At 37.8% G+C, this 284,043-nt stretch overlaps 5 protein-coding genes across 12 annotated transcripts in view; 3 read left to right on the forward strand and 2 right to left on the reverse strand.

The window, feature by feature from the left end:
* The first annotated feature begins 62,251 nt into the window (after positions 1-62,251).
* pdzrn3b (PDZ domain containing RING finger 3b) lies at positions 62,252-160,379 on the forward strand. 5 transcript variants are annotated; one of them, XM_081381309.1, is made up of 10 exons: positions 62,252-63,175; positions 66,710-66,796; positions 68,643-68,750; positions 153,098-153,351; positions 154,257-154,344; positions 156,265-156,363; positions 156,504-156,566; positions 156,650-156,751; positions 156,839-156,955; positions 158,071-160,379. In XM_081381309.1, the coding sequence occupies exons 1-10, from the start codon at positions 62,462-62,464 to the stop codon at positions 159,604-159,606; spliced, it is 3,168 nt and encodes a 1,055-aa protein (XP_081237435.1). In that variant the 5' UTR covers positions 62,252-62,461; the 3' UTR covers positions 159,607-160,379. The 5 variants fall into 5 exon arrangements, with proteins under 5 accessions (XP_081237435.1, XP_081237438.1, XP_081237437.1 ...); XM_081381312.1 differs by lacking the exons at positions 62,252-63,175; positions 66,710-66,796 and adding an exon at positions 106,489-106,539 and having other exon boundaries at positions 68,683-68,750; XM_081381311.1 differs by lacking the exons at positions 62,252-63,175; positions 66,710-66,796; positions 68,643-68,750 and adding an exon at positions 115,252-115,575.
* A 14,934-nt stretch (positions 160,380-175,313) lies between these two features.
* On the reverse strand, positions 175,314-181,775 carry ppp4r2b (protein phosphatase 4, regulatory subunit 2b). 2 transcript variants are annotated; one of them, XM_081381559.1, is made up of 9 exons: positions 181,578-181,775; positions 180,385-180,466; positions 179,640-179,810; positions 179,247-179,340; positions 177,861-177,898; positions 177,673-177,747; positions 177,458-177,598; positions 177,068-177,384; positions 175,314-176,986 (listed from the first exon to the last, which is right to left on the reverse strand). In XM_081381559.1, the coding sequence occupies exons 1-9, from the start codon at positions 181,696-181,698 to the stop codon at positions 176,658-176,660; spliced, it is 1,368 nt and encodes a 455-aa protein (XP_081237685.1). In that variant the 5' UTR covers positions 181,699-181,775; the 3' UTR covers positions 175,314-176,657. The 2 variants fall into 2 exon arrangements, with proteins under 2 accessions (XP_081237685.1, XP_081237686.1); XM_081381560.1 differs by lacking the exon at positions 181,578-181,775 and adding an exon at positions 180,165-180,204 and having other exon boundaries at positions 180,385-180,454.
* A 477-nt stretch (positions 181,776-182,252) lies between these two features.
* On the reverse strand, positions 182,253-198,406 carry gxylt2 (glucoside xylosyltransferase 2). The gene is made up of 7 exons (XM_081381320.1): positions 197,970-198,406; positions 191,253-191,448; positions 187,828-187,959; positions 187,499-187,750; positions 186,535-186,658; positions 185,005-185,177; positions 182,253-184,060 (listed from the first exon to the last, which is right to left on the reverse strand). The coding sequence occupies exons 1-7, from the start codon at positions 198,236-198,238 to the stop codon at positions 183,878-183,880; spliced, it is 1,329 nt and encodes a 442-aa protein (XP_081237446.1). The 5' UTR covers positions 198,239-198,406; the 3' UTR covers positions 182,253-183,877.
* A 723-nt stretch (positions 198,407-199,129) lies between these two features.
* On the forward strand, positions 199,130-243,537 carry shq1 (SHQ1, H/ACA ribonucleoprotein assembly factor). 3 transcript variants are annotated; one of them, XM_081381561.1, is made up of 12 exons: positions 199,130-199,423; positions 200,749-200,910; positions 201,264-201,328; positions 213,057-213,179; positions 213,258-213,427; positions 213,553-213,665; positions 213,872-213,972; positions 218,064-218,221; positions 220,232-220,285; positions 224,781-224,904; positions 229,419-229,539; positions 240,258-243,537. In XM_081381561.1, exons 1-12 carry the CDS (start codon positions 199,416-199,418, stop codon positions 240,871-240,873), a joined length of 1,815 nt encoding a protein of 604 aa, XP_081237687.1. In that variant the 5' UTR covers positions 199,130-199,415; the 3' UTR covers positions 240,874-243,537. The 3 variants fall into 3 exon arrangements, with proteins under 3 accessions (XP_081237687.1, XP_081237688.1, XP_081237689.1); XM_081381562.1 differs by lacking the exon at positions 199,130-199,423 and adding an exon at positions 199,493-199,601; XM_081381563.1 differs by lacking the exon at positions 199,130-199,423 and adding an exon at positions 200,092-200,165.
* An 18,583-nt stretch (positions 243,538-262,120) lies between these two features.
* Positions 262,121-284,043, forward strand: part of rybpb (RING1 and YY1 binding protein b) — a 29,253-nt gene continuing 7,330 nt past the window's right edge. Inside the window, exons 1-4 of the mRNA XM_081381829.1 lie at positions 262,121-262,527; positions 263,150-263,275; positions 282,142-282,414; positions 282,498-282,593. Coding sequence (XP_081237955.1) covers positions 262,502-262,527; positions 263,150-263,275; positions 282,142-282,414; positions 282,498-282,593 — 521 coding nt within the window. The 5' untranslated portion in view covers positions 262,121-262,501. The remainder of the gene's footprint in view (positions 262,528-263,149; positions 263,276-282,141; positions 282,415-282,497; positions 282,594-284,043) is intronic.

Below are 284,043 nucleotides of genomic sequence, written 5' to 3' on the forward strand. Positions count from 1 at the left end.
TTTAATACTAACTACACAATAGTACGAGCTGAACTGTTGCTTCATTTATACAATTTTAAAAAAGTGCTAATTTGGAATTCCACCATGGAAAAAGTGGGCCGGTCTTGGGCCTGAAACTCCCGGGCTGAAAAGTGGCCCCACTCCGGCCCTGTAAGAGCATAATTATAAGACTGAGCTCACTTTTTCGGTGTGATGACATTTAATCTCCTCGAAAGCCATCCCATTTAACCACTTGTTAGCAACCGCCTTTTTCAAGACACGTTCAAAAGCTTCAAAAAATCATTGTATTTTATGTTGTAGAATAAAACGTGAAAGTGTCTTTAGCTCGTGTTCACCACAGACCTTATTTCAGCCATTTAACCAAAACCCCATTCAAAAAACCCATTGACTTCGGGACGATGGAACCGGAAGTGCTAAAATGCTAACTCACTTCCACATTCTGGCCTTCAAAGCGATGTCATACCTGCACCACTCTATGTCAGTGCAAGCTAATTAATATTCATGAGCTCAGTAAAATTGCCTTTTGCCCTCCACACTAAAACTCCAACACTGCTGGTTAGTGAAACCAAGAAAATAATGATTTGCACTCTCACCTATATGCAACTATTTTGATGGCACACTGAAAATTTTCAAGGATATAAAACTCGTTCTAGTAAAAAACAACCTTAATGGTTGATTAATAAAAACAGATCCAGATCTTTCCAAGATTGAATTATTATATCCAAAGGTAGTACTTTATTTTACAGTCCTGTTCCCCATGTACATACTATATATTTATTATAGTAATTACAATAACTGGGTAATAACTAGGTACCAACCCAAAACCTACCCCTAAACTTAACCTTAACCCATGTAGTTACATTATTAACCAGTACTTTCTTAGGTAAGTACATGTACTGTAAAATAAAGTGCAATCCATCCAGATCTAATCCAGATCGATTTGAAGGATGTGTCATTTCACATTTCATGTAGCTGTACACCCGCGAAGGACACTGAATGTCACTTTAATCCTTTCGAGGTTGTTGTGTGAATACTAGGAGCACAAGCAGTGTGCTTAAAACAAGCTTCACGGTTTGATACGCCCACCATGTGAAGTACCATCAGACAGGAGATACTGTGCTGTGGATTCCTTGGATCCATTGTGTATTCTGCGCACAAGAGTTGAGTGTTGTGAACAGGTGTGAAGTACTCTGGGCTTCACAGCATAATTTGTCTCAATGACACATCTGTCATCCGCAGCTCTTTACTGAGGTGTGTCCGTTATACCTCAGAGTGCATCCGACAATTTTCCTAAAAAACTGAGACAGAATCTGGAGCCAGTTATGTATGACGAAAACATGGAAGATAGATTGACAGCTCATTGAGAAATGAAGATTTATAAATCTTAATCAGTATTTTATCTTGTTTTTCAGTGATAATATCTAAACATCTTTAAAGCACAATACAGTTACTTGACAAGCAATGTTACCAAAGATTTCTGTTTCAAATAAATACAGTTCTTTTGAACTTTCTTAGCAATGTATCCTGAAAAATGTAGACCGATTTTCAAAATATTGTAATTGTATTTTGTAATTGTAAAAAAAAAAAAAAAAAAAAAAAAAAAGTATATATATATATATATATATATTCAGCTTTGCCATCACAGGTGTCAGGCTTCCTGGGTGGATGAAGTAGGAGGCGAACACAAAGATGCAGAATCCAAGGTTTTAATTCTCAATATAAACAAATACAAACAAAAAGGGAGCGTGTGCTCAGAACATAGATTAACCTAACATAAACCAACCTAACATAAACATTGACCGACAAGTGAAGACTGAAACACTCAGGGCTTAAATACAGGGGAGAACAGATCAGGGAAACAAGACACAGCTGACAAGACTAACGAGGAACCAGGTGATACAAATGAACTAATGAGGGTAACCATGGAAACCAAGGAGTGGCGGGAAAACAGAACAAAGGAAGACATGTGACCAGTGACAAAAACACTCAAACAGATAAGAACTGTGACAACAGGGATAAATTACGATATATTAAAATAGAAAACAGTTATTTTAAATAGTAATTTAAGTAATAGAGTTTTTACTGTATTTTTTATTAAATAAATGCAGCCTTGGTGAGCACAAGATAATTATTTCAAAAGCATAAAAAAATCTTACCGACCCCAAACTTTTGAACATACAGCACAAATACGTATTATACTATTCTTCTCAGGCCAAATATTTGTGTTTATACTCTATGCATATTATATGAACTACCAAGAAACAAGCAATTCCACTGTGTACGAAAACATGACATAGTCTAAGAGAGAAGGAATCTCATTTGAATAATGAGGTATATCACCTGTTGGTGGTCTCGGATAAGGATATCAATTCGTGCTGTATCCAATTTTTAAAAGAAGTAAAGAAAATGACATCGATACCGTGTCCTTATATCAGATAGCTGTTCGTCACATAACACTCTCTTTTTAGAAATCAGGTACATTCTGCACTTTCTATAGATGAGGAGGAGTTCCTTATTTAAATTTAGTAATTAAAGTACAATTAAGGTCTACTAATAAAACCTCATCTGATCCTTTGATGATCGGCCAAGTCAATTAGGCTACTTCCTATCTATGCATTTTATTTTCTCATTACAATTTCCAGCGCTCCCCTATTTGCCACTTTTAAATTAAAGCAAGCACTCTGTGCATCAAGCTCGGGTTTAATCAAGTGGAAACCTCCAAAGCCCCTCTGACTCTGCGGCAGGCAATCAAATCCAGTCTCTCAACCTATCACCAGGAGCCCGAGCCTCATCAGGATCAGCCACACTGTGGCATATCTGCATTACGACTTGCTGAAAAGGCCCTCGCTGTGACTAATGTCCAAAAAGTGAGCTGGAATCTGGCCTGACTTTCAGAGGAAGATGAGAGGAGAGGAGATGACCTCTCCACATTGTTTGAAAGCTATAATAACTTAAATGATGGCAGGCTGAGGTCTCATTGAATGATTTATGGCTGGCAAAGAGTAACATCTGTGGCGAGATGTCAGCTGTCAGCTGTCAAGAGATGAAAGCTTTCAGACGAGGCTTGCTGCATTTGTCAATATGCCACAGTACCCTGCAGCCTCAGGATAGAGTAAGGGGCATGGGGTGTCTCGAGCAGATGTCATGCTTGAACGCAGCCTCCGTAACACATTATGATGTGGGGCGTCGTGGGAGGGAAAAGGCTGGAGGACGCTGGCCGGACAGACTAGTACTCTTGTAGGCATTTTGTAGAACATATCGCATTTCCCAACGGCGTGGTAATCCCATACTCGCAGGAGAATCTGCAGGTCGTAAAATCCCACAACAATGTGATGCATCTACACAATCAGGTGTACAAACACCTCCACGCAACATGCCCGTGTGTAAAGTCGGAGATAATGATATTCAGATATCATAATCCTGATGATAATCAAAACTTCCTGATTACTTAATACAGATGTTTTTGCAAAATATTTGTTTTTCTATCTTTTAATAGTACTAATCTATAATAACGGTAACACTTTACAATAAGGTTCATCAGTTAACATTAGTTAACTACCTTAGTTAACATTAACTAAGAATGAACATTATTTAATGCACTGTAAACAAACAATGAACAGCTGTCTTTTTGTTAACTAGCATTAACAAAGATGAATAAATACTGTAATAAATGTATTGCTCATTGTTAGTTCATGTTAGTTAATACATTAACTCTGAATGTGTTCTGATGTCCCGCGCTGCGGGACTTCACTTGTTGGACTTACAGTTGTTTATAAAGGTTTTCTAAGGGAAAACTATGTGTTGCATTTATATTGTGGGTTCATCTGCTTGCCTGTGATAATGTTAACAAATACCAAATTATTTAAGGCTACTTCTGTAGTCTGTATAGCCTTCTTAAAATATTCCAAGTAATTTGATGCTGATTAAAGTTAATAACTGTTGTAATAACAAAGAATGACAGATTTTGAAAATAACGCTTCAACCTCCATTTCTTGGTCAAAAAGTATTAAGGTGAGAGTGGTGTTTTAGTAGGGAAGTATTCCTCCACACTGCAAACTTCATTTTGACATTGTAACACCTTTCATGATCCAATCAAATCCCAATGGATAAAATCAAGTCCTATCCTACAATTTTGTTTAACGTTTAACGTGCGTGTTACTCACAAGGCTCATTGGAAACAAGTCCCTGTGGCAACAAAATAAAATAAGATTATGTTGCTTCTTACACGTTTCGTGCAATAAATGCACTTTCAGTTTGATCCGTAACAGATGAGCGTGAATGGCAACGTTTTATTATGTTGGTTGTTGTATGTATTGCAGCAGTTCGGGAATTAAAAGACCGGTGAGTGGAGCTAAAAGGGTATAGCTCTATTGCGTTTGAGCTCTTTTATCGTACCCAAATGCTCTGCATTGCAAGTGAGCTCCCAATTCATTTTTGTACTTGTGAAAAGCCATACATATGGAGCTAGTTATGTGATGCAAACATCAAAATATATTAGTTTACTGCTCATGAACTATGGTAAAAGCAGTAATAACAAATAATAAGTAATAAAAAGTATTAAAAATTGTTGGTGTTTTACTCCAACTATAGTGTTAATTTCAGCTGGAAACTGTAGTGAATTGTAGGCCTATGTATATGTAAGTTTTTGGAGTTTTGCAGAAATGTTGTTAGAGGTATTTCAAGAGATCCCAGTTTGGTCACATTGCAGCAGAATGGGTTGCAAATATAATTTCATGTTGACTTTAGAAGTAAAACTTTTTAAAGAAACTACTCAGTGTTCCTTTGACACCATCTTTATTCCTGAATTAGGTGTTTTCCTATTTCTTTGCGACTCATTTCTGCAGAAAAGATTCCGCTGCAACTGGCTATAAAGTCTAAGTTTATTTGTATTGTATGACACTGCTTTATTGTGACTTGTGTAACATCTGTATTCAGCTGCAGGACAAACACTGTAGCACAGCACATATACCCAATAAAAGGCTTGTAAGAACTGACGGATGACCATTAGATCAATATGACTGTAGAAAATAATTTCACTCAGACTTTTATTTCACCTCATATGGGGCTGCAACAGCGTCAAAACATTTGCATTAAAGCACTTTAACAGCAAAAACTAAAATGATGAACAGAATCAGAATGTGTGTATATATATATAGTGCTGCAGGTTTTATACGGAAGGCGTCCTTGCCTAAAGCGTTCTTCATATTTGTTTAAACCTTGGCACTGGAAAGACATCGGAAATCAGTAATAGGCAAAGCAAGGTCAGTATTATCTGAGGGTTGTGAAGAGGTCAGGGTGCTGAATGCTCTGTCTGAAGCTTTGGAGCATGTTGCCAGTGCTATTTGTATGTCTCTTTTTTTTTTATTGTGAAGAGTCATTGCCTGGAGAGCTCTGTTCAAAAGGGGGCAAGCTGCTGAAGTCAGTTTTATCAGACGCAGAATGCACGATATGTTAATTTAGAGTGAGCAGTTGCAATGTCATGACAATGTTCCTCTCATATTACCCATTAGTCTGTACACTCGTGAATATGGACAAGGAATGTTTTAAAATTTTAAGGAATATGTGCCAGTGTTGGAAAACTACTCAAAAAGTTTTTTTTTTTTTTTTCAATGTCAAACCGACAGTTTGGTTACCCATATTCTTTAAAATATCTTCTTTTGGATCAACTTGAGGGTGAGTAAATGCAAGAATTTTTTTTTTGGAAATAGGCTCATTTTACAACTCCCCCAGAGTTAAACAGTTTTCTGTCTGTTTTGAATCAGAACTAGTGATTTGTTAAATGAATCACGGTACTTTTCGACAAGTTGGCAAAATAAATCGTTTCAAGATTCAGTGTAAATCATTTTAGATAGCTCTGTCAGGCTCTTAAAGAGATACTCCACTTTTTTTGGAAATAGGCTCATTTTACAACTCCCCCAGAGTTAAACAGTTGAGATTTACCGTTTCCGAATCCATTCAGCCGATCTCCGGGTCTGGCGGTACCACTTTTAGCATAACTCTTTTAGCAAAACTCTTTGGTCATTTTTTTGAGAGAGATGCTAATGGTCCTGTCCGATTCAATGATCTATGCTAAGCTATGCTAAAAGTGGTACCGCCAGACCCGGAGTTTGGCTGAATGGATTCGGAAACGGTAAAACTCAACTGTTTAACTCTGGGGGAGTTGTAAAATGAGCCTATTTCCAAAAAAAGTGGAGTATCCCTTTAAGAGCCTGACAGAGCTATCTAAAATGATTTACACTGAATCTTGAAACGATTTATTTTGCCAACTTGTCGAAAAGTACCGTGATTCATTTAACAAATCACTAGTTCTGATTCAAAACAGACAGAAAATACACACAATTGATGAAATATTGGCATGGAAATGGTTCATTTTATCCATAACAAACATTAGTACTAAAAACTATGATTTAAAAAACAAGAAATTCAGTTAAATTAATATGTTGCCATTGTAGCAAAAGCATTGATGTGTAAATCCCAAACAGAGATAAATACAGATAGTTAGTCCCTCGAAGATAAGGGAGCAGAAGTTCTCATTATATTGTGGGGCTTTTTTCTGTTCCTCCTACCATCCTGCATCCAGCATCATCAATAGACTCAAACACCTTTTTTAGGGCTTCTACATAGAAGGAGGTTCTTTAGGGGCCAGACCTGAGCATTCCTTCAGAAAAAAATCCAAACCTTTGGAAGTGTCTCGCTCGACTTCAGGCATCAGGTTCAATCCCCCAGTGCATCTCAGAAGGAATATATAGCATCTGCAGACATGTTTGATGCAAGCAGAAATCCTGGTGCATAATTTAGTGATCTGATGCAAAACGTCCAGCCATTCCTTCTCATCAGTTTACTAGCCACTCAAATGCACCAGACAAATGAATACATTTATGATCTTCTCAAACCAAAAGAATCAATATGCGACTAAAATTTTAATAACAAGCTGAGACAATAGGCTTCTAAAATACAAAATAATATTGTACCAACAGTGCGCTTTTCTAAGATTATCATGCAGTAAAAATTAAGTACACTACCATTCAGAAGTTTCTTCTTTTTCTTTTTTTTTTTAAGAAAAGTATACATTTATTCAGCAAGGATGCATTAAATTGATCAAAAGTGAAAGAAAATACATTTATAATGTTACAAAAGATATCTATTTCAAATGCAGTTGGTTTGAACTTTCTATTTCTCAAATAATTCAACAATGCATCACGGTTTTCACAAAAATATTAAGCAGCACAACTGTTTTCATCATTGATGATAATAAGAAATGTATCTTGTGCACCAAATCAGCATATTAGAATGATTTCTGAAGGATCATGTGACACTGAAGACTGGAGGAATGATGCTGAAAATTCAGCTTTGCCATCATAGGAATAAATTACAAGAAATATATTAAAATAGAAAACTGTTGTAAGTTGTAATAATATTTCTCAAAATTTGTGTTTTACTGTATTTTTGATCAAATAAATACAGCCTTGGTGGGCAAAATAAACTTTTTTCAAAGTCATTTGAAAAAAAAAAAATCTTACTGACCCCAGACACTTTTGACAGTACTGTTTATACCAATTTTCTCAGGCACACCCAGACATTCAGAACTGTTCCACACTTCAACATTAACAGAAACATTTATTGGTCTAATATTTAATTCCGCTGGCTGATTTATTCTCATACTGAATTTTCAAGATCACACAACTTAAGAAGCACTCGTGCTTCATAAAACCATCTGTCTCTTCCAATAAAAGAGTAAGACTTGAGGTGTGTTTTTTTTTTTTTTAGCTGACATTAATATTCCATAATAAATGCCTCAGAACCACTGCTAGACATCAGATGCCTTTTTAACACCTCTAAGAGATGTACTGGATAGGGACCCAAGCCTCCCAACGAAGAAACATGAAAAATACTGCCTGCCAGAAATGGAGGGATTTAGCAAAGATTTGAAAATGAATCTTTGGTTCTGTTATCAGGCAGGATCAGCTGCAGCGGAGATCTGGCCCTTCCCCTGTAACATGAACCCTCACATTCTCTCGGCTCTTCTCTTGATCTGACCACACACATATATCTGCTCAGCAGTGTGTGGGGAACGTGTTGTGCAGAACAGTGTGCAGATCAAGTACATCGATCTGAAAAGAGATTAATAAAACAGTCTATCCACCAATTAGCTCCAATTAAATGCCTTCATTTCTCTGACATGTATATTTTAATCTATATCTATCCCTTTCGTTCTTTTTTTTTCTTATTTTTATTCACTCTGACTATTGATTATGCTTTTACTTTGCTCTATCTATCTATCTATCTATCTATCTATCTATCTATCTATCTATCTATCTATCTATCTATCTATCTATCTATCTATCTATCTATCTATCTATCTATCTATCTATCTATCTATCTATCTATCTATCTATCTATCTAAAAAGTTCTGTTGATAAAACAGCTTCAACCAAAATTGGTCTGAACATTGTTTAAATCTGTTATATTAGTATAATTTATATACTACTACAGTTATATATATATATATATATATATATATATATATATATATATATATATATATATATATATATATATATATATATATATATATATATATACACATATAAATTCTCTTTTATTTTCATATTTTTTTTTTTTTTGGTTCTGTAATTTTGTTGTGCTTTTGTCATTGTTGTTGTTTTTAATTATTTCTATTTAGCTTTCATTAAATTAGTTACGTTTTAGTTTTTAGTCATTTATTTCAATTTGTATTTCAGTTACAGCTTCTAAAGCAAAATTAACTTTCATTCAAGTTTTTCCAAGTTTAAGTTTTTCATATGTATATTTTCATTTATTTCAGCTTTTACTTAAGTTTACAAAACTATAAATTATGCATAATTGCATACAATTAACCATAACTAATCTAACCTTATAGTAAGGACACCTTAAAATAACGTGTAAACCATGTTTTTTTATAACATTTTGCTTAATGTTGTGTTGTTGTTTCAGATCTGCCTAATTGTATGCATTATTCATTTGAGTTTTTAAATAAAATTAAGTTTTATTTAGCATTATCCAGTTAAACCAGTAAGCTACATATAGGAAATACCCAAGCCTCTGTATTTGATCTGTGATTTGCTTGACAGTTTTGACATCAGGGCAGCAGGCGTAAAGGCAATGCTTGGGTTTATGGCTTGCATAACTTTCTCATCAAATATCCACTATTAGTATGCACCAATAATCTCCAACAATATAACATGATGTGCCATCTAGAGTGCAATCACTAACATTGGAAAATTACAGAATCATATCACTCAGTACAACCATCATTATCCTGATTAAAATCATGGTGCAATTTATGTGAGCTGTGAATGTCCTCTTGAGCCCTATTAAGTTCTATTGTGTTTTTACCGCAGTGATTTTACCCCAGCTTAAGGTCAAGGAGTCAGTAGAGAATTTAGTCAATGTTTAAGTTGTCAAAATTCAGCGCATATATATATACAGAGAGAGAGAGAGAGAGAGAGAGAGAGAGAGAGAGAGAGAGAGAGAGAGAGAGAGAGAGAGAGAGAGAGAGAGAGAGAGATATTCACCAAATACTTTACTACAAATACTTCTGGCTGGGTACCAAACCAGAGTCCTATCCTTGTGCTATTGTGGGCCAAGTAAGAACTAATAAATCAGACAAACCCATTTGGAGACCCCAAAGCGGGAAAGAAACTAAATTGGATCTTAAGAGAGATAAGAGTGACAGAGAAAACAGTGCCTTACAAAGATTACCAGAAGTCACTTTTTGGGTGAGTAAATGGAGAAACTTCTAAATCAAGGTGTGTTTTCTTGGCCAAAGATCACAGTCTGTTAAAGTTTCTGCTAAGAAAAAACAGAGTCCATTGTAATGTGCAAAGCAATCAGCTTAGTAACAAGATGAACACAGCAACAATATTGCTATAATATCAGTGCTGCAGTTCTCTGCGTTCATTTCCACTACAATCAATAACTGCAGGCCCGGAGTGGGTAATCGGGAGAATTCCCGGTGGGCCGCAGAATTGTGTGATATAAAGTCGCAATTGTGTGTTATAAATTCAGAATTGTGTGAAATAAAGTCGCAATTGCTTATAAAGTCAGAACTGCAAGATATAGAGTCAGAATTGTGATATAAAGTCGCGTTATAAAGTCAGAATTGCGAAATATAAAGTCAGAAATGTGTGAAATCTCAATTGCTTCTCAAAGTCTAAGTGAATTATTATTTAACTTTTACATTATTTGTTAACCCATGGTATTAATACAAACTACACAATAGTAAGAGCTGAACTGTTGCTTCATTTATCCAATTTAGAAAAAGTGCTAATTTGGAATTCCACCATGGAAAAAGTGGGCCGGTCTTGGGCCCTGAATAACTGCAATGAAAGATGGCGAGAGAGAGAATGCATCAGCGGTGTGATACGAGAGATGTGAAAGCAGTGCAGATAATCCAGATGAGAAGATTGATATAGAGTTGGATGACTCGGCATGGAACCCATAAACAAACCAAACACTATCTCACAACAAATTCGTACAAGTGATTAAAAGGTGGCTAATTCGTACGAATTTGTACTCACTCATATGAATTTGTACGATTTGTCTAAACCCAAGTGATGGGTAGGTTTAGGGACGGGGTCAGGGATAGTTCATTCGTACGAATTCATACGAATTTGGCAACTCGTAAAATATGTACGATTTAGCAAAAATCGTACGAGTGAGGTCGTATGAATTGGTACGAATTAGCCACCTCGTAAAATTCTAATCAAATCCATATTGTGCCTACATTGGCCCCATCATGAAATGTTGGCTGGTATAAATCTACTGTGATAAATATTCACTGAATTAAAGTGAGACAACGGTGGTTGATTTTAGTCAGTTATTAATATCATTGTTGTATCTGTTAGCTTTTATGATAAGTAGTGAATGAATATTCATGTATTTATATACACAGTATACATGCAGACACATAAGGCCCTGTGTTTTCATCTAGAATGTATTTTACTTACTATAACACCATGCTGGATCCCTGTAAAGTGCTAAATAGTTTAAAAATCAGAACACAAGTCGTATATTTCAATGTACCCATTCAGTTGTACATGTCACCCCAACCTCTGCATTGGAATGAAAGTTAAACATCCTTGAGTTTTCACACATTTGCCCTTGCATATGTTCAGCCATGCTATGCCAGTGCTTTTGGACTAAAAATGTGCCGTTTCTATTCGATAAAGAAAAGTAAAGGGTTAGGCTAGTCCCTCACACAACTATACCTGACAGGGTTTAATCCCCGCAACCGATTCTTTTATTTTTTTCACACCTCAACCGGTCCTTCCCTTCTGCACCTGACTCTGACTTGAAATGGAATTTCGTCTCGTCAGCCTTGAATGTATAATACAAAGGGATACCTTTGTCCTCTCTGTAAGTGCTGGGTAATGAACTGTGTGGAATGCAATCAGGCACTAACTAAAAACCTCTTTTCAGCCCTATTTTAGAAGGACGGCACTTTAGACTGAAGAGCCTGACTGACTCTCTACTCTTTTTTTTCTCTTTTTACATCTTCCTCTTCTTCTTTGAATTGAGAAATTCTTACCAACATGAACTTCACTATATGCACTCTTTTAACATTCATGATTCTTTTTTGCTCTGTGAAAAAAAGGACAGTTGAACAATCATCAGGCCTTGAGACTAAAGGTTACCCTATTCCCTCATGAAAAGCGTTTTTGATCAATATTACACAATGGCTCAAGTGAAGGAGAAATATTTATTTGCAGGTGTCCTTTCAGAGCGTTTGTGCCAAGTATGCGGAAGATTTTAATCAAATTTAAAAAAAAAAAAAATTCTATTTTAGTTTTGATTTTAAAGCTAAAAAGACAACCTTCAAGCTACACATTAAATGGCTTTCCCAACCTATTTACTTTTAAAATGTGCTTCAGAATGAAGCAGAATATTCAACAGAAAAAAGCAGGGTGGGACTTGAATGGATTGTGAAATATTCTCTATATGTGCTTGTGTAACGGAGGTAAACCTCACTCCCCTGGCCTCAAGAGGCGCACTAGCGACTGACACGCGAGGCTACGGTCTTTAGCGTTCTTGCTAGTGCATCTGCCTCCCATGCTGGAGACGCCAGTTTGAATACCTTTTGGAGCAATGCGAGTGGGGCTTTTGACCCGGAGGAATCTTTTTATATTTCCTAGAACTAATGTTGGAAGTACCTGCTTTTTTGCATGTCCGTAATTTTACGCTTACTGGCCGAAAGCACGCTAAACACCAGCACCTAGCATTTTAAAAAAAGCTGTGTACATACACGGATTATAGTCCATATATTTACTCCTACACAAAGTAACTCCACAAACATGGAAAACAGTGCTAGATGGACCTTTCAACCTTTATGCTAAGCCAAGTAGAAAGCCCAAAGCAACTTTGAGGGGACCAAGCGAAACATGATTATGTATTTCTGCGACATTGGGCATCAACTACACGGCAAACGGATAATACTTTTTCATCCACTGACTTTCTTTGCATAACAATTCTGTCTAATAACATATTAGACAGGACTGTTAAACAGATCGTAAACTAATGAAGAGGGAGAACTACCTAGAACCTAGTTCCTAGCACTACCAGTGTTAATTTTGACAGCAAATTCTGATTTAGTCTTAGTCTTAGTCTTTTGAATAACACACCATTTAGTTTTAGTCACATTTTAGTCATCTAAAATCTTTTAGTCTTAGTCTAGTTTTAGTCGACTAAATATCATAAGAGTTTTAGTCTTAGTCTAGTCTTAAGTCTTTTAGTCTTAGTCTAGTCTTAAGTCTTTTAGTCTTAGTCTAGTTTTGTTTTAGTAGAACAAATATTAGCAGATTTTAGTCGACTAAATCTAGTCGACAGTTGACCTGACTAAATGTTTCCATCAGCCTGTTATGGAATGGTATTAAGGTTTGAATATGCAATAGGGCCTACATACACAGATTTAACGGATGTAATACAAAACATGTATTTTATTTTATTCTTAATGTCAAAAACACTGACTGTAGCTTTTTCACAAAAGATAATCTCACATCAATTAATTAATCTCACATGTTAATTTTGACAGCAAATTTTGATTTAAAATATAATGGGTTTAAATTGAAATGCATTCATTTAGAATTTCTCTAACATTTACAAACCCATATAGTCCCGGAGAAAACATTAACCTGCTAATATGAATGATTTTAAAGTTTGAACGTGCAATACAGATACAGATTTAACTACTGTAACTTAAAAAATGTCTTAAAATCAAACAAAACCACTTTCCTAAACACAGTCTTCTTTTCAATGAATGATAGCCTATATGAATTCTTTATAACTTGCATACATCATTCTCTATTCTTTCAAACAGACATATTTATTTGTATGAATTAAATATAATTAATCCTTATTTTAAAGCTATTAACGAGCAGTGAATGCTTTTCTCTTTTTCTTTTGTTGCTTGATCAATACATAGTTCCCACATGACGTCACAACATACGGGCATTTGCCGACCTGGCGCCATTTCTGAGGGCAGAACACAACATTCTTACAATGCAGAACATGAGAAGAAGAAGCTGAAACGGAAATTTTGTGATTAAAAAGTAAAAATGGTCATCTCCTGCTGGGTCAATGGATGTTCCAATCGTGCCGGAGGTTCAGTTAAATTTAGTTTTTTAGCATTTGCCGACCCGGCGCCATTTCTGTGGGCAGAACAATAGTAGAAGAAGCTGAAGCGAGTTAATTTCGTGATAAAAAGTGAAAATGGTGATCTCCTGCTGGGTCAATGGATGTTTAAATCGTGTCGGAGGTTCAGTTAAATTTGGATTTTACAGTATACCCGTCATTAGACTTCATGAATGTGAGAAGACTAAGCTTTTGTCAGAACAACGACGGAGGTTATGGCTGGCGAGGATAAACAGGAAAGAAACTCCCTTAAAACACGCAAGAATTTGTTGTTTTTTATTGCGAGTGTACACAAATATAAGTTAACACTTTGCAGTTTGAATTATGTCCTGTATGAACAAAATAACGAGATATTAAAAACATACAAAAACAACATTGTTTCCACTGTTCGATCGCGCCCGCGACTCTCTCACTCTCACACACACACACTCACACACACACATTCCAGCACGGCAATCTCAGATTATGTCCCTAAAGAACCCGCGTATAAAGTAGTTCCGCATTACATTCATTAATTTGCACGCGAGTTTGATTTATTTTCATACGTGTAACTTATATTCATATTCATGCACATATTTCCAGGCTCGGAATTGCTCACATGTATTAAAACTCCTAGCCAATACCAGATGGCACACATGATAATACTGTATCTGAGGCAAAGCTGCATAATCAGTGCTCAGTGCTTCCTTTGTTAGCGCATACGGATCCACACCATTTATGACTGAAATTTTCGCATTGTACCTCTCTCTGTCTTGTGTTAATAGAGTCTCTTTATAATCTCTGTCACTTTGTCTCTTCATGATTTTCGTAACATTATAAATGGAAAGAAATATTCGAAATTTGCTTGTAAAACTCATAAACAGTATGGTAAAACATTGTAAACACAGCAGCTTTTGCCCTCAAAGATGGCATCTCCGGGGAGGTCACGTGACATTTATTGGCCTGTGGGAACTATGTATATTAAGGACACAGACCGCATTAGGTTTATTACCCACTGTCACTTTAAGACAGTGCAGATCCAACTGCACTGATGCATATATGATACATTCACAACTGTTTAAGACATAACCCACATTATTTACGTGAATACTCTCCAAAACGGACATTTAGACATAATATTGTGTGTATTTGTCGATTCAGACACGAAAGAGAGCTCAATTCCGTACTCGCGCGCTAGGTGTCTGTAAATGGCTGCACGCTTCGGGTCGGGTGTGTGCGCACAGAAAACCGTACCGAATATATAGCTATTTTTTGCGTCGTCACTCTTATTCAGATCTACATGTCTGCTCTACTCATTCTCCCAGACGTTTACATGTTTTAACGTTTGATGAGACATGCAGCGCATGCCAACTCGTGTGCCGCTGGGAAGATCAGCACGTCACAGAACAAATGTGCGCATCTACCACAAATGCAGGACATCAGACCGGATTGCTTCCCAAATCATCACTATCTAACATTTTCGTCTAGTTTTTATTCGTTGACGAAAATGTCAATAGATTTTCGTCATAGTTTTTGTCATTCAAAACTAGTTTTTATTTAGTTATCGTCTCGTTTTCGTCTTTGAAAAAATGTCGTTGACGAAAATAATGACGAAAATTATTCGTCAACGAAATTAACACTGAGCACTACCCAGTGCGAAAGGGGCTTTTGGTGCCGTGACCCAGATGGAAGTGAAGGCAATTGCTGTTAGCGTACCCACCTCCCATGCCAGAAACACAGGTTCGAATCCTGCTCAGAGCGGTGAAAGTTTAAAAATAAAATAACTTAATGATGTCACTCAAAAAGAAAAGTTGTCTCAGAGGCGAAGCAAAATTACATTTTGATGAAATATTACTGCACAAAGGTGATTACTTTGGAATAACGTGCAATGAATTGTTCATATTAATACAAATAACCTACATTAAACTATCCCTTTAAGAACATAAACAGACTTTAATCAGACCAAACTTTCTTTCTTTTCTTTTTTTTCTTTTTTTACATATACACCAATCAATTATTAGAAATCATCTGATAATGATTGCCAAGCTGATGAAAATCTTTGAGCACAAAGCATCATCCTCTGCATATAGGCTGAAACAGAACTGCTAGCAGAAGGAAAGGACAGAGAGGGCGCTCCCTGATGAGTGATGCATGATTCTCATTTGACAACCTGCTGATTGTCCTCCCAGGGAACAAGCAGATAAATCTGAAGAAACTGCCTGTATAAGCAGATCAAGTGTTCTTATACTGCCCCCTTGTGGTTGAAATAAATGCCACTGGACTGTGGTTAGCAAGGTTGGGATTCACTAACATAGATTTTGGAGCAAGGAACAGGACTGTGAACCATTCACAACTGAACTAAAAATGCCTTTTGAATTCTAATTCAATTCATGAAAAATTTCGAATTTAAAGAAAGTCATTTAACAGCTTCAGTTAGTGTATTTGTAAAAAATACTAATGAAACAAATAATAATACTAATACTACTAAAGTATGATTTTCAGTTTGATTTACCTACAATGTTTATTGAATTAATTTTAATGTTTATGAAATATTAAAATATAACAATAATACTACAGTAGTCAACATTTGAAGTGCATCAAAAAAGTTCATCAAAGTTCATCAAAGTTGTTCATCATAGTAGTCATCCATAAACATTATTAGATCGGTCGGCTTGACGTTGACGACAACATCCATAATTCTTAGCATGTGTTGCGTCATCAAACTACGCCTTTGTTATTGTAAAGAGGTTAGCGACCCCTAGTGGAGAAAAAATCCATACTGTGGCTTTAATGCACTTTATTTTGTTAATAACACAGAATGGAATACATTTTCTTTCTCTTTGTATTTTTATATCAATATGGTACAAGATTATCCTCTTCAAATCAATGTGATAAACGAGTTAGGTCAAAAGTAATCAAAAGGTAGTCAGATAACCTTAAATGCAAAATGTAATGGATTACGTTACTAACAAAAAATATTTGTCAAGTAATTTGAAACCAGTAACTGACTACAGTTTGTAAGTAAACACACACACACACACACACTAATCATAACATTCAATGGCCAATTCTATTTAAATTCCAAGTCATGAATTGAACAAGATCCAAATCTTCAATTCTGATTTTATCCCACGCAAGCCTCAACCAAACCAAACTAATCTAATTCCATCAGCAAAGCCATATTTATTTTCTCCTGGTTTGCCACATTACAACTGTAAATCAGAATCATCACAAATATGGAAACGGTCAGTTACGGTCTTGTATAATTTTGAAGACTGCAACTCAAATAAACACACCTAACCTTCATTTATAGCGTGGAAACTAATTGTAACATTTAAACTGAAAGTGTGGGGACTTGGGATTTGGTAAACCAGTCCCAGATGTGCTCGTGCAGCCCCGTCCAAACCAAATGCTCCTGGAATGCATACAGTAGATTGTTGCAGAGAGGTTCTGCAGCACAGCACAGCACAGTTCAGCTGAGGTTAAGAAGATTATTAAGGGGGTTTCCTGGACGTGGACAAGGCGGCCAGGGACAGTCTAAATGCTGAGAGGTCAAACATGATTCTGGAAGTGAACTAGGAGCGCAGTGAGCAGTTCACCAGAGGGGGGCGATGTAGTGCTTTAGATGTTTTGATCTGTCTCATTCATGTGTTGGCCCTTTTTGCCATCATCTTTAAAAGAACATTACCCTTCATAATGCCTGCCCAGCCTTTAAGGGTTTGGGTTAAGGGCTCAGGCAATTTGCCCTGTGGGCTTTTGCCATCTCTATCTATGCCAACTGAATGAGACGGGAGGGCAATAAGCACTTCTGATAGTGCTTTAGTATTCGCCTCCGTTTGTTTGTTCTAATTCTCTTTTTAAATTACACCAGCCTTGTACCGAACACATCCACCCTGATGTTTAAGGCATGAGAGACAAAATAAATATGGTGAGTTTGGAAACAGAACAGAGGAGAAAATGTCTCAGTCAGCTTAACCATATCCTCTACACGTCTAAATTTAACAATCTTGCACATTGATTATATATGTCATCTCTTTTTAATGAGAGCGGTTTTACACACACAAGCCCAAAGATACACAAATATACCAATACACACACATTCCGACTCACAGCCCAGCAATAACTACTTCATAAATCTGACTGAGGTTGAGCATTCAGATGTCTTGGCCAAGGACACAATCCTAGACATTCAGTTGACCCATATGCTAATTAAAAGATTCATACTCTCCAATCTGGGCTGTCCCACCAAGCTAAACATGCCAGCCCATTTTCATTAACATCCAGAAGACTATCAAAACACATTTGTAGCCAATATATACTTAAAGGAGAGGCGAATTAAACCAAAGAGTGTTCTTTTCATGGTCTTTTTGAAAGAGAATCTGGTATAAAGTTTGGTGGGTGATTTATCTTATTGGCTCTTAAAAAGGTAAACTGAACCTCTCTTTCCCTTTTTCTCTCTTCTTTTGTACTCATCTGGGTTCAACAGGTGTTGTTCTGTTGGCCTCAAATCCATTACAGCCCTTCACATCGTGACTTTAATCACATACATACAGAGAGAAGTGAACTATATATGTAACCACTCATTCATGACTATATCTGAGGCTTTTGGCACCGAGCAATAATCTTTTATGTTTTAGCCTGTTATTTTGAGGTTAAATGTCAAAATATGTTGTTAAATTAGGAACACATAAAAAAAAAAAAGAAAAAAAAAAAGCTCAAATCCACTCTGACAGAACATCCCAGCTAAGATTCAGGACATTAATTTAATTTTGGGACCAGTGTCAAACAATCACTTGCACTGTTATTGATACCTAAAGGTTGATGTGCACTGAGTTTACTGACACCAATGCAGATTCACACAAAAGCAAAAGTATTCAGTTATTAATGTCATTATATCATTTTTCAGTCTTTCACGACTGATCACAACTGTCGCTTATACTCATCAAGGTTGCATTTATTTGATAAAAAATGCAGTAAATGTAAAATATGATGACAATTTCAAATAAGATTAACATACTAAACTTTTCAACTGAAATGTCATACTAAGTTTTTAATTTGGGATCATTTTTAGTCTATCATTTGCACAGTGCACTTTTTTGATAACTCAATTTCCTTGAAATTCAGCATTCCATGGGTCAAACTGAAGCCTCACTCCATCTCAGCCAGGTCCAATACACACACACACACCTCTCAGATGAAAGTACTGCACCTGGTCTCCATCATCCAAAACCGACACAAAAGGCCAGATGACGCGTATCCTTTTAAAGGGTCATGTTTTAAGATATCTTTCCGCCCTCTGCTTTTTTTTCCCCTCCGCCTGTACATGTGAAGAGGTGCTCTAGCACTTATGAAAAAAGTGGCAGTTAAGTGTTTGGGGAGACAAAGGCGCTTGTTGCACGAGTCTATTCACAGTAGGCGTGGTGTGAAAAGTAGAACGCGGAAGGAAAGAGAATGAGAGAGAGTTTAGCTGCGGTAAATGGAGCGGCGGTTCAGTGATGCTTAAACGTTATCTCTTTGGAGTTAGTCATGCATGCATGTTGAGAGACGCGAGGTAGAGAGGTGTGGCGTCAAGTATTGAGTTGATTACAGGAAACAGGAATGAATGTGCTAATGAAGGGCTGTATGCTCTCCACGTACTTTTTTTTTTCTCTCTCTCTGTTTGATATGCTCAATCTGTCTCCCATTAAACTTCAAATATCTGTTCATGTAGCTCAATGCAATGCTCTGGCAACTCAAAGATTATGAGTTTGATTCCCAGGAAACACACTGATAAGCTGCATACCTTGAATGCAAGTATGTAAATATCTCATGATGTCACACACAATAGGTGGGACCAAAACCAGTGTCTTCGATTTGAGTCGTGGCTTGGTTGACGCATGTGCTTTTGATTTCCCTGTCCTGTATCTACTGTGCCTATCATCGAACACAAATTTGTATGTTGATATGTCACTGATAGACCCAAATCCAGATGTGACACCAAAATAATCACCTTACAAATACATTGCAAGAATATCTTCATTGTTTGTTCAGTTACTATTTGATAAATTAACAGCAATAAACTTTTCTATCAACCTTATGAACCGGAGAAACAAGCGCGTAGCCATCTTTAGAATTTTGTGTTTGAACTTTTGTTTTTGCGGTAGCTCTGTATATTTCTTACTGTAATGGAAGTTATCATGAGCATTGTCATTTTTTAAGCAGATGCATAGCAAATGTCAGCAGACTGGGAAGGTTTTAAAACAAGCGGTTCATTCATAAAGCCGCCAGATCTTAGCTTCATGCTGTGGAAATGTAAACCGTAAAAGACAGAACACAATGCATACATATGGTCTACATATTGTAAATGTGTAATAATATTGCATTTCTTAAAAAAAAAAAAAAAAAAAAGTAACCTATTGCATTAGTTTTGGCACACTAAAAGAGAAATGAATAAGCCTCAGGCTGAAGGAAATTGAAATTCACACCTGTCTTGTAGAGGGCGCAGCTCAAACAAACCTTTCAGCTGTGATGCCATTCTGGATCACAGAAGAATAGGACAGACGCAGGAAAAGAAAGTTCAACACTCTTACTTCAGCAATAAAAACAAAAAATGAAACACAAATGTGATGTTTATCTAAAGTCATTTTTGCTTATTATTAGTATGGTTGAACTGGATCATCGAAGGCCAGCAGCAAAGACACTGGTTAATAAAGTGAGAGTAAATACATAAAGTATATTTGTTAAATTTAACATATTTAATTATTGCAGGTTTGCGTAATATTCTGAGTTTGCATTTCACTGTTTTTATTCATTTTGAGGAGCACTGAATCTGTTTTTGTGCAAGTGAGATGAGTAAATGCATGCTCACATTTAGTCTAGAACAACAATAACTATCGTGTTCACACAGCGCACACAACACCTCTGCACTTACTCATGATTTCTCTCAACATGGGGACAGGAGAGGTGTCAGTCAATACATGGGAAAACAAAGTCACCTGCGTTACTTATTTAAAAAAGACACTTTACTTTAGTTACTTGTAATGCGTTACCCCAACAATGTCTATAAGTTTGTCAAAATGAGGGTGTACTTTAGGTAGAGAAAAGGATTCAGAATTGCAGTTTGAATTTAAATGTTAGAAGAATATTAAAACTTAAAAAACACTGGAGAAGTAATACACAAATATCAGCTCTAAAATGTAATAACCTTCACATCTGTTAAAATCCCCTGACACATTTGATTTTGATTATTGGATGTCATACATTTCTCAAACCGGGAAACATCTGTAAGTAAATTTGGTCTAAATGCTAACTGTTGCTTCTGGGCTTTTTTGCAAATCTTCTGATACCTCCTTAAGTAAACAGCATGTAATTCCAGAACATCACCCTGTGGCTAACCATTTCCCATGTGCTTTATTTTGTTTGTTAGTCTGTAATATTCAGCATATAAATTATATCATTATAGGTCAGACCCTGCAGCTATTGGGGAGTGACACTCAAACCATGTACTTATTGGCTGGATGCTTCTTCCTACTTCTGTTCAGACATGCTTCCATTTCCTACACTGATCTGAATCTTTGTATTCAACCACATTCTTTTCACTCCAAATCCTGTGAAATTCCAGCATTCCTCAAAGTCATTCCTTCCCCTGTCTCTATCTGTCTCTCCAAGATTGTTCGTGCCAACACTATAGATCAACTTTAGCTTTACCATAGCTATCTCTTGGGAATTTTTTATTTTTTTTGTCAAGTACAACTTTACAGCTCAAAACATGCATAGCACACAGATATATAATTATAAACTTCACAGTTATAATTAAAAAATACTATTGATTTGACTGCACCGACACTCGGATGAGAAGAGAAATGACCTGGATGATAAACATACGATAGATAGATGAAATGAACTAATTTAATAATTGATTATCTTTACAACGGAACTGAATGACCACTGAACTGACTTCAGCTGAACAATGACAGTATTTTCTTTTGCTTAACAGCCAAAATGAACGTTTGCATCACTGAATCATTTCAATCTCTGTAAAGCTGCTTTGAAACAATATGTATTGTATAAAGTGCTAATAAAAGTGACTTGACTAGACATTTTGGCTTTTAAATCCTCCCCCATATTGGCCCCATTTACTTCCATTGTAAATACCTCACCGTAACCTTGATTTTTTTTAAAGACAATTTGAAATTAATTGTTGTAGTTATTAACAATATGCCACAAATGCTGTCAATTTATCTTAAAGGGGTTATTTTTTATTATTATGTACTTAGAGGCCCACTTATAGTTGCAATAGTGACGCATGATAAAACATTGTTACGCACACAGGTGTCGGATCCAATATAGTCGGCGCTGAATCTTTTTTTTAAAAGCAAACTTTTTTTTTTCTCTCTGAAAAGCAAACGTCGAACTGTGTCTTGTTTAAAAACGAATCCGCAGTAACATGAAGCGAACAAACTGTAATCCGGAACTTTGTAAATTGCAATCCTCACCCCTCAGAGGCATCTCTGTTGTTTTGTTGCTTTAGTAATCCTGTGTTTTCGCGTCAATTGATGGGCGGGGCTAAATAGCTAGGCAATGACGTTGCAGTAGGCATTAATCTTATTCTGCACTGGTAGTCTTTCATTGCTATTTCATCATACTGAGACAAAATCCGAAACGAGTAATTTTGGGAGCTTGGTTTCAATAAAAGCTGTTCATGGACTAACGAGGAAGTATTGAGTTCTAAAACTTACAGGCTATTTTTTTTATAGTACAATGACCTCTTATATGTCAAAAGATCAAGGAATGTGTATTACCCAATTCATGACCCCTTTAAGTAAGACTGAAATACATTTTAAATGCACTTTCATAATTGCTTTTATTGCCAACTTATTGGTATAAGTGTAGTGCCAAATACTGACAAGCTTTTATGCTAAACTAAATGTAATTTCTGTATGTCAAAAGTAAATGTTGATTTCTCAATTCATGACCCCTTTAACTTCCCAAGTGAAAAAAAAAAAAATAATATGCTTAGTATACTTGCAGCCAGACTAATTATCGGTATACTTCAAGTGTGTTAATGATTAGTTAACTTGAAGTATGCTATTTTGAAACAACTAATTTTGTACCAAGTATATTTTAGTTGTAATTAAATTGTAGTAAAGCATAACTTTAAGTGTATTTAGTGTACTTTTGTGTACCTAAATTGGACCAACTTCAAGTATACTTTAAGTATATGCCTGTGTAAGGACTAATTACATGCTTGATTAGTGATATTAAGGTGTACTTTATTTGTGTTATAAGCACATTACAAATTAATTATGAGTGTCTTCGAAACATACAAGCAATATACCATAAGTGTATTTACATTTATTTTGGGCGTTTTCACCTTTTATTAGGGTAGGACAGCTAGACAGGAAGTGAGGTGGGAGAGAGAGAGAGCCCAGGTGAAAATAAAGTGTACTTGAGTGCACTAAAAAAACACTTAAATACAAGAAAGTACATTTGTAGTACATTCCTATTTTTTGTGCTAAAGAAAAGTTTAAAAATTATACACTATAAATACACTAATTAAAAGTATATTTTTACTTAAGTAGTACTTAAGTGTAATTGCAAAAGTATACTAAATAACATTGATATTTTAAATGTATTTTTAGTGCATAAGAAAAAAGATATACTATTGAAAAAATACACAGAAGTGTTTTATTAGTGTATTTCTTACAAGTACATTTTTAACACATTAAAAATAGTTCATTGTTAGAGCACTTTTAGATATTAGCTATTATAAGTTTAAATTAAATTGATTTTACTTAAAATATATTCAAAATGTAATAGTCAAAAATTAAATTTTCCCAAAAGTAGTATTTAAGTACACTTTATAAAAATAAACTAAATATTACTAATTCTTTAAATTGATTTTAAGTGTATAAGGTACTCCCAGGTGAAAAAGACATAGTATTAAATGTATTAAAAATATACTTGAAATACAAATAGTATAATACATTTGCATTACCAACATGCTTATTTGAAGTGCATAAAAAATACATTGAATTGTATTTTAATATATTTCTAAAAAGTATACTAGAAATACATTGGTAATAAATATATGCTTAATTATACTTTAAATAAATATGCTAAACAAAGCATAATTTTAATATATTTCTAACAAATGCACTACAAGTACATTGGTAATAAATATATGATTAATTAAACTTTCAATAAATATGCTAAACACAGGCATACTTTTAATATATTTCTAACAAATGCACTAAAGGTACATTGGTAATAAATATATGCTTAATTATACTTTTAAGAAATATGCTAAACACAAGCATACTTTTAATATATTTCTAAAAAAAGCACTACAAGTACATTGTTAATAAATATGCTTAGTTAATTTTTTAAGAAATATGCTAACACAATCTACCATTTGTGTGAAGTTTTAGTGTATTTAAAGAAAACATACTTATGTTGCTCTTAATTAAAGTACATTTGTGTAACTTGTGTAAGAACATAGCTAAATCTAATATATTAAAATGGTTAATCTAAAATATAAAAAGCTTTTAATGTGTTTAAAGTACTTTAAACACTTAGGCCTACCGCAATATATTTGTAATATTTATCATTTTACCATTTTAATATTTTAGATTTTTTTTGTATAATGTACCAACTTCTAATGTATTATAAACATTTGTCAACTATCATTAAGCATTGCAATAAGCACTTAAAATGAATGTTGTTCACTTTTACTTGTTTGTAGGCTACTTGTAAAGGGCTGTTGTCCATTACATGATATGTTTTTACTACTGAAATTCCCACATGGATATCAACATCATATTATTTTAAATGCATCATAGATACATTTTCCAAATATGTTTAAATGTTGTCCAAAAATATGTTGTACTTGTTTGAATTTGAAAAACACTAATAACACACGTGACTAATCCTGATTGGTTCCAGCTGTTGAACGTCTGTGATTGGTTCTGGTGTAATTATGAGCTCACACCTCACTCAGAGCTTGCTGACGGCTGTGCGTTCATTGAATGTGATTATATTTCGGCGTCGCGTGTAGTTAGGACACGGTGTAATAATTCAGAGATAGAAGTCTAAATTCAAACTAGAGCGATCGTGTTTCTTTAGAGGACTTGGAGGAAACCACGCGATTCATATGGATTAGGTGAGTTTTTTTGCGATTAACCTTTTCAAACGTGAAGGTTTCATTAGTCTACGATATTTCAGTTTTTATTTCTAAGATTAACGGAATTCTTAAATGTTTTGCAATGAGTGATCATGACAGTATTTAGATTTTTTTCTAACGTTAATAGAAAAAGTAACTGTTAGTGTTGTTTTTATTTTTTCCAAGTCGAATCTCGAAGAGATGAAGATACTGCTATCAGAAGTTACTGGTAAGTTTTAGTTGCTGCTTGCATAAATAAATAGCTCACTGTTTAGTTTTTGTCCTAGTTTTTTTCCAACATTTTTTCCTAGTTTCTTAGTCTAGTCTAATTTGTGTTCATTCATGTAAAAATCTATTTAATTGTTTTTTTTGGGACAGCTGCAAGTCACTTGTCATGGCTTACAATATTTTGCACTACTTCTAATTTCCTTAACTCTTTGAAGAGTTTGAGAGTTTGTGTTTCTGTACATAACTTTTTTTTTTGCTCTCAAAGTCAAAGGGGGCTGACTAAAACAAGATTAGCATTTGTTGTACATTTTAATTATTTTTCTTGTTGGCTGCGTATACTTTTTCAGTTAAACGGTTAGCCTAATGTTACGATGCAGAGCAGGAAGCAAGAAGCAGGATCCAAGTGCAACGGTGTTTTTATTAAATTAACTAGAACTTTGACATAAACTCAGACTTCAGAACAGAACAAAGAACATGCAACCTCACAACATCAATAACTCACAATGACTGAACTAACACACAGGGCTTAAATACACAGACAACCAAGCTAAACAAGATAACAAGGGGGTGTGGTAAATAAGAAACACCTGGGAAGACTAATCAACATAACAGGGGAAAGCTAAACATGCAAAGACAGGGGAACACATGACAGACAAGAACAAGACACAAAACCCACACCGTGACATAGCCCCCCCCCCTATGGGCGGCTCCCGACGCCCATAAAAAACAAAAAGTTCAGGAGGGCGGTGAAGCGGAGGCGGTCTTGGGGGAGGGGCGGAGGGTCAGGCCCGCACTGGGAACCGGGAACAGGATATAGGCAAGGCGGGCCTGGGCCGTGGAGCGTGGGCGACAAGGGTGGAGCAGGACATACAGACGGCCAGGACAGAGCAGACTGTGCAGACGGCCATGGAGGCGCAGGCTGTGCAGGCAACCAGGGCAGAGACGACCCTTCAGGCGGCCAGGGAGGAGACGAACCTTCAGGCGGCCAGGGCGCAGACGAACCTTCAGGCGGCCAGGGCGGAGACGAACCTTCAGGCGGCCAGGGCGGAGACGAACCTTCAGGCGGCCAGGGCGGAGACGAACCTTCAGGCGGCCAGGGCGGAGACGAACCTTCAGGCGGCCAGGGCGGAGACGAACCTTCAGGCGGCCAGGGCGGAGACGAACCTTCAGGCGGCCAGGGCGGAGACGACCCCTCAGGTGGCCAGGGCGGAGACGAACCTTCAGGCGGCCAGGGAGGAGACGAATCTTCAGGCGGCCAGGGCGGAGACGACCCCTCAGGTGGCCAGGGCGGAGACGAACCTTCAGGCGGCCAGGGCGGAGACGACCCCTCAGGTGGCCATGGCGGAGATGATCCTTCGGGTGACCGTGGCCCCTCGAGTGGCCAGGACGGAGTCCTTTGGCCCCCCCCCAAAAAATACTTGGGTAAAGTCCCGGGCTCTGAGCTGGGCGGAACCAGCGGCGAAGAAAACTCTGAGCTGGGCGGAACCAGCGGGGAAGAGGGCTCTGAGCTGGGCGGAACCAGCGGCGAAGAAAACTCTGAGCTGGGCGGAACCAGCGGGGAAGAAGACTCTGAAGACTCTGAGCTGGACGGAACCAGCGGGGAAGAGGGCTCTGAGCTGGGCGGAACCAGCGGGGAAGAAGACTCTGAAGACTCTGAGCTGGGCGGAACCAGCGGGGAAGAAGACTCTGAAGACTCTGAACTGGACGGAACCAGCGGGGAAGAGGGCTCGGTGCTGGCCAGGACCAGCGGTGAAGGCTCTGTGCTGGGCAGGACCAGCGGTGAAGGCTCTGTGCTGGGCAGGACCAGCGGTGAAGGCTCTGTGCTGGGCAGGACCAGCGGTGAAGGCTCTGTGCTGGGCAGGACCAGCGGTGAAGGCTCTGTGCTGGGCAGGACCAGCGGTGAAGGCTCTGTGCTGGGCAGGACCAGCGGTGAAGGCTCTGTGCTGGGCAGGACCAGCGGTGAAGGCTCTGTGCTGGGCAGGACCAGCGGTGAAGGCTCTGTGCTGGGCAGGACCAGCGGTGAACACAGCTCTGGATTGGCGTGAAGTGCAGGCTTGACTGGACTGCCGTGAAGTGCAGGCTCGGCTGGACTGGCGTGAAGTGCAGGCTCGGCAGGAAGATACTCAGGCAGGAAGGTCTCGGTGAAACATGATTTATGCAGGATAGTCTCGGCAGGACAAGACTCCTGCACGATGGCCCTTATGGCAACACGTACTGACCTCAGCGGGGAATCGGCCACACTGGATACCAGTCCTGGACGATAATAGACCGATCCGGTGACTAGCTTGATGGCTGGCGTGACGTGAAGAACAGGCTGAAGAGATACTGCGGGTTCACGAAGCTTCTCCTCCATGCCCACAGCAAATGACGAATTACTCAGGAAAAGGGCCAGGTCAATATACCTTTCTAGCGTCCAGCCGGTATAGTCCTCTGGCATCATTTGAGCAATATCCTCGTCCAGACCGCTCCAGAACAGATCCATGAGCTGGACGTCATCTAGTGACGCTAAATGGCAGCAAGCCCAGAAGTCCTTCACATACCTTTCCATGGGCTGGCCATCTTGAAAAAGAGTAGCAAGGAATCTCCTTAGGGCCTGGTTACTCACAGTTGCTGGATCCATTTTTGGTGAGTTATTCTGTTACGATGCAGAGCAGGAAGCAAGAAGCAGGATCCAAGTGCAACGGTGTTTTTATTAAATTAACTAGAACTTTGACATAAACTCAGACTTCAGAACAGAACAAAGAACATGCAACCTCACAACATCAATAACTCACAATGACTGAACTAACACACAGGGCTTAAATACACAGACAACCAAGCTAAACAAGATAACAAGGGGGTGTGGTAAATAAGAAACACCTGGGAAGACTAATCAACATAACAGGGGAAAGCTAAACATGCAAAGACAGGGGAACACATGACAGACAAGAACAAGACACAAAACCCACACCGTGACACCTAAATTGCCCTTTTTTGCTGTGATACAGTGACATATGTAGACTTCACAGTTGTTCAAGAGCTATTTTATTAACTCCTTTTCTTAATTAACATGTTATATTAAATGTCTACTGTTAAAATATATGAACTAAGCATTACATGCTATGTTAAAGAATTCCATTTTTACTAGGTGAAAAAGACTTACTATTAAATGTAATAAATATGTACTTAAGTATGTTTTCAAATATACTTTAATGCATTTATAATACATTTAACAGTATGTCTTTTTCACCTTGTATGTACAACAGAGGGAAATGTCAAAACATTATACACTGTAAAAAAAACCACCAGGGGGCCCTTTTTTTAATATGTTTTGTGACAATTTGTTTTCAGAAGTTTCAAAGAGTTAGTAAAAGAGTAAAGAAAAAGTTAAAACATTTTTAAGTATCTATTTTTTATTAAGCATTTATTTTGTATTAATACATAACCTCATTGTATTAATTTATAATGTAACTTTATAGAGTGACATTGTGTCAATAATCATCAAGCACAGGTGACTCCGCGTGGTGGGAGGGGGCCCCCAAACCAAATTCTGCTTAGGGCCCCCAAAAGGCTCGGGCCGGCACTGACTGCATTGATGACGATATGGGAAACACCCTCCATGTAAACCGGTGTTTTAAAAGCTGTACAATCTCGGCAATAGAATTTGACTGGCGACAGCCTATGACACGACTAGTGCGACTCAGAAGAATTAAAGAGGCGCCTAGAGAACATTGTTCCCCAATAGCATCATCGAAGCAGTGCAAGTTCCCTTTTGATAGGGAACAGTTACTTTTTTAACAGAGGTTAATTTTGCTTTAATATAAAAATAAACTCATCTTTTTCCCCTTTCATAGACACTGTGATCAAACAATTTCCAACACGTCTGAGGTGCAAGCACTGATTCGAAGGAAATGCAACAATAAGGCAAACTCAAAGACCAATCAGTAACAGTACTGTAACTGTTTGCAGCTATTAATGACTGCACTTTATTGACTAGTTAGGTTTATTGAAGTTAGTTTTTTTGTTGTTTATAATACCTCTGCAGATCACTGTATTTTATGTTAATGTATTTTTTTTACAGTTTACATATGCTGCTGTACTGATGTACACTGGGTAATACATTAAAGTTTACTATAGCTTTCAAAGTGTGTGTTTTATACATTTTTTTTATGTGTGTTTTAATACACCATTAACATATTTAATTGTTTTATAAAGGTACAGTTCACAGTATTAAAATATATTTGAAATGATTTACTATATAAAAAATGTGAGCAATACATAAATATGATTTGTATATATTATATATCCTTAAATTTTAAATAATTTAAGTGTATTTAAAATGCAATAAAGATGGGTTCAATTGTACTAAAAGGGGTAACAAAATAAAATAAATTAAAGCTGAAATAGTATGTTAAAAGCGTATTTTAGTTCATCTTCAGTGTGTCTCAAAATAGCACAGTTGAGTACACTAAGATGATCTTAAGTTTATATTAAGCAGTACTAAAGGTAAGCTTTTAGTATATTAAGTGAAAAATAAGTATGTCGAAAATAGAGCACTTTAAGTACATTATGGAAGTGTATTATGGAAGTGTAATAAAATGTATTTTAGTGCACTTTTTTAATCTAGGGATACATTCTAAGTATAATTTGTAAATTTAATATTATTATAATTTAAATAGTTTATTATTGTATTTAAAGATGGTTTCAATTATACTAAAACTGGTAACGAAATACATTTGTTGAAAATATGAAATAGTATATTAAAAATACACTTCAGTTTATCTTCAGTGTGTCTCAAAAAAGCACAATTGAGTACACTAAGATGATCTTAAGTTTATATTAAGCAGTACTAAAGGTAAGCTTTTAGTATATTAAGTGCAAAATAAGTGTGTCGAAAATAGAGCACTTTAAGTACATTATGGAAGTGTATTATGGAAGTGTAATAAAATGTATTTTAGTGCACTTTTTTAATCTAGGAATACATTCTAAGTATAATTTGTATATAATTTAATATTATTATTATTATAATTTAAATAGTTTATTATTGTATTTAAAGATGATTTCAATTATACTTAAAGTGGTAACAAAATACATTTTTTAAAAATATGAAATAGTATATTAAAAATACACTTAAATTCATCTTCAGTGTGTCTCAAAAAAGCACAATTGAGTACACTAAGATGATTTTAAGTTTATATTAAAGGGGTGATGAACTGAGAAATCAAAGTTTCCTTGAGCTTTTGACATATAAGAGATCATCATACTATAATAATATCCTGTAAGTTTCAGAACTGAAAACTACCTTGTTAGTCCAATAAAAGCTTTTATAGACATCAGGCTCAGCAAACGACTCGTTTTTCAAAGTGGGGAACAATGACGTCAAAGAGGATAAAACACCGCCTCCACAAAAGAAGATCAACGCCTACTTCAACACGGCCTCTTTAGCCCCGCCCACCGATTCGCCCAAACATGCTAAATAACATAGGACGACATGATAATTGCTACCGGATCGAGCTACTTCCAAGCAATAAACATGCTGTTTACTAAATATTGTGCAGTGCCTGTTTGTGGAAGAAGACAGTCTGCATAAGCTTCCTTCGGATTCCAGCATGGTTAAACTTTATTAAATCAGTCAATCACAATTTCCCGACACGGATCTGCCAGCAACATGTAAGTAACCATGTGTATTCTAATGCCTGATCTGCGATCAGTGATTTCGGTGTAATTATTCAAGTTCAGATATTTCTCTTAAAATCGTTCAATACTGTTTATGCATCAGCGACTAAACGATCAACTTCACATAATTTCTCGTAGTATTATGAAAATAATCTTTTTTTAAACTGTTATTAAATTATATAGCCTACAGAAAGCGATCAAAGAACGATCCCTTTCGCCCAAGCTGTCAATCAAACAGCACAGCGCGAGCCGCGAGAGCTTATCTGGACACTTACCAAACTCGTGATGAAATAATGACACTGTTACACTACACAACGAAGCTCTTACTGTGTACTCACATCGTGTTTGCATTGTGATTTGGTGTAAGCATTTGTGAGAGTGCAAAAATTGCGTTGCAATGATAAGATCTTTATTCACGCGATCAACAGACTGTCTGTCATCTGCTCAGTGCTCATCATGCTGCAACCTTTCATGTGATGGAATAGATTTAAATATAATGCTTTAAACGATACTTTTCACGATGTGTTAATCTCGATAGCTGTATTAGTAAAAACGTAGTACAAGTTTTCGAGAGAGTTCCTGTAATACTAGCTATTTCATTTGCAAGCATGTCAGCCAATCACAGCAGTGGGCGTTTGCACTGCAGTCTCACAGCAGACACGCCCCTTAAAACGGAGCGTTCAAATCTGAGGCAGAAATCAGGCTTGGAAAAATGGCTTTTATTTATAAATTATGACAATTTTTTATGTAAAAATCATACTAACATTATAAGGGCACCCCAGGTAACATTATAAAATAATAAAACAATCCAGTTCATGACCCCTTTAAGCAGTACTAAAGATGAGCTTTTAGTATATTAAGTACAAAATAAGTGTGTCGAAAATAGAGCACTTTAAGTACATTATGAAAGTGTATTATGGAAGTGTACTAAGTGCACTTAAATAAAATGTATTTTAGTGCACTTTTTTTTCACCTGGGAGGGACGGGATCAGGTGGTCCACGAGCCACGACTCGAACTCGGGTCTCCTGAAGCACACGACGGTGCACTTGCCCACGAGGCTAATACTACAAACTGCATACTTTGTCTTCAATAACAAATGTACAATATTAAACAAACAAAACTTAGCTATACTTTTACAAAATACTATTGTATACTATAATGTATTTTGAAAGTATACTTTGTTACAATGATCATTTCCAGCACACAGTTAAAATATTTTCACTTTAAGTATATTTTTCTAAAATATATTTTAAGAAAATTTACTAAAGTACAATTATTTTAAAGTGTGTTAAAGGTTGTATTGTGAAAATAGGTAAAATTGTGATGCTAATATACTTAGATAGTACAATTGTTGTTAGTATATTTGCAATGTACTATTGAAAAAGGGAATATATTTCAAATACAATAAAGTATATTTTTGTTTCACTAGGGTTGTACTGAACTTAAGATGTCATTTAAGCTGACTTAGCTAAGAGAGTTGTCCAGCAGCGAATCAGTGAAAAGACATGCTATCCATTCCCTTTTACAGTATTCAGTCCTCCTGCTGTCATTTCGCAATTATAGTTCTCAAAATGCCTCAACGCTAGCAGTTATCAGTCATCAGGAATACTTAGGCAGAATTTCAATGTTAAATCATTTATTTCTATTTAGAAAGGAAAAGGTTTGTCAGGATAAGCCTAGCCGCAAGCCACCTAGACAAATAAGAGGACATCTTTCTACCAGATGTGTGTTCATTTCCCCTATTTTTACATTATTGTTGTTTCATTTTTAGCCTAACTGACAGGTCTTGCTCATTCTATTGCATCTTAACGTTCAATTATTTGGTGCCGGGATGTCTCAGGCCTGCTTCAATTTGCTGATTTTCACATTTAGTCATATCGAGCCGCCTGGCGGACAGAGTATTAGCTGTATAATTTTGTGGTCTGCGGACTGATGGATTGCGCTATCTGATATCTCTAGAAGAGGGAGAATTTTTCAGGTCAATAAATGTTTATTTTGAGAACCCTCCAGACTGGATAACAATATAGAACGGTTTTGATGGTAAAGGATGATTAAGTGATCTTCGTTATTGAGAACGCTCTGTCTCTCTTCATGTCTAAGCTCCGTCTCCGTCTCCTCGTTTCACCCCTCATATCTCTCTGGTTTCCTTCACCCTGCACCTCTCGGCTCCTTAGCTTACAGTTTCTCCTTCTGTCTCCCACTCAGATGAATGTTTTATCTGATAAGCTATTTCATAGCCTTGTAAATCTTCTATAGGCATTGTCAGACTCTCGCCATAAGGCCAAAGTGCCCACCCTCATAAGAAAGTGTACTCTTTGAACTTGGCCTGCCTGCTTGTTCGGCAGTGCGACTGCCGACTTTACGAGACAGAAATATTTGGAGCGCATGACGGCGAGAGACAGAGAGACTCCTGTAGGTTATGATTTTGGTCACTCCGTCAATACCTTCACGGTAACAGCATGTAAGAAGCCGGGAGCTTGGAAACGATCTAGTTTAGAAACTGTTAAACACATTAACTGTTGAAATCAACTGCGCTGGATATGTTGACCTCCGCGCCACTAATTTTCGTCCAAGCTAACCACCAACTCCTCATCGCTCTTTCTCTGTTGGAGAGGGAAAGTCCCCTCAATGGTCTTTCAGTACAGCCTCAATGTTATCTGAAGTTTCTAATTAGTCTCAATGCAGTCCAAAGAGATGTTGGCGTAAAAAAAACAGACTTGGCTTGAATGTCTCCAAACGGCCTTTCATCATCAGAACACCAAAGCTTCTTTTAGTAAGCTTCTTTTTATTCTAAAACCTCAACAAAGGTTCCATAGACTTATTTAAGTAGAATGTAAAGAATGCAGCTGGTCTCACCAAACTTTATGTGTTTCCAGCAGTGCATGTTACATGCATGGGCTGAACATCTGCACAGCTGTAAATGGACCCTAAACTTTCATCAACTGCTCAGTTTCAAGCATTGGTAAAAAGTCATTGGGTTCAAGAGTTTTGTGGCAACTTCTGAACAGGAACGCCACGAGTCATTTAGCCCAGCTTTACCTCAATCTTGTAATCCTCAGGTCACTTTAGTTTAGGTTTTTGATGTGGACTTTAAAGGATGGAAATATTTTCAAAGTCCAAATCATTATAATGATTATATGGGGAGGACTACAATTTTACAAACAGTGGCTTTCAATGTGCTTATTTCGGCGATAATTAAATAAATAAACAAACAAGATGGGTTTATGTCTATTCATTGCAAATCTGTATTTTTTGATGAATCAATGTTTATTTTGAAAGTATTCACACTTAAAAACAATCTAAAATGAATAGTTCAATTCAAATATCAAAATTAGAACACAAAAAAGAAGAAATAGAACAAAATCTATCAGACTCATAATAGTTTTTTGGTGGCAAAACATTGCAAAAGACAAAATATTGCAAGAAACAAAATATAACAAAAATAACGAAATATAATGTTAGCATTAATGCAACTAATAACATGGACAATCATTTTATAGCATTTGCTAATCTCAAATCATAATTTAATGCAGATTTTTTTACACATTCCAACAGATTTTTTAACATTTTAAGTACAATGAATACACATTAATATGACATTAATCTTGATTATAAACTGTAAAATTGTTGTTAATGTTTAGTACTTTGTACTTAATTAATTAACTAATGTTAATGAACCTTACTGTAAACTGTTAAATGTTTTATGGTATCAAATAATGGTATCAATAATGGTATCAAAAGACAATCAAAGCCTAAACTTACATTAAAAAAAAGACACAGATCCTGATATTAAATGGACAAATGCTTCTTGAAATAATCCAAGGATTAGTTTTACTGCGGTCATATGTTAAGGTCAGTTCACGGCACTCGGCTCAGTGAGTTGGACAGCTGATCGAATGTGCTTTCACTCACCCTGCACTAGGAAGCAGATGTGTCCTGAGGTTAATCTGAGGGAAAACAGGATCTTTAATCATTCAACCAATACCTGAGCTCTCTCTGTAGCCATCTGGTACTTCAATTAACCCTAGCATTGTTCAAAAGTAAAAGTACAGGAGACGTACTTTCACAAAAAAAAGTCTCCTCAGTCCTCACCAAACTCAAACAGGCATGGAATGACTTCACTTGGGCTGGACTTTAACACAAGCATCTGTAAAGAGTTACCACCTCAGGTTGTTGATTATAAATGGCACCTTTTCAAGATGGAGAGAGCCCACGTGTTTACAGTTAAAACACATAGTCTGGCTAGTGTGTCACTGGCCCCCTGTTTTTCAAAAGAGCCATCCAGCTGTTTCGGATCAGTCTGTATCACTCATTCTCTTTTGAAGGACATACTGTAGGTTTCTCTTCATGCTGAAGAGTTGCGTTTCAGGTCATTTGTGTTGTGAGTAAAAGGCATTGGCTTTCTGAAAGTGATCTTAAGTGGAAAGCTAGATAACTGAGGTCTCTTTGCTTATCTAACCCAGCTGTCATCCTGAAGATGAAATGGTGACAAGCATAATAAAGGTTTATGACTCACAGTAGTAGTGGGTGATCTTTATTTTATCTTCTTTTTTTTTCCTCTTTTTTTTTTACAAAACTATTTAATAAGTCATATCTAAAGGTTCAGAGAGCTACAGTTATTCATGAGACATTTTATGTTATGCTGATTTATACTGTTACACAAGGCATGAATGTGTGGATATTTCTTGTGAGACATGGGAGGTTTTCATACTTAACAAAACGCAAATATTTGCCCTGTTGACCTCCATGGCTATGATTATAGGCCTTGTAAAAACAGTTGTTCAGTGATTCTTCATATAGCTTCATCCCCTTTTTCATTCTATGAAGCATAAATAAAATTGTACATCATCTTATTGACGCAATTGCATGCAATAGCAAGAACTGTAAACTTTGCTCTTTTGAATTGGTTACTAAAAACCACCTACAACATTTTAGCAACCACAATGTAATGACCACAGAGAGTCAGGACCTCGGTTTAATGTCTCATCAAAAGGACGGTCTTTGACAGTATAGTGTCCCCATCACTATACTGGGATGTTAGGACCCACACAGACCACAGGGTGAGCGCCCCCTACTGACCTCACTAACACCTCTTCCAGCGGCAAACTAGTTTCTCCAGGAGGTCTCCCATCAGGCTCAACCCTGCTTAGCTTCAGTGGGCAACCAGTCTTGGGCTACAGGGTGATATGGCTGCTGGCTGCTAGCTTTTAGTTCCATTTAACACAGAAAGGGAAATATATAATTCCATATAAATCCAATCAGCAGACTTTCCCCTAAAATCATGCAGAAAAAGGGCTGCAGATTCCATCTGGGCCTGATAATGGTTGTGAGAAATCTGTACCACCTGTCTGCATAAAACCATCTGCGACGAGCTTCAACCTGACAGACTTCTTGTCTTCTCAATCTCAGAGCTTTTTCACCCCAGGTACAAGAGCGTACATGAGAATGTCCTCATTCCCCCGCATGCATCCCTGCATCTGTGTGTGTTTTTTTATGTGTGCGGCACACAGAAAATGAAGATGGGCCGTTTGATTCCTGCACAAAGAACAAGAGATCACTGATGCTTCTCATAACTCAGGCCTGATGGGGACCGACGATAACGTCTCCTCATTCCTGGACGTCTTCCCAAAGCTAAATCTGAATTCTTCCACAGGTCTGCTGTTTTGCTTTATGGCTTGGCAGCATTTTTTTTTTTTTTTTTTTGCATTTTTCTTTGATTGCACTCTATGATACCATCACTGTCATCAATTCATATTTAAAGTCTTCTGACCAGAGTTTGTCAGGAGGCTGTATGGGTGGATTCCTGCAGTGGTTCAAGCTGCAAGACTGCCGAATGACTAAAGAAACGCTATTAGCAAGATGGTAGAAGACTGCAGATTTCTTGTCTATTCCACCCACTGCCACTTATACCAATGACGGAAATAAGCGCAGTTACAATAGCTTAATATATGGGAGAGCGTTGTGTGACGATATTGTACTGCAATAGGTAGCACTTCAAAGTCAATACCAAATCAAAACTAGTTAGCACATTAGTTGGAATTTGAAAAGGTTTAATGACAAAATATGGTTATGGTTACACTAAAATAGTTACAAAATAGATGTATGAGATGATGATAACTTATATTATTAATTATACCCAGCATATATGAAAAATGTTACCAGAGAGAGAGAGAGAGAGAGAGAGAGAGAGAGAGAGAGAGAGAGAGAGAGAGAGAGAGAGAGAGAGAGAGAGAGAGAGAGAGAGAGAGAGAGAGAGAGAGAGAGAGAGAGAGGAGGGTAAAGAGAGAGAGCCCCAAGAAAGGGATGTAAGAGAAGAAGAAAGCCAGAGCATCAAAAGAGACAGAGCAACAGTTTCAATGTTCTTTTATCCTTTCCTGACCATGTGACTAAAACCCAGATGTGAGACATTCAAACTGACCAATCAGATAATTACACTTCCCCCACTGTATTAAAGGTGTGACAATTCATCGACCCCCAAAGTACAAACATCTTGGCTTATAGACCTAGATCACTATCAGAAACATTTGTGCCTTTAGGAACTCCAAATGGTCCTTGTGGTAGAAAGAGGTGGTGGAAACAGTAAAGCAAATATCTTTGTTCATTTAAAATATATTGGATTATTTTCAATCCTACAAGGCAGTCACAAAAAATGACAAAACCACTTTGGAAATATTTCCAACCAGATAAAGATGGTGTGTGAACATGTAACTAATCAATCAATCAATCAACCAATCAATCAATCTGAGTGTAATTGCTTATAAACTAAAAACTGAACAAACACTAAATAAAATTAATATAGAAAAATAATACAAATTATATACAAACTTTTATTTTGGATGCGACTATATATGTATGTATATATATATATATATATATATATATATATTGCTGGGCAACGATTAATCGCATCCAAAATAAAAGTATGAGTGTGTACTGTATATAATCATTTTGTATATATAAATACACACATATGCATGTATGTACTGTATATATATATTTAAAAATAATTTATATTACATATAACTATAAATATTTTATATAATTAACCCACCTTTAATCACCAAAAATCACAAATCTAATCACTTACGAAAGTAAAAGCAAACCTTTTCTCAACAAGCTGCACAATTTAAGGTATTGTTCATGCCTGTAGAACAAACAGTGCACAAAATTAACACTTAGAACAAAACCCTGATCCAAAGTATGAGCAAAAGCAGCTGTCACACATGCCGTAGAAAACAACAATTAATATTATGCAAGTGAAAGTCAAGAGAATATGGAGAGGGGGGAAGAAAGCATCCATAATGTCTCTTACACTGAAACTCTCCATAAAAATACCACACTTAAAGTTTACATTCCAGTATGCTGTCTTTCTCTCTGTCTTCACTTCAGTTTACATATCCCAGGGTTGTTCCAGATGTTGCAGATGATTAGAAGTATGCATTCTGATAAATGACTTAAAAAGCAGTTGTGTTGAAAGCTTTCATCAGTGACACACATCATTACAGATGATGTCTACAACTGTCAACATCAAGTCATTCTCTATGGGATGTCGTAAACAGAAACAGTTAACTGCTGTGGAAAGTTTTACAAATGCAGTTGCTTTCATTTGTTAGTAATTTGCTATCAAAACAGTGTTGTCACATCGCATTAATCCATGACCAAAATTTCCTGTCACATCGAACATCACTGTGTGTTACAGAATGTCAGAATGTGCCTGTTAACATTGTAACTCTCAGTAGTTTAACCACAAAATCATAACGCAGGCCAAAAGAAGAACTATTCATTGTCTAAGGGAATTAAAAGTCCTCTACAAACAAACAATCAATCATGAGTAAAAAGTGTTTTATGAAATAAAGAGGCTGTCTCTGGACCTTCGCAAGCACACATTACTCTGCAAAACAGGGTGCCTGGCATCTGCCACATATTTAAAGATTCCAGGCTTGATTAAGACACAAATAATGATAATCGGACCACCCGTAGTTTGGCGTGCTCAGTTTGTTGATATGTCTGATGCGGGGCAGACTAAAAGTCCTTACCAGATTTGGAAGGAGGCCACTTTGGTGGATATGACCTGATATGTTTGTCTGCTGCTGAAATGTATAGGCTACTCTTTTCATATGAGGGAGGAAAAGTGTGATAAATAACACGAAAATTTTTCAATAAACATTCTCTTTTTACTTCCTTGTATTTGATTTTATGTGACTAACCAATCATACATTTATAATTTTTATTTCGTGTGCTCTTAATGGAAGGTTAGATGAGATTTATAAGCTAAAAGAGGAGAAAAAAACACAGATAATCAAAATTTACTGTAAATTCTTCTTCTTCTTCTTCTTCTTCTTCTTCTTCTTCTAAATGGCTGTCATTAGAATAAAAATTGCTTAGTCTCTTCTGGAATTGGTTTAAGATGCGCGTGTAATTTGAGACCATGTGGTACCTCAGCCTTAACCAAGACGTTTCAATTGCCTCTTTTGAAAACGTTCACTTCTGTGGTAAATGATGATGGCTCCCTTTTTCTCTCTTCCGTCCACTGACAACTTTGATGGTCTATTATATTTAATAAACAGTTTTAGTGCTGAATAAATCAATTTCAGGAGTGCCTAATCCTCAACTCAAGCAGACTGTAAAGCCACAAGTTCTGGAGAAATGTTTGAGACATAGTAATGGAACACACATGTCACATAGAGAGGGCCTTTGGGAACCCTGTATCTACCAATACTTTACTTCAGATGGTGAGGCTTTGAAAAAAAAAAAATCAAAGTGTCTCCGATATGAAGAAAGCCTTATACAGACATCTACTAGGATCCCCATCACTTTAACTGTCTTTGGTATAAAATAAAACATCTTTGGTGCAGTGCCTCGCCTTTTGACAAATCAGAATCAAGATAACAGCATCGTCTTCTTTTCCATAGATTAAGACAAATTTTCAAAGTACTACAACAATTCTGAGGTAAGTTTTATAGAAACTTAAAGGTGCTCTAAGTGATGTTGGGTGACGTCACTTCTTGTTGACGTTTAAAGCATTGTCAAACAAAACGGAGGCTAGCTAGACCCTCCTTCCTCCTCATCCGCGCACTAACCCCACAAACCCCACCCCAAATCCTTCTTATCGGTTATTGGCTGGAACAGTTTGTTATGTTTCGTGGTGCGGGTTAGCCCAGTTTTTTTTTCTTGCCGTTTGTGGAGCCTGGGGTGTCTACAGAGACCGCGTTTTTTTACAGTGTGTTCAGGGGACAGGCAGCTAGCGGATGGTGAGGAGATGTTTGCTGTATGTGACAAAAAACGTTTTGGCCTAAAAAACATGTGACATCACTTAGAGCACCTTTAACCTTACATTTTTCCTAACGTTACCCCATTAAACTTATCCCAACTTGTAAGTTTGTTAGCACATAAGCTAACATCAGTGTATTCAACGCATTCTCATCCTAGGGCGTCATATACTGACGCTTTTGACATTTCGTCTACATCGAACGCACATGGCACCCTTACGCGTCAATATGACATGCACAGAGCTTTGTTCGGTTATGGGTAGGTTTAGGTCTGGGGTAGGGTTAGGGTTAGACCACTAGGAGGCGCCTTCTGGCCCATATCTATCTGCGTCTCATATTGACGCTAAAGGGTGCCATGTGCGTTCGATGTAGACGAAATGTCAAAAGCGTCAGTATATGACGCCTTGGGATGAGAACGGGCTGCAACGTCAGTTCAGAATGAATCAGAATACTTTTGCTGCGTTTAAGGCTTATTTTCTGATTGTAATGTATGTCAATGTCGAAAGTTATAAGGGAAACAAAAATGAACGTAATGAAACAAGATCCACTGTGTTTTAATGAGTGATCATGTTGACCATGTTTACGTGTTAGCATGATCAGTGTTGTTTGCTAATGTATTCAATTTAGCTATGTAAAAGTAGTAAACCTTTTTCTTCAGTTTCAATTTCAATGTCTGGATACAACAATTGGTTGTTTATTATTTGCATATGAGCTTCACCTTGGTCATATATCATTTTATTAGCTGGAGCTACATTAGGTGTCATGTTGCATGAAATTAAATGTTGCAAGAAAGAGGCACATTGAAGAAGACTGAAGAAATAAACTTTCTGACCAGAGTTTGAGTTAATTATTGTTATTATATAGATGAATAAAATTATAATATGCATACATAAATAATGTCTGTATTTGAATCTGGATTCCCTTGCATGCTGCACAAACACACACACACACAAAAGTACATGTCTAAAAAAAAAAATCACAGCAATAGCATGGCACTTTTTCTGTAAGTCATCCATGTATTGTGCCATCTGTGTCCAGGAAACTGTGTTCCAGGCCTGTTGTACGTACAGTAAGCATTGGGCTTTCTGATTAACCAGTCATCTCCTCATAGCCACCATCGTGTGTTCCAGCCGCATGTCTGAACTCATGCGGTAAAGAGGCTTTAGTTTACAAACTGTTGGGTTAGAGGTTTACTCCTCTCTGCCGCCTGGTTTAGCTGGAAAAACCCAAAGCTTCTTCTGGCACTTGTTCAGTCGACAGCAGAGTCACTTTGAACAGTCTCAGTGGCACAGTTGCTTAATACAGAGAGTGTAGGATAAATACTGCACAAAGGTCAACCAGTTCAACTAAGACTTCTTTGCTAATATTTGATCGTTTTTGGGGGACTTGGTTTCCTGTTACGGCTGACTGGTACCTTTATCAACTCATGATTACAGAAGACATCCAAAACCAACATACTGTAGTATAACAAATTAAAAAAGAACAAGATAAATTTAGTATTAACATTTGTCTTCTGAAGAATCAGGGCTGCCAATGGTGCCAATGGTTTCTACAATCCACTTAGGCTCACAATGCTTTTGGGAAACATAGCCCAGGTTGGTTGGCTTGGCTGTATCGTAAATAGCCATTTTTCTGGGTAAATCTGAAGATACTTGTAGAACTAGTTAACATGTCAAATATTATATAATATATTGGACTTATTGCTGCTCCTTCACCAAAGATAATATATCTGTTCTGTAATTAAGTGCAGGGGCGTAGTTTGTGGGGGGGTTGGGGGGGAGATAACCCCCCCAATATTTAAATCTATGCATTACAACCCCCCCGATATTTATACCATGATCACATGAAAAATATGCAGACCCAAACTTCAACCCCCCAATGTTCAAACCAAATCTACGCCCTTGATTAAGTGTATAGAAATGATATGCGAGCGCACCCACTTCCTGGACTGGCCTCATCCTCCCAAATGCCTTAATGATTTGAATGCTCTGTTTTGTATGGTTGGTTTTGCATCACTAAGCAACCGTGGAAATGTTCAGTTATTGCTGGGGAGCATCCAAGAGGTTAATGAGAAAGGGGTTGACCACTGGGCTTTGCGATCTTTCCTGCTTATCCTTTGTGGTTTACTGTCAAATGTCTTTAGCATGTTAAATACGGTGGAGGAGTCGGGATAAGATAATTTCACTGCCAAACTGGAGAACACTAAAGATTTTCCCTCTACAGTACCAGTCCTGGATAAATTATGTTTGTAATTAGAAATTTGTGCTGTACTTTGTAATAAAAGGTTTAAAAAAAAAAACATTCCTGGAATCAGTAGCTACAAAGACCAAGATTAACTACTACTTATGAGCCCTGGCCAAATGCTTGCCATATGTGTGATCCATAATACAAAAAAATACAGCTGGTCTTGTTTAAACATTTTGGGCTTTCGGAAGTGTCCTTAAAAAGTTTTTCTTATTAATCTGGAAAATATTTGTTTCCTATATTGGTAGAATACAGAGAGGGATGTGGTTAGAATCCGTGTGATTTAAGGACACACGTGTATGGCAATATGAAGAGCCAGTTGGTCATTAGTGTAAATCTTGATCTTATTTTATGGGCACTTACCAAAATAAATAAATACTAGAAGTCATCCAAAAAAAAAAAAAAAAAAAAACGTTTTTAAACCTGTATGAACTTAATTCATCTGTGGAACACAGAAGAATATATTTAGAACAGTGGAACCCCTTTGATTTTCATTGTATGGACAAGAACCCAGACAGCAACATAGTGTCTGCACAGATCCGGGCCACATCTGGTACATGTGGATTCAATGCATACCAGATGTGGGCCGGATCTGGGCCGACGCTGTCTAAAAACACAAACATATTTTATAAAGTATCTTCATTTGTGTTCCACAGAGGATTCATACACAATTCATACACGTTTAGCGACATGAGTTCAATAAAAGATGGAGATATTACCCATAACTTTAGTGTCAGATGGATAATAAGCCATAATAAGTCATTGTAAGGATAATATCCCCCACTACAGAATCATAGTTTAAAGGTGGTATCAGTGATTTATTATTATTATCAGCCCAAAAATATTTTTATCACATTCATCTAATCTTTCCTAACGATCCGCTAGCTGCCCGCCCCATAAGCATGCCGTCAAAAAAACGCGTCTCTGTAGGCAGCCTAGGCTCTGAGATCTGCACACAAAAACAAATGGTTTAGCCAAACACTCAAAACCAAAACAAATAGTGTTCCAACCAATCACAGACAGAGGGAGGGTGTTGTGAGGTTTTGTGCTCGTGCACGGCTGCACGCGAAGTCAGAGCTGAAGAAAAAGCTGGCACAAAACCTCACAACACCCTCCCCCTGTCGGTGATTGGTTGGAACACTATTTGTTTTGGTTTTGAGTATTTGGCTAAACCATTTGTTTTTGTGTGCAGATCTCAGAGCCTAGGTTGCCTACAGAGACGCGTTTTTTGACGGCATGCTTATGGGGCGGGCAGCTAGCGGATCGTTAGGAAAGATTAGATGAATGTGATAAAAATATTTTTGGGCCTTAAATCACTGATACCACCTTTAATAGCAAGACCCACTGCATACAGCAAAACACACTTATTTACACTCATTGACCATATGATTCCTTCTTTCAGTAATGAGTCTTACTGTGGCGAGCCATGTTAGCTGATTAGCACAGCTTTTATCCTTGTTGCTAAACTCCAAGCCTTTGATGTTTCATGCCCCAGATATTATGTCCCTAACCCCTGACATACACGCTAATCTCATTAATTCAAAAAAAGACAGGAATTTTTTTTTTATAAATGCTTTAGTTGGGAGCTCAGCTGTTTTGCTTTTACTTTTATTATCATTGTGAGGAAGACTTTAATTGAAGACTCATTAAAACCGGAAAACGGTGGTATTTAATTCTTAAATTATTTATTGTGGTCCCGTTTTACACGCAGACAGTACAGTTTTTCGCAATATGACACGTTATGACTTAATTAGCGCAGATCTTAAAAAAGCCTTTAATCTCTTAATTAGTCTTATTTAATCACTTGCGTTCACTCACAGCTGATGTTGTAGCCATTTTAATTCACCACAGATGTTATGCTTGAGTTACTTTACCATATGTCTGCATGTTTACATTTAAAAGCGTATGGGGCACATTAGTGGACAGATCTGAACGGGAGGAAAGGTTCCTGCAAGCAATATGAACACACTAAACAATATACCTGCATGTTTTATGTAAAGCGGTTTTAACCTCACGTCATAGAATTATTAGTTTCTATTGCTACAATTTAGCCTTACAATCAACATTTAATAGCCGTTCACCTCATAGCAGCTAGCAGGAATGGCATTTCACTACTCACTAAAATGAGTAAATAAAACAAGAAAATAAGACGTCACGCAGGGAGGACATGCTTACATGCTGTTAATGTTTCCTGTTTATGTGGTCTGGAAAGGATGAACTACTTTTCTCTGAGCCCATGTGCTCGCCAGTGCTTTGCAAAAGGTGATGAGACGTCTGCCACATTTGATCAGAATATAAGAGGAAAGTCCATGTCACTCTGATTATCTGAGGCGAACTGAGGCTGTGTGACACTCTCGCACTTCAAGGCGAGTGGAAAGTTCAGATAGGCCCACAGGTGAAATCTTGAAAAGTGCAAAAGCTACCAAAACTGAGGAAAAATAACAGACAGTTTCTGACACAGGCAATTTTTGCATTACAGTAACATCCTGTGTGTGTGTGTCTGTATATATAGGATACAATGGGGCTAAAGGCACACTTTAACAAAAATGTGCTTTTCACTACTCCCATAGTGTATGATTCCAGAAAAAAAATATATACATGTTTTTTTATTGAACATTGATGGAGCACCAGATTTGGTCTGAAAATAAATCATAAACATAATTTCTTTTGTTTAAAATCTTAAAATGAATGAGGTGGCAAGGTAGGCCTTTTACCCCACAAACAGAGTACTACAATATGCAGAATATTACATGTTCTAATACTTTCATGCACGGTTAGCTTCTGAAGCGCCATCTGTGGGACACCCTTAGCTTGTTACCAGTGTTCAAAGTGGCAAATGCGAGTAAAAATCGGTGTTGAAATGGTGTTACTTGCCAGTTGCCTGGTAACTTTTTTATTCATTTTGACAATGCGTGGTTGTGAAAATGTGACATGGCTTATGCAATCATCAAATCGTAAATATATAGTCTGACACACTGCATGTTTCCGAGTAAAGCCAAAAGCACAGCACTGTGTTCATTTTCAGTTTCGATTCACAGTAAATATTACTCTGCAAGTTCTGTGTTTGAGTCGCTTATAATTTGCATTTGGGGACGTAACGTGCGTCAAACATCTATCCAAATTCATAATAAGTATTGTTTATAAATCGGTTGTTGTCAACAAAGAGAAGTCTTAAGGTCTCCCTGTGGTTTTCTGCTAAAATAAAAGCTCAGTGGTTTAATGTTTAAAGGCAAAGAAATAAAGACCATAAATGTTAGTATTGTAATTTTACTGTTGTTCTGTAAAATGAAATAAAATAAAATGATGATAATTATTATAGTTGTTATTAATTATAATAATAACAATTATATTCATAATTTTATTGCAACACGTATTGGATTATAATATAATATATGATTGTTATTATGATTATTATATACTCATTTTTTTAAATTTACAGTACAATAGTATGCATTATTGCAATAGTAAGATATTTCTTTATTCATTTTATAAAATTTTAAAATATTTTTTATTAATACTAATTGCTGGGGAGTTGGGGGTTGTCAGGTTTTCCTTCTTTTTTGTCTTTAGCTGATACCTTAAATATGCATCTGTGGAATCTTACACTAAATGGCACACAAATGAAGAGAAATGAAGTTGTAGACAGACAGCAAAAGGAAACTCTCGTCATGTCTGGTATGTTGTTTGTTTTTGTGCTTTGTGCAGCACATTGAGGAAAGAATCTCTATCTCTAGTCTCATCTGGTTTAACAGAAGGGGGCAGAGGTATGGCAAGAGGAAAGCAGAAGATGGAGTCCAGGTATTTGCCTCTGAGGCATCTTCCTACCCTTGTGAAAAAGAAGTGTGCTTAATTGTATTGAAAGCGTACTTTTTGTGTGCTTAAAATAATCAAAGTATACTTTTTGAAAAGTGCACTTGCAGATAATATAATAAAATTAAAATTAAAGACCACTTAAGTGTACTTAAAGTAAGTACACTTTCATCACAATATTTATAAACACACTTAAGTGCATTTAAAAAAATGCACTTTGTAATAATGTCTAATTAAGCTTAACTTAAAGTAAGTACACTTTCATCACAATATTTCTTAAAACACTTAAATACACTTTTTAAAAATGCACTTTGTAATAATGTCTAATTAAGTTTAACTTAAAGAAAGTACACTTTTATCATAATATTTATAAACACACTTAAGTGCACTTTTTACGAATGCACTTTGTAATAATATCTAATTAAGTTTAATTTAAAGTAAGTACACTTTCATCACAATATTTCTTAACACACTTAAATACACTTTTTAAAAATGCACTTTGTAATAATGTCTAATTAAGCTTAACCTAAAGAAAGTACACTTTCATCATAATTTTTATAAACGCACTTAAGTGCACTTTTTACAAATGCACTTTTTAATAATGTCTAATTAAATGTTACTTAAAGAAAGAACACTTTCATGACAATATTTATTAAACACACTTAAGTGCATGTTTAAAAAAATGCACTTTGTAATGTCTGCTAAGTTTTACTTAAACATACATTTTAAATAATTATGATTTATAGTGTTTTAAATGTATTAAAGTTAAAGTTATAAGTTATTAAAGGGAATTTATTTTGATGTATTGACTAATATATAAAATAACAGTTTTAATGGAAAACATGGAAAATAATTGATTTTAATTCCAACTCAAGTGTGTTGTCCAAAATTAATTTGTTAATGTATTTTAAATGTGTTTTGTCTATAACATATACTGTGTGCATTATGCAGTTGAAATGTATTTTTCCAATACATCTGCTTATACAGTATAATCCAGTACAACTTATTGTTGACATTTTTATCACCAGCCCTTGCTCTATGAACTCAACTAGTGTCAGCTTTCTACATAATATTTGAAAATAAAATGTAATATATGAGAGGAGTCTAATAGTAATGTGTTGTAGCTACTTTACATCTGTGAACATAATACTTTCAATATCATTATGTTGTTCTAAGTCAATTAAACACACATTTAAAATTGTATTAATTGCGAGCAAAAGTTAAACAAATGTAAACAAAATGAATTTGCATTTCAATTCAGTTAAAATACATTTAATTTTAATCACACTAGACTAAATTGAAAAAAAAGATTAACTTTTAGTTAGGTTAATGAGTAAAGTTTTGTGAACTTACAGAGTTTAACAACACAATGAGTTAGAACAACTTAAACAGAAAAGCTGAAATAACATTTAACCATGCATGATATATGAATATGTTGTTTAATGCGCATGCGCGAGAAATACTACGTCATTATGACGCTCTACTTCACTAGAGTTTGAAAAATGCGCTATGTTTTGCGATCCGTTTGCGATGCGTGATGATACTGAAGCTTGCCAAATAAGAGAACAAAAGCAGCACCACGTTTGGATGTTTGTTTGCAGATGAGACGTTATGCTGCAAATAATCAGTCAAGTAAGTATATCTTGATGCTTTCTTTAGTTAATTTTTTTTTCACCGTAACATGTCAGTTGCTGAGTGCATTTTAATCGCAGATATTATAAACTCAATAGTCTCGGGAGGTGAATTAATCATGTTTTCAATAATTTATATATGATTGCTAATAATGTCTTACATTGTAATGTGAGGAAGGCGTGTGTGGTCGTGTTATGGAATTTGGTTGCTGATTTTTTTTTTTTTAAACTAAACCGACTTTTTAAATTATTTTAAACAAGCTACTAAACATTTGCTGAATGCTGATCCAATATTGTAACACTCGAGGACGTTTATATAGCCTACATTTAATACAAATAATCAATCTTATAACCACCATAAATATTTAATATATTACCCACCTCTAGAAAAAATGCTTGTAATGTGTTCAATTTCATTTTGTATTTAAAGAGTTGTTCAATTACTATTTGTTTTGGAATATGTAATATTTTTGTGTTTATCTGGATTTAAACATTCATTTTGCAGGATCAGTTCATATTTGTTATTGGAGATACAGTGCAAGCGGTGTGGAATCACAGTATTGATGAGGTGATGTTACAAGATTTATCATGACAGCACATCCTGATCAAGCTAAAACACTACTTTCAAGTCACTAACTAACGTTATCCCTATAGCTTTTAAATGCTTTGAATCTTTTGCATGTGCAAGTAATAAATTCCCACCTGTGCATTTACACCTGCCCTATAATCATCATATATTTTATAGGTAACAAACCAAAGGAAGAAGGCTTGCAGCATTGCTGTGTCAACCGTGGTAAATACAAGAACAGGAACATCCTTCATGAAGATAGCTATGTGGGGCAAGCTTAAAATGTAAGAATACCTTTCTTAATTTGCATTGGTCCTGGGTTTGCATGGGTCATATATCTATATTTGTGTAATTGATAAAGTTATGCTTAATTCCCTGTAAAGTAGCAATAAAAAGGTTCTCTATTTTGAATCACTTTAAGCCCAGTGTCAGTAAAGATGGCGTAGTCAGTGGAATCCTGCTGTTTGTGGGAAATAGAAGGAACCTTGCCCAGCTTTCTACTACGATGTGGCCCTGGTGACTGAGGTAATCAATCACATCACACAATTTATCAACAGTTAACAGTCAAAAGTTTACATACACCTTGCAGAATAAACTACTTCATCAGGGTAGTACTAAATAAAGATAAAACGTATACATTTTTGTGATCCCTATTATTGATAAAATTGTTAACATTTTGCAGATACTGCAAGGTGTATATCAACTTTGAAGCGCAACTGTATATCTATCTCTTTCATTCAATTGAGCCAAATATAATAATGGACTGGATCTGTATTATAAACAAATTTTCTGTTTTTTTGTTTTTTTCCTCAAGGCCTTTTTTCTGACTTTCCTGCATCTTTGAAACATTTCCATTCACATATACTCTGGAGAGCATCTGGGACATTGACATAAACAGCACTTTCCAACAACTTAAAAAATTGGGTGACAAATCATTTTGGTTTTTGTGCTTTTGGAGTCAAAATTTTTATTTATTTTTTTGTGTGGTTTTTTTTTTTTTTTTGACAAACTTGGATTCACTGTAATGCTGGAGTAAGCATTTGGTCCTGTTTAATGTTGGTGCTGGTAAAGGTTTAAAGGGATACTCCACTTTAAAATGAAAATTCTGTCATCATATACTCACCCTCATGTTGTTTCAAACCTGTATGAATTTCTTTCTTCTGCTGAACATCCCTTTAAGAGCTAAATAACAAGGTTCGGTAACTTTTAATTAGGTCTCATTTGTTAATATTAGTTTATTTTTTAGCCAACATGATCTAACCAAGACTAATATTATCTTACTTAGACTAATAAATGCTTAAAGTATTATTCATTCTTAGTTCATGTTAACTGAAGTAGGTAACTAATATATTTTTGTAAAGCATTACCCAAAGGTCTCTTTCCAAAACTGTTTGTGTTTATGCATAGTGTTTCTTGGGGTTTTCTTGTGCATCAACAGAAAGGTTTTTATGTACTTCTTTTAGAGATTATTTTGTCAGTAAATTTAGAGGGTTTTACATTTAGTTTTGTTGATTGTAACATTGCATTTAATTCACACTTAAGTGTATTGTTAACTGACATTAAAGTATATTTTAAATCACATTAATTGCGTGTCATTATATTGTGTAGTGCACTTTAACTATATTTTGAAGATATTAGAAGCAATTATGAAAGTAGATATAAAGTTGTATTAAAGTACCAATTAAGTTGTTCCAAAAAATCACTCTTAATGGCAACTTATTGCATTTTATTTCAACTTAATATGTGATATATTTTAAATTAATTGCACTTAATGTGCATTCAGTGTGTCGAAAACATTGCATTTAATTCACACTTAAGTGTATTGTTAACTGACATTAAAGTATATTTTAAATCACATTAATTGCGTGTCATTACATTGTGTAGTGCACTTTAAGTATATTTTAAAAACACTAGAAGCAATTATGAAAGTAGATATAAAGTTGTAATAAAGTACCAATTAAGTTGTTCCAAAAAATCGCTCTTAATGGCAACTTATTACATTTTATTTCAATTTAATATGTGATATATTATAAATTAATTGCACTTAATGTGCATTCAGTGTGTCGAAAACATTGCATTTAATTCACACTTAAGTGTATTGTTAACTGACATTAAAGTATATTTTAAATCACATTAATTGCGTGTCATTACATTTTGTAGTGCACTTTAAGTATATTTTAAAAGCACTAGAAGCAATTATGAAAGTATATATAAAGTTGTAATAAAGTACCAATTAAGTTGTTCCAAAAAATCACTCTTAATGGCAACTTATTACATTTTATTTCAACTTAATATATGATATATTTGAAATTAATTACACTTAATGTGCATTAAGTGCGCCGAAAAGATGGCATTTAATTCACACTTAAGTGTATATATTTAAAGTATATTATTTATGTAATAAGTACACTTTATAAAAGTACACTTAAGTGCACTTTTTTTTCACAAGGGTATAAGGAACTCTCCACTCTGCCGGATTGCTACTCTAAGCCACAATAGACCAAAAGTTCCCAGAATGCACTGCAGTGGTCACGACCTTGCAGCGTAGCTTGAAATTTACAGAGTATAGGAGGTCGCTGATCACACCGAAAAAGGGAAAGTATACTTCAAGTGTGCTTTGAGAAAATATAGAGTTCAGATAATGACTTGAATAGAAAGAGGTAACCTGTGATGTGGTGTATAAGTTGTATAGAAGTCATTCTATGAAACAGGTGCTTTTTTTATTCGAAAATGGAATTTGAGTAAATTTCCATAGTCTTTCAAGAATTTTATCAGACAGAGGAGAAATTAATCCATTTAATATGTTGGAATCTAACTATTCCATGGGCTCTTTTAATAAAAATGGACTTTTTATTTATTGTTAGTGAGTGTGTGCGTGCGTTTGTGTGTGTGTGTGTGTGTGCGTGCGTGCGTGCAACTGTAGATCATTTTAAGAAATAACATTAAAACTACAGGTAAACACACTGTGAATTGCTCAGTGGTGCCCTGTTTGAGAAGTGTTATCTACACAAAAATGTTTTCAGGTATCCTTAATTCAGATAGGTAGACATTATGTCAAAATGTAGTGCAATGTATTTGTTGCTAGAGCCAATTTATATTTAGCCTGACCTGCCAGAGAATTCCCCTCAAGGGACAGTAACAATGGTCATGACTTCAGCTCGTTATTTTGGTAATGGATAATTAAAGCGGGGTTGTTTCCGATTAGCTCCTCATGTTACTGAGGCAGACTGTTGCCTTGTTTCCGTGCTGATTAAATTATACCGCTGTGAGCCACTACTACAGCACTGCAGCTGAGCATTACGCTTAATATTGCCCACTAGGACTTTAGTTAACTGCAAGCTTTTGTTTGCATTCTCTCAGAAGCCTTTGAGCCATTCGTGTTTGCTAACAGAATTCCTCTAAATTGCATAAATGTGACATTTATCTAATCACTAAAAAATAAAGGAACACATCCTTTAGTGAATAGTCGTCAGGGATACTTTGAGATGCTGCATCAGTCCTGACAGTGTAAACATAATGAAATAAAGTCATCTTAAAGCTTTGTGGCTCCTCAGAGCCGAGTCACATGTAAATAAATGCTCTTTGACATCTCAGTCCCTCCAGGACAAAACCAAGGACAACAAAGACAATGTTTGTGTTGTTTACATAAGATTGTTCTCGGTAGCTCAATGTCCTACAGGCAATGTCCAAAGCTCAACGTGGAGAACTGGTTTGACTTGACGCTGATACTGTTCTTCCCCCAACCCTTTTTGTGACTTTAGATTGAGCAATATTCTGACGTATTAATTCACAGGGAGATGTTCTGTGTTTGATAGCCGCATATTCTTTGGATCTCCTTGCACAATATTCAAACCTGGAATTCTGGTTGGAGGAATGCCGGTAAAGAGAATTTCTAAAAGTACATCATTCAGTCATTTTATTACATATTTCGAGTTAACTGGCCTTCTAAATGCATGAACTTTAACCACTATAGGTAAAAAATGCAAAAGTGAGTCTTGGGTAAAAAGATGGACCTGTGAATTAATAAAAACATTAAGGCACTGCATCTGTTTCATAGATTATGTTTCAAGCTTTAGGGTCACAGTGAACATATGCCAAACTATTCAATATCAGACCTAATGGTTTTTGTCATTATTTATTTAACAAAGTCATCATTATTTAACAAATGTGATCCCAAGGGCCAAAAAAAGATGCTTTATGAAGGTATTGTATCCCAAGCATATACTAGTTTCCTCTAATTCAACACGAGCGCTTAGCAGAATGTGAGAGCTCAGCCTCCCTTTCGATTTCTCATCAGATATAACAGCTCAGCAACTTACAACAACTGGTCATCTCAACAGGCTGAGACACATCTCTAGTTCCAACACTGCTATCACCTTCTCTCAGGTCTCTGCTGTAGCTGCCAAACATCGGGATCAGCCTCCTACTGAACAATCTCCAATTACCTGAGGTAGATAGAAGAACATGGAGATGATAATGATATCAGAAACATTGTGAGGGTCAGATCTGAAAGCTGAATGAGCAAAAAAGAAATAAGACATTAGAGGTTGTGCATTACAGTGCTTTTACCATTAAAGGGGTGATTTTAACATGGAGCACAGTCTCTTGTGACTTACTGAGTTCATGGCATTCCACCCATAGGAACATTGTTTTTTATTGAAAGTGGGTCATATATGTAGTCGAAATGTAAAATAAATTTTGAATTTGGTGCCTTTGTGACAGAGGAAAGACAAAAAAATAACTTCAGGACGCATTTGTATGAAAGACAACAACTCCCACAATGCACCACATTGCACAGCTCCGCAAGCCACTCCCACTAATCCAGAACAGCGCATATCTGCCTATAAGAGAAATCACTCTTCCGTATACAAGGCTAGCTACCACCAGAGCTTGAAATTCATTTCACACAAAATTTCTAGTTAGTTGGCGAACTCATTAGTGCATTACTCCTCGTTTGTATGTCTTTCGAAAAGGTGAATTATTGCATGGAAAGTTACCTGGATGTTCAGTCAGAACATATGCGGTGCGAAACTAGGATAGTTCACAACACAAACGTCCGTATCCTCGTCTGATTCAGAGATTTCGTCCAGGAGAAATTGTCATCGTTGAAATTCTTTACCGCAGACGGACTCTATCTCTGTGTTCGTAGTTGCATCTTACAGTCTACTCTATGAGTTGCATAGTGAGATCACCGGCGCCACCAGTCCGCCCTAACTCGAGCCAGTCCGGGCTCCTCGTCCGCGGCAGGCAGGTCTTCTGCCTCGGCTGCTCTTCGCTATAATGCGGCTTGTAAAGGTAGCCACAAACACCTGATTCAAGCATCAGACTTCCGAAATCATCTTCTTCTATATCATATTGAGTACTCTCCTCCGCTATTGTCATAACTGTACATCTGTCTCCTCAGCGCCTGTTAGCTTAGCTTCAAACAAGATGGAGGATATTGCTTTCAGTTTCAGAGAGTAAAGTCCCACCCACTGATCTGTAATAGGTCTGTAGCGTGAGTGGGTCCCGCCCCCTGGGAAAGATGAGGAACTAGTGCTTGTAGTCTCATGGACGATTTTTGCGTCATTGTGGGAGGAAGTGTAACGCCCGTTTCACACATACTCCGTGTGCAGTGCGTGTGCGGTCCGTGTTGCAGTGCGTATGCGGTGTTTTCTTTGTTTTCTTTGTTAGGCTAGTTGTTGTCCGTGCTGTTATATTTCGTTCACTGGATGGAATGTTCGTTATTATTGTGAGTCTTTGTGACGTCTGTTGTGAGTGAGTAAATAAATAATTGCACTGATTCCGCCGTTTACTTGTTCTTGTTTAGGATCTCTTCTCTCAGAGTTGATATTTTTATGAGAGGTCGTAACACAACGTATTATTCAATACATTACTTCTAGATTATATATTAAGTTGCTCAAGCAGTGGTAAAATATTGAACCATGTAGCTACTTATATTAAAATTGCATACATTTTAAATTAAAACTTAATTTACAAAAACAGCAGATTCATACCTTTTCTATTTAAATCGTTATACAAAGTCTTGCATGTCACAACTAACTTGTTTTTCCACCTCCACGAATGAGACAAGTGTCGTTATGTTGCCTTGAAGTAAATTGTAGTTTTCCTTGCTTTACCTCGTCTTAAAGGAGAACTCGGCAACTCTAGCGAACTCTAGTCACTTCTTCGCTGATTTTCCCTTTTGTTGTCGCATGTTTTCCCCACGAGCTCCCCCTACAGCTGTGGTGGGGCGTATATTTCACAACACAGTCGTAAAAAACTCACTTGCGGCAGCCTCCTCCCCCTCTCTACCGCTGCTCATGTGCGTTTGTTTTGATCGGAGCAAGCCAACTGTATCGCGTGGAGCTATGTCTACTGAGGTGGGTAATCTGGTAATACATCATAAATGCGTGTGTGTTTATGTCGAATTGCCGTAAAGCAATTTGTGTTTCGCGCTCGTTCTCGTTCTCGCTTTCGCTTCTCACGAGACTTCCAATTTCTATCTTGCCGGGACGGTAGTGAACAAGTTGCAAGGTTGGTTTTCCGCCTGGGAACGCTGGGGGGAGCGGGGAAAGTCACCAATATCACCAGAACAGGTTGTTTAACCATCCAAATGATTTCTAGACAGTTTTATTAAGTTAAAAAAGCTACCAAGTTCTCCTTTAAAATAAAAAGATGACTGTGAAAAATGGTACTATTTAATTAAATGCATTCATGGTAAGATTACTAGCCTACATTGTATTTAATTAAATGCATTTATGGTGAAATTATTACATTTTCATGTCAATCTGTGTGCATTTTAAACACGAACCATGCGTTGTCACTTTAATTCAGCGTTTGCAGCACAGCAAAAAATAGACTCGGTACGGAAACGATCGCTGCACTGCTGTATACGCACCGCAACTGGAACGGATCGACGGACTGCATCCGTGTGCAGTGTGAAAGCTCTAACCTGTTAACATGGGTGCAGAAAAAAATACGCACCGCACACGCACTGCAAACGGAGTATGTGTGAAACGGGCGTAAGAGGTAAATAACGGATTTCTCCCGTTTCAGGGGAAAATGAGAGAGTGTTGCACGACCATTCAATAGTATGACTGGGTTTCTAACAATGCAAAGCTTAGTGCAAATGGGTGGAGTGTCCCTTTAAAAGGGGCAATGTTATGATATAAAACAAAGTTCAATATATAATTCTCACGATCACAATAAACAATTTTTCCACTAATATAGTTAATTTGCCTAACTATAGGTGATTTTTTTTTTTTTTTTTTTTTTTGGCTATTTTTGTTTTGCATACTTTAGGACAGATTACATTACAAATGATATTATCAACATAACTTCAAGTGCAGAATCTTAAATACTTCTCATTCCATTTAAGCCCTAACTTTTCATTTCAAAACACAAAAGCTTTTAAACTGTTTATTTCCAGGTTTAAATGAATAAGTCCCAGATTTTCAATGTGGTCTCAGACTTTTGGAGCCATTTGTGTAATTTAATTCATGTGCAGTGACCGGCTATTTTACGACGGCATCAAATGTGGCTTGTCTAATCAGTTTTTAGACTCAGAACTATACTTTTTATAAAGATTTTTAATAGCCGACGTCCAAAAAAAGCAATGGAACATTACTGCAAGCTTAGTTAACAGAACTTGTTTTTATTCAGGGTCAACCGAGTGTTTTGAATAATATGCTGAACTTGGAAATCAATTCAATCAAAAAGAAACAGATGCGAGACCACACAGTAAAACAAGCCTAATCAATTCTTTCTGTTTCGTCTCTCAGGGATGTATCAAAACAATGTTCTTTAACACTGCAGTTTTCGGTTGTTTTTCTTATTTTGCTCTGTTTCGAGCAGTTGGGGTCATCCGCTTTGTAAAAGAAGTCATCTGTTTCTAATATTACACACTTGTTATTTGGGAAACTCTGTGGCTAATGCACTATGCTAGCTCAGTTGCCAAAAGCATCTAATACAAGATGGAATTCAGACCCACTCCGCTGATGAAAGATATTGCGGAGGAGGTCCCAGAGTTCCAGGACCTATTGTACATGTATTCCTGCATTACATCAACACTGAAGTCAACTAACGTAAGACTTATGTCATCTCTGTGTCTGACTTGAAGTTCATCGCTAAACTCTCTAAGGAATAAAGGATGCAGTTCATCTTTCCCTCTCATTCTTGTTTTCTAAAACACAGCTGTCTCCTAACCACCCTCTCCATCTGGTTAGTTCTGGATCAGTCTTTCCAGAAAGAATTTAATTTCCCTCTAGACTTGATTTTGCACTGTCAGCAAAGTCCGTCAGCAAGTGGTTTGCACAAAAGGTGCAGGCATAAAGTGGAATTTAATGTACCTTTGATCGTTCACATTACTAAATGTTCACAGATGTCCTAACAAATGGATTTTTTAAGGGTCTGTATTGTTGTTAGCCTTTATTGGATAGTCCCTAAAAGCTTTTTGAATCTTTTTGAATTTCTGTATACAAATAATGTGTTGGTCATGCACTTGTGATGTAAACTGAGATAAACAGTTTCCAGTTTCATCTGAAATACTGTAAAAGCAAAAGTATTATGCCTGAAAACCTCCATAAGCTGAAGTGTCTACTTTCAATGCTATCTCACGACCAATTCATACAAATTCACATGACCCCACTCGTACGAGTTCGTACGATTTGTCTAAACCCCAGCGATGGGTAGGTTTAGGTCTATGAATTGCCCAATTCATTCGAATTAGGCAATTTGTAAAAGATTTAGCAACGATTGTATGAACTCGCACGAGTGAAGTCGTATGAATTAGTACGAATTAGCCACCTCGTACAATACGTACGAATTGCCATGAGATCGGGTTGCTACTTCTGCTCCACTAATGTCACCCAACAGAACACTCCATCCCATTGGTTGCATAATCAGAAGGCCCTGTCCCAAACTCACGTCATTGGTTGAAAAGCTGTTGCTGTGCCAGACTGATTCACAGTGTTAAATTTTTGGCTTACTTATATCTCAGCTTAACCCATTTGTGGCCAAATTTTTCTGAATGGTTTCATATAGTCGTGTTAATAGTCCCCAGGTTTTTTAAAAAAAAATTGTAATTGAAAATCATATTTGACTGTGCGGCAACTATAGTTGCCGGTGGGCAAATATGTTGTTTGCACCCCCTCAATGTCAAATAAGAAAAGGAGGAGAACATTTGCCATCTATCTCAAAATAACTGCTTTCAACAGATCAATCTTTATTCATAAACAAATTTATTATGTATAAAAGTCAAAGAACATTTGATGCAAACCCAAAAAAGCTGCATCTATCTTATAATCTCTTGAATATGAAAACACAAAAAACAACAAATCCATTTGTCTTAAAGTGGTGGAACATAGTGCAGAACAAAGTGCAGCCATAACAGGGCATTGTGTATCATAAAGGTAACAGAAAATAAATAAATACAAATAAATAGAATGAAGAAAAAAATCTATATAACAAACAAAAAAACTAATAAAAAAATGGCAAATAACAAAAATAACAGTGCATACAGACAATTTATGAACAGTAGATATGTCATTTAAAGGGTTAAGTTATGTTTATGCACTAAACAAGACCGATAACCTTAATTTATTAACATATTAACACAGTATACACCATTTTCCCATGATATATGTACTTACAAGGCATTTGCCCACTGGCAACTATAGTTGCCGCTTGGACTTTTGACTAAGTATACAAAAAACTATAGATCTCTTGTAAGATTTGTTTTGTTTGGATGATTCTAGAGACCTTCATGATTATAAATTATATGTCAACAAAAAATACTTATTAGTAACATGAAAATTACCTTTCTTTGGGAGGGTTTGCCTTCGCCATGTTTCCTGGAAGTAGGGGTAGGAAGTTGACAGCCTAATGTGACAGGAAGGAAGTGAATACCTTTTTTTTCTTTTTTTTTTTTTTTCTTGAAATCCTTTATTTGGTTGTTTGCTTGCATGTCATTGAGACATAAAACATGGATAACATCTAGAAAAATACTTACAAAAGGAAAATTACACTATACACTGCGGCAACTATAGTTGCCGGTGGGCTTGCAGAGACAAGTATAAGTATTTTTAAACATTGAAAAAAGTGTTTGAACCTTTTTGACATTGTGTTTAAGTGCAGATTTCCACATTTCTGTATGTAAACATCGAAATGTATAGGTGAGCATTGAGCAATCTGATGTCATGAAGAGTTTTGCTCACACTGTCTGTCATCAACATCCTCAAGGAGACATGTGTGGCCTTGCATGTGCTGCATTAAGGCCCGTCCCCTTACCAGTTCACAAGAACACGATCACAAGTTCACCATAAGATCCGCATGGACATGTCTAACTCCCACTGCAAAACACATGCGAACCATAAAGACCCTAAATATGTCCATGAAGAATATAAAGGAATAGTTTACCCTACACATGGTGAATCCTTTAAGCCAGTTACTGTTCTGATTCAAATGATTCTCTGAATGACCAGGGTGACTGAAAAACTTCACAGACAATTGCCAGACATTTTATAACCCGCAACTGGTGCAAGAATATAAAGGAATGTCAAGGAAAAAGCAGCAGACTATGGGAAACATCTGTGCTTCAACCTCAGGTGGACTCAACATGGGCTCACCGCTAACAGTCTCTGATTGGGGTCAACGGCAGAGGGCCACAGACCTAATAAAATAAAACGAATGGATAACTAAGTCCAGTGGCTTTCAACTACATTTAACTGACTCGTATTCATGCAAGCTTGCGGAATAACATGCACATGTACATGCACATGCATGCTCTCATTTTCCTGATAGCAACTCTATTGCAATGCAGGATGCAAAGCAATTAGTCTTTACAAAATCCTACAATCCCGCATCGCCCTCATGGTCTTGACATATCTTCACTATAGCAGAGTGGTGATGACTGCAGTATGGCTGGCATCCAAGCTCCAAATGAAGCCCTCATTTAAAGCAGTGTAGACCTTTCTGTATCCCTCTCGCATTAGCGATCACAAGCCTATAACTTTCTACACAAGGAATTTACTATATGGGCTTAGAAATTCAGTCTATTCCTGGACTCAAAATCATGAGCTTTGTTTCAAAAAGATATAAAAGGTTAAATATAGCAGCATGTGAATCTTAAATGATGTCTGAGCAGTTCATTTTCCTTCAACTCAAGGCAATGTTTTAATCACAGATTTGCAAAGCAAAAAACAACAAAAAAAACAATGCATTGCTAAAAAGAGATATTTCTACATTATGAAAATATGCATTGAACATATATTTTGATATTTTACAATTTTTAAAACTGGCACTGCACAAACTGTCTCTCTTAGTGTCTATTTTGACTTAAATAGATGAGTTCATCTGATTCAGAAGGGTGGGGTGAAAGACTATATGTGAGCTAAGATGGAAGAAATGTAGAGCATGAGAAGTGGTTCAGGAACATCCAACACAGCCTGGAGTCTGAGAGCCAGATCAAGTCTTATCACAAATTATCTTTATTTTTAACCTTGCGTAGCTTGATCTAAGTCATTTGAGTTCTCTGCCACAGCCAACAAATAAACAAGTCTCAAGTTCTTTCCTAATTTACAAGGATTAAGTTTTTGGGAAGTGCACTTCAGTGACTATCGTATATTTTGAATGTTTCGTATTACAACGTAATGATGTGTATCCAAACTCTGCATCTGTAATGTAATTATCTGATTGCACATGACCCGTTTAAATTATAGTTTGGCAGGTGTTTAAAGTAAGGCTGAGAAATTAATAACACTCCATGAGGGCTAATATCATATACTGAATTTGGAAGCAGCAGAAAAAAATCTTCTTGTTTTTCTATCTGTGAGATGCTTGACAATTTAACAGTGCTGTTTTTCGCACCCTCAAAAAACAGAAATAAAATGAAAGATAAATTATTTTGTGTCTACTTTACTTTTGAGAACGCAACATGGTAACACTTTGTTATGTTTCATCCATAATGCTGATTCAATATCTTTGACTTCTTTGAAGTAATGATCGGATTACTTAAAGTTTCTGTCAGTGGCAATATCAAATTACAGAGCCACTTCTCTGACATTTGTTTTTCTGAACTACAGATTTCCATCTAAAGAGCAGAAAGAAGTCACAAATTTATGCGTGATTGCAAACATATCCTTAAGATTTTTCTACCCTGGAGTCAGTAACTTTGGGAGTTCTGTTATTTAATAATGCACATGTGAATTGTATCGCTTTGTTACAGCCTAGTGATGAAATTTGATTTCACCGAATATTGGTGAGTAAAAGAAAAGAATTTCACATCTTCAGATCCGTCAAAAGCAGGAGAGATGGACGCTGTTCACAAAGGATAGTTAAGCTGCAGGCCTTTCTTGTCCCCTCACTCCACATAGCTGCCAGTGACCCTGTCTGTGGCTCTGTCATTTACAATTCAAATGCTTTTATGACTATGCTACTTCCAACCGAGATGGAAAATGTCATTATTTAAATGAGCCGTATTTAAACTCCAGGTTTCTCTATAGACAAACTACACTGGACACAAATACACATTTTTAGGCAAATCATACGCTCACAAGCTCCCATTTACTTATCAGAAAACTGTTCAGACAGATGATTATTTTCCCCCACGAGGCATCATTGGCCACTCATGCAAACCGAGGGAATGTGAGGGAGCATCTTTAGCTTTGGGGCTTTTAGAGTTTGAAATATGTAAGCTTCTCAACTGTTCTGCATAAGCACACAAAACATGTATCTAACGCCAGCTTTATTTAGTGATTTATGCTTTTTTCCAGTAATGTGTTTTCTCAATTGGATCTTAAAGGGTAATCACTTAAAGATTTAAAGGGGGGGTGAAATGCTATTTCATGCATACTGAGTTTTTTACACTGTTAAAGAGTTGGATTACCATGCTAAACATGGACAAAGTTTCAAAAATTAAATTGTACGTTTGAAGGAGTATTTCTGTTCCAAAAATGCTCCTTCCAGTTTGTCACAAGTTTCGGAAAGTTTTTTTCGAGTATGGGCCTGTGTGACGTCAGATGGGGCGGAATTTCCTTATACGGGTCCTAAGGGCGCTTCTCCCGGAAGATCGCGGGCGCGCGCAACCGTAGACCAGAGCAAGAGAGCGAAAGCAGTACGCCCATCAAAGCGCTCTGCTCGGCTTTTGGGAAGTCAATGTCACCAAAGAAGTGTGTTTTTGGTTGCCAGGGCAAGACAACCCTGCACAGATTCCCAAAGAACCCAGCGTTAAGGGACCAGTGGATGGAGTTTGTTTTTCCAGAGCATCAACAGAGTTGTGCAAGACTGTTTGTTCCCTGCATTTCGACGATGATTGTTTTATAAACAAAGCCCAGTTCGACGCCGGATTCGCGACGATCGTCTAATGCTTAAGGATTATCCCAAAGATAAAGGTTCACGGTCGTGCGTTGGAACTGCAGGCGGTGAGTAAAACTGCTTTTCTGCTTCAAATGTCTGAGTGTTGTTAGTTATCCGTGCATAAGCACAGCTTTAGCTCTGCTCACACGGCACGCCCCCAGCCGCTCATTTTTTTCCGGAAAGACTCGGTACAGCCTATCTTTCTTTTATAAATATAATAAAACTAAAGACTTTTTGGAGATTTGAAGGATGCAGTACTACTCTATAGGTACTCAAGATTAACATGAGATTGACTGAAAATTAGTGTTTCACCCCCCCTTTAAAGTTGGCATGAAATGGAAGTTGCGATAGTATTTTTTTACTTTTTTTACTCATTTTTAGGTGAACTATCCCTTTAAGGCTGCAAAAAAACAGTAATACAATACAATATAATTTATTTGTAAGTACTTTAAATACTATATTAAATAAATATAAATGTAATGACTTTCAAATAAATCTGACTGAAAAATACTAGCACTGTTCTAGCCTTCTGTTTTATCAATCATTAAACCTAAAACCTTTTGATGTAATGTTTCACTTGAAAAGTGTGCTTGCACTATATTTCTTTGTATAAATGCCACTTGCCTTGATATTTTGTTATCTAAGAAGTGAACAACAGTCATACATTTTAAGTTTGGCTTAAGAGTCAACTTTTTAGTCAACTTGTTGAGTGCGCAGTTCTTCAGATAGTTACGGTACCCAAATCTGCAACACTTCTCTCCCCCATAGGAAGTCTCAGGCAATTAGTTCAGTCAGTAGAAGTTCTCGTACTAGTCTACTCAGTTTCTCTGAGCTCTTCTAATGACTTAGTCCGAAGAGCGTTTAAACCCCTGTGCTATTCTGTGGGAGCCCCGGTTCTGCTTTTGGATCTCTCTCTATATAAATATATAAAAAATGGGATTTGAGTTGGATCGTTTCAAAGGGGCTGTGGACCCAGACTTCAAATGCAACTTGTGTAATAAAGTTTTGGAGGATCCTCTCACTACCCCGTGCGGTCACGTCTTCTGCGCCGGCTGTGTGCTGCCGTGGGTCGTTCAGCAGAGCAGCTGCCCGGTCAAATGCCAAAGGATCTCCACCAAAGAGCTCAACCACGTCCTTCCTCTCAAAAACTTAATATTAAAGTTGGACATTAAATGTGACAATCACGCGCGGGGCTGCGAGAAGATCGTCAAACTTCAGCATCTGGCGGAGCACGCGGAGATGTGCGATTATTCTCCAGCCAAATGTAGGAATAAGGGCTGCAGCGAGGTGCTGAACCTTAAAGATATGGATGCTCACATGCGTGAATCGTGTGATTTCAGAGCGGTCGGGATATGCGAGAGTGGATGCGGATTGATGCTCACTCATAAGGAGCAGAAGTTGGACAACCACTGCTGTTTGAAAGCCCTCAAAGTGCACAACGGCGCGCTGCAAGGGAAAGTTGTCAGCTTGGATAAGGAACTGAAGAAACAAGCTCTGAAATCGACTAAAAGAGAGAAATCACTTTTGGCGCAACTGTCGGCTGTTCATAACGAGCTTCAGATGACAGCGCTGAAGTATCAGAAGAAATTCACGGAATACAGCGCCAGGATTGACTCGCTGTCAAAGAGTCTCTCTCCACCGTGTAAGGTAAGAGAACAATCGTGACAGCACTTTAATAACACTCACAAATATTTATAGCAACCATATCCACTACTACTACAATAAAACTATGGTAAAACGTAGTATTGGCCACCATTATTAAACAACACAAAAAGTCTGAACGATTCTAAAAGCTTCTTGCACTGCGTGAATGGAATCTCTTAATAATTTATAGCAGTTTTACAGTACATATTTTGGCAGAAACTTGTTGGTACATTTTAATGCTGTCCGTTTCCTTAACAAATGAGCTCTTTCTCTGGAAGCCTGATTTTTGGTCCAATTTTCTCTCAGAAAAAAAAGAAAAAAAAATGTATGAGGTTTAATTTTTTCTCTTCTCTTGTTTATTAAATGTTGGGACACCTATTTATTTATAGTTTTATAGTCAGTGTTGTTTAGATTTAAACTCTTTATGGACTTCCATTTAGGCGATATCACTCGAGTGTAGGCTACTGAAATCGGCTGTGAATGGGCGGTAGGCAAGATGCTGTGTAACTAATCACAGCCTTATTATTTATATAACTAATATTAAGTGTGATATTGCTTTTATTGGTTTAGACACATGCTTGGACAAGTAATTAGTGACTTGTAACTCTCAAGCAATTATTGGGCAGTGATTTGGTATAGTTCTTCTCCTCCAACAAAAGTTCCAAAAGAGGAAAGCCAAGCTCCAAGCAAATCGCATACTTAAACCCTGGCCTGGAACAACGTTTATAACTGGAGCGAAAGGACGTTTTTCCATCAGCGCTCTACAAAACGCAAACTAGTTCAAAGTGCACATTTTTGAAAACAATACCATTGTCTCCATGTAAACTACAAAAATGCTAATTTGTGAAAACAGTAAAGTCATGCGTAATCCGTGTTCTGTAGAAGGTAGCCCTTTTCAGCGGTGCGCTTCTGTCCTTCGGTTTGTATTTCCACAGCATGAAGGTAAGATCTTACAGATTTATGAATGTACCGCTCATTTTAAATCTTCCCAGTCTACTGACATTTGTTATGACATCCGCATCCAACTTTACAATGTTCATGCTAACTTTCGCTAACTCTGCAATAAGTAAATCCACTTCACCAGCTAATTACTCTTCGACAGCGATGCCATAGAAATATACAGAGCTACCCCAAAAACGGAAGTTCAAACACAGTATTTCAAAGATGGCTGCATGCTTGTTTCTCTGCCGCATAAGGTGTATAGGCACGTAGTGTTTCTTTATAAAGTGTAATCGCCAACTACTGGCCTGGCAGCAGAATACAGAGATTTTAGTCATTTTTACGGATCCGTGTGAACTGGGATCGCTTTGACATTATCGTCTGTCCGCAAAAAAAACGCATAGGAAAAGCTTTTATGTTTTTAGTACATCGTTGTTGTGTAAATGTACCCTTAGAGACGTTTTTTTATTTACACTCTTTGGGGAATATCATGTTATTATTATTATTGCTCGTTGATATTGTTGTCATGCACATGGGGTGCATAAAGTTTTTGATTTCGGGTGTTTGCTGTTTTTATGATTCCTTCCAAGTTCCAACCCTGAAAGATGCGTTACTAGCTGGCTTGCAATGTAGACTTCATTGGTTTTAATGGAACTTTCTAGTTTAGTATGAACTTTATAGTATAGAAAACATATTGTTATAGCCTATAGTGTGCTACATTATTTTTAGGCGTTTAAAGACGTATATTACATTTTGTGTCCTTCAGTTGGGTAGTTAAACAGCTTTTCACTGAGGGAACACTCAATATAATTTCCAATGTAGGTACTATATTTGCACAATAGACTTAAAATGGTAGCATATTTAAAGTAAAATGATAGTAGTTTTATACATTGTTGTCAGTAGGCTACATCAGTACTTGAGTGGTAAAGTACATGCCAGTGGTAAAGTGATGGTAATACTAAGGTACTTTGGTGTAGTGTAGGCACTAAAAAGATACATCATGCCCAAATAATGAAACAACGACTTTACTATGGCACTTTTTTTTTTTTAGTGCTTTATGTCCTTGCTATGCCTTAAATTAAGTACCATGACATCTTCTGGCATGTGTGATGCCCTTCAGATTAGCTATAATATATCCTCACCTCAGGACTCCATCAGAGCATGGAAAAAGTCTGTGAGTTACACTTGTGACAGATAACCTCCCTTGACCGCTCTATGAAGGAGCATGAGATCCTAAGGCAACCTCCCAGTGAGCGAACATGTTTATGGGCTCTGAATGATGCCTTAGTGCCAGTGACTGCCTTCCTGCAGGGGAATGAAGTCTCTCTTGCTGTTCCCATCACATGGTTCATCAGTCAAGTGAGTTGAAGCAGGGCTGGGAAAGGAAGGCGATGATGGGGAGCTGACATTTGCAGGATTGGGCCTGTCTGCTGAATGCTGGGCTGTTGATCCAGCTGCTCTGGAGGAAAAAAATGATATCACAAGAATTTTCGTATCACCACTAGAGCATTTCAACACTTTTTATGCATTATCTTTCTATATGTTTGTTTGTTTTTGCCATTCAAGAGAATTTATTCTTTAGATGAGTCATCCTCTGACATTATTTGTACATTTTTATTATATACAATTTAACAACAATGATGTGCATTTATATTAAGTGGTGCCGGACATTGTTTCCCATGGAATTATGGGACTTGTTCCCATGACCTGGTCCAGCGGGATACATTCCTTACTTGGAGACGTACATTGCATACACTCAGCAAAGATAGTAAAGAGGACACTGTACATGCCTGCCATTGATGTCTGTATTATATTTAGACACTGTATTCTGTGGCACACAGAAATGACAGCTGCTTTAGTCTCTGATTCTATGCAGTGCACCCTAAGCGAGGAATAAAATGCTGACTCCACTTGTTTGTCCACGTTCCGCCGTTCATCTGTCGAGAGAGCCGTTTGCTGCAAATGTATTAATATACTCGACAAAATGAGCAGGGAACAAGGCCTTAACCCTTAAAGCCACTGGCCACTTGACAGCTCCTTTTCCAAGATGCTTTAAGCTGAGATGACTTATGTATTTTGCATGATGTTTAATGATTGTAACAGGTGCACTTCTGTCACGCACCACTTTTGGTCTCAGTCAAATGTAAATTGTGATACCTACTGATGATTTAAGAGCTTGTGCTATAAAAACACACCCTGAAGGGTTATATTTGAAATAGGGATGTCCTAGAATCCTAAATCCGAATTCGGAAAGGCACTGAAAATGAGTAACGCATTCTACGGAGCCCCTGAAGGAACACGGTTAGGCTTGCTGCGGTAGTCAGTTACATTACAGTACATCAGATTTCACTTATCACTTGAAGATAGTAAGGAGAGATGACTGACATGTTGATGTTGGAGGATTTAATGTGCAACAGATCTTGTAAAATGCCAGTCATTTCCTATCCAAACATAGTATTTGGCTTCAGGCATATCCCTAATTTGAAATATTTAGTTTGGAAGCTCAGATGTTTCTACTTTCCGAATAGAAATAAATACATGGTTTTAAAGACGTATGTGTGAATTAATGGGCCATTTATACCGTTCCTTCTTTTTCAGGGCGGAGAGACCAAAAGTGTCATGGCTATACTCCATCGTGATTCTGGATCTTTAGGCTTCAATATCGTTGGAGGAAGGCCATGTGCGGTAAGTTCAGAAAGATTTGCACCTCCATCTTATGTGTCCTTGGCTCATTGTATTTTCTGTTTCAGCCCATGATTGTCAAGGTTTGCTAAAGGACATCAAGAGGGGTTTTGTGAAGGGTTTTCCCTAATAAAACTGTTTGGGAATCCCAGATCATGCATTTTTAAATATTTTACATATATTTAAAGGCCTTAGATTACCTCATGCCACAGCTACAGTATTAGTTTCTCGATCTAGTCTTAACCAAAACAAATTATTATAATGATAAACAAAAAAAAATATGACACAGACACCTTCAGTATCTGTCAGGTTATTTCAGAATCTCAGTGTGTCACTGGATGACTCAATTTAAGTGGGAAATTGCAACTGGGAAAATACAGACATAAATTATATCTTTTGTATACAGTGCCACTTTGGTACGTCAGTCCACCCTGAAGTGGTAGTTGTGGTATCCATATCAGTGTGAATGAGCACCAAACCCTTTAAAAAGTGTTTGTTTGTGGTTCGTCTGAAATAGAAATATGACGCACTTTGGTCTGAACTGGACTTTTGCAGAAAAACCTTCCAAAGAGGAAAACTATTACAAGAGCCAAGTTTCCAGGGCTTCTTCTAAGACCCAGATGTAGCCTCGTCACAATGATGAGGCTTTATTTATTTGATAAAAATACACAACAGTTAAAGCATATAGCACAAATTGATATGGCTGAGTTAGTTTACCCTAAAGTAAGTGGAAGAGGTCGGTCACTAATGAATGAAACAAATGGCTGCGTCTCTTAGCAACTGCACAACTACTTCAACGTGGCCATGACCCCTCCATAGCAAATGTTTGACATGCCAGCCATCCTGTCTGCTTGTAAGACCTTAGATCTGTTTCTAAAACTTAGTGAGCTGACCACTTGGGTTGCATTTTAAAATGTCAGTCTGGCAAAGGCTCGTAGGAAGCAAAATCTTTTGCAGAGTTGGGAATACCAGAATGCATTTCAATGAGCTCTGTCAATAATGTGAAAGAAATTGTAGTTTTAAATTTCAAATTTTAGTAGCCACCCAATATTTGTGTGTGGAATATTGGTGTATTTGTATTACATGGCTCTCTGATTCTAATTAATTAATCACTGAACTGAGGAGGCAATTTGTATATGTTGTATATTTAATTTAGTATATTTTGTATTTAAATATTACATATTTTCATAGTTTTTGGAGTATTGCATCTTTAGTTTAGCAACTATTTTTGTTCTGTTACTGAAATTTGGAACAGAGTTTATGTCGTTTTATTAGAAAAGAAAAGAAATATTATGTAGGAGTAGGATCCTCTGGCAAATAAAGATGTTGTTTTTGTCGTTGTAATGGGGAAGAGGGAAGGGCTTACAGTAATTAACTGCAGAGTTCACAGTTTGACTTCCTGCGGTTTCTTAAGTATTCCATTAAAAATTACAGCACAGTGTCACACAACATGGCACAGAGGTAATGTGGTTTGATGTGGTTGGGAGGTGGGTTCAACGATTTTGGCAGATGTTTTGCTATAACCTTCCTGTCCAGGTTATATTTTCATATAATGAATGGTGAGCATCTTTTTATTAATCTCTTAACACCTTAAATATCTCACAAACGCAATATGTTTTCCATTTGACAGTGTATTTGCAGAGAAGCTGAACAATGGAGCACATTGCTTTGTACACCTGCAAACAATTATTTGTGTTTTGGATGCGTCTTTAAGGGAGTCTGTGTCTTTATTAATCATTTTATTTATTTGCAGTAAAAGTGTTTTTGCATCTGTAATACTTACTAAAATGTTTTATTGGTTAGTAATTCTTTTTTGGCTAAATATTGCTGCCTTGTTTTTGGATTGCAGGATAATAAAGATGGCACTTCGAATGAAGGAATCTTTGTGTCGAAGATTGTGGAGAATGGACCGGCGGATAAAGAAGGAGGTTTGCAGATCCATGACAGGATAATGGAGGTAATTGCCTCTGCTTTAAGCCTGATACCGTTGCCTAACCAAGGCACAATAAGAGCCAATCATAACATATTTTATATACGTATACAGTTTTGTGCATAACACAATGAGATGTCCAGATATCCTGTCCTATGTCACAAATGTGGCTGATTAGGACAGAAACTTTTGTGTTGCGCCATGTTAGGACACTATTTTTGCCAATTATAGCTCATGCTGAAAGGAACAGTTGTACAAACTATGTTGAACCCGTAAATAAAACAATATTTAAAGCATTTTATACCTCGAAAATGGCTTTAATGTAACAGCTTTTGCAAGATTCTTGTTTAAAACTTTATCTTTGAGCCCTGATTATTTCAGAAAGTCTGCATTTGTAATTTGTTGGACGCTGTATATACTGACTTATAGGAATCCTTCCTGGCTGGCATCAAGTCAGAAGGCTCTCTTTTACCTTGGAACAAAATCTGGACTATTTAAAAGGCCAAAAGTTCCCAGTGGTCACTTTTGAGGGTGCATAGAAAGTCAGCCCTACAAAGGTTGCTTTTATAGCGGCATGAAACACAAGTATGGTACAACGGATGCTTTGAATTCGCTGTAGCGTGTTATAACTATGGCCTGGGTCTGTACAATTGTTTAGCTAAGTTAATGTAAATATTTTCACTTCGTGTAGTCGAATCATCATTCAACAAAATGGTAGCTTTCGCCGCAAGATTTTTTCCCCTCAGGAGTTAGTTAACAACATCACTTTTTGGTTTTAAGATTTATTAATTTGCGCTTGACGTCAGTATTTGCGCTATGTTGGATGAGGAAGTCGTGTCTGCTCTTATACTAACATTTAAGAGCAGCCACATGCAGTGTGCTAGCCGTAAGTGTCTTAAACTCTCCTGTTCGTTTAGATATGCCGTAAGCCCTTGAGACAATGGATAGATTGAGCCACCAAAGGCGACAGTAATGCAGTCGGCGCCTGGTGACTTAAGACCACTAAACTGGCCCTGCTTTGGATGGGGAGGGAGGCGTATGAGTCCCAGATTGGTTAATGCGTTGGGCGGAAATGTGCTAGTATGCCTTACTTGGAGGAAGGGGCCAGGGTGAGGGGAAAAGCTTTGGATTGTGCTTAGCATGCCAACTGCTGCTTTGCCGTGATATCTGAGAGTGTTTCTTGTAGTTTTTGTGGATGTCACCTACATCTCTTTTTCTTTTTCTTTTTTCTTTTTTTTTAAAAAGGACATCAACTTAACAATACATAGATATTTGAGAAGGGTTATCTGTGACTGGTTTAGTATTATCATTGTAGTGTACAGTAAGCTTTTTCAACAAGATATTTTGCTCTAGGATGGCAATAGACCTAGAAAGTCACTTTTTGTCTTTGTCTTTTGAATAATTAAGGTGAAACAGCATGCGTGCCAGAGGATGTAAATGCATAAGGAACATGAAGCACAAAGCCCTAGGTCAGTCTATTGAGTAAACCTTTAAAATTTATAGTCAGAAACTCTCTCCCACAATGCAAAGCTGTTCCCACCCTGTGCTGTCTATTTGGATCATGTGTACATGGGAATAACGCTTTCTGCTTCCTTCAGGAGATTTATCGGTGCTTTTAAAACTACTTTAATAATGTTTCTGCCTTTTGAAAAAGGTGTAATAATGCTTTTCTGGCTATCGGTGACACCTGAGGTAATGTTGTGCTCTTTGAGATCGAAATATGGATTGTAGGTTTACGTCAGCGCCTCAGGTGGTATCACATATTTAATTATGTTGACTTGAGAAATGATTTTCTGTAGAAATATAATCACAGGGGAAGAATTAATGCAAAATGGCTTACAGCAGTTTTGTTTCCATTGTAATTTCAGTTGTGTGTATCTAAACCAACACCCTGTAGTCCCATCCTTTATAGCCCATGAGAGTTAGACTCAGCTGGACTTCGCTCTTTAAAATATGTGCCTCTGGAACCCTCCAGGTTCCAGCACTCTTTTGTCTCTCTTGCTACATCAGCACTTTTTCATCCATCATATGGAGTATCCATTTATCTCCTCCAAACCCCCCCCCCCCCCACACACTTCATTTGGATCCACGTGTATTCCTTGGCGATTGTGCTCAGATGCTTTAAAGTCTGCATGAAACGGGAGTTACGATAGTTTTTTCTTGTTTGCTATTGCAGCGATCTCACATGAGTGACAGGTTATCCTGCCCTCGCGCCAGTAAACACGTCATCAGAGAAGAGATGAGATGTTTTTGCAAGAGGGTGGGGAAGTTATTTTGATTAAAGATTATAAAGGCACATGAATTTTTCTGCTCAGATAAATAATTTTAAATAATTTGCATCTTGCAGCATGTTGTTGATGTTACATTATGACATCAGTATTGGATAATTATTTGTGAATGATAATTTCATTTTTAATTTCAGATTACCTTTGCCGTTATCTATCATGTCATCACTCAATAACACTGTTAAATTTAAGCAAATCTAAACATTTATATAAATTTGACTGTAGATTATAATGTTGTGATGCCTTAATTTACTATTAGCGTGTAAAACTTGTTTTGTGATTTATTTAGATGAAATCCTATTGAATTTTAATATCACCCATTCATTGACATGAAAATAATTATTGGCTTGGTATCGGCTAGTAGGTGTGACCCTTTTTTTTCTTTGGCAAGGAAGTAACCACTTTTTCTTCAGAAAATGTAAAAATCTAGTAGTTTCCCAAATATATGCCAAAACCTCTTTAAGTCAATTTTATGCTGTTTACCATTCAAGCGAGAGACTCTTGGGTGACTAGCATCTACTGATCAGTACAATGAGTTCTTGAGTTGCGACAGCATCTCGGCTGAGAGCATCCAGGCGGAGCGTGTGAATTTGTGTCATAGGGCGAGCAGGGCCATCACGGTATTCAACGGGCTTTGTGCACATGTTCCTGACAGCAGCAGTGATGGGTGACTCACTGAGCGATCATGAGAAATTCCAGCCAGGAACACACTGCACAGATCATCTGGCCCTTATGTAATAAATTTCACTAGAATGTTTTATTGTTCACGTCTTACTAAGAGTGAATTGGGAAAAATCACAAAATAGCCCCGTATTCTTCATATTCTCTTGGCTATGTTGACTTCAAAGATGTCATGTGCACGTAAATGACATGCTCATAAAGATCTAGAATCTCCCACGGTCGTCTGATGGAGGAGTGTCATGGCAGATGTCCTTGGTAAGCACCAGAGAGACAGGCTCAGATAATTCAGCGGATGAATAGCGCCTTGTTTGCCGGAGACATTTATTTTCTCATAAAAAAAGATGTAAAAAGGGAAGAAAAAATGGTGCTGTGTTTGCACTCCACACTGTTCGAAAGTTTTCACACATAGTAGCCGAGTTTGCCTGCGACAGATTGATTTATGCATTGGATTTAACACAGCTCTTGTGTTTGGAAAAACATCTTATATGGTTTTTTTATTCATTTTTTTTAACAGGGACAGTGCACATAAATAAACATTTCAGTAAATGCTCAAGAGTTAGCCAGAGGCTATTTTTCATCTGTAGTATATATTTAAAAAAAAAAGTAATTTATGGTAAATTTTTGATGTAGAAAAAAAAGTTTAGAATTTTTTATTTTAAATAAAGTGTTTAATTTCTATACACATGCGTAACCAAATGGTGGGGGACAAAACAACTGCTATTTAAAGGTCCCATGGCTTGGATTATTTTTATTATTTTATAATGTTTCCTGGGGTGCCCTTATAATGTTAGTATGTTTTTTAGATTTTTTCATAATTTAGAAATAAAAACCTAACCTGAGTTTAGCCTCTGATTTGAACGCTCTGTTTGAAGGGGTGTGTCTGTGTGAGACTTGAGTGTAAACGCCCACTGCTGTGATTGGCTGACATGCTTGCATATGAAACAGCTGTCATACGTTTTTACTATTACACCTATTGAGATTAACGAATTTAGATCTATTCCCATCACATAAAAGGTTGCAGTGATGAGCATTGAGCAGATGACAGTCTGTTGATCACGTGAATGAAGATCTTATCATTGCAACGCAGTTTCTGTGCTCTCACTAATGCTTTCACCAATGCAAACATGATGTAAATACAGTAAGAGCTTTGTTGTGCAGTGTAACAGCGTCGTTGATTTCATAATGAGTGTGTCCAGATAAACTCGCGCTGTGTGATTGACAGCTTGGGCTATTGGAAAGGGATTGTTCTTTGATGACGACATAAGAGGAAGATTCCAGATTCGACCATTTGAGCTTTCATTTTCTCAAAGGCGAAGCGGGATACTTGGTTTACACCTATCACAATTTCAAGCCACTGCCCATAGGCGGGCTAGGGGAACACATATTAATGTTAAAAAAACCTCATTAAGTGAAATTTTCATGCCATGGGACCTTTAAACTGGTTTTCCATACTGAAGCCCAGTCTGCCATTGTATGGTAAAACAGGTAGTATTGCGCCACTCTCCATTGGTTGAACCAGAGGTTTACATTGCAGATCTCTCAAATAAACAGAGCAATGTTAAAGTGCTGCAGAGTCACAGTGTTTACACTAGTCTGGGGAATCAGTCCGCAAATGGCTTACTCATAGTTGTCTCTAAACATTTAGCTAGGATAGAAAGTATTTTAACCTCAACCAAATTATACGCACCACCTTTAAGAATGCTGTTTGACGCAGTTAACAATTTCATCTCAAACTAAGGGATGTTGGGAACACAGTACATGGCTATAGTACTGTACCTTCAGCTTTCAATGTGTTTTTGTCACAAAACCATGGAAAACCCATGTGTCTTGATATCCAAGTGTAGATCATGGCTGTCTTCAGGAGCATTGGATGTGTTGGGAGTAGGAAGAGGTCATGGAGATAGACCGGGTTGTAAATGTCACCTTGTAAAAGCCTGCAAACAGACAAAGGTCAGAGGTTGAACAACAACCAGACTTTAAAAAGCAGCTCCACTGAGAGGCCAGTGTTTGCCATCTGAAAGAAGCTAGAGCTCCAGTAGTAACAGAAGAGTAGTTCTCTTTAAATAAGAATTAAGTATGGCTGGGGAGATTTGAGATATATTTGCAATGATTTTGTTAATAATATTAGTATGAGTATATATTAAACATCACTTTTAATTAGCTATTATGTTTCCTAAAGATCATTCCAGAAAGCTAGTTTTGCGTTCACTTCTTTGTCACGAATATGAGTGTGCTTGGACAAATATCTTGACATAGATTTTATTTATTTTTTTGCAAGCTGTTAAAACAGGATTCGTCAAAACTAACATTCTTTATTCATCCATTTGAGTCAAGCATGTGGAATTTAAAAGACTGAACACCAACGGACAGGGCATATGGTGCCATGTATAACGTCATAATGTTTAATAGTCGATTTCTTGATCTAGAGGCAGTCATGTGTAATTTGCATGTATTTGCTCATGTGACGTCACAGATCCCACAATATCCAAGCTAACCATTTTTGGAACTTGGTTAAATAATTAATGTTCTTTATAATGAGGAAGATGTTTTAAACTGTGAAACTTGCGGGATGTTTTAATGGTACAAAATCCTATGTTAAAGGATCAAGAAAAATGTGATTTCTCATGTCATTGTTTTTATTATCCAGCTTTGTTGTCTTGTTATAATTTTGCATCAAATATGTATAATGCATGTGAATGTAACTTTAATATCAGCAGCTTCTAGTAACACCGGTGGTTCCTTATCTTTTTCTGTCTCCATATAGCTGTAAGGTTACCCACAGTCCACCACTTAACACCCAATGGTGCTTTCAGTTATTTTAGTGTGTGCTCGCTGTCAGATGTGGCGTTAAATGGTGTGAGGGGTGAGTGGCAACATGAAAAGAGTGGCAGCTTGAATAGATATGTTAAGAGTCTGGGGCCCATTGCTAGCATGCAGATGAGTCCTCAGCCCTTTTGAACTCAGGTTGTTAGCATTCTTGTCCATTGATGATTAAGAAGAACCTTGTAGATCAGACAGCTATAATGAAGGACAGAGGAAGAAAACATGTATACAATGTGCAGTTGGATTTATAAAAAGGGAGATTTTGGATGTCCTGTGTTTTCGAGATGTCCTTGAGGGAAATTTATTTCAACCTCAAATAATGCAGTTTTTGGTCTGCGATGAATTCTTTTTTTTTTTTTTTCTTTTTTTTTTTTTTTTGGTTGGAGTGGTTGTCCTTAATTCACCTGTCATTCTTTGATCTTAATTCTTTCTGAAGTGCTATTTGAGTAAATATAAAAACCTAAATATATATATAGTTTTTTTTTTTTTTTTTTGCAGAAGAAATGAAGTCTATTTTGTACCATTAAGATTTTTTTTTGTTAAATTGTGCAATATTGTATATCATTTGCACAACAAATTTCCCAACACAATTCTCTTTTTCATAATGCATCTGGAGTCTAATCTAAACACTGATTTATTTATTGAAGTTTTTTGTAGTTCTATGCTTATTCATTATTCTCAGTACAGTTAATACAATATTTAAACTAAATATTTATAATAAATATTTTTTTACTAAAATTAACTTAAATTAGAGACAGTACATATAATACTAAAACTTTTTTTTTTTTTTTTTTTTACAGTTATGAAATTGTGTTGAAAAAATATCTATTTTGTAATTTGTTTAACACCTCTGTAACTCATCCACTATACCCTCCACTAAAACAGGCCTTAACCTTAATCTGTCACACTCTGGACTTTATGACCAGCTTGGACATTTTTAAATCAGGAGACCCTGTTCTTAGTTTCCTCAGGGACATGAAGTCAGGTCAACCCAGCATGGGGCCGCCCTGCAACCTCCAGTCTTCACCTTTCTTCCACTGACAACTAAGATATCACAGCACATGTCATCTTTAGTTTGGAATGTGTCACAAGGTCTTGTGTTATTTCTGACTGAGTCCAACAGAGCAGTCCAGAGGTGGCAGTTAGTTCACTGTGGGCAGTATCACATGTTATTTGGCATCTGATTGCAAGAAGAAAGCCTTTGTCAAGGACTTTATTGGATTTGTGCCCCTGTCTTTTTTTCTAGATGGAAGTGAGCAGGGAGGAGAGTATAGGCAAGTAAGACTGTTAGTCCCAGTGGTGAGTTGCTTTCCAGTTGACTGGAATGGCTGACTTGGCTATTACAGGACATTAAATCCAATGGAAGTTTTAAAAGGGATATAATAGGCTTCTGGTCTCAGCTTCTGTAATAGCAGTGCATGGTTAAAATGGACAGTCCTGTGGTGCCTGTATGAAGATATTTAATGTGCACCTAAAGTATACTTGCAATAGTTCCACTTTAGCACAATCAAATATACTTAAATATGTCATTAGTTGGACCTCAGCACTATTTCCGGATAACTAAAGTGCATTAAGTACAAAATTTAGCAGACTTTATATTAATTTAGTATACCAAAAGTACAATTGCAGGATATTTATATTAAGTACATATGTAAATGTATTTGTAGTATACTTAGCATAAAATACATGTATTTCAAGTACATCAATCAAATATAATGACAAATAACTTGCATTACAACAATAATAATATTAGCTTTAGTAGTATTGTAACAATTTCTAAAACATCTGTTAACTGGCCACATACACTTTATCATAGTCCAATGCTGTTCATTTTAAATTGGGCCAAAAATAGGCAGATTAATCCAGTCAGATAGCAGTCTATTACTATTCCTTTTAGCCCAATATAGAACTTCTTGATATTTGCTGTCAAGGATTCGCTTAGTCTGGCTTAGCCTACTATAAATGTGTTGTGAATTCTGTTCAGCAGGCCTTTTCCCTATATATAGAAGCCATAGGTATAATTTATAGCATCTAAAATGTTTTTGGAGAGGGGAATAGGCAAGTATAATTAAGGTTAATTGTCTTTCCAATCAATCACCAGGCTTGTGTAAACATATCAGTAACAATAGTCTCAGGTTGCCTAGCCAGCTGCTCTCACAGTCAGACCCCATTAGCCCCCCACCCTCCATGCAAGCCACCCACCCCCATAGCCTCTCTAATTAACTACCCTCAATTAAACTCTAATAGGCTGATTAACAGACCCTCGGTCGTGAAGTAATAGGCAGTCGTTTCCTTGTAGTTGCCCTCAGTAATGCAGACCAGACCCCGGGCCTGTTAATTACAGCCCACTTTGAGTGCCCTCAGCAGGACCTAAGAAAATGTAGCCTGTCCAAGTCTGGAAAGTGTGGTGGATGTTGAAAAAGAACATGTCTGCATTATGGATTGTTTCAGCCATCTGTAATTCAAAATGGGATCTAAGAAGAGAATGCTACCACAGAACACTTTCTGCGGTAAGGCCACTTGTTGACTTTCGCTAGGCTTTCAACTCTTGGCTCTGTATATCACAGTAAATCAGTAGTAATGGACAAATCATCATTTAATTTTATGCATATAAGGAAACTTGTAATTTTTTCAGTGGCTGGCTGGGTATTTGAGTTGACATCTTATCGTCTGTGATTTTCACCAAATATGGTATTAGGGAGTCAGATCAGTTATGAATCCATTCACTTTTATGAGTACACATGAACACAGTCTTCCTGTTTTAAGTCTTGGATGTAAATGTAATTTTCTTCTCACTACCTCTTTTTATGGGTGTACAGCCACAGTGATCTTGTAAATGTACTTATTGAATGTCTGTTCTGTAATTTAAGCTTGGTTTTCACCATATTTCAGCAGCTAGCTCATGATTAAAGTAAGCATGTCAAAGCTCAAGCCGAGAATTGAAGTCATATTTCCTGTCATAACTCACCAAAGTACAAGACTACTCTTCTTTGTCCCTCCTCCCAACATATATATAGTTTTGCTTTGCTCAACATGACTATTGCAGTGCCAAAAACATATGCAGACTTGAATACTTGGCCAGTGCAATGCAAACATACAGTATGGCCTAGCTAGTGTGCATTGTTGTGTTTACTGCACCAGTAACAGTCACCACCAGTAGGGGCCTATTGATTTGATTTCCAATGCTTTAGACATTATACCAGGTGTGTACCATTCTGGTAGCTAGCTATACACATGTCAACTGTTTAACTAACTTTCCCAGCAAGATTCTTTTCACACTAATTCCGGCATGTCAGTAGTTGGCATGTAAACTGATCATAGAAGACAGTTGAGGCAGTGATGAAATGTAGCAATGTAATCTACTTGCTTTGTGTTCCAAATTGCATTTTGGCAAATTTTGTGAAACTGAATTGGCATAGCTAAAAACACACTTATTTGCATTGTTTGGGCCCAAGAATACTCCACTGTGAATATTGTAGCCTATGTCTCATATCAAGTTTTTTTCCAGAATTTCACGGCAGATGAGATTCAGGAATTGTCCTGAACTCAAAAACTAGATATCTTGTCATTTTGGGATGTTTCTAGCCTAATGTCCTGGCTCATGGACAAGTGAGGTCAATATTAGTCCATTTGAGCCTTCTCTTTGGCTACAATTAACACATGGTTGGTCTGAATTTAATGGTTTAGATCTTTGTATTAGCTGGCCTCACTAATCAAACTCCTTTTGAATCCAGCAAACATGGTTTGGTGTAGAATTCCTTCGTTTCTAGCCTGACAAGCTTTCTTTTCAAGAGTCGTTTAAGAAAGCAGTCTTTCACACACCAAACAAAGTGGAACCAGCAACCGCTGTGCACACTTCTCATGCAAATAAGCGCAAGTAGAAAACACTATTCCTAAGTCATGTTATTGTCCCTGTGGACCTACTGTGTGCGTCCCTGTTCCACTGAAAGAGTAGTCCTTTCACACGTACCTTCTCCATTTAATTGTAGACTTCCTACATCTTTCAGTCAACAGAGAAATTTGTTTTGACTTAAAGGGTCATTTCACCCATTTGAACATTGTTTTTTATTTAAAGTGGGTCATATATGTAGTCGAAATGTAAAATAATTTTTGAATTTGGTGCCTTCGTGACCGAGAAAAGACAAAAAATAACTTCAGAACGCATTTGTATGAAAGACAACAACTCCCACAATGCACCACATTGCACAGCTCCGCAAGCCACTCCCACTAATCCAGAAAGCGCATATCTGCCTATAAGAGAAATCACTCTTCCGTCTACAAGGCTAGCTACTACCAGAGCTTGAAATTCATTTCACATTCACACAAAATGTCTAGTTAGTTGGCGAACTCATATAGTGCATTACTCCTCGTTTGTATTTCTTTCGAAAAGGTGAATTATTGCATGGTACCTGGATGTTCAGTCAGAACATATGCGGTGCGAAACTAGTTCTCAACACAAACGTCCGTGTCCTCGTCTGATTCAGAGATTTCGTCCAGGAGAAATTGTCATCGTTGAAATTCTTTGCCGCAGACGGACTCTATCTCTGTGTTCGTAGCGGTTCGTAGCTGCATTGTGAGATCACCGGCGCCACCAGTCCGCCCTAACTCGAGCCAGTCCGGGCTCCTCGTCCGCGGCAGGCAGGTCTTCTGCCTCGGCTGCTCTTCGCTATAATGCGGCTTGTAAAGGTAGCCACAAACACCTGATTCAAGCATCAGACTTCCGAAATCCTCTTCTTCTATATCATATTGAGCACTCTCCTCCGCTATTGTCATAACTTTACATCTGTCTCCACAGCGCCTGTTAGCTTAGCTTCAAACAAGATGGAGGATATTGCTTTCAGTTTCAGAGAGTAAAGTCCCACCCAATGATCTGTAATAGGTCTGTAGCGTGAGCGCGCCCCACCCTGGGAAAGATGAGAAACTAGTGTCTGTAGTCTTAACAGAAATCCCCCCCTCTAACACTTCCTCCTACAATGACGCAAAATGACGATTTTTGCGTCATTGTAGGAGGAAGTGTAAGAGGTAAATAACAGATTTCTCCCGTCTCAGGGGAAAATGAGAGAGTGTTGCACGACCATTCAATAGTATGACTGGGTTTCTAACAATGCAAAGCTTAATGCAAATGGGTGAAGTGTCCCTTTAATGCATCAAAGTTTGGGGAAGACGTCCAATATATTCTTCTGTTGTGACAGTGACAGTATAAGTAGCCTTCTTTTTGTGTATTATAAATACACATTAAAGTTCTCCATCCTCAATAGCTGTTCAAACGTTTGCTCAACAAGAGGGATACACCATCAAGTTAGTTGCCATGGACTACCAGCTGAGCTTCTTATGTCAAGACCAACTATCAAAGTTAAGATGACAAAAGTATAATAATTTTAACTCTCGGAATTTTGACTACAGTAGGTTTAAGCCAGAAACTAGTCAAGAAATCAAATGCCTTGGCAAGTTCATGGTCCTCTTGTGTTTTCTTGATGTGTGTTCTTTTGTTACTTACTGATAGACCTTCAAATGCAGGGGTGTCCATTCATTCCTGATCCTGTAAAGCTACCTTCCTGAAGAGTTTAACTTTAACCTTTATTAAACTTGCCTGAACCAGCTACTCAATGTCTACAGAATTACTAGAAGCTTCCAGGCAGTTGTGTTGGAACAGAAGATAAACTCTGCTGAAAAGTTGACCTTCAGGAGCAGGACTGGGAGTTTACACTAATGCCTTCTGTATTGGCCCTTGGACTGAGATTGCAAAACTTACTTGTTTACATTATGAACTGTGTTCTGATTTATTTAGAAATTCAACAATATATGAAGTAGACCTGCGTGATTAAATGTTAAAAGATCACAATCTTGATTCAAGCAACCATGCAATCTTGTTCCTAAATGACAATGATTCGCCTGTGTCTATTAAACCTTTGACAAAATCACACCGGAACATTCAAATCTGCGTTGGCACTGCCACTGACCCAGAGTTGTCATGAATGAAACCAGTAAACAAACAGTCTTTTCAACTACTCAGTATTTCTGTTACTAATATTCACATTATCACAGAAGTACTGGGATAAAAACACTATAGAGCAAACCACCTTTTGAAAGTAACTTGGCACTTCAAATAACGATTGTATCATTTACATCGTTATGACATCAGATTCTGGATAAATTGAGAATCACAAAATTGTTTTGTTTCACACAGAGATCACGATTCTCCCAACAGACAACTAAATAAAATAACATGGAATTTACTAGAAGTTCTGACAAAATGTGAAGTTCTATTTAAAATGCTTAATTAATGTGAATTATATATATATAAAAAAAAACTTGGGTTGAATGAATGATTCAATGACTTGTTTGTAAATACTTCATGTTTTATTACTGGATGGATTTTTATGAATCTCTTGAATGAATAGCATGAAGTTGAACTTGCATAAATTACTTGTGGCTTATAAGATGGGTAAAGGCTTTCATTTCAAGTTGGTTCAAGCCAGTTGCAGTTTTTTTATAACATACCAGACACTGCGTAATTGAGATGTGCAGCCTGGTGACAGAGTGCATGTTTCTTGTGAACTGGTTATTTTAACCATTTTGGATTGTTCTGGAAATTAAAACATGCAACCCAAGGGCAGTACTGTCCTCCAAGACCATTTCAGACAATGAGTCACTGTGGACCGCAGTTTAAACTTTCACCTGACCGCAGGCAAGTTTTAATTTATTAGTTTTCCAACAGAAATCTAGCCAAATCATTCACTTTTATTCTTTCTTTTCCATTTGTCATCAACCTCATCTGTTACTCTTACTGTGTGAAAACAATCATTGCTGTGTTTGAGTTGGCAGCACCTCAGAGCGATGTGGAACTGGATAAAGAACAGGAGAACTTCTGGACACATTGTGACTGGTTTTTGAGGGTCAAAGAGAGGCAAACAACAGAGGCTTTGGTCAAAGTCTTGTACTCTTTGGGCAAAGCTGTATGGCCTTGCACTGCAGACGGGCCTTTGTGATGGAGTTTGGCAGTGTGATGGGGAGTCATATTGAGGGTCAGACCTTGGAGATGTCGAAGAAACGTTAGGTCAGACATGAAACGGATGGATTGAATGGCTGCTGATTGCCATGGTGGGTTTAGTTGCTGTAGGAGAGGCGGTTTAGGGTGGAGTAGTATGAGAATGGATATAATGGATTCTGTTGGACTAGGTAGGTGGTGTTAAATAAACCTGGCCACATCTGCAGCAGGGCATCAGGTTTCTCACACGCCGGGCAGCTTGACAAGTGCTCCTTTGTAGACTCTCTCCCCTCACCTCGCACTCTCTCCGCACCACTGTTCTTTTCTTCCCCTCTTTCTCCTGCACTGTCCCTTTCTCCTCCTCTCCTCTCTTTTCATCCTCAGTATCCCTTTCTTTCTTTCTTTCTTTTTCTTTCTTTATTTCTTTCTTTCTTTCTTTCGCTCTTTTTGATGCTGTTTCACTGATTTTCGCATGGAAATTCTGAAAATTCCCATAGTCTTTCATTAAAGGAATCCTAACATATTTTTATGACATCCTATAGTCAGTGTTTTTCCAAACAGGTTATTAGCAGGAATATGATTTTAAGGAACGAACAGGAGAGGAACAAATCTCTGTAATCCAAATTTAGAGATGCCCACTTTAAATGCAGAATGAGACAGAGTGGAACTAATCCATGAATACCATAAACATCAATAGAAGAAATTAAGGCAAAATCCCTTTTTTATGAAACAGTGTGAGAGGAGGCATGACAAAATTGTCTTGCAAGATGAGTATGTGTGTTGATGTGTTCTTTCTTATAAAGTCAATATTGTTATAAGATACAAGATATCCTATCCTAGGTAGAGTTTGAACTTTCACTTGATGTTGCCTGGAAATCAAAACTTCCAGTGTTTTTAATGTTAGTAGTCTTGTTTCAGATGAGACTTTACTTTATCAGGTGAACATTAAGAAAACCTTGCTACCTAACTATGTGAAACTGCTGCAAAAATTCCTTGATTTGGAGCCAGAAAAATGTAAATCCTCTTCCAGCTGTCTTCCGACTCTACGTCTGTTCTGGATCTAAGACAGAGCAGAAAAGCACAGGAAACAGCACCATGGATTGGAATTTTCTCTAATGCCTTGAGAAAGATCAGAATCTTCTATTATAGATCTTAAAATGTGCTTAATCTTACAGGTAATGTGCTAGTTCCCTAAACATTTCTTCATTTAGCACTTCATGTAAACTGGTTACGAGCCATTTGATTTGTTAGCGTTGTTAATATGACAAATGCTTGTCTGTACTTTTCCCTCTCGTTTAATTCCCCTTAAGTTTCCTGTTTTATTTTTAATGCGATTGGAATCCATCACTCTAATATTTTCAAACATTATCACTTTTACAGGGCTTATAAAATGAGAAACACATGTTTGGCCACATTCTGAAGGTAAAAAGTATGTGTGTTAAAGAAAAAGAGAGACCAAGACACTCGTTCTTCACAAACTTGAAACCTTTCCTCAGCAGATTTGTCCACATTCCTATCTGAAGGTCCTTGTTTCTGGTGGAATGTTTTTAATGTCGCCAGTTAAGGAAGAAACGATAATCTATAAGCGTCTGAGCTTTGACTTTCATGTCTTAACAGCAAAATCAAATTTTCATTCCACAAGCTGTGACCTAGGATGAATGTTAGGGCTTTGATTACTTTGACGTGTTAAAAAAAATGCAATGTACAGTAGGTTGTGACCTTTCCAATCAAAGCCAACTGGAAGGAGTTTAGTCAGTGGTAACAGCAACAGGGGTTTAACCGTAGTCTTTAAGGAACTGTTACCTTGCATAGTCCATCCATAACAAATCTGTTTTGGCAGATTGGAATCTGTCAATGACTGGTTTGTTTTCAGAGCATAGTTTTGTTTTATCTACCATTATTACAAAACATCAGTATACAGCAGACTATCTCAGATAGACTTCTCGGAAGAGAGATGATGTTTTGGAGGCAGTCCAGCTATTCTTCAAGAATCATTGTCAGCACTTTCAAAGACCATAACATCTTGCATGTTCTGACGATCTCTTCTGTTTTGGGAAGAATTTGCACGGTCCTTAGAACGTCGGTCAATTTTTTTGTAAGCATTTGTAGTAGGAATGAGCAGATTTTTGTGATCATACGGCTCTTTCATGTGTGACCTTCGGACGACTCTGCTCTCCAGGACTCCCTAACGAAGCTGAGGGTAATCAGATGACAAGGTGGGCGACTGGCGTTTGAATCACCAGCCTTTCAGATAGAGCTCTGATTGAATGAAAAAAAAAAATCAGTCTTGGCTGTATGCCAGGTTTCTAGAATCTACAAACATACATGTCCCAAATGTTGGCTGATGTTTGATGTCTTATGGTTTGCTTAAAGGCACAATATGTAACTTTTTTGCTTTAAAAATAGCAAAAATCACTATATCTATGTTATATATATTTTTTATAGTTGTGTACTTACATTATCCCGACTGTTTCCAACAACTTTCAAACCAGGAGAAATTTGAATTTAATTCGAAGACACGTCCCGTTTCTTCATTTCCGTTTTGTCGCCGTCAATGGCATCATATCCACATTGTCCCTGGTTTCCGCTCGTACTGCCATAGCAAGCAGAGCCCTCTGATAGTAACCAAATGCCGCTTTTCCACTGCATGGTACGGTACGGCACGCTTTGGCGCATTTCCACTGCATGGTACGGTACGGCTCGGTTCAGTACGGCTCACTTATGGCGCATTTCCACTGCATGGTACGGTACGGTACGGCTCGCTTCGGCTCGCTTTAAATGGTACCACCTCTGTTGAGGTTCCAAGCGTATCGTACCGATACTAAAATGTGACGTGAAAACACTGCAGATCACTGATTGGTCAGACAGAATCATCTCTACCAGCGTCATTGTATTTACAACACGAGACACTAAACCCGCTAGATTTAAATAGCCAGTAGACAACAGCCAACCTGTTTTAAAAGTATTTGCTTCAAAAAAAGAGTATAAACTTTAAAAAAAGAAATGGCTGAATCGTGGTCAGTGGACGAGGTGCAGACGTTCCTCTCGTCAGTTGCCGAGGAGTGGATGGGGAAACACGGAATGAAAAATTCACATTTATTATGATGTCATGGTAGTAGAGACGGCAACTATATAACAATCAGTCCCACCCACTTTGAAGCGGTACTTACTGCAGTGGAAAAGCAAACGAGCTAAAGCGAGCCGAACCGTGCCGTAACGAGTCGAGTCGTATCACGCAGTGGAAAAGCGAAGCGAGTCGAACCGTACCGAGCAGAACTGAGCCGTAACATGCAGTGGAAAAGCGGCAAAAGCGACTGACGTGGACCACTGTGTAGTTCGCAATGTCTATTTGCACGCTGTTGTTGTTTCGTTCAAACATTATGGACCATGGCAAGCAGACTTTGGATAAAAAAGGACTAAAACGAGAATCAATATCAGCGCGGTGTTTTTCGAGATGCCGAGAGCTCCCATAGACAGTATATAAACGAGAGCTCCACGTCCGAGACTTTGACCGCTCCTACATGTACTTTATTAAACAGGTGAGCACATTTACATAAAACTAATCAATCTATATAGTTCAGCAATGATAAAATGTTAGAATATGATCTGTATGTTATTCTAATGTTGATCTAGCTTACTGCTAGTCTCATACAGACAAACTAACACATAAATTTCAACACATTCAAATGCAGTTTAGTGTGATAGTGTAACGTTAGACCAGGTGAAACAGCGCTGCGTTACCTCACAAGTTTAATTGGTCTAATAAACTGACCTGTGAGTTGTAATTCTGCACTTGCGTGTAGTTCGGTAGAATGAAATGTCCATATTCCTTTTATATCTGCGGGACTCGCGTTGAGTGTGGAGCTAATAGCTGTCTCTTAGCAATCTCGACCTGCTTCATATCACAGTCATGATAAAAACATTGATTTATTTACTCATCCATAAACATTATTAGATCGGTCGGCTTGACGTTGACGACAAGATCCATAACTCTTAGCAAATGTTGCGTCATCAAACTACGCCTTTGTTATTGTAAATAGGTTAGTGACCCCTAGTGGCGAAAAATTCCATGCTGTACGTTTAAGCATTACTCAAAATATTTCTTTCTATTATTTGACTAGAAATGCACTTTATAGCAGAGGACTGTCCATTTTGGCTCATGTTAAGCAAAAATGTGCTATAAATGTGCAGTTTTTACAAATTCATGCTAAAGGGTCCTGCAATGTGCTCAAAGGTTTAGTGCTCCATATGATTGTATCAAACTTGGTGTGCGAATTGCTTCACTTATTCCATTGTGGCAAAGTCTCTCTCCAGAATGTGTAATCCACCAGGTCATATATTTTCATAGAATGGCTTAGGAGGACCACTGAAGTCCTTTAGAAATTTTTGGCAACCATAAGGAGGGTGAAACATGCTCTTGCAACTCCTGGAAATGTTTTGCTTGTGGTCGGACGGGCTCATTTATCATGAAGTCAATTAGATAGAAGGCCACAGACTGGCTTGGTAAGTAGAAGAGACTGTAATTTAGGAATATGAGAGGCAGTTCTTTGTCAAATGCTTGCGTTTTGGTAATTCTAGTCTAACTCTCTGGCCGCACAGTAGTATGTGGGTGCTGGCGGTGACGTGCGGTCGATGAATGAGATGACGTGATTCACGAGCTGTGGGGATCCAGACTCCTGACTCCAGTTTGGACCCAGTTCAGTTATATGCTGTGTGTTGCAACCGTATGGGGGGCCAGTGCAAATTCCCATACATTTTAGTTTTTGCGTCTATGTGTGTCTTTGCATTCCAGTCTCTGAAATGGCCAGAGAATTCACTGACTCACCCAAAATGTCTTTCTTTCTCTCTTTCTTCCTTTTTGGAAACTGTACTTTTGATTAATGAGGTAAGTTTCTGGAAGGAAATGTGCAACCCTGAGGTTCTCCGATTGAAAAGACCAAAAAAGATTGACCTAAATGCTACGTCTACAGAAACTAATGTCAGAAACCTCAAAGACCTCTGTTTTGACAATACTTTGTACTTTGTTTTGTAATGTCATGATCCATGTTGAGTTGGTTGGTCTATTGTTACAAAAGAGAAAGTATATCTGCTAGTTTTTGTCAAGTTGATTTTTTTTTAAACGAATTGCTATCAGTCGATATCGGATATATACTCATTGATATTGGTTATTTTATTATGCATGATGATTTTATATACTATTTTAAAAGAACAAACTATTTTAGAATACTTTTCAACCATCATCTAATGCTCACTTAAAGTCAATTTATAATTGTAAATTGTAAACACTTATAATTAAGTAGCACAGTTTAATATAATCTTTAGCTAATCTATTTTCCACACTGTACATTATAATATTGTGATCGCTAAATTCACTTTGATTGATTGTTTTTAGTTTCCAGAGTTTTAGTTTTGATTTATTTAGACAAAATTGTATTTTAATTAATATATATTAAGAATTTTAATATCAGTCAATAATTATGAAATAATTATTATGGTGTATATGAGCATATATTTGGCATGAACTAAAAGCCTAAAAACTTCAAATTGGGATTGAGATCTTCAATGCATCCTGTTCACCGCATACAATCCATTTATCTAAATTATGTGACTTTGCTGAAGAATTATTGCCTGACCTAGCACAGGAATCAGCACACAGTTCTTTAATCCCACAAGGATGAACATGTTGCAGTGTATGCACATTACTTACGCTTATACATGCTCATCGAGTTGTTACATGATGAATTTCATATGTGGCTGCACTTCTGATGTGAACAGATCGCAGTACTCGGGGTCAGAGTGGGCATTTCTGTCATAACTGAACTTTTGTGCAAGGAGAGATTGTGTCTGTTTTCAGGTCAGCTTGTGGTGAGATGTTTGGGAATGCTTGTGTGTTCTCACAGCAGCTGCGTACAGCCAATATGGGCTTGTCGGTGTTGGCGCAAGTCTGTTGTGTAACTTCTGAGCAGGACTGCACGTGGATTGGCCACATTAGAAGGTTCTGTTTTCATTGGCACTGCTGTTGTTTCTGTGAAATCAGGTGGCATTTTTAAATTCCCAGATGACTGTGCATCCCTACCTTATTCACTCGCATAGTAGAGACTTCTATTTTATGTTTTTTTCTCAAGGTGTTTATGCTACAGGACAACAGTGCATCACAGCACAACTAGATACAAAAACTACTTGATAAAATATCGTATATGCTCATTTCCCTTACATTTACAATACCTTTGCCGTCATTTCTCAATTTAAGTTATTGATTAAAAACACTAAGTGTTAATTTTAGCTAAATATTATTTATATTTAGAAATTAACATGAATTTGTATACTGTACTTTATGACTGTTGTGATGCCTTAATTCACTAGTAGCGTTTAACCTGATTGATTTCTTGTGATTTATTTTTTATTTATTTGGGCAAAATGCTATAAAATTTTAATATTAGCTATTTATTCTTCAGCCATAAAATAAATAATGAATAAATACTTTAAAAAATACAATAAAAAACAATATCTGATATGTTGTAGATATAAAATGTTTTTTTTTATTATTATTATTTATTATTTATTTTAAAGTATTTTTTTTTCACGTTTCTTCTTTCTCCCTGCATATATTGTCATTCTGCCCAGCACTAGCACAAGTTCTTATATAAAATATTTTTAATTTTCTCTGTATTATCAACTTTCGTTATGCTGCATAGAAACAGTCTAGCCAGAGTTTACTAGCTAGGGTCAGAAAACACATGATGCACTGACTCAATTAAGGCCTTGTGAGTGCTTCTTTGTATATCCATCCCCATGATGCCTTCCCTTCATTCCTCGTTCATACCACAGATATGCTAATAGACAGATCATGGTTTGATGAATACACCAGTCCCAAAGCTGCTGATCTCTGGGCACACGCAAGAGTGGAAATAGAGGGAAAATGAGTTTGGGAACAAGCAAAGATGGAGAGAGCAAACTCTTGGGATAGAAGGGGCAGTGAACCAGTTACAACATCCTGACACTGGGACCATTTGGAGGGAGTTCATTAATTAAACAGATTTACAATACATCACACACACGAAAACACAATTACACTTTCTCTCGATTGTGAAGCACCTAAGGCATAGACTTGTGCCTAATGAGGCAGAATATTCCCCAGCTTTAACAATGAGACGAAACAAAGCTTCTTAAAGCCCCTGAACCGCTGCTAGTGATTAGCTCAGTACATTAAACTTAATCAGAAATCTGTCCTGTGCTTTCCCCACGGTGGAAGAAGGTGAAATCGTGTGTAATAGACTTCTTTAAAGACATTATAGTGGAGGAATGTTAACTAGAAAATTCAGAGGATGTTTATTAGCTTTTTTTAAAGGGATTTAGAGGATTGGATGATGCAAGTTTTAAGATATGCAACACTGAAACACTTCTTTGTCTCTTTTTAATTTTTCTTTTTTCTTTCTCACCCCATTTTCTGTTAATTTGAATGTTTTACTAATAACAATCAAAATTGTATTTATAAAAACTGACAGCGGGTCAGCGCAAATAAATGTTGAGCTTGTGTTCTGCACTAAGGATCATGTGTCAAGTAATGCCTTTATAAATTCAGTATTGGCATCACAGGAATAAATTACGATAGTATATCAGATATTTACTAAAAATATTTTGAACTTTTGAAAATGCATTTCAAGACCCAAGTGTCCATTTTTTTTCTTGCTCAAATTCCCTGATTGATCATTGGTGTGATTGATGAAACCTTGTTGATGAGAAAACCATTCAGGAATTCAAACTGAATGCTGGGAAAAGTCACTGGAAATACTTCCTCCATCACTGGGTAAATGATGAGTCAAACTGCCAACATGGCAACTTTTTTTTTTTTTTAAGTGGATGGAGGAGAACCACAAGAATAGAGTAGAAAGAGGGAGAGGAAAAGCAAAAAGCAAGTTTCAAAGTCACTTTTCAAATTCTAAGTTTGGAGGCAGCGAAGAAGGACATAGGGTAAGATACAGGCCAAAGTTCCTTTAAGGCAAGTCATTCCTCATGGTGGCGATCTTGGGAATGCTTCTGGGCATTTTCATTGTAACTAATGGGTATAATGTACAACTTGGTATGTAATTAAATGTGGAAAGACTGAAATCTCCAAAACTCTTTTTCAGTATATAAAACAGTAATATAATTTGCTGCTGGGTCCAGGTAATGTGCATGCTCATTTTTTATTTTACAGTAAACTAGTCGCTTTTTGCAAGCTTATTGGCTTTTTTAGGAAGGCGGGATTCTATATAGAGCGCCATATTCAGTGTTATTTATCCCATTCATTTGTATATAATTTAAAAAAAATAAATTGTTAAGGTTTTGGTTTGGTTGCACACAGCTGTCTGGTACATAAAAAGTTTAAGGATAGCCTAAAAACCATACTGTTGTCTTTTAGCATGAACTTTCTCTGTCTCTCTCTGTCTTTGTTTCAACTGTTTATAATGTTCTAAATATGCCTTTGTCCTTCAGCTTTGGATGAAGTACAAGGATTTCACTCCAGTTGTTTGATTGCTGTCAGATGTTTATCTCTAAAGGCATCACCACATGCAAAAACCCACAAAATGTAGCACGTTGAACCTTATAATGGAAAACAATGAGAGTGATTGAGTCACAGTGAGGTTAATACTGCTCAGAAAGGGATAAATCATCATAATCACACCAGATGTCCTGATCCAGCCTCTACTGAACACCAGCCCAGCGTTCTTCTCAGCTGTTCCACTCAGCCCAGCCAAACTCTCTGTGCTTTGCTTATCTGCTCATATCGGATTCAGTTTTGAATCGTTGCTCACTTGAAGCCAAGCTCAGCTGCTATTCAGCTGACTGTGTGGTCCACGGTTACCACATTGACACGCAGCACAATAGACCCACCAGTGACAAGGAAAGATGCCCAACTCACTGCCAGCTAGTTGTTCCAACAGACAGAAGATAAAGTGTTTGAAGGATTGTTTGTTGCTATTGGATTTACAGCATTTCCATTTGATAGGAGAACTAATTGTAGTAAATCAGAGCCTGGGATGGCTGCAGATTGGAGTAATGGGAATGCCGAAAGGTACACAATGCTACAATAAAAAATCTGTGACAATGATGTCTTAATTTTTGTCAAGAGGTATGCAAAATCAATGTCCATGTCTTTAATATGAAATATTAAATATGCATCCACTGTGAAAAAACAACTCTTGTACACTGGAAAAAAAACATATGGATTATCATACGTTTACTTCAAATTTCTTTAGAGAGTAGTATTATTTTTCCTATTTTTACCAAAAATAGGATGGAGTGAGCATTACTGAGCGCTAAACATGTCTGTTTCATTCATAAGCCGGAGGGTGCCCTTACGCTGAAAATCCAAATATGCCTCACAGAAGTAATATAGCTTTTAACATTCCAGGAAATCCTTAATATGTAGAAAAGGCATCATGTTATTTCTGTAGCTGAATAAAAAGAAGATCGAAACGCTGACTGAATAAACATGAAGACAATAATCACTAAAATCATCAAAAACTGAGACAATTTAGGGTTTATTTGAGTTCTTCAAGCCTTCTTGTGTATTTTCATAATAATAAATTAAATGTATTATGTAATGCTAATCGACATAGCCTTTATCACTGTATAGAATACTATAAAATATAGTCTGCCTCATTCTATGATTAGAAGCCACATCAGCTCACAAAAGGAAGTTATTTCAAACACTCGATTAATGTTATGAAGTCAGTTTTGAATATATTCGTGTTATTAAATTTGATCTTTTGTTGGACAACAGGTTTATAAACGCTTTGCATTACAAGTTTGCATGTATCTTCCGATGTTTGACGCATGTTGATTTTTCAAATGCACGTTATAAGCGACTCAAACTCGCAGTGCTTTCAGAGATGGAGCAGCATTTACTACTGATCACAGAGCCGCTCTTCACTAACACCTTTCCAATACTCTGACCTGCTGATACCCACTCTTGCATATTTGGTTGAGTGTTACTCGTACAAGCTGAAGTTTAGCCATGCAGTAATGTGTTTGTGGTTTGTAGAGTTGTTTCTTAAGTTCACTAAACAGCGGCATTTCAATGCAAAAACCTGAAACCAGTTTTTCCAGATGCTAATTGCACTGAAATAATGCTAAATCATCATTTTTTTTTTCGTTTCATCGCAAACACGCCTCCTTTATGTTTATTGGCTCAGGATAGATACTCCTCATTCTCCAAACTCATCACCATTTGCCTGGAGCAAACAGGCAGTAGACATTTTTTTTTTTTAACTGATGTTTATGTGTGATGTTATGTAGTGATAATGGCAGTAATTCATGAAATGATGATCAAAATATGGAAAACATATGCATTTTCAGCATTTTAAAGAGCTAGTTCAGATGTTTAAATTGTTGTTGTTGATATGGTATTTGCACTTTTAGATGATTTGCATTATTCCTATAGTGAATCTGTCACTCTAACATGTAGAAAATGTGTGCAAATATAAACGACACTATCAGCAGGTGCAATTCATTCTTAATGAATTTTATGTTTTTATTACTTATAACTCCTACAAAGGAAAATGGTGGTTTGCTGTTTTTTCCCCATTACTTTGGCATAGGGACAGCTGGCACACTGCTAACATTTCCCCTCACAGCTGTGCTTCTCATATAGCCTAACAAGTGTTTGTTTTTAAATTGTTGTAAGGTAAAGCCAATATGAGATTGTCATTTGGTGCATTGAGTATTCCATGTGGAAAGCATGGAGTAATGAATATAGTATTTTTACCCTAGCAAGTAGCAACTATCCTCTCAGAACAACCTCCACCCTCAAAGTCAACACCCTAGAATTGTGCTATTTTGCATGGGTAAGCTCCACTTACATTTTTGGTCAAAAAAGATTGCTAAACAGCTTGTTTATAGTCAGGCAACACAACATGTTTCCTTACAAAAATCTCTCTCTCTCTCTCTTTCTCTCTCTCTTTCTGGCTTTATTGCAGATTTGATTCATTTTTTTCTTCTATTGGATTTATTACTGTTGGTTGCCTTTGGTAAGAATAAAGGTTGCGAAAGTTTGCTTACATGAATGGCTCAGACCAAATTGTGGAAAATAAGACTCGCATCACATGTCCCTAACTGAAAACTCTGTGGAAGATAGTGGGCCCCCTACACCACATCAGATGTCTTCAGCAGCTCAGATGCATGACAGGTCAGACACATAGGCCCTTGTACCAGCCATGTGTTGATTCACAGATAGCCTTTCTGTCCGACAGCTCAAAAAAGAGTCATACTTTGCATTCTTGCCCTTAGCCTCTGTTCTCTGAGGATGACCTTCAAGCTATCTGTCTATCAGAAGAGGTCTGAGTGCCAGTGACGGAGGGAGGGAGGAAGGGAGGTGGGGGGGGGGTGAAGGGGTAACTCGCTGACCTATGAGTCTTACTCATATCCCAGCCATGAGCCGGTCACAAAGACTAGGAACAAGGAGAAAGGCTGAATGTTACTGATGTAAGGAAAAGTCTTGGGCATTAGGCATGGAGATGTCATTGAGTCTTGTCCCTATAGACTGGGCAGAGGTTCTCCAAGCCAAAGAGGAAGTGGTTTGAGGGAAAGGGAAAGCCTAGTGGGGCTGGGTCCACTTCAGAGACAAGCCTGGCCCCAATGGGACGTAGCAAGTCCGTTTGATGTTCTGCCACAAATGCAGGTTCTCATGAGCCTTGCTGCAAGCACACACTCACGCAAACAGCTGGATGGAAAATAAAGCAAACGGAAATGTTTCGAGCCATCAAGCGTAAAACTTCCACATATGCGCTCAGCATGTCATGTCCGGTTTATTAAATCAGACTCTTATCTCCATGCAAATAGAGCAAAAAACGAAGGATTATGCATCACCCTACATTTACAAAGCTGAGGGGCTCGGCTCCAAATGACTTATTGTGACGTTATCACATCTAAACAGTGGGAGTGGTAACTGAGCTTTCATGTAGGCTGTCTATCTCTCTTAGGAATCAAACCTCATTCCCTTCAAGGGATTTGGAAGGGAGGGAAGAAATTAGTCACTATTTCAGCTTCATGATTTCAGATATTAGTGAAGTATAATATAATTCTACATATAATTAAAAATAATCTAATATAGTTATTCTATGGTTATGTATTTTTGTGTAAAATTTATTTATTTTAGTTGTAAAAGCAGCTTCTTTTCAGAAGATCATGGACTTTCAGATTCTTCAAGTTTATTAAAATTCTCTGCCCCCCTTATTCTCGCCAAAGGCTTAGGTGTTCCTAGAGGTCTTGTAAACCCTGATTTGCTAACATGCTGCAGCTAATTGAGAGGGGCTTCTCTCCTTGTACACAATAACAGCTGAGGTCCAGAGATGTCATGCCTGCACTAATCAACATCAACTGCCTGCAAATTACCAACACATGCTGCTCACTTAGTGCTGGAGGTGGAACCCAAGCAAGTGGCTGTAAGTCACACAGAAGACTGTAAGACACCATAAAGTAATTGAACTGGAAAAGTGTGATTTCCATGTTGGTTCAGCCCTGAAGTAGGCCTAGAGGTTTTGAGAGTTAACAAGCTTGCGTTTTAGACAATATTTTCTATAAGTATACACTTCTCATTTTTATTATCCAAATATTTGTGAATTTTGGGATATCCCATTGAATATGCTTGATGAAAACACCAAGATGTGATGAAAATGTGTAAAAAAATGTTCTGTTAGAGTACAGCTCACTGTTATTTGGATCTGTTAATGGCCCAGATGAGAATAGTACAGTCATCTCCAATGCACAATTCCTCCGCATTTGGCATTATGTTTGGGACCCTCAGCCTACATTAGTGACCACAAAGCTGTACACAGTTAAGAAAAATAACATCCATTTCTGTTTTCCCAATTTGGACTGTTACAGTCATGATTTAGATTCACGCAAAAGTTCACCCATTCCCCCCATCAGGAACCCATAAATCTTGCTGAACAGCCCAGCCGTCAGTGTGAGGAAAAGAACATGAAGCATCGACTACTTCACACGCACAGATTACTGCCTTTAATTTCATTAGCAGACCAGCCTCCGCTCCGTCTGTTGCCGGCAGTCACAGCATGGACTGGAAACATAACATGTAAATTAAATATTCAGACTTTTCTTTCTTTCTCTCATTTAACAATTTTTACTCTTTTGATTTACGTATCTGCAGAGTTGACATCTCATGTGGTCTGACTTTGCCAGGCTCAGTGGAAGGCCTGAGTTATGACCGCAATAGTTTACGTCCAGCTGGAGCTAAGACAGCTCTTTGACGAGTCATTTTTAATAGGAGAAGCAGATGATCTTATTTTTGGCTTTGCTGTAGGTACATTAACATCATTTATTCCAGACTAGTTTTAAGCTTTTTTCTGGTGGGTGGCCTCTGTGTTTGAAGCCAAGTCATCTTGAACACCTAGAAACTGACTGACCACTCCACCCAGCAACTTGTTTTATATGAATTGCATGCTATCTAAACCTAACTTAGGTCAGAGGATGTGTTGCGTATTATCCATGAAATCACTTTTGTGTTATTGTTGCTCTGTTTCTTGACCTACATTCATGGACACTTAAAGTTCATTTTGTTGAGTTTACAGCTGCAGGGGAAATCTGGTGACTTTTCTTTTTCTTCCCTAAATCAGATTTCTTTTTTCTTTTTTTTCTTTTTAAAAAAATACAAGTTACATGTGGCCAGATCTATTTTTTGTCACTTTTAGTCACTTTTGCTAGCACACGTTCCACATTTGTGAGACTTGATCATGATCATGAGGGCAGTATGCAAATCTGAAATTGTGAACCATTCAGAATTAAACAGAATACCATTAAAATAGTTCAAATCAGTAGAATTAAAATGAATTGAAATACTATGAAATTCATGACACATTTTTAAGTAAAAAAAACATAGTTTGTCAAGACCTACTATGAATGCTGGCTTCTTGTTTGCAGGAATATGAAAAAAATGACTGTATCTGCATGGATAGATACATATATGTGGAAAGATAGATGGATGGATGGATGGATGGATGGATGGATGGATGGATGGATGCATGTTTGAAATGCCATCTATTTTGATTTAAATAATTTATTGGATTAAATAAATTAACCACTGTGAACCTGGATGGAAGAACATTGGATTGGCCTTCATCATGTTCAGACTACATGTAAACTTTACAGATTTAAGGGAGAAAAAAAGATTTGTGTTGCCTGTCTGAACAAGGCCTAATTTCTTGACTGTCAGGTTCTTGAGATGTTTAAATAGAGATGACATTTGAACTGAGGTTACAAGGTGGGTCCACAGGTCAATGTTTTATAGACGTTTCATCCATTGCGTTTTCTCTTGTTGCTGCTGCATTTCAAACATCCGAACCCCCCACTGCAGCAGCGTCCATTGTAAATGGATGACAGAGAGTTCATTTGCCACTTACTAGCCTTGACATGAATTGTCAACCCATAAAAGCAGTGTTCCTATCTTTCAAAACATCAAATTTATCTGTTTTAGATGTGCAATTTCTATTAACTACTAGAACTACTTTTTAGTCCACACGTTAATATTTTGTTAAATCTAAAAAGAGATTTACTATGGTTTGATGTGTGGATATAAGGCTAGCTTGCAAGGCTCAGTTCTCATGTTCAGACGGAGCTCGATATTTGTTCGATCTAACCTGTGATCCCTCACAGTAGATTTCTGAGTGCCGTCATGTTCTTTGAAACCCCAGCTGGCATGTGCACTATTTCATCCACATTAACATATCAAGATTCTGAGATGTGTAATTTATTAGGCTTCAGGTCTTGTCATGGGAAACAAGCTACTCTACCTTCTCCCAGTCACCAACGCTAGAAAGCCAATACGTTTGAAGAGGGCACACTGGCACGCTGTGTAATATTATCTACATGCATGCCTTACTTTGTAGATTTATGCTGATAACCACCAATGACACGGTTCAGTCTTTTGGCATAGCTGATGCTAGTGAACATCTGAGAAGCTTGCTGACTGCTCATTAACAGATTTTATTATTAGCCGACCTCAGTTACTGGCATGTCTTCGGTGGACCTGTGCTTTTGACATGTCTAAAAAATCGCCATCCTGTTGTTCTAGTAAATTTAATCGCATTGAATCGGAATGCATCTGCACAAATGCTTACAGCTGTTTTCGGAAAGTTTACTAAAGTGCAATCTTCTGGGAAAGGCTCAACAATGGTATAATGCAAAGAGCAGAGCGTCCACATGTTGCATCTGTCACTTTTCTGAACCCTTAGCTTCATTCTATGTGGTTAGCAGACCCTAGCTCAATGGCTCAATGTGTTTGTTTACAACATGTGTTCCTCACCAGCAACAGGCTGTTGCAAACCCCTAGCCTGCTGCTTGTGACATGGGGTTTTAATTATGGCCAAGTCTGTGAAGGTTTTTTTTTTTTTTTTTTTTTAAATGTCCACATTCATGCTAGCCTGGAGCCTAGCAGACCCTAGCTCCTTACGGAGGCTCTGAACAGAGAGACTCTTGTGCGGCCCTGTGTGAGCGTGTTTGCTGTCATGGGAAAAAATGTGAGAAATGTCTCGGACTAAGAGTTAAGAGACTTTTCTGCTAAGGACATTGTCTTACACTGTCAAAAAAGGTGCAAGAATTTTAGCTTTATAGGTACAACAGCTTGTCATTGTGGCAGTACCCTCAAAGGGACAACTTTGTACCTTATCTACCCCTACAAGGTGCATATTTGTACCCCTAGAGTAGTAAAATGTACTCTTAAAGTACTACCATGAACCTCTTAGGAGTAAATAAGATAAAGAAGTCCCTTTTAGTGTATTACCCCAGTGACAAGCTGTTGTACCCCTAAAGGTACAATTATTGCACATTTTTAATGAGAGCGTAGAGGCGAGAAAGACGAAAAGTTTTTCAATAAAGTATTTAGGTGTTCTCTGTAAAGCTGCTTTGAAACAATCTGTATTGTGTAAAGCGCTATATAAATAAAGGTGACTTTACTTAATTTAAAACTAAAATTATCTTTTATTTGTGGTGTTTCCCACCTAAACTACTATATCTCATACCTTTTAAAAAGCTCAAAAGACCAGCCAAAGGACACAATGCATGTGGTGGACATTCAATCTACATACATATTGCCCATGATATGCTGTGCGATGAGATATTTACAAGTGTCAACGGGATTCTTTCTGGGGACATTGATCCGTTTCCTTTCGGACAGATGTTGTCTTCACCTCATCAATGTCACACTGTTTTTAGGTCTTGTGTTCTGCTTTGGAATGGCGCTAATCAGAGACAGGTTAGTTTTATAGCTCTATTTCCCTGTAGTCTGCAAAAGGGATCAGCATGATCCCTCCCACCAAATCTGCAGATTCAGAGTGCCCATAAGTCACCTTAATGGCCGCATTTTACCCTAATCCATTGTCCGAATTGGATATTTTGTTAACTGACTGCTTGGTCAGACCTTAAAAGAGAAGGCAAGGATGGAAGAGGCGGAGGGAGGAGTTTGGGGGGGAAATAAGAAGGATCAGCACAGCTGTATTTGCAGCTGAATGCTGTGCCGCAGCAGTCCACGGCCTTGATTGGCCACATCTGGCATCATTACGTCCACATTTAGACCACAAAAAGCGGACATCCTTTTGAGAATGCTCCTTTTGCCAATGTGTGAATCTAGCTCTCTTGTATCCATCAGAGCAGCTTGATCATTTCTAACCCTTCGTTCTGTAGTCCACCGTGCTGGTTATGTGATACATGTGTAGATAGTGGCCCTTTGCTAGCAATGCTAGATTTAACCAACACAACCTTCTTGAGACATGTGGGACCTGGTTTTCATTGCCCTTCAACCCTGTAAGCAAGCGCAAGTGTGAAATGTGATACCTCCCAGACAAAGCTTTTTTGGCCTGAACACTTGAATAACCTGGAAAGTCTGAGAAGATACAGAGACCGGATGATAAACTGTGGTCCCGACCTGGAGGTCAAAATGGGACTGAAGGAGATACATAGAGGCTTTTGAGAGAGGAAGAAACAGAGGTGTTTTGGGGAGAAAAGATTTTGGGAGTGCTCCATGGCTGTGGATCTGCACCCCTCCCCCTGGAGGAACAGCGTTTCCTGCCGCAGCTCTCAGCTGAAATCAGATTCCCAACCTTGCTCGGGCCTTGTTTTTCTTGGCACGAGCCATGCAGAGACACTCACAGAGAACTGCTGTCAGAGTCTTCACCCCTCGTTTTCTCTTTCTCCCTTTCCTCTTTTTCATCGCTGTCTCCTCCTCACCCACCTCCGTTTTTCTCATTCGTTTGAAAGAAACAGCATCCCCTCTACTCTCTCACCAGGTTTTTTTTTTGTGTGTGTGTGTGTGTGTGTGGATGTAACCTGATCTGTCCTCACACTGCACACATTTTAATAACATTTAAACATCTCCAGATGCAATTCGAAAATAAAGTGGCACAAACGTTAGCTGGAGGCTTTGCGGTTTCACGCTCTCGTTTTTTGAACATCAGCTGTCGAGACATGTGAGATCTTTCTTCGTTCTCTGCTGGCAGTTATCTTGATGTGTTTCATTATTTAGATACAGGACCCAAAGGAAAACACAGTTCGCTCACAAATATTCACCCTAACCTAAAAACACTGTAATATTTTCATTCTCCTAGTTTATTTACCTCATTGTTAAGGCAATGTTTGGATGTTACTTATGCAAGCATAGAAGCGTCTTTAGCTTAAACAAAGGGGTTTACTAACCAGCACGGCCCCATTAGCCCCTAATGGTTGCTGCTGTAACTACAGCATCTGGTTATAAAAAAAAACATCTTTCACCATTGATGGCTAAATCATAGTTAGCTTTATGCTGACTAAAGATAGATTCTGTTATATTTTGTATATAATATAATATAATGTAATTGTAATATAATATAATTTTATTATATATTTATTATATTAATATTGATTAGAAAATCATGGTTTTATATAATTAATTTATATATTTTAATGTATATTTTATATACATTTAATAATTCCATTATAATATAGCTGATCCTTTTGCCAGTGCTTTTTTTTTTTTTACGAATCAGATGACTCATGTCATGTGGTTCCCATGAACAAAAATGGTAGATTTCAAACCTTTATTCGTTTTAGTAGTTCTTTGTCAACAACTTCCATTGAAATGAAAGGGAATGCTAAATGATAGCTTTCTCCAGGTATACACAGTACAAGGTAGCCTATATGCTTTATCCTTGATTTGTACCAGTAAAAATGTTTAAGCAAATCCGATTTATTTATTTTTTGCCAGTTTTCTTTTTTTTTTTGCATTGCATTGCAAACAGCAGTTTGCATACCAGTGGCCCCCTTTCAGCCTCTGGCTAGGAAAAATGACCACCTCTGTGTTTGCAGGGCCATAAAAAAGGGTCTGTCTGTAGTTGTCTGTCAGTGTCTCACACTGTGGGTGCCTTATTGACACTAAGGACTATGGAAGTGTAAGTATGTATGTGTTTCTTACTTTTTCGAGAGGAGGGGCCATTAAAACAGACTGAGCTCATCAGGACAGTTTAACAGTCCTACAGTTAAGAGAATTAGGAGAGAGAGACTTCTAGGCTAGGTTTAGTGTGTGTTTGTATGCTACTAACATGCCGCTAAGCTCCTAAAAAGACTTTTATCACATCACTGGGTATCTCTTCTTCTCTTACCTACAGCAGAGCCTCAAATTGACTCCATATGATGTTTGACGATGTTACAGAATCATAAAATTACACCAGCGTTTTACTTTCTGTGTCATACTCATGAAAAGTTTTCCATTGTTTTCCGAGAGTTTGGTTTAAACAGAGAGGTGTCATGGGGGTGGTAGGGTTAATATAACCTCACATTATCCATTTAACTGAGTGATTATACTATTATGTCCATTTATAATTAGACAACAAAACCTTGTAAAACTATTTGCAGACCACATTCCCAATCCCAAAGAACAGACAAAACAAAGATATTTTGAATGGATAGAAAACCAGAAACAGTCGTTGGATGTGCAGCTGTCTGGTTTGACTTTAACAGCCCTCATTTTACAATCCCTAACGCATACAGCACAATTATTAACCGCTGCACCGGTTGAAGCTGTTGCTGTTTTGTTGTGCATGACTGTGCTATAGCTTTCTGTATGTGGGGGGTGTGGGGCTCTCAAGGCTTTGTGGGGGGTTGTAGTGTGTTATATGAGAAGGTAGGACAAACGTAACAAAACAAAACACGCACACACAGCAAGCAGGGTGCGTGTCTGTACAGCCCTGACCAAATTGAAAGCCTCTGTCCCTGCATTCAGTACCAATTAAATGCTCCCCTTTGTGGCCGGCCCGAAACAGCTGCAATGACTCCACTGAGTCTGTTAAGACCAGGCTAGAGCCAGGCCCCCTCTGCGCTCCAAAACACACACGCTCACATGCTGTGAGACCATGAGAGAGAGTGAAAAGAGAGCAACCAGCAAAGCTTAGATAAGAGGGGAAAATCACGTCCAAATGTTTACGCAAGAGGCAGCGTCGCTACTTCACTCGCCTTTATCTCATCTATATAATAATGTACAAGATCGAGATAGAGGCACACTGACAACGGGACGGTGCCGCAGGAAATAAGAAATGGCTAGTAAACAAGCACTTCGGAGAGTGAACTTTGATGTAAAACTCATAAAGGCTGGGAGACACTGTTGTTAAAACTGGCGTGGATTTCTCATGTAAAAAGACGTTATCACTTGGCAGGTATCTTGGCATGATTATACACAATTTTTAAATTTAGCTGAAACTTTCTTTGCCATTCAGAATGTTCACTTCATGTCTGGACATAATAACTGGATTTCTTCTTTTTTGCAAAGGCAAGGTTTGAAGTATAATTTGTCCAGTAGCGTCTCGTCCAGTGGAGATGATAATACTCCTTTCAAACGTCTGAGATAGACTGATCCAGGCTAAATTTAAACCCGTGGACAGACACGGCGCGCCAGCGGTGCATGTCTCCATTACACTCTCAGCTCACTATGTGACTCTGTACATTTCTATAGTCTTATGGTATGTTGCTTTGTGTAATATTACAGCAAGTTAAAGGTTCTTTTGCTTTCAGTTACAGTACGTAATGTGCTTACAATTAGAAGAATGAGGCAAAAACTTTTTGTGTTCCCGGACCTGTGCAGAGAGTAATTAACAGCACAAGTAGCCTAAAGTAGGGGGGAAATGTCTGAGAAGAGGAATGTTTTTTTTTTTTTTTTTTTTTTTTTTTTTTTTGAAAAAAGTATATTTATAAGTAATAAAAAAATAAATAAATGCATTATAGTATCAAACTGTGACAGTATGAAATTTTCACATTACGATCATTTTTTCACGGTATACTGTATTATCACGATATTAAATTGAGTTACAAAAACTTGGTTTAATTACTCCTAATTGGTTTAATAACTTTTTTTCTTATAACAAAAAGACTTTGAACATTTAAATACAATAAAACAATACACAAAAATGTATGAAGTAAACAAATGTTTCACAGAACAAAAGAACTATAAAGAACAATAATGTTTTAGTCCATATTAAAGTGTAAAAAAAAATAAGTTTGAAAATAAACAGCTATTATTCTTGCACTTAAAATCTAAATAGTTCGTAATAAAGATTTATTCACAGTATTTTAAATTGCCCATTATAATAATACTGGGCATGTTAATTATTGTGAAATATCGAAATACCATATATCGGCACGTCTACTGTTTTCTAATGATTTTTTCTTTTTTGCATGTTATTAAGTTTTATTATATTACTTATTAAGTGTATATTATATTATATTATATTATATTATATTATATTATATTATATTATATTATATTATATTATATTATATTATATTATATTGAATATATTTCTATATAATGAATATATATTTTTATAGTGATTTTTTACTCTAAAAACTTCAATTGGCCTTTTATTAGTGCTGTTATAAAGTGACTTAAAAACATTTTTAAAAAGTTTTTTTTTTTTTTACCATTTACTATAGTTATTGTACGTCTACCATAAGTGAACTATTTCCTCACGTGTGGAATAGTGTTGAAAGTCAGTTCAGTCATAGTTCAGAAGAGTTCAGTCAGTTCAGTCATAGTATAACTAGAGAACATGAACCACTCTACCTCATTTTTTTGTCTCAGTCTCCTTCTCTTTTTCTCTCTGTCTCTGCCTCTTCATTACGAGACCCCTAATCTGTCTTTGAAGATGACGGCAGGGATTAAAACAGAACCCTGTTGTTATAACGTCTGTGTGTGTGTGTGTGTGTGTGTGTGTGTGTGTGTGTGTGTGTGTGTGTGTGTGTGTGTGTGTGTGTGTGTGTGTGTGTGTGTGTGTGTGTGTGTGTGTGTGTGTGTGTGTGTGTGTGTGTGTGTGTGTGTGTGTGTGTGTGTGTGTGTGTGTGTGTGTGTGTGTGTGTGTGTGTGTGTGTGTGTGTGTGTGTGTGTGTGTGTGTGTGTGTGTGTGTGTGTGTGTGTGTGTGTGTGTGTGTGTGTGTGTGTGTGTGTGTGTGTGTGTGTGTGTGTGTGTGTGTGTGTGTGTGTGTTTGTGTGTGTGTGTAGTCCGGAGTGAGTGGGACATATATCCAGATAGGCAGTAGCTTTTAAAAGTGAGCGTGTGTGTGTAGTCGGGAGTGAGTGGGACATATATCCAGATAGGCAGTGGCTTTTAAAAGTGAGCTTCACGAAACATTACATTTACTGGACACTATTAATTTACTATTCTCAGGTTTTATGTTTGTCCTGTTGTTCTGATTCAACAGCCTTGAAATTGTCCCCCTTTCACTTTTGAAAAACATTACTTAAACTTGAAGTATGAATTTCTTTTCATATTAAAATACTTCTATTATATCCTTTCCCAAACAATGGAAGACATAGGATAGTTAGTGTGTTAGAAAACTTGAAATGAAAAAAAAAAAAAAATAATAATTTGGTGCCGCAATTGAACACTTGACCTTTAAAAGAAAAAATCCTATACAGTCTCTTTGTGCATTATTTGACTTTGAAAAAACTATATTTTACTAACAAAGAACACAACGGTTTAAGAGAGTACTGGTGACCTTATGTCTGTTAAACAAAAAGCTCAATAGTAATCTGCAATCACCGCATTGACCCGAACCAAGAGTGTTCCAGCGCTTTTATCGTCCTCATAGAGTTAGCTGTTAATGTGACATCTGCTGACACACTCCATTACATGTGCAGTCACCTGCCTCGGTGTGAGTGTGTACACTGGAATGCTAAAAGTAGACCTGCAAATTAATATAAGATTCTACATTGCGTGTTGTTAAACAGTGTTGATTCCCAGAGCAAAGTTTCGTGGCTCAGATTTTGCTCTTTCAAGACTAAAGAGACTCTTGAAAAAACAATGATGCTCATTGTTTTTCTAAGTATCGTATTTGCCTCAGATGTTTCTTCTAAAATTCTTCAGGAGAAATAAAAATATGCTAAGGCAATTGTTGACATGAAGTAAGAGTATAGAGCTAGAAATTAAATGTAGACAGCATAGCTCCAATAATTTGGTCTTTTATACAGTGTATTAAATATATGAATTGAAATATCTGGCTTTTACAGACGTTGTGTTGACCAATCTGAGCACAGTTTGAAATCTCCTCTGAAACATTAAGGCGTCTTTTTCTCACGTCTGAGTTGCAGGATACTTGAGCAAAGCCTCTGTTAAATAGTTGGGACATTTTTCTTTCCTTTGGGATTTTTCACAGCATGTATATTTTATATTGTGCTGTGAGAGCAAGCAAAGAGCAGGTAGGAATTTCAGTGTGAGATTTACAATTGACAAATAGAAAACCTGAAAACCTCTGTATGTATGCACATGCCTTTCAGAGAAGTTTCCCTCGGCCAACTCTGTAAAGGCCAGTGTCCTTCATTAAACACAGCCAGTCATCCCCAAATAAGGCAAACACTGTGCCCTTCATACTCTTCCAGCCCCCTGCTGTACTGCCAACAAGCGTGCATTTAACACCAGCATAAAAACAGACCCTCCAAATACTGAAGCACTGTAATGCTTTACAGTCAAACTTCATCAAGAGAAAAGTGCCATTGTCAGTGCTGTTTGCTAAGGTGGCAAGATTAACTATTATTATTGAACATACTTAAGTTTAGTTAAATTAAAGGTTTGAAGGTTTATAACAAATTCTTCATAAATATTGCCATTCGTTCATTGAAGTGATAGTAGGGGTGGGCGATCTGACGATTTTATATCGTGATCGATCTTGGAGAAGTCCACGATTTACTTTTCAAGCGAATCGTAGAGATTTACATTTTTATGTACTTGCAATAATGTTAAAATACAGCTACGACTGCCAACTAGATGGCTGTGCTGACTGGCCAAGTTATATCATGTGTCTCTATCATGTGTCTTTCATGTGTTCACGTGAAGCATTTGAAAAACAATTCAAAAGCAGTATGGCTGTGCTATGAATCAAATTTTAGCTTCTGACGATCATTAAAACGTGATAAAATTATCATTGTGCCTCATGCAAAGTATACTGGTTTTAGGCGCGAGGCTAAACGGTCAGATATACACAAAAAATATGTTGAAATGTCCGTCTTGGTGAGTATTTACATAAAGACAGTCTGTTATGTCTTAAGTGAATAAACAGTTGGGTAAGAAATCGGATGTGTGCCATTATATTAGATCCATGCATTAGGTCTTAAAGCCTAATGGAAATACCTGCTGCTGTCTGTGTCATTAATGTTAAACAAAAGACAAAGACAAAATCAGTCACTGCTCTTGACTGAATAACTTTAGTAGTTTTAATAAGAATCAATGTACATATAATTCATAAAGTTTAACTCTGGGTTTGATGACTGTTTTGGCAACTGATTGTTTAGTGCAATACTGTGTTTTAAACTGTGTTTTAAAAGTCCATTGGCTTGTTCCAGTCTGGTTATTCTTGATAGTACATCTCAAAATTGGGAAGATTATGATTCAGATCGTGGATCGTGATTGTTTGTTATAAGATTGTGATGGGAAATTTTAGGAAGACCGCCCACCACTTAGGGGTAGTAAGGCTAGATTTGAGACTACAAGGTGATTTAAAATTGACTTTGAGCTACATTTATCGATTGGTCAACATATTCAGAAACATTACGATGTTGACAAAATATTCATAATTTGTGCACTTATTAAATGCAGAAGACATTTTTTTTCTGGTGTTGACTCATGCTTGTGACAGAAACTATAATTAGTTATACTTAAAGGTGCATTAAGCAACTTTTCATGTTAAAAATACCCGTTTTCTAACCCATACATGCTTAAACAATTGCCTGATGGGCTGAATGAGCCCTTCTCTGATCACTGAGATTGTCTCTATAATCCTGTAAAGTAAAATAAATAAGAGGGATTCGGGCCGGAATTTTAGACTGGGCGTGACGTCATGCGCGTTCACGGCACGCTCACATAGCTATGTCTGGCAGGTTTGTGTATTCGCCGGCATTCTCCGTAGAAGATGGATTGTAAGAGACCTGCTTGTAGTTCATTTCAAACACCAACGCAAACTCCACGTAAGATTAAAAAAAAAAAGAAAACTTTTGTCTAGTGAGCGTGCACATCTCTGGCTGCAGTTTCGCTTGCCGCCAGAGGTGGCATAGTTCTGCAAAAACTCAGAATCTTGCTTAATGCACCTTTAATAAATAAAAATAATAAAAACTGTGAATCTCATTTGAGTATATGTGACCTTGCTGAACTGATATATGTAAGAAAATAGGTATATTTTTTAAATAAACCTTTTTCTATTTGCCAGAATGTAGTAGTAGTGTTACTTTGTATTAATATATCTGTTTTTCTTATTGTAATGTAAATTTTAATCTAAGTGAAATATTGCATTCTTATATTGAGGACAGGTGGTTTTAGAGTGATGTAATGTCGTATTTGTACGGTCAACAGACTTGGAACTTTTACAGTTTGTCAGCCAATCAGAATCAAGCATTCAATAGTGCTGTGATATAAAATGTGGTAAGGCATTGCCATTTGTTTATTAATCTCTTTTTTCCTCTCTCTTTTTGTTTTTCTCTCCCCAGGTAAGACTTGAAATCTGAATCTTCTCACCTATAAAGTGTGCAATCCTCCATGTAAGTAGCAATTGAGTTTCTGTTGCACTTTATTCACCCTGCAGATATGTAATACTGTATACCCTGGATTATGTTGTTTTGACAAACCCTTGAGCAGTTATGTCTTTTGAAACATCGGGAGCTAAGCTTTCCCTCCCACCTCTCCACTATCTTGTAATCCTGCTGTCAGGCAAACAAAGCCCCTTTGCGGACGTGAGTTGATACCATCTTTTCTCTCTGTTCCTCTGCTTTTTGCAAAAAGGAGCCATTTAACCGCTTGCAATCTTTCCCGACCACCACTGGCATAGCCATAATAGATCCTCAACCTGTGTTGACCATCTCGTTTGCCTAATCGACGGTTAAAAAGCAACTTCCCAGGGTTTCTTTTTTTTTTTGTAATTGCTGTCAAAGTGATACGTTGGAGGTAATTTGTCAGGGGAATACTCAGGCTCAGTGAAAACGATGTGTCAGGATTTGAGGAATAAAAGAACGAGAGCAGGCCTTTTAGTCATGGCTTTGAGAGGGTAAGTGCGCTTCTCGTTTCTAGGGCCAAAAGAGGGAGAGAGTGAAAGCATAGTTGTGTGCGAGCAACAGGTCACGAGGAGCATTATGTTGAGCACTTAACCTCAGACTCAGAGACCCTCGCCTCCGCATGCAGCTGCACACGCGCTCGCGGCCTGGCTAACGTTATCTCAACCAGACGCTACCTGGGAAGACATGCTTGGCTGGGAAGCAAGAGAGATAAGAGGCCTTCAGAACAGGGAGGACAAAAAAAACACAGCGTGCTGCTGTCTGGAGTTGGACAGAAGAAAGAAAGGAAGGTGGTGATTGAGTGAGAGAGACTTAATGATCTAAAAATTCTCTTTGTTATTAACTAGTGCACAGTTGACTTTTTGGTCAACATGAAATAAAAATCAACCATATTTACATTCCTGTCCATTACTGTGATAGGTTATTTTTATATATATATATATATATATATATATATATATATACACACATACAGTATATATATATATATATATATACACACATATACATATACATATATACAGTATGTAGAACATTTTAGAACATTTTCATCTTGAATCCACATTTGAAACTCTATAACTATCGTGTAGACCACCTGCACTGTTCAATTCAATTTCCAATGGATAAAATCAAGTCCCATTCTTCATTTATTTATCTATAGATAGTCTATCCATCAATCTATCTATCTATTGATCTATCTATCAGCCTCTCTCTCTCTCTCTCTCTCTCTCTCTCTCTCTCTCTCTCTCTCTCTCTCTCTCTCTCTCTCTCTCTCTCTCTCTCTCTCTCTCTCTCTCTCTCTCTCTCTCTCTCTCTCTCTCTCTCTCTCTCTCTCTCTCTTTGAATATCTTTCTTTTAAATGCATTACACAGTGGAAGATAAAATGGGTTTGAATTCCATTTCATGTTGATTTTAACAGAAAATCCAATCTTGCTTTCTTTAAGTGTTAAATTGTATTTTAGGAAAGTTGATTTTGCCAAGTAGGATGTGCTCCTGGATCAACATCTTTTGTTAGTTCTGGAACTATATTCCTGTCAAACAAACATAGTCCTAACCATAACCAATAACTACTCTTTATACCAAATGATAGGTTGATAAGAATGTTGTTGAAGCCCAAACCTCAGCCTTAACCCTAACCCCAACCATAAAACCTAACCCTAAACTCTAAATTGATTAATGTTGTTCCAGGACCAACAAAGATGTTGATCCAGAAATGTGTCCTACTTGGTGAGGTCACTGTAGGCTTCAGGAAAGTTGTACTTCATTGTCTATTTTTCTGCTTAATTAGTTGGTTTTAGTTAGCTTTGCAATTAGCTACAACTAGCAGTTTGTTAAGGGTTGTTTACTAACTAAAGGGTTAGGGTTGTAGGACTAAAATCCTGCCAACTTCTTAACTTATTTAAATTCTTCTTTTTTCGTATTGTTTTATTGATGAAATCACCCACATCATTGAGCCACTTGGAACTTAATATTTGAATCTTGGATTAGAAAATGTTTTCCTGCTTACCAACATCTTAATGCCACAAAACTATCACGCCTCGCCCAGACTTATTTTTCTTTCCAAACCAAAATGTGTCTATTCCAGACCATAAATGCTTTGTTAATTGCTGTGATTTTTCATTTTTGTTCCATTTTACCAACATATATATATATATGTATATTATAATTGTAGAATTTAATGCAGTCAACCCTTGCGAGTTTTCTCAAATGGAGCAATTCACCCAACAGTATTTAGAGACATTTTAGATTATTTGTTTAACTAAATGTTCTGAGAATAGTCACGGTCCGCCAGTTTGGCATAAACATCCTCACAGAGTAAAAACAGAACAGATGGTCACCTCACTTAATTGTGTTTATAAAGTTTGGTCTGGGCCGTGACAGTGAGAATTATAGGTAAAAAATAAAATAGAATGGCCGAGCAAGAGCTCTAATGATGTAAGATAACTAGTGGCAGCTGAGCAGTAGTTTTTGGAACTGGTCTTGTTTTCTCAGAGAGCAGGGGTTGATGGGAGAGTGCATGAGTGACATGCATGTGGACTTCCTGCTTGCATGCTTCTCTAGATGTGGTGTTGAACTTTCAGTAATCTGGGTCGAGACAAACAGAAGGACGTGTCTGACGCTTTGTGTAGAATTATGATGGATTGGGTTGGGTTTATTAAGAAGAGAACTTAAAGAACTTGAGGGTGAAAATAACAATTCATGGGGCGAACAAACGACCCTGCAAACTTCAGAGGAGTTTCAAAGCTCCAGGCAAAAGGCCAAAACAAGAGGAATAGCAGGATAGAAGATGTGAGACTATATTTGTATGTAGTGAGAAGAGATTGAATAAGAGGCCTACTGGTGCACATAGTGAAGATAATTACGTTAACTCACTCCGTCCATAGCCATCTGCTGCCATGGTTGGCTCATATGAACTTAAAATTTTTCTCATTCTCTTTCTCTTTTTTTGTAGTCAATGTAGTGCAGTAGTGATGGGCCAGTATAGTCGGCCATATATATAGTAATATTGTAATATATTTCAAAGTGCAACTTATTATTATTTCAAAGCTGATTTTTTTCAGCAAATTCAGCAAAGCTGAATTTTCAGCAGCCAATACATGAAGACAAAAAGGTTGAGATCTACTGTCTGCTTTAAAGGGTTAGTTCACCCAAATATGAAAATGATGCTTACTCTTAAAGGTCCCGTTATATGCCCCTTTTCACAAGATGTAAAATAAGTCTCTGATGTCCCCAGAGTGTGTATGTGAAGTTTGAGCTCAAAATACCCAACAGATAATTTTTTACAGCATGTTTAAATTGACATTTTTTGGGGCTCAGAAAAACGAGCTGTTTTAGTGTGTGCCCTTTAAATGCAAATGAGCTGCTGCTGGACGACCCAGGGGGCGGAGCTTCATGAGCTCGCGCTCAGTCTGTCAGGACAAATTCATCTCACGGAATGATGATAATATCAGAAACTCTCAGTAACGGTGTTCAGTTCGAGTCGGACAATAATGCCTACAGAGTCAGAGTGCTGTATAGAGATGAAACAGGTATGGTTTAGTAGTTTTTACGGTTATTATAACGTATTTGTCATCTGCTTGTATGTATCCATTATTTATTAACAGCCTACAAGTCTGCTGTTTCGGACCAGGTCCGAATGATGATCAAACATATACTGATGAGTTTAATAAAGTTTATTGTACATCACACAAAAGATGAAGCGTCAGTTTTACTTCAGAAAATCACCGTAAGAGCTGAGTAAACACAGTAGGCTAAGTTATAAGAAGTGCGCAAGTAGCCAGTAGAGTTGAGGGAGCATTCCTGTGGGCGGAGGTTAGTCTAAACACGGTTCTGGTGATGTCACTAATGCAGGAAGTAGAGGGGTGTAGTCCAATCCAGCCATTTTATGTAGTCAACTTCTGTTAAATAAAATATCTCGCTTGGCATTGAACTTTGAGCTTTATAATTTTACAGATATTATTTATACTCTAACAACAACATTACACACTAACTAAAGTTTGAAACATGGGATCACGTAGAACGGGACCTTTAAGCTTATGCTACTCCTCATCCTATGTCATGCGTCTGGTCAGAGGTCACTCTAGTAGGAAACTAGACTCGCCAACGGCCATTACCGGAAGCCAGTGATTATAGTTTCATAATGCCATCATTAACCCCCTGGAGCTGTATGGATTACATTTATGATGGATGGATGCATTTTTTGGAGCTTCAAAAACTCTTATTCACTCCCATTATAAAGCTTGGAAGAACCCAGGATATTTTTTAACATTACTCTGATTGTGTTTGGCTGAAAAAGAAAGTAATATACACCTAGGATAGCTTGAGGGTGAGTAAATTATGTAATAATAATAATTTTTGGGTAAACTAACCCTTTAAGTGACAAAGACAAATAAACTCCAAATAAAACCAAGTCAAACTCCAATTCTAAGATGGAGCACTGCAATTTTAAGATGATTAAAAATAATAAAATATATATACAGTATATAAAAAAAAATAGAATCCCTGATGTGCTGCATATATCATAAAACGTTTATTTCAGTCCTCCCTTGAAATAAAAACGTAGTTCTTTTAGAAGTAAGTATATGCCTCAGGTCAGGTAATATTTTTACCCTTTTACTGTTGCTGGCTTGGGCAGCGTTCATGGACAGTTTCTTTTCTGATTGACATGAAACTTAAGTCAGCTGGTTTCCCTTACGTTTTTTCCACTGTGCCCTCAATCCAGCTCTGCTCAGACCAGCACTTCTGATTTCCAAGAACGAGTCCTTAGCATCCATCCTGTTCTATTTCTGTACAAAGATGGTAATTTACTGTGTACAGGAGCATTTGGATTGAAGATTGTAAATGCAAAGAGAAACACAGAAACCGAGGATAGCATTGGTTGAGTGGAACATTGGGGACTTTGGGGAGGCTCTTGATGTCTTTGGCTGAGCTCTAATATCTCCCTATATCTGTCCTTCTATCATGTTTGAGGAATCAACCCTGAACTGTGGCATTGGAATCTCTCAAGTTAATGGGACAGTTCATCCCAACATGAAAATTCTGTCATTGTTTACCCTCATGTCATTTCAAACCTGCATGCTATTTTTTTTTTCACAACAAATTCAAGGATAAAAAAAAAAAAGAAAAGAAACATGTCTACAACATCAAATGAGTGAGTTCTTGCTGTCTTGTGACCAAACGTCATGATGTCAAACCATAAGTACAACAAGTGCAATATTTGATTTGAGAGCTGCATACTGAGTGGCATGAATAATCAGATTTTTATCATTTTTATCATTTTACATTTTTATCTGTTCAGAACAACTTTAGAAGACTTGGGGGTAAAAAAATATAATTTAGACGTCTTTATTGTGCTTTTATGGTGTTCTTTTGAGCTTGACAGCCCAACTCAAGTCACCTTTATTTATATAGCTCTTTTTACAATACAGATTGTTTCAAAGCAGCTTTACCATGATAATGCAACAGAGTTTGTTTCGGCTATACAGCAGATCTAGAAGAAAAGTGTCATTGTCATTGTGTTAGGTGTTTATTCATTTCTTTTGTAAAAAAGTGATTCATTTAGTTCATTTATCTATACAGATGCTCTGGAGAAAACTGTGATGTCATCGTCCAGCTCAGTTCAGTTCTCATAATGGTGTCAATGCAGGCAGATCAATAATATTGTTGAATATTAACCTTAAACAATATTAACTTTAATTTAACCTTTTAACCTTTTAACCTTTTAATATTAACCTAACATTAACTGTAAACTGAATATTTACTATAAACTGTCATTTCATCTTAAAGTTTCTTCAAAATTCTTGAGTTGTAGGTAAGTTTGGGGTGTTTTTAGGAAGAAGAAAAAGTAAAAATGGCACAGAACAGCTATGGGCAATTTAATTTTAGACATGCATTAAGGTGAATGAGATTACTTTTTTAGGTGGCGGATATGATGCTTGACCTCTTCTGCAGACCGAGTGGTCGAGGCATACGGGCAATGCAGTCATTTGTGCATTAACGCAGCACAAATCTGCCTGTGTGTGCGCTGCGTCCAAGACAAGTGCGCTTTGCAGGGAACGAGAACGGGACGGAATTTTTCTTTGGAATCCCTGGTGGATTGTTTAAGGTTATTTAAGATGGTGTGCTAGTGTTACAATTTACATTTCCAGTGATATACTTCTGGTTATGGGGTCTGTTCTATTACGGTGGTCTCTGTAGAGTCTTGAGTTTCCTTCTGTTTTTGTACTATTATGACCTTCATTCTGTGCTAGCTCTGGGCTCTGTTTAGGCTTTTTGATATTCCCCTCCTCCTTATATGTTCTCTCTCTACTTTAGCCTTCCTTTTTCTCGCTGACCTTTATAAAAGAAGTTGGATGTCATCCAATAAAAAATCTTCATTCAGAAATTCCTTTATGGGCACATCAAAGATCTTGAGATGTTCTAACATTAATTCAATTAAAAGGCGAGGTAGAGGGAGACGGGCAAACCGAGACGGCGAAATTAAGAGTTGCAGGGGGTGCAAAAGGATCCGCTAATCCCAGACGTGCCTTATCAGCCCTTGAGTCAGGTCTAGAGTCAGGCTCCTGCCCCCCTGGATCTCCTCCATCAGTGGGAATGCCTTTTATTCCACCCCACTGATCTGACTTCAAAGGCGGTATGAGGCCCGTGGTCCACCCCTGCTGTATACCCCAGCTTTCATTAGAAAGCAGATTAGCGCTAATCTGCTGGAGCACACCTGACGTTCCCCCTGCACTGCCGGATGGGAAGCGGCTGTAGTATGGGTGTAAAGGGGGATTAATGTAATTGCAGAGGTCACAGCACCAACTGCACTCAAGACCTGATCAGAGATCAAGGTGCAAAGCGGTTAATTTGTTAATTGGACACATGGGGAATTAGGGAAAGGAGAATGGATAAGTAGCATTGTAAGATGCTGATAAGTACAGTATTAAAGTATCATTTTCAAAAGCTATCTACTGGGCATTACACAGATAGAAGGATTACCTCACTTGTTCTTTCACATTGCAACTCTTTGCAGGAATGCATGATAAAAAAGCAAGTGTGGGTATCGGCAGATAAATTTGACCATTGTAATCAGTGTATTCATTTTGTTTTATATTATTATATTTGATTACTCAGAGCCTCATAAATAAATATAAGGGTTTTTTTTTAAGCACATACATACTTTTAACAAGAATACATACTTTTTTTTTAAGAGATCAAATATCAACCATCGTATTGGTTATCGGCTTCAAGATATCTTTAATTATCACTTTATGCTATCCAAAATGACTATATGCATGCGTCCTAAGCTATAACTGTTGCGTTTGCATAAGATTTTTTTTTAAATCCCTAAATATAAAATGAACCTTCAGTGTGAAGGATTTTTTTTTAGTCTGTTTCTCACGTGACTGACCATTTGGCCTGCATAACTAGAATCATTAGTGTCCACACATTTCCTGTTTCATGTCTCTGGGGTGATTTAGATCTGTGCTCTCTTTCACCGCAGCAGGCACACTGGGCGTAATCTTGTGTTAAGACTTAACAGACTGATCTGGATCAGACATTGATCTTTGCCTCCTGCTCGTTACACTTATATGTGCTCACACATGTAATGATCCACGCCGACCTTTGACCCATGCCAGCTAGGGCTAGGGGCAATATAATAACTCAAAGCTGATGGACATGTATTTGAGGTGAACACTGCAAGAGCTGAAGGTTTGTGATTATTGAACTATTCAATGTTAATCAATCAACGCAGCAAGTGAAAAGTGTTTCCCTTTGAGAAACTTTTGGCTCATGAATTCTTGACTTTACCAAGAATGTGTCTTACTGAATTTACATGAAGCTCAGTGAAGTTGACAGAATTGTGTTTTATTTATTTATTTTGTATGTTTTTTGTGTTATCCAAATAAAAAGCCATCACTATTGGTTGATTTCTTGCATTTTATGGCTCTCTTCAAGTTTAGAGGGAGGTCTGTTGCCTGACTGCATGAGCTGCCCGTATTAACCTCCATCACTGTGCGAAATGACTAACATCAGAGCCTTTCTAGTTAGTGAAGTTATTATTCCAAGTTAAAATGTAACTTAGTCCAAAGCAAAGCAAAACCTATAGGTAAACTGCAGAGAATATAATGCCTTGCATATGGTATACAAAGTCTTATTGTTTGAGGCTAAAATAATGAAGTAGATCTTTACATTTTATGAAGAAAATGTGGTGTTTTCCAATGCAAAATTCCACACAATGAATGGTTGTCAATGCAGTTTGTTGTGAGGTGGTTGCCCAAGTCTCTGTGATATCTTGGTCTTATTATTCAGTGTCTGAGACTGATTTGTTTTCCCATTTAAATGTTCATGGGGTGAAAAATTTTGAATCAAAATGTCAACTCTTTGTTCTGGTGAAAGGAAACTTCTATCACGTGATTTATTTTGGACTTTCCCTGCCCCATACAGTCAACTGCAAACTCACAGTTGGATTGGATCTGCTTTCATCTAATCAACAGCCAATGAATAGAACTATCACTACTACATCACAACTTTAATTCTTAGGATTTGAGTTTTGAACATACCTCAAACCATATCTATGAAGAATGGCAATATCAGGCACCAATAATAAAGTTGTCTCAAAAGAGGTAGTGATGTCACTGTGTGGACTTTAATTTAGCAAAGAAAACATCGTTTTTCCAAACAGTCTTTACAGCACTTGGCTTCATCCGAGTGCCTCACACATGAGGGGTATTTTCAGAGACTGTGGTACCGAACTCTCTTCCAAGAAAGAGAAGTTTAGCAAAGCTAGGTCTTGTATACTTAGCCTCCCCCCTCACAGAAACACGCAGTAACACACACACACACACACACAGCTCCGGTTGTCGTTGTAGATGCTGTTTTTCTATGCCACAGATGGCCTGTCTTCGAGTGGTGGGGATTACTGGTGTTTCTACAGGACTGTTTGGGAAAGAGCTGTTTACTGTAGGCTGCTGGACTCCGTGCTGCCGTGGCCACATTTGGTTCCCTTTCCTGTCTCTGTGAGGCCAAGCCACACACCATACGGCAAGTAGGACACACTTATGCATAGACCCACACTTGTGCAGACTAGCAACAGCAGCGGCGGAGTTCTAATGCCGCACAGAGACAGAAGAAAAACAGGGATCATGGCATTTCAACCTATTAAAGGAACAGGACACCCAGAAATGAAAATTGTGCTATAATTTACTCGCCCTCATGCCATTCTAGACCTGTATTCATTCATTTTTTTCAGAGCTGTTTAGCAGAATGATAAGGCTGCTCTTTTCCATACAATGAAAATCAATAGATAAGCTCCAAAAAAGACAAAGGCGCCATAAACGAGGCATAGAGGTTGTGCTTGTGTGCTAATAGTCCAAGTCTTTTGAAGCTAACTTTGGCTGTGTGTGGAATAGAGAAAGATGGACAAAATAGCTGACTGAAAAGCCTTCCCTCTGTAGCTCTCAAATATCTAAAGATGGTGCCTGAAACTTTATTGGTTCTTGTGACTGATGTTGTTTGAATGTTTTGAAATGAATGTTAGCGTGAATGAGACTTGAGCACATCTTTGCTGGACTTTTCTTATTTACTCATAATTACAAATAATAGTATCTATCCCACTTCTTCCTTAAAGGGATAGTTCACCCACAAATGAAAATACTACCATCATTTACTCACCCTCATGTTGTTGCAAAAAATGTATGGCACTGTTTCTTTTATTGAACATATATGTGACCTATACTTGCGAAATGAGTCGCAATGAGCAAATTATCAAAAATGAGTTATTGTAATTTTCACATTCTCAAATGATGTATGATTTTTTGGAATCAGACCAAATTTATCAAAAATAAATGAGCTACACCTTTTTGAAGTCGATAAAGACAGCAAAGTCAGTTTTGAGAAAAATCAATTTAAAGTTTTCTGAAGTTTCCAAAACAAAATCACCTAGCAACCATACCGTAAAATCCCTGGTAATAACCAAGTCAAACCCAAATATCTATAGGAAAAGTCTGTATTCAACTTTTTTTTCCCATGATACAATTATTGTTTGATTAACGTGAATGAGACAGACAGCCTTAAGACCTACTGTACGGCACGGATATAATATAATGTTACACAACAGATGTTTTCCCCCAACAGTTAACCAAATATTAATTTAAGACATAACAGATCATTTTTGGGTGAATACTCGCCAAGACAGATATTTTGAAATACTGTAATTCTGTGTATATGTGTATATCGGGATCACACGCCTGATCCGTCTTTGTGCGCACGCTTCATCTCTGTCAGTCAGCGCACGTTAAATCATTTTGTTTACATCAGCGTGAGTTTGAAAATCCCATTTCATTGGTTCAAACTTGAGAATTCGCTATGAATATTCACAAAGTTGTAATGCTGCATTTTAAAACAATACCAAACTTGTGCTGAGGGAAAACGCCAGTCGTCGAGAAGCAAGGAGAGAAAAACTGCAATTTTCATTGGGAAAGAGTACTCTTTCAGAAAATGTACAAATAAAGGTACTTTTTTGTGAAAACCTAAAATTCGTCATTTTCCCTTGTTTTGCCTGTAGCTCGTAGTTAGCCTATGCGCATTTCCAACTCATTTTTCCTGCACGGCTCATGTATATTTGGTTGCCAGCATGCTTCAATATATTTTTTTGTTCTGTAAAAGAAAGTCATACAGGTTTGGAATGACGAGGATGAATAAATGATGACAGAATCTTTGTTTTTTGGGTGAACTATCCCTTTACCGTAGAAAGACTGCAGGCCAAGTTTTTAAACACTGAATAGGTGTTTCTAACATCTGAATGTGGGCGGACATGGGAATGTTTTAATGTCTGATGGTGTTGTAACAAGATGTTTTTGCAACTTAGCTTCAGTAAAATGGTCTTTTTTCATTGGCTAGCAGGTTTTGAACTCTAACCCAGTTTTGGAGATTGCTTTAATAGTACTTCATACTGTTCTTTTTCTATCATATTATAATCAAATTTGTCTTCTTGCTTAAATGCACAATCTGCTCTATATATGATAAGCTCCATAGGAGACAGAGCTGTCTCTGTGCTGTATGATGGGAGAGAGATGTTTGTGTGGTGTGGGATGGTAACTGTACACATATACACACAAACATTCTGCTAGAGCCCCTGCACCCAGCTGCTCTAGTCTTAAGGAAGAATGTAATAAACCTGAAATGAACTGAGATATAAGGATATTCATAGTCTCCCATCTGTCTTGGATACATCCAATATTCATATTTAAAGTTTGGGGTCAGTAAGATTTTTCTTTTCCTGAAAAAGATATTACTTTTTTTTTTTTTAGCAAGGACACATTAAATTGATCAAAAAGGACAGTAAAGACATTTATAATCTTACAAAAGATTTTGTATTTCAAATAAATGCTGTTCTTTTTAACTTTCTATTTATCAAAGAATCCTAAAAAAAAATATCTGTTTCCACAAAAATATTAAGCAGCATAACTGTTGTTGAGAATGATTTCTGAAGGGTCGTGTGACACTGAAGACTGGAGTAACGTCTGCTGATTTTTTTCTTTTTCATCACATGAATAAATTATAATTTTTTCAAAATTATGTAATATAGTTTTTTATAATATATTATATAATTATGTAACATAACATTTCATTTCATAAAGTTACCATTTTTACTATATCTTTATTTTTTTTTTAAAAGCATCCTTATAAGAGACTTAAAAACAATAAACATCTTTACAGCCCCAATCTTTTGAGCGGTAGTGTAAATTATTTAATATTCTGTGCTATTGCTTGGTCTCCAAGTCTTTTCCAGACTTGAACATAAAATGTGACTATTTTATGTAGAACAGACAGAAATGTATTTGTTTATTAAGTTAATAATGGTTTGACAACCTGATTGAATGTTTTGAATTGACATTTGAGGGCTCTTTTTTCTCTCTTTCCATATGTTGTGTCAAATCATTGACATCAGACTTGTCACAAGTTTATGTGTCTGGGTTCAAGGTCTTAAAATGCTCAAAGAATGTGTGTATCCTTGAACACAGCCATGAAGCTTCAGTCAAAAATGCTCATGCTTCATTCATATCAGGCCTTTTTGCCTCATCTGTGCCAAAACACAAACACTAGTTAGTTTAAGCATTATGGTGGCAAATATTGCATTACCATGTGTATTTTCCAACAAAGTGGACCCAACTGTACATTACACAACTGTTTCTGTCAGAGCAAGAGGATTTACAGGCTGTCAGGTGCCAGGTGTGCCGTTACTGTAAAATATTTATGTGCTCACTGAAAAATGTGCTTTGGCCTTTACGTTGGGCTGTTTTCTGTTGAGGCAGGTCTCCATTGACCTGTTATAATGTCTTGTTTTTAAGAGACTGAGAGAATGTGATGATGTTTGCCCTGCCTTTTGCCAAGAGGCTGGCTGGATTCAACCATTCCACTTGAGATGAATTAGACCAGAGGAGAGGAGATCCCTCTAGTGGACAAATCAGTTTTTCAGCAACCTCAAACACTCACAGCACCCGTACATGCAGAATTCATTTTATTTTGGGGAGAATTTATTTACCTGAATTGTAGTTTAATGACTGATTCTTGGTCGAATAACCATATTGTAAAAAAAAAGTAGAGTTATCAAAATGTAACTTACCATGTCCATAAAACAAACTTATAGTAATAAGTTACCATAGTAACTTACTAATATTATTTTATTTTAATATATATCTATTTTAGAAAGTGTTTTCAAATTTAAGACCAACCATTTATTTATTTAAGTAAGTGTTTAAAAGATATAAGACCTTACATTTGTATTTGCACTTACCAATTTGACTCTTTTGCAAATTGCCACTGGTTTGCTTTTGTCAACACTTATAATCGCTTTCTAATCATTTACTGTGGTATTGCCATGTTTTTCGGGGCAATGCTATTATAGTGATACTGTGGTGTTCTTTTGAATTACATTGGAGTACCATATAAATACCATTGCATATGAATGTGCAGTATATCATGATGATACCATCGTGTTATGAAATCACCACATTACATTTTGTAAAGGTCACTACTCAATCCTACTCAAAATTCAATCCGCTGGTGTAGACGCTACACTACTACATTAAACTCTTAACTTCATTCGCTGGTGTATTCGCTAATATAGTTATCGTTCTTGGTGAGAACGGGCCTTAACAGTTCAGTTCATCAATGAATTGTTCATCACCACATACTTGGGGGAGAGAAACAGTTTAGTGCAGCTGTCATTGTAGTTACATGATTCACTTTACTCTGCATGATTCACAAGGCTTTTATCTCTCTAGTCGCTGACTTTCTTTTCTGAGAGTCATTGTGTTTAATATAGGGTCTGTCTGTGTTTGAAGAGCTTGAATTGTCAGGCAGACTGTTTTGGTTTCTGACAGTGTTTGTTAAGTGTAATGTACAATTGTATGGCTTGAGGAATCTGAGGGGTCAAGCTCAGAGCAGACACTGACATTTGTTCTGTATCTGACCCCAAACAACCAGCACACATCACAGAATGCTCTTTTGCTTCCCTCAAGGGCTGTGTTTAACTCAGCAAACACTGAGATCGGCCGTGCTTTTGTGGAGAGGAGCCCATTTGTTTTTGTCAAAAATGTTTGAGAAGAATGCAGGCAGAAGTGATAGAAATGGTTTTACAATTGTTTCTCCATGAAGTTTTAGAACAAGGGAGAATATTCTGATTTATTCCTGATAGCATTTTAAATATAATCATGTTTAAGGTGATTTGATGTTTTTTTGTGAGCTATGAACCTCTCTTACACCATATTTAGCACAATCCAATATTATTTCAATTGATTTTTATCCTTTTTGACTGTAAATGCTGATAACACAGCAGTTTGCCTTTGAACTGGTGTTGCTCCTGGTTGCCTTATGAAGAGATTCTGTGTTTGCAGACTAGGCATGTGCCGGTATCAACTTTTCATGCTGCGATTAATTGATTGAGCTTTTACCACGGTATACGGTATTATCACGATATTTTAATTGCTCAAGAGAAATGGATGGATTGGTGGGGGGGATGTAGAAAAAAAACCTACTTGCATTACAATAGTGATTGTCAAAACATTTGGTAACTAAATAGAATTTTACACAATTTTCACGCTTTCAATTCTTGGGATTTGATTTCAATCTTGATTCAGTATTGACTTTTTGGATAAATATTAGGTAGGCTACAGTAGATAGACGTTCATTTTTCTCAAGAAAAAATATATCTCACATAATGCTGTAAACATACAGAGAGCCCTGTCAGCTGGTATTATTAAAGGTTAAAAATTAACTAATTAAATTAAATATAATTTGGTTTTCATTATAATAACAATTATGACACAAGTAAAAATATAATACAAATTGCACATATTTAGCAAAATACTCCTCTCTATAGCTATTTTTTTCTAGTCAACTAACGTGTTGGTCATTAAATGGCTTTCCTGAGGTAAATGTAACGTTCTGTGACATAATTGTTCACCTGCAGTTTTATTGACCTCTTTCCGTGGTTGAAAAACACTGAATGATCGAAATTATGTATGAGGCATATATACCTTTCGGTAAGTTGTAGCCTACTGTATCTTTAAATAAAAAGTAACAGATGATCGGTTTACTTGAACTGAGGCGCTACAGTGATCTGTCAAGTCACATTTACAAGCACCAAAACAGTATTTGTTGTATGAATTCCGTAATAAAATGGACAGAACATGAGAGCTGAGAATTGTTTTCATACCATAATAACCTGCTCTGTCTAGTCTGTCGGTCTCCGTGTCCTCTTTGCTCCGCGATTTTTCTCTGCGTGAGAAACTGCATGTGGCGCGAGAGCGTTTGAAAAGTGTAAATTGCGTGAGTCTCACGCTGAATGCGTATTGACAGCTCTGCTTTTAGAAGGGGGATAGATCGTCGGCAGCGTGCCTCCTTCCGCCATGCTTCTTCTCCATGTGAGGATTGTTTACATTAGACTAGAGTGCGCACTGCGCCGCATGCACACAGTGCTAATACATGTGGGGATTGTTTACATCAGAGTGCGCACGTGTTTCGGGCAGCATATACGCAGTGTTTGTATAAGCGGTTGATGGAAAATAAGCTAATACACGTTCTATAAATATAAATTCTGATCTATTATTTTTCACGGTATTTTGAAGTGCCCACGATAACAATATCGTGCATATTCATTACCGCGATTTATCGCATTACCGAATACCGGCACATGCCTATTGCAGACACACAAACACACTTACAGATTCTTATTGTTCTTACTGAGAGAGGTACTGTACAGTAGCTTTTGGGGAAAGTGAGTGTTAATGAGAGGAAGACCTGTTTGGATATTTGGCGGTCTGACATCTTCTGAGAGCAGTTACACACTGGATGATTCACACACTGTATGTCCAGATGGACTCAGAGGGGGTTCATGAGAACGAAATCTGAGAGAGATTCAGAGGAAGTGGAGTGGGTAGAGATGAGAAAAATCCTCCTAGCAAGGGGAGAAAGCAGAACAGAACAGCATAGAAAGAAAGAGTGCGAGAAAGACAAAAAGATCACAGACTTCGAGACAGGTAAAGAAAGAACCTTCAATGAAGATAAAGAGGGAATCACATGAGAGAGCAGGGAATAACAGACATCCAGAGTGTTGTGTGTGTCGTGATGAGTGCAGGGAAGATTTATGAGATGCTGTTGAATGTAGCAAGCAAACAGTAGAACTCCTCCACCTGCTCTCTCTTTCTTTCTCTCTCTGTCTTTCTATGTCTGGGATTTGCTCTCTTGTTGATACTATTTGCACAGATTCTCAGTTTGCTATAAACTCCCGGACACTGTCAACTTTCCACTCTCTTTTCACAGACATATATTTTTCTCCCTCTCTCACCCTCTTTCACACCCAACATATTCACACCTATGATGCACCTTGGTTAGAAGAGGTTTAGTCCCCACAAGAAGCATTGTGTATATAGGCTATATTGAAAGAGGTTCTTCTATGTCATCACTGCGAAAATAAACTAGATTCAGGTGCTAGTTTTTTATATGGTCAAATCAGGTCCTTAATGATTTTTAGGTGGTCTAAACTTATCAGCGATCAGCGATACCTGGTAGCAACCCGATCAGCAATACCTGGTAGTAACTTATAAAGTTATTATAAACATATTATAAATTATATTCCAATCACTGAAAACTCAGGCACACACTAGTATCCCCGCTAGTATCATGATACATGTCTACCGAAGCCATAATATATCCTGCTCACTTTACGGCTGAAAATAGTCTAGAAAATCTGAAAATATTTGTTACAGAATGCTGAACACATTTACAGTTCATTATGGATTCAGTTTATATAGAGGTCTATGTTTTGGATGAATAATGGAGCCTGCCCTACAGACGAGCCACATCTGCATGGTCGACAATCCATATGGGGTGAATTCAGATTGATTGGGACACTTTTTGCCATTGAGATCTAAATTCACCCCTATGTATTTATATAAAAACCTACAATGGGTAAATAACCAATAATGTTTTCACAATTTCGAATAACTTTTTAGGTAAATCTTAAAGTTCGATAAACTTAAGGTTGAGCCACTGCTGGTAGACTATTTTAACAATGTTTTTTACTAACTTTTCTGGACCGGCAGAATGAAATAGAAGCCGATGAACGAAAGTCTTACGGGGTTGGAACAACATGAGGTTGAGTAATTATTTCTGACAGAATTTTCATTTTTGGGTGAACTAACCCTTTAATATTATATTACATGAGTTAAAACTTTCTTTTCCCTTTTTTTCCTCTCCCAATTTTTTACTATTGGGTTTGTAGTTGCCCCAATATTCACAATAGTGGTCAGTCAAATGTGTTTGTAATGACCCTTAACTTCCCAATCATGGATATTTGGTCACACCACTGTTTGTTATGCTTGCTTGCTAAAGCTTGCTACCTATAGGGGGAGCTAAAACTTCACAAATAAGTTCTTCTATCATTACTATATATAAAGCTCTAATCTTAACACTTTAAAGTGATATATTGATCATAATTTGATTATGAACTAAAATGATATTTCCATGTACTCTGCATGAGCTTCTGTTTACATCGACAATTCATATATAAGTACTGATAATGACATGCCCATTCATCTTCTTTGTATAGTTCATCTTATGTGAATGTTCATTGAGTGTGAAACCAAGATTTTTGTCAGGGAGAGATCGTAACTTTGACATTTAACAAGTCAGTTCTTAAGTTGTATGCATCACAACTTTCTAAAATTGCAGTACAGACAGAGCAGTGAATAAGATAAAAAGAAATGGATGCCTTAAATCACAGGTCATCCGATTGGATTTGTGATATAATCTTGAGTTAATCTCTGTTGTTCAGCTGAACCTCTTCTTTTGCTGATGCACCGGTCAGTTCATGATGGCCTAACCTGGTTCTACAGTGAAGCCGTCATGATAATCGCATTACAGACCAACAAAAGGCCCACTTCACTTGAGCTCTCTCTCTCTCTCTCTCTCTCTCTCTCTCTCTCTCTCTCTCTCTCTCTCTCTCTCTCTCTCTCTCTCTCTCTCTCTCTCTCTCTCTAAATACCCAGCGACATAAAGGCTGCTCTGAGGAAGTAATTTAAGCTCTCACTTGCATAAAGACCACAGTAGCAACAAGACTTTCTTTTAGTTAGGTTAGAGTTTGTTTGTTTTTTTAGGTTAGAGGTACAGTATATGTTTTCTAGTTTGATTGAAGCCCTCATCATGTCATTTCTATGGCTCTATGGTTTTTCACTTGGTTTTGTTGGTGAACAGTGGAATATGTTGAGCAGGTTAAGAGCTGTGTGTGTGTGTGTGTGTGTGTGTGTGTGTGTGTGTGTGTGTGTGTGTGTGTGTGTGTGTGTGTGTGTGTGTGTGTGTGTGTGTGTGTGTGTGTGTGTGTGTGTGTGTGTGTGTGTGTGTGTGTGTGTGTGTGTGTGTGTGTGTGTGTGTGTGTGTGTGTGTGTGTGTGTGTGTGTGTGTGTGTGTGTGTGTGTGTGTGTGTGTGGAGAGAGATCACTGCACACCTGTTTGTCACATTAGGGGGCTGGTGTTTGGTGAGCTGTGAAGAAACATCAAGGCAGAGTTCTTAGTAATGAATCTCCATCATACCCAAGACACTAATACAACCGAACAGAACAGCACTCCTCACTCCCCACTGAGAGAGAACGAGAAAAAAACAAAGAAAGAAAGAGAGGATGAGGGAATTTGATTAAGCAAATGGATCAGGTTAGTTTAGTAGATTGTAAACACACTATATCCTTTCTGAATCAATAGTATGATGGATCCCATATTCAATGAAACACCTGTTCTGGTCTAATTTATGGATAATATGCAGTATGCATAGATACATGTTTTGTTTGTTTTTTCATTGATCCTTGGGCATTATGATTTGAACCATTTACTTTGTTCATATTTCTGCGTCATTCATACCTCTGCTGGATAATTCAGACCATAGTTTAAGCTGTTTTTTGTAACATGGTAGCTGTTTTCTCATCCAAAGTGATATACTTCTTCAAGATTGTCTACCAGGTCCACCTATGGTACTGGTAGTCTCGCTGATCAACAACTTTAGACCAGATAAAAACCTTTAACGACCTGATTTGACCAGTTAGAAACCATATAAAATTGGCTAGCTGGTTCTATTCTTAAAAATAAAGGTTCCAAAAGTGGGTTTTGACAGCAATGCCACAGAAGATCCTCATTTTTCTTGAGTGTGGAGAATATTAATGATATAAAGAATCTTTTTCCACTATAAAGAATGAAAGTTTTCATATATGTTAAAGGTTGTTCATGGAACTATGGATGTCAATAAAGAACCTTTATTTTTAAGTGTCTAAAAACTATTTTGTTTTAATGCCGAACAATTTGTTCTGGTATTTTTTAAATACCTGGACAGATCAAATTTGCCATGAATAGTACGAAGTAGCTGCAAAAAAAATTGCAAATATTTTATAACTTTTCATTGTTTGGTTGCATCAAACTAGATTTGAACAGGCCTGCACACTACAGCTTTAATTCATAAATACACCCCTGGAGCTAAATATTCATGTATGAGCTAATTTGATTGGGGCATTTTAGCATGAGATGTGAATTATTTATTTAATATATCCGTCATCAATTATTGTATTTTGTGTGCTGTTCTGCTTCAGTATATGTGAGAGCTGTGGATCAGCTGCCAAGTGTGTGTCTTTTTTTAAAAGGCATGCTGTTTTAGAGGGCCACGGTCAAAGACCCTTTCTCTCCGCCCCATCACACATCTATACACACACCCTCGCATATAACGCAACCCCTGAAGGCCCTGTGAGGTCCCAGTGTCAACATTTGAATGGCGGGTACAAAGTTAGAATTCATTGTTATGGTTTCTGGGAGAAAGATGCAGAACGGCCACTGTCACTCACCCGTTACGGTGACAATGAGGGGGGCTCCTCCTGCCCTCTTCCCTTTGTGGCCTTATTGAATTATGGCACTGGTTCTCTTTGTGTGTTCTGGCAATAGTAATTGAAAACATGTGACAGAAAAAGCAGTCAGGAGAGAGAGGATATGCCTCACTGACTATGACTCCATTAGAAAAGGCAAATTCAGAGAGAGAAGCAGTGATTTATATTCCATAGAGACTGGGTTACGTGAGGAATCCTCTGTGTGTATGAGGTTCGGTCTTAAACCTGCCTTGAACTGAAAGTGTTTGATGGCTTATGGGTAAAAGTTGAGTGTGGTACGCTACGTTTAATTTTTCTCTCCGCCTGTTTCTGTCTCTCTTACCCCTTCCAGTCCATTTTGTTAATATTAGTTTAAAAAAAAAGATTTTATATTTGCATTCCCAATGTTTTGCAAAATTGCAATAAGTATAGAAAAAAGCATAGCAAAATACATAAAATAACGTAAAATAAAATAATACATTAAATGTTTAATGATTTAATGATGATTTAATAAATAATACTGTTAAATATGATAATACATTACCTTTATTAATAATATAATATTTTATGTAAGAAATATTTAAATTTAAATATATGACATTATTATATTATATTACATTACATTTATTCAAATTTATTTTTATTTACATTTTCTTTTTATTATTAATTGTTGTATATTATTAATTTATATTTAACTTATAATATTGTTTAGAATGCTTTATATAAATATATAGCCCATAGCATATGGAAATAATGAAATATGATAGTTATGTGCTATTAATGTTTTTTATTTATTTAATTGTTAAAGTGTGTGTGTGTGTGTGTGTGTGTGTGTGTGTGTGTGTGTGTGTGTGTGTGTGTGTGTGTGTGTGTGTGTGTGTGTGTGTGTGTGTGTGTGCGTGTGAAATATAAATGAAATGAATTGTATTGTCTCCTCTCTTGTGTCTTTCATTTGATCGTTTATTGAAGTTAAACGTACAGTATGTAATTTTTTCGCCACTAGGGGTCGCTAACCTCTTTACAATAACAAAGGCGTAGTTTGATGACGCAACATTTGCTAAGAATTATGGGTCTTGTCGTCAACGTCAAGCCGACCGATCTAATAATGTTTATGGATGAGTAAATACATCGATGTTTTTATCATGACTGTGATATGAAGCAGGTCGAGATTGCTAAGAGACCGCTATCAGCTCCACACGCGACGCGAGTCGCGCAGATATAAAAGGAATATGGACATTTTATTCTACCGAACTACACGCGAATGCAGAATTACTTCTCACAGGTCAGTTTATTAGACAAATTAAACTTGTGAGGTAACGCAGCGCTGTTTCACTTGGTGTAACGTTACACTATTACACTAAACTGTATTTGAATGTGTTGAAATGTATGTGTTAGTTTGTCTGTATGAGACTAGCAGTAAGCTCAACATAACATACAGATCATATTCTAACATTTTATCATTGTTGAACTATAGAACATTGATTAGTTTTATGTAAATGTGCTCACCTGTTTAATAAAGTACATATAGGAGCGGTCGAAGTCTCGGACGTGGAGCTCTCGTTTATATACTGTCTATGGGAGCTCTCGGCATCTCGAAAACACCGCGTTGATATTGATTCTCGTTTTAGTCCTTTTTTATCCAAAGTCTGCTTGCCATGGTCCATAATGTTTGAACGAAACAACAACAGCGTGCAAATAGACATTACGAACTACACAGTTGTCCACGTCTGTTGTCTTGGTTACTATCAGAGGGCTCTGGTTGCTATGGCAGTACAAGCAGAAACCAGGGAAAACGCGGATATGACGCCATTGACGGCGACAAAATGCAAATAAAGAAACGGGACGTGTCTGAATTAAATTACAAATTTCTCCTGATTTGAAAGTTGTTGGAAACAGTCGGGATAATGTAAGTACACAATTAAAAAAATATATATAACATAGATATAGTGATTTTTGCTATTTTTAAAGCAAAAAAGTTACATATTGTGCCTTTAATAGCTAGGTTGTATTCTTGAGGTAAATGTCTTCTCTAGTGTTTGTGTGTTAGAGGAGTGCATTGTGCATAAACCTGTATTTCACATAAACTGTTCCCTGTGATTCTTCAGACAACATAAAAACTGTCCTATCTATAGGCTAATGTCTTAACACTCATAAGGAGGCATCAGTCTGTTAGCACACACACAGAGAAAGGTGTTGTCTCCCCTTAGGCATTGAACTGTTTGTGTATGTGTTGTTAGCAACTGTGTGGCACATATTGTCTGGTGGAGATGCTCATTTTTCTATTTGCAAAACACACTCTCTCTCACTCTTTGGCTCACTCACGTGCACTCACGTTCTTTCTTTGTCTGACAGCCGAAGGTTAAGACACTCCTCTGTTCCCCTGCTTAATGGAGTCTGATGCCCCTCTAACTGAGCCATAGTATTGTATGCCATAATGACAGCATTTGCAGAGTACTTCAGCACAAATGAAGTTTGAATTGGATGAAAATTATAGGAGCTGGGTCTTTTTAAAAGCCTCATACAAGCACACCCCCCCCCCCCCCATTCTCAGCCAGGAAAGAGGGGTTATGTGAAGACTAGTGTAAAATTATCTTCAAACAAACAGGCAGCTCTGTATGGGGACAACAGCTCTTAGGGAATTAGAGCCACGCTAATAACCCTGGAGTAAGGGAACACTGTGGCGTTCGCTAATGGGGAAACCGGCGCTTTGTTGCTGGTGGTTTTTCTTAAAGACATTTGAAAGAAACAACTAATACACTCAAAAGCTCCCAAATGACAGTATTGATTAGCTTTTGTCGCTGTTCTTCTGCTTTTGAAAACGTCTTTAAAGCACTTGTTCGTTTTTACCACACACAGTTTCGCACAATTAGCACTCGTGAATTAATAAGGCTGTTTAATCTGAATATTTTTTTTAAACAAAAATCTAGTGATGATTTACAATACATTTGACTCAACAAAAATCATTATCCTTTATCCCCCTTTTTCATGAATGTTCTTCAGAAGTCAATATTGGCTAACCTTTTGGAAAATAAGACATTGAATAATGGAAATTGTTACAAATGAATTTTTCATGAATGCTAACATGATTAGAGACTGCAGTCTAAACCCCTAGACGACTGTGTTTCAATGCGGAGAGGCAAATCCGGGGTGAAGATTTGATAAATTGCACTTTGATTGTTATCTGATTACACTTTGACATGTTATCTAATTTGAAGCGACTCACTAACAAGATTTGTATTGTCTGAAGGGGATCTGTCTGGAGAAAAATACAAACAGGAAGTGCGATAGCACAAAGTGAGCGGACATTGTAGACCCTGTTGGAGCAATTATGTTCAGTATGAATTTGATATTGTGATGTATACACTGCTTGGCCAAAAGAAAAAAAAAGAAAAAAAATAAAGTTGTTTGGATTTAAATGGGCAAATGATGAAATCATGAAGTCAATGATGAAATCACAACATTTATTTCTATCTAGATGTGCGTCCATATTTGGTCAAGATCTTGTATTGACAAGGGGAGTCCAGCACTCTGCACATCCCAAAGACTTTCAATGAATTTAATGTCTGGACTCAGAGGTGCCAATTCATATGTGAAAATGATTTTTCATGCTCTCTCTTATAACAGTTCTTTCACAATTTGAGCCTGATGAATCTTGACATTGTCATCCTGGAATATAACCATGATGTGTACACACTCCATCAGTTAGAACTGTTGCCAAACATAAAATATGCAAGAAACATAAAAATTACTGCAATAATGATCCAATCATTGACTCTTAAGCATTTGCCTATTTAAATCCAAGCAGAGACTTTTTTTTTTTTTCATTTGAAATGAATGAAAATTATTTTCTATATACTTCACTGAATTAAAAATTAAACTCCTGGTAAGACCACAGTTAAATTATGCAGTTTTTATGGTGTTACTATTTTATGTTATTGCAAACATAACTTAAAAAATTTTGATTCAAATTAATGTTCTGGCTAGCAACTAGAGTCTGTCATGCATAAAATGGTATTTAAATGAATTGTTTGCCAAAAAAATGTAAGTACAATAATACCACCATTTGAAAAATAGTTCTGTGCTACCAGTACTCTGAGGCTTGGGTACCACTACAGATTAGTTTTTGTTGTTGCTGTTGTTTTTTATAGTGGTGCCCTCAAAGTCATATAAAGGTGAAAATAGTACATTATTGTAAGTAGGCATGGCTCAGCATCACAATCACCCATAGAGCTCATAAAAGACAACATCATCTTGCAACTTTTTTTTTTTTTTAATCCTATATATAAGTAATCAGAATAGAAATGTACAGGGCATGTCAGAGGTAATCCCAAAAGCCTGTAGTAGGGGACATATCTCCTAAAAATTCCCTGATCAGCTTGCAGTGCATAAATGCTTGGAAGACTAAACAGATTATTTCCTTCTTCTTTTTTCTATCTAATCATCTCTGAAAAAAATCATTTTTTTCAGATGTTGACAAGGTTTTTGTGTAACCTCAATAGCCTCTGCTGTCCTGTTTGGGATATTTAAACAATGATTTATAACTTAATGATAAATTGCTTGTGTTTTTGCTTATTTCTAAGTCACTTTGGGTAAAGACACACGTTAAATGAAGACAGCAGTTTCTATCTAATGAGGACCACTGATTGTCATGCCAAGGTCTAAATTCATAAATCACCTCATTCAACAAATACAGATCATGCCTGTGCTAATTTAAGATCAGATGTTGTTGATTATGGCGTATAATCAGATTAAGTGACTCTAAAATACTGCAAAACTGATCGAGAAGCAACGTTGCTTTTGTGAAACGCTTGATAAAACTCGCTCCCAGCGCATTAAGAGCCACGAGCTGAATATCAAATCTTTTAATATCCTGTCTAATAGTGGTGGTGACAAGCACTGGGAGTTAGGAATGTCATGGCATTTAGATAATGAACCGTAAATATTGTTTTATTAGGGTTGGGTTTGCAAGAGAGGAGGTTTTATTGTGGCAAAGGTTAGACCCTGATTTTAATGCCCTTATTATAGTCGTTAATTCCGCTTTGTGCCGGCGAGGGCGAATGACTGCTCGCTGGAATCCAGCCATGGCCGAAGACATATTAGATGTGCCAGTCAGAGGCTGAGAATGAACTTACCTCAGTTAAGTCCCACCTCTGTCATCACCTCTGCCAATTTATTCACATCTAAATCCGTTTTTATCCTTTCAGCGTGGAGTCTGACAGCTTTTCACTATCAGTTCTTCATTTATTATGAGTCCTCAACCCCATTTTAGGACTTTTTCTGGCTTTGTCACTGGAAAAATCCTTCCAAATGGTTGGCGGTGTCTTAATAGTTTCAGGTGTGTGCTTTTGTGCCTCGGTTGTGAGATATCTTGATGGCTTCTGAAGATAGTATTTGCTTTCTCTCTCTCTCTCTCTCTCTCTCTCTCTCTCTCTCTCTCTCTCTCTCTCTCTCTCTCTCTCTCTCTCTCTCTCTCTCTCTCTCTCTCTCTCTCTCTCTCTCTCTCTCTCTCTGTCTCTTTTTTTATTGGCAGTGTGTGTATGTATATGTATATATATATATATATATATATATATATATATATATATATATATATATATATATATATATATATATATATATATATATATATATATATATATATATATATATATATATATATATATATATATATAGAAAAAAATACAGAATATACAGTGCTATGCATAAGTTTAGACACCCATGCTAAAGTTGACTAAAAAGAGGAATAAAAAAATCATCTTTTGGAAATTGAACTTAATGCCTTATTTAAAAAAAAATAGGAAAAATCCAACCTTTAAGGACACCAATTTTCTTTGTGAATGAATAATGTATCGTAAATAAATAAATGTTCTTCCTTGAAATACAGGGTGCATAAGTCTGGACACCCCTATGTTAAATTCCCATAGAGACAGGCAGATTTTAATTTTTAAAGGCCAGTTACTTCATGGATCCAGGATACTATGCATCCTGATAAAGTTCCCTTGGCCTTTGGAATTAAAATAGCCCCACATCATCACATAGCCTTCACCATACCTAGAGATTGGCATGGTTATATTTCAGTTAGCCTAATAGCTGGTTTGATTTGCATTGAGAGATGATCTTATGGAAAGTACTCCATGCCTCTACCTATTTTTTTTAAATTAAGGCATTAAGTTCAATTTCCAAAAGATGATTTATATATATATATATATATATATATATATATATATATATATATATATATATATATATATATATATATATATATATATATATATATATATATATATATATATATATATATATATATATATATATGTATATATATATATATGTATATATATATATATATATATATATATATATGTATATATGTATGTATGTAGAAAAAAATACAGAATATATATATATGTTCTGTATTTTTTTCTACATCATCTTGGTGACATCAGCAAATTTTGCAACAATTTTTAACCCTAACATAGACATTGTTTTATCAAAATTGCTAACGTTACTTTTGATAAAAACATCAGCAAGAATGTGTTAAGATACAAATCCATCATCCATCAATCAATCAGTTTTGAATTGCAATGTTTTTTATCAATGTATGGAGTTACATTTATAGAGGTGTAGTTTTGTTGTAAAATAAAATTGTAAATAAAAAAAATATTTAAAAAGCAAACATTTATAAAAAATAAATACATTTTAGTAAATTAATAAAAAGTTAATAAAGCAACAAAAAAACCTTATATTTCTATTAAGGAAATATCGCCACCTTGTATCTTCAAAAATGCTATACTTTTCATGAAAAAACACTGCATTTTTAAAAAAAAAATTAAACACAGTGTTGTCAAATGTAGGCAGACACTTGCAAGTGTCATCAGATCATTAACATTTGACCTAAATCAAGCTCAAATGGAGTTATGTGAAGAATTTTGTACGTTTTCTTCAATTTCCAGGTTATTAAGTTTATTGTGCTATGTGGGCGCTCATTTTTTTTTTTTTTTTTTTTTTTTTGTCATTTGGCAAATCTCATGTTATTACAACTGAAGAGCTACACACAGGCTATTTAAGACGGTATTGACTTTGATTCGACGACTGATTCCAGACTAAGACACTCTTCTCCGCTCCTCAAATGCATAAAACATTAGCCTTTATATAGTGTTTTTAGAGTTAAGAAATGCTATACTTATTTAAATAACCAGTTCTTCATTTACCCTTGCATTGCAAACAAACAAAGACTGTTAAAACTGAATGAGGTACTTCATTCAAGGTAGAAGTGTCAGTTCAATGTCATATTATCTTAAAATAATATTTTTTGTGCAGTTCTTTTTATTTGGTCAAGGTTTATTTTCCGATAATGACCGGCTGGTACTTGATGATACTGAAATATAATTTATTTATATATAAAATGATACTTTATTCTGCATCATTGAAACACAAGCTTGCGTCATTCAAACTTTCAGAAACTGTTAAAAATGCTCCCTGAGTGATGTGGTGCTGAGATTTCTCTTTCATGTTTATCGTGTTCTCATCATCTTGTGTCTGTCCATCACTGCAGTGTCCTCTCCTCCCCCACCATGTATCTTGCTCTTTAAACTCTACCCCGCTATAAAAGTGTGATGAGCACCTTTGAATCTCTCTTTCTTCCTCGCAGAGCTTAAACTGTCCGGTAGGGAGAGTGATAGTGTGACATTTAGCCTAGTGGTACGTCAGAAATGCCAGGGCACGGCTCCATTAACTCCCTACCAAACCTGGGCTGAACTCTGATCTCCAACTCAAGTTGCAGGAAGATACAGCTTGTCATGTATTGTCACTGAGAAACAAGGGGTGTTCCAGACTAGTTTAGTAGACTTTTTGAGTTTATAAGATATATTAATTACTTTGAATCAACTTAAACACACTTAGACCAACAATTTTTCCAATTCCCCATTAGTCTAATAGAGTGTGAACAATTCCATATTGAGCATTGTTGCTGATTGTTAAGGGTTTGAGAGTTACCTGCATGCAAATTATGTTACATGCCAGGACATTATGGGGTTACTAGGGTGGGCATTGACACAATTTTCACAATTCGGTTCATTTCAGTTGGATTCAATATCGATTAATTGGGGCCTATCAGGTACAGTACATGGCCAAAACAATCTCTCTCAACTAATGCTGTAAAGTACACTGGGAACCTCACTTGATTTTGCACATAAGGAAGTTTTTATTGTAATACATTTATTATAATTATAATAATACATTTTTAACATGTTTCTACTTATTTTTTTTACTCCTAAAAACATGATGGATTTAAGGTTAAGGTTTAAGATACAATGAATATGTATTAAAGTGTATGTATTTAGCAAAAATAATTGTATTTTTTCTTAAAATAAAATTCTAGCTGACTAACGAGTTTTGAATGGTTTTTTTGAGGTTAATGTAACATGATGTGACATTTTTTACAAGCTTTTTTATTGATTTCTTTTGGCAGTGTACAGATTTCTGTAAATTGTACTTTATCTTTCAACATACCTTCTGATGTTCATTGAAGTTTATTTTGTGCTGTAACTAGTAGTAAAGGGAAAGAGATTATCGGTTCACGTGCGCTTTGTGCTGCCGCTTTGCTTGATCAGCGATCCGTCATGTCACATTAAAGAGCGCCAAAACGTATTTTTTGTTATTTTTAGTTTTTTGGTATTTATTGTTTGAAATTCATTATAAAATTGAGAGAATTTAAAAGTTGTTTCATATCAGACGTAACAAAGCACAAAGCTTACTGATATCTACAATTTTGTTCATTCATCAACTGAAAATAGCATAGACTGAAAGATTGATTCTTTGGATTTAAGAATCGATATCGGTTCTTCAAATGAGAATCGATTAAAGTCGAGTAATCTGTATATTTAACTCAGCCCTAGTGGTTACTGTTATATGATTATTGTTTTGCTGTTATTTATACTGATATTACTAGGCTATATAAAGATGTATATAAAAATATTGAAGAGTTCTCTTTATTTTAAATGTCATATAAAACTATATAAAAAGAATACAATAATGACTGATGTAAAAATTCAATCTGAAATGAATGCAAGTACCTCCTTAGAGTTGGATTCAAAGTGTGGTTTTTAAACAAAGAATCCTTGCCCCCCTGTTGTGGCTGTTAAAACATCAACAGAGACAACTGTTAAACCGGGTCCAATGGGGCCACAGCGAGACATCTGGAGGAACAGGCGATGAATATAAATGTTTGCATCAGAGCTTAAACCCCGGGCAGGACGGCAGTGCTCTCCCAGTGCCGGTGTTGTCTTAATTAAAGTGGGGGTGATGTAGCCGCCGCCACCTCCTGTCAACTCACCTCCTCTCTGGCCCTTCCTCCACCTCCCATGTGGCTCGTGACACCCCGAGAAACATCATTATCTGGGACTTGGGCTGCCTCTTTTGTTTGGCTCAGGCAACAGGAGTCCTACTTTCACTAATGGCCATTTTTTTTTTATTTTTTTTTTTTTTTTCAGAATTTAAAGATCAAGAGTCTGGTAAAAAATAAGTTCCCTAGGGAAGGAGGCGAAGTGTTCTGCTGGCACAACAGCAAAATAGCATATATATATATATGTTATTTATTATTGTCGTTCTTGTCACTGGCGTTATTCTGTGAGTGCAAGTGTATAAGTTTAGATGTATGAGAGTCGTGCCTATATTGTAATCTTCTTGCTGGAGGTGAGATCAGTCGAGAGTCTGTAAATCTCTTCGATCATTTCAGCCTTAAGCAGGTCAGAGGCTAATCCATACACGCTTCTATCAAGGCCAAACAATACCTCTAGGGATGGAAGACAGAAAAATGAAGATGATAAAAAGAAAGAATGACATCCAAATGATGGTACCGTGCCTTCAAATAAACCAAACCCTTATTATCTGCTCGGCATGATGCTTCTAGCAGTCCTTTGTTTTCTCCAGGAGCTTTTATAACATATCATTTGATCTTAAGCGTTCAGGGCTGTCAATCATTCCAAAACCAGAGATGTTGGAAAGGGATTATGCTTGCATTGAGAGAGGACAACAGGACGGTACAGGAATGATGTAAACATTGGAAGTGGAATAATCCTATGGAGCTAGACTGTGAAATGGCAGGAAACTGAGAGTTAAGTATCATATGGAAACATCTGGTCAGAGGAAATCCCACCACCAGATTAAACATAAACATACATAGAAACACTTCAGTTCTCATCCTAGTTCCTCTCTCAGAGACTGGTAGGAAAGGATGGTCCATGCCAACTACCTTCCTGTGCTGCTCCCTCATGACATTCCCGGTCAATGAGATGATAGCTCAAAAAGGGCAGAGGCAGCTTAAACTCGCGTCTGAAATAATATTTTCTTATCTGATAACCGTGAATATACAACAAGGCAAGCCATTTTTGATATCTTTGGAATGCAAAACGTGTTAATGAAAATACAAAGACACATGTGGAATGTGGACAGACATTCAGCTGTCATGCTGTCATTCCTCTATATTGCATTCGAAATACCCATTGATATCAACTCTTGTTGTTTCTTGACTTCTATGTTGTATTACCACTAGAGATGCACAATACATCGGCCAATGTTGAATGAAATTGGATATTTAATTGTGCAAATGCATTTAGATGTTCTTTGTGTCATTGCTTAAATTTTGTTTTTAAAAACAGTAAGTTGATAACACTGATAAATGAAATCTTTATCAAATCATGCTGTACATTTATAATGTTGTAATGCCTAAATTCACTTGTATCATTTTAAAATGAATGATTTATTTATTTTGTATAGGTCGGTTTGTGTTTTTTTGCATTAAGGGGTGCACTTGGCAGTAGTCATTAGTTTTCAATCAGAATTGGCAACATGATTGACAAAGTTGAGTATGCAAATTATCTCTTTGTCAAGTAAGAGTGCCTACTAGCAACCTGTAGAACAGCAATGCCCCATTAGTGAATGAAATTATATCTTAGTTCCCCTTGCGTGAATAAGGAACACTGCCCCAGCACAGTTCAACATTCTTCTAATTGGCACTTATGTTTGGTTGGTTGAGTGGCACCACAGTGTTGGACATGGCCGATGCCAGGTCTGCACTGCCCTATTGTCAGCTATGGTGCCATAAAGGGCAACTCACACATTAGCATGGAACCAAAAGCACAGTGTCGTTTTGCATCAGTCACCTCAGCCTGGTCGTTGAGGTGAAAGGAAACATTCGGTCTTCAGATTTGTTTGCTTGGCCGTTAGCCCACTTATTAAAAACCCCCAAGGATTGCCCCGATTATTATTTTATAGTCCTCATGCATGGTGTATACCAAAGGTCACAGAAATAAAGACAAAACTGAATTTTTACTCTGCTCATTGTTTTTTATAATTTATTGAAAAAATATAGTAGTGGAGAAAAGAAAATCTTACTTGAGTGATTCTCTTTTGTTGCATTAACAATTGTTGACTCAAATGATTTCAATTTGCATAATTATCAGACCCCATTCGACAGTCGTTGTTGTTGGCATAATGCCTTTGTATTTACACATCAGGTGGAACGAGTAATAAATTAATCTTGAGCAGACTTAAATGCACCCAAATCACCATTTACACACAGCAGCACTGTAGGACAGCCCCCTTATGAATATTCAATGAGGCAGTGCTTAATATGCATGAGTGGGCGTGCATAAGTAGTAGAGTGTTGCCGATGTAAGCAGACCGATCCAGAGAGGGGGACTGACTCAGACCTTCATGCACACACTCATACTGAATGATAATGCTTGCTGGAGAGCTTGTGCAAATCTTACAGAATAAAGGAAGTGAGAAACACTGACAAAGGAGGAGGAAGAGAAAAGACAAGGTGTATGGTCAAGAGGGCAGCCACATGTGACAGAGAAAGAGAGAGAGAGCCAGAGGGAGGGAGCGCACTGAGTTCCTGCTCTCCTCCAAGAGAAAAATTAGATGGTCTGATCTGTCCATGATGGGGTGCAGAGTCTGTACTCTACAGAAGCCTCAAGAGCAATACAAACTCCTGTATGAAGTATGCCAGGTAACTGATCGCTTTTTTTCTCTCACAGGAAGTTGTTTGTTGGAATTAATCTCAATCATTTTATGAATAATGTATGATAACTTATGTATAATGTATGATAACAAGGTGGCGCCATGCATGAATCTTAGTGGACTTTTATTTCATGGTCATGTTGAGTTGTTTTTGATAATCAATCATTTTTTAATAATATACAAACATTTAATTCATATTTATGAAAGTGTTTTCTGACAGAATGACGAGTGATGTTGTGGCACTGTGTAGTCCATATTCTTGAGTTATGTGACTGTGGTTGGGATAGCTTGAATTGAGTGTGACAGACAGTTTATGATTCGTCATGTTACAGGTTTGATGTGTGGATAGATCTCAGTCCATCTTCTCTATTTAAAGCAGCTAACTTTTCCATTCTTGGGCTGATTTTCACTGTTGTTTAATCGCTGGCCATCTATTTGGCGTGGTTAGATTTGAGCCCAATACAAAAATGACTTTTGCTTTTGTTTCTTGTTATGTGTTTGGTATAATAAGTATAAAGTGGGTTATTGGCAGATTATTGATACATGCATATATATATACATTTTGATAACAACATAGGTGTCTGGAATTTTTATTGGTGAGCTCATTAATGTATTCGTCAGATATTTCTGAACCTGTGCCATGTCGTGCATCATGTATGAACTGTGTCCTTGTGAGCAGTGTGTTACTGTTTGACATTGTTGTCAGCTCTGATTAATTTCCTGTGGGTTTTTTTATCCTGACGCTTAAAGCTTTAGGATGTCTGACACAATATCGCCGGGAGGCTGTAGATGAAAGCCAGTAGGGGGCCTCTGAGAACACGGCAGGAAACATGCTCTTACTTATACTTATGTAAATGTGCACCCATAAACACATTATCACAGAAATTGACAGTTATCAACAAATTTGAACCTGAATTATATGTTCCAAAATGGGGGCTTCTTGTCGATTTAAAAAGCTCACACAAACTAAAACATGTTAATTTATTCAATTCCTGATAAAAGAACCCTAGAATCGCTACTTCTTGTGGATCTCAGGCATGAAAGCATCCAGGAAGATTGTACAACCACATTTTTAGCACTTCCTCGCCTACTAAGGGATGTATTCTTGGTGTTTGTATGGTGTCTGGAAGGTGCTTTCAGTAAATCTAATGAGTGGCCTGGCCACTTCGTCTTCTCCTTTCACTATATTCCACAGTGGCTGTTTCTCTGCATTAGCTGTTGATGACAGAGCAGTCACTATTGTGAAAGACTTCGCTTTGATCATACAGACTGTGTGAAAGCGGGACTAAAAGCTTTTTCTCCCGCTAAGGGCCGAGCGAATATATACGTGTATTTGTGTGAGCACTACAACAATAAATGGTCTCTGTTTGTTAACAACCCAACATCCGATGTTGGGCTTCAAAGGAAGCGTCAAGCCTTTTCAAATCACTCCCTGTTGAAAAAAACCCCCAAAATACCCTGAATGAAATTAGAAAAGAGACAAAGACATATTGGGCACATCATATGATCTCTTTATTCGACCCACTCCTCCATTCGACTGCATCTGTCATGCTGCTGTCAATTACTTTTGATTGACAGGCTGTTAGTTAAGAGAACCATACTGGTTTCTCTATTGGTACTTTCATTTTGTCAGTTACTCGAAGCCGGATCATCACATGCCTGAGAAAAGATTTGTCAGACAAAGATGCTCATCCATGTTTAACATCAGATGGTGTTCGTTACACCTCACATAATATTGATGTGTCATCTGAGAAGATTTGATATTACTGTTATCTGTACTGGTTGTAGATGTCGCAGCTGTTTTTGCCATTTTTGTCTGGGGTAATACGTCAAAGAGAGACATTGTAACATTGCTGAAATTAGACATGATGAGCAGTTGACTTTTACCAAAACAAGCATCAAACAGAGACATTTCAGACAAGAGAAGACGTCCCTGCTGAAAGCAACAGCATAGGACGCGTTCTTTTGTTCCTAACACAGGACGCGTTTAAAACCAGGTAGACAGAGCACCGATGAATCGTTCAGTCTCTATCCCTGGCTTTCCAGGACTAATATAGTTTCATGTTTGATAACTGTTATACAGAACCGATTAATAATTATTGTTGAGTTTTTACAACATTACACAAGAAAAAATATGCATTATGAAAATGTATAATGATGATATTAATGTTAATACAATTTATATATTTATAGTATTTTTAAGCAATTTTATATATATATATATATATATATATATATATATATATATATATATATATATATATATATATATATATATATATATATATATATATATATATATATATATAAATATATAAATTATCAGTTTTTAACCTGGAAATAACCTTGAAATTCCTAATCCTTTTTTCAGAAATCAACTTAAAAAGGTCATGGCAAATCATGTAACTTTTGTTCAAAAAGTGCAGCAACCACAAACAGCATGACATCATTAAATTGTATATATTCTGTATGTTATGGTATTGTATATTATTCTATTTATATACATACAGTATCTTATTGCCTGTATGTTGTAATATTATAAAATCAACAATCGTGATGGGAAAGTATATTGTTCATGTATACTGCAAAGGTATACCACAGGCAGATAATGGAGTCTTTGTGATGTCCGATCGGTCCGTCTCACACAGACAGTAGGTGCCTGGAGAAGTATGTGGCAGAGGGGGTTGTTGTTTCGTGGGGTAATGTTGAGAGTGCTTTTGGCTGGCGTCGGGGTCACTCACAGTTAAGGCCTGTGAGTGGCGGCAGGATGTCGCTGGGCTTTAATGAATAGAGTGAAAGACTCATTTGAAGTGTGAAAGTGATCTGTTGACTCATCCTTTCCCATGCGCCCGCTTACCCATGTGTCCGGCTGACCTCTCCAAGCATGTGTGTTGTAGATTGTGACATGGAATTGCGTTATTGCAATGGATTGATATTGGTCTTGGGGATTTAAACAGCTTTTCTGAAAATTAGATGTTATTGGGGAGATCTGGAGATTTGTCAGAATGTGTGTGGTTCATTGGATAGCATATAGAGGGGATCAGGCTTCTGACTGGGCCCATCCCCAGATAATACACACAGATCCTCTTCATTAGGGTGTCTGGCACTCTCTCTCTTTCTCTTGCTGTCTCTCTCTCTCTCTCTCTCTCTCTCTCTCTCTCTCTCTCTCTCTCTCTCTCTCTCTCTCTCTCTCTCTCTCTCTCTCTCTCTCTCTCTCTCTCTCTCTCTCTCTCTCTCTCTCTCTCTCTCTCTCTCTCTCTCTCTCTCTCTCTCTCTCTCTTTTAGAGCTCTTCAGAGGCTAACTGATAGAGAGGGATGCCTCCTCCTCACATAAATACATACTCACCTAGAGAGAGATTCATGGGCACCCAGAAATATTTACACAGGCTGTGTGGTTTAGGATACACTACAAATAACTCTAGACATGGGAATCTGAAATTAACACATGCATTGCTTTTATATGTATGTCCATAAATGACGGAGTATTGTAAGTCGAAAAAAAAGAAAAAATCCTCCAAAACGCACCGGCACGTTCGTCAACCCCAGAGGGTTAATCGTGCTCTTCAACCTGTGTGTAAATTCTGTAAGAAGGAATTCTGATATCATGGGAGCAATTCAAGCATAAAGCTTTGTCTTAGTGCAAGTATTGACATATGTGATTAATTTGATTATTTAATCAATTGGCAGCCCAAAATTTACTGTTTCTTTCTAATTATAGTGCCGTTTATTATTACAAATCTCTTGCGTTGGACATGGTGAAAGGAATAAATTCAAACTGATAACACATGACATTTTTGACTAATTCGCTCAAAAGAATCAGTTCATGAGATTACTTTTATTTGTGAATCAGACTACACTGGTTGCTGTATGCTTATTCCTATTGTTGTATATGTGGTCTTTGTATTTTTTCATGTTTTACCACTGAATAGTCAGCCCGTTCTCATCCCAAGGCGTCATATACTGACGCTTTTGACATTTCGTCTACATCGAACGCACATGGCACCCTTTAGCGTCAATATGAGACGCAGATAGATATGGGCCAGAAGGCGCCTCCTAGCGGTCTAACCCTAACCCTACCCCAGACCTAAACCTACCCATAACCGAACAAAGCTCTGTGCGTGTCATATTGACGCTAAAGGGTGCCATGTGCGTTGGATGTAGACGAAATGTCAAAAGCGTCAGTATATGACGCCCTAGGATGAGAATGCGTTGGAATAGTGCAATGAAGTATTGAAGTAGTGAAGTAGTGCACTGTCAAAGTATTTTATGATATTCTGTTTTACTCTGATATTCTATTTCAAATAATTGCTGTTCTCTTGAACTTTGTTTATCAAAGAATCCTGAAACAAGGTATCACAGTTTCCACAAAAAAATATTAAGCAGGAAAAAGAAACTGTTTCCAACATTAAGGTGAGACACTTCAAGTAAAATGCATCGGTTTATGCATCAGTCAATTTAGAAATGTTGGGCTATTTGGCATTTCATAAAGTGTTGTTAACATCCAAAATACACTTTTAAGTGTTGCTTTTCAGAAATCTCCAATTCAGTAGCACTTACATATACCAAGCTTTACAGTTTTATTCCTATCTATATTCTGAAGTTTCTTACTGGGGGGTTTGTTTAGGGTTTTAGTGATAAAAAGAGATCTCCAAAATCTCCTCTGTAAAAATATTTAACTGTAATATGTCAACAAAATGAAAAAAAAACTGTTGAACCATTTCATTTTTTAGTGGCAAGCATTCATCTTGGAAGAGCAGCTTAGCTTCCACTGTGCTTTTATGTTGTATTCTGGCAACATTTGGCAAAATTCTGTGTTTAAAAACAGGTTCAGTTGGCCTATTGATTTCAGTGTAGCGGCCCCATTTAACAAAACCACTCACAGGAAAAGAGAATTAGTCCCTGTGAAGCTACAGGTCGAGAGAAGGTCATTTTCCCCTTCAGTTAAGATAATTAGAACCGAGAGAGGACGCAGCGAGCTTGCCTCGCCATCCCCGAGTAAACTTGATCTCTCTCTTACTGTGCTGAACTCGGTGCTTCAAACAGGAAAGGTATGCACCATGTGGAGATCTAGTCTCCTTTGTCCCTGATGGGCCCATGTTGGCCCATCATGTTGGTGGAGACTGTGTTTGACAGCTCCATGGCTCCTAATCTCCCTAGAAGTGGCCTGTAATGGCCATGGCGCCTGTCTGCACCTCGTGTAAGACCTTCGTTTTAATTAAAGTATCAAAACAGTCAGACTGTTGAAGCTCGGACGCAGATTAGGTTTGTATTGGATGAGTGCTAGCTAATGCATTTTTGCTAGTAACTTTACACACTTTGGCAGACTTTTCACGTTCTTCAAAATGTTTGCAGAAATTAAACGTCCCCCAAAGCAAGGCACGTTTATTTATACAGCACATTTCATACACAGTGGTAATTCAAAGTGCTCTACATAAAAAGGAATTCAAAATAATCATAACAGATTATTAAGAAATAAAATCAACAATAAAAAGTCACTGAGATCAAACAATATAAATATTGAGTTATATATACAGTATATATGTATATATGTATATATGTATGTATGTGTATATATGTGTGTGTGTGTGTGTGTGTGTGTGTGTGTGTGTGTGTGTGTGTGTGTGTGTGTGTGTGTGTGTGTGTGTGTGTGTGTGTGTGTGTGTTAAATATGAATTAAATATATCATGCCATCCATCAATGTCGATGGATTGGATGGATGGATGGATGGATGGTGGGACTTCAAATACAGAACATCCATCCATCCATATGAAATTTTTAATTTGGCATCAGACTGTAATAATTCTGTTACAAAGGATTTATTGCAAATTTTTTTGTTCATGTTTGTGTCATTTAGTTGCATCGTCTTTTCTAAACTGCTTCCACTATCACAATCCTTCTCGCTATCCCCCTCTTCCCCTAATAAGTCTTTACATTGATGGGATAGAAAACGCTCGTTGCTGTGGGGAAATAGACTGAGTGTAGTCTAGTTATCTTAATCAGGGACAGGTCCTCCCCACAGCGCTTCCACAGCTGCTTCACGCTGTAGCAGGTGGCCGACAGTCTGCTGGCTTACATGCTAACACTTTCCTCTACTGCCATTGATGGGTAGACAAAGCATGGACAGAACATGACAAAGACATACACAAAGTGACATGAAACAGATGGAATGAGACAAATGGGCAGATGAAATACAGACATAACATGTCAATATTGACATGTCATTGACAGTGCTGTAGACAATATTAATTTACCATAGCAAAGTAAGGACTTAACATGAACTGTTTAAGCTGCTCACAGACCCAGTTTGACTGAACATGTTAAGGTACAGACAAAACATATTCAGCATGAAGAAGCAGAAGTTCTGTTTGAAAGCTTAGTGACGTGCCTTGCTGTCTACTGCCTACATAGGAAGCTGCCTTCTTAGACAGTAGCCTAACTGAATTGTAACCTCATAAATGACTGATTTATAATACTTTAAGTGCAAAAGTTTGTAAGACAAAAAAGCTTTGCCAATTGGGTAAATATAATGAACTTAATTAAAGATAATGTAAATTCTCTGAAAATGTTTTATTAACTAACACTAAGAAAATAAACTGTACTAGAGTTTGCTGTAATATAATTAATAATATATGCAAATGTGTACAAGCAAATGCAATTCTGATCATAAAAAACTCAAAACAAACACAAATATCAGATAGAATTTGATTTTTTTTTTCAATGCATCTTGAGGTTTTTTATTTTGCTGTGTATTATTTTAATTTTTTTTTTACAGGGAGACGATACATAGTTTGCAGTAGATTCTTAGTGGAGAATATGAATAGATGAGCATTGTTTTGTCAGACATGATTATGCATGGTGATGGACAAACACAGGTGTGCCCACACGTTTTTATGGACAGCTTTATTTGCACAGATGCATCAGATTCTTTGCAATTAAAATGAAATATGACCAGATTAAGCGTCCCAACTGTCTTTATTTTCACTCGTGATGTTACGTCTGCCATTTGTTCTGTCTAATGCTAGGGGTCAAATATTTTTGCCGTCTGTTTTTTAATTACACACAAGGAAATATTAAAAGCGAAGCATGTCAACCTTTATCCATTCTAACCAAAGAAATGACTTAATTCTGAATAATTTATATTAATAGACCCAATTCTGAGAAGCTAAACTGCTGTTAACATTTCCATCATCAGAGAACAGACTTCCACTCCAGAGACTTTTTATTCTTTAGAATGTGATAAGACACAATTTAACAGCATACAATCGAGCGCATGCATGTTGGGGGGAATGGTGACATGCTTCCCTGGTGTCCATGCTGAGTCATGAATAAAACATGCTAACAGAGAAGTTTGAACTCTCTAGGCTAGAGCAGTTGGCTGATGAATGCTGATGATGGAGCTATTATATATCATTTATATTCAGAATGAGCACTCTCATAGTGGCTAAATACTGCTTGCTGTGCGGCTCACTTTAAAAATATTGGGGCTGCTGTGTCTTAAAGAAGTGCTTTACACATTCATGGGCACTAAAAACTTGTTGTGCAAGAGTGTGAAGATGGTATTGTCAGCATTTCTAGTGTTAGCTCTCTTTGTCCAGATGGTATCATTTGTCAAATATATGTTTTGTAACATTATATATTCCCCACAATCCCCACAGATAACATTTAACTAGAACATAAGAGTGTGTGAGTGTCAGCAATTTTGCATACATCGCAATTGTCTGCATGATATTATTATTTTATTTTATATTTTAACCATAACTGCTTTATGTGGGGTCGCAGTGATGCGTTTATTAATTTATTTTTATTCATTTATTTTTCTTATTCTTGCACTTGCATCAAAAAACCCATATTACTTTATACATGCTCTGTACCACTGCAACTTATTGGTCTGTTAAATTTTATGTGAGTAGAATAAAATAACTTTTAAGCAAATTTCAATATTCAGATTATCCATATCCGTTGTGCGATGAACAATTATTCATTTTTCCTCACTGATTGCATATATTTGGTTACATAATTCTTGTATAAACAGGATTATCTACAGATTGGTTCTAGATGAGCACTAGCTCAAGAGTGAAAGGAAACTAAAAAACAGTGATTAGAAGGCAGTAACTAATTATGCACAGGTGTACTCTTTGACAGTAATTAACATTAAAAGATGAGTCCATGCAGGTGCCACAGAGAGGCAGATGTTTCTGAAGTTCTCGGTTCTGCACATCTTCTTTACTTCATGTAAACCAGCTTTCTCTTCATCTCCACCACTTTGCATTCTCACAAATTCTGGATGTTCACTAATAACTTCTATATGTCTTTACTGTATTTTTCCATAGGAATTCATTTCTTGTTTACCAGACCAGGTTAGGACCAGGCCCAGAAGGGATCTGGACTTTTTCCACATTTTGTTGCACTGATTTTACTGGGGACAATTGCATTATTCCTCAAGCATATTCAAGTACCCAAAATATGGCCTTAAATTCTGCAGAAAGTTCAGTGGGAGATGATTTCATGTGAGCCTGGTTATAACCTCAAACTGCTAGTAAGGTAAGGAACTACAGTGAGGAAAATAAGTATTTGAACACCCTGCTATTTTGCAAGTTCTCCCACTTAGAAATCATGGAGGGGTCTGAAATTGTCATCGTAGGTGCATGTCCACTGTGAGAGACATAATCTAAAAAAAAAAATCCAGAAATCACAATGTATAATTTTTTAACTATTTATTTGTATGATACAGCTGCAAATAAGTATTTGAACACCTGAGAAAATCAATGTTAATATTTGGTACAGTAGCCTTTGTTTGCAATTACAGGGGTCAAACATTTCCTGTAGTTTTTCACCAGGTTTGCACACACTGCAGGAAGGATTTTGGCCCACTACTCCACACAGATCTTCTCTAGATCAGTCAGGTTTCTGGGCTGTCGCACGAGAAACACAGAGTTTGAGCTCCCTCCAAAGATTCTCTATTGGGGTTAGGTCTGGAGACTGGCTAGGCCACGCCAGAACCTTGATATGCTTCTTACAGAGCCACTCCTTGGTTATCCTGGCTGTGTGCTTTGGGTCATTGTCATGTTGGAAGACCCAGCCTCGACCCATCTTCAATGCTCTAGCTGAGGGAAGGAGGTTGTTCCCCAAAATCTCGCAATACATGGCCCCCGGTCATCCTCTCCTTAATACAGTGCAGTCGCCCTGTCCCATGTGCAGAAAAACACCCCCAAAGCATGATGCTACCACCCCCATGCTTCACAGTAGGGATGGTGTTCTTGGGATGGTACTCATCATTCTTCTTCCTCCAAACACGTTTAGTGGAATTATGACCAAAAAGTTCTATTTTGGTCTCATCTGACCACATGACTTTCTCCCATGACTCCTCTGGATCATCCAAATGGTCATTGGCAAACTTAAGACGGGCCTTGACATGTGCTGGTTTAAGCAGGGGAACCTTCCGTGCCATGCATGATTTCAAACCATGACGTCTTAGTGTATTACCAACAGTAACCTTGGAAACGGTGGTCCTAGCTCTTTTCAGGTCATTGACCAGCTCCTCCCGTGTAGTTCTGGGCAGATTTCTCACCTTTCTTAGGATCATTGAGACCCCACGAGGTGAGATCTTGCATGGAGCCCCAGTCCGAGGGAGATTGACAGTCATGTTTAGCTTCTTCCATTTTCTAATGATTGCTCCAAAAGTGGACCTTTTTTCACCAAGCTGCTTGGCAATTTCCCCGTAACCCTTTCCAGCCATGTGGAGGTGTACAATTTTGTCTCTAGTGTCTTTGGACAGCTCTTTGGTCTTGGCAATGTTAGTAGTTGGATTCTTACTGATTGTATGGGGTGGACAGGTGTCTTTATGCAGCTAACGACCTCAAACAGGTGCATCTAATTTAGGATAATAAATGGAGTGGAGGTGGACATTTTAAAGGCAGACTAACAGATCTTTGAGGGTCAGAATTCTATCTGATAGACAGGTGTTCAAATACTTATTTGCAGCTGTATCATACAAATAAATAGTTAAAAAATCATATATTGTGATTTCTGGATTTTTTTTTTTTAGATTATGTCTCTCACAGTGGACATGCACCTACGATGACAATTTCAGACCCCTCCATGATTTCCAAGTGGGAGAACTTGCAAAATAACAGGGTGTTCAAATACTTATTTTCCTTACTGTAGGTGGTAGAGTTTGGGAAACTGTATTTCATCAAACGGATAGTAGCAGACAACTCATTATAGGAGACAGGAAGCTTGAAGGAAGTGATTTAGCCTCCTACTATTGATCCTCTGTGGATAACAGAAGGTCTCATGCTTAAACAGGATTAAGAGCAAGTAAACAGCGGCGTCTTTTAGCAGGCGTCCATGCTTATCAGGGGCATTAGTTTCCCTCTGTTTGCTGCTTAATCCACACTGAGATGTCATGCTGCAGTGTATAAAGGTTGCTGTGTTTCAAGTCAGTCAGAACTGTAAGAAGGTTTCCTCATTCTGAATGACATAACACACACACAGACATACACATCTTCTAGACCATATCAAACCCTGCCAGATTGCAAACCCCCCTCCCCCATTTTTTCTTTAAGACTGTTATGTTTGGAAGAAAAGAGGAATTAAGTCCCTGGACAGAACTAACACATGGTGAGAATGTTCTTTCAGGGATTCTGGGAATAAAGCCTTAAAGTGTTCGTTCACCCAAGAAATGAAAATTCTGTCATCATTTACTCCTCTCATGTCGTTCCCAACTCATAAGACTTTTGTTTATCTTCAGAAAACAAATGTAGATATGTTTAATGAAATCGGAGAGATTTCTGTCCCTCTGTTGACAATTTGCCACTTTGACATTTCAAAAAGTTAATAAAGAGACTTTCTCCAAAAAGTCAAAATTTTCTGAAGACTCGATTGCTTTATATGATGAACAGATTGAATTTAGACATTTATTCACATATAAACATTTATCAACTCACACGTCAGTTGTGGTAAACGCAAGCTCAAGCATGTTCTCTTAACATTCAAGAACCAATGAGCTTCATTCTTGTGTGTTACGCAGCATGTTTGAGCTCCTGCAAGAACCAATGAGGTTCATTCATTCATGTGTGTTACGCAGCATGTTTGAGCTTCTGCAAGAACCAATGAGGTTCATCCCTGTGTGTTACGCAGCATGTTTGAGCTTCAGCAAGAACCAGTGAGGTTCATTCTCACACTTCAAGCAGGATCGGTTGAGCTTCTGTTTATTTTCGCTAATCAATGTTTATATGTGAATAAAATTATGTTCATCATATAATGCGATCATCTCTCTTCAGAAGATTTGGACTAAACTGCTCAGTTCATATGGATTAGTTTTACATTCTCTTTATGAACTTTTTGAAGCATCAAATTGGTAGTTGCATAGCTGTCAATGGAGGGACAGAAATCGTTAAGATTTCGTTAAAAAGATCTGTGTTCCAAAGATGAACGAAAGTCTTACGGGTTTGGAGCAACATGAAGGGTGTGTAATTGATGACATAATTTTAATTTTTGGGTGTACTAATTTAATTTACCCTTTAAGCTGTCTGTCACATTTTTTATAATGTTCTTCTTAAGCTCATACACCTGGTTTCACAGACAGGGCTTAGATTAAGCCAGGATTAGGCCTTAGTTCAATTAGGACATTCAAGTAGCTTTAATAAACTGCCTTAGAAAAAAAATTACTGGTGTGTTGTTGGGACAAAACAATGGCACTGGCATATTTTAAGATATGTCAGAGCAAGTTGCTTTCATTTAAAACAGCTCAAACATTTATTTTATATAAAGCATTTTAGTCTGAGACTAGGCTTAAGCCTTGTCTGTGAAACCGGGGGATAATGTGTAGAATGTAAAACATCCACCTAACTAGAGAAAACTCATGGGAAAATCAGTGTTTAATTTGGTATTTGTGAAGCAGACATTGATGATGAAGTTGGAATTGTTTTCCAAGTCAAATAGTCCTGATCTAGTTTTGCATCTGATTTTTCTGTTGTTGAGTAGTGTTTCCCAATGCATGTTTAATTTTGACATTTCATTGAGTTTATTGATATTTACAAGTAGCGGGAAAAAGGTCCAATCCACCTCACATCAGAAAGGTTTGACTTTTTTTATAATTCTGGTACTAACCAGAGTTGGAGTAATGACATGAATTCATTCAGAGCCTTGAATTCCTTGTGAATTACCTATAATGGTAAATATACCACGCAAACTTGTGATTTAGGTTAGTAGGGCATTTAGTATATTAGAAATAGACTGTAGTCTTGTTTAAGGCCATAAGCCAAGACCCAGATCCAGATCAAGACTAAGGATATATTTAGCTACACTACTATTCAAAACTTTGGGGTCAGTAAGATATAAACAAAAATATTAAGCAGCATGTGAAGTTTATATTTTAGATTTAACTTTTCATATTGTGTCAGTATGAATATTCTTTCTGTATGAATTGTCTAATGCAACAGCATGTCATCCGTGAGTGGTCGTTCCACTGGGTCTGTGTTAAACAGAGTGTGAGGAGGCTCAGTTTTCACTATTCTGGTGTGTATTCCTCAGTGAGACGGTGTCAGAGGTGAGCTGTGTGAATGGGGGTCCTGGTTCCCCCCTTCCCTTTGCTGAAGGGGCAGTGAGGCAGAACGTTTCCAGGGTTGAGGCTTTGTCTCAGGGTCGTGGGCTTCGAGGAGGAGAGGGATTCCTAAACACCTAAGTCTTACCGTGAACCAGACGGACACACAAAAAGGGATGATTGTGTTATTGACCTAGCTGATGGAGAAAGAGAGAGGAAAAGAAAATCTATACAGAATTGAATACAAGGAGTTAACAGTTGAAAGGTAAAATAAAGAAGAAAAAAAAAGATTTGCCATCTTCAGTAACAAAAAAAAGTACAAAAAAAAAGTTACCTTGGTGTGTTTTTTTCCGACATGTACCATTGTACTGATACGGTTTTATTTCTAGGTTAGCATTTACTAATTAGTTCCTTTTCAAAAATATATACCATGGAACTACCATGTGGTTTTGTACCATGGTATGAGATGGTTATGTTGTGGTACTTTGAAATATACTTTGGTACTGAAATTAGTTTATAATGGTAGTACCATGTAATCATGTCCAATAAAACATACCTTTGAATTTTTTTTTTTTTTTTTTTTTTTTTTAAGGATTTAAATAATGTTGGAAGTACCACAAACTGTAATTAATTACCATAATCATTCAAGGACCATATTATCTGTAAAATGTATGTACCATGGTTTAAGCATCTTATACACCTCACTGCACTATTAAACCTCCATACTTTTTAAAGTTAATATTGAATATTGGTTAAAAAAATGTAAAAGGCTTTTTTAGTGTTCATTTATGAATATGGTGAATCTTAGTTTTTTTCTGTTTCGGAAGTTTCAGAGTTTGGATTCATATTGGATGTTCCAATTATCCCTCTAGCTGGGATTAGTTTTAATCCTCTTGGTTATTAGTTAACATATTCCCTCTTCAAAGCTGAAGTGCTCCGGTCCTGCCTGTTTGAAAATCCGAGAATTGGATCCAGCAGCTTGTGAATTAGACTCTATATATTTCTCACAAGTGATTTATTTATTTATAAAGGAAATGGAATGCACAGTGGATTTCAGTGGATACATTTCTAAAAGCTGTGTGAGAGGTGTGATTCTGCGGACAAGTTGCAGAAATGTTTGATGTAAAAGAATATGGCATACAACTAGAGAAATCCATCCATGGCTCAGAAAATTAAGGCTAAACCATTATTTTTAGCCATTATAATGTAACCAGTATTTGTATGTAAAAATATGTGTGCCTGCATTTGGAGATATTCACTTTGTGTGCACTAATAAGATGTTTGTGCATTCTCAAACATTGCATCACCCAATTTATTGTTTTTTTTTCCTTGAATTTCATCACACCCTTGTGCTTGTCTGTGTGTGTGTGTGTGTGTGTGTGTGTGTGTGTGTGTGTGTGTGTGTGTGTGTGTGTGTGTGTGTGTGTGTGTGTGTGTGGTGGGGGGGGGTTGCATACGAGGCTGTGAATGCCTCAAGCAAAGATCCTATCAAAGCTGTCTCTCGTCTAGAAATCAAGAATGAACAAATGGGAATGCTGTGTTTGTTGAGACGGGAACATGGGGAAAATCTCTATAAGCTCTGAGATAAGAAAGACGGTTCCACCCAAGGTCAAACACCCTGTTAGCAAACACACTAACAGAAACTGTCATGCTTTTGCAACCTAATGAAGGTGCGCTAGCTGTTCGGTTTAGCTTGACATCACATCAGCCCATACAGGACACTTTTTGGAAATAAATTATGCAATACAACAGCAATAAAATGTATACTTTTTACTACTTTGACAGCATGTTTTTGGACATGTGTTTGTCATTTGATTTAAGCAATTCATTTGTTCTCAGTTATATATTATATAGCCTAAACTTTTATTTATTTATTTATTTATTTACTTACTCACTTTATTCATATCTACATTAGAAATTATTAAAAGAATATGGTAATAAGTAATAACTCTTACAAGGTATACATCAAAGTACTAGCATCACTGTGTTGCCTCCATATTGCTTCTTTGTAAGGGTAGCAAGAATCAGTAGGCCTACTGTACAAATCCGTTTTGAAATTTCCCTTTATGCGTGCAGCTCAGACCCCATCTGGCCTTGGTTCTCTGCACTAAAAGATTGCTTTGAACCTCTTCTTTCTCATTCCTTTTCAGCCCTCATCAGCAGTTGCTCTGCTCTTGATTGGTGTGTCATGCTTTGGCCCTGAAGCTCGCATTCATTTCCTCTTGTACAGCTCCCACATCATCTTCCAGGGGGGCCCTCGTCTTCAAATTACTTAGCTAAATTCGTTTCCCCTGGTTCAGTTTGTTTAATGACCCTAGTTAATTAGCAAGAGAGAGCTTTCTAATTTATGTTGTTGTTTTGCTGAGTCTATCTTTGACCCCCGAGAGCTGCGAGAGGCACTACAGACGCTTTGTTCTGTTGCAACGGTTGTTTTTATTGCTTTGCTCCCTTGAATTTGTCATCTCAGAGCAGCTCTACTGTTTACAATGGAGTAGTTTGTGTTATGCAGCCTGCTCAGTCATATTCAAAACTCCACACACATTAATGCTTAAACGATTTTTAACATCAGTGCTGTTATGTTTGTCCGTTTCAACAGGTCAATGGAAAGGACTTGTCCAAGGCGACGCACGACCAGGCAGTTGAGGCCTTCCGTATGGCTAAAGAGCCTATCATGGTCCAGGTGCTACGCCGTGCTCCCAGACCCAAACCTACAGGCCCAAGTGGGGAAGCGCAGGTAGTGGACATCTGCACCCAGACGGACATCACCTTCCAACATATCATGGCCCTCAGTAAGCTGCCTACGTCCTCCCCGCCTGGGGATGTGCTTGAACAGTACCTGCTCCCAGAGGGGTGAGTCTCAGACCTCTGGACCAATCAGAATGCATATCACAGATTTCAGTTAAGACTGACTCCTAACTAGTGAAGATGGTGCTGTTTATAGCAAAGAGAGTGCTGAGACGAATTGGAAATGTAGCATTTACGTGCCATTGCACATAATTCAGAAGTTGCTCAACCAACCCAACTAGAGTTTAATATACTTGTCACACTAACAGTGTTTTGGCCCAGGGCACAAGATGAAATTAAGTTGCTCTCATTTATTTGGATTTGCATTGTCCTCTCACATCTCACTGCATGTGCCCTCGGGGTTTGCCTCTCACATGTTACTGACAGGAACTTGGTAGCCAAGAGAAAATAATTGAATTGATTTTTTCCCAATATGCCAAAATTAAAAAATAACTTGCTGATATCTAATTTCTGCAGATGCTTGTTTTTATCTTATAAATTATTTTACTATTTTACTATGTCAAAATAGATTATGACCGGTGTTGTTCAACATAATTTTATGAAGTTGATAGTTACAGATCTAAAATCGATTGGATGAGCCATTTTTATTGATTTTTTTATTTTTTTTGTCTAAAGAATGTTTTTATCATTATTATTATTATTAATGTTAGGGTTAGTAATAATAATAATAAATTAGAATATTTATTGAACATTGCTATTTTTATCACTATTTAGGTTGTTTTATAAAGCAATTATCCACAAGAAACCACATATTCCAGTGATTTACTAAGAGTAAAATCCCTTAGATGTGAGATGTGAAATTGGCACCTCTGCCAGCCTTGTAGCATTTCACAGAACGTATGTATTAATCAACCGTCTAAAACTTGAATACAGGGTTCATTTGATAAGCACAGTGCCTCTATATTATTGTTCCTTACAGTATGATATGGTTTTGGTTTTGTGTTTTCTAGACACTCTCCTGCTCATGAATACTTCGACCCCAATGATTTCCTCGAGGGAATGCAGCATGAGATGGAAAGAGAGGAGCTAGAATATGAGGTGATGCCACAGAATCTCTCTCTTTTTACTCCATCTTCTGTCGTCCCTGAAATGTGAATTAAGACATGCTGACGCCAGGCCTGATGCAAACTGTGTCCACTGATCTATTGGTGAATTGACTAACCATACCCTCCATTACCTCACACAGACATTGAAGTGGTCAGCTGTACCAATATCAAGTAGCCTTTTTAGCCTTGTTCCCTTGAACAGATGCGAGACAAGGATATCATTATTTACTTTTGTCATTGACTTATATATCGGTGATTAGACTGGCGTGATTGATCTGAATGTACAATGAGCATAGACAGATTACACTGTAATGAGAGTGGTAGGCAGTGAGTCATGAGGGGTCACGAGTGAGTTCATAAAGAGATGAAGTTCACAGACTTGTAACAGCAGATGCTCTGCACATAGCCCTCTTAACGACCTCTCATTGGCCCCTGAGGGCCTCCAGGTGCCGCACTGGGGGCCCAGCAGACAGAGATCAACGACCAGGATGGGGCCAATCTGAATGCCCAACAACACCACCACCCTCCTGCCTTGTTTACCTCTTTTATTAAAGTCCCCGTGAACCGGAAGTTGCAAACGACTTTTCTCCAGTGTTATGACGTATTTCCCAGTGAAAAGGAATATTGAACAGAGGGCAGGGTTTTACTCTAGCGCTCCTCCTCTCCATCTCTCGCTCATAGCAGACTAACGGTTTGAGGGGAGTGGTTAAGCGTTGCCCAAACCAATTCCTCAAACCTACGTCATCAGAGAAGGTCCTCCAATGCAGAGGGGAGGGGCATTTTCAGATTTTGATTAAAGATTACCATGGTAAAAAAAAATTTTTTTTAAATATTTTCTTGCACGGATTAATTGTTCACCACAAGACTAGTAATATGCGCTAACAAAGTAAATAGGGTCAATTTTGATTTCATGGGGACTTTAATGCACTCCATTGCACTTGAAGGACAAAGGAAAGATAGTTTTAGATGCTGTGAGGTAGAAATGGATTAATGCATTAAATGTTTTGGGGTCTTTTCATACCATAGTGTAGTGTTGGAAAACATTTGTAATCATGTTATGTAATGAACTAACCAGCTTATCAAATACTTCATCAGCATGGTCACGAGCAAATCCATACTCTAAGAAAAGTCTGAGAGATTTATAATGGACAATTATTGCTTGGCCAAATCTCATGAAACTTGTCAAGAATGATATGATTATATTTCACCCCAAAATAAAATAATAGGAAATAATATGGAAATAATAAGTAAGGAGTTATATTTTTTTCAGTTATATTTAAAAACGAATTAAGTCTATGTTTTGGACCATGAAGATTTTACATTGTGACATTTCTACCACCTATTCTCATTACCACAATACAAAAAAAGTCTTATTCTCAGTATTATCATATGGAAAAAAGTTTATTAAACTTTATAAAAAAAAAATCTTACCAACCCTACATTTTTTGAAGAATAGCATATACATATGTTTCCTTGCCTGGGCATGTATTCATGTGAGTCACCTATTTACATTGACGGAGACTGATGGTGGAGCGTTTGTTGGTTGGTGTAGTAGATTACAGAGGATTTTTTTGTAGTGAACTGTTTGATTGCTCAATAACAGCTTCATTCACCCTCTTCCTTCATGTCTGCTTTGATACCCGCCCCATGAGAGCTGTGATCTCCATATGTATCTTGTAGATTACAGGTGTTGACACAAGATGAACGAGTCTCTGTTCATGTACATGTTTGTGGCAGTATGCCGTTCTGTCGCGGCACTCTTAAATCTGGGCCAATTATTCAAATGTGTAGATCAAGACAACAGATTGTGTGCATTTGTCTGATTAAACTGCTTTGTTTACACTGTTCGGCAAGTCAACTTACAAATGACTTCTATTTTTCTGTGCATTAAAATATCACTCTCTTCTTTCAGGAAGTGGATTTATACAGAACTAATGTCCATGATAAATTGGGGTTTACTGTGTGCTACAGGACCGATGATGAGGATGAGACAGGGATATATGTCAGTGAGGTGAGTTGCATCATGAAAATAGCCATATTTGTGATTGTGAATGTCTGAGGCACGTTCTTAAAATATATGTGGTTTGAGTTGTGAATCACTTTTTTTTTTCGGGTTTATAGTCTTGGTCACCAATTTTTCTCATTGTGCAGATTGATCCGAACAGCATTGCTGCAAGAGATGGACGAATTCGAGAGGGAGATCGAATCATCCAGGTTTGCTTTATTTAATTTATGTAATTCATCTTATTTCATCATTTTCAGGCATTGTCTAAAAAAATCTCCACTTCACAATTCAGATCAATGGTATTGAGATCCAGAACCGCGAGGAAGCAGTGGCTCTTTTAACCAGTGAAGAACACCCAAATGTGTGCCTGCTATTGGCTCGACCAGAGATACAGGTCAGAGACCCAGGTCAGAGACCAAGCTTCTCTACTTTCAAGGACAGCTGATAGCTGATAGCTGTTCTCCTGTCCTTTTTGTTTTAGCTGGATGAAGGCTGGATGGATGATGACAGAAACGACTACCTGGATGACCTCCACATGGATATGTTGGAGCAACAACACCATCAGGCCATGCAGTTCACCGCAAGCATGCTCCAGCAGGTACAGTAAATCCATCACAAAGTCACTCGTGGAGTCCGTCAGGAGGCATATCAGTCAATCATATCTCAGCCTGTCATTGGATGACATCTAACATATCAATCATAAATTCTGTATCCGTCACTGAGCTAGAGATAAAGAAGGCAAGCCAGGACTTTGGTTTAAATAAAGCATGACTAGTTTAGGCCCCATTTGCACCTGGTATTAACATCTGTTTCAGGTGATTCGATCTGAAGTGGACTGTGCAATTTACATGTGTAAACAGGGTCAAATGCATCTTGATCAGGTGTCAGATCTCATATTAAATTTAGTAATGTAAGCACTAATATGTCCTGATGCATCCCAAACATTAATGAATGATTGTTTATTCTTGCTTACTCTTGTTATAATATGTATGCCAAAGCTAGAAACTTTGCCTGTTCACCTAAGGTTCCAAAAAACATCCTCTAAAACATCTGGAAAAGCCTGTAGATCTTGACCAAAAAATGATTCACCTCTTGATAGAAATAAATGTTGTGATGTTATTTCCATCCAGAGGTGCATCCATATTTGGTCAAGATCTTGTATTGAGAATGCAAGAGTCCAGCACTCTTTAAAGTCTACTCCAGCACATCCCAAAGACTTTCAATGAATTTAAGGTCTGGACTCAGAGGTGCCAATTCATCTGTGAAAATGATTCTTCATGCCCCTCTTATCCCTCTTAACCATTCTTTCAAAATTTGAGCCTGATGAATCTTGGCATTGTCATCCTAGAATATGGCCATTATGTGTCTTCATTCATGATTGTTTAAGAAACGAAAAGCTACACACTCCAGCAAATAGGGTTTGAAGAACTGTAACATATAACATGCTAGAAACATAATAATCACTGCAATAATGATCCAATCATTGACTCTTAAACATTTGCCTATTTAAATCCAAACATTGATTTTTCTTTTGGGCCGGGCAGTGTATGCACAAGATATATTTTGATGGGGATGCACCAATATGGATATATTTGATATGATAACTGATAATTACTAATATTTAATATTAATGTGAAGCTGACTGACATCAAATTTGCAGTATGTAGTTACACAAATCAGAGTAATGACATTCCCTGACTTGTTTTCTTTCAGAAGAAGCATGAGGAAGATGAAGGTACAACAGACACTGCCACGCTGCTCTCCCACCACCATGAGAAGGACAGTGGAGTGGGCCGCACTGACGACAGCACTCGTAACGATGAGAGTTCTGAGCAGGAGAATCTTGCAGACGACCAAACCAGCGCCTCCACCACGCTAGGCAGTCGCCGCATGCTCGCCTACAGTCAGGACACCCTAGGTAGTGGCGACCTCCCCTTCAGCAGCGAGTCTTTCATTTCCGCAGACTATGGGGACGCAGACTTCTTGGGTGACTTTCCTGCTGACGAATGTGAACGGTTTCGCGAGCTATTGGAGCTCAAGTGCCAGATACAGAGCACAGGCAGCAGTGGTACACCAGAGCAGAGTTTGTTCTGGCCCAGTGGCAGTGTAGGTGGAGGACAGGGTGGCGTCGGCGAGGAGGGCGTAGACAAAGAGCTGGAGCTTCTGAACGAGGAGCTCCGCAGCATTGAGCTTGAGTGCCTGAGCATAGTCCGAGCGCACCGCATGCAGCAGTTGCGCGAGCAGTGCCGCGAACAGTCCTGGATGCTGCACAACAGCGGCTTCCGCAACTACAACACGAGCGTGGATGCAAGACGCCACGAGCTGGCTGACATCAGCGAACTCCCAGAAAAGTCCGACAAGGACAGCTCCAGCGCGTACAACACAGGAGAAAGTTGCCGTAGCACGCCACTCACTCTAGAGCTCTCCCCGGACAACTCCTTGCGGCGTGGAAATGAAAATCAGGCGGAGGCAGGGGCAAGCAGCGGTACATCGGGTGGCAGCAGAATTCTTAAACCTCTGCTATCGCCCGTCCAAGAGGCTTGCAGCCCCACCAGGGGTCACCCAACCTTATTGAAAGAGTCTGAAGCTGGAATCCAGCCCGAAGTCCGAGAGCGCAAAGTAGGTCGCCATGCCCAGCCCCAATCGCCCTACAAACACGCACACATCCCGGCCCACGCCCAGCACTACCAGAGCTACATGCAACTGATCCAGCAAAAATCAGTGGAGTACGCCCAAAGCCAGATGAGCCTAGTCAGCATGTGCCGGGACCCCGTTGCTTCTGCTGACTTGGGACCCAAGATGGAATGGAAAGTGAAGATCCGGAGTGACGGTACACGCTACATTACCAAGCGGCCCGTCCGGGACAAGCTCCTGAAAGAGCGAGCCATACGGATCCGAGAGGAGCGCAGCGGGATGACTACAGATGACGATGCCATCAGCGAAATGAAGATGGGTCGCTACTGGAGCAAAGAGGAGCGCAAGCAACACGCCGTCCGTGCCAAAGAGCAGCGCCAGCGCAGGGAGTTTATGAAGCAGAGCCGGATTGACTGTCTGAAGGAGCAAGGAGGCAGCGCTGAAGACAAGAAGGAGCTCAACATCATTGAACTGAGTCACAAAAAGATGATGAAGAAGCGGAACAAGAAAATCTTCGACAATTGGATGACTATCCAGGAACTGTTGACCCATGGTACAAAGTCCCCCGATGGGACACGAGTGTACAACTCCCTACTGTCAGTGACCACGGTGTAGGCTCTATAACGTTCTGTAAATAGGACACTACCGATTGGGGTAGACAATCCTGCCTCGTTCAATGCGGCAATATTTGTAAATAGGAAATATGAACGCCTTGTTTGAAGGAACTTTGCCATTTGCCAAGAGTAGGTACAATGAGAGTCTCAGAGATTGAATAGAACGATGGATTTATAATGATTTCTTATTTGCTCTGTTCGTTTCTATATTGAGCTTGTGGTTTGAAATATTATATTAAGGAACTGATTCATGACCATTCAGCCTCTTTAAACGTTTTGGAAAACAATTCAAGGACCATAAACAACCATCAGCATTTTTTTTTTTTTTTTTTTCAACAAGTAACTAACAGTCAGCAGTATTGTACTTTTGTATGCATACATATTGCTTATTAAAGTAATGCAGATATTTAGCTTCATGGTCATCACAGAATATTTGGCATGTGTCATTATATACTTTGCAGTCATTATGACAGGGTTTTACAAGAAAAACGATAACTTTGCTTTACAGATTTTAAAGAAAAGGTGCTGTTATTCCTAAAGTTCATACTTCACTCAGCTACTGTTACATTAGACATGCATCAAAGTGAAACCATTTATTAAAATCTAAATCTGTTCATATTATTGTTGATATCAATGTTTGTTGTAGACAAAAAGCCTTTTGTATAGGTTTCCATTCTATTACAGCAAGATAATACAGTTTAACAAATCATTAGTTAGAAATGCAATTTGATGTCTTGTAAAATGAGAGAAATAATAAATTATTGTTTTATATTTGATGAGCTTTCAAAATATTGTTGTGAACTTTTTTTTTTTTTTCAGTACATTTTTACTAAAAAGAGGTTTCAGTTTGCCGCCACAATAAGTTGGGTTTTTCTTCAAGCCAATTGAAATGACTGCAAGAAAGGGTTCTGCAGATATGTGCGAGTTTCTGTTCGTGTCTAAGTCTGTTAGGGGGGTTATGGGTGGATGATGTCCACACTTCAGTGACCACTCGACCTCAGGGCCACTGACCCAGCCAAGCCCCTGTTTCTGCTTATCTGTCCCCAGCTGTGTGTAGCTCTGAAATGTAGAGCTCAGGTCAGTGAACAGACCTCTATCTCATTACAATCACACTGAAGGGTCTGCGATGCCACAGCTGCAGTGAGCGGCGCAGACTTCTGTTCCTAACACACTTACTAGCTCAGTCTTTCTCTGGCAAACTTTGTATTTGCATTTGATAACAAAATATCAAATCGAGTGCAAACAATGATGCTCAAACTTTTCTCAGTACTTTTTTCTTAGTTAATTTTGTAGTTTGTTTTGTCAAAGTCTTTTTAGTGTAGGGATGTAGTTCAGAAAGTTGATTATATATACAAAAAAGTTTCCAAATATTTTATATTAAAATGTATCTTCGTGTGTGTGTGTGTGTGTGTGTGTGTGTGTGTGTGTGTGTGTGTGTGTGTGTGTGTGTGTGTGTGTGTGCGTGCGCGCGTGTGTGTGTGTGTGTGTGTGTGTGTGTGTGTGTGTGTGTGTGTGTGTGTGCGCGCGCACGCGCGCCCCAAAACAATTTTTTTGTAAAGCTATTTTTTTTTTTTTTTTGGCTTGAAAGGTGTGCCATCTTGCCATCAATAAGTGCCACTTATTTTATTGTCTATTACAATAACATTCATACATTTTTAAACATGGCTTAAGTGAATACTTTGTGAGGGCATTGTGTATGGAGCAAATAGGCTTTTTAGGCATTTACGATTTACCACTGTATTATCTAAAGACTTTGTTAATACAAATGTAGCCGAAAATACTTGTTTCTTCCCTTGACATCCTCCCCCCACACACCCCAAAAATAACACACAACCACAGTTATGAGGGTATAAAGAATCAAAGCCATTTATTTGTCTCTTTCTATGTTATATATATATATATATATATATATATATATATATATATATATATATATATATATATATATACACAGTAGGCTATATATATTTATAATCTACAAAAAAGCCCATACCATTGTGTATCTTTGTGCAAACGTTAAGGGAATAATTATGTTAATAAGGGAGGAGAAGGAACATGCTGTCACCCTCCTCCTCTCTGTCTGTTTGTATGTAATTGATTGCCTTTCTGCTTGCCTAAAGGAGGACTGCTTATGTGATTTATGTCCACAGAGATCTCTTCACACACACTCTTTTAATAGGAGATAACAGCGTTCTATGCAAAGACAAACAAAAAGAAGCAACAGCAATCAATTCTGAGTTGTTCCCTTCCCGGGCCAGGACGAGGGGCGAAGTGGAGATTGCTTTGATCACACTCTCTGGTTTGTTTTTATATTGGTAATGAATGAAGGTGGGCAGCGTGTGATACGGCCGGCCGTCCTCCGCTGTTAGTTTTGGAGCTCCTATCATTTGTCTAAATGCCACGGCAAAAGAAAAGGAGAAGCTCTAGAGTAAATCGGCTGTTGACCGATAAGACCACTGTTTGCGTCCTTGGCTCTTGTTCAGCTTTGTGAGAGGAAACCGTGTCGGGATGGGTTTAGTGTTAAGAATGAGAATGAACCCCAGTGGGCCTTCTCCGCTTGGGAGATCAGCAATAGTGAGCTTATTGTTTTGTTTTTGTTTTACCACTTTTAACTGTGGTAAAATCACTGTAAGACAAGGTATTGAGGTGGCAACAGCAATATGGTGAAAATCACTCTATGTATAATCAGTCTTACTTTTTGGATTCAAATTAACCAATCAAAATAATCCAATCAACCTCGCCGCCCCATTTTCACGCTCAACACACTGGACCACAGACAAAAAATAATAATAAAAAAGGACTGGACTGGCAAAAATGCACACTTGTCATTGAATATTGTCACTTTGTGTTAGTCACCACTTAGTACTATACATTATTTAAGGTTAACAAGCAACAGCAACTTGGCGCATTAATAGTGCCATGTAGAATGCTGTCATAAGTGTGTTTATTTACCACTTCAAACATGGTTGGTCCTATCAGAAAGTCAGAACGATCCTTTTTATAATAATATAGGCTGTCAATTAAAAAACATTCAACCCTGAATAATTGGTCATTTTTCCGTTAAAATTAGTAGTTTGTTCACGTTTCAAACCCCGTATGGTTTTCTATTTCACACTTCTCCAAGTCCCAAAAAGGTCACGGTACAAGATGAAAATCGTGAGCTTAGAATTATAAGGTTCTATCTCCGTTTAGGGTAGTTCTGAGATATTTTGCATCAAAGTTTTTACATCCCAGCTGGCAATGGAGAGATGGAACCTTTTTATTTTATTAGTAACTACTAACAAAATATTTTTTACAAAAATAACACCACACAGGCATTAATAAACACCTAATGGATCAGATTATGTCAATAACTCAATTTCGACCAAAAGTGGAGATAGAACCTTAGAATTCTAAGCTCACGAAATGTGAAAACGTAGTGAATGTTAATTAACTTAAGCTTATTCATTTTTACATTGGCGTAGGCAACTGCACTTATGTCATGTTTGGTTTCTTTTTGTTTGTTGTTAATTATTTGACTTTTGCTAGCTTACCATTCTTTGTTGGCAAGTATACATTGAATGCAACATCACTGGCATGTCATCAAAACAGCACAATGGACCGGGCATATCAGAAGAATGAAAATGAAAACATGTATGTAAATATATGATGCCATAAACTATATCATTTCTCATTTTATGCAGGTGAAATGGCATCAGACATAACAATGACTGATAGCAGGAATGTAGACTCCCATCTGATCATTCATCATATAAAACTCCCGCAGACGCTCCAACTAGATGATGTCAGAGAAAACATGAAGTATGCACCCAATTTAATTAACCCCCCTCAGCTGGGCTGTGCGTTTCACCAGATCCATGAATTCTGAATAGAGACATCTCATTATTTTTAAGATGATGTAGTTTATAATAAAGCAATCAATGTTCAGCTGTCAATGTACTGAAACACTTCAATCAGTTGAAACGTGCGGTAGGACAAGAGTTTATGTGTAATTTCCAGAGTGCATTGATAGAAGACACGACAGTATAGGAATGCAAGAGACAATTTCAGAGTCTCAGTTCAAAGCAACATAGAATAATACCTAGCCTGGAAATCCAGACCCAATTCCGAAAGATTAAGGGTCTGGCATTGAGTAATAAAAATCGCCCAACTCGAGGGGCGGCACCAAGTAGGCCTATGCATTTGAAAATCTCATTCAATTGGATAACACTATGACCAATCACAACAATAAGCCCCATACGCTTAGCTACCAGCGGAGCTAACTGGTAGATTAGACTCTTGCCGTATCCGGTCGGCAAAAATGTCCTTCTTGCAAAGGAACGATTCGAGCGCCGACTTCTGTTCCTCTTTTAGATAAAAAGCCACGTCTAACTCGTTCATTTTAGCGGCCAAAGCCGTTTCAAACAACTGGTGTTCATCCATAGCCATCTTGCAGTGTTTAATAATGACTTCGACGTTGCAGCGATGTCGTCATCTGTTTAGTTCGCCTCTGGCCCGCCTATATCAGATAACCCGATGTGATTGGTGCAGCTCGGCTACAAGGGCATAGTTAATGAGCATCATTACTCAATGCCAGAGTGACTTGCTTAACAAATTCAAATTGTGCTCTCGCAAGAACTCTGGATTTCCAGGGTAAATAATACCTGGTCACACATTCAAATTTCTCTTATGAGAAATTTGTATTTTTTATGTGAGCACCCATTCTTCCATAGTTTTAATAGATTTATAATACACTGTCTTGGTGTGCTGGGGGATAAAAAAAATGTATTTGATTAAAAACATAAGAATAATTCACTGAATCGAACTTTAGTAATGGGTTGATGGTGCAAGACGCATATTCGAAGTAGGACTGAATGAGCCAATGAGCATGTAGCCTAGATGTGTTATTGAACCAAAGAACTGATTCAGAATGAACCAATAAAAAAAACAGACTCAAAAAGAAACAAATGAGCTGGTTCTGTCAGAAGTTTTCCAAGGATAACCTATGAAAACTTCAACAGTTAGAACCATCGGATTGTGTTCTTTTTGAATCGGACATGACCAAAAAGCTGACTTTCAACTGCCTGTAGGTTTGATTTCTTCATTTCTTCATTTCAAAGTTCTTTGGTTGGATAACCCTTCTGGACATGCTCACTGGCTCATTCGGTGCTGCACAAGGAGATGGTGCATCTTGAGTCATCAACTCGGAACTAAAGTTTGAATCAGTTTGATCCTGTGAACCGGCTCGACAGGTTACAGGCTTAAAAGAATGATTCGTTCAAGAATCGAACTAATACAAAAGTCATCACTACATTGGTAGGACTGCCACCCATAGTCTCAATCACTCTATTCTGTTCTCTAGTTATGGTATGATGTTCTTATTCTAGTTCTGCTAAACTGTAGAAATAGTAGAAATCTTTCTGTCTTCAAACTCAGATCTGCCACTCTTCAAAAAACTCACACTTTCACCTTTTCATTATCCATACATTCCTCACATAGCTTATTATCCTTCAGACTCTGGGCAGTAGATACAATTGGACCAGTGATTTGAACACCAGGGAAGTGTGGAGGACAGATAGCCTACAGCAACACATCCAACAAAAAGTGAGATCTGGTGTTTGTTTCTATGTTTTAATGAGAAGATCTATTGACTTTGAAAAAGATGATAGGGTTGATGATAATTGAATCACTTTGATTCTCATTTTGAAGAAACATGCCTGCCACCAATTCATTTAGCGTTGTTTGAGACAAGTACTTTGGGGAATTGCACTCAATAGTGATGCATTGCATTTATGCAATAATTTTTCAGCAGCCTACTTGTCACAGAGTGCTTTCTCCCATTTGACTACAGGGAATGAATGGTAGTGGTTTCAAAAGCAAGAAATCAACACAAGCATCACAGTTCATTTTTTTGTTTGCCTGCTGGATGATGGTTTTGTTGCAATATATTATCTCAAATGCTGTTGTGACTTTCACATCAGTCCTAAAGTAAAATGAGGCCAAGTCAGAAAATATGCAATTCATGCATTTGTTTTGTGAACACACAAATGGTGAAGAATGGCCTTGACCCTGTGCATGACCGCAAGCAAAATTTACCCTCACTAGTCACCTGACCTTTGAACTTAGCATGGACTTAGGTTCAAAGGTCTGTTTAGCCGTGTTGTTTATGGTTTAGTATTGCAGCAACTCATAGTGCACTTTTGCCTATAGGGCTGCAGAAGAGCTCTATTCCCATGATCCCATCATTAATAAGGCCTATTAAATCAGCACATCATTGAGAAAAAAAAATACTAGTAACACTTTTTGACAAGGTCTTATTTGTTAACATTAGTTAATGCATTAGTTAATGTAAACTAATAATGATTTTTTTACAGCATTTATTAATCTTTGTTAATGTTAGTTAATGTCACTGTACATGATAGTTCACAGAGCATTACATATATAAAATATATAATTGCAGCCCTTGATATTCTCTTTGCATTTACACTTTTCCACACCTGTTGGTCAGTATCAAAATATTGGACGTGAGAGCAGTGGTGAAACAAGTGCTGTGCAATGTAAACGTTACACTCAACCTCCTGGTGTTCCTGTCACTGTTGTCTGCCGTGTCGGAACTGTCAATGAGGTGAGAGTCGCTCTGCTCTCCCCTGGCAGTAGCAACTTTACAGCGTTGTTCCATCATGTTTACACTGAGTACCTCGAGGCATCGATCCAAGACCTGTTCTTCAACATTCTCCCTCTCTTTGAGAAGCTAAACATCATGTTGAACCTCAAAGGCACAGTGCTTTATATGCCTTTCCTTTGTGTTGCTATAAGAATTGTATTGTAGATCCTTCAGATTTTTTCCCCTCCATTGCAAATGACTTACGCACGCCTTGGTGGGTCATAATTGAGTTTTGATGAGCTGTGCCAAACAAATTTCAGTTTTGTTAAGTCAGCAAACCAACATATTATATGATGATGCATAATAAATGTTAGTAATTATTTACCCATTTCATTTAAATTTAGCGATGGGTAACATAATGGAATCCAAAATAAATACGGCAGATAAAAGTCACTAGCATGAAGTTTCCAAAATTGCGAAATGTTTTAAATCGATACATTTAGATGCTTTAAATGGAAGAAAACATGCTGAATGCCCTTACTGCTACAAAAAGAAGTGACTTATGTTAAAAGGTCTTTGACAGTGTAACAATGTGGTGTTGCATCTCATTTAATTTACCACCCCTCTTTTCGTATGTTATAGTGAAAGTGCTGTAGATTTACTGCCTTTGAGAGTGTTGGGAAAGAATGGAATTCTAAGGATTCAGTGGAATGTTGTGCCTTTGAAAGAGCAAGATCAGTTTGAGCACTCGCTACTCGCTACTTTCGTGCTGTTTGCTAAAACCTAGATTTTGTTTTTGCACTTTATTCAAATATTTTAAGATATGCCAGTGCAGGTTGCTTTCAGTTAAAACAACTCAAAAATGCATTTTAGTCTGGGACTAGGCTAAAGCCTTGTCTGTGAAACGGGGGTTAAAAATACATTATTTTACTAAAATATCTGCCTGAGTTATTTATTTTATGTTATTAAGAAATATCTTTACACTAGAGACTTTCACATTTGGTGGCCTGGATCAGTGTAGCGACAGTGAGTCACTCACACATTATATGTCATGGGAGATTTGGTTTATTGACCATCAGAACTAATAATAGCTCCCTCGGGGGATGATGCAGTGCTGATGGCAACACAGCGGTTCAAAGACCAGCTTAACAGCAGCACAAGCCCTACATAAATCCGCTAGCTTTCTCAAAATCAATTCACTCACTGTATTTAGACGTTATTGATTTTATTGGTTTTCACTTGTCAGGTCATTTAATACCTGCCAACCTCTATTATGATGAATCTGCTATTTCACATATAGCTGTAATAGTGATGATTACATCATATAATAACCTCTGCTCATATGTAGCACTGTATGAGTTTAGTCACAGTATGAGCAGCAATGCAATCCCACTGGGAAATTGATTGAATGCATGAGGGATTCGAAGACTTGTCCACATGATTGTGCACTCGCTGCAATAATCAGCTCTAACTATTGCACATGGTCAAATTGGATGTCAAGATCAGTCAATTGACCTGTTGTGTGACAGTATGGGGTTTAATTTCTCCATTGCTAAATTACAACACACAGTTTTCATGGCGAGTGTGTTACTGAAAGGTTTACTTTTCTAAGATATTGGACTTATGATTGTAAAACAGACAAATAAAAACTTAAATGTGCATTAAAGGTGGTACACAGAATATCAGAGATTTTGACTTTTTGTTTTACATATCTACATATCTAACTAATGTTTTACATATCTATTACATATGTTGTATGTTGCACAAACACAAAACAAAATGTTCCCCAACATTTCTCAAGTCCTCATGAAAATACACTCAGAGACATGCACCTTTGTTCCTGTTATATCAGGGGCAAAATTGCTCAAATTGCCCCTTTATTAGTCTCCCATTTACACTTTTAACAGCCTTTTGCAAAAAGCAGCATTCCCTGCACAAAATGGTGGCTAAAAGCCTAGCTGTGTAGTAAACCAGGCCCTCAGCTGCTATTAGCCTGAGAGGCCGAGGGTACATCTATAAATGGAGCGATGATGGAACATCCTCCACACAAGTCAATTAAAGCACTTCATTAGACTGCAATTCTCCAACAGAGGCCACAGGCCCACGAACCCAACAATGATGCCAATCAATGTGTGTATTACTCAGAATTAGCCACCAGCTGTCTGAAGCAGGGCTAAATCTTAATACTACGATGAATAATGAGCCAGAAAGTATGGCAAAATATGAAGTGAGTTTTATGTTTGAAAGGTAGTGTCAGACTACACGAAGGCTAAACCCTTACAAAAAAGTATGTGTGCTATTAGCCTGCCTGCTTATAGACTAAAATAGGAAAGTATACTTTCAGTCTACTTTTAATGTACTTCTCAGAAGTATACTTAAAATTACACTTATGTATACTTGACTTACAGTTGTACTCAAAATTATTCAACCCCCATTGCAAATCAGGTTTATTGGCAATTTCAGCTGTTTGATCAAATCAAACAAAAGTAATTTAAATAGCTCAACACAAATGTTTCAAGTGGTTTCCCCAAATACAACTGAAAATGCAACACCTTCTTTAGTTCTTAGTAGAACATCCTCTTGCTGTTATGGCCTGCTGCATCGAGATGTATAACCAGATACCAGCTTCTGGCAGTGTTTCTGAGGAATCTTATAGCCACTCATTCCTCATGAGCAATGGCCTCCAGTTCAGTGATATTCTTGGGTTTGCATGCTGCTACCGCCTTCTTCAAATCCCACCAGAGATCTTCTATGGGTAAGCCAGGTGACTATGATGCCACTGTAGAATCTTCCAGGACTTATTCTGCAACCAAGCCTTGGTAGAATTTGAGGTATGCTTCGGACCATTGTCCTGTTGGAAGGTCCAATGTCGCCCAAGCTTCAGCTTCCTTACTGATAGCATGACGTTTTCTCAGAGGATTTCAGCCCGATCTCATCCCAAGGCGTCATATAGTGACGCTTTTGAAATTTCGTCTACATTCAACGCACATGGCACCCTTTAGCGTCAATATGAGACGCAGATAGATATGGGCCAGAAGGCGCCTCCTAGCGGTCTAACCCTAACCCTACCCCAGACCTAAACCTACCCATAACCGAACAAAGCTCTGTGCGTGTCATATTGACGCCAAAGGGTGCCATGTGCGTTGGATAGAGACGAAATAGACGAAATGTCAAAAGCGTCAGTATATGACGCCCTAGGATGAGAATGCGTTGAGGATTTCCTGATACTACAATGAATCCATCTTGCCTTCCACATGCTGCAGTTTTCCGGTGCCAGAGGATGCAAAGCAGCTCCTGAATATCACCGAGCCACAACATGCTTAACTGTAGGCAGAGTGTTCTTTTCAGCAAATGCTTCATTCTTCTTTCTCAAGACATACCACTGATCTGTCAAAATATCTGTGGCTTTTTGAGCATTTTGAGCAAATTGGAGCCGACTTTTCTTGTGCTTTTGGGTCAGTAGTGGTGTACGTCTTGGAGTTCTGGCATGCGTTTAGTACGCGCCTTACTATGCAAGCTGAAACCTCAGTGTCTGTTGCCACCAAGTCTTGCTGCAGGTCTTTTGCAGTCACTCAAGGGTTTTTCTGAACTTGCCTTCTGAGAAATCTGGTTGCTTCCTTTTCATGCCCCATCCAGGTAGTGTAACCACTGTTCCTTTAACCCTAACCCTAACTTTCAAATTGCAAACTATGCTTCCAACAGTGTCTCTAGGAACATTTAGTGCTAATTGCAACTAATTTAGTGCCTGGTGCACCTAATTAAGCCCATGATTAGTTGCACCAGGTGTGCTTGAGACAACACCTGTTTTGCAGATTTGTGCTGTTCAGGGGGTTAAGTCATTAAAAGTTGCATTTTCAGTTGAATTTGGGGAAACCACTTGAAACATTTGTTGTGTTGAGCTATTTCAATTACATGTGTTCTAATTGTTCATTGCAAACATGCGCTTTGACGCATCATCTGAAAGAGGTGCAGGTGTAGAAGATATTTTTTGATATATTGCATGTCTCTTATATGAATTGTCTCTGTTATTACGCAGGAATGAGAGTATAGTTCCTAGCCATATCGGCCTAGAAAATAGCAACTTTCCATTTTCCGTCGGTCTTAGCACACGATGTAACTACAGAAGAGTCAAGTTTTAAATAGGAAAAATATCGAAACTCTTTGGTAATTTTTTTTTTGAGAGAGATGCTAACGATTTAATCAGATTCAATGATCTATGCTAAGCTATGCTAAAAGTGCTACCGGCAGACCCGGAGATCGGCTGAATGGATTCGAAAACGGTAAAGCTTAGTGTTCCTTAGAATAATTCAGTCCAAGTGTGAGATTACACCTGTAAATATAACAAGTACTGCAAGTAACTTACCATGATGATAAGATTCTCTCAAAATTAGACACTACAGTTATCTGGTATAACTGTAAAACTGTATAATATATTATCGATAAAATCTAATGACAGAAAGATTCTGAAATATTATATTTGTGGAAGACCCCATTCATTTATTTATTTAGCCAGAAACTATGGTTACAATGGTACATTTTGTAAGGGTTTATCCAATAGGACCATGCATATTAGGCAGGGGACTTTACATGACAGGCATTTTGCCACCGATTCCATCTCGTAACTACCCTGTAAAGAGTTGAGCCAAGAAAATGGGCTTGGCAGACTGTGTTCAATATGTTCCCTCACCTGTTTATGTGGAGAAAACAGATGGCAAAAAGCAGATGTCGGATGCATTTTGCAATATGAAAGCAGTAATTTTCTTGTAATTTCTCTCGCCAAGCTTCATTTCAAGTCTCAGTAGAAATTACAAATAGCACACGTGGGAAGATTTGTAAGTTATTTTCCCATTTAATGATATATCTTTAGATACTAAAAGCTCATCCATTGGCTCTACCTCATCCTTGGATTTGAAGTTCAGAACGGTCATGGTCAATGCCTGTCTGACAAGTCAGTGGTAGTTCAAATAACATTTGCCTGAGAGCAGTGTATTTTTTCCATCACACCTCTTCAACAGTCTGGCAATTCCAAGACTTCAAGCTTTGTTGGGGAACTGCACCTGACAACTCATCCCTCCACACGGTATAAAAAAGAATGATGCTGCTCAAACAAATAAATATTCAGCAAGAGGTTAAAATGTCTCGCATAAATACTAGAACTGCCATACGCAAACACATTTCGCTCCACTATCCGGCTGCCCTTTGCCAATTGTCATTCATGTGCTGAATATGACACACATTAAAAAAAATCCCATTCATCAAGATTAAATGTAATGTAAAAATGTACTATATAACTGACAATTCTTTGACTGGTCACTTTGCATGCTGCTCAAACAGTCTCTTGCTATTTAATTGGTGTTTTTGTCCAGGATCAATTGGAAAGTGGAACAGACTTTACTTAGTCTTAAGTCTGGCTACACACCCTTTAACCAAGTTCAAAAAGTCACTAAATTTTTAGAGTTTGCAATTGCTCCCTCATTTCAGCTTTCACATACTTTAAACAGCTCTTTAAGCTGATGGCCACATGGGAGTCTCAGCTGACGGTTGCATTGGACACGGTGCCCACAGCATTTGAGCAGTCATCGAGACTTCATGCCAGGGAGAAGGATAAAGGGGAAGCGGAACAGAGGACGATGGCATCCCATATCTACAGCCCCGGGGCTGTCAGTTGGTCTCCTCGTTCTGGGGTGGGGTAAACCTGTTAGGCCTGGCTGGGAGACTAAACACTACCCTCTATTGGATGACACAGAGATTGTGCATGGTGAGGTTTGACCCTCGCTTGAACCATGGTAAGGTTTACAGCAATGAGAACAGTGACCAAGCAGTGAACTTCCAATCTGATCCGATCCAAGTCAATCCAAAATGCGATAATGCGCATGAAGGACATAAGCTACTTTACATTTTGGAATGAAATTATACAGGATGGGTTTAGAATTCTTCAAACTTGTTTGCTTACATCATGTTCTTGTTCTCCTATTCTTAAATACAGATTTTGAGGTCAACATTGACATTTCTTAGTGAAACGGGCTATATGATGAGGGGGGAAAAGAACATTTGGCACTTGATTTTATCTATCCTGAATTAACTGGATCGTGAATTAGGCATAGCAGTCCAGGCTGAATTTGAGTTTGCTAAGCCAATGCGTATAAATATATTCAATTACATATTATTTTTGTACTTTTGTACAAATGTTACATTTGTTAGGTTGATTGGCACACTTTTTCCCATTGAGATGACTGTGAATTGTTCACAATAAGACCAAAAACCTGCATTATGAAAGCAAATATTTAATATAAAGGACTATAAATTCAAAGAACTGTGGACTTCAACTAACAGCCTGATGCATTCATGATTTTGCATTTATTCTTTGGTCCTCATTTCTGGATAATGGCTTCTGCTTTAGAATAGGAGATGTACAGGACCACTTTACCACAATGACCTGTTTCGAACTTTTGAACACTTTTCGTCTTCTCTAAGTCTCAGACACTATTAACATGTCCTCTGTTGGGGATAAAAAATTAGACATGCCTCTTATGAAGCCCACATGGTAACTGCAAATTATGACTTCAGATCAGAGACGGTCTCCTTGGTTACTTCAGAGACACCAGTGAGTGAATTATTAAGGGCTGTAAACCCTAATGCTCAAAATAATCAATTGGTTTCAGTAGGGTTAACTTAAATGAAACTAATTAACTTTTAGGAGTATTTAGAGCTTTCTTTTTCTTTCAAGTTCACAAAATTTACACATTTTAAGTTATCTAAATTGTTTGATTGTTTTGAATTGTATGAACTTGTTTCTTTTAATTTAGACTAACTTAAATTGAACAGAAACTGGGCTGGGATTCCTATTTCCCAGAATGCTTTGCCATGACACTCTAAAGGGAGAGTAAATGCTCAAATTAATGTGAAGTGGGAGATTTTACTGTTTAATGTTTTGCTGATAATTTAAAAGAGTTTCTGTTATGTTTTTTTTTTTCTTCTTCTTCTTCAGGGGTTACCATCATGGTGATGAGTTTGATTTGAGAACAGAAATATGTTAAATATTCTATATTGCCTTAGCATTAGCAAAGCAATTGCTGGATGAGTATTAAAGCATTGTGTTACCAATTTGCAAGTTAACATTTACTGAATTAGCTAGTTAAAGCTAGCCAAGTTTCCATTACTAAAAATATTTAAGTTGAGATTACATGATAATTTTAAGTTAAATGTATGAATTTGCTTACTTAAATATTACAAGTTAAGAGCACTTATAATGTATGAGTACAAAATACAATTCTTAAACTTCTACTTTCTTAACTTAAAAAAAATATGTATCTGATTATACCTTGAGTTTTGCCAAATTATTCGGGTTTGCAGTGGGTTCAACTGTTTTTAATGTTGAACTTCGCATATGTTGTTTCACCTTCTAGATTATGCTCTACAGAGGTGCATTGTAAGGAAAGCTTAGAATCAAGCTCCAGTGTCTGGCCACCAAATATCCTGTCCCTGTGCATCAGCTGCCACCCATTGACAACAACATTATGACTGGAATCTGTCTTGAGCTTTGTAAATAACAGGCACTTCACGGGTTATTAAATCTCATTTCGAGTTATAACATGGGGGCAGACCAACAATTACAATAAAAGAGTGCAAGAGAAAGTCAATAATTATCACATTATCTCAGTCAATACATCAGCTTACTAGAAATGAGCAAATGTTGTTTTAGATCATGTTTAGCATATGGTTTTGTTTTCTCATGCAAATCTGACATTATTGAGGTGGTTTAAACTCTTATCCCTTTATCCTAAAGTAATGAGACTGGGAGTCAGCACACAAGGGTTGATGTTAATTGTCATATGCTGCTATGACAGAATATGATACAGCTTAGGGTACCCATCACTTCATGTCATATCATTTCAATCTATAATTTCATGAATCCTGACAAGAACATACCCAGTACATATTTAAATTGAAAACATATTACTTACAAGAAAATGAAGCCTATTTTTCCAATGCTTATCCTAATAAGTTAGGCACATTTTACTTTTAGTATTTGAAGTACAGCTCTTAATGTTACAAATACATTTTTAATATATGGTATGCATTATGGTAAATGTCAATAAGGAAAAACACTTTAAAATAAAGGTTCCAAAAGGGGAATTTTACAGCGAAGCCATTTTAATAGTGTATTATCTGAAAGATAAATATTTTTCTTTTGATTTTGGGTTAAAAATGACCTGGACATACAGCCATACTTCAGATTTCACCTATATACAAAATGTTATATTTTAGAGCCTGAAATAGTAGTATCTTTTAGCTGATCTCCTCGAGTACACACAACACAAGAAATGTCTTAAAAGTCACTCGACTTCATTATTAATAAGCTTGGGTCCTGGTCTCATGGATCAAATTACAATTCATTTACTTAAGACTTGTTTCTATTCCCACAGCGCGCAGGGTTATTTCCCAAGAGACGGGCGTTCAAAGACGTCAGTTAAACGTAACCTCTCACTGCGCATCACGGCAGGATTTAGAAAATCCACTTTTTATTTCCTCCGAGAGGACTGGGTAAATTTCAGTAGCACATACTCATACGACCTCTGACATTATCAAGTCAATACGAGCACAGGTAAGTGCGAGTTGTGTTCTGAGTCGGCAGGAGCCTGTTAGAGGCATATGACTGGGACACAAGAAAAGGAAACTTGTATTTGGGAAATGAAGCAGAAAAATTTGTGCAAGAGCTTAGTAACAGCAAAATGAATTAGCATGCATTCATTTGAGGAACATGATTAAGGATTATGAAAAGACCTGGATGAAAGAATAAGAGACGTTATGTAACGATAATCCTCCTATGAACAACATCTCTACTAGTTTGTGGTGCTTACCAAGTATTAAACTTTGTTGTAGAACTTGCCCGTAACACAAACTGTGAACATGGCTGCATCAAATTGTGTGGTTTGTTGAGGAGAGATGTGTTCATGTCCATAAAACAGGCAAAACTTACATTGAAGAAAGGACCCAAGTCATATCTAGAGACCAGAGTATCATGAACACTTGGAGGGCTCTTTTGTCTTGGACCAGTAAGCAAGCCCCTACCGACCAAAAGTGTTCACGAGAACACGTTGGCAAAGAAATTAAAAGGTCTTCCAAACATTTAAAACAATAACATTTATTGCTTCATCTGAATACTGTATTGAAACCACACGCATTCAGTAATACACCAAAGAAAATTATACATGGATGCACAAAAGGCAGTGAACACAATGCTCTACAAAACACTACTTTACAGAAATTTAAAAATTCTATATATCAAAAATCGCACAGCTGCAAAACGGCAGCCAGCTGTTATCGGTGGGACAACTCAGGGTTGGACTGTCACAAATGACATTGTAACTGAGCTAGTCGGAGCAGTCAATAACCACCTGCCAAAAACAACAAATGAAAAACAACTTCTCATAAAACAGGAGATTGAAACGTTGGTATAAATTAACTTGAATCATGAAATCAGTTTAAATCAAGAGGTAAATGTACCTGACATAAACCACTTACTTTCAATGCAGCGCAGACTGCACAATAATACAAAAGCGAAGGTGGTAGCGTGTGAGAAAAGAGATTTTACATCCTGTCAGTTACACACAAAGGACCAGAAAGAAATGATGTTACGCTAGGCTTGAATCATTTAACAGAACAAAGATAGCTATGGCTTGTATTTGCTTTGAACATAACTGTAAAAGCAGCCAGTTATGGTTCTTCAGAGAGAGCAAGATGATAAACCCCACTGCCCTGATGTTTGACACTGTGACTAAAATATTAATACACCAATGCAGAGACGACACGTCCTAGCAGGCGTCCTAAACGTAAAACAAGACTGGATAAATTTCTCCTTAACAGACTAAAATATGGTTAAATACAAGTAAAGCTTTAACAACAGTTGAGACATGCTGTCATTTACAGCAAAATATTTTGTCTCTGAAACGCATTTATTATAGAAGTCTATGGGCAAGCGACATCCTCTTTTGCTTTTTCTTACTGAACAGTAAGTCGGAATTATTTCCTGTAGTAACTGAAAGAATCCAACAGCTTTGTCAATAGACTTTAACTTGTATTTAGCCATGAATATTCTTTTAATTAGCCGTTTAGTGGTGTCAGAGTTGACAGTGTGATTACTGGACACCAAAGAACTTCAGTCGAACCGCTTTGACAGACTGGCAGAAACCGATGACATGGATGAAACTAAAGGAAAGAAACTGTAAAAAAAAAAAAAAAAAGAGAGCGTTTAAAACCTTGACTTCAGCAATAAAATCATATGTACATCTGCATAAAGTGTCCGATTGGGAAGGTTGGAGAAGTTTGGTGGACTCTCGACCAAAAGGCGCATGGTGGTAGATTGGGTGTTGCTTCTGATGGCCTTTGTGGAAGGCCACTTAAGTGTGTGCCGTTTTAATCTCCACAAAAGAACGCAGTTATTGTTTAGGGCAGTAGTCTGCAGGCTTTCAGTCCTGCTCCATAGGCTCCTCCTCTGCGCTCTCTGAGTCCAGGGCCCCTGACCCGGAGTCGCCCTCTGTGGGTGACTCTACGCTACTGCTGCTGGATGTGGGTGCAGAGGCATTTTCATCAGTGCTACTGCTGCTGACCTCCTCGCTTGGCTCCTCCCCTTCTCTCACCTCAGGGCTAGAGGCCACACCCGCCGGGGCTCTCTGCTCTGATTGGTCCATATCACTGGGCTCTTCTGAAGAGTCATCTGAGCCACAAGGAACCTCTCTCTCAGTAAAAGACTCTCTGGAATCTGCGGCGGGACACTCAGGCTGTGTGCTGGAAGGCTCTACGTTAGCAAAGAATAGAATACATTAGAGCATTGTTTAGCGTTTTAAAACCCAAAAAGTGAAGAAACAGATTACACTACCTTGGTCCTCAGGGCCTTCAACTGAAACATGAGGTTTACTTTCCTCCTCTTCTTCACTCCCCTCCTGCAACATGGATGACGGTGATTCGGCATCCTCCGACTTATCTGAGGAGCTTTTGGACGACGTAGATCTGGGTTTCTCGACAACCTGCTCGTCTACATCCTCATCCTCATCTTCTTCATTGCCATCCTCGTTGAATTTGAGTCTCTTTACTTCATGTTCCTCTTCCTCCATTCCCTCATCTTCCTCGTCATCTAAGTGTTTGTTTTTAACAGAGCTGCTGAGAGGCCCACCAATGCCTGATACAGATGCATCACTGAAACACAAAGATATATTCTGTATTTCTGTAAAATCATGAAAGATGAGATATGATGGAAAACTTCGACTACCTGGCTGTTTTGCTATGTCCTTGTGGTGAGTTCGTCTCTTTGTTTTCTGTACTGTCCGGAAGGCCGTTTGTGGCCAGTGAACTGGCCATGGAGTGTTTCTGTCGGTTTAATGGTCTGGGTGTTCCTGGACCATTCACTTTCCTGTAATATACAGGAAAATCAAGTTAAGCTCTTTTTCTTTTTTAAATGACTGGTCCTAAGCTAATTTTCCTAACCTCTCTGTAAAGGCAGACGTGTTCCCTGGCAACATGACTCCATTCATTCTGTTGACACCACTGCAGCCATTTTTCCTACAAAGGTCAAAAATAGCTCTTCATTTGTCTACAGTAATTAAAGATAATCCAGGTGATCAAATTAAGATGTAGCAGTTTCATGATTTTAATATTGAACAGTAATTACTTACTCAGATGTAGGATAAATGCAACTGACCACCATCACATTCTGACAAAGAGAGAGAGAGAAAAACAACCTACTTAGTTGAAAAATAAATAAAAATAAAGCATTAAAAAAAGATTAAACTTCTTGCTTGTACTTCTTTAAGATGTGGACCTTTTAATGATAATCAAATCACTTTTAAGCACATAAAACACATCAATGTGTCAAAGTTCCTCCATCACATTATAATAAAACCTATTTAGCAAACATTGAAGAGACAAGTATGTAAAGCAATGTAAACACATTTCTATATCGATAATCGCACACCTGCAAACCAAATGCAAGCGACCATGAAATCAACAGAGTACCTTTATGGAAGTCAGAGATAGCATGTGATAATATCCCACATCTGACTTCAGATGGAAAGTAGCAAAACTACAATAAAAATGCAAAAACAAGGAAAACATACTGGGAACATACGGGGACTGTCACCCCTATAAGATCAAGGTGAAGAAGAAGCCTCAAAGTCAGCCGGATCCAGGCTGTATCCAGATCAGATGGTGGACCTGGGCCTAGACATGACCACAACGCATGATGTAGTCAGCCGGATCGTGTCCGTATCCAGATCAGATGGTGGACCTGCGCCTAGACATGACCACAACGCATGATGTAGTCAGCCGGATCCGGGCCGTATCCAGGTCAGATGGTGGACCTGCACCTAGACACGACCACAACGCATCGACACGACAGCCGGTGGCACTGATCCTCAACAAACCCGTCTCCACACCGCGTGATGACTCCGATCTTCTACCAGATGGAACTGGATAAATATTCTGAATGTTCTGATCCAACCTGACTTCTTCCCTGTAATGCTGCCAGAATCATAATCATACACTGTTCGTGCGTTGGCCAGAGGAGAACTGCCCCCCCCCCCCCCCCCGACTGAGCCTGGTTTCTCTGAAGTTTTTTTTCTTCTCCATTCTGTCACCCGAGTTTTGGTTCCTTGCCACTGTCGCCTTTGGCTTTTGGCTTGCTTAGTTGGGGACACTTAATGTTCAACAATATTATTGATCTGCCTGCATTGACACCATTAAATGAGAACTGAACTGAGCTGGACGATGACATCACCGTTTTCTCCACAGCGGCTATATATTTTAACTAAATTATACAACAAAAATTAACCATCACTGAACCTACATAAGCTGGACGCTATTTTCTTCTAGATCTGCTGTATAGCCGAAACAAACTTTGTTGCATTATTTTCCTGTTATCACTGTAAAGCTGCTTTAAAACAATCTCTATTGTAAAAAGCGCTATATAAATAAAGGTGACTTGACAAAAGTATTTTGTAACAAGTGCACCATTTGTATTAGCCTTATTAGTTCTTAAACTGAATAATGCATCACGCACTGACCTTCTCTACCCCTCTGAGAAACTTCTCTGTTCCTGTGTAGTTCCTCTTAGGTTCCGTGAGCAGCTCGCACAAGCGCTGGATAGTAAATGGGATCCTGGATAGAGAAAAAATATTTGAATAATATTTGAATTAGCTGGTGAAATCGCCACAACAAACCACAGAGAACTAGTAGCAAATGTTCTCACTCTATCCTGACACACAAATAACAAGGAATAATGTAGGCTTGGTTATATTCAACAGCCAGAAGATGGCACACTTGCACTGGGGTAAAGAGACAGGCTTGCTCTTTATCCAAAACAGCTTACACTTATTACAAGGACAAACCCCAGTGCCTTTCTAAAAGTAAAATGGTGATAGCACCACACAATGCAATTAATTAAGAGTATTACTAACCCGTTGTATCCATCGACAATCTTAAGAATTCTCTCCTTCATTTCTTCGAAGGGAATTGACTCCACGTTTGGGTTGGCAAGCCCTCGTTGCTCTGGGGCCGACGCTTGGAAATCCTCCATTACTTTCTCCAGTTTGAATATGAAATAGCTTTTAAACTGAGACCAAGACACCCTGGAGAGGTGACAGTATGGAGCATAAGTAACTCAGTCACACAGACAACTATAATTTGTAAGGCACAAGATCCGCCGGTCATGATTCTCTATTATACGTCCAGCAACCAAAATAATGAGCATGAAATGTTCATATTTGAAAATATAAAATATGTGAGATATTATTATGTGCGACAATACAAGGCTGATAAGACAGACAATGAAACTAGCACAGCTATGTAGTTTGAAAAAAAAGCCACACAGTTCAGAAGTCATTATGCATAAAATATTTCATCACAGGACTCAATGCAACAATGCCAAGCAGGCATTTCAGAGACATATATACATTTGATCTCTCGACATGCATCTTACTCACAATTACTTCATGAAATGAGGGCAGGTTGTCTAAAGCAGATCTAGTCGATAAGGACAAGGTTCAGTGTGTTTTGGAACAAAACCAAAAGTGCTGTGGTGTTATACTAAACCACAAACCCAGAAAAGCAGTGATGATTTTAAACAAACCACTAAAACAGAGGTCACACAAAGGTAGTTGGGGTTTCTGTGCCCCTCTAAGAGCAATATCTGGAGGTACTTACAGGGTTTCCCCAGTCTTCGCAATATGGCACAAAAACTGGTCCAACGGCGGAGACGCTTCTTTCTTCACCTTCTTGTCAAAATCTACAGAAAACACAACAATAAGATCGCATTGTCGATTTCATGCGAATATCTGTAATGGATACAATCTGATCATCTTAGTTCTGGAGTGCATTTAACTGCACAATCTAGTAATACCTTCAATTCTATGTCTAGTTAGGCTAGTCCATTCTAGTTCTCACCCTATATCAATTTTAATGAAAAAGGGTGCATGTTTTAATTAGCTATGTATCCAATATAATAGTTAACTACAATGCACCAGTTTCTAGTTTTAGGTCATCTACAAGTTTCAAATTTAGACAGCATTTTCTTTTCAACAACTATTTAGAGCACTCAGAAAATAACTAAAATAGTCTTGGAATAGCATGCATGCTTTTATGAAAATTATGAGAAAATGTATCCTAAACATCTGGTTTCTAGTTTCTCAGTTTCAAGTTCCAAGTGTGATATTTTATGGCACCAATCAAGAGAATAACTATAACCAGCCCAGTCCTGAACTTTCATTAAAAATATGAGAAAATATGAAATCCTTTTCCTGACACTTATATAAGAGATAATACAGGGACAATAAATCTGAACTTTAGCCTATGCCATTTAATCACCACAACTATTTGCACTACTAACTTATACGACAATAAACAAACACACACACATAAAAAGATAGAGGATTATGATTATTTACGCTATAAGCGTAGAGTTGAGAGTGCAACTTTAGTTATTATAAATGCCCCAAAAATCACGTTATAAAAGGAAAATAATAAAGAATCAGGCTTTATTATTAAATTGTTCACTAGTTTGGAGTTAACCCTGGATAAACCGATGTGTAATATACTTGAATCAGCTCTATATCATGCCAAACCACTAACTAGTTATCTCAATAAAAAAAATAGTCTTGTTTATTAACGTATTACTTAACTATCCTGTCATATATAGGCAAATATTACATAAGTCATAAAGCAGGAGGATGTAACCTGTTCATCTACTCGTAACACACAACAGACCTCGAAAAACAGTAACGTTAAAAGCCACTTAGCCACAGGCCATGCTAACATGAGCTAACTCACATTACAAGCTCATAAGCACATAACTCCTCTCTAAACTCGCGCAGACCACCTCAACACACACAATCAGGTACCTTTAAGAGCTTCCAGAAGAGTGTCTATCTCCATGTCTGTGGTGTTGTCCCTGTCTCCAACTGAAAATCGTGAGCTGATGGCTGCTGTTGAGCTCAGTGAAGAAGAGGACAGGGGAAACATTTCAATATGGCGGCGACTGCGACGTCACTGCCGGTGTGGTATAGAGATCAGTCCCAGCTGTCTGCGCCTCAAAATCCAGTCAGCTGCCTACCTAAACATCATTTTAGTGTTTTTGTGGATGTGCAAAAAAAATTTAGTGAGCTGCCTACGTAGACATAGTTTTGAAGCACACTAGGTGCGTTCCGAGCAAAGTGTATATCCATAAATGCATTGAAAGAAGGGAGCTCACGGTTTCAATGTCTTGTGCAGTCTGACTGGAATTATTAGCCTCTTTATAATTATAATAGAACGTTCATCTCCCTATTTATTTAAAAACAAGTGTTAAAGTATTATCTCGCTCTGGAATTTGAATTTACTTTTTTACTATAGTAACAAGCCCACCAAAATATAACACAGTGACAATGTTTATGGTTTATATCTTTTTTAAATGTTAATGAAAGTAATCATAAATCTTGCCTAAACATATATTGTCTGACCAATAGACTGAAATGTGATTTTTTTATATTTTATAACATAAAAATAATGCAAAAATAATTGTGAGACAAAGTCAAATTAATATTAAATGCATATTTATTTATTACATTTCTGACATACACACTTCTGTATAAAAGGACAATAATACATATAATAGAAGACATTCAGAAAGACAGAAAAACACACTTGATACAAACTTTGACCATCGCTGGTGCATCTCTTGACACAGAGATAACATGAGATGTATAATAGTCTCCTGAGTTTCCAGTTAGATAAATCTCATCACTGATCCCAGACCAGTGACAGGAGGCTGGAAACTGGTCACACATATAATTAAGCACATTGTGCTAAATGAACGTCAAAACACACATCAAAACACTTACAACACACTCTCCCTTTTATGTTTGTACTTCCACACAGTCAGCAAACAAATTAAAAGGCTGCGATTACACAAACTTAAAATGATTTTAGAATGTAACATTTTTTTAAAATAAAATAAAAAATGGGTAAACTGATCATACTGGGTCCAAAGAGTTTGTTTTGTTAAACTAACCTTGTTGCCATTTTTAACTTATCTTTCATATTACTTTCTCCAAACTCAGTATTTGTTTAAAAAAGTGCAATTAACTGCAAACTGTACATCTGTGTATTGTTTTACGTTTTTGTTATAATGTTGTTTTTATTCATATTACACTGTCATGATGTACAAACCTTTCTAATTGGCAGTATTTTATTTTAAATGATCACTTTAATTTAATCCCACTATGGCAAAAGTTCCTAATAACAAAGCACAGATTAAAACAACCAAATGTGTTCTCTGTAATTGACCGGACAGAATATTGCTAAAAAATATATTTAACCACTTAGACCTTTTGGGCAGCAGGTTATCCTAAAAGGACATTCTGCCACATATTCAACATCAAATTCATTTTGTCCATCAGAATAGGCCTGTCACATCAAAATACAGGACACCTGACTTGATTGGAATTCTCAAAAAAAGGCTTTGTGATACGATAAAATGTACAACATCAGACTCCTTTCTAATCTCACTAACAAGTCATCTTCAATGTAAACAGTGTGAACATCCACCATTAAGGCTGTGCCTAAACTGAACGTACATCTTGCTGAGTTCTAAAGACTGACAGGCTAATTCTCTTTGGTTGTTTCTGCATGCTACATTCATTTTTGTGGCTTGAAAACAAGGCGTTATCTCATGCTATTAAGCAGCAGAATGCACAAACAAATTGGTGCAGCCACTTAAGTACAAGAATCAGATAAAGTGTACTTAGACACAAATGCTCCAATTTTGTAATACTAGACATGATGACAAACTAGATGCTGAAAAATGGTACAACACAGTTGTAAATAAACAGCTCTGAATCCATATTTTTGGATTTGCTGAAATCAGCTTTGCCAACGAGTCCCACATATTCTTTCAGGAACAATCAGATGGTTGATAACCCACAATTGGAGGCACTCAATGCATTTGGTTACATCTCTATCTCCCTCCAGCAGACCAAAACTGCTTCTCATTCCTGCTTAAATCTCCAACTCCGCTGACTCATGAAGCTCATACTGGGCCTAATGGACCAAATGTAGCTTGCTTCTGGCATTGCTCGTCTTCAATGAAAACAAAAAACACAAACACTTCGATCCAAGAAGCAGGCAGAGACTCTTCCTTATGATGTTGAAATGCAGCTGAGGCTCATTTCTCATGTGGCAGTCGGACATGGCGCACCACTTTTTTCTCATAAACAACCCTCATGGTCTTCTCGATCTGTTTGAGGAACACCTGTGGTATTCTTCCACAAAGGGTGTTAACTGTGTCTAGGAACTTAGTCTGAAGAGGATAAAACAAAGACTGGAACATGTTCTCCTCAAAGGGATACTGAAAGAGAAGATAAAATACAAGTTTGAGGAACTGCTTTGGTATAATTGTGGAGGCACAATGAACAAGGTCCACATATCTGACTGAATTCTGAACAGCAGAGGGGCCCACGTGACTCAACCATACAAAAGGCTTCCTCGTGGAGAGACGCTTTCCTGCTATTAGCCTTCAAGGAGAGATTCAAGTACACTGCACTCTGAATGCACATTGCAACACTTCTATTTATTCTCATATGATTCAACACCCTCACGATTTGCTTTGTTAGCACTGAAGAATTAGTGGCCTAAGCAAGCAAAAACAAATGGATTATACCTCTTAATCATTTTTATGCAGGTGTACATAATCTATATAATATATATATATATATATATTAAATCTACACTTTTTTTAAAGAAATTAATACTTTTTATTTTAAGTGACAGTTAAGAGTAAGACATTTATAATGTTACAATAGATTTCTATTTAAAATAAATGCTGTTCTTTTGAACTTAATATTCATCAAAGAATCCTGATAAAAAAAAATGTTTCACCGTTTCCATAAAATATTAAGCAGTTATTAATCAGCAAATATTAAACTGTTTTCAACATTGATGATAATATTAAATGTTTTGTGAGCACCAAATCAGCATATTAGAATAATTTCTGAAGGATCACTGGAGTAATTGCTACTGAAAATTCAGCTTTGCCATCACATGAATAATTACATTTAAGAATGTATGAAAATAGACGACAGTTTTTTTTGTTTTATTATAAGAATATTTTGCAGTAATATGCTTTTTATTGTATTTTTGATGCAAAAAAAAGATGCATTAAAAGATGCTCCTTTTAAAAAAACTTCTAAGTGAGTCAACATTTTTGAATGGTAGTGTACATATTTAATTGTCATCAATCTGACAGCCATTCTATTCGTTCTATCATACAAATGTCTCCTGAAAATGTCTCACCTCACGTATGGCATCGTAAACCACTCTAAATGCGGGCTGCTTGTCGTCATGGTACACTCCACGGTTACCATGAAGAATAGACACTCCCTCCTCTTCACCAGCTTTGCAATTGCTTCCGTACATGCAGTGATCTGGCCTGTAGTTCCACTGGCACGGAAATATGTACAGACACTCTGTAGACATAAAAAAAAATATTTAACGTTTTATTCAAACTGCAAATAGCATAGCTACGCAGCACTTGTGCAGAGAATCTTCATTTGTCTTCTATTTGTAGGTGTTTGTAGTTGTGCTAGTCTTTTGGGCCAGTACCATTACAGTCGTCAAACAAGCACTATCCTTGTCAAATGTCTCACCAATTTAGAGACTTTAATTACTGCACCTGTCAGTATCTATCACACCTGATCCAGTCAAGAGAAGTGTTAATCTACACAAAAGGGTCTTATTCTCTATAAAGCCCAGATAAAACGACAACATTCAGGAGGGCAAGGAAAGAGAGTTTAAAAAAATGTTATATATATATCCTGGGAAGAGTACAAATGGAACGGTGTAGCTTCAAGCCCTGCACAAGAAACAACAATCAGAGTTGGAAAGTTTAGTTGTCATGTACATGATAAAAACCTGCAAGGCTTCACAAGTAGAATAACAGCTTTTCAACTTGGATTTAAGCCTCCAGCAAACAACACAATTAAATTAGTGCTGTAACAATGTAGAGTGCAAATCAACAAAAATAAAGAAAGTAGACAGGTTTATATGAGAGTTTAATGATGCACCGAAAAACATTCCCTTTCTTTTTTCTACTGTGCCAGTGTTAGTACAGTGATGGTATCACATATGCTAATATCATAATACTTATTAACGCCATTATAACATGTTCAAAAACATGGTAATACAGAGGTATTTTGATATTTACCATAGTATGTACCAGCTAATAGTATTATCACCTTACATGTCTAAAAACATGGTAAAAACCAAAGTATTTTGAAATGCACCATGTTATTTACAAGACAACGCAAGGTAATTTAAAGATGTACATTTTCAAAAAATATGGTAATACAGAGGTATTTTGATATTTACCATAGTGTGTACCAGCTTTTGAAAAATGTAATAGTATTATCACCTTACATGTCTAAAAACATGGTAAAAACCAAAGTATTTTGACATGCACCATGGCATTTATAAGATAATGCAAGGTACTTTAAGATGTAATTAATAAATGGGACTTCGAAGCATACAATTAGTGTAGTACCAAAAACAAGTTTCTATACCTCTGTATTTTACAAAATACTTCAAAGAATACAATGGTATTGACATGGCACATATCCAAAAACCTGGTTTTTAATATTGTGTAAGTCCAAAAAACAAGGTATTTTGATATATACCACTGTATTTACAACATACTGCAATGATACCATGACTTTTTACCATGACACCATGGTACATGTCCAAAAAAAACGAAATTATTTTTTGCTTGTGTTGTCTAATCTTACTCATCATAATCAAGTATATCTTTGTGCAAGCATATCTTTGTACCTGGATTGTAGTGGAAGATGATGTTGAGGAGGTCTTGGTCTCCCCATGTGATGTGGTTCTTGTATTTCTGATAGAGAGGGTGTAGCAGATTTTCCCACGACAGACCGCTGGCGATCATGCTGTTCTGTAAAATCAATAGTGGCAGGTTATTTTCCTCAACAGTGAGTCTGGCAGCCACTTTTCAGACAGCTGTTGATATGGAAATTTTTTTCAGAAGAAGAAATGTTCTTTTTGTCCTCCCAGACAGCCTTGAAAATGTGCTTGGGTTGGAAATTACAGTTCTAGCTGGGTTTCAGAAATATGCTAATCTAGACTGCTGTCACCCACTCTCTCTCTCTCTCTCTCTCAACGGATGGCAATCAGTAGACTTCCATCACTGCCTACTAAAAACAGCCTGAGGTTAAAAGGGTTTAAATCTGCAAAGAAACCTCAGAAGATTATGTGAACGCAAAAGCCTCAGCCCACTACCAAGAGGAATAAACTATATAAGGAAAACACTGGCAATATCTAGTAATAACCTAGCACTCTATGAACTATTTTACATTTGTAATACGTGTTTAAATCAGAATGTATTTGACAGAGATGCACATATATACAAAATTTTGGCTGATACCGATAAGCTGACAATCATCACAAAGGTTTTTATGTCTAACTAAAAACTTAAATTATTCATTTTAAATGCTATAATTGAATTTGAAGAGAATTTAGGCACCACATTACAATGTACAGTATGAGAAGTGGATATTGATTTGCCAAAGAATGATCAGTGATCACCTTTGCTGTCAATAAAATAAAAAATCTCTAATATAAAATTAAGACTGGTATGGAACAGAGAAATAATCATTTCTAGAATTTGAAGTTTAAAAAAACAGCTATGTGGACTAGTATTGTGGACCACTGAAATTTCACCATAAGCAGAGCTACAAATTGACCTTCAAAATTCAAGTCAAGTATTGTTCCTTACCCTAAACAGAGTGCTACGAATCCGTGTGAGGTTCATTAGCATGACCCCTGAATTGACCCCTGTGACTCCATAAAAGGGGTGCCTCGCGAAGCGGCTGTACCAGCCGATCTTGGGGATCTCGTGCTCTGGGGCCATGGCAGCTAGCTGAGTGCTGTTGAAAGCCTTCAGAAACTTCCAGATGTCATCCATAGGGCGGAGAAACAGAACATCTGTGTCCACGTACAACAGGGAGTCCACGTCCTTTAGGATTACCTGATATCAGAAGAAATACTTGGTTACAGTCAGTGTGGTGAGATGGAAAACACAAACAAATGAACAAAAAAACCTACAGGAAGAAACAGCCTCTGGGCAGCACATGGTTTGAAGAGTTTCTTCCATTCATCTGCATTCCCAACAGAGAAGGTGATTGGATATATGCTGTAGTGAAACCTGGAGGACACCGTCTGAGGCCACACACTGAACTGTGAGAAGAAATTGAAAGAATCAGTCAATGTCATGACTGTCAGCCTTCGGTAAACTGCACATCTATTCCTTACAGATGTCAGCGAAGAGAAGTGTGTGAAGAAACCTGTACCAATCCTTCAAAAGAGCAACATTTTGTATCTTTTGTAAGAATTGTGATTAATAGAATGTAATTTAGAAATCCTGAAGAGATCTACCCTTAGTGGTATACCTTGTTTTAACCAAGTAGGACATGGCATGTTTTACCCCCGGTTTCACAGACAAGGCTTAAACCTAGTCCTAGACTAAAATGCATGTTTGAGCTATTTTAACTGAAAGCAACTTGCACTGACATATCTTAAAATATGTCAGTGCCACTGTTTTGTCTCAAGATGCACGTCACCAGTAATGTTTTTTTTCTAAGGCACGTTTATAAACTAAGGCCTAATTGAACTAAGGCCTAATCCTAGCTTAGTCTAAAGCCCTGTCTGTGAAACCAGGCATTAATATCTTAAGGATCAATTTCCCCACTATCAGCTTTGGCACAAACCTATGTGTCATTTTATGTTTGAATGCTTTTTTACTATTTTCTGCACAAAGAGTAACAAATTTAGCTACATTTTTGTAGTTGTTGTTGCAAGTTTTTGCATTTATGTCTAGAGATAATAAAAATAAAATTGACCCCTTTGGTTCATGCAATTTGGAGATGACAACCGATATTAATTATTCATTTTTGTATTTTATTTTTACAATGCTAGCAAAAAGATATGTATTATTATTATCACTATAAACTGCACAGGCCCAGCAATATGCAAAATTATTCAGAATAGAAAAACTGATCATTTTCAAAATGCATTACGACTCTAACACATGGGACAATCATTGGGTAAAAAATGTATACAAATATTATATTACACTTGATTCTGACTGGCTGGAAGGTGTGCATTAAAACAGTTTATTCACCGTTCTAAATTAATGTGCTGCTTTCATTGACGCATTCACACACATCACTTGCACACCTATATCGGAGAGACCGCTGCACACACACACACATACAAATTCAGGAAGCACAGAAACTTATCAACTCTGCCCCGTGGCTTTTATTAATGAAATAGCTTCACTACTGATTGGCTACATTATATTTCTCAGCAAAGAGGAGGTTACATTAGCCTGCTCCTACCAGATTCATTTGTACAGGGAGTCTGGCCACTCTCCATTGACAAGCGTTAACTTCCTTGAAGGTGGGTACTCTTTTGAAATTTAAAACTATTGGATCTGCCCAGAGCCACTCTGGATCTGCCATAGCTAATCGCTAACGTTTGGTTGTGACGTAAACCTACAACTCAAACTAGCGCACGACCACAACGTCATCATTCTCAGCCACTTCCTCTGTTCGCTGATTGGACCTCCAAAAATTTGGCCTTGAGAAAACCCAAGAATATACCGCAAACCCAGACGACGTACTGAAGGAAAATGAAAATTGAGCGGAAGTACGTAGGAGGGCTAGGGTTACAAGGAATTTAACTCACAGCTTCATTGTTAAGACAGGCTGCAGAGACGAAGACAATTAATACGCATCTCTCTCCCTCTCCCTCTATCAATAATTAATTCAAATAAATGCTATAATTCATTAATTCAAATAAATGTAATCTTACCACACATCTTTATCTCTGTGTCTGTTTTAAAGCGGGCAGAATGCTAGATCTAACGAGCTGTAACTAACAAAAACTGCCCTTTTTTACACTTTCGGTCAAAGTGCAAACATTAATAATAGCTTTAACTTGTCAATGCCAGCAAATGACCATGGTATAAGCAGGATAATCCACGGCTAGCTGTGCATTAAACAATTTGAATGCACTTCGCGAAGGCTTCACATCGGGACTCGGGTGGTTTTTTGCCTCCACATCATGCATTAAAATAAATGCACAGCAAACCGTGGATTATCCCTTACTTATTATTAGCCATAATGCCACCAAAAGGACCTTAAACTTGACAGTATTTTATTGTAAATACGACCGTGTCAATTAATTTAGATGCATGTCAACAACAAAAGTATTGAAAGCCTTATGAAAGCCTTCTTATAAATGTCAAAAAATCTACTTGGATTTTATTATTCTCATTTAGCTTCGTTTTTTCCAGCCGCCCGTGATCCCATCAGAAAAGACCTTCAACCCATTTTTGAGTCATAACAAATGAGTTAAGAACCACTGGTTTATAATATCCTGCTGATAGCCAAATAACTACTGCTGAAAAGGCTGCAGAAAAACAGAGGAAATCTTTTGAATAACAAACATGACATTGCATTCTTTCTCTCTCTCTCTCTTCAAAGCCTTCAGATCCTTTATCTTCAGCAGTACGCGCAGGAATAGATCAAGATCAGCTCAAGGCCAGAGGGCACCTCTCAAAAAGCATCAACTGTCTAAATGTAGAAAACAATGTAGTGCTATTTTCAATAACAGTCCCTCTGTGGTGAGAAACATTGTAAACGATTAGGATTGTAGAGAAAGACCACTCTACCAGAAACCAAATAATGTGTTAAGAGCATGGTAAAGGGATCGATAGATTCATGAGGTTTCTCACATTACCCTCCTCACCAGATTGGTTGGTTGTCAGGGTTAGTCTGACATTGTCTGAGGGTTACCACAAAGCCACTAGTACAATAAAATTGACAGTCACAGGTCTGTCAAAGGTCGGTTTAAATACACTGAGAAATCTTAGTGAACAAACTGTATACCTTACTAAGGATGTAAAAAGACAATCATTATGATTATAATTAATATGACATGAGTGAGAGTGTGTTATTGGAGGTTTGCAAAAGGTTCATTACCCCTAATATAAGCAATATTTATAGTGAGTTTGCAAAAATTATGAATAGTACCTAAATAATAAACTGAAAAGGTCAAACATAAAATACACTGCATCATTTAATATAAAACAACAGTAATCAAACTGAATTGTTCCCAGAACAAATACACAGCCCTATAAGTTATGTGGAGTTGGCATATTACATTTAGAGATTTAAGTTGCAAGGAAAAGAATCAGAGTGAAGCAATAGTCCCAAAATGTGTGCCAGATTTTTTCGAGCTGCATAGTTAGGGGATGAAACTTTGTCTGAAAGTCAGTTATCCATTGCAATGCTTTCCAGAGAATAAAGATATGCCTTAGAAAAGTAAAGATACTCAAACCACTTGAAAATAAACGTCTGATGAAAAAACCCCAAAATATTTTAGGTCACCAGCTAGACTTTACAATCAAATTAAAAAACCTAATATAGCCACAGCAAAGATGAAAGAATCATGGGACACGCTCTCACCCCTTTTTCAAATTGTTCAGCCAGGTCCTCCTCTGCAAAGATGTGAAATTTGATCTTCTTTATGCTGAAGAGCAGTGCTGACTTCGCCATGTTGAGCGTTTCATCTAGACGGTTCCCACAAGCCACCACTGCCAGGTGCATGACATCCTCTGCTCGTGTGACCTTTGACACAGGGTGTCCCACCTCACTCTTCTGCCTAGAGGTAAAGAAAAAATAAAGCTTAAACCCATACAAACCGTGACATCAACAACAAAAAACATCTGGTACAAATCAGCTGGGTCAAACCATGAGACAACATGGTCGTGAAATACTCATTCTGCACACGGTTCATCTGGCACATGGAATGACTCAAGGGTAAACAATTCTGAGTCAGAGTCAGATTTGCAACCTACTTGATCAGAGAGCACACAAGGGCAAGCTTATTTAAAAAAGAATGAGAAGAATGTGTTTTTGTGCTTACAAATGTGAGACGAAGGTCAGATTCACTATGGTAAGCTTATTATATGCGTTTATATTTTAGACCAAGCGGGATGGTTTTCACGCGTCCGAGCGTGTCTTGTCAAATCTGTAAATAGAGAGAAGTGGCGATTTTGATTCGTGTATGGTGTGGGAGTGGCATAGGTTAGTGGTCACAACGAGTGAGGAAGGTTGACATGGAGCAGCTAAATGTCGAACCCCCGGGGAATCACCCGTTTTATAAGAAATGCTGAACAGTGGAGGTTCTGCTGGCAAAAAGAGAACGCGACAGAGCTCGTAATAAAACGCGAATCAACATTGGCTTGGCTTTTTGGAGATGGCAAGAACTGAGAGATTTGAAATGTTGTAAAAACAATGCGGAGATGGCGTTTTTATTATTACTCAACAGGTGAGTAAAAAAAAAAAACTGCCATATGTAGCTCTCTATCAGAAGCATTATCTATTTTGAAGGGTCATTTCATTCTGGTTAACGGGTTTAGCTACAGTACCGTCTTCAGCTAGTCAGCTTGAGATCTCTTCCATCCAAATTGGTTTTATCTCTTAAACCTAGTAGTGAATGTTTTATGAGCAGTAGGTTAACCATATACATTCGCACAGTCACAAGCACAACCAAAACAATGTTCCTCCACAAAAATGCATGCAGTTTTTTTTAACCGCTAGAGTGCTAAAAGCTACATAGTGTGCCTTTAAGCACCTTTAAGTTTTTAGAATGCCATGTCATGCATGAGACGATGCAAAAGAGATGAACACAGCGGTCAAAGACGTCCGTCTAGCACATTGAAAAACAATGGAAAATTACCGCAGTGGAATGCAAAAACGTGTTCTGTGTGACAGTCTGCAAAATATGTCTTGGTCTGCTCCAACCAAGGTTGGATAAAAATTAATATTGATCTATATGGAAGCATATTTTTGCCATATCGCCGAGCCCTACTTTGAAAGACAATAGGAGACATTAAACATGAAGATAGGTAGCACTCTTCCTCGTCATGACTTAAGTGACCTGGCCACACGGTGTTTCACTTGAATACACATTTCCTCGTCTTGAGTCTCTAACAAAACTGTTATTGGTGTGGTGTTTGCTTTTGTGATTCATGTTGAGTCTCCATCACTCCAGGGAAGTAAGCTCTCTAACCCTCTAAGCTCTACCCAAGAGATGACCTCTGGGAAAAAAAGTCCTTCATTTATCCAAGGCTTTGGAGGAGGAAACAAATTCATAACGCAAGAAAAGCACGCAGCCTTTCAGACAGACATCAAAGAGCTTCCATTAAGCCAAGGACGTGCAAAACACTCTTGCTCTCTTTTCAACTGAACTACATACCTTGATATGATATTAAATAAAAGGAAAAACACGGAACAACTTAGGGTTTGACAACAGGGAAGCATGGATATTTTCACACCTGAAAGTTAATTTTCAGATTTTTCTGCCTATTATAGATTGTAGACTAGTATCATAAAAGACTGTAAAATCTGCTTTGAAGGCAGCGGTTTCCTGTGGAAAAAGCTTCCCTTGTTTACACCACTGCAAATTAGGCAACAGGAATTGCACCAATGGTCTGATTTAATGATATCAAACAATTTATTCTTTTCATTTTTTCAATCATTTGTCTAAGATTTTGTCTAGTAAGGCATTTACTTCTGTACCTTTTTTAATCAACATGAAATGTTCACATGCTCTGACTGATCTTATAAAAATTCTTGCAGTCTGTGTGGAAACATCTGGAAACATTTAGACTGTGAAGGCTGAATTAAATATTGCACTCCTTACAGAGCTAAAGTGAATGCTGACACTGATGTTCCTCTTTGAGCGATACAATTTATTGTGGACAACGTGAAACCAACTTGAAAACTTGAAAATGAATGAAAATAAAATAGGGTGGACTTTTACTGTGTCTCCTCTCTAACTTTTTAAACAATATGAAGTGTATCTCTCACTTCAGCTTCTATGAGATCATTATTGATTATTTGTGTGAATCATTCTTACACGTGCATTCAATTTAGTGCAACAATTTATGCAAGAATGGTTTTACAAATGATTTACACAGAAATGTCTCCATTCTACACCAGAAGACTCCAGCATTTTCAGCAGTGAGTAGATACCGACTAACTTAAAAACTCCTCTGATTGGCATTGCATTCAAGAAATCAACAGTGATTGGCAACATTGCTCAATGCTGTAAAAACATGTTGTAAATAGAAACATTTGACGCTCTTCAGAGCCCAACACAAATACACACTGTAGTGTTTGCCACATCTGTTTTGCCAATATGATATTATTATATTATTAGGTCATGAATAGATTAAGGATGATGATTCACCACAATGATATTTGTCAGAATAGACTTAAAGGTGGGGTAAGCGATATTTGAAAAACGCTGTTTGAAAGTTGGTCGGACCAACACAACAAACAACGTGTAGCCAATCAACATTAGGGGGCGTATGACGGAGGAGGAGAGAGAACGAGCAAGAGGGAGATTTGAAGAAAGACTGTAGAAAGAGAGATGGCTGAGAGACATTACAAAAAAGTAATATGAATATAAATATGATCAGGAAAGAGCTTTAGGAGCCGCGTTAATATTAAAAAAGCTTTCCAACGCTGATGTTGCTTTGATTCGACTCCACATGTGAGTAAAACTGGTTTTGAGTGTCATTGTTTGTCTGGAGCAGCTGTGCTGTTGGCAACTAATAACAAACTCTTGTTTGCATTTACAATTGTGTATGTTAATTTTTTGTGCTCCCTTGTCATTCGTTCATCACCTTCACTTTATTTTTCATGAAGCATTATTTTGTTTTGATAAATAGACATCCACTCTTGCATTGCATGTGTAACGGAGGCCAGCTAGTGAGAGTTGTGCAGGCTGATGACTGCTAGAGAACTTGGTGTTTACTGTTTAGCGTACCCGCCTCGCAAGCCAGCAATCGGGGTTCTAGACCAATTCGGAGCAGGGCGGTCAGGATTGGAGGAGGGTGAGCTTTGTAGGTGGAGCAATGAAGAGAGGGATGTGTTAGTTTTCTTTCAATTCAAATATCAACAGTGTTCAGCAACGACTTTGAGAAAAAACATACTGTACCTTTAATGAGATAAACAGTAATAGTATCTTTTTTCTGAAATTTATTTATTTTTGTTTCCAATAGGATTTGGAAATCGAAATTATGCTGCACCTCACACTGGATTGTGGAAGCTTTAGTGGTTTGTGCATCTTGGAGCCGCTAATCTAATCTTGAACAAAACAATGGAAAACACCAAAGAGAGATCCAAAAAAACATCTACAGAACAAATACGCTGTCTGATTTAAGCCAAGCCCTCATGGCTGCGTGTATGGAATTCAGCCAGTGCTTTTCTTATAGCTATTCACCGCACTCCATAATCTATACGACCAAATTATTAGCACTTTTCCTCCTCTTCAGAATGTCTGTATACCTGTCCTGGCAGAGCCAGGTTTTCAGTGGCACCTTGACTTTAAAACTTGAAGTGAAACGTTAGTGTTATTGCTTCAGGTTAGAAGATAAAGACTGCAGAGGAGAAATCAACTCATTGAGAGGCACGAATGGCAATGGAGAGATAAAAGAGGCTAGAGAGAGAGAGACACACACACACACAAATGGAGGGCTCTTAGTCTTCCTCCATGACGGGTTTATGGCTTTATATAATGTAGCTGCCATGCAGCAGTTGCCTCTAGTCATACCCGCATTACAGATGACAGAGCGAGCTATTCGTTTGACATTTAGTAGACATTTATTCCTAGGTGCGGCAAAAACAGGTACAGTGGTGTTTTGTGATTCTGGCAGAGAAAGGTGTTATGAGCACCCAGCTTTCCAGTAATGCCGGTTATTTTTGGGAAAGGGTGTAAAAAGAAACATGAGTGTACTGCTGCAAGTTTACTTCATTGTCATTTTAATTCATTATTATACTAAAAGAATAGTTCACCCAAAAATGAAAAAAATCTTGTCATTCCAAACCTACATGACTTTCTTTGTTCTTTAGAGCAATGTTTTGAAAAATGCTTTTCTTTGGGAGCCGATGTTGTTTTAACTTCAACAGTTCAACAAAAGACTGCTGCAGTGATGACTTTTTTTGATTATTTTCATAGGCCAACAAGGAAGTTGGCATCGCCCTGGTTCCCTCGACAAAAACCCAATAGGATTTTTCCATTGGATTTTGCATCACTGCAGAAAATGAGCTTTGTAACCAACAACAGTTTATGATTCTTTTATTTATCATGATAATCTTCACAAATTAACACATTTTATTAATTTTGAAGCCTAAATACAGGAAGCAAAAAGCTAAAGTATGCTATAAACGAACAACACCACGGTCACATGACTTCAACGTCACCACCATTAAGCTTACGACAGCTCTTTTAGTCTTTATTTTAAAGCATTTTCCATTTTGCAAGAGCGTCATTGTAAACACAATGAGGCTGTGAAAGTAGACTAGTGAGTGCTTTTCCTGTTCGGCATGATGACGCTTAATGTCATAGAATAAAGCATGAAAATATCTTGCGCTTGTTTAACCACAGACCTTATTTTAGGCATTTAACCAAAACCCATTGACTTCAGGATGAGGGAACTGAAAGTACTAAATGCTACTACTATGCTAACTCATTTCCGGGTTGTGGCCAACAAAAATGTCATGCCTGCAAGACTATATTCTTAAAAATATCTTAATACAGGTTTGGTGTGACATGAGGTTTAATACGTGAAGGAATTTTCACTTTTTGGTGATATATTCTTTTTATAATACAACAATAAAACAGAAAAAAAAAAGGTCTGGGATCAAAAGGTTTGTGTTTGTTAGAGCCCTCAGGACAAAACAAACCCTTCGGGCCCCCTGAACGTGATGAAACGTATCATCAGACAGGGACACATTTGTCTGTTTTGCAGCAGTGAGGCAGGAAGCACGTCTGGAGGATGCGCTTAAAAAAGGAAAAACTCGTGCGGAAGAGTTAATCACTTCTAAATAAAACAACAGGTCCAACGGGATGAGAGAGATCTCCTCTGGGGAGATGGATAGGGAGCCAGGAATTAAACGCATAGAGCGTTTTCCAAATCACACCCTCTCATTTCTCCCGTTTGTACGGTGAATCTGCTTTACTAATTTCCCCGCTCTGCATTGGCCCTTTGCATTGTGGGTTTATCAGCAGACAGCAGTCACAGGGGTGTGGACATGAAGACGGATCACTGCTGGAAACCCAACAGGAGGGTCAAAGGGTTGAGATATCTCACAACTGCAATTAGTGGCGTTTATGTGAGGCTGTCAGAGGGGTGATAACATATGCTTGCTGAAAGAAGACAAGCAATGAATATTAAACTCATCCTCACTGCAGAATTGATGTCACACTATCAAAAAGGCATCCATAATAGTTCGCCTACCTTTACATGATCGATTTCACACTATCAAAATACTGACACAAATGAACCAATCTTCAGTTCACCTAAAGGATAAATGTGACAGCTCCTTTTAATTAAGTCTCAGAAAGGGCGGATCATCTTGATGAATAAACTACTCCATCCTCTAGTCACATGGGACTGTGTGCACTGGCTCAGTACAACCAATCATTGATTTTGTCCTTCGTTCGTTGAGACCCTTTGGGAACGAGGCAACTGCATTCAAGGTGACCTTTTTAATAAAGTCATAATTAAAATACAATTGAGATAATGTGCGCACAGGGGGCTCTTAGACTCGGTGTTGTAGCATGTGCAATGCACACTGGTGTCTGGTAAGATTTAAGACATAAGTGCACGGTAATCTGGATGTGGACAGTGCAAAAAAATGTGTCATTCATGGTTTCCTCTTTGTTACATTAAGAAACAAGATTGCACAATCAGCTCAAGACATTCTTGCTAAAATCTCCATTATCACAGCAGCAGGCTTTTTGACAAGAATGTCTGGTTGGATTTGCTGTGTTGACATCCAGGAAAAGACTAATGATTTATGGGTTGATATTAAAACATGCATTTGCATTGATTTGCAGTGACTGCAAATTACACTGAGGTCATAAATGCTCTTGAGAATCAAACTAATGCACAGATCATGTTTGCAGAAACGGGAATTGAAAGTAAATATATGTATTAACTTTAATAGAAGGGAAAACATGCATTATATACTATATTACATTATATCACATTTTACTCAAAAGATCTTGAAAACATCTTGACAACTTGAAACACACATTTATTCATTCTCTTTTGGATCAAACTAGTTGTTGGTCATCAATAATGTTGCACTTGAAGAATTTCCTACCGAGTCTTTGCGATGACATTCCCTCCTCCTCTGCTGCTCAACTTCGGCTCTTTGCGGATTAGCCTCGGTGGTTTTTGCGGCTCTTCTGGGTTTCGTTTCGATTCTTTCGCCGGTGCAAAATCCTCGACATGATTGAAGAATTGAAAATGTTTTTCTTTCGCAACTTCTTTAAGCGGCGGCTCGTCCGCAGCGTTCCCCCCGAAAAAGTACAAAAGTAGGAAAACTCCAAAGCATACCGCGATCGCCACGATCTTGCTGTGAATTCTCATGGTGAAAAAGTGCTCTGTCCGCGTGGAAATGTCTCAACCATGGCTCTGGTTAAAACATGGGGACATATTTGTAGTGTGCAGCCATACTTCATTTGTACTGTGATGATGAAGACGATGCTGCTCAGCTTAGCGCCGATATCACACACGTATATGAATCTCTGAAGGCGGACCTTACACTCCTTACCGTAACACTTATAATACTTTTGTCGTAAATTTAATACGGTAATGCTGCTGCAATATGGAAGTTTGTTTCTGCCACAGAACAAAACATTTGAAAAGATAATTGCGACTTTTTATCGCACAATTGCGAGTTTATATCTCGCAATTTTGACTTTATAACACGCAATTGCGAGTTTATATCATGCAATTCTGACTTTCTTCTCGAAAATGTGAGTTTCTATATCACGCAAAAAGTCAGAATTGTGAGATAAAAGGTCGCAATTGCCATTTTAATTTTCATTCTGTGACAGAAACTAGCTTCCATACTGTATGAAAAGATATTCAACTTTTTTTCTATTTTGTTCATATTCACAATTATATTATATGATGTTATATTATATTATTATACGCATGTCTGGCTTTCAGGAGGATATTAAGACTTTTATTATTAATAATAATTTATATATTTTGTTATATACAGTTTTTGACAAAATAATGTTATCTTTATAGATTACATTGTTGTATGTTCATTATTGTATGATGCTATCAACTGGTTTACGCTTCTAACTTGATCAGTTGCTCAAATAAAAGTAATCTGTTGAAATAAATTGTTCCAATTTTGCAATCTGATTAATAAATATTTGCTTTGAAATTACATTCATTGCAATATATGGTGAGTTCAAGTCATCTCCTTAAGATCGTATATTTACGAGTTGAGCGCACATGAACGCCACCACAATGTCGTAAATTACGAGTGGAAAGCTCGGGATTTTCTTTAAGCCCCGATCTTTACGAGTTGGGTGCGTGTCACATGGCGGAATACCACAATACTTAAAGTTATTTAGCAGTGATTTTGCTAGACTTTTCTATTTACAGCGAAGTAAGCTAATTGCCTGCACAGAATATGATGGCATTTCCGCTTATACAATGTAATATGTAACGATAAAGTTTGCATTTTAAAAACAAGTACGAACTTCCCAGGAGGACTTGAACGCACCAATATTCCATCAGCTTTACCATGTGCAGGTAAGTACTCCCATGAGAAATTGAGTGTAATGTCAAAGTGAGTTTGTAGTCCTCCTTATATGTGGAATTACGGTAAAACATGGCCAACGGAGAAAGCAGGAAGTACTGAAGCAGGCCATGTGCTGTATGTGTTTCTGATGCTGTTTATCACATGAGTGTTCACAGGCGAGGCGTGAAGGTATGTTTTGTTATATCATGTTTATATTATTTGCCATTTCCTTATTTATATCGTACTATACAATTTGAGAACGTTAAAGTCTAAAAGTGCATGGAGCGTGTCCTGCCTGCTTCTTTATGATGGCATAAACATTGCAGGCACAAACAACACATGCAGACTTTTGACAGCTGTTTACCTGCAGTGGGCCTTAGTTATTATTTCATTTATTATTTTGGATTTGTTTTCTAAGGTGTGCATCAAAACAGTTTAACGACGTTGGTTACTTGCATGACATTATCGATGTTTTCTTTCATTTTAGTCCTCAATATTATCATACTGTGTCTCAACTGGTAGTGTTGTATTGAAATAGAATAAAGTTAAATTTTAAACTAATCACATCCAATGTTTATAATGTACTAGTTGGCAAAGGTGCTGTTTTATGTCTCATTGAGTTCAAATCAAATAGCCACAAGGTGGAGTTGTAAGCTGCCCTATTCTTTCCTTTCTTCAGATATTGACTGCATGTCAAACAGACTCAGGGAGTTGAGTAGACTGAAGTATCTTTAGTTCATATCACAGTGCCAGGTAGTTGATTCTCTTGTTTAGAAGCAACCTTTAGAGTTTTACACACAGTCCATGTAAACCTACGTTTTAACTGTAATGTTGCTAATTTATTAGTTGCTAAGTGGAATTGTGCCAAGATTACATGATACTATCGATTACCAGACTATAAAACAACATTTTTGGACTGTATGGTAAATGATCTTGTAGGACATTTTAATGTTAAATCGAATAATATTCTACGGGATAAAATGGTGCTCTTAAAATATGAATAAGAAAATAGACTTTTTCTATTAGGTTTTGTAAGTAGGATATTATTTTATTCTTAGATGATCCTTGTTTAATTCTAATATGATTGTGTTGTACATTGTTGTATTATATTATTTTATATTACCTTTTTAATGCTTAATCAGAAACTAAACTGAAATTCTGAACATTTTTGATTGATAGAGTAGAGTATTTTGTTTAATCCCATTAGGATTGGTTTCAAATTCTAATACAATTTCAGTAGCATTCCTTTAGTGTTTTCCCCCTCTGCCAACTATTTTAAAATGTCTGAATAATTATTTTTCTAATCTGTCTAAATCTTTCTGTCTCGTTGCTGCAGTCCATTGCTGTGTGTAATCATGATAACACCGGCGTTTGAACTGAGCCAAGATGCCAATTTCCTTACTGTGATTATTCGTGTACCCTACACCAGAACATCTGAGTTTGACATCTACATCCAGGGAGAAGATTTGAAGTTTTATGCTAAGCCATACTTTCTCAGGTGACTCACCTGCAAACTCCTTGTTTGATATTCTGTTACGCTAAAACACTAGAAAATACTTAATATAAGATGTTTACAAAGCTTTTTACCTACAAATACAAAGACAAAGACCCAAAAAAGCATTTGGACACCTCATCCACACTAAAATAAATTCCATGCCTGATAACATGCCTGGAATAATTTGTAGATGCCACTTGTATTTAAGTTTGATTATTAGCAGGAACATATATGCATGTGGTTTTTGGTGGCAAATGCATATTGAAGATAAATGCGTACATGTGTATATTATTATTTTTTTTTTATTATTATTTGTATCGTTATTAATGAATCTTGTGTAATCATCTACCCTGAAGGTTGACTCTGCCTGGGAGAATTGTTGAAGATGGCCGGGAAAAAGCTTCATTCGATATCGATAAAGGTAACAATCACTCTTTAGACACGTTCTGTAGTCTCAGAAAACCTGCGCTGCTTTTGTTTGCCAATAACAATTGTCAATACCTCACAAGCTTCAGCAGAAGCACCTTTAGAGAAAGGTCCCACAGCTCGGGACACACCAAGCCGATGTCAATGAACTAGCGGCGGCGAAAGCTTACACGGGTGTCGCCTCTCGTCAGCTGCACTTCGGAAGCTGAACAGCCAATCAAAGTTCTTTCTCTCACCGACGGCGATTCAAGATGCTGAATCGACCCAAAAAAACCCAGGCAGTGTCCGGCTAGGGCCAACGGTGCAGAACACACCGGAAAAATAAAGCTGACCGACGCTCAAAAACAGCCCGGCTTGATGGTTCCTGGCCTTTCTACACGATTCTGGATGAATTAAGAATCATGTTAGCCTGGGAAAACCCAGACAACTTCTGGCAAATTTAGATTTGCTCTGCAAGTAGTCTGGCAAAGAGCTCATTCAAGCCCATTTCTAACCCGTCGAAATCGCGGCACCAATCAGAAACGTTGGGGCGGGCTTTACACGATGACGATCGCTCTGATTGGTTTTAGGTCTATCCAATTGCACCCAGAGGCATTTGAGCGACGTCCGTTGAACTTTTAAATGCATTATTATATTCAAATTGCAAACACATGAGGACAGTCTCCATGAAAGACCCACTGGCAGATGAACGTGCTACTACATTTCTCTCCGAAACGGTAGGAAATTAAATTAGATTTAATAGAGGATTTTAACTGTGACAAGATGATTGACAGGGCAGTTTATGTGACAGGATGCACGCGACAGATCCGTCCGATAAAGATGACGAAGTATTATGTCCCAAAGCTTGCCTACTTTTTTGCTACACATTCAAAAGTAAATACATTTTCTTCACAAAAAGAGAACATACTTTTATGGCGTAGTGTAACTTAGGCGAATTGGGACGCAGCATATGGCTTTACACGATGACGATCGCTCTGATTGGTTCTAGGTCTATCCAATTGCGCCCAGAGGCATTTAAGCGATGTCCGTTGGTGACGCCCCTTTGGAAATGAGTTATTAATGAAGCTTTGCCAGACCATAACTCAGTTACTACTGAGAATGGTCTGGTTTTAACCAGGCTAGAAGCATGTTGTTTTTTTGTTTTTGTTTTAAACAGATCACGATTCTCCCATGATTCTGAACAGACAACTAAAAAAAATAACATGAAATTTGCAGGAGGTTCTGACAAAATGTTAATTGCTGCAGTCTATTTAAAATGTTTAATTAATATGAATGAATTGCTTTAAAAAAGAATGTTTGAATGAATGATTCAATGACTCACAAATACTTCACTTGTTTCATTACTGGATGAATCAGCGCTTTTGAACGAATCTTTTGAATGAATAATTCAATGCCAAATAAATTAAGTCACTTGTCGCCACCTGGTGGCGTAACTGTGTAATCGAAACAATTACACAAAATCACTCGGGAAAATCACGCATACAGGATACAGTATACAAAACTCACAGGACTTAAAATAATACAAATTTCAGGGCGACCTGATTCAAGTTCTGGATTGTCGTCAAAAGAGGCTCTCTGTACTGTCCTGTGGAAATAAATTCTAAAATGTATCTTTTTAAAAAATCGAATTAAAAAATGAAATATTACAGAATTTACGGCATCACATTGTTACTTGACTGCCAAGAATTTTCTTTTTCTTACATTTCCCATGGAATTGATTGATAGGTTAGTTTTTTTTATACACCCCTTTGATTTTACAATTTTCAGAACATTTCAAACTGTCTACCTGCTCTTCAAATAGCATGAAGATGTCCAGTTGCTGTAATGGCCACAGGATCCTGTTCCTGACGTCTCATTGGCCTTGTTTAAGCGTGTCTTCTTTGATCGACAGCCAGTGAAAAATGTAGCAGTAGTCTATCATAAAGAGAGTCTAATTGCTTTCTGTGTTTACACAGAGTAACACATAATTATAAATCATTCACAAATCTGTAAGGACTACAGTCAAAGCAATTATTGTCATTTTAAAATAACACCATTTTAATTGTTAATTTTAGACCGTAATGGAACATTAAGTTGTTATATAATCCCTCTGCATTTATTTCCCCTATAATTTTGCAATTTCCACAAATTCCTGTTTGCATTACAGAACACAAAGTCAAAGATGGAAAACCAGTGTGGTGGATAGTGATTAGTGCACATACTCCAGATATCGTACTTATGTGGAAGACAGGGGTTTGGAGTTGTCCATCTCATAATTTCCTGTCCTCTCTTTGTGTAAAAGTAAATAATGAAAAGTGTTAAATGGAAAATGAAAATTCTGCCATTTACTCACCCTCATGTTTGTTTTAAACCTGTTGGACTCTCTGTATTCTGTAAAAACACAAAAGAAGATATTTTGAAGAATGTTGGTAACCAAACTGTTTGGTCACCAATGGCTTCCATTGTATGGACAAAAAAACACTAAGGCCATTTCTCAAAATATCTTTCTTTATGTTCCAGAGAAAAACAATGTCATACAGGTTTGGAACAACATGAGGGTGAGTAAATACATTTTTTTTGGGTGAACTATCCCTTTAAGCAGAGAGTTAGAAATCTCTCTCTCTCGCTCTCGCGCTCTCTCTCTCTCTCTCTCTCTCTCTCTCGCTCTCTCTCGTTGTCTTTCTTTTTGAAGATAGACTTCATTATAGCATAAAACTCTTCACATTTAATCAGCCAGTTGAGCTGTCAGCATCATAACTATGGAAGTAAAATAATGTCAAATGTTTTTGAAACAAAAAGCCTGTTGAATTGCACTACTTGAAAAAAAATAGGCATTGCATTAACCATGCTTGCATTTTAATGCATTGTATTTTTAGGGCTTGCATTTTTATGGGCTGAAATTCAACATGGTTGAATATTTAAGCTGTGAATATTTCAATTAAAAACATTTCAAACACATTTTCATTATTAAAAATTCAATAATCCATATTCACCTTTCATATTTCACCTCCAAAATATTCAAACTGTTTAAAAATACAACCTATAATATTCAACAGGCAATTTTCGGTCCATTTTATTTCACTTTGCAAAATTCGCTTCCACAAATTCAGTGGTTCAAATTCGACAGTAAATTCAACAGAACTGCAGGAAAAGCAATAGACTACCGAGATACTCTCCATCTGCTGTTAGACCAGTGGTTCCCAACCTTTTATTGTCTGAGACCCCCTTTTTCCCAAGAAAATATTTTAGGGCCCCCCCCCCCCCCTTCACATTTAATGATATTATCGCTCTTGTTGGCTAGCAGCAAGGATGACAAAATATGTTGTTTTCAAGCAAACGGTAGGCTATGTTTATTATAACCAGATATGTTTATGCACAAATAATAGCCTATAGCCTAATATTGAAAATACAATAACAAAAACATCAGTGGGCCATTTGTAATTTAAAAACGTAAGCCTAAGAGTAGCCTATAAATTGGCCCTATTTGAATCGCAATAAAAAAATATCAGTATTCACACTGGTGTGTAGGTAAAAAAAAAAAAGATTGAATAGCCTATATAGGCTATTACAAAATTACTGCTGTCTGGGACCCCAATACTTGCATGTTATTTGTGAGGCTTTATCAATAAGTGTGAGGATCTGCTGGTCGTGAGTAATTTGGTCAATGGTGAAGAGATCTTTACAGGGTAAGACATCTTTATCATCCTCAAGGGTCAGTCTGGCCCATTTGTATTTGTTTTTTAAGGCTGTCATGGTTAAAATCCCATTTTTGGTCAGCCAGGCCAGGGAATGGATCAAATTAGCTAATGTAATATGATCGTTCTCCTTAGACAATCTCACCAGCAGGAGGTGCAAAAGCGCTTGTTGTTGACGAAGACAGAGCAACAGTTAGAGCAAGCCATTCATTCATAAAATGAAAATGAGCTGTGTCAGTATGCGGAAAAGATGATAAAGACACAAAAGCTGTGTTTATGTTTCATTCAACAACTTCATTGTTACTTTCCCTGTGTAGCCTGCATGTCATCAGCTTTCTCTACATGAACAGGATTATAATCGGTTTCTCTCAATACCTCACACTCGAGGATTCCCCTTCTGTCGGGACAAAACGTTTAACGTAGTTTATGGACTAATACAGTGATATAAAAGACCAAACTCGCACCTTATTGGGGATGTAGGCTGTAGGCTACTATATAGGCTAGATGGACTAAGAATATGAACGTAACGCGCAAAGTTTCATGCTGAGCGTTTCGTGATATACTGGCATAAAATCAACACTTGATCAATACTAACACTTTCTCTTCTCTTTTCTCTCTCTCTCTCTCTCTCTCAGTATATATATATATATATATATATATATATATATATATATATATATATATATATATATATATATATATATATATATATATATATATATATATATATATATATATATAGGCTATGCCTACGTGTATTGCATTAGCTTAAACTGGGAAGAGTCATAGGACTTGCATCCTATTGTTAGTTTAACTGTAAATCGCTTTGGATAAAAGCGTCTGCTAAATAAATGACTAAATGTAGCCTAATAAATGTAAAATTGGCTTGACATTGGACATTCGCACATTTAGGGACCGTCTCAAAAGTTGCATAAAACATTGGCATACACGTTTCTAACTTCAATAGCAAACTTTAATTTATTTGAATAAATATCAAAAATCCAAAGGGTGCGCATTATGCCTGACACTACATGAACACTTTACAGTTGGTTTTATGACTGTAAGTCGTTCTATTCAAATGCTATTGAAGTTAGAAACGTGTATACCAAAGTAGTATACACTTTAGAGACGGCCCCTAAATGTGCGAATGTCCAACGTCAATGCCAGTCTATCACTGGGAAACGCTCAGCATTAAACTTTGCGCGTTATTCTGAGTCAATCTGCTTGTCTGCGAGTTTGGTCTTTTATATCACTGTAATTAGTCCATTAAGCTACGTTAAGCGTTTTATATGTCCAGCTGGGGAATCCTGAAGTATTGAGGGAAACCCTAATAGCTTGCATGCAGCACATCGCCACAATATAAAGTTAAGGCAACTAAACAACCAAGAGAAATATATGTCAACCTCAAAAATGTAATATTGGATCTGTATATCCGCATCGGGGAATAACATTATAATCTTGTTCACGGTAGAGAAAGATGCTTGTAGGCTACACAGTGAAAGTAACCATGAAGGCACTGAATTTAACATAAAACCGTCGTCATAATAATCACAAATACACTTGCATTGCTGTTAAATGAGTTTTATGAATGAATGGCTTGCTCTAACTGTTGCTCTGTCTTCGTCAACAACAAGCGCTTTTGCACCTCCTGCTGGTGAGGTTGTCTAACAGCAGATGGAGAGTATCTCGGTAGTCTATTGCTTTTCCTGCAGTTCTGTTGAATTTACTGTCGAATTTGAACCACTGAATTTGTGGAAGCGAATTTTGCAAAGTGAAATAAAATGGACCGAAAATTGCCTGTTGAATATTATAGGTTGTATTTTTAAACAGTTTTAATATTTTGGAGGTGAAATATGAAAGGTGAATATGGATTATTGAATTTTTAATAATGAAAATGTGTTTGAAATGTTTTTAATTGAAATATTCACAGCTTAAATATTCAACCATGTTGAATTTCAGCCCATAAAAATGCAAGCCCTAAAAATAAGTCAAGTCAAGTCAAGTTTATTTATATAGCGCTTTTCACAACACAGGTTGTATCAAAGCAGCTTCACAGTAATAAATTAGAACAATACATCAATGTTTGTTTCTAGTGGAACGTCTACGTTCGGTAATGCTGATCAATAGTATCGTTGATTGATTAATTAAATTAAATATCCCCAAATATCCCCAACTGAGCAAGCCAAAGGCAACAGTGGCAAGGAACCGAAAAACTCCATCAGGTGACCTAATGGAGAAAAAAAAACCTTGGGAGAACCCGGGCTCAGTCGGGGGCCAGTTCTCCTCTGGCGTTTATGAACTAGAGGTCGGATTTAACTGTAGAATTAAAAGTATTATATGAATGCCTGGCTGAAAAGATGCGTCTTTAATCTAGTTTTAAACTGGGAGAGCGAGTCTGAGCAACGAACAGTATCCGGAAGACTATTCCAGAGTTTTGGTGCTAAATGTGAAAATGCTTTCCCTCCTTTGGTGGACCTAGATATCCTAGGTATGACCAAAAGCCTCGAATTTAGTGACCTTAAAGAGCGCGATGGATTATAGGGCGATAGAAGATCCGTTAAATAGACTGGAGCTAAGCCGTTTAGGGCTTTATAAGTCAGTAGCAATACCTTGTAATTAATACGGGACTTTATAGGTAACCAATGTAGGGATGATAAAATCGGTGTTATATGATCATATTTTCTTGATCTAGTTAGAACTCTAGCGGCGGCATTTTGGACTAACTGTAGCTTGTTTATTGAGGATGCAGGACAACCGGCTAATAACGCATTACAGTAATCTAGTCTCGAGGTCATGAATGCATGAACTAACTTTTCTGCGTCAGAAACTGATAGCATATTACGTAGCTTAGCAATGTTTCTAAGGTGGAAAAAGGCTGTTCTTGTAACATATGAAATATGATTTTCAAAAGACAGGTTGCAGTCTAATATAACACCCAGGTCTTTTACTGTAGAGGATGAAGTAACAGGACATCCTACTATGTTAAAGTTGTATTGTGAGAGGTTTTGTGGGTGGTTTTTTGAACCGATAAGTAGTACCTCTGTCTTGTCTGGATTTAATAAAAGAAAATTATGCGTCATCCAATCTTTTATATCTTTAACACACTCTGTCAATTTGGATAATTTAGCGTTTTCATCTGGCCGTGATGAAATATAGATTTGAGTGTCATCAGCATAACAATGGAAACTAATTCCATGTTTCCTTATAATATTTCCAAGTGGTAGCATATATATTGAGAATAATAGAGGGCCTAACACAGATCCCTGCGGCACTCCATAGTTTACTGGAGTTATGATAGATTTTTCTCCATTTAAATAAACAAAATGGTAGCGGTCAGATAAATACGATCTAAACCAGCTTAATGCTTGTCCTTGAACACCAGTATAATTTTGTAGTCGATCTAAGAGTATTGTATGATCTATAGTATCGAACGCAGCACTAAGATCAAGTAAAACTAATATTGAGATACAGCCTTGGTCAGAAGCTAAAAGTAAATCATTTGTGATTTTAACGAGCGCAGTTTCAGTGCTATGATGCGGCCTGAATCCAGACTGAAACTTTTCATAGGTGTCATTTTCTTGTAAGAAAGAGCCCAGTTGAGCGGACACAACTTTTTCTAGTATTTTAGACATAAAAGGTAGATTTGAAATGGGTCTATAATTTACTAGATTATTCGGATCTAATTGTGGTTTCTTAATGAGAGGTTTTATAACTGCCAGTTTAAATGTTTTTGGAACATAACCTAAAGATAAAGACGAGTTAATAATATTGAGGAGAGGCTCTTCCACTACAGGTAACACTTCTTTCAATAGTTTAGTTGGTATGGGATCTAATAAACATGTTGTTGTTTTAGATGAAGTAAAAAGTTTATTTAACTCTTTTTGTTCTATAGTTGTGAAGCACTGTAATTGTTCTTGCGGCGTGATAATTGAGGCTGAATTATAAGGCGCGATTGAGGATTGAACGTTTACAATTGTGGTTCTGATGTTTTCTATTTTCTCAGTGAAGAACTTCATGAAATCATTACTACTAAACTGTAATGGAATACTTTGTTCAGGAGACATCTGTTTATTTGTTAGTCTCGCCACGGTGTTAAATAAGAACTTAGGATTGTTATGGTTGTTTTCTATTAGTTTGCGTAGATGCTCAGCCCTGGCCGCTTTTAGGGCCTTTTTATAACGTGACATACTGTCTTTCCATGCGATTCTAAAGACCTCTAAGTTGGTTTGTTTCCATTTACGCTCTAAATTACGGGTTTCTCTCTTTAGAACACGCGTAGTATTGTTGTACCATGGTGCTTTACTTTTCTCTCTGACCTTTTTTAATCTAATGGGCGCAACAATATCCAATGATCCAGAGAGAATGGTGCTCATAGTGCTAGTTAATTCCTCAAGTTCATCTGTTTGTTTGGGTTCACTGAGCAGCTGAGACAGATCCGATAAGCTGTTTGAAAAATTATCTATGGTGGATGGAAGGATTGTTCTGCCTAATCGATAACGCGGCGCAGCATGATATATTACAGGAGTACGTAATATGCAAGTTACCATGTAATGGTCAGTGACATCGTCACTTTGTGGAATGATATCTATATCGGTTGGATCGGTTCCATGTGATATAATTAAATCGAGTGTATGATTAAATCGATGAGTCGGTCCGGTAATGTTTTGCTTGACCCCAAAGGAGTTTAATAAATCTGTAAACGCAGCCCCTAACGCATCATTTTGATTATCTACATGGATATTAAAGTCTCCAACAATTAATGCTTTATCGAAGTTAACTAATAGGTCTGAGAGAAAATCTGCAAACTCTTTTAGGAAATCAGCGTAAGGCCCAGGCGGTCTATATACGGTAGCCAAGGCTAGAGATAATAGGGATGTTTTTCGAACATCTAAGAGCGTAACATTTAGTACAAGTACTTCAAATGAAATAAACTTATAACCCGTTTTCTGAGTAACATTGAGAAAATCTCTATAGATTGTTGCAACACCGCCGCCACGACCATTCAGACGGGGCTCGTGCTTATAGGAGTATCCTGCTGGAGTAGACTCATTTAAACCAAAATAATCATTTGGTTTAAGCCAGGTTTCAGTAAGGCAAAGTACATCGAAGCTATTATCTGTGACTATTTCATTTACAATAACTGCCTTAGGTGTGAGTGATCTAATGTTTAGAAGACCTAGCTTTAAAAATTGTTTTTGATTACCAATAGCAACATTTTCTGGTTTAATAACAATTAGATTTTTTCTAGATCCTGCAGTAGATTTATGATTTGATCTCACTAAACGAGGAATAGACACAGTTTCTATGCAATGTTCTACACTATTTATATCAGTTAAATTGGTGCAGCAGAGACTATGATTTGGACTTTTGTTTACTAGTCAAAAGGTATTTAACATTTTGGAGATGTTATCTGACAGAAGATCCGATCCGAATCTGCTTGGGTGTAAGCCATCAGCACGGTAAAGCCTAGGACGCTCCCAAAACAGATTCCAATTATTTACAAAGAGAAGTTTCTGCTCATTGCACCATGACATTAACCATTCATTAAGCGCAAATAATCTACTAAACTTTTCATGACCTAGTCGATACGTGGGAAGCGGTCCTGACACAATAATCGTTATATCAGGCGATGTGCTGCGTACCGTATCGATCAGATTCCTGAAGTCTTTCTTCAAAACCTCCGTTTGGCGCAGTCTGATGTCGGCCCCTCCCGCGTGCAGGACAACGGTTCCGACGCGCTCGTTCAGAATCTCGGGAACGTGAGCAGCGATTTCAGAAACACGAGCACCAGGAAAGCAGTGACTATGCACCTTACTTTTATTTAACGTAACGTGTACGTGTCGAACGATGGAATCGCCGATGATCACAGCATCGCGTTCTGTTTCGCGAAGAGGGGAGAAGCGGTTTTGTGTGGATATCTCGAAAACCGGGAGGGTCGGAGAGAGTTTTCTTGGTCTAGACCTGACTCGCGACTTCCGCTGCGGAAAAATCCAGGCTTCGTGATGGCATGTTGGAGCCGGAGTGAACGAGACCATGGCTGATCGCGACCTCGACGTTCGGGACCGATGTTGAGGAACGCACGGAGTAGACGAGGTCGGAGTCAGCGGGTTAGTAACATTAATCTCTGATTTGTGTGCCTCGGCACGTGATGTTTCGAGAGCCAAACGCCGGTCTATCAGCTCGGCTTTTCTTACTAAAAGGTCGTGGATCTGTTTCTCAACAGCTTCCAGCTCAGACTGCACCGCGTGCAGCTCAAATGTGTCCTCACCTGCACCAAAAGGTAGACTACTTACATTTGATATATTCGCCATTTTAACAGATGGACAGTAAGTTAAGTTAGCAACGACGCTACCAGTGGTGCTATCAATATTAATACTAATTTATGGCTTAAGTCTTGGATATAATCCGTCTTTTCAGTGGTACGGGTGTAGAGTAGACGCACGATAGGCGAAAAAATGTTTGTTTGTAACTTAAATGAGTGCGGAGAAGACGCGTTCAGCCGTGATCCACGGACGTAACCTATAAGAGTATCCAGCGTTGGATCACAAGGCTTAAGACGCGTCTGCTCAACAATCCGCGTTATAACTATGAGGTGAGGAAAAGTAGAAAATGTTCGTTGTAAGTGAGTTTAAAGAGAAATCAAGAATTATAAATCAATCGATGGAGCTCCAAAGACAACAACGCGCTCAGACGCGACGCATGCGCATTCGGTGCAAAAATACAATGCATTAAAATGCAAGCATGGTTAATGCAATGCCTATTTTTTTTCAAGTAGTGCAATTCAACAGGCTTTTTGTTTCAAAAACATTTGACATTATTTTACTTCCATACATAACGATCTCTTTCTTTATTGAGATACACCTTCACTTAGATTATACTTTTGCTCTCTCTCTTTCGTGTGGTGCTTGTCAATCTTTAGTTCAGGAAGGAACAGCAGAAGCAGCGCTGTGATTGTGTCTGACCGATCTGCTGTATTCCCGACATGTCTTTTAATGAGCTGCCTATTAGCGCTTTTAATTATACCTAATGGCCACGGGATCTTCTGCTTGACATCTCATTGGCCTCATTTCAGCGCGTCCTCTTTGATCGACAGCCAGTGAAAAATTTAGCAGTAGTCTATCATAAAGAACGTCTAATTGCTTTCATATAGCATCTCCTATAACGTCTCCTATCATATAGAAACTAATTGCTTTCTATGTTTACATTAGAAATTATAAATCATTTACGAATTTAAGGACTACAATCAAGGCAATTATTGTCATTTTAATGATGATGTGTGTATTTTTTCAATTAAATATTTTTTTTCCTGTCCCAGCTTAATAAGTAGAGACAACTATAAGGAAGCCACATGTAGGTTGTGTTCCCAGAAAAAAAGTGTCTGCTTTCAAAGCATTGCTCTGTTTGTTAAAGAATCCGACCAGCCCTACACGGCAACAGTGCTAACCAATGGCATGTATTTGGGGCGGGACTATCTGTTTGATCCACCAGTGGTAGTCAGCGAGAGTGTTCACAAGACTTCTGTAGAACACAAAAGACTATATTTTGAAAAATATTGTGTTGGACCCCTTGACTATTATTGTATGAACAAAAGAATATCTTAATTTGCGCTCAATAGAAGAAAGAACTGAATATTCATTTTTGGGTGAACAGTCGCTCTAAAAGGTTAAATGTAATGGAAATAATGACACATCTCTTCTGCATTGAGACATACATCCAAGTGAAACAAATTATTGAGGAAGACTTGATTGGCCGGGGACTTGATTCAATGGTGATATAGAGAAATTAATTGATCTATTGTTTTTTTTAAACCTCATGATTTTTAATTAAAATATCATATTTAATTAAAATATAAATCATCTCTCAATGTTCCAGTGAAACAACAGACTTCTCTCTGGTGACATGTACCAGACATCTCCAATCATTTACTTCTCTTGAACCCTTTTCTTACAATCGAATGCATGTTTACATTCAGGTCACAGTACAGAAAAAAAGATCTGTCTCTATTTAATTGCATAGCAACTTTAATTATGTGTGTACTGTATGTATCAGGTCTCTTCACGCTGCACGTCCCTAAAGAGACGGCCGGACAGCACTTTGAGGGTTTGGAGATGCTCACCAGTCTCCTGGCTCCTAAAGGCTCAAGATCAGCCAAACCCCTGGTGGAGGACACAGGTGAGGTTTCATTTTCACTTGGGTATGAAAAGCTGATCGTCTTCCTGTGGCGTTTCTTTTCATCTGTATTCTCTGAAGGTGTTCTCTCAGAGGCCTGTGGTGGAGGATGTGAGGAGGAAGATGAAGAGGAGGAGTTTGATTGGCAGATAGAACAGGAGATTTACACCGAAACCTCAGCGGAGACGCTGAAAGAATACCACAAGTATGGCTTTGGAAACCTCAGGTCTGGAGTCTTCACTAGACTGCAAGTAAGAACGTTTGTCCCTGATGGTACTGTAGATACAGTCTTTTTTTTAATCTTTTGATAAAATATAAATTAAAAAAGAAAAATGACTTGGAGTTTTTGTGGACAACCCGTTGTTTTGCCAATCAGGAGGAGCTGAATGAGGTGATTGACGTGAAGGATCCCGACAACACCGCTCCTGAGCTCAGAAGACGCAATCGACTAGATGCAGAGACTTCAATATTTTGTGCTGACCATTATATGTGAGTCCACCATTCCCCGTTCCTGTCTTTGAATGTCATCAAATCTGTCAAAACTAAAAAAATAGTACAATGACATGAATATTTAAAACATTTCATTCAACGTCTCACACACAACAGAACATCCACTCATCCAGAACTTTGTTTCTTGACCCAATTTGTTTTGGGAGTCAGTTTGATTGATTGACAGGTCTGTTTGATTGATGCAGGGTAAATTTGTATGATGACGAGGAGGAGATCAGAAACCTGCTGAAGTTTAAACCGTGGTGGAGAGAACTGAGCCCCGACTCTTCAGCAAACTCTGACACCTGTGAGACCTTTACCTCCTCAGATTTACTAAGTTATACTCTCTAAATGTTTGAAGTTATACTCTCTAACTGTATTTACGACATAATTACTGCTTTGTCCTGTGTGTGTCTCTCAGTATGGAGAATTGGGTCGGGTTAAGTTGAGGTCGCCAAGTTTGCAATGTAAACTGGAATATTTCCAGAATTGCAGTTTCTAGTTTCTACCAGCAGGTGGCGCGCCTTTGCTGGAAACTGTTCATTCATTTCGTAAGAGACAACTAGCGACAGCACCGTGTTCACACGTTGCATATAGGAGGAGATTGGAAACTATTTGGAGTGTTGTTTTAGCACTCATTCTTTAACTCTTTGTGTGATTAGTGTGTCCCTGGCTTCATGTGTGTTTTTGTCGTTGTTTCATAACTGCTGAGTCATATTGATGAGGCTGTGTGTGAGTCACTGAGTTAGTTTAGTCAACGAGGCACAAACTACCTCTCAGCTCATTTTTGTGCCCACAAAGAAATGTGCTTGCTTACCCATTGGTTTTTTCTCTCTTTTTTTTTCATCTTTCCTTTATCTATCTATCTATCTATCTATCTAATCTATAGTTCTGTCTATTTTTCTGTCTATGGTTGTATCTGTCTATAATTCTGTCTGTCTGTCTGTCTATCCCTTTCTTTCCAGGTTTTTCATCTTTTCTACCTATCTGTCTTTCTATCTACCTATCATCAGTCTATCATTCATTCGTTAGTTCTATCTATTGTTCTATTATTCTGTCTATTGATCAGTATTTTCTGTCATTATATTAGTCATTCTGTCATTCTATTGTCTATCTATCTATCTATCTATCTTGCTTTCTTTCTTTTCTACCTGTCTGTCTATCAATCGTTTGTTTGTCTGTCTGTCTGTCTTTTTCTTTTTTGGCACAGCTGTTTTAATTTTTCAAACACTAAAATCTGGCACGTTTGAAGTTGCATGGATTATTGACGTGTGTGTGATAAAGCGGCACAGACATTGACATGTCCCACACCAGCACGTTCATCACTAGAGCAGTGTGCTAATTCCTTAGTGCCCGTTTACAGAATGAGGAAATTACTCTGAGCTGCAAGCATATGTTGGTGTGGTGTGGGGGAGGGGGTTATACAGCTGGTCCTATCACAGAACAACAACATTAGGAGGGATTAAACATAGAGAGATGGAGATATTTCAAGATATGCTCTCCAAAGATGTCTGTCTCTGCTGTCAGTCAATCAAGTAACATTGTTACTTCCTAGCTACTTAGGACTTAGACGCTTCTATACATCAGTTCTCATCAGTACGCTGGATGCATGGGGCAGATTAATTGGTACTAATTGCTTGGACAGACCGTCCTGAACATCTTGACTGAAGTGGGAAAATCGCTGCCAAAATATCTTCTCCTCGCTCTTTTCTATGTTTTTTCCTGACTGGATGTGGCTCATTAAGCCATTAAAGTTAATTAGGCTTTTTGCTTTTTAGGTATTAGGGTCAGCTTGTTCATTTTAAGTTTGGTTAACATTGGTTAAATCTCACACAACCAGTCAAGAACATGTCTGGGTCATATTTCACCCAAAAATCAAACAAATTGAATCAATTATATTTTGCTTAAAAATAATCCAGAGTGTGTAGTATTGAACTGTAACATCTTTCATGACTATGCACATTCATTAACCAACTCAATGGCGCACAATGTACAGTATAGTAAATCACACCATGCAGGAACAGCAGTCTGAGAGCCTGTATTTGGCCGTCACAGGTTACCAGAATTTGGGGACCGAAGAGTTTTCCTCCTACTGTAACCACTTTAGACACATGATCCATGACTAGTCAATACACAAGCGTCTTATTCAATGTGCCCTGTATCTTTGATCACAGTCACATGGCTTAATTTGGTCAGTCCAATCAAATTGCACCTTCTGTGGATCATTTGCTTTCATATCTCAAAATTCTGCCATCTACCCACCAAAATGTTCCTCCAAAACTGTGGAAGAAAATGTCAGATCTGCTGTTGAACAATCTGACCTCTGGTTATGTTTAATTACTCCCAGGACATGATATGTTGCTGGAAGAAAGAAACTCAGACATGTTCTATGTACATTCTATGCAGTTCACAAATGTCATGGAATAGTAATAGACTTCACTCTTTCTCTGCCTCTTTATCTTAATGGTGAGAAACTTAATGTTTCGTTAACTGCCTGAGATTCTAATTCAAGATTTCTAGTTCTGATTTTTTTTCCTTGTGTCTACTTTCTCCCCTTATGTTGTGTGTGTGTGTGTGTGTGTGTGTGTGTGTGTGTGTGTGTGTGTGTGTGTGTGTGTGTGTGTGTGTGTGTGTGTGTGTGTGTGTGTGTGTGTGTGTGTGTGTTTGTATACATGTGGTGGTGTACTTGCTTTCCCATGTGTATCGGGTAACTTCACACTTTAGGTCCCAATGGAGATAACAGCCTCACCGTATGCGTATGCATGTATGCACTTCATTATTCAGCTCCCCCATCTCGCTCCAGTAGCTGTTTGTGTTAGTGATCTGGGCACCTGTGTGGTGTCAGATGTTGTTTTTGCAGATTTTACTATTTAAGTGAAGGATAAACCATAAAGAATTCTGTTATTGCCTCAAAGACATGTTTAATATTTGTACATTAGAAATGCAAGTACACTCAAAAAAGAACATTTTGTCATTATTTACTTTCTCTTAAACAGAAGCATGTTTGTGTTCTATGTTACTGAGAAAAAGTGAGAATGTCCAGGTTGCTCCTTTTGATAAAACTAAGGTGGATGGTGACCAGAAACCATGTTATTTTCCTATATACTATATGTTCAAGTCTTCTGAATTGCTTTGTGAGGAACAAGCCAATATTCATTTCTACATATGTTCAAATCTGGAACATTCACAGTACATGAGAACTACTTTGTTTGCATACAGCCGGAAATGCAATTTACTCAATGTCGTAGAAAAATGAGGAGGTGGTGGTGAAGAAACTGCACACCTAATTGGTTCTCAGATGAAATAGGCCAGCTATGAAATGAGGCAAGATTTTTACTTTGTGTGCACTAACATTCAGCGTATTGCAATGTTTTCTGAAGTGGCTGATGACTTGATGCCGAAAATTCAGCTCTGCCATCACAGAAATGAATTAAATTTGAATTTGGTGAACTGTTTCTTTGACACATTTTTACATAGAAGGAATGGTTTGAAATTGTTGTCTTACCATATTTTGTAAAGTGCTAAGAGTTATGTTATACACAAAAAAGAAGAAAAAACCCTGAATCTGTCAATGAGTAGTTGGGGACAGAATCAGTTTAATATAAGGCGAAGACAAGAGCTAGGGTGGAGCTGAACCCCCTCCTCAGCTCCTGGTTTTGGTCTCAGGAGTCAGTGTTTTCTGCCAGGCGGAGGCAGCTGTGTGAGGGTAAATCAGGTAGTCAGAGAGAGAGAAAATGGGGGAGCTGTTCAGTCGTCATGTCGCTGGAATCCAGCAGATCCCAACAGAGCCAGAGCTTGACTTCTGCCAACTCTGGCTTAAAGTGTGTGTGTCTATATGGACATGCAAGCATGCACACGAGGGGCTCTATCAGGGGCAGCACTGAAGCCAAGGAGAGGGATCACTTTCAGCTGCTACTAAAGTGCTGACTTGCTCTCTCGCTCTCTCTCTCTCTCGCTCTCTCTCGCTCTCTCTTGCTCTCTCTCTCTCTCTCTCTCTCTCTCTCTCTCTCTCTCTCTCTCTCTCTCTCTCTCGCTCTCTCTCTCGCTCTCGCTCTCGCTCTCTCTCGCTGCCCTGCCTTCGACTCCTTCCTCCCTGGTGCAGTATCAAGTCAGTTTAGGGCATCAATCAAGCGGTGTAACTTTGCTCTTCCCGTGCGGTAACTTTACTATGCTTCAAAAGCCTCATCTCCGACTCTGATTTAAAAATAATTGCGGCGAACATGCTTTTGTTTCTTAAAGCTCTCCGTGGAGCAGAGGCATCCATCATTCACTGCTGGAGCCCTGCGTTTAAACTTGTTTTTCGGGGAGAATTTGTCAGAGATTGACTTTGACTGTACTTCCCTGAGATAACTTGATAAACAACACTGAATTTCTCTCTTTTTCTCTCTTTGCTTTCAGCAATAACTTTCACAGAAGAGGAAAAGGAGCAGATGAGGAAATTCACAAACCGTTCCTACTTACTGGATAAGAAAGCGCGCTTCCACGTCTGGCTGGGTTTGGTGGACATCATTCTGGCGTATGTCTATGATGTGCGCACTACAGAGGGAGAGCACAATGTAAGTGCACGCTTGAATGCCACAGATGACTCTCTCGGCTAGTAAGTGGGTTTGGCGTGCAGGTCCTGGCATTTTCACATGCAATAAAGCTCCAGGAAGTTTATGCATTCCTGTAATGTTTTCCAGATAGTCTCTTTGGAGGCCACTGCACATGGTAGTAATTGTAAAAAATAAATATGAAAAATATCAAATTGGTGGTTATGTTTTGAAACACAGTTTCCGAAACTGAAGTAATAGAATGTTGCAAGGGCTTCGTTTTTTGAAGAGGTCTGTTGGACTGACTCCCAAGCTTTATATGTTAAATGTACAGTAGAAATCTGGGCTTCCATTCAATCATAATAGCTAGAGGACATATCAAACCTTCTTAAAACATTCTCTTGTCTAAAGTGATAAATTTAGCATTGGAGCTGTGTCTTTGCGGTTAGCGCTTGTGCTCAGTGAGCCGTGGTGCTCATGTGAGTGACGGGAGTTTGAATCCAGCAACATTTCCCCTCTTTTCCTTAATTCCTGTTCTTTCATCCCTGTTGACTTAATGAAAAGTGTCAAAATAGGGATGCGCCATATCAATATTCTGGCTGATATCAATAAGCCACTAATTATAGTTATTTTATGGCTGATAACCGATAAATGTCTGAAGTTTGATACTATTTTGTGTACTCTTAAGGTTGGTAAGAAGTCTTTTATGCTCACTGCATCAGACACAGTACATTGAACTTATCTAAGAAAGAACTGGGTAATATAAGGTAACTACATGGGTTAGGTTTAGGGGTAGGTTCAGGGTTATTGCAATTACTATAGTATGTACATAGTATGGTGGACATCAGTGTATTTTGAGCAATGGTCAATATTGTAGCATGTACTGAATAATAATAACACGATTTATGGATGGTCACACTGCACTTTTCCTTCCATTGACTTCCATTCATAGGAATGTGAATGCAGAAGACAAGAAAACATAAGCTAATGTGAATTTTGCCGTGTTCCAAAGTTCAAGTTTGGTGAACTCTGCCCTACAGTTTCATATCACATAAAGACATGTGACTAATAGATGATCTGAGTGACCTCTGTCGTGGAAATTACTTTCACAACTTTAAATAATAATTGGAAGACAGCTGGAGATTTCAAAAGTTATAAAGATCTTTATTTCTTGCAAGAAAGGCTGTTCACCCATCAGTCCGAGTCTGATAAGAGAAGGGCCCCGACTTCTCCTTTTTGCCCAGCTTATATACTCTTAACACATCCTGGTCTGTCTCAAAAGATCGCCTTGGTTTACCTTTAAAGGCAACACGTCTTTGTTCAACATAACATAAATTCTATCTAGACAGAACAGTATCACGTCTGCAAAAGTTTCCTGTTGTTTAGCTGCTTCATTTTCACACATTTTGCCTATCTTTAATTTGATCAAAGCTGCGCACATACTTTTCACACTTGAAGTACATAATAGGTCACTTGAAGTACACATAGTCTCTTTGTTACTTAGTCTTCTAACCCAGAACATTTTGTCCTTGCAAGCTTATCTTAACTTATACATTTCTAAAACTTGGTTACATATCTTTAATAATGTACTTTAGCTTATATGATTATATTTCTTTAAATGCTTATGAGTAAAAATAAATGTTCAACGTTAACACAAGTTGCACACATCTGAAAGTACATCTTAATGTAAAATTTCCATTACACCTCTTAGCTGAAATAAAAGAATGCAAACTTTAAATCTGCAGAAATGCAGCATTGCAATAAAGTAGAGTACATTACATATTTTACATTTGTTCATTTATTATATGCTGAATTGCATTTTTTAAAAAGAGCGTGGCATCATACTACGACTGTTGCAGTGTCTCTAGAAATTTTGGCATGCTTAAAGTCTAGTGTGACAGCAGCTTTATGCTAACATTTTTACCAGCGCTATATAGCCTGCCGTGTATAGTGTCTGACATCAGTATAGTTCAGTTTTGTATAAAGTGTAGGACCGTTGATGGCAATATTGATCAATGCTGTTGTGATTTCCAGGTAGAGTCAGCCTGGACCATCAGGAAGCTCAGCGGTACTCTCAGCTGGCTGGAGGTATGTCATACATTTAGCAGCATAACAAAACACGACATGGCCTTGACGGAACGAACAAACAAATGAATGAGCGAGTGACCGTTAACAAGATTTTAACTTAGAGGCAGGGCTTGAATTTCGGTGCGGGATTGCGGGTATTGCGCATATTTTTTATCATTCCCGCAGGTCTCCCATTTATAATGCGGGAAATTCCCGCAAACATTGATTCACTTTAGCATGTAGGTTCAGGTTGTATTAGTAAATTAATCCACGCAGATGGAAAATCAAATCAGTCATTTTAAAACTGTCTGCGAGACGCAATTTCACAAACAGCGTGAGTGATTCAGCGGCGCTGCGTCTTCTATCTCGCGTCTCTCAAAATGGGTTGCACAATGCAATCGTTAAGCGCGCAGCAGGCGGCGGAAATACACTCTCGCGTTTCGGGAGTCGATCGGGCCAGCATTGCATCACGAGTAACTAAAGTTTACCATTTGCACGTCTTTTCAAGTCTCACCAGTTTAAACAGTCACGCGATTTTAAACTCTTCGGTACTTGCGCGCTGTCTGAGAGATGCTTTTTTCTCTGCACACATACATAGAGTAAAGCCGCCTCACAAACAGCTCGCGGGTAACAAAAGTTATTTTTCGTGGATTATAAATCGCTTTAACAGTCAAAAACATAAGAAAATGATGTCAATTTCGGTCTTGGAGAGTATCCTCTAATCTAAACACAGTCGGTTATGTCTTAAATAAGCATAAATCGCACGTGACCGTATAATGAAAACAGGATCCGTGCACTAGCTCTTAAAGGGACAGCAGCCATATGTGTCTGTCATTAATTTGTTTGTCAAAACAACAAAACATAGCTTTCATTTTAAGGAATCAGGATTAATAGCCTATGAATTTAATTTAGTCAGGACTAAAATACTACCCAGTGTTATTTTACATTTGATTAGGCTACTTTATTCAGTCTCTGTAGTATTTCTGAATAGCCTACTAGTTTTAGACCTAAGCAAAAACTTTTCTCTTTATTTCTCTTTATTGATATCTTTATTCTATTGTATTTATTTGTGCTACTTTTTTCAATTTAATTCAAAGATTGAAATCAAGCTTCCTTGAGTTGTGTAAATTCTTAAGAACAAAATGACCCCATTGTAAAAATGCAATGAGTAGGCTAAGCATACATTTAGGCGAGATAAATGTAATTAAAAAAAAAGTCTAAACTCCCCCCTCAAATTAAAAATTCCCCCCCATAAGAATCACCTAAGGGGGGATTTCCCCCCCATTTTCCAAAATGAAATTCAGGCCCTGTTAGAGGGTTCACATATGTGGAGACTCTGGCTTTGTTCAAAGCTGAGCTTTAGGACTCAATGTCTGCTCTGCCATTCTGCAAGTGATTAAATCTGATCTGTTTGTTCAAACAATGTAGTCAATATCCCATGTATCTACTTCAGTTGCTATAGTAATATTGTAAGCATCAGCACAATGCCAAGAAACTTTCTCATACTACAAGTGAGAGTAGCTGTCAGTGTGGAAAGAAAGGTCGAAAAACATGGACATTTTGCCTCTGCTCATGTCCGTCATGCTGAACTCAAGATGTATGAGAGAACATAAGCTACAGATTTTTACACATTCATGAAGATACTGCTGACTTGTTCCTTCATTTCACTATTCCCTTCACAGTTTTCACCGTACACTATACAGCATCATCATGACACATAACAAAATTATTGAAAAGAAAACTGAAAATATAGAAATCCAATTCAAAATATTCATAAATGCTATAATAGTAAATAAATAATACTAAAACAACACTGGTTTGTTATACGAGGAATGATAAAGGGAGTGTTCATGGATGCAGCTCTAGACAGTATTGCACACTTTGTATGACATTACTTGTGCTTAACATCGCAAATTTTACATGAACAGAAGCTTAAGATAAGGGTATGCAGCATTCTGGTTACATTACATTAGACATTTGTCATCCTCTGAACCACTGCTGATATTAAAATACATGCAGATTACACCACTGTCCATCTCTTAGCTCAGCCATTTTTAAAGGCATGTTCTTAACACTTGTCCTACCCAGATGCAACACACCAAGTTTCCAGCACCAATTAATTGGTCTAAATTTGAAACGCAACAAAAAAAACCAATTCACACATCTGATGTGCATTCTGGGCTTTTAGTTACTGCAGAAATTGAAAAATAAATATTGATCATTGGTGTCTCCTCCGAGTACTCGATTACTCTTGCTTATCCCTGATTTGCATAAACGTGTGTATAGTGAAATGTAGCAGACAGGCATTTACATTTTCATCATAAGCATAATCCATCCTGTGCCAAAGTGGACACCAAAGCGAGGGACACATTTAACCTTAAACTGCTTGCGTATGGTTAGCAGAGCTCTAAGCTTTGTGTGCGTGTGTGTACGCATATCCTGACTCCTGGGGCGGCAGCAGTCCCTAATCCCCCACATTTCCACAGTGAGTGTGACAATGAGGACGAGTAACCCGACACCTCTCCCAGCTCAGTGCGCTGAGAGCCAGCACTCCGCTGCAATACTGATAATGGAAGGGTGGTAATGACATCCTCCAACTGCCTGCTCTCTCTCACACACACACACACACAAAACAACACAAACCCTCTGCCCCCTCATTTCCTCTTTCACTCTTTCCTTTTTAGTGCTTGCAAGGCAGCTTTATATTGATCTTCCTCAAACATTCGTGTTAGTGTTTTGTCCCAAATATCTGACCTCTGAAGTATTAAACCATGTTAATTTCGTTTCGTCAACGACATTTTTTTCACTGATGAAAAATGAGGCAATAACTAAATAACCAGTTTTTAATGACAAATACTATGATTAATAGATGTTTTCTCCGGGAGTATGTAATGAGTTTGCAAATTTTAGAGAAAAGCTTAGTTGATGCATTACAATTAAACTAAACCCATTAGAATTTAGTCGGCTATATCGACTGTAGTTTTAGTTTTTTAAAATCTTATATTTAGTCAACCAAAACTAGACTAAAACCAAAACAATTCAGATGACTAAAATATGATTTAAACTAAATCAAAATTTGCTGTCAAAATTAACACTCGTGTTAAACTTCTGCAATTTATTCTGCCTACAGACTCTGTTAAAACTTTGATTTGTAGATCATTTCAGCCTTATGTTTGCTATGTATGTTTATTTTAGTCTATATGACCTATATAAGCCATTTGAAATCATATGAAAGTTTGTGTGAGGAACAGACCATTCTGTCCATGTTATTCACTGAACACTCTTGACATAGTTCTCCTTGAGAGTTCATGAAAAGCAGCCAATTTTGAGACTTTTCTTTTCAATGAATTGGTTGATCTGGTTCAAACCAGGTTGAATTATTTGTTGACAAGTTGGTTTTATCAGGCTCTTTGGTTCTTGTCACTAGTTTCATTGTAATAAACTTGATGGCAATTCTGTCTTGAATTTTTTTTTATATAAATATTTGTCAAATTGTTTATCATTATATTTATGAATTATTTTTTAGCACGCTGGCATTTGTTTGTTTATTTATTTATTTTTCTTTTCAGTTAATTGTTTCATCCAGTTCACAAAATCATGCTGAATGATTCATTCGGTTCTCTTGTATGAAATGGGATGAGTAAATGATGACTGAACATCATTCAAATATTTGTATAACAAATTATGATTGTCTTGCAGTTATTTGCATACCAACTTGTGATTGGTCTTTTCATTCATGCATCTATTAAACCATTTAAAGCCACCTACTGCTACAAACACAGTGTTGCATTATGTGACGATTCTTATGCACAGCCAGTAGAACTCAAAACGCTGCCTCTGAGGCATTTCATTTACACAGAACAATGGCCTGAAACTGAAGCGTCCTAAAACTTCAGTGCTATTCTTCAGCTATCTTGCAAGCACTGGTATTTCCTTCAGGAAATGCTAATGTAGTTTCTCAACACCCTATCATTGTCTCCCCCTCTCTTTCTCTCTCAATCTCCTCCATTTGCCTAACCACTGTAAAGCCAGTGCTCCTTGAGACCGACCCCCCCCCCCCCCCCCTTCTCAGCAGGCTTATTTACACCAGTGTTTAATAGCCTGGGGGAGTGCATGAGCTATGATGACATGCTAGAATGGCTCCGGGTGCATTCTTAACAAGCTGCTGAGAGAATAGCGGAGGGGAGGTAGAGTGGGAGGCTGGAAAACGCAAAGAGAAAAGAGAAAGAGAGAGAATAAAGACATGTTTTCCCCCCCAAAGCACTTGTCTGTTGATGCTTAGACTACGGAGAACTCTGAGGCGAGCGATTAAACACTGTCTACAATTAAGAACGCCGCTTGCCAAGGTGTTTAAAAGTTGACCTACTATTTACCCTGCTAATAAAACGAGAAGTCGTTGGGAATAATTAGAGCAATTTGCTGTAATTACCAGTGGAGTTAAGAAATGATTGATGTAATATGCCTAGACAGATCTGGAGCAATTTACAGACCACGCTTGTGTGTGTGTGTGTTACAGACGTATCACTCGGTACAAGATGTGCTGGTGTCTTTCGGCAGGAGGACTTTGTGCTACCCGCTCTATCGGCATTTCTCCCTGATCACAAGAGCTGTGAAAGACGTTGCTTGCATTTTTCAGTCTGGTGAGTCCTGTCCCTCTTTTTTTATTTCCCAGTTAAAAACAGACCTCTTAGCCATTTCCAAGCCACCAAAGGATCGGGTTGAGGGTCAAGACTAAACCCATGACCTGATCCTGACCCTGTAAACCCTGCAGTGCTTCCACCTCATTACAAGAATCCCTGCTGCCAATGAAAGCAAGCGCATCTCTTTCAACTTCATATCGCCAAAAAGGCAGGTTTTTATATATATATAATATTTTTTTAATAAAACAAATACATAATTATTTTGTATGCCTATAATAACATTCAGAATATGAAATATAATATTATTAATACAAAAAAATCAAAACAAGTCTAAAATAAGAATGTTTAGATATATATATATATTTTTTTTTACTGTAAAAGAGTCCCATCCCACATATTTTGTTCTCAGTAAATCTCGGAAATGCATCACACTACAGAAGTGTGAGTTGCGAATGCTATTTCATGTTGACTTTAAGAGACTAATGACAACAAGAGCTTGACAGGCAACCTAAATTTACCCACAGCAGACGGTGTTGCTCACTCTGGACCAGATTTAACACAACGCTCACCATCCCTCCCTGATCTGCAGGGTGCTTTGGTAAAAGACATTTTCCATGACAAGTCAGTCAACAGATTGCTCATGTCTTCGTGTGCTTAGTCTTGCTGTTCTGTCAGTGTAAGTGGGAGGGGGGGGTTAAGAATGAGGGAATCCGAGAGGGATGTCTCCTCACTTCTGAAGAAATCAGCGATTCTGCCGAGTAGACACTGTTGCCTTTGATATCTCTGCGAGAGGAGCAACCTTTAAATCAAAGAAGCCATCTGTGGGAGAGACAGAAGCGCTGTGTAAACACATTTTGGGGCGTGTGTGGTGAGATTATCCAACACATGTTGATTTTAGCACTCATAAATAACTTCAATTAAAGGGCTTGTAAGGTTTGGGATTAGCAAGGTATGGTTGATTTGAGAAGTTAAGTCAGAGCAGAGACTACATAACAAAACAAGATTAGATAAGCAAAATCACACTTCACTGATTTCAGGTTCATGTCTGGTACTGGCAGCTTTTCTGCACTGACTGAGAATGACAAGTACTACTCATGGAAGATTTTATAAAGAAACATTGTTTGCAGCACATTTTAGACCCATAATTGGTTATTCAGTTTGAAAAAAAAAGGTAGCGTGATCCTCCATCAGGAACTGATTGAATTGTGAAAATTTGTCTACTTATGACAAGTGGTTGAAAAAGGAAGGCACTTGGAGACGTCAACTGGGAAGTCTTTTTAGATGTAGGCAAAAAATAATAATTTTGATGAAAAACACATAAAAAAAATTCTGGTGAAATGGAATATGTTACACAACTGAACCTTTCCCATTAAGACCAGGGATGTGTATAAAGAAAGTAAGTAGGATCGGTTTAGCTTTCAGGTTGACTCTAAAGACCAGATTAAAAAAATGATGATCCAAATCAAGATGGATAAACCCTACTAAGTCCCACCCTGCGTTATTTCATACTTTAATGCTTGGGAATACCATTTTAGGCTGTATTTTAAAGACTATATAAGTCAGACATTTAATAATAATAGATGTACATACATTTGATAGCTTTGAAATCATAAGATCCCACCCTACATTGGGTTGGCATTGATAGTATAGAAATGCATAATTCTATGCGGGTAGAATGTCACAGGGTTGCATGTCTTAATTACGGTTGTTAACAAGCTCGTTGTTTTGGTTCAGGAGGAACTGTAAAAGGCGGCTGCTGTTTGTTTGCGGGTGCTCTATGACTGTCTACACCTCTGCATAGCCTCATGTAATGCGCTGATGACGTGATGTCTGAGCGAATACGGTGCGCGGAGGTATGCAAATACATATGTTCACAGGCAGGTAGAACTTCCTATAATTTCATTCGGTCCGAATGCAATGATTGGACGAACCTTTTTTAGTCCTGAGACTTCCACAGAAGTTTACAATTTGTAGATTTACAACCAGCAAGGCCTCATGAGCAATAAGGCTCCCCTTTAATGAACGGTAACAGCGGTGTGACTCCCCTCGGAAAGCAGGCTATCCTGTGACACCTTGACTGTCCTGGGTAATTAATTTGTCGGCGGAGCATGAATGGAGGTGTGTATCTGATGTGTGTGTACTCTAATTTGAGGCACTTCGTTTAACCAGCAGTGAAAGCAAACAGTTGTAGGTAGTAGGAAAACAAACCCATTAATGATCCTGCACGAGGAAAGCCGTGATGGAAATGCTATCCAGGGGTAAATATTTGAACAGCCCTCTGGCAGCTTGTCTGGTTGTTCTCCGAGAGATCCTGCTAAAGTCAGCGGCCCTCAAGGAGTTTGAGGAGGGAGACTATGGATAACGGCCTAAAAGATGCACTTTGGGCAAATATAAACACTAACTAACTAACTAACTTGCTCTGTACTGGTATGAGCTTTATCAGTTAGCACAGTGTTTCCCAACTTTTTGCCATTGTTACCTCCATAGCACCATGTTAAATACCCCTTATATGTACTAGGCTTAATTCCAGGTTTAATTGTTTTCTATTTGTATATATTTAAAAATGTTATTTATTTCTGTGATGGCAAAGCTGAATTACATGCTAATATGCTGCTCAAGAAACATTTCTTATCAATGTTAAAAACAGTGTTTGTGGAAACAACGATATATATATTTTTTAATTTTTTGAAATAGAAATAGAAATTATTTATTTGAAATAGTTTGTAACAAAGGACTTTACTGTAACTTTTTATCAATTTTACTTTCAAATGGTAGTATACATCGTTTTATCTTTTGGTTTGGAAGCAGGTTCCTTTTCATGGCATTTAGTAAAAAAGCTCTTTTACATCATTCAGTGCTTTTTTTTTATAATTTTTTTTTTTTTTTGCTAAGTTCCTTCGTAGCTTATTGAGATACATTGTTTTCCTTGGCAGGAATTGTCATCTTTAAGCCAACATGATCAATCTTAAAAAGTGCATTGCCGTATTCACGATGATAGATGTAGGCCATTTGATGCGGCATAATTTGATGTCAATGTTCTTTAATGTGATTTTTGCAGCTGTTTCACGAGTATAGCTCCTTTGTTCACTCGTGTGAGGTTTTTCCACACAGACAGCAGTCAGTGTCACCCTTTGTATGATTAATAAATTGGTGGTTTAAGGCTGAATCTTACCAAGTTTGTCAACAACATATCCAGGTCATATTTCACACCAAAATCAAAGAAAAATATGAAGCCTGTTTGATGGACCTTTTATTTTGTTTGGCATTTTACAGTATTCTCATGACAATTAAGCACAGACATCTTTCTCCCCTTAAAAGTAGAGATACTGATGACATATGTTTTGCGAGTAACCTATAAATCACAAATATATCATTATATTATAGTAGAAGCTTTACCAGTGAATTAGATTTTTTTTAAATCAAGATAGTAGCTAGTGAAAGACTGATAATGGGTTTTATTTTCTTAATGCATTTTTTTTCTTTCTTTTTTGATGAAATATGACCTAGGCATGTTTTTGGGCAGGCTTTGTGAGATTGTGGACCTTTACCATCTGAACTTCCAGGGCCCAAATCTCACCTTGTCACCCCATTCCTCCTCTTCCTCTTCTGTCTTCTCTTCTCCTCAACTTCTTCCCCTGAGACGCCTGATTGCAGCACATGATTAACTGGCTCAACATGCAATCTAAACCCAGCACACATTGCACCGCACAGTCCCACAGCTGGTCTTCGGAAGAATCCAAAAGCTTTCTTTTCCTCCACTCTCCCAGGGAGCAGTGAAGAAAAGTAGAAAACCCTTCAATTATAGATGGATGAGAGTCAGAGAAAGCGAGAGAGGGAGGAAGAATGGAGAAAGACAGAGTACGGTTCAAGTTCCTGGAGTTTTTCTCGCATGTCCTGAAGCTGGAAGCCACTGCGGCTGCTCTGGGTAAGAGCTCCAGCTTAAATGGGAACCAAATGTTTGTGTAAGGCTTTCCTCGGTGCGAGTGCACTGTTTGTTTTTTGAGGCGGCTGGAATGTCTCCACCGGCTGCCAGGCTATTCTGTGGGCAGCTCGAGAATCCTCGGGGTCCTGCTTTCGCTTCACAACTGAGCCCGTTGCATTGCGCTGAGGGGATATTTTTGCACCTTATTTGGGAGACGGGTGTTATGACAACAAATATCATTGCTGCTGCATGGTGCCCTTAAGGTGTTTGTGTGTATGTGGGTGTGTTTTGTGTATTGTGGAAGCATCTACCAGGACGGAAAATATAATCATCTCAAAAAGCATCTGCTTAGCATAGATTTCCCTTTTTTGCTCCAAAATAGTTGCACAGTTAATCACTAACTCTACTGTCTTTACTTCTTAAAAATCCAAATCCAAGTATTCTTAAAATAAAAAGAAAAAATGGCAAACTATTTTCATAGAATATAGATTCAGTTAAGTGTTTGTTTCCCCACTGGTTTAAGCATAAACCTCACTAATAAACGCATACTTCTGTGTTTAGGCTGATTCAGTGCATGTTTTCTTTGTCACAGGGAAGGCCTGCATCCTGAAATGTCTGCTAGCCATCCATAAGATCTTCCGGGAGAACGATCCAGCCTATATCCTCAATGACCTCTACATCACGGACTACTGCATCTGGATCCAGAAGATCAAGTATGTTCAGTTCAGTCCAGCCTGAATCAGCCAACCTGAAATGAACTAGGTCTAAAATCTGACCGTCTGCTAATCATGCCGTGTTGATGAATCCCTGCTGAGAGCTAAACCGCAGGTTCATTAAAGCAGTGAGCCACAAGAGATAGCGTTATAGTGATTTTACTAGGGGTAAGAGGTTTTTTTTAGAATCTCGCAATATCAAGTCCAGGTCACATTTCACACCAAAATCAAAAGATGAAAATAAGAAATTATGTTTCGCATACGGTTAACCACATTTTCACCACATCAATTAAAGTACTAATACTACCATGAATTTTTTTTTAATGAAACTATAAATGTTGTATATAATTAGTATGTAACATATTTAAATAACTTTTTAATTAAAAATTCATATTATATTCTATGAGATTTTTTTGCATTACGGTAATGAGCATTTGCGTGGAAATTGTCATGAAAAATGTCAAAATGGTCACTAAAATAGGCTATATTTTCTTTAGGCAAAATATTTATTATTTGTTTCTTTTTTGGGTTGAGATAAGCTCCATAAATGTTTTTGTCAGGTTTGGTGAGATTTACCTTCTTAGGCACAATGTGAAAAAGAGTGCCCAAAACCAGCAAGCAATAATATGACAGTATGACACAAATTATGAAGTTTATTATGAGGGTCCAAACGGTCCATTTCATATTTTGTTTTGTTTTAGTTCAGTCTTAGTTAGTTAAACAGAACCACAGTGCTTGAACTTGATTCATGATGAATGGTAACGCAATCATGATTGTGCTCTGCATTTTTTGTAATCACTTCCATGTTTAAAATGCGAACTATAGCATAATTCAGTAATGAGATCTACTCTGCTTCCCGGCTGGTGTTCAGCTAAAGTCGTACGCTTGTCTATAAAGAGTCCAGTTGAAAAATGTGCTTCTGAAATTGTAGGCCCGGTGCCCAGATGCGATAAACGTCCTGCGGGGATTACGCAGACATTTTTCAGTCCTGTGTTTTGCCAAAGTGTAGATTTTCTGGCAAGAAAATGTCCTTGACAGCTAATTAATAATGGATGTGTAAAATGGCAGAGTTTAAATGTGCCTATTTTCTCAATGAGACAAAGGGAGAAAATGAGGGGAAAGAGACGGAGAGAGCAGAGGTGGGTACAGAGACTCTTTGTCCGTGGTCCACAGAGAACTGAACAGTTCCACTGTCAATGTGCTGGAAAACTCAGTCACTCTTGCTGGGCCTCTTAGTTACGGAGAAGAAAAAGCAAAAGGGCAAATAAGGCAAAGCACTATCATGTCTTTATTCCCTTCCTCTTATATTTAAAGTAAAATGGACATAAAATATTAAAAGGCAGGGAAAAAGGTGTCCTTAGGGTTCTCCATCGATCACTAAATGCATCATCTGAGGCATCAATATCATTGACCTGCAATTGAGTTCTTGTGTTTTTCTGTTCCTCTCCCTCTTTGGTACTTTATTGAACAGAACTGAGGAAAAACAGACCGGAGAGCTGTTGAAAGGCGCAACTTGCAGGATCTGTGACAGCACTCTAGTGCCGCTGATGTGTCTTAGTCATACTTGCCTTGAGGCGTTTGACATCTCTCAACATCACACTGAAAATTGATTTCCAGTTGCTTCCTTTTAGAGTATCTTTAGTTGTCTTGAAACAGTGCTGTAAACTTTTCCTTTGAGTTGAGACAAAACCCCTCTTGTCATGGGAAGTGACTGCAGGAGACTTTCTCCTCCTTTTAAGTGCTGGAGCATTTGATCAAATCCCCACTGCTCTGGTTTGTGTAGATAACTCCCTGTTATCACAGCAGGTTTGTTGTGACAGCGTTTTCAACATCTGACATATCCTCTGTCAGATTATTTAAACAATTTTCTCTTACAGAAAATCTCCTTCCAGAAGGACGCCCCAGTCTAGTTATCTGAGCGAGTTGTCTTTGGCTATGTTCACGCAGTGGCAAAATGCAGTTGTCAGTCGTGTTTTAGAGTGCAAAATTGTTCAGAATTCAGAATTTCCATCCATTCATCCCACCACCGACTTACAGATAAATAGAACGAAAGAACGATGGATGGATGGAAAATTTTTAATTTGAAATCAAAAGAATGATGGATGGATAGATGGATGGATGAATGAAAATTCTGAATTTGAAATCAAAAGAACGATGGATGGATGGATGGATGGATGGATGGATGGATGGATGGATGGATGGATGGATGGATGGATGAATGAATGAAAATTCTGAATTTGAAATCAAAAGAACGATGGATGGATGGATGGATGAATGAAAATTCTGAATTTGAAATCAAAAGAACGATGGATGGAAATTCTGAATTTGAAATCGATGGATAGCTTTCAAATTCAGAAAGAACAATGGATGGATTGATCAAAATTCTGACACTGAAATCCATCCATCCATCCATCGTTCTGTCGGTCTGTCTTATCTTTCATTCGGTATCTCTATCGTTCTATCTACTTAACCGTAAAACTTTAAGGATTTTCAAATTTTTCCAAAACGAGTCCTCATCAAGACAGCATCCAAACTTGGCTTTTCTAGTTAAAAATTACAAGCATATATGTTTATTTAAATGATACCTCATTCTACTTACTTGCATCCAATTTTGAATTGTAATTCTTCATCCTGTTCCTAAAGGTTTTTTGACGTGAAATGTGGTTTAGTGAATTTGCCCCTGACTGTGTGAACGTAGCCTTTGTGAGATCTCTGGATAATAGATGTTATCCAGTCTCATCTGTGGCAGCAGTTCCTCCTCAAATCTCTTATCGGCAGTCAGACACGATCAGCTGCTTGTGATGAATGCTGGGATTAATAAACCCTGCCCCTGAGGGATGATTTATATTGTCTCTCTCCAATCTGACCAGCTTTCTCACTCTTGAAGTCTTCCAGACTGCCGGAATGTCATGCTCAAATTTATGACGTCTTAAAGACTTCAAGTGTGATTTAAATATCTGTACTGGCCCTCCGATCAACAACGAAACAAAGTGGATTGAGTTGGACACTCCTTTTTCTGGCTTTTTGACTGACACGGCTCAATGAATCATTGTTTGACATTCTGATGGCAATATGCCTGACAATCGCCACTGTCACTCAGTCCTTCTGTGTATGGTTGGAATAGTGTCTGACAAATTGTCCCATATCCATCCGCTATTGCAGATGTTCCCAACTTTTTACCTTAGCTTAGCTTATATGTCCTAACTTGTTTATTAAAGTAATAATCATTAATGAGTTACTCATCGTCAAGGTGTTTCAAACCTGCATTTGCATTTTTTTTTTTTTTTTTTTTACAGACTGCCAAGCTTCACAAAGAATGAAATTGCACTATACAAGTTTTCAGAGGTTTCAGAAGACTAAGGAATATAGGAAGTTGAATGGAGTTTTTCTTTGGAGTTTGACATTCCTTGGCCACTGTAAAAAGATGGTTGTATTGAAACCACAGTTTTTGTGGAATTGTATGAGGATGAGTAAATGATAGATGCATATTTTCCATTTGGATGGTATTAATTAGAAAAATCCTTTTTATTTATTTTAGGATAGCATTTGAATTTGTTTTCTAACTTATAGGGGGATTTGTAGCACACTCTTGGTTGGTAAATGGGAACATTGCAAGTTTGGGAATGAAAAGTACTAAAGACCACTAAAATAGTTTTTCTTTTGTTTGTATTCTGAGGTTCATACGTGTTCAAAACAATATACACGGGGGAGACAAAGAAAAGCAGTTTTGCATTAGCAAATATCTTGGAATGTATGCATGGAATGATCTCTGTGCTCTAGAGAGGCTGCAAAACAACTCATTTGTACAAAAAGAAAACTCATGTTTTGCCTACAGACATTAGCTAAGCTTGCAAAACTTCTATACAATATATACAGTTGTCCTCTGTGTCAAAAGTCACCTTACAGCAGCTCTGCAATCAATTACAATCAGTGCAGATGAGGTTCTGCTACACATTTCAATGTGGCTTCAATGTGTGCCGCTGATGCCATACTCTGAGACCACTGGCATTTTCTTATCTTTTCTTCCCCCTCCCATCCAGCATGCAGAATCATTCCAGTGAGTCGACTCTTCGGCCAGTTCAGAAAGCTGATAAGATAAGGTGGAACTTACTGTGTTTCACTAAGTGCAATGTAGCTGTTATCTGACAGAGCCTTGCTTTTCATTTTCCCTTTGTGTTCAAACTCCTTAATTGGGTCAGTCGGATTCCGAACGGAAACCATGGAAACCTGTTAAAGGTGAGCTTAAGGGTTTATCTTTTGACAAGATGAGAAAGTTGCTTTCTCTGACATTGAGAAACGACACATTGTCAGAGTATTGACGCTCAGCCAACTGTTTTTCTCCAGGGACTCGAGCCCCTTGCTTGAGGGTAAAGAGGTCTCCAGGGGCCACATGGGTCAGGGGTTTCGTAAAGCTTCGTGGTCAGTTGCCCCAGAGTGGACATTACTGTTGTCAGTTAGTGTTAGTGTCAGAAACTGTGTTTTCACTTCTTGCATCAGTAGCCAAGTGAATTGTGAAATCCCTCTCTAGCATTGAGGGAAATCAGGCTTAAAATATCTCTGTTTGGTGTGTGTGTGCTGGTTAATAGCACAGTTTAGGTTATTAAGGATTGCTGTCACTTGAGTTTGGATGGCTTTGAGTTTGATCGTGACCTTTTTGGTTTTGTTCTCTGAAATTTCACTAGCTTTCCATCCGATTCGAGAGGTTTGCTTATGACCGTACTGATCAGCTTGGGTGGTGTTTGGAAAAAATGGGGAATGACTGCATCTTGATTGTAAAAAGTAATTAATGTTGGACTGGACTATATAGAAGTACCTGCAAGTGTCTTTGTCACTTATGACTGATGTATTCTGTAAATGTATTTGTCTAAATAATAGGGGTTTACTAAGTAAAGGCTGATTTAAATGTTGTTTTTTGTAATCAATAATGGTACAAATTATTTTCATGTGTAAGTATTCGATAACCAAAATGCAAAAACGTTTAAATGCGGCGATATGTATCGGTGATGCAAATGATATGATATCCAAAACTCGGCTTACTGTATTTAGGTATAATTTACCCAAATTGTAAATTCTCTCATCATGTACTCACCCTCATGTCAAAAGATCCAAAAAAGGTCATAAAGGCATCATAAAAATAATCCGTAGAGCAGTCTAATCCATATCCAAATCTTCTGAAGAGACGCAAGGGCTTTGTAATGATAAACAGGTTTACAACACAAATACTTGGGCAAACACGGATGTTCAAATGTGTGCATGGCATGCGAGAACGACATGAGAGTGAGTAAATGGAGACAGAGTTTAAATTTTGGGATGAACTAACTTTTAAGATTGGGAATAGTCATTCAGACGATTAGAACTGTGATTGATTGCATTGATCAAATGAAGCACGGACGTGCTGGAGCTCATCAAAGTGAAAGCACAAACATTATTTAAATCACCTTATCACATTTAGTTTTAGTAGTATGATTATTCAAAGCGTTTTAGATGGTTTATTCTTATCATGTAAGTGCATTAATAGCGGGAGAGGCGGATCATAGTGAGCACCGGGAGAGTATGTGCGCCTTTGGCTTGTCTTTAAGTGATCCAGTGAATGGCTGCATTGAAAGCGTGAGTGTACTGCGAAAAAAAATAGTTTGAGTTTTTAGTGACAGTAGCCAACTACATTAACCCTCTGGGGTCTGAGGGTGTTTTGAGAATTTTTGCGCTTTTTTTCAGTTGCTTATAAACATATTAATGGCTAAAGTCTCATTACACTGTATTCAGCACAAACTAGGCTACAATAATATGTGATCAACATGTTCTTGTTTGAGCGTGGTTCTGAGATGCAGAGAGTGGGAGAGAGAGAGAGAGAGAGAGAGAGGATTGAAGTGTCCCGCTGGTGTGAGGAAAGTGATCCCGGTCTTAGAGCTCAAACAGATAAGTGGATCATATTCACTCTCAGTATGTGGTTTAGCGGCATTTGAACACTTCGGCTTGTAATGTCAGTCTTAGCTGTGACGGTGCTTCCAGTCTCCAGAATCCTCTCCTGTAATATGCAAAAGGCTGAATGAAACAATGCCACCAATTTGCAAAATATATACCTAGAATGGACCATTCAAGTAGTCACTTTGGATAAAAGAACCCTTCAAATGAATGAACGTAAATGTTGTAAGGACTTGACTGAAATGTGTTCAACTCACAGTTAAGCTTTATAATGAATCATTTACTTCGTTTCAGTGACTTCATGAATCTGTGATAATCTGTGAATGTGGTCTTATGCCATTTTAAATGCTCTTAAAGACTAATCTCATTGAAAAGGCAGAGGTACATTTTGTCCTTGTGTCCTTGATTTTTATATCTTAAGAGCTTAATGTAGACGCAGCCTGAGAGCTTTGTCTGAAGTAGACAAGTAATGCACCACAGGTTCACCCCATCTCTCTAGACATAAAGGTCTCCACTATTTTCTCAAGCTGCCTCTAGTGTGTCTTTGTTGCGGCAGGCTTGTTTTTATTTCCCACTTCTCCCAACCTTGAAAGCCGCCCCTTCTCGGTTAATTAAGGCGAACCACAACAGTGTCATCGTAATGACTGAATTGTGTACAACATTATCCTTCGCCCCAAAAGGGGCCTTTGTTTCCACCGCAAGCGTGCATTCTCTCACCGCAGAAGTGGAGGAGGAGAGGGAGAGATAGAGACAGAGAAAACAAGCGAGCCTCTACAATCCTAACTCAATAATGACTTCCCACAGGGAGAAAACGAATATGGCAAATGTTTGAAGCGCCGCCGCCACTGCCACAGGATTTCCACCAACCACATTACTCCAGGAAGTGCCTAATAGTTTTATGAACTGTCTTTCTTCATCTGAGAGCACTTGGTGCTTTTCAGAGAATTGTCTTTGTCCAGGGTCAGAAATTAACCAGCGGTTTGGCCAAAAATGCCCTGGAAAATTATTTTTTATTATTATTATTATTTTTTTTTTTTTATAAATTATTTTATGTTATCTAATATATAATAATATTGTAGTTATGAGCCACTAGTGACCTGAACCTGCAGATATCTGTAATCACGGTCTCAGAAGCAGGTGTTGTTAATAAGAAGTGGGGTTTTTTGGGGGGGGGAAACCACTGAACATGAATAAAACACTCCCATTTACTACAAACTGTGACTGGAGGATTATTTAAAATGTATTCCAGTAGAGCATTTGTGTTTTGGGCTAGCCTATTATTTATAGATATTTGATGTTGATTTACATAATGAACAGCCATAATTGTTTGTTTACTAATAATTTCAGTTAAATGGTTTTGGAAAAATTCCCTCAAAGATTAAAAGAAAGCTACTGAAAATCAATTGCAAGGGACAAATAATGACGTTAATTTGAGACACTGGAACCTTTTTCATTCATTTTTTGAAGCTGGTCAGATGATTTCAGGTCTTTGATGACGAACTTTTTTTATGCTGAAAATAGTACAAATTGTAAACTGATTATGCTAGTATAGTGTATAGTAATTTTCAACTTTTATTACTTTTGCCATTTCATTAACATAGCATGTTGGGTCACATGCATGAGTTCTGTCGTTCCATTCCATTTTTAGACCTCTTTTCTCATAAGGTCTTGGAAAACATGCTGTTTCTGAGTGTGCTGAATGCTTTGAAATCTATTTATTTGAAATCTATGAGATCTATTTAAATATATTTCAAAATGTAATTCATTTCTGTGATGGAAAAGCTGAATTTTCAGCATCATTGCTCCAGTCTTCAGTGTCACATGATCCTTCAGAATGCTGATTTGCTGCTCATGTTAAAACAGTTGTGCTGCTTAATATATTTGTGGAAACTGTTATTCTTTGATGAACATAGGGAACAGTATTTATTTAAAAATGTACATTTTTGTAACAATAAATATTTTGTAAAAATATTTATTCACTTTTTTATCAGTTTAATGCATCCTTGCTGAATAAAAGTATTAATATAAGTCTTACTGCCCAAAAACTTTTTACCAGAAGTGTAGGCCCTAGGATACAACATTGACTGAATTGATGCACAAGCAGTTTCTGTTCAGATTCAGTTGCAGATTCAGATTGCCTAAAAAAAAGTGCCGGCTGCTCCCCTGTTCACAAAACTAACATTTTTCTGTTTACTTTTCTAAAGACATCTATTTCAGTGATATCTATGGGACTGTAGGGACATTTCATTTGTGGTTTTCTCAAAAAAGTGTTTATAACACATACAAGGCTTGTTTGTATGTTATGTCATTCACCTTGTAAAGCCACTGAAAAGCGTCAAACCAGTTTTGCCTCTCCGTCTAACCATGACTTCTCCTTGACATATCACAAGTCTGCCTCTTTATCTTAGATAAACACTTTCTGAAGGCATACTTGTGACTAAAGCGTTGTGTGTACACAGTATCCTCCTGAGACTGTAGCGCTGCTCTCCTGCTAGGAATCCCTGTCCGCTGGCGGCCCGGGACATCATTAGGCCTGTGCGGTGATAACAAGGCATCTTGGTTCTCAGCGGTGTGTTAATTGAAGCACAGAGTTCAGCGACCCACGTCAATAGAGACAGGGCGGCTCAGACTCGCACGCTTTATCCTTTTTGTGAATGACCACGACCTCAAACCCCAGCACCCCGTCCGCTCGCTAATCACCATGGTGATGAAGGATTTGAGCGGCTTGCAAGTCTGAATGGTAGCCACTTGAGTTTTGGCAGCACCCGATCGCATTTGCTACATGAATAATGTATGCCTCAAGGCCCTTTGTAGTACTGGGATCTTTGCATTGAGTGTATTGTAGCAATATGTATATATTTTTCTTCTCAGGGAAGCTTTGTCAGGTTGCTTTGCATATTGCTTCTCCCCAGGGGAAGTTTGTGGCGGAATGCGATATTAGTGAAACTCTGACTGATGTATTTATTTTGGTGTCCAGACGTTTAATATTGCGTGCATTACATATTCACAAAATGATAAAATATTAAATTGTCGTAGTATTATACATTTGAACGCCCTAAAAAAAGTGTGTGTGTATATGTATATATTCTGCAATGACTACTGGCTGAATGTTGCATCATCTAATTAAAATTCACGAGCCATGAGTATTCCCTAATTTTCAGATTATCTCTACTTCCCTTGTTAAATTGTCAGGGCAAGTACATACATGCTTAGTTTTTCTAGTTAGTGTTTGTCATTTTAAAAATGTGCTTGAAGTGTCTATTTTAAAATGAGTTCTCCTCTAGCTGATAAGCATGTGCTGAAGTCCTAGAGTTCTTTCTACAGTAGCCATGGAGACATCTGTATTGTGAACTGAATACTAAAATATCCTCTGCCACATTTCGCTCAACAGCCAAACCCATTTTTTTGGTTCACAAAAAATATGTTGCCTGTTAAATAATTATTTAAGGATTAGTTATCATTTACTCACCTTCATGTCATTTAAAACCTGTATGGTTTTCTTTCTAATGGAATGCAAAGGTTACACTACCATTCAAAAGTGTGGGGTCAATACGATTTTGTTTTAATTAATAGCCTACTTTCTTAGCAAAGATGCATTCAAATGGTCAAAAGTTAAAGTGCATCACGGTTTCCACAAAAATATTAAGCAGCACAACTGTTTTCAAGATTGATAATAAGAAAATCAGCGTTTAATTAGAAGGATTTCTGGAGGATCAAGGATCATGTTTTTAACATGATTACAATTATGCACATGATCATGTAAATGCATTAACCCGTTTTCCTTTATCGGAATAAGGTCATAAATGGCTTAAGCATAAACCGATCGTCACAGCAAGATTTTTGTCCCTTATGCCGAATTCGTCCAGCATGTTAAACGCATTAACCTGCTTTCTTTCGGCTCATTGAAGTGCGCATGTGTGATATGTGACAGGAATGGGATTGAAACGCATCCAGACAGAGCGAGTGTTTTACAGTAAGGGAGGAGGAAATGGATTGCAAACTCACTCTTTTCTTAATCTCGTGCAGGAGAAGTGGTGGTACAGTCAAAATGCTGTATCTGTAACTGCATGAGAGATACTATATGAGCCGTAAGTGTCCCGCTGACATGTTGTAGTTCTCTTCTTCAGTTTTTAATGCTTTATTTGACATCACAATCAACATCATAAAATAAATAGTCATATATGCAAATTATTACGCTTTGACGTCACTACCGGGAAATAACCTGATTTATTAATAAAGTCTTGAAGGCGCGGTTTACTTGTTACTCAGCTTTGCTATCACAGGAATAAATTATATTATAAAATTGTTTTAAACTGTATTATTCTAAATTGCATTAATATTTCACAATATGCAGCCTTGGTGAAAATAAGAGACTTCTTGCAAAAACTCTAATGAATTAATCTCATTTTGTGGTCCATGGAAAAATAATCATTGTACATTTGATTTGAGTGTACGTGCATCTTTCAATATATTTTGTCATAAATTGACCGTGAGCTCCTTGGTGGAATAACAATCTCTTATTAGATGCAGAAGACCAGTCACAAATATATCTTCTTTTGATTTACTTTATTTTAAGGTGTCTTTGTTACATTTAGTGTAATTATACATTTAAGTACTGAGTAATGTTAATTAACTACATGTACTTACTGTAGGGTTAGGAATAGGGTTTGGTTTATGGTTAGTTGCAAGTAATTATACAGAATGTAGGGTTATTACTATAGTAACTACATGTAACGTATATAACAAAGACACCTGTAAAATAAAGAGTTAAATATTGTTTCTTTTTTCTTCACCAGATCCAAGCATGTGCTCGCACTAGCCGAACCCCTGCGGAATGCCAAACTGCAGAAAAACCATCTAGAACTAGAGCTGGAGTTACTTGAACTAGCTGCTGAACTTGCGGTGAAGGAGGAGGAAGAAGAAGAAGAGGAGGAGGACTCCAGCAGTGACAGTGACTCTGAGGAAGAGAGTGAAGAAGAGCAACCTGAAGAAAGGACAGAAAATGACCAAACAGAATTCCGACCTCTTGAACCTCAGGTCATCTGTGAGGTTCTGAAGGAAGAAGCCCTGACTGAAGCTTCCCCCCTCCGTGTTGAGTCCAGACGGATGATTGAAGAGCTGGGAGGGAGGCTGGAGGAGGGGCTGACGATTGAGGAGGATGTGCCTCGGGGAAGACGCTCTATTAGCGGCAGTAACACCGAGGGAGAGGGAGAGAGAGAGCGAAAGCGAGAGGGAGACTATTACCATCGGTGTGCAGCTGAGATGGAAAGAGACGCCACGAAAGCAGCAACCAGCAGAGAGCTACTTGATCCGTGCCTTCAGAGGAATCCACTGCGTATCATAAGCACTGATGAATTGGACAGTGACGATGATGGAGATCTACTTCTTACAGTGGTAAAAGAAGGACCGTAGTGGAAACATTATTGCTTGGATTTTACGATTCCTTCACACTAAGGATGTATCCTTAAGTCTATCTAAGAGCTTCTGCTTTTCATGGATTTATATTGGGAAAAATTATGTTTCCCCCACTGTACATTTGTGTAATTCTGGGTAGTTATTTTGCACACATTTAATTTGTTTTATGGAGTTCAGTTTGTTGCAAAATATAGCAATAAAAAAGTTTTACTTATATTTTATTGTATATGCTGCTTTTTACATTATGCCAAGTGTGTGTATATCTGTGTGTGTATAAATGTATGAAAAGCATTTAAAGATACCTTAAGCATATTCATACTATTTAAAGGCTTACTCATCAAAACAGTCATATATACAGTGTCGTTTTCAAAGAAATAGGCGTTCAAGGCAAACGTCTGCATTTCTGTGGTACTTCAGAGAGATTTTTAGAGTTTTTGTCTCTACAAACTGATCTTTTGCAGTGAGTTTCTGCAGTCTGTGATGCTTCTGTTATTTACATGCATCCTGTTTGCGGTGAAGCGCCTTCCAGCGCGTGTTAGTCTCCCTTCTGATGAATGTGAGATTAGCGTGTTGCACGTTGACATTTCCTTGGAAGTCAAGGAGTAGGTGGTGGTCGCTTGACAAACGCATTAAGTGGGGGTGGTGGTATGTTAACAGGAAATCTTAGTTACAACCCTCTCTTAAGAATAAAGTTTCTGTTACCATCCAGCTAGAGACATGTATTTTTGGGTGCCATTTTGTTTTTTGCTGTGCTAATTTGTTTTGTGCTTCTAAAGGTTTTCTCAATTGCTATGTGAAGTTCTTAAAGCTTATTTTGTAATGTATGAAGTTATTTCTTTCTTTAGATTTACTATCTGTTATACAAATCCAATTTTGATCAGATCTGCTCCACTTGCATTGGTTTTGAGTGCAGTTGATTGAATTGATTGATCGGTCCTGAATAGAGGAGTCAGGTGAAAACAGATCAATTGTGGAGAGGCGAGATAAACAGGGAAGCACTTGTCAGGCAGATAGATGGGGGATTGTGTGTGCAAGTGGAAATTGAGAAGATAAGGTGGTAAGATTCTTCCTCTGTCATTTCAGAAAGCAGACAGTTTAACCGACTGCAACACGCCTCACTTTAACAGACGTTTTATCTACTAAAGAGCTTTAAAATAAAGCAAGCAACAACCAACACAATCTCTTGGCAATTCGTGTCTCTTTTATGTTTTTGCACGTTGGTAGCTAATTCGTATGAATTCATACAATGTTATTTGCATGTTTTCGTACTATTTGCTTATGCCTCAGTGGTGATGTTTAGGGGTGGACTTTAAACCTTTTTTCTAAAAATTCTACAAACAAGTTCAGATTAAACATGCAAAGCCATTAAGTAAAGAGCCTTTCTAAAATCATACCCGTACAGTAGTTAATTTCAAGCAGAAAATAATGCTAGACTTAACACTGGGATATGTCAAGATGCTCTTAAAGTTGAACTTGACCTTCTTGACCCTTTTTTTCTGCTCTTATGAGGCCATTTGTTTAACAGGAAGGAAGCAGATTCACATGATCGCTTTCAGTTCTTGCTTCATTCTGTTATGTAACTCCCTTTTCATGATATAATTTAAGTCCCACCCTAAATTGTTTCCCTTCTATCAAGATTCTGCTGAGAAATATGTCTCAGTATGGGAGTAAAATAGGCTACAAATGGCATTTCACGTTTGCTTTGTCATTGACAGTTTGGTAGCTGTTAAAGTGAGGAGCAGCTTGGACGAAATGCTGTTTTAGGCCGTGTGTTCCTGTTGGCTGTCTACCCTGTTCACTCTCTGACTGAGTCTGTCTGATACCTTGGAGACAGACGCTGTCTCTGTCTGTAACTAGAGCTCTTTATTTCTGTCCGTCTCACCATCGCTCAGTCTCTTCGCCTTCTCCTTTTTTTGCTCTCTTTTTCTGTCGCACTGTGTTGAGGATGGATGATGTCGTTAAAGTAGCTCCCTCCGAGAGGGGCCGACCGAGCTCTCCAGCAGCACCTTGGGAGCCTAATCATTTGTCCGACCTCTATCAAACCCTCCTCCTTCATGCCTCCATCTTTTATTCTCACTTCATTGCTCAGTAGCTTGTGGGAGCCCACAGGCTGTAGCCGCCTCTCCCCTGTGGGGTCCACCATTGATTAAGTGACACTCTGTTGAATCGTCGTTTTTCATGGTAAAGAGGTGCCTATATTTCCCATTATGATGCCCGCCCCTGGGAGCCAGGCTGGTGCTTCACAACGTATGCTAGCTTGAGCGTTTTCCAGCCAAGTTTTTAATAGGTTTCACCTGCAGCTAAGGGGGACATTTGTGTCTTTTAAATGTATTCAGCTGACAAAATTGGATGAATGCCGTCGTGTTTCAAGAGGCTTTTTTTCCCTCCATTCTCTGCATTGTGCTGTAATTATGAGCAGATCTGACACTCTGCTGTGAGCGCCTCATTAAAGTCCAGATATGTCTCATCTTTTAACTGTTGTTTGCACGTATTGTCAGTTGGAAGTTTATAACAGTGAGTGACCAAATTAGTTTTGCTGGTATTCTGCTGCTCAAATAAAATTTGAACAGCTCGTAAATGCACGAACAAGGTACTAATATTTCCAGTTGTCACTTTCTCATTTAAGCTGTCATGATGATTAAAGCAAAATGATTAAATATGAAAGTGGTGTGATTTCTTTTCCCTAGCCAGTTAAGCGCAAACCCATCCTACATGCAGCCAATTCTAAAGATTTAATTGATCATGTGTTTTGATCATTATCATTTTCTGAACTGATTCCATAAAGTCTGAACTTTCAGCACGGGCCCCCTCAAGCCCTAAGGACGACACTTTGTGGACTTCCCTATTCTCTTCAAATTAGAATGATTATTACAACTTAGCAAGTTAGTGTGGATGCTAATATAATTATATTTGTCAATCTTGGTGTGAAAGATATAAAGTCTTATTGAATTTTTCTTTCTCAGGATGCATCTAGGGTCTTTTTGGATTTTGATCATTGTCATTAAGGTATGAACAATATGTTTCATTCACTAAAAAGAACCGACTTACAGAGTGAGCATCTTGGTCTGAACCAATGATCCTATGTTCTTAGTTCATTAAAAATAACCAACTCATATGAGTCACCCGTTCGGGAATCGAACTGAACTGCTAGTGCTGTATGTTTTTGACTCACCAAAAATAACCAAATCAAGTGAGTCACTCGTTTGGGACGTCAACTGAACTGAAACAGTTCATAAAAGTATTCGGGAATCTGACTATACGCTGATCACACCACCTGTTTTACGCTGTAGATTCTGTAGCAGTTTTGTGGCACCACTGAATGTTAGTGCAAGAATCTCTGAAAGAGTATTTTAGTGCCCGTTGACTGAACCCAACATCATACGTCTCCAGAATTGTGAAATGTATGTGAATAAAGAAATTTTCAGCCCTGCTGTGAGGGAATATAACTTACTAATGGCCTTCTCATTGTTGTACATTATATTTGAATAGGAAACAGTATCACTGTAAATATTTCATACTTCGCCATTGAAGGTGAGATTCGTTTCCGCTGCTGTCAGACGCCATTACGTGAGGCTGGTGAAATCTATGTGACACATTGCCTCAAACTGTCCTGACCTGCATACGTTTACTGCTGACAGAACAAGGACAATGTGTTCACCCCACACACAGGATCCCCCAGAGTGCCATACTAATAGAAAACTCAATCTCTTCTCCTTTTAAGTGGTGCGATTCCGGTACTTGAGCACATGAATAACCCTAAAGGAGAAATGAATCCGTTCCTCTCCGGGGCTTGGCTTCTCCAATGACTGTGCAAGTAAGGTTTCTTGTGTGCCATATGTCCCTTTCTGATTGTCTGTTGAATCTTTGTCTCCTCATTTGTCAATATTAGGGATGTAATGAACCTTCATTCACTACTTCAGTAGAGGAAGAGCAAATCCTCTTGTCTGGACTTGCAAGTAAAGTCCTTGTGATATCTCATGTTTTGGAGGCTTTTTCCTCTCATTCCGATGACAACTAGAGCGAAAAGCATAAAGCAGCCGAGCTATAGAGAGCTACAGGGCCCATTGAGAGTGCTTGCATCAACAGTTCCCACATGCCGAGCTTCCGGATGCACTCTAATTGGCATAAGCAGCATCTGTTAAATCGCTCCTGTTAAACGGAGAAATTAAAGTAGTACGTCCCTGAGAGTGTGTGTTAAATCACTCCTCGCTCGCAGCAGCGATTGCTATCAGCCTATGGACACTATTACCCCTGCCTGTCTAACAAGGTCGATGTTTGGTACTCTAGTGCATGTTAGAGAGAGAGAGGGTGAGTGTCTATAAGCCATTGTCCTGTCGTTAGCTCTCAGATTGCAAAGGCACTTTGCGCTGTGCTGAATCTTGCGCCGTATAACTTTTCTCCCAAGGCTACGGTAACAATTAGCCGAGGTGTCAAGTTCAAGTAGCTTGACTGTAATCTGAATATACTTTTGTTTGCTTCATTGAAGTTATGTCCTGCCTATAAAGAAGATGGCTTTTCTTTTTGTGCCAGAGGCTTCTTTCTTAGATTCATTCAACTTTTCAAGGGTGCCATGTTTGTGCAAACACTTCATAAGTCAGCGTAGCAAAGTGTAGTTTTCAGAATTCAATCTGTAAGTTCTCACCTCAGAGCTTTTTAAACCACACCATAAATCTCGACTTTGAAAAACTGTTGCTTTGAGAAACAACAGTCTCTTATTTGTTTTTCATTTAAAACAAAAGTCCGAGTTGATACATTTTTTAGCACAAGTTGCTGTTGGAAGAGAGAAGTTCTGCTTGAGGAGGCTGGGGGAATTGGAAGCCGGAGGCAGCAAGCCAACCTGTCAAAGTGCTTCTCTTCATTCCTCCCTCTCTCTTTCCTTAAGCTGAGGTAACAATGGTGCAGTTGTGCATTCTTTCATTTAGTTTTCTATATGTTTATTTCCTAACCACATTTGTCTTTAGTTTATGGCCCTGTTTACACCTAGTGTTAAGATGCGTTTTGGTCGATCGTATCACAAGCGGACGATGCTAAATACAGGTATAAACTTGGAGATTTTCCACTTTCGCCCACTTCCAGAGGTAGTCGAAAATGCATTCAACTGGATTACTTTGGTAATATAGACGCTCGTGGTCAAATGCTTTCGAACAGCCACAAAATACCACCTACTCTCCTCCTACTGACCTAAAACATTACGGGAAGCGCTAGCCAGACGGAATTTAAACTTTGTTTGGCTGGAGACCCAAGTTTGGTTTGAAGACGAACAACGTACAAAGCGCAATGTTCTCTCACCATTCCTGATTTCTAACACGCACTCACAGCGTTCAGCGTGGTCTTGCAGATATCAGCAGAAACGAAAGCTGCTGCTCTCCGTATGTTTTTTTTTTTTTTTTGCCATCTCCATACACGTTCATGTGTAAATTGCGTGAGCTTATTTTTGTCCATAGATTGAAAGATCTGAAAAAAAAAACATACATTTACCCACCCATAGAACCTCCTCTTAAAGAAATCAGGACAGAAGTGGTTGAAAGTGGACAAAAGAGACGGATTAAAACACCTGTTGTAAACAGGTATGTCTTATCTACTTGTGATCCGATCGGCTAAAAAAAAAAATAATAATAGGGACGATGCCATGCTGAGTTGCGTTAGTAGTGTGTTGAAACTCGTGGTTATGTTAAAGTGCATGACATTTCTGAAACATGCACAGAGTTGTTGACCAATCACAACACACTGGTCCAGCCGACCAATCAGAGCACATTGTGTTTTTCGGAAGGAGGGGCTTTTTCAGAGACTGGAACTAAACAGAGCGTTTCTGACAGACTGGGAAAAGAGGTGCTGCAATAATGTAAAATATGTGAAAAATAAGGTGGTTTTGAACATTTCAAGCATGAAAACCTATTCCAGTAGACCCCAAAAACAAAATCAAGATTTAGAAAAATGGGCATAATTGGTCTCCTTTAATGCTTAATGCATCCTTGCTTGAGTAAAAATGTATTTCTTTCAAAAAACTTACTGACCCCGGTGTATCAAATTGATTCAAACTAACAGTATTAATCATATTTAAAATGTGTTACCTTGAGATGGTAGAAAAATTGCTTTTTTTGATTAATCCTACTGAATTAACTTGTTAAACTGACCACTATGGGATCTGCAAGTGTGTGCACATGAACTACAGATTGACCACTTCAGAGTTTTGCATTAAAAATGCCTTGCGGAGAGACTCGCTAACCTATCAGCTAAGAAAGAAAAAAAAGACAGGCTAAAGCAACACTCGCTCTTGCCTTTTGCCCTAAACAAAACTGTAAAAAACAGCTAGAGGCTACCTCATCCACCTTCACACTTCATTCTCTGAGCTCGTAGCTTTTCAGTGATTGTTGTTTGACTATCTTTCCTCCATGTTTTGTTTGTTTGTAAACCAGCCGTTCATTTTCTAACCTGCTATTACCTTGTATAGCGCTTTGCATTGATAGAGCCTGGTATCAACTCACTCCATCCACTGCCTTGTTATCTGTTCATAGTTTGCAAGGTTGTGGGGCTGTCAAATGCTTGGCTTCATGTCTTTTCTCTCACTCCACACGCACACACATAGTGCCCATAGGGATATGGTGTAGAGAGACAGATCTCCTTACATGTGCATGGTTGAATGTGTTAGCTTGTCACCCCCTAGACTGCCCTCTGTGACTCCTGCAGCACAGCTCTCACTGCCTGAGTGGTGTGCATTACATCTGCTTACTGCACACACACGCACACACGTATGATGGTAATAATACGTAGGAGAGAGAACCAGCCAACACACACAAAACATGCAAGCATTGTTACAAAACTTAGTGAGTCTTTATAGCGTTTTAGGCCCTGTTTACTCCTGGTATTAAGATGCGTTTTAGTTGATTGGATCACAAGTGGACAACACTAAATATAGATGTAAACGGGGTCTAAAACCTTTTGAGCTTGTTCACTTTCGACCACTTTCAGAAGTAGTCGAAAACACATTCATCCGGATTGCTTTTGTATAGTGTAGACGCTCATGTGGTCACATGCGTTCGAACAACAACAAAAGACTAGTGCTTGAACATTATAGGAAGCTCGCTAGCCAGACGGGATTTAAACTTTGTCGGCTGAAGACCCAAGTTTAGTTTGAAGACGTAAAACCAAGCACAATCTACTCTCACCATTCCTGATGTCTAACACACACTCAGCATTTGGCCTGGTCTGTCAGAGCAGAAATTAAACTGATGCTCTCATCCGTCATTTCCGGTCGATCATATGTAAACTGCGCAAGCTTATTTTGTCCATTACACCGAAAGATCTAAAAAAAACCTTCCCTGAAATGACTTTTTGCAGGTTGGGATGTCTGTAGAATGATTTCTTTCTGAAGGATCATGTAACACTGAAGACTAGCGTAATGATGCTGAAAATTCAGCTTTGCCATCACAGGAATAAATTACATTTTAAAATATATTAAAATAGAAGAAATATTCTTTTTGTTGTAATAATAAAGACTTCTTTGGAACGTACACGGTGCCCTGCAAGCATGTAGACGACACGTTCAGTCCAATTTACATTTTGAAAGTCATATCCATCAATCATTTCACACTTTCATCTGCAGCTAACATGCTAACAAACAGATTGTAAATTTCTAGGTTGCAAACATATTCTGTCATTGTCACATACACACAGTGAGGTCGATGTGTGAGGGGCTGTTTCTGGAGGTCTCATTAGAATGTGTCACCCTGCTGCTGTCTGCTCCCTCCTCCTCGTCTCCTTCCTCTCTCTCCCAAGGATTCTTGGGATTGTCAAGGACTCTCACCTTGTCAGTGCCACCAGAATTCTGTTGTTTGACTCAAGACACTGTGCACTTAAAGGGATAGTTCACCAAAAAAAAAAACTATTACTTTAATGATGTCTTTATTACCTTTATGGGGCTTGAAAATGGTAGCTACATAGCCTGCCAATGGAGAGACAGAAATTCTCTCCATCATAAATGCAGAAATTCTGATTTCATTAAAAAGATCTTCATTTGTGTCCCGAAGAAGAACGGAAGTCTTACGGGTTTGGAACGACATCAGGGTGAGCAATTAATGACAGAATTTTCATTTTTGGGTGAACTAACCCTTTAAGAGAATCCAAGACCCAGACTCAGACTTTAATGCTATTGAGGTACACTACTGTTCAAAACTTTGTGGTCAGTACATTTTTAAATAATAATTATAAAAAGACATGAATATATGTATGTAATGTGATCATGTGACACTGAAGACTAGAGGAATGACTGCTGACACTTCATCTTTGCCATCACAGGAATAAATGACATTTGAAAATATATTAAAATAGCACCCATTTTTTTTACATTGTAATAATATTTCACAATATTATTGATTTTGATTAAATTAATGCAGTTTTAGTGACCAAAAAAGAGATTTCTGATCCCAAACCATCAAGACTCTTATCAGCAAATGAATGGTGTGATTGGGATTTTAATTCATGTTATTGATGAATTACTTTGTGTATTTTGGCTCTCTCTAGCAGCACTACATGATCATCAGCTCTTGAGGTGTAAAAGATGTTGGCTGTGTAACAGTCTTGTGGAATGAGTAACTTAATACTTAGAAGTCAAACCCTGGAAAGTGTGTCAAGTGAGATAAGATGCTAATTTACTTGTTGCTATTGGCTGCACTGGTCCTTCTTATGTAATCTCTGAATGGATTATTACAGAGTCCATTACACTCTCAAGGTGATTGCTGACTTTTGAACCTTTAGTGATTGCTTCATCCTTCTATAACCTTCATATGTGACCCTGGACCACAAAACCAGTCACAAGTAGCACGGGTATATTTGTGGCAATAGCCAACAATACATTGTATGGGTCAAAATTATAGATTTTTCTTTTATGCCCAAAATCATTATATTAAGTAAAGATCATGTTCCATGAAGATATCTTGTAAATTTCCTACCGTAAATATATAAAACATTTATTTTGTGAATGGATGCAGCACAATCGCGAACATAAATGGAAAACTTTAAAGGCGATTTTCTCAGTGTTTAGATTTGTTTGCATCCTCAGATTCCAGATTTTCAAATAGTTGTATCTCGGCCAATATTGTCATATCCTAACAAACCATACATCAATGGAAAGCTTATGCATTAAGCTTTCATGTGATGCATACATCTCAATTTAAAAAAATTTACCCATGTGACTGGTTTTGTGGTCCAGTGTCACATGTAGGGCTGGAACCATGTTTGTTCATTATTCAATGGTTGTTATCTTCAGGACAGCACAGGAGGAATGAAACTACGTTACGTAAAATGAATGTAAAAATAAACTAGCTGCACCCTCCCATTCCTTAGATAAGGTTTCTGAAGAATGTAGAATCACTTAACAATGAGGTTAAAACGATTTCCCGAGACTGGGTAGATAATGCTGCACTGTTTTTGTTATAAGGAAATTGTGATAAGAGAACAATATGACGTTGTTTTTTATTATTATTATTCATTTATTTTATTTAAAAATGTATTTTTAAATTATTTATTTGATATTCCAATATGACTTTGAAACTTGATATAAACAGTGTTTTATGGCAACATTATGCTTTATTGTATTCTGACTTGACAGGACCTATACGGCTGAGGAGAAAGGGTGTCCATTTCTTTCTAATCTATCCCATCCATGAGTGTGTGTAACCTTAACGTAGTCTAATCTGCTTCTGACACCAGATCAATAAACCGCCCACCCAAGTGCGATTCATCTGCTGCGGTCGGCCATGGACTTGTTCTGAGCTTCAGCACAAACCTCACCCACCGCACATCTGTACGGCATTAGCAACGCTGAGAGATTTACAAGCGCTTTGTGAATCCTGCAAATGCAAAGGCGTCCTCCACTCACCCCGTCTGGGCAAGAAACGCAGCAAAGTCGAGTATACACCTATAAATATGAGAAATCACATTTTGGGATTCTATCGTATTGGATCAACAATTTAGTGTGGTCCACACGACGTTGATCCTATGGATTCTTCCTCCACTATGGCAGCAAGCCTTTAAATCCTTTAAACTGTAGAGATGTCTTAAAGTACCCCAATTATGCTATTTTAAAGGGTAACTAAACCCTAAACCAACTTTTTTTAGTGAATGATCTGTAAGAATGGGGCTTTATTAGTGCTGTTCATTGAATCAAGTAATTTTTTTGACATTTGAGTTTAAAGTATTTTAATTTTACTAAATATGGTGTAAAAACGTCTGAGTGCTGCCCTCTTCAGGTTGAACAGTGGCTACTGCAGTTGAATTTTCCTATTGGAAGTTGTGGTACACTCTGATGTCAGAGGGTACCAGATAACCACGCCCTTGCCTGCAGAGAGATACGTCTCAGATGCACGCCCCCTCTCCACTGGGCTCTGCCTACTTTTCCAGCATTTTTCAAATATTGCCAGTGGGTGGAGTCAGGCTCTGACCAGGGGTTTAGTTACTCTTTAATGGTTCCTAATTTTGCTTTGGAGGTCCATAACAATAAGTTTACATGCATCAAAGATAAAAAAAAAAAAAAAGTAAAACAAATCTATATACATTGCACAGTCTCAAAGAGTCTGAAAACGGTTTGATCGAAGATTCAGTCTCTCTAAACCCCTCCTTTCCGCAAGCCTACTCTGCTCTGATTGGTCCAATGGCCTAGTTTGTTGTGATTGTTCTACTTCTCACAGTGCGTGTTGGAAACAAAATTCCCGCTACCATATACGAATTTCAGCTCTGGAGGCTTCCTCCGTGCTCAATACGCAGTGATACGAACAGTGAAAATGGCGTCGATTTTACTGTATCTTACTGTATATTCCTCATCCTTTTGAAGTGCATGCAAAGTGGATTCACAGCGCTGAAAACATGGTGGATAAGTTTATGCAACTGGCCCATAGTATTTGAAAAATGTGAATTATGTGGATTTTGTCAACCACTTTCTTTGCCTTTTCAAAGAATGTGGCTTTTAATGTAAAAGAGTCTGGTTTTACCGCTGTTGGTCCGTGCCGCACCGGCTACTTTTCCAGTCTAAAAAGAACAGATTTGGCAGCAGCACGGAATTGCCATGTGGTGTTTTCCTGCCACAGTTACATGGATCAATGCATAACGCATGACCTGCCCTGGGCGCATGTTTTATAGTTGAAGTGACTCGCTCCAGCGAGCCTGCCACGACACAAGCCCCTCTCGCTCACTTTCGTCTCAATCTCAAAGCCAGCAGGGGAAGCTGCAGGCACTGTCATTTTAACAGTTTTCCTCAAAACTGTATAATCACGGTTCACCCACATCTGAATTGGAGCAAATATACAAAAAAAGTTCATTTTGGTGCTCCAATTATATATATTTATATATGCATCTTAATATTTTTGTGGACACCATCATACACTATCATTCAAAAGATTTATTTAAATTAAACATTTATTTTATTTAAAATGTTTATTTATTTAGCAAGGATGCATTAACTTGATCAAAAGTTACAGTAAAGACATTTGTAATGCTGTTGTACTTTTTATCAATCAAAGAAAAATGTTGCACGGTTTCCACAAAATATTAAGGCACAAAAACTTTGCAATATTAAGAACCATTAATAATAAATTAGCACCAAATCAGCATATTAGAATGTGGATCATGTGACTGAAGGCTGGAGGGATGATGCTGAAAATTCTGCTTTGCCATCACAGAAATAAATTACATTTTAAAATAGAAAACCGTTATTTTAGATTGTAATTATGTTACTGTTTTTACTGTATTTTTTATTAAATAAATGCAGCCGAGGGAAGCATATAAGAGACTTCAAAATACAAAATATCAAATACATGAATTTTTTCCAAATTATTCCAAACTTTTGACTGGTAGTTAATATTTTTAAGTTAACTATATTGCAACAGCACTCATGTTTACTAATTGTTGCATTGCCTTGCTGTTTACTTTATATTTCCAATTCATTCTGATCATATCTGAATTGTCTCATTACATAATATCATGCAATAAATCAAACAGCAGTCTGACTACATGGGCTGTAAATCCAGAGCTCGATGTTGTTGCACACTAGCAAGCTGTTGCATTCCATTGCAACATGAGTGAGCGCATCGCTCACCTAATGGAAATGCTGAACAGCTATAACAGGTTTAAAGCTAGAGTCCAATAGCAGACCCGGAGCAGAACTGTTTAATGCATGAAGCATGCACACACGCTGTGCCAAGAATCCCCTTATTGACGGGAAAGGGCAAACTCCAACCCCCGGCGAAGCTCGGCCAGGTGGATTAGCAAGTCAATGCTAACATCATGTGTGGGGTAATCTTACTGCAGACACATGTGACCTTTGTTAATGATTTCACTCAAAGCTGCAGGTGTTGTTTCAATTACAGCCAAATGAACTCTCCTGAGGGGTGAGTGCTTGGCAAAATAGTCACTTGCAAATGTGTACTCTGATAATACTGCACTAATTTGCAATACAAATAATACCACCCTTCACTGGAATCATGTACTGCTCTGGGCTGTGTAATTGAGCTCTGCTTCTTTTTGTCGATTTATATAGACAAATTGACCTCTTTCCTTTCTCAGTGGGAATAACCCTTGCATGTACCTCATGATGTATGTTTATGCAAGGAATTCATGTTATGCCCTTGTTCATGCAAGACCACACCATGAAGGCTCCAGATTAGAGTAATTTGTCAGAGGACTAATCATTCATCAGGAAATTTGGAAACTATTAATGTAATGCAAAGGGCTCGAGATCAGGGTCCGCATTTTTTTCACTGGAGACTGAATTAAGGAAATTTACCAAACTTAAAGGGATCATTCGGCCAAAAATGATATTTAACCCATGATTTACTCACCCTCAAGCCGTATAAACGAAAATAACTGGCTTCCGGTAGCGGTCGACGCGTGTTCACGGAGATGGATGCCGGCGTAGGACGTAGCGTAGGAAGCGTCGTGACGTAGAACGAACGTGACAGCGCAGCCAGAGAGCAGAGCAAAACAAAACTCTACGTTCGTTCTACGTCACGACGCTTCCTACATGACATCCTACGTCATACACCAGCATCATCTCCCGTGAATGCGCGTCGACCGTTGCCGGAAGCCAGTTATTTTTGTTTATAAAGTTTTAAATATGTATATTTTTACGACAAAACCGCACGGATTACCCTCAGAAGGCCTTCGTTTATCCCCCTGGAGCCGGATGGATTACTTTTGTGAAGGATGCATGCACATTTTGGGACTTGAATGAGGTGGACCCCATAACTTGACATTATAACCACTGATAGATCTAAGACATTTTCTAAAATAACTGAAAATGTGTTCGTCTGAAAAAAGATTGACATATGGATCTCGAACGGCTTGAGGGTGAGTAAATCATGGGTTAAATATCATTTTTGGCCGAACTATCCATTTAAATATTTCTTACTAACCATGAAAACTGTATTTTGCATTATTTCAGTGAAATATGTTGTAAGCAAAGTGCGGGGAATTGTCACCACCTGTCACAAAAACTATTTTATTATGCCAATGGACAGTATGAAGGCTTAAAGGAAAATGTTCCATTAAATACAAGATCATTTATGGCATGCTGTTGAGCAACCATATATATTTGTAAGTTTATTTAACCAGGAATATTAAGTCAAATGGAGTTGTTGTTGGTTTTTTGTTGTTTTTTGCATGACAATTAAAGAAAAAACATGGGAAAGGTTCACACTATCATTCTCAGAATGCAAGTCTATTTGCAATTCCTATAAAAGCTATGGGACAAAATATTATTTTCTCATAAAAACTCACATTTGAAATTTGATGCTTGAGATCAAGCAAATAAGCAGTCTTGTTTTGTTTGCTCTTTAAAAAAAACTTCTATCTGTTAAGCTATATCAACTTAGGGTATCGTATCATACTTTTTTATTTTATGTTCCCCCTGAGGTGAGGTCCACTTATGATGTTAAAGTTGTTGTTGTTGTTGTTGTGTTTTTTTTTTTTTTGCCTTTTTTATGTTATTAACTCCCCTTTCCTCTCATAACCACTTCTTTGCAATTTTTTTTTAGTTCTGGATGTTGCAGTATGTTTTTATAGTGCATCAAGCTCTTTAATCTCAAAAAGACAGAACATTTTGATTCTTGATATGACTTCAAGTTTTTCTTCTTTGAAAGATTCCTTTGATTGCATCATGACATTTTTGACACTTAATCAATGATTTCATCATAAATTGCAGAGAACAGTAAAGATATAGTTTATCTTCTGTGTAAATATTTTTGTACTCGCCCACAACTTTAGTCTAAGTTCATTAGGTTCATTAATTCCAGACCATTTCAGCTCAAGTCTCTTTAATCTGGCTTTTATTTTATTGGAAAACTTCTATGTTCCTTTTGCCATCTTGCCATCTTTCCTGGTTTTGTCTCTCGCCTCATGTTCTGATAAAACACTCTCCATTATCCAATCCCACTTAACCTATTGTCCCCCATTTTCTGCCTTTCTCAGCCTCTGTCTCTGGCTTTAATGCATTTTCCCGCCCACACCTCTCTACTCCTCTCTCTCTCTCTCCCTCCTCTGCTATTCTGAGTCTCACACTTATCACATGTAATAATATCAGTCTAATGTGAAGGTTTCTTGCCCTCTCAAACTGTTGTAGACACATGATAATGGAGCTTAGCGTGTGGAGGAAAGTGATAAACATGTAAAGCATCTTTTTCCTCTCCCCAACGAGTGCCAGATGGATATTCACTGATAACTTCATCATCTGGGAAGAGAACAGGTAGGCATGTAGGAAAAATATCCAGACCTTCAGCATTGGCCTCAGTTATTTTTTCACAGTTGATGTAGGGTTGGCATTTGGTTGGCTTCGCAACCAGCTGAGTCACCAGAAAGAATGAAAGAAAAGGGGAACAAATAGAAAAAGAATCCTAGGGTACTCTGTTAAATGAATCAAGTGCTCGGGATTGATTGGCCAGTTGATTGCATTGTGTTCGTCAATGCACTAATCAGTCAAATTGAACTGGAAGCCACTGTTACCTGGTGAGATTCTACCGCTTGATTCAGTCTAAACATTAACCAAGTTGAAGCCTCCTTAACCTTAGACGGCAAGCACATGGATCACATACAGTCCGTTTACTGAGCAATATGAGGAAGCAAAATTAAAATGAATTGAAATGTAAAGAAATTCATATAATTTTTTTTTTTTTTACTAGAAAAGCAAAGTTTGTCAATGGCAAACTTTGAATGTTGGCTCATTAAAGCCTTATTTGAACGTTGAGTTGAAGATACATATATGGATAAATGAATATGTATTTGGTAACAATATTTGGTCCAATTGTTACTATTAACTAGTTGCTTATTAGCATGCATATTAGGATATTGGCTGTTTATTAGTATTTATAAAGCACATATTAATGCCTTATTCTGCATGACTATATTCTACATCCATTAATACCCAATACTTAAACTTAACAACTTCCTTACTAATTATTAATAAGCAGTAATTGGGAGTTTATTGAGTTTAAAATCATAGTTAGTTAATAGTGAGAATTGGACGCTAAAATAAAGGATGACCTTATATTTCATCATGTTTTGTGGACCAGGGTAAAAAAATAAAAACTTTCTCAGAATGCATTTATGTGTGTTAAAGTCCTTTGAATTGCAATTTAGGAAATTCCTTTTCCTGTCATTTCAATTCAAATTACATTTCAACTTCCTGTGGCTTGCGGCTGAATCAATTCAAGGATCATGAATCGAAAAGAAGCCAATTCTGAATTTTGTTCCAATCTGGTTTTACACAACTTCCAGAAGTTGGTAGCACAGTCTTTTATAAGTCTGCTAGGGACTTGGAAATGCAGGATTCACGTCATCAAAGGTATTTAGTGCGTTTAGGCACTTTTTTAGTATGAGGTCAACTACGTATTCATAAACATTACTTTATATTCTGTGTTGTTTTCAGAGTTTATGTGAAATAAAATCTACTTATTACTTGTGTATGGACTGAAATTCTTTGCATTGCACTATATTATTGTGGCACCGTTGATTTCATACGTACCCACCCTTAAATGGTAAGTAAAATAAACTGTGGTTGGCCTAAATGTCAGTAAGACAGCTTAATGTATAGCTTTGCCAGACTAAGGTCTCCTTGACCACATAGAGTGATTTATCGTCCTCTGGATAAACCACTCTTGTCAGAAGTACCACATGAAAGTATGACAAAGTCTCAAACCTCTCATTCCTTCATCTAAAGGTGACCTATGCTCAAAGAGCTAGATTTGAGTTTTTTCTGATCCACAATGTGCCACAATTCTTAGTCTGTCATGCTTGATTGTTTTCAAGTGACTTTGGTTTTGATAAACCTTTTAGGATCTGTGAAGAATGACAATTTGAAAGATAAGCAAGCTCTTTTTCAAAGAGAAAACGACTTCTGAAAGTGAGAGCGGGAGAGCTGGCAGCTGACGCAAAGCGTCTCGTTTTCTTGTTTAAAGTTGCAGTGCGCCTCTGAGTTAACAAACCATGGGATTGAGCCTTCCCACCACGCTGCCTGCGCGCACATGCATACTCTCCTGCACACACACTTAGCTCGCAGGCCTTTGTTCTGCAACCTTTTGTGAAGCTTGCCCTGGATTCAGCAAAGCACTATGCTGTAGAGTGAGACTAAAGAAGTCTCTCTCTCGTTCTCTCCCGCTTCGCCCCCCTAATGTTCAGTCTGGCTCTCTTTGTCATCATTTTTTTTCAGTCTCTTCACCTGACTTTAGCAGTCTGCCTCTTTCTTTCTTTCTCTAACAAATAAAACACTCACGCTCTGAGCGTTTGCCAGCATTTGGTGGGATAATCTGCCTTCCCGAAGATTTGGCTGTGATTCTCCTTATCACTATGGGCTCATCAGAGCATAAGCAGCTCTTGGCTTTCTACCAGCTAGAGAGAACCACTTTCCAAACAGGAACTCTTTTGGAGACATTCCTTGTGTGGAAGAGGAAATCATGTCCTCCATTCCCCCCTCATTCTCCCAGAGCACATACGCACACTCACACATATGAGAAAAAAAGCCTCCAACTTTGAGTTGACTATACTGAGAATCTGACCAGCAGAAGTTAGTTCATACTCAAAGGCATTTTCAGTATCTTGAAAACACAACATTTGTGTATACTGTATACTGTTTATACACTGCCCGGCCAAAAAAAGTCTCTGTTTGGGTTTAAAATGCTTAAGAGTCAATGATTGGATCAGTATTGCAGTGATTATTGTGTTTCTAGCATGTTATATGCTTGGCAACAGTTCTTCAAACCCTAATTGATGGAGTGTGTCACTTCACATCATGGCCATATCAGGCTCAAATTGTGAATGAATGGTTGTGAGGAGCATGAAGAATCATTTTCACACATGAATAGGCAGACCTCAGAAAGTCTTTGGGATGTTCTGGAGAAGACTTCACAGAGTGCTGGACTCTTGCATTGTCAGTACAAGATCTTGACCAAAAATGTATGCACCTCTTGATGCAAATAAATGTTGTAATGTTATTTCCATCAAGAGGTGCATAAATGTTTTATACATTCATAGATGGATAGATGGATGGATAGCGATCTTTTGCTTCTCTAATTTCTTGCTACAGATCTAAATCATGGGTGATAGTGTGGGATCCTAAAAGAATGTGCATTTCAAATATGCCTGTCATTGGAGCCCTTCATTTGGTAGCGTGCCAGCTAAAAGCTCAGGCCAAATTTTGTTTTGAATCAGTCTGTGCTTGGGGAAAAAAAGTGCATAAAATTCCCAGTGTCAGTGCCAGATATGCATAATGGTCAACCACATCTGTCTCGAGAGACAATGCGGGTTGTAAGTAGCTCAAATGTGTCACTAAACACTGTGTTTACTGATCAGTGAAAACCTTTTTGAAGTCCAACACAAGCACATGAACACACAATGAGTTTAGCCAACAAGAAGCAGCCTCAGGGGCGGCAGCCAGATGTGTTTTATCTGTAAGGTGAAAGGTCAAGTAGAACAAATTGCATAAACTCATTCCCAGTAGCAAGAACACTATCCACAGGGCTGCAGATATGCATCTGATTTTCTTCTGGCTTCAAATACAATATACGAAATGAACAGGCTCCACTTTGCTTCTTTATTACTTCCCCTTAACTTATACGAATAGAAAGAAAACGTGCTGCGGAGTGTTAAGTGCGACAGGTACGAAAATGGAAGCAAAGGTCAAAGTTGTGCATCAGAGGTAATTGTCGAATTACTGGTTCGAAACTAATCAGGGAGCATGAACCAATCACAAACAAAATGATAGAAATCTAGAGGTCATCCTGATTTTGTCTTTGAGCCAGGCACATAATGCTCTTTTATTTTTAGAATGCATTGGCCCCATCTGATTTAAACTGATTCATAATGTGTTTTATTTATCCTGAAAACAAACGTTTTAAATGAATTGAAATATCCTAAAAGCAAGCAGGTCAAATAAAAGTGGCTTTTTAAGTGCCATTCTGGTACTTCATTTAATCTAATTAGAGATGCAGTCCTGTTTTCAGACACTTTGTGTTTTGTGATCATGCTCACTTTGTAGGTTTTTTCTAAGATGCTTTTAGCATTTTCTGAGAAAATCCACAATTTGTTGTCCTGAAAGAACCATACGTTCTTGAAAATTCTACACTGAATGAAATTATTACAAATCCTGAGATTTTCAGTCACATATGGCACAGTTTTTGAGAACGGGGCACATTGTAACTTCATGTTCTGTATTAATCACATTTGTATTGCCAATGTGTGATCAGCTTGTAACAAACGATGTTTTCTCTGACTTCCTTGGTTGTCCATGAAAGCCTGTAGACAATTTTTTTTTATGTGAAGGACTCGGAAAGCTTTTGCCTGGAAAATCAAAAGAATGTGATGCTTGCTTACACATGCAAGAACCTCTCTTCCGTTCTGTGACACGTGAAATGTTTATACAACATTCAGGATAATGCAGAAAGAGCCATTCACTATAATGTCAATGTGTCATGCAAAGAAAAGGGATTCATTCAGACTATAGTCTCAAATAACCATATCTATATAGTCTACAGTCAAATATACTTTAGTATATTTAGTTTAATATACTCATTACTAGTATTAACAATTTAAAATATATACCATATTAATTATGTTTTACGTTTTAAAATACTCTAATATATGAACATCCTGAGCCATTTGTGTGAACCAAAATAAGAGAAAGTTTAACTTTTTATATTTCTTTTCTTTCTTTTTAAAAACTTTTTCTTTGTTAAACTCCATGTATCCAAACACTGTGGGCTGTTAAAATGTATCATCAAATAAAGGTTGACCAGCCACATTGAGAACAGAAAGAAACCATGTTCTCGGTTTCTGTCTATTTCATCTGTTCGCTAGAGTCTCAGTTCTGATCACAGCATTCATCTGAGTCATCTTTCTAATTCACCTACTCCCACATCACATCTCATCGTTCGTGAGCTACAAATCTGTGACATCAATCTGGTACCACAGAGGTGACAGCCAAATGTACTGTTCTAATTTTAAGACATCACAGGCAAGCTCTAAATTAAGGATCTGACAGGTTCTTACAACTTTTCTACAAGTTCTCTGCATTCAGTTATGAATCAGTGTTTGAAGCAGAATGTGAACTTGAGGTTTGAAAGCTCAGGTAATCAGTACTGTGTAATATTTCATGTTTCATCTGATGTGGCTAAAAACACTTTGACAACATCTGTGTTGTATTTAGTATTTACAATTGTGTGATTCTATATCATTTTCTTATACTGTATTGGTCTTTGAAGCTCTTGGCTTTTCCGAACCTTAAACGTTTGTATTCTCAGCTGTCCTGGATTTTGTAAGGAACCATCTGCAAAGAATTCCAGATCAAACCTCCAATCAACATCAGCCGGTAGTAAACTTGCAAGAGTCTGTCATGAAGTTGCAACAGAGGATCCAGCAGCACATGGAGAGAAAAGGGGGCACAAAGGGGCTGGAACCCCAGAGAGCAGCTAATGATTCACATTTCATATCCCCCCACACAGGGACCCTTGTGTCTACCATGAGGGGCCTCTTACAGCGTTTGTTTTCACTGTGCAATCCAAAATAAATGGGAGCCGCAGATGAGGACTGGACACTTGAGAAATTTAAATCATGAAGTCCGTAAGAAAAACCCCTCATATCATCGTCTGTTGCTCATTACGTGTGTGCTCCCTTCATGATCTCTGGCTGTGTGGTGATTGGATGGCAGTATGTGTTTCGCACCAAGAGAAACTGGCGAGGTCAATTGTGTTTATACTTAGAACTTGTTGTATCCTCCATAAGACCGCGATGCATGTATTTTGGCACAATTAGATTCTGGTCATGCTTGTCAAAGCAGATAAATAGCCATGACATACAAAATATCAATACGCTGATGTCAGTGACAACAAAATGGCATTGATTTTGGCATTGATCTCATGTGTTCATTCGTTTATAAGTTCAACATTTTAAGATTAACTTCGGCATGCAATAAAAATTCATCCTCTATTTGGTGAACCAATTCAAATCAATTTATTTATTTATTTATTTATTTTTACTTTTTTTGAGCTTCTAACTTTTAATCAAAACATAACTCGATCTTCTGGTGAAACTTTTCTGAAGACTTTTCATGGAATTACGCTTTTCCATGGCAAAAGCATCAGTACCTAAATTAATCTGATGCGGTCTGGTGGTACAAGTAGGAGCTCTCAGAAAATGTCCAGTGTACAAGTTGTAATTACAAGTTCTACGAGGATGTGAATGCTTTTTGCTAATTGGAATGTTGTAATTACAACATGGCGTGACCGCACCTTGACATATGCCAACTTGTTTTCGTTAATCTGTTTCACTCTACGCACAATTACAGAAGAAAATATTTGTTGTTACTTCTGTTACATCACGACTTTAACAAGTAGACAGGCTAAATATAAAAAAAAAATATTTGTGACATCAAAAACAACTTAAAATAATAATAATACATTAAATATTCTTTTTATGACTAAGTATTTGATCAAAAAGCAGAAATAAAATAATTAACAACAGGTTCTTCAGTTATCAGACACTTAAAAATATACAATAAATCAGCTGCTACAATGGTAAACTTGTTGCACACTGAAGAATTAAAACTGTGGTTATGGTAATTTAGTCCTTGCATTTCCATGGCTTACTTTTATATATGATTTGAGATGGTCAACCACAAGACAAAGTAAACTCCTGTAGTCTTCAGCATCAAGGTGTCCCAAGTTGAACTTGACTTTTCTCCTCATATATCCCAACTCAACGCACACACCCCGGTGCTGCTGTTGATATATAGCAGAGTCATTAAGTCATCGAGCTGGTCTCTCACTGCTGCTTTCTCTCACTTCGACGGGCACACAGTCTAATTACGTTTGGCAATCGGAGAGTGTAGTAGTATTACTCTATCCGTGCCGATTATTTCTGGCGAGACTTTTAAACCGACGACAGCGGTGATTGGGCGGCGCAGTCACGGGGTCCGCAGTCTCTTCGCCCTGCCTAGAGTCAGTCAGTCAGTCGGGGGAAGGCGAGACTGCCTGCAAGCGCTTCTCTCTGTGTGGATCCACCGTACACACACACACGCTCACACGGACCTTCACTCACAATTATTGTTAATTACTGAACCCTTTTCGGTCTTTTGAGAGTCTGTTTTTCCACCATGGGCGACAAAAAGAGCCCGACCAGGTAAGAAAGCGTCAACAGTCGATAGTTTCCGAGGCGATTTTGGTGACCGCGCGGCTGTTTTTCGCTCGGTGGACATTCGGATGCTTTTCACGAGGAGTGTTTCTCCTTTCTCTCAGAAACAAGCGCAGCTATGGCGGCTTTCTCTTTTTCACATAGGACTCTAAACACTTCTCAGTGCCTCTCAGACAAAGAGATTTTCTTCCTACGGGATACGCCTGGCCTCTTCGGACGGGGTTTTTGGTCGAAGTTCAACGTTAAATGGACCTTTTTTGACATTCAATTTCACGCCGTTCACCGACGCGATGTCTTTAGCTCGCTGGCTAATGTTAGCTGTCGTGCCAGCGACAACCAATCTATAGAGTGTAGTATATATGTGTTAAGCCCGGTGACTAGGAGCTGTGGAGAATAACCGTGGCTAGTTAGCTGGTTAGCGTGTATTTCCAGTATTTTCCGGTTCTAATAAACCGCCCTCGCGCGTCACGGGTCGGATTTTCTGTCACTTTCTGTGCCACTTCGGTTACGTTAAACGAATTCGAGACAGTAAAAGTAGGGGTGTAGGATGTTAGGGGGGCAAACATGAAGGTTGACCTTTATAATTTGGGCTTCTTTTTTGTTATTTAAGGCCAAAAAGACAAGCCAAACCGACAGCGGACGACGGATTTTGGGACTGTAGCGTGTGCACTTTCAGAAACAGTGCCGAAGCCTTCAAATGCAGCATCTGTGATGTACGGAAGGGCACGTCTACCAGGTATGGGCATTTACACTGGACTTCTGCAGCATTGCAATCCTTATCTCATCCTCACTAATGCAGCTGATTGAAACGCTTTACTTGTTGATTTGCTCTTTTAGATTCATTGAAACACCAGTCCTCTCATGCAAGTTAAATGTAATTTCTTCAGTCTGATGACTCGCACTAGAATGGAGTGTGGCAGCCAGCCCGTGCAGTCACTGCAGTGATGGGCAAACTTTCTTTGTCCTGCATTAGCCTGAACACAATTTATAGCATTGGATTTTCGCGCAGATGCTTTCACTGCAGCTCCATGGTCATGCATGCTTGCAGATGTATACCTGCTATTGCAGTGCTGCAGTGTTTGCATGTTTGGCTCGAGTCAGATTTCCAATTTAAATCCATGGCTGGCATTTGTTGGGTTAGATCAAAGGCATTTAATGTCTGGGTGTGTTTAGAATCCGTCAAACTGTTTTAAAGGCATTTAGATCAAGAACAGGAAACATATTTTATTGGGTTTCCTAAAGCGGTTGCAACAGTTTAAAGGTCAATCAGGTGTCAGAAATTCTTCAGAATGTGCCATTTGTTTTGACACATCTGCAAGTGCAACACATTCTGCTTGATTTAAGAATTAGACTAACATGATGCTCACTTGAAATAAAGCTTAGGGCGAAGAAGCAGACGTTAATGTTGTTTTTCTGGTTTGCCTAATTGAATGATTTCATTACTCTAATTTCTATGCTGCTCATTTGGAAGCTGTCACTAACAGGTCTGGGTGTGCTTGTCCATTCATAAAGGTCGTTTATTCCAGTGGTTCTCATTCTTTATGTGACCCTTAGTTGTCTGGATGTAACCTTTGCGTATTATCTGTGGTGTTAAAAAAATTAACCATGAGGATCAACTATTCGAATGGCTTCTAAGCTCCTCGTTGAATGTCAAAGTGACTAGAGGCTGCACACACTCCAGTATCTCCATGTCCTGCTGTTTAATTTTTCTTATTTTACCATGCAATATATTTGATGTACTGCTTTTTGCATACAATATTTCAGGCTAGTACGCTGATCATATTTTAGGTGTTAAATAAGGGGTACTCCAGAACCAGGATTGAGAACCACTGATTAAATCGACAAATGAATGTGTTCGGTTTGCCAGAAATGCCATCGTGGTTGTATTCCTGTAAGCGAATGTAGCTTTGTATCCTCAGTTACGCATGTTCTACGTCTGTCTAGCCTGCGCTGTGTTTGTTATGATGTGTGAACCCGCCAACACTTCTCATCAGCTGACTGATGTGGTGTCTACAGCTATGAGTAATATGCGGCTGCACGCAGTAATCCCCGGGCTCTAACCTTTTCATCTGCTCTTTTACACCCAGTGCTTTTCTGACATTTGGGGGAAAGAAGAGGTGTCGGGAGAAGTCAGACACTCCAAAGCGGTGTATTTGTCAATAACGATTAGTCAGTTTATTCCCTTCGAAAACCCAGCTTAGCTCATGGATCTGTTTGCAGAAATCAGGCGCGTTACTTTCATAGTAATGACAGGAAATGATGCCATGCGTGTCGGAAACCCCTCGTCTCACTCTCGCTGGCAGCAGCCCAGCTCCTATCAGTCTGCTAAATAGAAATTGCACGATGAGAGCCGCTCTGTCTCTGTTTGATCTGCGCTGTCAAGCTTTGATGGATGCGATTGTTTGCTGATGTAAGAAGCCTGGCTCCCTTTGTAATGAGGACTAATTAGCCATCTTGTCCACGTTTGATGTATTCCAGTGGTGCACGGGGGGGAGCGTGGGGTGCTCGCAGCGAAACGATGCGCTCTCTGACAAGGGTGCAGCAGTTTATGCTCCCATCTCAGCACCTTTTATCTCTGTTTCCCTCGGTGAATGGGTCTTTGTGGTGTGATAACGCATTCCACTCACCAATTATTTAGTCTTTGTTGGTCTTTGGAGTTCAAAGAATGAAGCAACTCCCTGTGCAAGGATGTATGTAGATTAGCAATACATGTGCTTTTTTTTTTACATCATGTAAAGAAAGTCTGTTTAAAGTGTCGGGATGGTTGCTTCGAAGTCTTTATCTGATTCCTGAGCACATTATGTTCAGGCAGCATGCCGCGAGTATTTGTCTGAAGGAGAGTGTGCATGGTGTCGGTAGACTTTTAGGATGATGATAATTAAAGGCAACTTTTAGGGGATAAATGTAAATTAAGCATAACAGATTTTCTTTTGCTCAACTGAATCACTAACTGACCTCATAAAGGTTTGGATGTTCACTTATAGACTAGGCAATTTGACGCTCAACAGTGTGCTAATGAAGTGTTGAATGAATTATATGTATGGCTTTCATGCTCGTGTATCCGCAACTTGCAGGATTGTATGATTTTTGGATGACATCTTTGCTGGAGGGCATGTCTCTCATTGTTTTTTCCCCACACAGCAGCTGCACACTTCATAAACTCGTTCGCTTTGTGTTGCCATGGCAGTAGAGGTTATCTAGGGTTACGCTACTGTCAACCCAGCAGAAATTTATCCTGAATCACCGTGGGCTTGTTGCATGATATGCTAGACATGTGGTCTATATTATTTCTGAGGTAGCACTTTTGGATTCAAGTTGCCTTAATATGGCTTTAATCTTCCATTCTTAATAATCTGAACTAAAAAACCCTCCCTCAAGCAAAACCTCGGAACGATCTTCTTTCCTCTGAGCCCATCGAAATAAATTTCCTCACACTGCATTCCTTGCAGACCTTAAAGCATCATGTTTTAATATTAGATTGGAATCCTGAGAACAGGAGTGAAGAATGCGACACCTTGTTTCAGTATCATATTCCATGGTTTCTATGTTCCAAGATGCATATCAGTCACCCACAGGTTAGAGGGAAGAATCCATTAGGGTTTTCTAAAGTTGATTGATGTGCCGGATCAGGGGGAAGTGCCATTTGGCCTTTGTGTTACCTTGATCTTCAGTGCGGGTGTACTTTTACTTCCCCTCAAGCTCCCTGCCAGTGTCCAAGTAGTTTTGTTTCTTCCTATGTCGGTATTGATAAAAGCAAACATTTAAGACACAAGAAATGTTTTACCACTCAATGATAGAGGTGGGGAAAATCGATTCACAGATGCATTGCAGTTCCTTTATGGTTCTGGACTAAGCCGTGAAAAATAAAAAATTCTGTTTATTGATAAAGCTTACACAGGACAAAACATTATAGATACAGATGTTTGCTGCAACCTTGCAACATGTAGGCTATTTATTAACTCCTCACTGTATATGTAATTACACACACTCAATAGTTGATTAGTCTCTTGTGCACATCCACAGAAATCAAGACACACACTGATTGAGGTTGTTCTGATATGTCATTTCATTTACACTGAATAAAAACTGCAGAACCGCCTCTTATTGTATTTCTATTGATTGACCAGAGCAGACATTTTACCAGGGCTTTTTTTTATTTATTTTTTTTCATAGAATTTGGCAACTGTTCTCTTTAACTCTTTAAAAGATTTGAGAGTCGCTGAATCAAAATTCAATCAAATGATGAGGTGTCTTCTACATTCCCACCCATACTCAACAGACTGTTTTAGTGTCTCTCGTGTGTCATGTAAAGGCAGACACAGAGCAAGCTGATGGAATATTAAGTATGTCACGGTGCAAGAATTTCATACAATCTTTGTGATGCCATGGGAAATTGAGGCTTTAAGTGCATTGTTCCGCTTGGAATAACATAATATTGTCTTGACACTATTGATTCGTGAAATCAACAAGTATGGCAGAGATTCTGTGTGTAATTGATGGAGCAGAGATTTACTATCCAATAATTTGCTTCGCCATTGCTTGAGTGCAGATTGTTGAGGATAATGAAATTACATAATCAGACTGCTAACACTGTGTCAAATTCCCCCATGCCTCTACAAACACACTTAGACACACTTTTGCTTATCCACAGTTATCAGCATTTAGACCTGCTCTAAACCACAGGCATAAGCTTTTAATCTATACCAGTGTGTTAATTGAGGGTTTAAAACTTCTGAGATTGCAGACATTTAAGCGAAAGAGCACACTAGAGCAAAAATGAGAGATCGGAATGCATGAGACTTTGTGTCTTGTAGAGGTCAAATAGATGTGTTAAGTAGTGATTGACCAATATATTAGCTAGATTGATTCATCAAACAATATGTGGCCATTGGGATTTGCAGAATCTACCAACAGGTAAAGAACATGTTATTGTAAACATGTTATTATACTTATTTTTTCACTTTAATGAAGATTGCATCTTATTTGCTGTCATTATATATAGTGGGGTCGAAAAGTCTGAGACCAACAGAGAAAATGGTTCTATTTTAAATCAATGCATGATTTTTTTTTTTTTTTCTACTTTTAATTTTCTTAAAGTTTTTATTAATATTATCAGCATCACAATCTGCTTGTGTAAATCCAACGACAATATTAGTAAGTAAATTTTACGAACATCTCATTTGCTGTCTTTAAATTGTATTAGCCTACAGCGGGGTCAAAAAGTCTGAGACCACTATTGAAAATGTTTTGTTTCTAATATATTTTTTTAAATTAATTTATTATCAGCATAATAGTCTAAGTGAAAAGTTTTGAAAAAATGCATGTACATGAATGTTTAGAAATATTTGATTTGCTTTTACTTATTTTACAGCAGCATTTAACAAGTTTGCACAGAACCTGATGATCAATTTTCTTTTTTGTTTTACATATTTTAACTAATATTATGTTTTATACTTTTCAAACTCTTATACCTCTCTGATTATTTAGGTTTAAATAGGATGTTGAATCTCAGATTTTCAGAGTATTCTCAGACTTTTGGACCTCTCTGCCCTGGTGGTACTGGTTGAAGCTTAGTATTGAGTTTGAACCAAGTGTGTGTGTGTTTGGGTGGGCTGAAATAGGCTTGAAAGTGATTTAGCAACAGAGAAATTGCTGGCCATATGATTCTGAAGGGAGACAGATGACAAGACACCAGGGAGGAGATAAAAAAGGCCCCAAAAGAATGGAGAGAGTGAATGAATGCAAGAGAGTGAGTGTGCGTGTTGTACGTGTGTGCGCTGTGAGGAGGGGGTTGTGGGCCACTGCATGCTGAGTTTGATGGACGGCTCTGTTGGGATGTGCTCACTCAGCCAAGAGGCTCTCAGAGGGAAGGCAGAATGGAGCACATCATTACCCAGCACTGGGAAGCACTGGGCTCACCCTCCTTCAACTCCCGCTCTCCTCCGCATGTCATTCACTCAGTGGAGCAGAGGAGGCTGCCGTCCGCCTGACTCATGCGTATCTCACGTAACACAGTCAGTGACGTTCGGTGACCACACTTAATCAGCTAACTGAGTAGGAACTGAAGCGGTTGTGCCTCTCTGTAGTCTGCGGAGCAGAGCGCTGATGAAGATGGGAAGGCAGACCGACTGGTAGAGTGACTGACAGCTTGTCTTGATTGGAGCTGGAATCTGTTTTTGCTGGAGGAAATATAAAGCTATTACAATCTGCAGCTCTGCTTGTATGTAGATGTTAGCGCTAAGAAGATTAGTCAGCCTGCTTTATTGCTTGCTGATGTGTTTTTCTATGACATTAAATTCTTTAGAGCAGTAAGGGCATGGATTTGCAGATAATGTATGAAAGTGATGGTGAGGGAAATATCTTTTCTGCAAACTCTTCCTGTGAAGGTTTTATTTTACAACAGCAGTCTGTTTGAAAACTGTCACATGGCCCCTATAAGTATTTAGATTCTTACAAGTCACATACAAAATACAAAATCAAGCAACATCTGAAAATAAATGCTGCTAGAGCCATTTTAAAATGACTTAAAATTGATTTAAAAAATAAAATAATAATAATTAAACAAATTTGACAACCTGTCTCCAACTACAGTTTGTCTTAAGAACCGTGCTTCTATTGTTTTAATAATTTTATACTTTATGAAATGTTCTGCTTGCAGATTGAGCTTCAAAAACCTTTTAAATGCCACTTGCTTTTTATATTTTAATGCAGTGATTTAAAGTGTGATTTTAGTGTTCAAATACTTTGTAGGCCCACAGTCTCCAGATATTTTAGTTGTGTGGGAGTAACTACTCAGTACTGAAACTTTTCTCTCAGTGCAAAAGTGAATCACAAAGGAGCAGTTCAGCAACAAGACATGGTTTCCTATTTGAGCGCTTAACAAAAAGTGCTTCTTTGTTGCATTTCTACTTATTAGTTTAGCAGAGCAGGCCAGTCTAGACATAAATATTCAGTAAATTGTTGTTGAATAGGGTGGATATTGCACAGCCTTTAGCTCGTTCTTACTCATTTGAAAAGTGACCTGTAATTACAGGTCAGAGGCAACGGCAGGACACAAGGTTGAGTGAGTCTGATAGAAAAAGTATCACTCTTTCAAGCCATCATATAAGAAACATGACAAGCCTCTGCTGATGGATGGATCCCTATGTGGGTTCCACACAAACTCTACACCTGGTTTGCAGTCTGAGTGATGAGGCTAATTGTGTGGTTTCCTTTGGTGAAAGGTCAGACAACACAGGAAGCTTCTCTTGGATGGATCAAAAAGAGAAAGAGATGTTTAGAGAGAAAGATATGTTCATGTTTGCTTTTTTGCTAGTTTTAGACAGGCCCACACAGAGTCTGTGCCTGACTTCCAAATACAAAATATAGGTCATGTTTTTGTTATGCCACTCCAAGAACAAATTGTGTTGTGAGGAAAAAACCCTGGTACTACTTGCAACGGTATAAAACCTATATTTTTATATAATATGCTCTTTAAATAATGTTTGTAATTTTTAGGCATTTAGTCATAGAAATTTTGTTAATTTATGAAATTAGAAACTAAACATGTAATATTATGTAATATTTAGTTTGAGCTCCTGACGTGACAATCAACATTTTTCTATTTGGTGTTCTATTTTATTTATTTGTTTACTTACTTTATGTTATCTGCTAACTTCCCCGTTTTCACATAGCATTTCACATCCACATCTTGTGAGAGTAGTTAGATTTTTTCACCACAGCTGAGATCTTCTCCCCAGAGAGCAATTTCCTCGGGGAAGAAGGAGGGCAGAATCCCTCCAGAAGGCGGAGATGAATGTTTAATGTCCTCCACCCAGTCGAGAGCTACAGCACGGGAACCCAGGACCTGTTCTCTAGGTGCTCTCTTCACTATCTCCTTTCTGTACAGCAGGCACAAAGCCACTAATCGCTCAGGAGAATGGCTTATGGGAGCCCGGTCCCAGAGCTTGTTCAACACGCGCACACATGGCAGCTTCATCATCCCCCACCAGCCAAACGCTTAATACTGCTACGCCAGAGGATCAAGGCGCTCCGCGAACTGCCACTGCACATAACTGTCGCGTTTGCCGTGATGTAAGAGGCGAACCATGTTAAATCTAGTGGTGACTCTCACAGATGCTGTCAGGAAATGTCTAAAAAGTGTAGCATATTTTTAGGACAAATATGAAAGTGTTTTTATTTTAGTTTTTTATACATTCAGAGTCCTCCATCTGAGATTAATTAAATCCATAGGCTCAGTAGAGAGTCTGGGTTCAGTTTAACTAGCCTTATCCTTTAAATCAGTGTTTCCCAAACTTTTTTTCTGGGGACCCACATTTTAAAGTCGATAAATCCTTGTGACCCAATAAACATTAGGCCCATATAGTTCATTTATCACGAAGAGAATTTATGCATTAACAAAATATGTATGGCCATTTTTAAGGTCAGTTAAGCTTCCACTTAACTATTTAAAAGAGATACAGATATTTTAAAAAAAAAAATTTATTTACCTGTTGTTGACAATAAGTAAAATGCAGAGGTGAAATGAGAAAGGAAGAGTTGACAGGGCATCTCATTGTTTTCATATTCTCATCATTACAGTGTACACAATTTATACTTAATGAGACAAAGTCCCAAGGCGTCATATACTGACGCTTTTGACATTTCGTCCACATGCAATGCACATGGCACCCTTTAGCGTCAATATGAGACGCAGATAGATATGGGCCAGAAGGCGCCTCCTAGCGGTCTAACCCTAACCCTACCCCAGACCTAAACCTACCCATAACCCGTGCGTCTCATATTGACGCTAAAGGGTGCCATGTGCATTGCACGTGGACGAAATGTCAAAAGCGTCGGTATATGACGCCCTAGGATGAGAACGCGTTTATAGCACACTGAAAAATAGTGCTCGACTTGGCGACCCATACAAAATCTCCCGCGACCCACTTGTGGGTCGGGACCCTGCCTTTGGGAATGACTGCTTTAAATGACAACAGGTTGCTTTTTAGATTGCAATCTGCCTATAAAGGTACAGCACCTTGTAGTCCAATACCATGCATAAGTATCAGATATGTATCCCATTGACCTGACTGTCCTCTCTCCAGGGCACTTTGTGGCCCCAAAGCATGCAAGAGTCAATGACCATGATTGCCTGCTTATGCTGCACTTGAATTGGAGAGCTGTGTTAATTGAGCGCTTTTTGTAGCCTCTCTTCACTGGAGCGTTCTCTCATTCTGTCTTGCCTCTACATGCAATCTGTTTCATTTAACGCCGCCACAATTTACTGCACCGCTAACGTTTGTGTAACTGAAGCCTAGACTGGAGCCTCACCGAAATGCCAACCTCTCTAGGAATTAAAGAGCCTCCATGTGTGGTGTCATTAATTACAGCGCATCAGTTTAAAGTGACACATGCCACCATGGGGGGCTTTTCAGACCAAGGCTTGTTTTCACACAGTTCTATGTTCACAAAATGGCCAGTTGTATATTTAAAAAATAAAATAATAATTGAATGCCTTTTTAAAAAATATTTATAGTGTGTGTATGTAATGTAGTATTATTGTAGCCTGGCAAGCCAGACCTACATCAAGATGTTAGGTCTGGAAACTCACCATAGACGCGGTTTAATCCGAGGGGCGGGATAAACGGCTGTCTTTCAAATTCCCTCTGCACGCAATAGGACAGCGCTTAAACCAACCAGAGCGTTTTCCCAACAGCGGAGCTTAGTTGATAGATTCAACTTTTGCCATATCTGGCCGGCAAAACGACGAACACATCTTCCTTTTTTTAAGAATGACTTAAGTGCCGTTCTTTGCTCTTTTCTCAAAGAAAAACCTAACTCCAAGTCCTCCAGAGTCGCGGACAAAGCCGATTCGAAAGACCGTTGTTCTCCAGCAGCAGCCACCATTCTTTGTTTTCAAGTGGCAGCCGTCGCAACTCTGTCGTCATATGTTAAGCCCGCCCCCGCCTACTCTATACACGACGTGATTGGCCTGACCCAATTTAGGTTTTTGCAGCTAGAAGGTCTATTGAGAGTTGCTAGACCCCCCTGGCTGCGAAATACATTTTGCTGCCGCTAGGGTGCGTCTAGATTTCTAGGCTAGTATTATTGTATTACATTCAATGATATACAATAATTTGTCTAAATAGGGTTTTCACAGACATAAGAATACTCTACTTCTCTACTCCAAAAATACGTGACCACACACTTCCAAATTGACTCTGTGCTCTTTCTTGCTACAACGGCCATTTATTTCGATTGCCATGTGCTCTCATAATAATTTAACCAATGATTAATATTTAATATTTTTTTTAGTTGTCCAGTGTTGAAGAATAGTATTCTTGGTATAGTAGAACAGTATAAACTAATTTTACATAGTGAGGTGTTGCTCCAATCTCTGAGAGATCTCCTAATAAACAGAGAAGGAGATAATGGTATTTTAATCTTAAGAATAATGTACAGTTTATCAAAAACCTCTGACCTTCTCTGAACCTCTGTTTGATAATGATAATTACATCTCAGTAATTATTTTATTTTTGTATATTTTTTGTTGTTTTAATATTCAACAGAGAAAGGGGAATGGCCAGGTCCAACAAGACCATTTAGGCCAAGAAAACCTTTTGAAAAACCTTAGTTATAAATAAATATAAATCATTTTCTTAGCTTAAGGGTTTGATTGCAACTGGGCTTCTTTGCAATGAGAATGGTGGATCTTGAAGGTTGTGTACTGTTTGAGATTCTTAATGGTCCATGCATTTTCACTTGGTTTAATGCACAATTTGGCTCAACATTTTCTGCTTGTATATCAATATATGCCTAATAATTATAAATAAAAGAAAAACAAGAGTATTTAATATAATAATAATAATAAAATAATAATATTTTTATTTTACTGAAAATATTGTACGAAAAGCTTTAGGGTTACTTGTTAATATGCAGGCAGCCTACAGTGGTCTAAAGATTTATTATAAAATATTATATTATTATAAAATATTTTAATAATATAATATAAGAAATTATGTTTCTTAATTTTGTCAGTATGTATGCAAAAACTAAAAGTCTGTCTTTAATATGAAATATGAGCCTCTTATGTATCCACTGTGTAAAAAAAGCTCCTGTACTCCTGTACTCCTGTGGAGAAAAACATATCATATAAATTTCTTTAGAGAGAAATATATTTTTTTCTATTTTTTCATACACATAGGATGGAGTGAGCATTACTGAGAGCTAATCACGTCTGTTTCATTCATACTGGAATCTGAAGGGTTCCCTTGTGCAGAAACTCCACATATGCCTCTCAGAAGTTATGTAACTTGACGTTAAAGGAAGTCCCTAATGTGGATAAAGGGATCATGCTATCGCTTTAGCTGAATAAAAAGAAGAAAGAAACTCTGACTGATTAAATATGAAGACAATAATCGCACAACTGCAGCAATATGGTGTATTTAAGTTATTCAAGCCTTTTGGGGTATTTTCATCATAATAATAAAGTAAAGGCCTATTTATAATGCAATGCTAATTGACATAGCCTTTTTCACTGTATAGAATCTTATAAAATATATTGTCTGCATTTTTCTATAAGAAGCCACATCAGCTCACAAAAGGAACTTATTTCAAACACTCGACTGACGTTATGAAGTGAGTTTGAAGTAAAAACATGTTATTAAATGTTGTCTTTTGTTGGACAACAGGTTTATAAACGCCTTGCATTGCAAGTTTGGGAAGATGTTTGATGCGTGTTGCTTTTTCAAATGCACATTATAAGCGAGTCAAACTCTCAGTGGTTTCAGAGATGGAGCAGCATTTACTACTGATCACTAACATGCTATGCCATTTATTTAATTAAAAATTAAAAAAATCGCACTCACAGCTTTTGCGATTTCATAATCGCACTAAGCCAAGTTGCAATTTCGGTTTAATTTTGATTAATCATGCAGCCCTTGGATACAGTGTGCTATTGTGTACTGCAGATTTTGTCAAATGTAAGTCATCCAGATGTTCCATGCGTAAAGAAAATGCTCAGTGCACAGTATACATTCTCTATATAGCAGAAATGGACCTTAGTTAGAGGTAGGCAACATTTAATTTAATGCAAATGAAAATAAGGTTCTGAGGGAGAGAGATACAGTAGTTTGTCTTTACATATTAATTTTATTTGGATTTTTGTCAACAGGAAATGTTTTGAAAAGACGTACGTACTCTGTGTTATGTCAGCTGAATGATGGACACCAAAGTATACAACAGTAAATTGTCCCTCACAGCGTTGTGTTCATTCAAGTGAAATTAAATGTGACACATGCCCTGACTAATCCATAAGAGTAGTATGAAATTCCAAAACACAGTCCCTCAACCACAATGATCTCTCTCATCCAACTCCATTCAAGTTTCCCTTGACTTGGCAACCAACATCTGTTCGCTAATGTGAGTTTGGTCAGTGTCCATCTCAAACTGTATGCCATTTCTCTCTTCCCATTGGAGAGGTGCCTCCTGTGTTCATACACGCGTCCCAGTCAACAGAGTGAGGTTGTGATGAGGCGGTCATGTGTCGATCAGTAAATAATGCATTGTGTGGGTTTTGTCGTGCTTAGTGAGTGTTGACAGCAGTCCTGACATGCCAGTGAGCTCTCGTGGCCGAGTTACAGCTGGCACTGATTCATGGCTCAAACACTCAGCCTGTTTCTGTCTCTCTAAACTGCCCCTGATACAAATCTCCCCTCGTGGCAGGAGATCCACCAAGGGAAGGTTAATCAAATCAATCACAGGCCTGTCTGCCGCTAGACTCCCGGGCTGACCTCAGGTTGGAAGGGATTTCTGGATCCCCCTCAGGAGGTAAACTAAGCCAAGTACCTGTTAAGTGGAGGATCGTGCACTTTTGACAAAACCCCAGTCTGAATTAGAGCAAATTACCCAGTGCTAAATGTACTACAGTGGATAGACTGAACGATTGGATGCATATAGCCTATATGTTATGGTGTAATGTTTCTCTGTAAAAACAATACAAATAACATACCGTCAGAGTAGCTGTCCAGTCAACTGTTAAGGATGTAAAACTTAATCTGTTGTGGACATCACAATTCCTCATGTGTTGGTGTGTTGCTGATCAGCATGGCAAGTGAGGGAGATACGCTGCTGATAGAGCTGCTGCCTGTAGGCCTGTCACGATGATTAAATAACCGTCTGATCGCGATTATTTTATCTAACCGCAGTGTTTCAGGTAACCGCGATTATTGCGCTCCTTTATAGGCCTACGGCACAAGGGGGAGTCATGGACCAAAAGAAATAGACAAGCACTAATTAAGTTTTCCTGCAATCTTTTTGAAGTCATCTGATGCCATTCCATAGCTTAATGTGAGGGACAGAGGTATATTTACATCATTAAATTAAAACTTCACGGAAACTCGTCTTCCCTCCTCTGCAGCCGTCAATCATTCTCCGTTCAGCATTCAAACAGCTCACCTCGTCCGGTTACGACAGGGAGCACGGTAATACTCTCTCCAATATGATATATTCACGTTATAATGCTTGATCTGTAGAAAAGGGGCTAAATGCATAAATGACTTTAATTTGCTGGACTTTGCTGTTTCTAAATGACTCTACCGTGAGCATACACAGCACACACAGCACAAGGACTATGAATTGGCATCAAATGTACAATTACTGGAATTTAAAATTAGGAATAACCAATTGATCAATGAACTGTTGGACAGATATACACTAGGATTTGTGCACTCAACATTTCTTTGCTTTGTGTGCGGGGAACTTTTAAATGCGCACTTGTGCAGCGCTGCGCTCTGTGACTCCATGTTCCGCTTTGTTTTGAAGCGTTTCATTCATATTATTATGGTTTTGTGTGTGTGTGTGTGTGTGTGTGTGTGTGTGTGTGTGTGTGTGTGTGTGTGTGTGTGTGTGTGTGTGTGTGTGTGTGTGTGTGTGTGTGTGTGTGTGTGTGTGTGTGTAATTTGAAATTTGATTGTTTAGATTTTATAAAATAAATTTTTTTCAAGAATGACTTTTTATTTCTGATTTATACGCTCTCTAAGTTTAATAAAAAATGGCTATAGCTTATGATTATATATTTTATTGACATGTTGTTTTTCTCTATAATGAAGTAGTATGCATTTAGTGGATTCTGGATTATGTTATGACATATACTGTATACTGTATATATGAATGATACATTTTATGGGCTTTTCTGTGATTGGCCAGTTTGTTGTGATTTGTTGTAAATAGTTTGTTATTTACAGGTGTTGATAGTGCGCTGGTGAGACCAAAACAGCACACATTAGTATTAGTAAGCAGTATCGATACACTGATACCAGCCGCACGTCTTAATTTCTGCGCGTGGTTACAGGTATTGTGCGTAATTTTATTCATTCCCGTCCCATTTATTCAATGTCCGTCTTGTCCAGTGTTCAGGTAAATGCGGTCAGTTTTGTAACGTAAATAGTTGAGAGAAAATGCATGTGGTGTAACAGTAAATTGGATCATAGTAAGATCATAACACAGAGTGTTAATCATACTTTGGAATGGATATGTTGCCATTATAGCATAAATGTAAAAAAATAAAATAATAATAATTTAACTTTTAAAATTGTTTGCTTTTTCTTAGTTATTCGGCAGTGTGTTAGTTCCTGATCTCTTTTTTCTTCCCTTGACCAGCACAGACCTGATGCATACTATTCCAACATGCTCTAAAAGATGCTCTTCTGTATCATTTGCTAGCGGGCCCTAAAGCTCATCTAGATTCCTTGCAGAGGTTATATTGATTGTAGTTGTGCTGGCCTCTTGAACATGATTCCCCATTATGAGGGATTGATTGGCTTCACATTGGCTGGTCTCTTTGATAAAGGCGTCTGTATCACATCAGTCATAGGGAGTGAAAGAACCATCGCTATCTAAGGGCCACATGTTTTCTTCAAACCACCAGTAGACAGCTGTTAGTTTTATCCGGGGTTATATATTGGTTTGAGTTGAAGGGCATCAACAGGACCATTAGGTCTTGGGATCACTATAGCTGCTTCTATCAGTACTTCAGTTGCATTCTGCCTCATTTATTATTCTGTGGCCTCTTGCATTCCTAACCAGGCACAACATGACATGATTCTAGTGATAACCTTTTGCGACAAATGTTGTGCAGTAGGCATGTGCCGGTATTCGGTAATGCGATAAATCGCGGTAATGAATATGCACGATATTGTTATCGTGGGCACTTCAAAATACCGTGAAAAATAATAGATCAGAATTTATATTTATAGAACGCGTATTAGCTTATTTTCCATCAACCGCAAAAACAAAAACTGCGTATGCTGCGCGAAACACGTGCGCACTCTGATGTAAACAATCCCCACATGTGTGCATGCGGCGCAGTGCGCACTCTAGTCTAATGTAAACAATCCTCACATGGAGAAGAAGCATGGCGGAAGGAGGAACGCTGCCGACGATTTATCCCCCTTCTAAAAGCAGAGCTGTCAATACGCATTCAGCGTGAGACTCACGCAATTTACACTTTTCAAACGCTCTCGCGCCACATGCAGTTTCTCAAGCAGAGAAAAATCGCGGAGCAAAGAGGACACTGACACCGACAGACTAGACAGAGCAGGTTATTATGGTATGAAAACAATTCTCAGCTCTCATGTTCTGTCCATTTTATTACGAAATTCAGACAATAAATACTGTTTTGGTGCTTGTAAATGTGACTTGACAGATCACTGTAGCACCTCAGTTCAAGTAAACCGATCATCTGTTACTTTTTATTTAAAGATACAGTAGGCTACAATTTACCGAAAGGTATATGCCTCATACATGATATCGATCATTCAGTGTTTTTCAGCCACGGAAAGAGGTCAATAAAACTGCAGGTGAACAATTATGTCACAGAACGTTACATTTACCTCAGGAAAGCCATTTAATGGCCAGCACGTTTGTTGACTAGAAAAAAATAGCTATAGAGAGGAGTATTTTGCTAAATATGTGCACTATATTACATTTGTATTATATTTTTACTTGTGTCATAATTGTTATTATAATGAAAACCAAATTATATTTAATTTAATTAGTTAATTTTTAACCTTTAATAATACCAGCAGACAGGGCTCTCTGTATGTTTACAGCATTATGTGAGATATATTTTTTCTTGAGAAAAATTAAAGTCTATCTACTGTAGCCTACCTAATAATTATCCAAAAAGTCATACTGAATCAAGATTGAAATCAAATCCCAAGAATTGAAAGCGTGAAAATTGTGTAAAATTCTATTTAGTTACCAAATGTTTTGACAATCACTATTGTAATGCAAGTAGTTTTTTTTTCTACATCCCCCCCACCAATCCATCCATTTCTCTTGAGCAATTAAAATATCGTGATAATACCGTATACCGTGGTAAAAGCTCAATCAATTAATCGCAGCATGAAAAGTTGATACCGGCACATGCCTATTGTGCAGCTTAACAGTCACAGCCAGTCAGTGCAATGTGTGGATGAGTTATTATGCACGCTTTCTTGCAGTCATAAATGTCCTCTACACAAATATGTGAACACAATGATTCAGTCTTGTTTTTACATTCCAAATGTATTCTTAGGTTTATTTTCTGTGGTTACCTTCCGTGAGAACACGTTAAGCGGGACAGTACAATACATTGGCTAAGCCTTCATGTTTGTGCATTTATGTGAGTATGTTGAGTTTGTCTGGCCTTAATCTTTCATTCATGAGTTTTAAGAATCTAACCGCCATCTAAACAGCTGAACATTCCCAACTGCGACTGATCTGAAATGTTGAGGTGAAGAGGACTCCTGAGTCTAAATGTTTAGACAAAGCAAAAAAAACACTTCTGGGCTTCAGCTTCAGCCCCATGATCAGTTGAAATCCTCTGTTACCCCCAGCTGCTGCCAGATGTTGGCCATTATGCTTGAGGAACGTGAGTCGGCTCGGGCTGCTTGGCGCTCTGCCTCAGATCTCAGACACAGCCCCTCGGCTTTTAATTAACTCAACACCGCGCCGAGGAGAGAGAGCCTCCAGCTTTCCATCATTACAGAATGTGTGTGCGCACAGAAGCAAAAAGGTTTCCTCACCCACATAGATGCTATTCTTTAGTAAAGAAATTCATATTCTCAGTTTTATAAATCACTTCTTACCTGGTAACTTTTAAACCTGGTATATTCATGATGCACATGAGAACAGAATATTGTGAATGAATATACATGACTATTGTGCAGTTTCAGGCTTGCAAGCTTTGTAAATTAAGTTCTTGTGTTTGCACATTAAAGCGCATAACGGAAATCTGAGAGTAAGAAATTATACAAATATCTGATTTCACTAAATAACTCATGTTTGGGTCTATTCCTCAGACAAAGCTATTGAATGTTTTTTCAACTATTTTTCAACTGTTTTTTGGACTATTATTATTTTAATAATGTTTTTGACCATCATTCTTTAATAATCTTTTCCCTCTCTGTGCTGTATACCCCAAGTTTTGATGGAGCTTGTTTGTTTCAGAGAACAACCAGACTGAAAACCGCTTTCTATCCAGTTTGTGACAAATGGGGCCAAACCTTCTAGCTAATCTGATTAGTCCCTATGACAATGACATGCTGCAAATGTCCCACCCTATGATCCTCACAGTCATTTATTAAAGGAGTAGAGTAATGAGATTACACATTCAGCAGACCCACACAGCTGGCGATGGGCTGTCATCACATTCGGGGACCAGTGAAAGGGTTTTAGTCACTGAAATGCCTGGCTAGGTATGCCTTAAAGTATTCATCACAATCCACAGAATCTGTGCTTTAAAATGGTTTTGTGTAAAAGCTGACTGAGGTGAATTACATGCAGACATGCGATGGAAAGGAGACTTTTTGATGCTGTTCATTGCTGTACAATGAATTTCTGGTCAAATGTTATTAACATAATTATGTATGTTTGCTCCAAAGAGCCTTTTTAATAAATATAAATAAAACTAAACTTAGAACTTATAAATAACTTATATGTATAGTTATATGCAATATTTCAACTCTTTCATATTATATAGGCTACATAACAATTAAATATATATGTATATATATATATATATAGACACACACACACACACACACACACACACACACAGGGCTCAACATTAAGCCTTTTCATGTGTCAATTTGTCATTCACTTGTCAGAGTAAAAAAAGTTGCTTGTCTGAAAAAAAAAGTAAATATAATTTATTTTGAAGCAATATTCTCATCATTGTTCAATCAGCTTATATATTTAAATCTGCATATTGTCATATCTGCACCTTTTAAAGGGCATTTCCCTCCCTATTCTTATTAAATATATGCTTCATCTGTCATTTCAAATTCCTAAATTTGATCAATAAATTTTATTAGAATAATAAGACACTATAGGCCTGTTACCCAAGGTAGGGCTGATCAAATTAAATAATTTACACAGAAAAAATACAACTGCATTAAATAATGTTATGAGATTTGTTTTAAATATTTTTGAATATACAAATAAGAAATGTTGGAAAGACTAAACACTAAACCGCCAGTAGGTGGCGGAAGCGACCGTCTTAATGCGCGAGTCAATGAGTCATTCATTCAAACGATTTGTTCAAACGACTGATTCATTCAAGAATGAGGCATTTATTTATGAATGGATCATTGAATCTTTGACTCAACCGATTCATTCAAAACGCTGAATCATTCAGCAATGAAAACACGGAGTGTTGCTGTGAGATGTGCGTTCTGTTGTGATCTATGTTTGGAACTATTTTCGCTGCTAAAACAGAACAAAAACAGTCAATATTGCATCTAAAATGTTAGTGACTTAATTTTAACTGTTTATTGAACTGTTGTATGAAATCAAGTCACATTGTCAATCGTGATGGTATTCAGGAAAACAACACTCGTCGTGCGAGGTTGCTTAACTGTGTCATGTTAAAAATATAAAAACTCCACATTTTGAATTTTTATCGACAGTATGTTGTTAACTTGAGTTTCTTTGTGTTTCCATTTCTCCTCAAGACTCAACAGCACAACCTTGTGACCGTCAGAAATAGCCTACATTTATTATCCACTATCATTCGTCACTTACAATAAATGTAATAAAACCAGAATCATTCTCACGGTTTGGTTATACCCTAGTCATTTTTTTTTTTTTTTTTTTTTTTACATTGTAATTAGGCTACTTGTCCGGTTGGGCAAGTAAAATTATCTTTTACTTGTCCCTTCAAAAAATCCACTTGTCCCGGACAATTGTTAATGTCGAGCCCTTATTTTAATCAGTCTTATGTGAACGTGTAATTTGAAGTGTTGTAGCTACATTCAGAAAAGGATGTATTTTAACCTATATCCTGGTTGAGTGCATTTCACCTCAAATTTCTGTTGTAAAGTATATCTCAGTAAATGCAATGGGTTTTTCCCCCTAAACCTGAGGGACAAGACGAGGTTATTTTATGTGGTAATCAAATGCAGAGATGTTTGAGCTTGTGTTGAACCAAGAACATTCATTTGAAAAGGACATTATATTACTTCAGACTTTAGATATTGAACTTGTACTTGTCGATAACCTAGTCTCACCAGATGAGTGAAGAGTGTACTCTATTGGTTTGTGTCACTCTGATACTATCAGCTCTGTTTGGCTCCACAGGAAACCCCGGATAAACTCCCAGCTGGTGGCACAGCAGGTGGCCCAGCAGTATGCCACCCCTCCTCCCCCAAAGAAAGAGAAGAAGGAAAAGCCAGAGAGGCCTGAGAAAGATCGGGCCGAGGGGGAGCGTCCTGACAGAAATCCACCCGAGATCGAACGCATGGACACAGACAAGGAAAAATGCGAGAAGGATCAACCTGACAAAGAGAAGAAGGACCGGGAGAAAGAAATTACCCCAGCCATCACCAAGAAACCCAACAGCAAAAAGAACAAGTCCGTTAATCACCAATAAGAATTTGAGAAACGTCTGATTTGTGCTTTATGGCATTTGTAATCAAAAGACTTTCTCTTTACAGACCCAAGTCAGACAGCCATCAAAGCCCACCCAGTGAGCGAAACAGCTTTCAGTCCGGCAAATCCACAACGAAAACTAAGAACTCTCACATCTCCAGGTATCTAACCTTTATTTTTGTATGTATTTTTTTTTTTTTTTTTTTGAAGCAGTGACAGGATCAGCAGTCAGTCAGTCAGTCAGTCTGCCTACCAGGGATGTGACGGTGAGGATATTTTCCCACCGGTTAATCGTTGTGTGACAACACTGGTAATACCGGTATCACCGGCGGGGGCTTTTAAATCGCTAATTTAAAGGCGAAAGTAAAATGCGCGCATCCGCACGGGCATTCATAATGGAGTGGAGCAGAGCTATAGGCAATATTAAGAGTAATAGGCTAATGAACTCACCATTCAAGCAATCCGCCCCCAAATTGGCGCTAATTTGAAAGCGAAACCAAAATGTGCACGGCCGCACGTGTCAACGGGTGCGGAGTGAGTAGAACAGAGTAAAATGTAAAAAGTGCATTCATAATGGTGCAGAGCGAGCAATTTTCCATGGTAAGATAAAAACAACCCAAATTGCATCATTTTGGCAACAGCTCTAGGTCAAAAGGGAACCTCAAAATAGTTTGGAAATTAAAATCACACAGGTAATTACTACAGTAATAGGCTAATAGAAAGGTGAACATTTATTTATAAGCAAGAACACTCAAAATGGACAAAAATATAGTAAAAGCAATGTGAACATTTGGAAGAAAAAGTGCAGAAAAGAAAACAAACTCATACTCTTTTGTATAGCTTATACAGTTAAATTAAATTCAGTTTTAAAAGTTTGACAAAATTTGACCAGTTATTTAAAAAAATAATTCTCCCGCCAACGAGCTCTAGATGAACAAAACCACCAGGCTGAGTGCCATCAAGAAATACACAATCTGAAAGCCTTAATAAACACTGATATTTGGGAATAAATTATGTATTGCAGTAAATCGACAGGATTTTACCCTCTCTATTTAATGCGTTTATAATCGCTCACTTGTACGCACACTCGGACATTATTCCGGCTTGTTCAGTTCCAGCTCATCAGTCACCTTTCGAGTGATTTGGATGTGAGAGAAAACACTCTGACCACCTCCAGTTTTAAAAGGATGTGCTCCTCGCTGCAGTCAGTTTCAAAGTTCTCTCTTAAGGGATTCGAAGTGTCATAATTGCCGCAAACACGAACAGGTTCGTTTCAGGCACCACTTTTTCAGTTTAAGGTCTTGCTGCTCACCATAGTCACCGGTCCAGTTTTAAAAGAACGTGCTCCTCGCTGCAGTCCGTTTCAAAGTTCCTTCTCCTTTCCGCTTTTAGTTTTCGCCGTGATCACAGATAAGGAGGACTAAAGGCCCGTTCACACCAAGCACGATAACAATAAAGATAACGATAAAGATAACTATATATGTGTCCACACCAGCGACCGATAACGGTCTTTTTATTCTAAGCACGCACGCGCCCGGATGATCCAGAACCCATTTTAAATGCGCGAGGCCTTTAAATTAGAATGGATTCTGATTGGCTGTCATTGTTTTA

This window comes from Scardinius erythrophthalmus (genome assembly GCF_964197995.2).
Source record: "Scardinius erythrophthalmus genome assembly, chromosome: 12".
Taxonomy (NCBI): Eukaryota; Metazoa; Chordata; class Actinopteri; order Cypriniformes; family Leuciscidae; genus Scardinius; species Scardinius erythrophthalmus.

Excerpts from the sequence above, each read along its gene's own strand:
- pdzrn3b (XM_081381309.1), top strand. The coding sequence starts at position 62,462 with ATGGGATTTGAGTTGGATCGTTTCAAAGGGGCTGTGGACCCAGACTTC. Across the intron at positions 63,176-66,709 it reads GTCTCTCTCCACCGTGTAAG|GGCGGAGAGACCAAAAGTGT; the intron begins GTAAGAGAACAA and ends CTTCTTTTTCAG. Across the intron at positions 156,752-156,838 it reads TGGCTCGACCAGAGATACAG|CTGGATGAAGGCTGGATGGA; the intron begins GTCAGAGACCCA and ends TTTTTGTTTTAG.
- ppp4r2b (XM_081381559.1), bottom strand. The coding sequence starts at position 181,698 with ATGTTTCCCCTGTCCTCTTCTTCACTGAGCTCAACAGCAGCCATCAGC. Across the intron at positions 179,341-179,639 it reads ATTGTCGATGGATACAACGG|GATCCCATTTACTATCCAGC; the intron begins GTTAGTAATACT and ends TTCTCTATCCAG. Across the intron at positions 177,899-179,246 it reads TTCTCAGAGGGGTAGAGAAG|AATGTGATGGTGGTCAGTTG; the intron begins GTCAGTGCGTGA and ends TCTCTTTGTCAG.
- gxylt2 (XM_081381320.1), bottom strand. The coding sequence starts at position 198,238 with ATGAGAATTCACAGCAAGATCGTGGCGATCGCGGTATGCTTTGGAGTT. Across the intron at positions 191,449-197,969 it reads AATGTCATCGCAAAGACTCG|GCAGAAGAGTGAGGTGGGAC; the intron begins GTAGGAAATTCT and ends CTTTACCTCTAG. Across the intron at positions 187,960-191,252 it reads CTGAACAATTTGAAAAAGGG|TTCAGTGTGTGGCCTCAGAC; the intron begins GTGAGAGCGTGT and ends TTCTTCTCACAG.
- shq1 (XM_081381561.1), top strand. Across the intron at positions 213,428-213,552 it reads GAGTCTTCACTAGACTGCAA|GAGGAGCTGAATGAGGTGAT; the intron begins GTAAGAACGTTT and ends TTTGCCAATCAG. Across the intron at positions 224,905-229,418 it reads TGCTTGCATTTTTCAGTCTG|GGAAGGCCTGCATCCTGAAA; the intron begins GTGAGTCCTGTC and ends TCTTTGTCACAG.